Source organism: Squalius cephalus (genome assembly GCF_949319135.1).
Source record: "Squalius cephalus genome assembly, chromosome: 24".
Taxonomy (NCBI): Eukaryota; Metazoa; Chordata; class Actinopteri; order Cypriniformes; family Leuciscidae; genus Squalius; species Squalius cephalus.
In genome coordinates, this window is record NC_137145.1 from 22476786 (window position 1) to 22765143 (window position 288358).

The following is a 288358-nucleotide window of genomic DNA, read 5'->3' on the forward strand; positions in this document are numbered from 1 at the left end:
GGGACCAGCAGCCTCTTAAAGACACAACAGCCCCATTTTCTCCCCAACAGTGATCACAATCCATACACTGTTTATTCTGTTTACACACACTGCATGACGTTTGTTTTCTGGACACCTTTATGGGTGAGGAAAGCTAGTACAACGCTGTAACCAGGCACTTACGTAAAATACGTGACCGCTTGATCATTTTAAAAACAATAGGTCTAAATGTCTTAGGCTACATAAAAACGAGAAAATAATAATAGCCTAATAATAATAATATTGTTGTTGTTGTTATTATTTCTATAATACATTAGTTTGAAGACATTTTTTATTTTATTTTTTTGCAAAGAAAGAGAAAACTATGTACAGCCTATCGTAAAAAATCCATGATATTAGTAGGCCTGTTGTCAATTGTAAATTTTAATTTAGCAAAAACACGATTTTTCTTGCCACAACCAAGAATTATAAATATATCCACGTAGCTACTAAATATAAGCTATAAATAGCCTACATATATAGGCCTATAGCCAAGCTACTTGAGAGGTGAAATCACTGCATATTTTGGGTGACAAAAATTGGCATTTGGCGACCAGGGATTATTTTTTGGTTTTAATCCAAGTTTGTTTGCTTGTTGTTAAACCACCATCCACCATAAGCCTAATGGTTTTATGGTAGCCTATTTGCAACAGTCTAAATGCGTAATGATTTATCTACAGGACTAACATGTTACATAGCGGGGTTTTTTTTTACTTAGAAACCAACTCCCTAAACGTTCTCTTATGACAAGATATAACCCTATTTTAGTACACTGCTTTACCTCAGACATCGCGAGAACACTTCGCTTTTTTTACTGTTCTAGTGCTTTTTCTAGTGTGGATTTGATAAGCAGGTGTTTCTGGTGAGGTAGGCCAACCTGAAAGAGAAACATTGAAGGTTATTTACTACTTCTACCACTCAACCTACAATAATAAGCCTTCAAATGTTAGCAAAGTACTGAGTTAAAATATCCAAACCACTCTAGAGAGCGCTCAACCCGTCAGCGTGACAAGCGCGAGCTGAAGGATCCCCTCGCTGTCTTTTTCTCCTAATAAATCATGGCCTAACTCCCGCCTCCTGGGCACTGCTCCTCCCTCTTAAAGTGAAACTATTTTATCCTTTCATCTGTCTCTCTGAAGTAAGCGAGTTAACCTCCTCTTCAGTTCCGCGGGGTGTCTTGCCCGCGTGCAATCCATTGCTCATTTGGCGCTAAAAGAGTCTTTCCTGCTGCCGCCTTTTCACAGGCGCTTCACGAGCGTCAATCCTGCTGAGTGCCTATACTTGAGAGGGTTAACCGCTGTCCACAGATATAATACTCATTTAATAGAAGCATTAATGGAACCCCATTGGCATTTAGACGTAATTTATGGCTTTTGTGTAGTTTAAGTAAGATGTTTATGCTTTTGATTACATTTGAAAGAGAAAGTCGGTGCTAGCTGACGCACTTATTATTAGCTGCTTGAGCGAATGTTAGAAGAAGAAAAAAAGGTTAAATTGCGTTCTAATTAGAACTTGACTATTGACTATTATTGACTATTTTTTAAAGAACACTTTATGCGAAAAAAGTTCTATAGGCGTAGCCTATATGGAAAAATGTCTTAAATGACTGCATTTTTTTCTTGTGATAAAAAGTATGTTTACTAGCTGCTAAATCATAAAATGTAATTAAAATGAGAAATTAATGAAAACGAAATTAATTAGGCTACTTAAAACTGAATCCATAAAATCATCCCAATGGGAACCCCTAAAAGGTTCTACACTCTAAAAAAGAAACAGTTCTATTTAGATTTGTATTGTCTGAAATGGTTCTTTGTGTTTGAGTTTAGGGTTCTTTATTCCCGCCTTTTTGTTTTTCAAATTTGTAACTGTCAACTCCACCTCATTACTCATTTTCTAGTGCTCAGCCATTCAATTACATAGACTGTCAACACACTCTCTCAATGGGTAATTTATTTATTTCTTAAAATGTCTATACATTTTAACTTTACATTTATTTACTGGTTTCCTAACAATAATGTATTTTTCTCTTTTTAGTTTAACAGAACCTGTAAGTGTGAGCAGCTCTGTTCAAGGATACTAACTTTAAATTCAATTGTGTATTTCAGTTGCTATCATGTACCATAACCTCATTATCCGCAGAGAGAAACTGCCACTCACACACACATAATGATGGAAATGAAGACATCATAGTGGATTGTGAAGATATTTCACTGGAACTTGGTGTTTATCTATATCATGTTCAATGTCAACTGTTATTATTAATGTATTCAGCTAATAACTGTTGTTAGAGCACTGTCATTTTTTTCTGCAATTTGCCATGTCAATAAAAAAATAAAAGTAGCCTACCTAATTGACACAACATGCTTGTTTATATATATATATATATATATATATATATATATATATATATATATATATATATATATATATATATTATTATTATTATTATTATTATTATTATTATTATGTAAAACCCAAATAGTGGCAACAAGATATTATAAGACCAGGCAGATATAGGAGAAAAAAAAATCTTAATAAAAAATATACAAAAACAATATTAATAATATGAAGATACTAATATACTAATGAATATAAACTAGAACCTTATTAAAAGGGTTCTATTTAGCACCAAAGAGGGTTCTGCTACAAGCTTGTTAAAGCTGAAGAACCCTAATTTGGTTCTGTTTAGAACTTAAGAATGATGCACCACAGAACCCTTTAAGGTTCTATATAGAACCTTTTTTCTAGAGTTTAGGGGTTATTTTTGAAAGTCAGTTTATACAAGGCTTAACTATACAAAATAAAAGCTATTTAACATTTACAGTTACAACTTTGTGTGATGACATGAAAACAATATGCAGAAATGTAATTGATTGTAGATAACTGGATAATTGTTGTAGTTAATAAACATGCACACAAAAAAAAAAAAAAAGAATGTGAGTGTAGTTTATTTTTTTAACCCAACTGCTATGTACATAGCCTATCTATATATATTTGACATTGGAATAGAATTCACAAAAAAAGTAATGTTTTTGAAAAAAAAAAAAAAAAAGTACTGGTTTTACACCAGTAAGTTGTTGCGTTCTATTGGCTCTGTAGTAAAAAAAAACATATGGTCAATAGGTTATGACAACATGTGTTTTACATTGCTTTAACTCATCAAAATAAGTTAATATAAAGTTATACAAGATTAAACTCATTTTTTAAAAGTCAGTTTAATGTAATTTAAGTTGAAATGACTTAAACATCCAAGTTGATTGTACTTCAAAATTTAAGGCAGCGACTTTTTTTTAACAGTGAGCTTATTTGCATTGTTGTACTCTACAAATTTGAAACTCAGATGCAACAAACCTCTAGCAGGGAGAAAAGTACACAAAACTCAAGTTGCCCAGTGGGCCAGCTGGGCAGGATATTGTCAAGTCATGCACATCAGGACAGTGGGAAACATTGATTTGTTTTGGCACTGTGCTTTCCCTATTCACAGATAAATGTTTAACCCAGAAGCTGAAAGGAGCAGTGGGGGAGAGGAGTCCAGATCCACGGGATAGGCAATGAAACTACCCCTCAGAGGAAAGGAGGAGGACGGGGAACAATGGACCAGGGAGAATTCTGAAATAAGCCTGACCAGATGAAAACATCTCAAGCGCGTTATATACGCTAAGCAGGACAGGGTGGATCAATGTACACCTCCGACCATCTGTGGAAAGATGCTTCTAGAGGATTGTGAGCTACAGAAAATTTAACAGCTTTCTTTATGTATCGACTGTAAATTACCATAAAGGACCATTTGTTCGCTTTCATTCTGTTATTGACATTTTTCACTTGCGTTCATTTATTGAAGGCCTAATTCAGCCAACATATTACACAACATGCAGAAGTGGTCTAAATGAACTATAACTGTAAATCGCACCTAATGTGACTGTGTCTGATGATGAAATGCTCTGTGTTTCTCTTTTGTGCTGGGAATTATGATGATTGCTGTACATTGCAGATTTGGTATTTGTGTGTGCCAGTGTGTTTTATCTGGGTGACTGAAATTGAAGTTGTCACGTTTAAGTTATGTGTGTCTAAAAAGGCTCAATGTTGTTTCCAATAAAACAATATTCCTCACGCCGTTATTATCACAGTTTATATTTCATTGCTCGCCATTGGCTTTATTCCATCACAACTGCATTATAGATTTTCTTCACATAAGTGCAATCTATAAATAGTATAGAGTATCTGCCTGGGCTGGATATATTATAGAACAAAACGATGTGAACAACAGCCCCAAGATATCTCCTGCATTGACCATCTTTATGGCATTTATGATTTCACGAGAAACATCAGTTCCTCGATATAGATTCACCGTAGTTTTTTGTAGTGAAAAGCTTCAGATTTGAAACACTGAGTGATGTTTTCACTGTTAGATGAATAATAGTTAATTGATAATATGCTGTAATGTGCTATAATAGTCAATTAGCTAATATGCTGTTGTCACTTATGTCATTTACTTTATTAGTAGTGTTTGAAGTAGAAGTGTCCTTATTACCATTGCTCACACTTTTACTGTACAACTTGTGTTACAGATATGAAAGAAAAAGGGATGCATCACATCAAATACTTTTCAAAGTAATCAGACCTGTATTAAATCCCATAGGTTTACATTAAAACATGGACCTAATCCATATCACAGTCCCTATGTGGGATATTGAGTACATGCGTGTTAAATATTTGATGACATCATCAAAGATAATGGCATTATTAAGTGTGTGAATTAATTTCTGGCACTCCTCTGGTTTCCAGCATTCCGGACGCTTCTTGTTAACTTCCGGAACCCCATGATTACTTGGCAAACTGGGGAGGGGGGGAGTGTATACAGCCTCTTGCTCTCTCTTTCTCACTTTCTCTTGTCCCCCATACCCCCCCCCCCCCCCCCCCCCTCACTAAGAGGGAAAAAAAGCACAAATTCTTTCACTGTGGTTGGCTGGTTGCCAGGCAACACGGACAGTAAGTGAAGCAGCGGTGACTTAGGTTAAAGAGGCTACTGGGAAATTCATTCCTCGTTGTAGGTTTCATAGAGCCTCCGTGCTTAAAGTACACACATCCACTCCAACAGCACTCTCAACAAAGCCACCAACACAAAACACTACAACAACAACAGATTCTGGCTTTTCAACATGATTTCAGTTGTGCCCTAATCGGTTTGTGAGAGTTCGTAGTCATGCATTGTCCATTCACAGAAGTCAAGAAGACACAGTGCAAATAAAACTTCACAGGAGCCTTCGCGAGAGTGCTTTCATTTTGAAATGAACACCGCTGGATAGTTCGTTTAAAGGAGCTGACTGCAACTCTTGAAAAAGGACTTAATTAGGCCATAATGCCATTTGCCAGCTGTTAAATCATAGAGAAAGTAATAAAGCAATAGAGAATATGGCACTGTTTGTGTCATGAAACAGAAGGATTCACACAGGTAAAGTAATCAACAGGTTTATTTGCAGAAGTATGTGATCGCAACGATGGAAGCAGGAGAGTAACTAGTGTTCAGGATGGATATCTGGATTAATGGTCTTATCTGTTGCAGGTTCGGAAATGGAGATCGAGGCAGATGACTGAAGACAAAACGCTCTGGTAGGTATCGTGCAGGTAAGGAGTCAGGTAAGTGTTCTTCGAGGGAACGACGATACCAGACAATGGTGAACAGTGGGAAGAGTTATATAGTGCTGGGTGATGATCAGTGAAGATTGGTGATGGTGATGTTGTTGACTGTGATAGTTTGGAGTACTCAGGTGCACTTGGTCTCAACATTAGGCAAATTGCACTAGTCTGTGCATATGTTGTCCACAGAAGCCAAGAAAACCTTTCTGTAGTTACTGATAGACGTTACAGGAACAAAAGTATAATGAATCACTCACACTTATGCTGTTCAAAACCTTTCATTCTTGTGAGCAACAAAAAACAACAAAGATGTTTTGAAGGATGTTCATGCTCTGTTCCTGAAAGCAGACGACAGTGACTGTCACACTCCACAAAAATGCACCATAAAACAGAAGTTAACTCAACCATGAAAAGTATGGATTTGGAGCAATATGAATTTGACAGACTTCATCTTTGAGTGAACTATCCCTTTAAGTTGTTCTTCATTGAAGTCTCTCTGCTGTAGAACTTAAGTCGTGATGAAACGGAAGTAGTGACAGATCTTTTCTTCTTGTGACGAGGTTCAGTTTTTGGCATTTTGATTAAACATAATGAGGTCAAAACCTATTTTAAAAATGAAACACAGGTGACATGCATTTACATAATGGATTCATTTTTAATTTTAATAAAAGCCAACTTTAAAATCTCATTCACAGTTATTCAAATGTAGAACATTGTGTTACAATGTTACATTTGTTGCAATGTTACTCTGGGTTGCATAGTTTAAGGGGTTGTTTACACAACCCGTTTACACGACAACAGCGTTTTGGGTGCCTAAAAAAAACTTTTGAAAACTGGTTTCAAAGTGCAAGTTTTTGAAAACGGTCTCCATGTACACAACAAAAACCCGAATCTCTGAAGGCGACGACGTCTTGCACATGCATATTACGCGTTCAGTCTATAGTGTTTCATCGCCATCTAAAGGCCTGGCAGCAGAATACAGCGTTTTCAGTCGTTTTCGCGGATCCGTGTGAACGGGGATCGTTTTGACAATGGTGTAACAGATGATAATAGACTTTAACTAACACAAAGAGCAATTACACTACTCAAGATCCAAAAACAGAGGGAAACTGAGGGCTTAAATACACAGGGCTAAACAATGAACAAAACAGGGAACAGGTGAGGACTAATCAGAAACCATGACAACAGTGAAAAAGAACACAGGCAAAACAGTGACAAAGAGGGGCTGCCGCTTTTGCATAGTTTGTGCTTGCTGTTTAATAATCATTTGAAACTTAGCAAACTGGCAGTTCCAGTAGTAAGATGAAAATATTTATCTTGAACTCTGTATGTATAAAATTTAATTAAACAAATTAATAATCAATTAAAAAACTTATACTTGTATTATATTACACTGTAGCCACATTGGACCAGTGGTTTGGAAAACGGATGAATGGATGATTCAGCTGCGGACGCCATCTTCTGGCGAGAGGCGGGAATTCTCTCGATGGTCGACTCTCACAGTGCATTGTGGGTATTCTCTAGCTGTTGAGCGTACATTCGTCCTGTCCCAAATGGCACCCTAAACACTCACAGTCTGCACTTTCGTGACTTAACACCGCTTTGACTGTCAGGAAGAAGTCTGCTGTGGAGTTCACAGGCTCAGCGAAAGTATCATCGAGAGCGCATATCGACCGCAAAGGGGCGCTTTCGAGCACCCTTCTGAAACCTAAAATGACAAATGGGACACCCTACTGTCTCATGGACTTAACGGACATGCGCACGTGGCAACCATTGTAAGTCCACAAGACCGTAAGTGGAAGTGTACCATTTGGGACAGGGATTGTACACTCGTTATTGCAATGCATTGTGGGATTTAGTGCACTCCATAACATCCACTTGTTCGCTCAATGGCTAGAGAATGCCCACAATGCACTGTGAGAGTCGCCCGTCGAATGAATTCCTGGTTCTCGCCAGAAGATGGCGCCCTCAGCTGAATCATCCCATCCATCCATTTTCCAAACCACTGGTCCAATGTGGCTACAACGTAATATCATACAGGTATACGTTTTTATTATTGACTATTAATTTGTTTAATTAAGGTTTATACATACTAGTTTCCATGTCAGAGTTCAAGATAAATCTTTTCATCTTACTACTGGAGCTGCCAGTTTTCCGAGCGCCCCCTTTGCCTTGGCCTTTTGCCACGGCCGCACTTAAGTGAGCTCTGCAGCAGACTTCTTCCCGACAGTCAAAGCGGTATTACATCACGAAAGTGCGGACTCGTAGGAAGAGCTATTTGGGACAGGGCCACTATGGTTTCGAAAACCACTACAAATGGTTGTCCCTTCAAATTGTGCCCTATTTAAAGGTATAGGGGGCAATTTCGAACACAGCCCATGACTAGAAACTAAACAAGACACTAAAACTTAACATGACCGCGACAGTTACGAGAAGCACAAGAATTTGGTGTTAGTGGCATCAAACCCAACTTAGAATATGCGTTTGCACATTTGAACATATGCAAATGTGAGATTTGGAACAGAAGTGAATTGTGACTAATATTCCTATAATTCTCACATAAAGCTATTAGGAAGTTTTGTGTTTGTGGAATACATAAAGTCATACAACTTTGAAATGACTTGATGGTGAATAAAGGATGACAGGATATTTTTTTATTTTTAGCTATACCTTTTAAAATAAAATTTCAATAATATTACATTTTTTTTAAAAGAAAATACAATTAAAACACAAAAATATACATATATATTGGCCTTTGGCGCAGTATGGATGTTTATGTCACAATATTTGGTTAGAAGACACTTGATGACAATGACGATTGAAGGATTAGACGTCTAAGATTGACTGTGAATAATGACTTAAATTTTACTGTTTCTCATTTGTTTACATTTTACAGTACATTTCATTGTATGAAAAGAACTGTGTAAAAAAATGGCATATGGGTTTTTGAATGAGTAGGGGATGGGTAAATAATATTAGCATCTTAAAATTTTTCTTTAAAAAAATAATGACAACATAAAACAATTAAATGAAAGGGTCACTATTGGTCAAGGCCTTTTGTAAAATATCAAGCCCGGAGGCAGACCAGCGGTGTCCATCACCCAGGCCAGTACATCACCTGTAATATCAGAATATTGTTAGGTGGGTCTCTATTCAGCAAAGTTTAACACTTCAATATGAAAAAACAGTGGTTTTCAGAAGTGTGTTAAGCAATGCGTCTGCTTAAAAAGGTGTCACTGAATCCCACTCTACTGATGGAACAAAATCACTACACTGCTATAGATTTACAGAGGCAATTTCGTCTAAGTGCTTTGGTCATCTCGCAGTATTGGCCAAATGGGAACATATGAGGTACCCAATGGTCTGATTACCAGTCAATTTATCTATACTATCAACACATCCCCAGTAGCTCTCCTTCCCTTAGATTTATCTTTTTGCAGAATCAGCCACAAAGACAGAAAATAATTGAAATGCATTGTACCTTCACATTAGTGCTGGTGGTATTATTAGTCAGACTAACTTTTTTGAGCTTCAGAAAGTGGTGGGTATGTTCAAAATAGTATACTACTATTCTTCTCATATTTTTCCAGTAAAAAGCATGCACATTTTCTATAGATTACCCCTAGAATGCACTCAACTAGACTTTTAAGCTGTGTCCAAAATCACATACTCTATGAGTAGCTACTTTTTTGAGCAAGTAATTATTAATTAATTACATCGCAATTCGCAACTGCTAAAAAAAATTACATTCTATATAATAGGAAAGTGTGTCGTATGAATGTAATGCCATAATTATCATATGACTTACAGTGTTGCTTCACTGCCATTCACAAATCCTCTCCTGTGGCCTCATGGGATAGTAAAGTGTCCAATGGATGCACACTTCAGAATCTCTCTTTATGTACTTTTCACCTATAGTTTTATGACTACTGTGAATTCAGACATACTGTACTACCCTTCACATGCTGTTTTTCGCCTACTTTACAGTAAGGAAGAATGCAATTTCGGATGCAGACAAATATTTCATTGTCTGAAGATGATCTGAGCAAAACTTGGGCTGCATCCGAAATCGCATATATAGTAGGTGAAAAACAGTATGTGACCAAAAAAAAGTATGTCCGAATTCACAGTGCTGGATGTACTGTAATAACCGGATGTCCTACTTCTTCCGGAGAGATTCTGAAGTGTGGATTCGATGGACACTTTACTATCCCATGAGGCCACAGGAGAGCATTTATGAATGACAGTGAAGTGACTTAACTGACGCTGGTAGGTCACATGATAATGACAACATGGCGAATGTAGTACGTCCAGATTACATTCATACTACACACACTCATATGCCTAGAACATACTTTTTTAGCGGTTGTGAAGTAATTCATTATTCAAAATAAGTACCTACTAATGAGAGTATATGCGATTTCAGACACAGCCTTGGTGAAGATTCGATAAACGGTCTAGGAGTTTGGAAAAGTTGTTTTTTCCAAAAATTACGCTAATTTTTTCATGACGACACTGAATACACTACACGCTTAATTACCAGCAAGATTTGTGCCAACATTTTGTGCCAAACAAATTGGGAACACTGGGAAAATGTGCCAGTGGCGACATTTCTGCAAAATGATAAAACAGATGAACATGAATCTGCCAACGTTTTATGATGTACGTTTTGCAGCAGTTTGGAAATGAGATATCAGGTGAGTGACCCTAAAAACACATTTGCTGAGGCAACCATGCCGTTTTACTGCCTCTCCAAGTCTTTGAGCTCTTGTATTGTGACTCATGTTTGACGGGACTCGTACCTGAACGCTCCGCTTTGCAAGTGCACTGCAATACCAGGTGAGCTACAGAGCAAGTTTACTACATCAGAAAAACCACACACATGCAGCAGGTTATGCGATGTAAATGTCAAAATGTATTAGTTTACAAATAACGCACTTGTGTTTTGAGGTCATCACATAGTGCAAAGACTCGCAATAAACTGCAGTGAATCGTATGTTTTTGGAGTTTTGGAGCAAAAATGTAGGTAGAAGCGCGTTTTTCTGATGGCATTAAACATACTAGGCAGTGTGCCTGTAGTCCATTGAGAACACAGCCGGTCTTTCTACAAACCAAGCCTCCTAAAAAAGCTTCAAACTAATTTGGCATTCAGTGTTGGACTGTCACTTCACGACTGCTGAGTAAGTCTGTGCGATTGAGCTGAGCGTGGGACCGTGAGTGACAGTTATTGAGCTGATGAGCCGTGAGACGTCTGTATGGGAACATGTTATTGATTATCGCAACGCTGGACGAACTTTGAGGCTTTCCCATAGTGTTGCAGCTGCCCTTTTAGGGATTTCGACTGACCCAGTGAAGAAAGAGTCTGCCGAGGTGCTGGGACCAGTGGACCCCCCTTTCACTTTGTATGCCACATGGCTTCGTATATCCATAGGCTCACGGCAGACCCCCCACTAGGCATAGGATAAAGTGGCTTAATCAAAGTTGTCCAGGGGAAAATGACCCCCTCCTTCTCTGAATAAATGTTTGAGCCCGGGCTAGTTGTCTTGTGTGCCCTCGACCCCCCGCCACACCCTGCTGCCCTGCTCCTCAGACCTTTGACCCAGCAGTGAAAAGTTAGTCGGGATGTTGGTGAACTCTCTCAGGGTTGGCTGTGCTGGAGGCGCTGGGAAAGTGCCCTCCGAGGGCCAGGGGTTGGAGGGGTAGGCGTGGGTACCGTGAAACGACACTCCCTTTGACCCGAGTCTCCGGACCAAGCCCGAGCACGCCACTAATTTAATTGTTACAGGCAATGTGGCTGGCCAATGATAGAAGGGCCACTCGAAATCAGTTTGGCTGGATGTCGGCCGTAGTCCGTTTACTCTCTTCTCAGCACCTCCATCTCTTTGTTCTCTGCAGGCTGTTTTCTTTTCTGATTACACCCTCCAAGGTTCTGCTCTTCTGCGGCATCTGGTCATTGAGCTTCTCTTTCACTTGATCTCTCTGTAAGGAGCATCTCAGCATTCATAAAGACAAGGACTCAATAGTGTGGATGGCCACTGATCAATTTCGCATTCCTTTGTAGATGAACAACCAGTAAAAGATTGAATCAATATGGAGTTTTTTTAAGTGATTTGGCTAAATTAAAGTATAACATCTATCTATCTATCTATCTATCTATCTATCTATCTATCTATCTATCTGTATGTCTGTCTGTCTGTCTGTCTGTCTGTCTGTCTGTCTATCTATCTATCTATCTATAATACTGAAAAAATAGCTCTTCTAATGTCAAACCGATGGAGACACGTCATATTAAAATTCCCTTTGGTTAATTTGTGAAACAAGCTCAACACATCCCTCTTGTGGTTGTTCACTGTAGGAAAACGTTTGATGAAAGAAGCAGCTAGAACTTTGTGGTTGTTTTGTAAAATAAAACCATTTCCATCTAAGCACTTAAATAATAGTTTTTTTTGTTTGACAGTTGCTTGTTAATGTTCGAGATTCGATTTAGGTAATCAGACCTTCTTTCTTGCTTTCTGACGCCGTGGTTTTAGTTTCTGACATTTTTTAAAGACAGTTTTTTGTTTTAATCAATTTCGTCGTTTCTTTCAGTCACTAAGTGACAAAGGGAAAAAAAGTTTAAAGAATTTAGTAGTTTTGTGCTCTTGGAATTTTGACTAAACATGACAAAATATCACATTCATCTATCTCTATTAATGTCTGATTTAGTTTGATAGTAAAAAAAAAAATGGTCCAATCGCTAAATTTGCAGTGGTTAAGACTCTTTGGTAGCGAAAAAGAAAATCACTGTAAGCTCCGACAAAATCCTCAAACGTCGACATTCTACCCTAAAACCTTCAAGCTAGCGAAACAATGTAGCGAAACGTCAACTCAACATTTAACATTCTAAAATGTAACAGTTGAGGTTTAGAACATCCGTCGAACATTCCAATAGTGAATGTAAACGTTACACTGAACATATAATGTAACAATTCGGAGAGAAAAAAAATCCTCACACGGAAGTTGTAACTCAAACACAGCTAACAGAACACGTTGGCTCCTTCAGGGGGGAACGGAGAACTGAGGGGGAGTGAGAAGTTTAGGGAAGAGCCCTCTTTCCTTCAGCTGCTGACGCGGATGGGACTGTTTGTGCAACGACGCAGCGGCCCATCGAAAATCCAACAATGTTATCTGGGATTATAACTGTTTGGACTATTCTTGCGGTAGCACAATGTTACTTTTCCGAGGAAAATTATACCGACGAGTCAAAGATGCAGCCGCCCACGGTCGTTATAGTTGTAATCGCACGGAACGCCGCTCATTCTTTACCATATTACCTCGGAGCTCTCGAGAGATTAAACTACCCTAAAGAGCGCATCTCTATCTGGTAGGTGACTTCTTCCCTGCAGTTTAACATGGCTGATTATCTTTTTACTATTTGTAGATGTCAAAAGGCCAATCTTATTTGCATTTCATCTCCTCCTCCCCTTGATTTTTGCAGAGTGTCCCCCAAAAGTAGACCCCCTTCCCCCTAACTAATAACGTTCAGGATGAGTTCGTTTATTCACTTTAATACATTTATTATATTTCTAATACATAGGCCTAATATATATATTTTTTTTTTTTTGAAAATATATATACATTTACTATACTAAATATATACATTTAGTGCGATTTAACGTTCAAAATAGCTTTAAGTCGTTTATTTTGTGACTTAAATAAACAAGAATTCAGATGCTACATCACAAATAGGATAATCTGTTATTACATGTTAGCTCATAGTTAATTAGTATTACTCAGTAGTATATGGGTCAATGACAAATAAGAGTGTCCTAGATAAAGAAATGGAAAAATCTTTTTAAAATGTAGTTTAAAACACATTGGCCAGGTACATGTTGGTTTCATAGAGTTTTGAAAAACTTTTATACCATATCCAACTAAAGTTTAAATTTAATCACTCTAAAAATGTCATGTGGTGTAACTACCAAGTAAAAAGTAATACCATAATTTCCTTTAACCTTGAATACATAAATGTACACATCTTAAAGGTTAAGTTCAACCAAAAATGAAAATGGTCCAATAATTTACTCACCCTCAAGCCATTCTGGCTCTTCCAAGCTTTATAATGGGAGTGAATGGTATAAGATTTTGAAGCCTAAAAAGCGCATCCATCCATCATAAAAGTAATCTATACGGCTCCAGGGGGTTCTGAAGCGAAGCGATGCGTTTTTGTAAGAAAAATATCAATTTTTATTACTTTATAAACTATAATCAAGTCATATACACCTAGGATGGCCTGAGGGTGAGTAAATGATGGGATTATTATCATTTTTGGGTGAACTAAACCTTTAATTATTATTATTTTTTAAAGTTAAAATATAAGTTAAATATATTTTTTAAAGATAAAAACAAAAAGTATATATTAATTCATAAATATCATTACATTTTTGGAGGGAGTTGCACCACATGACATTCTACAACCTGAAGTTGAAAATTGCAAATTATCCATATATTAAGAGACTCGTTGACCTTAGCATGCAGTCATGAAGGTGATCAGGGGTCCTCGCTATGATAGGGGGGTGGTGTGGCGCAGTGGATAAGACACATGCCTTTGGTGTGAGAGACCCGGGTTCGAATCCACTGTGCGACACCAATGTGTCCCTGAGCAAGACACTTAACCCCTAGTTGCTCCAGAGGCGTGCGACCTCTGACATATATAGCAATTGTAAGTCGCTTTGGATAAAAGCGTCAGCTAAATGAATAAATGTAAATGTAAATGATATCACTTCCTGTCTTATGTTGTTTATGTTTCTGCATGTCGGATGCACCACATGAGTTTACCGGTCGTTTGACACAATTGAATGACACCAATGTCTCTATGTTTTTGTTTCCTGTAGGGCAGCAACAGACCACAACACTGACAACACAACAGCAATCCTGCGAGAATGGCTCACCGTCATGCAAACACAATATCACTATGTGGAGTGGAGACCTTTAGATAAACCCACGTGAGACGATCATCACACAACATGCACGATTGGAAGATTTGCTGTCCTGATTAAACCACAACTCTAAAATGCATTTGGATGTTTGTAAGTTTAGGCACCACCAGTGAAGTTTGATTCGACTGCTTGTTTTATCTGCACAGGTCCTATGCGGGTGAGCTGGGGCCCAAGCACTGGACTAACGGCCGCTATGAGTATGTTATGAAGCTCAAACAGGCAGCGCTGAACTTTGCCAAGAAACGCTGGGCTGACTACATTCTGGTATGACCCAGTTAAAGCATATACACCCCATCACCCAAATATCTATAATCAGAATATTTATAAAAAATTAAAATTAAAATTAAAACCAGGTCCAAATTCTCAAAGGTTCATGAGGTTCAGTTCTTATTGGGGTCACAATAGGAATTGTGCTGGAATTTACTAGAATCATTTTTGCGAATATCTTGTTTGTTTGTTTTATTTATAAAGCACTATTAAAACAACAGGAAGTTGACCGACGTGCTGTACAATCATACGTCAAATAAAATGATCAACAATAACACCATAACATGACACACACAATCAACACCAGACAGATTCAAATACATCAAATATATTTGAGCCCCTTTCTAAGTTAACCAGTCGGATCAAACGCTAATGAGAGAAGGTGTCATTTTCAAAGGACCTAATGAAGATGCTAGTCTTAGATGAAGCGCTAAGTTATTCCAACGATTTGGAGCTGGTCTTTTTTAGTCTGGTCATAGAAACTAAGTCTTCTGACTGGTTGACCTTAGCGTACTAGGTAGTTTATGCACTTGAAGAAGGTACACTAAATATGGAGGCGCCCGTTTGTGTAATGCTTTATATACAAGGGTCTATAATTTGAAATAAATTCTAAATTGGATTGGCAACCAATGTCTAGTTAGGCTAATTACATGCTGTTTTCATGAGTACCTTTCAAAAGTTTGGCACCCGCGTTTTGCACCTATTGTAGATGATAACACCCACATACAGTAAATTACAGTAATCCAGTCTTTCAGAAATAAAAGCATTTTTTTATTATTACTAGAAGACTGGAATGGTTTAACCTTTGCTATTGATCTCAAATAGAAAAAAACAAACAAAAAAAAACAGGATTTAACCACATATTTAATCTGTTTTATCAAATTTCAGAGAATTATCAAACTGTACACCAAGATTCTTTACCACCAATTTACAGAAGTGGACCAAAATGCCCAGATCGGAAAAAGTTTGGGTGTACGGAGCTCCAAACCATCCCTGATTTAATTTGATGTAAACAAATTCAATAGTGATGTAGCATATATAATGAAAACAGGAATGGGCCAAGAATAGATCATTGGGGAACCCCACTATACAATGGAAAAGATGTTGACCAAAATTATCAGAAAAAAACCTGTTAGAGAGGAAGGACTTAAACCATTCAAGTGCCTTGCCCCAAATTCCCACCATCTCTTTGAGGCAAGAAACAAGGATATCGGAATCAATGGTGTCAAACGCTGCGCTGAGGTCTAATAACACTAAAATCACAGAACTACTACTGTGATTTGCTTTAAACCCCAATTGAAAATTTTCAAATGTATCATTTTATAATATCAGGACTGATATTACTTTATAATATTAATGACATTCTTTGTGTTTATTTCCTCATCTGCAGTATTCAGACACAGACAACATCCTGACCAACCCGGACACCCTGCACCTCCTGATGGCGGAGAATAAGTCTGTTATTGCCCCCATGCTGGACTCACAGTCAGCATACTCCAACTACTGGTGTGGCATCACTCCACAGGTACAGAACCATGAGTTTCCAGCTTGGAAGTGTGTATTAGTGTGTGTACATGTGTATGTTCTTAAAACGCAATAAGGGATAGCTAACATTTCATCTTGCTATACGCCACATCAATAAAGTGGCCATATCAGCTTCCACTATTGCTGTATAATATTAAGAGCATTGGTATTTTCTAAATTTATAGATTACTTTTGATTTAAATGAGTTAAAGGGTAACTCTCGCCAAATTGCAACCTAGGCTATTTTTGTTTTCTTGTATCTGTATTTTTGTATCTACCCGAGTCAAACATTTGTGTAAAAGCATAATTAGAATGGAAACGCCACTTTTAAGATTGACCGTATTTTCGTTTTCGGTCAAAATGCCTTATCACTGTAGTGCCCCAAGCACTCCCATTCAAAAGGCATTTTGACCGTAAACAAAAATACGGTCAAACTTAAAAGTGGCGTTTCCATTCTAATTATGCTTTTACACGAATGTTTGACTCGGGTGGATTAACAAAAATAGCCTAGGTTGCAATTTGGCGCGAGTTACCCTTTAAACTACAGGCAAGCTTATACAAAGTAGCTAACTGCATTGTGTGTGTGTACCATACAAAGGATTGGGGTCACTACGAGTTTTTTCAAGAAACTGATCATTTTATTCAGTAAATATGCATTTATTTATGAAAAATGGCAGTAAAGTCATTTATAGTGTTTTAAAATATTTCTATTTCAATTAAATGCTGTTCTTATGAACTTTCTATTCATCGAATAAAGAAAGTATCATGGTTTCCACAAAAAAATATTAAGCAGCACAACTGTTTTCAATATTGATAACAATCAGTTATGTTTTTTGAGTATCAAATTAGGATATTAGAATGATTTCTGAAAGATCATGTGACACTGGACTGGAGAAATGATGCTGAAAATTCAGCTTTGATCACAGGAATAAATGACATATTAACATATATTAAAATAGAACACACTTCTTTTAAATTGTAATAATATATTTCACAATATTACTGTTTTACTGTATTTCTCTGTCAAATAAATGCAGCCTTGGTGAGCAGAAGAGACTTCTTTTAAAAACCTTTTCTTTTAAAAATCTTACCGACCCCAAACTTTTCAGCAGTATGAATATATACATTATTTAAAATATATATATATATATATATATATATATATATATATATATATATTCTTTTTGCCATCACATATTTTGCTACTAAAAGGACATAAAATGTTGCATTGGAACTTAAAAATGGGTTTATTTACATTATTTGTCCAGACAAACTCAAATGAATCAGATTTCTCAATGCTACATATAAGAGAGCAGATATTGACAGTCAAGCTGTGTGCGCAAACAATGTGACAAAACAAGTCCTCTATTCAGTTAAAGTGAGTATCTCCACACACAAAAAAACATCACTTTTGAGGGTAATTGTTCATTATGGGTCTGTTTAGATGCTGTTTGCTCAAACACTTTTCACAGTTTTCTCTCTGTTTCAGGGCTACTATCGTCGTACCGCTGAGTACTTCCCCACAAAGCAGCGTCAAAGGCTGGGCTGCTACCCTGTCCCGATGGTCCACTCCACTATCCTGCTGGACCTGCGCAAACAGGGCACCAGGGAAGTGTCCTTTCACCCCCCTCACAAAGACTACTCCTGGCCCTTCGACGACATCATCGTTTTTGCCTTCTCCTGCAGGATTTCGGGTACAGTGCCCCCTTCTGGACGACTCCAACGTATCTCACTTCCCTTATGCAATATGATGAGTTTAACATTTGGATTTAGTTTGGAGGGAATGAGGGGGAAATTCTTCTCTGTGTCCAACATTTTGTTGGATTGACAGTCAAAAAGCATTGGAAAGAGCTGACATAGTGAATTCAATTTCTGACTATATTTATTTATCTTATATAACTCACTTTTTTAACCAGAGGTTCAGATGTATCTGTGCAACAAGGTGCGTTATGGGTATCTGAACGTACCTGCGAAACCTCATCAGACGGTCGAGGATGATCGAATCAATTTTGTCCACCTTTACCTGGAATCTTTGAGTGAGTGACACTGACATTTACATTTTTTATTGAATGATATTATCAGCATATCACTTTTGCAACAACTTGTGCAATAATAAAATGCCCCCCTTTTTGCTTTAATGATAACAGCACTTAAGCTAGCATGTATTTTCCCTTGTGAAAAAGAAGTGCATGTGTATTGAATATGCACTTGTAGTGTACTTCAAACTTTACAAATATATTGTACTTGTAAACTGTACTTGCAGATAAAATATGAAATATATATATATATATATATATATATATATATATATATATATATAAGGCTGCTTAAGTGTACTTAAAGATAGCACACTTTCATGACTATGTTTCTGAACACTAAGTGCACTTTGTAATAATGTCAGATTGAAAGTTTTACTTTAAAATACATTTGAAATCATTATGTTTTAATAATATTTTGGCATGATTTAAAGAAGTACACTTATTTTGATGTGTTGGCTAACATATTAAAGCACATGTAAAGTACTTGATTATCATTTTAACTGTAGCATGTTATTCAATATTACAATATTACAAAGTTAATATATTTTAAATTGCAACCTCATAACAAATGTGTAATTAGAAATTAGTTTAAATACATAACCTTCTAAATGTCATAATCATTTGTTAACAAACAAGTATTCATTACTTCAATGAGCTACATAAATACATAACTTAGACAGTTTCCTCTGATAACAGATTACTCTAATTTGTAATGTGGACTCTCTTTTAAACAATGTGTATTGTGAAAAGCTCTATACAAATAAATGTGAATTGAATTGAGTAACATACAAGTTTGAATAGAAATGTCATTAAAGTATATTTTAGTTTACAATAAACACATTACCCATATTTCAAAGACAATAGAAGTGATTATCACACTTTAGATTAGGGTCCAATTTTCACTATTAACTAACTATTAACTATGACTTCTTTTTTATTTATGTCCTAATAAGATGGAAAATATCAATACATTCATTTCTGATTTCTCTTTATTGTCTTGCCCTTTTTAGTGTTAAAGCCCATTATGAGAACCCTTCACAAGAACCCTTTTTATTTTTTACCACGAGGTGTAAACAGGCTTTCAAAGCAATGACTTCTACAAAACTTAAATGATCATAATCATAATAAATTAAGAATGCTCTTGTGTGATTTTCAGTGTTGTCTCAGACTCTTTGGACCCCACTGTATGTGAAGATTGTACTAAGTTTGTGCTAATTAGCGATTAGCTCCTTAATCGAACAGAATCATTGTCAAGGATTTGAGTCCTAATTGAGGTCATTTCTCCCGCAGTCCACGGGCCGCCCATGTACGTCTCTCGCTATGTCCACGTTCCTCCCAAACAGTCAGATCTCATGGGTTTTGATGAGGTAAAGTGCATACTCTGTTATTTACCATTGTTGTGAGCTACAGCAATCACTACATTTGATAGAATATTTTGCATGTGTGTGTGTGTGTGTTCTCCTCAGATCTACTTGGTAAACCTGCGCAGACGTCCAGACCGCAGGGACAGGATGTTATGGTCGTTGTATGAGCTTGAGATTGATGCTAAAGTTGTGGATGCCATAGATGGAGCGTGAGTATAGATAAACACACAATAGACATCAGAGCTGCACGATTCTTATTTTTGTTTAAAATAGAGATCGCGACTCTCCCACGATTCTGAGTAGACAACTAAACAAAATAACATGCAATTTACTAGAGGTTCTGACAAAATGTTAATTTCTGCAATCTATTTAAAAATATGTAATGAATTTGAATGTTCAAATGAATGATTCAATGACTCACTCATAGACATTTCATTACTGGATGAATCAGTGTTTTAGAATACATTTTTTAATGTTGTTTTATCAACAAAGTTTGAGAGGAGCACGTTCAGATAATCTACCGAATCAATTTGAAGCTTGAAGTTTCTTTCAAAAGGTGATTTACTCTATTTTGATCACTACCGCAGACATCAGTGTATATCTGAACTATGAACTTATATTCTAGTACGTCTGTGATCATCTGAATTATTATAACATTTACTTATAAATTATTATTTTGGAATGAGATTGTGTGGATGTCTGAATCAAGTTCGCGATCTATTAACAATTAATCATGCAGCTCTAATAGACATTTACTGTTATAAGAATCTTCATGCATTCTAGTTCATATCTACAGATAATGCAATAATTGTGTTTTCAATTGTGTGTGTGCATGCAGCGCTTTGAACAGCAGCGACATTAAGATTCTAGGTGTGGATCTCTTACCCGGTTACTATGATCCTTTCTCTGGCCGCACGCTGACTAAGGGAGAGGTGGGCTGCTTCCTGAGCCACTACTACATCTGGAAAGAGGTCAGTGGCCCCTAAAACTATTGAAACAAATGCCTTTTGGTTTGGTATTTTATCTAAAGAGGTGTCATTCAGACTGAGGTGTAAAGAGTATCTGAAAACCATACTTGAGTTAAAGTACAGCGAAAATTACTCCATTACAATTTACAAGTCACCAATTCCAATACGACTTGTGTAAAAGTCTGATTTGAACAGTGCTGAAGTATTTTACTCGTACTGAATGTAGGCTGAAAGATGCACCAGTCCTCAATGCCAGTGAAAAACAAGATACAGTTGATTTGTGAGGAGAGCAATCAGATGTTTTTTTTAAATCAAAATAAATCTGAACACCTCAAAATTGCAATAAATCAAGATCAACACTCTTAAATGTCTACAAACACTCAATTCTCAGTTAAGTTCAACTGCTCAAAAAGGGCATAAGTAAACCAATATCCTTCAAAAAGGTCTCTTCAGTATAACAGATAAATAAAATAATGTTAAAGCTACACTGTGTGATTTTTACCCCCATCTAGCGGTGAAATTGTATATGACTACCCAGTGAATATTTGTTTCTGTTCCTCTCAATTCCGAGGGCGTTTTCACTCCTACGGTGGCCGTATTATTCCAAGATTAACATGGCTTCCAGTTATCACTTCGTCCATGACAATAATAAACAATACGTCTAAAATGAATAAAACTACAGGACAGATGTCAGGAGGTAAACGTCACCCTTGGAATCGGCTATCCCAGCATAATCAGATTAGGCTAACGTTACAATGTGTACAAAGTAAAAGCAATTAAAAATAACTAAAATTTACCTTGTCCTTTTTTTTATATAGCTTAAAAAATTGTGCCTTTAAAACTATTCATCACCTGTGATCCGTCGCAGCACAGATTTGTTACAAGGTAAACAATACTTTTTCACCATTGACGCGAGGATGAAGTTATACTAGAGGTCGTTCTGGCGTTATGCACAACCATGCTATGGTTAGACAAGCAACTATAAAACTTCGAATTTACACAAATGAATTACAACAGGCTGAATTACCTGTCGAGAAGAAAGCAGGCAACCTCGGCGTCCGTTTTAAAATCTTTTCTCCTCATGAGCTCTTTCCATCTGGGAAAAGTTACTCCAATATTGACTATGGTCTTGCTGATTTGTCTGTCGCGTTGACGTTTTAATTCTCTCTTTCAAGTGTGAGTACGCACGCACACACACACACACTATCTTTCAAATCTGCCGGCACTCGCGAGCTCGCGAGTAATCTCCCCCTCGCATTCGTCACGGTGTCACTGAGTGAAAAACGCAAAAGGTGAAGCTTGAATTTACAGGCATGTCCCTCTTTGGCGAATGTAGTTTCAAGATGGAGGGGCAACATGGCGACCGGCATTCGAACCCCTCACCCGTATGTACTTTCAATGGCAGATTATAAACTTAAGAGAATACTTTATTACTTGAAAGAAGTAAATATACATTAATGAGCACATATATTTTTGAAAGAACTAAGTGTTTTTTGCTAAGAATCAACTAAAAAAGTTACACAGTGTAGCTTTAAGTCAAATGAAATAGTCAAAGTCTACTTGCGCTGGTTTCGGCATGTCCTCATCTTATATTAGAAACACCTGCGATTCTGCAACTACCTGCTAATAATGCACTCGCATTAGTGTAAAGTAGCCCTGTTGACGAGTTTGGGTGAACAAGGGCAAAACCCACAAGATATAGTACCTTTAATGCACTTTTGTAGCAGAAATAAACTGCTGGAGAGAAAGATATGTGGCATGCAAAATGTAACGAGTAATTGCTTTATTTACCACAAATGTGTTGGAGTAAAGAGTACATGTACTCTTAGAGAGTAAAAGAGTAGAGAGTAAAAGTTGCTAATATATTTGATACTCTGTAAAACTACAAAGTAGCCAAAAATATAATTAAGTACAGTAATTAATTACATTTACTCAAATACTTTACACCACTGCATTCATGCATTTTCAGCATATTTTATTGTACACTGCCATTTAAAGGGTTGCAAGGATTTCGAAAGAAGTCTCCTATGCTCATCAAGGATGCATTTATTATTTGATCAAAAGATACAATAAAAACAGTAATATTGTGAAATATTATTACAATGCAAATGTATTTTAAAATGTAATTTATTCCAGTGATGTAAAGCTGAATTTTCAGCATCATTACTCTAGTGTCACATGATCCTTCAGAAATCATTCTTATGATTTGATGATCAAGAAACTTTTATTATTTATCAATGTTGAAAACAGTTTTTGCAACCAAGATAACATTTTTCAGGATTTTTTGATAAATAGAAAGTTTTAAAGGACAGAATTTATTTGAAATAATTACTTTTGATCAATTTAATGCATCTTTGGTGAATAAAATTATTAATTAAATCTTACTGACCCCAAACATTAAATTAAAATAAGCTGTTTTTAGTTTGTCAAAATTATTTGTCATCTATTGCTCACAGATGGTAGACATGCAGCTAGACAAGGCGCTGATCTTTGAGGATGACATCCGTTTCCAAGCCAACTTTAAACGGCGTCTGGTGCGGCTGATGGAGGAGGTGGAGCAGGTGGAGCTGGACTGGGACATCATGTGAGTGACACCTGTCTGTCACACGGTTGTTGTGGAGACTTGAGGAAACCAGAATCAGAATATTGCTTTTGTTGCAGTTATAAGGAAAACTTAAATTCGGCTTTGTCACTTTTTTTACGTTTTACAGATTTTTTACACACTTCTGTTTTTTAGTTTGTATAGCATACACTTGTCATATCTATGTAAACATTTTAAAAATCTTATTTAAAGTGCCCCAGTTATGCTTTTTTAGATATTAGCTTTCATGTAGTACCGGTATATGAAATAGCTGTTGTGACTGTAAAAGGTCTGCAAAGTTTCAAAGATCAAAGTGCTCGATAAATAGAGTTATTGTCTCCCAAAAGAAAGAAGTGATTCTGAGCTGCCTGAAACGAGTCGTCAGTAATTCCAGTCTCACTTCCTGCACAAACATACATAGGTTTGTAACATATTTGCATAATGCCAGCCATATATAATGCCAGCCATGTATAATGCCAGACATATTTATTGTCTGTCTGTAAACAACGTCTATTTTGACCCTCAATCGCTGTAGCTGTAGCTGAGGACTGGAAGCTACAATTTATTCATTTAGTTTCTGACACGCTCTAAACAGCAACCAATCACAACAGACTGGGTCATCTGACCAATCAGAGCAGAGTAGACCAATCACAACAGACTGGGTCATCTGACCAATCAGAGCAGAGTAGACCAATCACAACAGACCGGGCCATCTGACCAATCAGAGCAGAGTAGACCAATCACAACAGAATGGGTCATCTGACCAATCAGAGCAGAGTAGACCAATCACAACAGACTGGGTCATCTGACCAATCAGAGCAGAGTAGACCAATCACAACAGACCGGGCCATCTGACCAATCAGAGCAGAGTAGACCAATCACAACAGAATGGGTCATCTGACCAATCAGAGCAGAGTAGACCAATCACAACAGACTGGGTCATCTGACCAATCAGAGCAGAGTAGACCAATCACAACAGACCGGGCCATCTGACCAATCAGAGCAGAGTAGACCAATCACAACAGACTGGGTAATCTGACCAATCAGAGCAGAGTAGACCAATCACAACAGACTGGGTCATCTGACCAATCAGAGCAGAGTAGACCAGTGGCAACAGACTGGGTCATCTGACCAATCAGAGCAGAGTAGACCAATCACAACAGACTGGGCCATCTGACCAATAAGAGCAGAGTAGACTAATCACAACAGACTGGGCCATCTGACCAATCAGAGCAGAGTAGACCAATCACAACAGACTGGGCCATCTGACCAATCAGAGCAGAGTAGACCAATCACAACAGACTGGGCCATCTGACCAATCAGAGCAGAGTAGACCAATCACAACAGACTGGGTCATCTGACCAATCAGAGCAGAGTAGACCATTCAAAACAGACTGGGTCATCTGACCAATCAGAGCATAGTAGACCAATCACAACAGACTGGGCCATCTGACCAATCAGAGCAGAGTAGACCAATCGCAACAGACTGGGTCATCTGACCAATCAGAGCAGAGTAGACCAATCACAACAGACGGGGTCATCTGATCAATCAGAACAGAGTAGACCAATCGCAACAGACTGGGTCATCTGACCAATCAGAGCAGAGTAGACCAATCATAACAGACTGGGTCATCTGACCAATCAGAGCAGAGTAAACCAACCAATCACAACAGACTGGGTCATCTGACCAATCAGAGCAGAGTAGACCAATCACAACAGACTGGGCCATCTGACCAATCAGAGCAGAGTAGACCAATCACAGCAAACTGGGTCATCTGACCAATCAGAGCAGAGTAGACCAATCAAAACAGACTGGGCCATCTGACCAATCAGAGCAGAGTAGACCAATCACAACAGACTGGGCCATCTGACCAATCAGAGCAGAGTAGACCAATCACAGCAAACTGGGTCATCTGACCAATCAGAGCAGAGTAGACCAATCAAAACAGACTGGGCCATCTGACCAATCAGAGCAGAGTAGACCAATCACAGCAGACTGGGTCATCTGACCAATCAGAGCAGAGTAGACCAATCACAACAGACTGGGTCATCTGACCAATCAGAGCAGAATAAACCAACCAATCACAACAGACTGGGTCATCTGACCAATCAGAGCAGAGTAAACCAACCAATCACAACAGACTGGGTCATCTGACCAATCAGAGCAGAGTAAACCAACCAATCACAACAGACTGGGTCATCTGACCAATCAGAGCAGAGTAAACCAACCAATCACAACAGACTGAGTCATCTGACCAATCAGAGCAGAGTAGACCAATCACAGCAGACTGGGTCATCTGACCAATCAGAGCAGAGTAGACCAATCACAACAGACTGGGTCATCTGACCAATCAGAGCAGAGTAAACCAACCAATCACAACAGACTGGGTCATCTGACCAATCAGAGCAGAGTAAACCAACCAATCACAACAGACTGAGTCATCTGACCAATCAGAGCAGAGTAGACCAATCACAGCAGACTGGGTCATCTGACCAATCAGAGCAGAGTAGACCAATCACAACAGACTGGGTCATCTGACCAATCAGAGCAGAGTAAACCAACCAATCACAACAGACTGGGTCATCTGACCAATCAGAGCAGAGTAAACCAACCAATCACAACAGACTGGGTCATCTGACCAATCAGAGCAGAGCAGACCAATCACAACAGACCGGGCCATCTGACCAATCAGAGCAGAGTAGACCAATCACAACAGACTGGGTCATCTGACCAATCAGAGCAGAGTAGACCAATCACAACAGACTGGGCCATCTGACCAATCAGAGCAGAGTAGACCAATCACAACAGACTGGGCCATCTGACCAATCAGAGCAGAGTAGACCAATCACAGCAGACTGGGTCATCTGACCAATCAGAGCAGAGTAGACCAATCACAACAGACTGGGTCATCTGACCAATCAGAGCAGAGTAAACCAACCAATCACAACAGACTGGGTCATCTGACCAATCAGAGCAGAGTAAACCAACCAATCACAACAGACTGGGTCATCTGACCAATCAGAGCAGAGCAGACCAATCACAACAGACCGGGCCATCTGACCAATCAGAGCAGAGTAGACCAATCACAACAGACTGGGTCATCTGACCAATCAGAGCAGAGTAGACCAATCACAACAGACTGGGCCATCTGACCAATCAGAGCAGAGTAGACCAATCACAACAGACTGGGTCATCTGACCAATCAGAGCAGAGTAGACCAATCACAACAGACTGGGCCATCTGACCAATCAGAGCAGAGTAGGCTCTCGAAAATATCTCGAGTTTAGACACATTGAATCCTTGATCAAACCGTTAGACACTGTAAAAAAGAGGAGATGTTGCAATGTATATTATGAGAATATTATTTTTCGTTGGATGCATGTAAGCCTGTTGTAGGAGACCTCCAAAACAAAACTGGGAGCCTTTAAAATAGCATAATAGGGGCAATTTAAAATACGCATGGGTAACCCAGCTGTACAACTGACAGATGATAAAGCGCCCCATCAGGAGGCTTTACTGCTGTGGGATCTGTTGCAGATACCTGGGCAGGAAGAAGGTGAACCTTGAAGAGGAGGTTGCAGTGGAGAACGTGAGGAATCTGGTGTACGCCGATTACTCCTACTGGACGCTGTCTTACGCCATCTCTCTCCAGGGAGCTCAGAAGCTCCTCAACGCCGAACCCATATCCAAGATGCTTCCTGTGGATGAGTTCCTACCCATCATGTATGACAAGCACCCAAAGTGAGTATGACCCTCAAGTCTCCAGAGTCTGGGACTAAACATAGGCTACTTTAAATGTTAAAACAATTTGTGGGGTTTGTTGCAAACCCTTTATAGAAGTGATGTTTCTAATTTTAGTTGACAAAGTTAGCATTCTCACCATAAAGGCACTTGCATTTTCTCCTTGATTATATGTTAAACAAGTCTAGTTTATAATGAAATGATAGTAGTCTAGTTAAGTTACAGTCCAGAAATAAAAGAGAACATATTTCTGCAAAGCAGGACTGACTGAAATTGCTCACCACAAATGTGTGCTTTGATTTGGAGAGTTTTATTCTAAAAACTCTCTACATAGTTTCTTCACTATGTAATTGCACAAGTCATTTGAGTTTTATGGACAGAGCGTTGAGACTTAAGCAAAGAAAGAAACTTCGATCTTGAGCTGGCAATAGCTTTGATTCCTCAGCGTGACTGGTTGTTTGTGCTGTGGGTTGGCATGATGCCATCCCTTTTCCTCTGTCCGTTTCCTCTCCATCTCTGACTCTTATTCATTCTGCTCGGCACGTCCCGCCTGAAGCTCCTCATCCCCGCAGAGACAGATCAGAGCAGCGTTCTCCTCGCGTTTTTCAATCTTTCCATCGATCCACGGCTCTCCCGGTAGAGACCGGCGTGCTGCTACTGTCCCGCTGACGGCTAACCCGTTAAACACCCTGCCCTGCCCTGGCCTGGTTTCCCCGTTCCGCATTCCTGCGAAATTAGCAGCTACTTTAGCCGGCGTTTGCTTTGCTCTCCTTCCAGATCTGACAAAGCCATGGGCCGTCTGCCAGCTGGCCCAGGACATGCGAACACCCTCAGTACATGAAGTACCTCTACAGGCTTTTGCTGAAAGTAATTGATGCTTGATTCATTTATTGGGGTAAAGTCGAGCAGCACAAGCCCTAAAGTTATTCACTTTCTGATTCTGGATCCAAAGGACACATTAAATAGATAAGCGGTGACCTCTTTCCTTAGAAGGGTTGTGATGTAAGCATCACTTAACCTGGAAATCCAGAGTTCTGGCGAGAGCACAAGTTGAATTTGAAAATAAAAATTAAATTCTAACTGACCCCAAACTTTTGAAGTAGTGTTTAATGTTACAAAAGCTTTCCACTTCAGATAAATGCTGTTCTTTTGAACTTTCTATTCATCATAGCATCATGAAATAAAAATGTAAAAAACTGTTTTCAACTGATAATAATGAGAAATGTTACTTGAGCATCAAATCATCATTAGAATGATTTCTGAAGGATCATGTGACACTGAAGACTGGAGTAATGATGCTGAAAATTCAGCTTTGATCACAGGAATAAATTACACAACTAAATATTCACATAGAAAACAGCTGTTTTAAATTGTAATAATATTTCACAATATGACTGTTTTTGTTTGTATTTTTAATCAAATAAATGCAGCCTTGGTGAGCAGAAGAGACTTCTTTTAAAAACATTAAAAATCTTACCGATCTAAAAGTAGTGTATAGAAATACAAGGCAAAGCAGGTAGTAATAATAACATGAATATTTAATAATATAATATTTATACTATATAATAAATTATATATATATATATATATATATATATATATACATACACACGCATATATATATATTCCCAATTATATTATATTTATATTGCTTGTAACGTCATATTGACCTAATTTCAGCTTCTGGAAACCATTTTATTTTGCTGTTTTTCACCTCTCAATAGCGAGGACTACAAATCCCATTTTCCCAATCGGAATCTGATGGCGTACTCCACACACCCTCTTCTGGTGCAGCCCTGCCATTACGCCGGGGACCCGGAGTGGGTGAGCGACACCGAGACCTCTACGCTGTGGGACGATGACAACGTGCGCACGGACTGGAGGGGGTCCCATAAAACTCTGAAGGGTTCCCAGCCCCCGGCCGGTCTGCAGAGCGCCACCTACAAGGACGAGCTGTGAAGCACCTGCACAGTCCCAAAGCATGTTCTAAGAGTGGAGGGGCTAGAATGAGTGCGCAGCTCTTTATGAGGACAGATGTCACTCATCAGGGAGACCTCAAAACTGGACGAGACGAGCGAGACCTGGGACCGAACGTTAGGAGGACGCTTTCACTCCACAACAACAAAAAACTATTTTTAAATTAGTATTTTTATTGTTTTCCAGTATAGATGTCTAAATATCTCCAACAAGATACATTTTCTTGTTAAGTAAAAGAAAAAATATATTTAATATAGATATGTTTTCAGATGATATATCTTAAATGAAATTTATTGGCTTTTTTTTTTTTCTTATTTTAGCATAAATCTAACAAAAAGCAGTGAGGTTTATGGCAACACACAAACAAGCAAAACACAATTTCCCAATGAGAAAGATACAATTTTGAAACAGAAGAAAATAGTTTTAATGGAAAACAAGATCCTGTAAAGGCGATATGGTACAAGGACTCTTATATTTGACCTCAGTTCAAGAGGGAAAAAGTTATGTATTTTTGGAGAGGGTTTTTGTCCATTTTTTTGGTTATTATTTTCTTTCTTAACTATATATTAGCAATCAACATGGAACACCTGCAGGTGAAAGGTGTGTGGGAGAAAAGACCAAATGACCCCCCCCCCCCCCCCTCAAAAAAAAAGGAAATCCCGCACCCTATCAATACTTGCTAACGAGTATCAAAATTAAAGTAGGAACGCTTTGGACTCGTGACCTTCATTTTATATGCCTGATCAAGGTCATGAAACCGAAACGTTGCTAATAAAATTTTTGATACACATTTGCAAGTATTGATAGTGTGAGGGATTTCCTTGTTTTTTTTCTTAACTATATAAAAAGGTCATTTTTTGAAGTGGTGCATTAGAATTTTAGTACGGGATAGTATTTAAAGTTTAAACAGCTGTCGTGGGACTATCATGCTCAGACAATCGAACAAACAGAGCTTGTATATTGGAAATGATCTGTGTGGTGAACTTTTTATTTTGGTGCACTTTTGCTGTTCGTTCTGATTCTTTCTGATCCCATCATGTTCATTTGTTCTTATTTATTTCTCTTCCCTGTCTTATTCCCTTCTCTAACTCTTCAAAGTGAACAGCGGGATGAAATGACATTACATTAGTGTGCATGGCAGTTCTGTTAAACTTGTTTTTTAAATAAAAATGTTTTTGAAAAATGACCAAATTGGATGTCAGTCACATACCTTTTTTTTATTAAGAACAGTATTTGATCTTAACAGCCCTTTATATGATGGTATGTTTTTTTTTGTTTTTTTTTTGGGCCATATAAGAGAAAACTTTTTTTTTCAATCTACTTCACATAGATTAATTCAATTGATTAATAGAAATAAATAATGTGGACAAATATGGCTGTTCTTTTATCAAAGTGAAAAAAGGATATATATATATATATATATATATATATATATATATATATATATATATATATATATATATATATATATATATAAGCAGAGGCAGTAAATCGCCTAGAATAAAATATTAAGGAGTTATTTAATAAGACTAACTTACCTTTACACAATCTGGGAGGTGACTTCCATAGTATTTTTTTCCCTATATAAGTCAGTGGGGTCCATCAACTGTCTGGTGACAAACATTCTTCAAAATATCTTCTTTTGTGTTCAGCAGAAGAAAGAAACTCATACAGGTTTGGAACAACTTGATGACAGAATTTTTAATTTGTGGGCGAACTGTCCCTTTAAGGCAGGGCGACTTCTGCATGTCTATCGCCATCTTTTGGTTAGAGCACAGAAGTACAACAACCACAATTTAGTTCTGAATGGTAGTTTTGAAAGATTCAATTGTTTTCTTTTTTAAATGTAAATATATTATTATTCACAAAAAGATTTTTAGACGTATATAATAATTTAAAAAGATAATAAACAGATGTAGCTAGATGATGAGGCAGGATTACTATCGTTGACTTAAGCTGAAACATAAAAACATGTCATTAGCCTAATTGAAATATAATCAACACTAACTGAAATAGAATAAAATAAGTAAACGTAAAACGTATTTTCAGTTGTCAATTCAACATTTCTCATTTTTGTTTTATTTTAACTAAAACTAAATTTAAAAAAAGGCTTTATAGACATAAAAAAATACCACAAAAAAAAAAAAAAAAAAAAAAAAACACACGCAGGGGTTTGCACTTGACCACTTGTCTACTTAAAGGTATAGTTCACCCAAAAATGAAAATTTTGTCATAATTTTCTCACCCTCAAGTTGTTTCAAACCTGTATGAGTTTATTTCTTCTGTTGAACACAAAAGAATGTTGGAAACCAAACAGCCATTGACTTCCATAGTAGGAAATAAAAAACTATGGAAGTCAATGGCTACAGTCAACTGTTTGGTTACCAACATTTTTCAGCATATATTTTTTGTTTAACAGAAGAAAGAAACGTACAGGTTTGGAACAACTTGAGGGCGAGTAAATGATGACAGAATTTTCATTTGGGGTGAACTAACCCTTTAAATGACTTATTTCAGGAATGTGGCCAAAGTGTTCAAGTGGTGTCTTGAATCAGCTCTCAGTTCAGTAGGGCACTGATCAGGGAGTCGGCCATTTTAAGCCAGGGCTGTCTGACTCGCTAAATCCTACCAATGCACTGAAACATTTGCTCCGTAAAAAGTCCCACAATGCACTGTGAAAGGACTATATCAATGCCTTTGCGTTGCGAACGCAGTTACTCAGTGAAATGCAAAAATTTTGCGCGAAAACTCAAAATATATTTTTCCTCCCATCTCATGTTTTTTTCATCACCATATCCTTTTAGGGGCTGCGTACTAAAAAAAAAAAAAAAAAAATTATATATAATTCTCAACATTAACAAAAACTATAATACTAAAACCAATGAGGAGGGTGAATTTACAGTACATGGCTTATATGCAAAATATACAAAAGTTTGAAGCTTTCTGATATTATTCACAAGAGAAAGAATTCGCATTTTATTAAAATTAATGAGTAGGCTAAATCCAGTTCTGAGTGTTTTCAGTTCCAGATTCTTTAAACATTATGTACAAGACAGAGAACAATAAAAAATTAAAATAAATAAATAAATAAATGTTTAATTAAAAATAAAACCTGAGTCAAACATTACAGTACAACTGAATGACTCTTATGATATGATCGTTTCTCTCACATTATTTAGGTGTTGAAAGTGGAGAGGATTGATACATGATTAATATGAGCCAGCAGGGGTCATGTGACCACAGCTCAGGGGTAAGGAGGTGTGTTGGGCCATTTCTAAAACACCATCCTCAGCTGAAGGGTGAAAGCATTGCCCCCCGTGACCCCAGCGAACCCTGTTTCATAAGAACAGCAAAATGCCATCGCATCTGAGCAGTTCATTCTCAAATGACACAATCAGTGGCTGAGCTTATTGCACAGAAACAGCCGTTTGAAATGTCTCATCAGATGGTTTTGGTCCTCTGTCTGCCTCTACATGTCAAACTGTTGGCTTTTTAGCCAATGCTGTAGTGCTCTGATGACATCACAGTTGTTTGTAGACTCAGATCTGTTATGAACATTTAAAGAACACTTAATTATAATTTTACAACCATTTAAAAGTATCTGAATGAATGAATACAGCAATGTTTGTGGGTGCCACTGCTGTCTCTGATAGGGTTTTGTCATTGCTTCATCCAGTGTGTTGTCATATTTCCCTGACCGGGGGTGGGGCTCTCTAAACCTCTTCTGATTGGTTGTTTCAGATAGGGAAGGTTTTGTGAGGTCAGACTCAGTGTCCATGTGTGGCAGAAACAGAGAGTTTTCACGCTCTCAAGGATGTTTTGTGCATGTAGAAATAGGTCAGCCAATAATGGTCAAAGTTCATGGTATCTGGAAAACTTGTTATTCTGTCTGATTTGTAAGACACTAGGCTAAATATATAAAAACCTTCAAAATCCCATTGGCCCATTTCAAAAAAATAAATCACATTATGACATAAAAAGTCAAAATGATGAGATGAAAAGAATAAATGATCACATAAAAGTCCTCGTTATGAGAAGCTATGTTGAAATTCTGACTTAAAAAAGTCAGAATTATGACAAATATTATAATTATAACATAGAATATTTCAACTTTGTAATTAACTATGTCATAATTATGAGTAGTATAATATGCCACTATTATGACTGTTTATGTAACGTGGCTTCCATTTAAATGTAAAACATTCCTAAAATGTATTTTTTCATGAAATGAGAATAATCAGATGCCATATGTATGTGCTTATTTGCATGCATACTGACACTTATACAGTATATTCATATTTGTGTTGTATAATGCATGTTCAGCCTCCTGTAATACCAGAGCAGATGTCTGACATCAAGCTTTCTGCTCTAATTGTGATCTGCTCTGAGGATAAACTGACAGCTGAGTCTCAACATGCCATCGAGCACGTAACCCTATATATACTGTATATGTATAAATTAATATAAAACCATAAGGTTTGAAACCAACATTATGTGAGTTCACATTGTGCATTTAAATTCTTAAACTTTTAAATCTCCCCGTCTTTGGTTACATCTTTATAGTCTAGAAAATGCTTAAAATCAAGTACTTATGATTATATTATACACACTTACATATTAAGAAAATATATAAAATTAAATATATATATGTCCATTATATATAGCCTATAATATAATAATATTATAATACAATAGTATATGTATATATATACTGTATATATTTTTTTTTTCTATATATAAATACACACACATGCATGTATATATTTAAGAAATATTTGCATGTATATACTGTGTATATATATTTATATCATATATAATTTATATTATATATAAATATTTTATATATAAATAACACATTTTTCTTAAATATATATGCATGTGTGTGTATTTATATATAGAAAATAATTATACTCCATACACACACATATATTATGTAAACACAAACTTTTATTTTGGATGCGATTAATCGCGATTAATCGTTTGACAGCCCTAAATATATATATATATATATATATATATATATATATATATATATATATATATATATATATATATATATATATATATATATATATATATATATATATATATTATTTTATTATTTCAATATATAATAATAATTTATTATATATAAAATAATAATAAAGTTGATAAAACATTAAATTATATTTCTTTATTTCCTCAACCCAACATTCCATTGGTTCCACCGTCAGCTGCTGGTGGGTGGAGAGTTTACAATAGCATGTCTATTTGGCAGCTTGCAATGCAACCAATGGATCTGGGCTGCAGTGTGTACTAAACAGTGCACAACGTCCACACCAGCAAAAATCATTTTTTTGTGTGTGTGTTCTTTCTTTCCATAGTGGATTTATTCATCTGACAGGTGAGCAATGCATGTGTTGTTTTGGAACTGTCTGAAAAACTCTCAACTCTATCTCAAAACCTACTTTAGCTGCCTAGAGTAACTTAGGCAATATTTATTGGCATGACAGAAACCGTTCTAATGTTCTTTTGAGTATAAATTTACCGCAAACGACCACTTTTAACCAACTTTGAACGTTTCACACTTGTAACTTTGAATCCAAATTGCAGAAATCCGAAATGTAACGTTGCAGTGTAAAATCAAATAAAATGCCGGACCGCTGCGAGTTGTTTATCAACAACAGACAACCGATCATAAACCCCTCAGTATCGCATTAAATATCAATGCGTGTTTAGTAGTTTCAGCGTCTGAAGAAAAAGTTATGTTATAGAGTGGCGGCTTGTATTTTTTAAGAGGCTACATTTTGTGTGTGTGTGTGTGTGTGTGTGTGTGTGTAATATGCCCTATACCTGTTGTACCTGTTCGATTGACATTAATATGAGTGATGTCGGCCTGAGGGAACTCCTCGAAAGACCCACAGAAGTATGAAATACTCGTCAGACACGTTGCATCTTGCAGCTCTGTTTGTTTTTAGGCTCATTCAATCATATCTGCAGTTCTGAAGTTGGCCACACACAGCTGTGTTCCACATGCTCAGTCAGCAAACAGCCATATTTGAGCACCAGTTGCTCTGTTTATGAACATATCTTAACAGCAGTGTCAAGCAGCAGTTAACAGACAGAGGACTTATGCTCTTTTACTTAGTTTTATATAGGTGAGCGACACTACTGACCTATCACTTCACACGCTTCACACGTCTTGTTTGTTTTATAGACATCTTATCTAATGCATGTGCATCTGTTTTACAATGTTGTTGTTTTGCACGTTATTATTATTTAGTTTAACATAAATTTCATCGTGTTTGCATTGCACAAATGCTTCGATCAGCCTAAAGCAAGCTTTTGCATCACGTTCTGCAAAGACAAATTGGTCATTTTTGCATTATTTTCAGGCGACACCCGTTTGTTGACCAGTGAGTAGGCTTAAATAAGAAACTGAATTGTCTGTAAAACATTTCAGATGACAAAGCTTAACTAAAACTCTTATTAGTGTAGATAAGCTGACTCACATGATGCTCACAGTGAAGAATGTTAAGAAATGTACAGGGAATTATACATTTAAATTAGATATTTAAATAGATGGATAATAAAGATTAAAATTACTTAGTGCTTGGCTTGAGTTAGTTTTTTATTTTAATTGGTAACACTTTACAATAAGGTCCCATTTGTTAACTTTAGTTAATGCATTAAATAACTAAAACTGAGCAATCCATTTGTTACAGTATTTATCTCTGTTAACGTTAATTAATAAAAATACAACTGTTCATCGTTAGTTTATGTCACCTCGGGTCCATTAAATAATGTTGAATAAATAAAGATGAATAAATGTTTTAGAATGATTTTTCATTGTTAGTTAACGTCAACTTATGTAGTTAATGAATGCAACCTTATGTAAATAGTTACCATATTATTATTTTTAAAAAGCCAAAAATATATCAAAAATCCTGGTGTATTTTATTTTGAAGTAAACTTTTTTTAATGGGTAGACTATTTATCTTATGTAGAAAACTCAAAAAAGTAATTGTAACAAATAAAAGTGGGCCTAGTACTGAGCCCTGAGGGACTCCTTTTCTATCAACATTATATAATAAGAGTGCGTGTTTATGGTCTTGTGTTGTTGCAGGGGCCATGGCCTTCTTGGGAACAGTGGCGCGGAGGGTGACGGCATGCCGTCAGCACCTCTCGCCCCTCTGCCGTGCCACCACCCGCTGCTATAGCTCCCAGTCTACACACACCACAGAGAAGAGCGTCCCCTATGAGAAGACCCTCAAGCAGGAGGATGGCATCAGTGGGCCCACCAAACCACTGCCAAAGTCTGCAGATGTTGTGGTGATAGGAGGAGGAAGCCTGGGTTGCCAGACCCTCTACCACCTGTGTAAAATGGGCATGACCAATGTGGTTTTGCTGGAGAGGGACAGATTGACTGCAGGCACCACCTGGCACACGGCGGGTATTGCACTGTGTTTACTTTGTGATTAGAGACTTGGTTTCTTTTTCAGTTTTTAACTTGCATTGAACAATGTGTAAGGTAAAACTGAATCTAGGTAGCAAATCTGATTTAATATCCCACTTGTACAGTTTAGTTTAAGTGTTTAGTCCATGAATAGGCTTACATAACTGGTTGTATAATAGTTAAAGCCTACTCCATGGGCGTAGCAGTCCGTCAAATACAAATGAGCTCCAACTTGTCTTTTGAATATTGTTTCTTTGTTTGAATCAGATACTACATCTTTTTATGTTTTCACAGGTCTTTTGTGGCAGTTAAGACCAAGTGACACTGAGGTGGAACTCTTGGCTCACACTCGCAACGTGATCAGCTCAGAGCTGGAGGAGGAGACGGGACTCGAGACGGGCTGGATCCAAAATGGAGGCCTGTTCATCGCTTCCAACAAGCAGCGACTGGACGAGTACAAGCGCCTCATGTCGGTATGGCACAAATGCTAAACCACACATCTTGGCAAGATAGAAATGGAACTGCTGCACAGTCGAATTACAAAGACAAAAAAAAAATGTCCAGCCTCGCCTAGAAATTCAGCATTTGCAACAAAAAAAAATTGTATTTCTGTAAAAATTGCTCAAAGATTAATTCGTATGTAAATTGTCCACTGGAATCCAATGTGCCAATTTTTTTTTTATAATGAATGCAGTGATTGACTAATCAGAATCAAGAATTTCAAAGAGGCATGTGTTAATAATGAATGAAATGTGAAACAAAATCTAATAAGTGGATACTCACACATTTTGCTTTTCAGTTGGGTAAAGCGTACGGCATTGAGTCATACGTCCTGTCGCCAGCTGAGACTAAAGACCTGTATCCTCTGATGAATGTGAAAGATCTTTATGGCACACTCTATGTGCCTAAAGACGGCACCATGGACCCAGCTGGCACCTGCACCACCCTCTCCAGAGCAGCCACTGCACGGGGTGCCACTGTACGCCTCCTCACCCTAAACTCTCTTCAATTGATGATTGACTTCTTTAGTTACGATTGAATGCATGAACCATATTGAAACATGATTATTATTGATTTCAGGTGATCGAGAACTGTCCAGTGACAGGTGTCCAGGTTAAGGTTGATGATTTTGGCGTGAAGAGAGTGAAAGCTGTAGAAACTGCTCACGGGACCATCCGAACTCCATGTGTGGTGAATTGTGCAGGTCAGAAAGATGCAGACTTCACCAGCAGAGGGCAGTCTGTGATAGTGAAATAGCATTTAACCATGTATTGCTGTAAAAGCAAAGTTTTTGACTAATGTCACCTCACCTCTTAGTCTTTTAAATATTTAAAACACACACATACATGCATAAGACACACATATATATATACACTTATTTATTGATTATTTGACTAATTTCTATGGCCTTTTTTTAATGGATATCATAATCATATTTCATCAACTGTCTGTTTTCATGCCAATACAGCATAATCCTGTCACATAAATGTTTTTTAGGTGTCTGGGCCACTAAGCTGGGTAAAATGGCAGGCGTCAATGTTCCATTGGTAGCCATGCATCATGCTTATGTTGTCACAGAAAGAATCGAGGGAATTCAGGTAAGCTATTAATGCTGCACATTGTCCATTTCAGCATAGTATTACACATCACAAACCAACAATCATAATAAATCATGTCTTTGCTCTTAGTTGTAGCCTAAAGTATCTGTGGTGGACATAACGTGCATAAAATGCCCCTACTACCTCATTGGGGTCTTGAGTAATCACACCTTTGTCCTAGGCTATTAAACAGCAAACACTAGGATCTTTGCAGAAGATGGCGCCATGACTCCAGATGAATCAACACATTTAACCATGTGCACATGGTCCTTAACATTCCACGCACTAAAAAAACAGCAGGAAAACTCAAAATCACACCATTAAGGGGAGAGATGCACATAATACAAAAACAGTGAGGCATTTTGCATGATTTTTTCATACAGTGATGCATGCTGGGAAACAGAGTCCAACATTTTAACAGCCGGTTAATGTGCAGCAATTGCGTTGAGCCGAAGTAATTAGCATTCTTTTTAGTGCAAACATCTTGTTTTAAGGTTTTTAATCAAGTTAATCCAAATTTAGTTGTAGAAATCTTAGACAAAATGGTCTTTCTATTAAAACGGGTAAAATGGCAATTTCTATTTTAAAAAATAATAAGTGTGTTTTTTTTTTTTTTTTGCCATGAAAATAACCAAAGAAACTTGTGTGGCATTAAAAACAAAAAAACAAATTAATTAATTAAGATTATTGTTTATTGTGCCTTATTAATAAATCCTGCTATTTGCCTGCTGCAATTAATGTTCTATACCCGTGAAAAGTAGATCAGGGCTCAACAAAGAGGACTGGCTGATGACCAGTTTGACAGAGTGTCAGGCCACGTGTGCTGCATTGATACTACAATTTACATCTTGTGTATATATGTTTTTGTGCCATTACGGTGTCTATTGAACGCTGTTATTGAATTGTGCTAATTATGTTACCAAGGAAACCAATGAAATGTACAAATTTAAATGTGTTATTAAGGAATCCAAGGATAATGTGACAGCATCAGTTAGAGTGGTGTGAAAATTATAAACAGATCAGTAATGCTTCACACTAGATTACTGTTTCCCTGCAGTTTAGCTGTCACAGTTACATTTATATGTATTTCCATGTAATATTAACAAATATTATAAAAAATTATTAATAGTATTTGATATTTACATTTAATCAAAAAAAAAATTATGTAAATTAATAATATAATTAAATAACTACATAATTATGAAATGAAAGGTTCAGCCATGAAACTCTTCGTGTTCTGATTGGTTCGTTCAACGTAATGTTCTCAGCCAATCAATTTCACATACTCATTACCGTTTCCCTTTGTAACCATGGCATCCAAACAAATACACTAACTCTGCGCACCGTGTGGATTCTTATTGTACTCCTCCTCCCCAGCACCACCTGCCTAGCTCTGCTACAGGTCTCTCTCTCTCTTTCTCTCTTTCTCTCTCTCTCTCTCTCTCTCTCTCTCTCTCTCTCTCTCTCTCTCTCTCTCTAGCAGCATCAGCATGTGTCCAAAAAATGTATGTTCCGAACATAAAATTATACACTCATTTTAGGCGGTGTTTAGTCAACTAGGTGACTGCAGCGCATTGAAAATACATAACTGGAAATAAATGAGTTGTACTATTTCAAAACGGAAGTGCGTCACGGACCTCGGTGCAAGTAGTCCATTGGGGCGTCGTGCTCTCTTCTGTGGCAAATCACAACAGCAGCCATGGCATAAGCACTTAGCTCAGAGCCTTCCTCTGGATTATGCAACACTGTGTGTGTGTGTGTGTGTAGGAGAGAGAGAGCGCTTGTAGTTTGATGCATGGTTGATGACAGCTATGTTACTCCTCACAGAATGGCCAATGTGTCATCACTGAATCTCAAGTAATGAGATGTTTGTCATCCACATGATGTGATAGTGAAATTGATAGATATTTTGCTTCTGAATGCACTGTGAAACTGCAAAATAAATATTAAGCCCTCAAACCAACATTAACATACTTTGGAAGCTTGTTTCTGCCACGGAATAAAAAAAAAAGGTAATTGTGACCTTTTATCTCGCAATGCTGACTTTGTTCTCGCAATTGCGCGTTTATAACAATTTTGATTATTTTTTATTTTTTTTACAATGTTTCACGTTAACATTAAATAATGTTTTGCTACATTTGTTACAATATTTATTAATCTTTGTTAATGATAGTTAATAAAAATTAACTAATGTTAACAAATACAACTTGATTTTAATAATTAAATGTATTAGTAAATGTTGCAATTAGCATTTACTAAGGTTAATACATGCTGTAGAAGTGCAGTTCATTATTAGTTCATGTTAACTAATAAAACCTTATAGCTATGTTTCCATCCAAAGTTGCGAATATAACATAAAATTTGCACAAAATATCGCATAAAACATTTGCGAATAAAGTACCATTTCCATCCAGTGAGTCGAAGAGAACAAAATCGTCATTATACGACGCTTAATATTCCGTGTTGGAAATAAGCTTCCATAAATGACACAGGAGAGTGGAAGTATCACTGTACGCATTGATCGTATCATCATCTGATGTTGGTTATAGTTTCACCATATTTGGTCCTACAAACTGCTTTGTCATGCATGAATATAATGAGCTTTCTAATATGTCTTTTTCCACTAGAATATGCCCAACGTCAGGGACCATGATGCATCTGTCTACCTCCGTCTCCAAGGTGACGCTCTTTCTGTGGGAGGCTACGAACACAACCCCATATTCTGGGATGATGTAAGTTTCCAAAAGAGAAAAAATATTACTGAGTCTGAGAAATAAAAGGTGTTATTCTTTCCATATTTTTGCTATAGTTGTTTATGTTGTATATTTGCTGTGTTTGGTTTGAGTTCAACAATCCAGATATCAGGAAGTTCCCATTTACCATTTGATTTGCTGTGCATTCAAGTGATTTGGTACAAATCGGTGCATGAAGTGATTTCATATTTTTTCCTCTTCCCACTTTTTAGAGCTATTGTGCAAAATGAGGGGCAAAAAATGCATTAGGTTTGTAATTGATGTTTTATCAAATTATTTATCTTTCTCATCGGGGATTAACAATGTATCATATTGGTTATCGGCTGAAAATTAATGTTTTAGTTTTTTATCATTATTGGTTGATATTGTGCATGCTAATTTCTGCCTATTTTTGCATTTAGATCGACCGTTAGATGATAGAAAAGTTAGTTAATCATTAGAAACATTTTAAAAACATTTCACTGATATTTTATTATACTATTATAGCAGTTATTAATATTTTGAATTAGCTTTCATTTTTACATTTTATTTTATTTAGTTATATATTTTAGTTTGTTTTAGTTATTTTGTTTTTATATTTCTATTTAGCTTTAATTTATTTATTTCATTTTTAGTTTTAGTAATTTTATTAATTCAATTAAAACTTATTTTATTGCAGTTAGGTGCCAAAGCCACATTTCTACTTTTTGGTTAATTTTAAGTTGCAGGTAAATTTGTGTTTCAGTGAAAGATGCGCACACACACACAGTTTAGTCTTGGGCTGCACAATAGAACAACATTAAATAGAAAACGCGATATTGCTTAATGCGGTTTTTCGAATGGCAAAGGCCACGATTTAATTCTATAAATATGCGCTTTGTGTTTTGAAGTTTTAGTATATTTAATAACCCTGGTATATACTGGATAGAGATGATCTGAAAAAGTATCATTTATGCTAAGATAACCATTTCAAACAGTCGTGTCCTCATCACGCTTTCAGAAATTTGGTAAACAAAATTAAAAAAAAACTTCAATAATTATGATGGTGAGGCTGAAACTGAAAAAACACAAGTTAAGTGTCTTTACAAGCTTTTATTCTTGCCAAGAAGGTCAGTTCTGATATCAAGAGTGTTCTGCAGTAAGAGGAGACGCACAGCAAAGTTACACTCACACATTTAGGTCTCGTCCCCTTCAGTCAACGTGTGAGGGCTTCGTTTAAACAGAAAAACAACTCCTTTGTCGGTGTTATCTGCAGCAGAGACACCTTGAGTGAAAACAAAGCTGCGGCTCGACTGTTTTCAAGGCAACTTGAGCACAAACGAGGCTGCAGGTAACTGTTCAAGGCTAAGCACAAACATGTGTTCATCACAGATTAAGCTAGAGTTTCCTTCATGGAAGACAAAAATGTATTTAAATGGTTTGCTATGTCCAAAAAACATCTTATATGGTTTGATATAGTTTGCTATGGTCAAACTTTTCCATGACAGCATTTAATGCAATTTTGTGTAAAAACATTCTAACATTTTGCATTCCAGTCAAATAAGAAGTCAAAAAGAGATTTAATTTAAACTGATGAGACTAAAATGACTGTAAGAGAAATAGGTTAATTTAGCTCAAAGGAGATTATTAATTAATTTTATAGGGAATTTTGAAAAAGTCACTTATTTTACTGCCGAACAGATGAATCGTCCAGTGCTCAATTGAATGGGCCGTAACTATCAACTCTGTTGCGGATATTAATATCCAAATAGTGGAAACACTATTTATTAGTATGGTAACAAGATCAGCAGTTTCTGACATTAAATTCGTAAGCACATAACACAAGAACACTTACGAACATACAATAAATACGAACGAAACTCTATTGGTTATACAGGATATGCACTTTATAAGATATGAACGAACAATCAGTCATCAATTTAGCATTTCTTAGGCAGGGTTATTGAACTTTATATCAATGCACCAGTTCAGCTTTTGTTATTTGTGTCTTTGAATGGGGATTCTGGAAGGATCTTTGCTGAAATGGGTTTCTCAGAGAGTCTCTCTCGTGGCTTAAAGTTCCCCTCTGGTGAAAATCAAGCTTTTTTTAAAGTTGTTTATATGTCTATGTGGTGTTTTTAATATGTAATTTGCTCATGGTTTTGTCTTAAAGCATGAGTCGACACCATTGCTGAGTATTTTCTCCTTAAAACTGCAGTGAAACAAAGACAGTCTCAAAAACACAGTTTGAAATCGCTGGTGTTTCTGACGTCACAAACTACCTTGTAACCAATCAGGTCATTGTGTGAATTCTGAGCTGGTGTGAGTGAGTGGAGGCGGGGCTCATTTGCATATTCGTCGAACTGCGTATACTAAATGAGGCAAGGGTGTAGAGTTACATTCAAGCGATTTTATGTAATTTTGGTCATCAAAGGTGAGTTTTAAGGGATAAAATGATTGACTACAGGGGGACTTTAAGTTTGATGTTTGAGGTGGGCAAAGACTAGAGTCATTGACTGAAGCTTCGCGGGAAAACTTAACTTAGAAAACGAGACTCTCAACGGAAAAGAAAAGAAACCTGTCTTCTCGTCTAATGCTTTGTTCGTGTCCTCTTTGTTTGTGTTTGTCCGACCTTTCAGAGGAGTTCTGACCACATTGTCTTTAGTTCAGGTTGTAAAAGTTTCTCCTCCCCTCACATAAATTGCATGTTATCTGATTAGACACACAGTCTCTTTAACTTTCCCCCTCTAGAAGAGTACAATTTAAACATGATAACAATACATTTTACACATATTTGATTCATACAATAATTCAATAAATGATAAATCATTCACGCTGATAGGAAACAAGACACACTTCTAATCACCATTTGATAGTTATAACAATTGCATGAATTATGTGTGATCTAATAGATATCAGTCACATATAATTATGCAGTTGAACAAAGTTTGATTATAAGTCCATCTAGCATTGTTTTGGAACGATCGGATGCATTTTGATATGTAAAGGCCGTCTCTGGATTTTAGAGACGATTTTGTAGTCCTGCATTTAAGGGAAGGTCAAACAGAGGTCGTTGAGAAGGTCTGTTTTAAGTCTCTGTCTTCGGTAATCAAACAATCCTTGGCGTTAACTCCTGACTTTCCTTGTGCGGGTCAAGATGTGCCATCTCCAAACCAATCCGTCTTTTTAAAACTGCCTAACGTTGACATCTTAAGTGTTCGTTCGCTAGTTGGGTTATCTCTTACAAGCGTTCTTTGTCTTATACGTAGAAGATTTAGTTAGTTTCCAGGCTAAATGGCGTCCCAAATGACAGATCATCATTGACTTGGAATTTGTCTCTTTCATAGTTTGAAGAAGTCATTTCTATCTGATCAGTAATATCCAGTTAATTGGCCACAAAAGGAAAGTTCACATACTGTGTACAGTATACTTACCACATACTGCAGAAAGAAGTAATGCTGTATGATTCCAAACGTTGTGTGTGAGTGTGTCTGTCTGCTGATATTCCAGTGTGATGATGTCTGGAGATCGTTTTTTTTTCATACATCGCTCTGCCCTTTGACCAGATTTACACTGCGTTCCCTTTATAATCATCTCCAGCCTGCAGTATTCTGTAACAAAACTCTCTGTCACCTCACACTTTCACTACAGTCTTGCTATGAAGCAGTGGATCAATATCTTAGGGAAGTGTGAACATTTTGAGGAGTGTGTTAGTAGAAAAGGCGCTGGTCTGAAACTTTTAATGAGATGGTGTGAAGCCTGGCCTGTTCTCAGCACATGCAGCCTCTACAGTTTTTATTTTTAAACTCCAGTCTGCTCCACACCGGCCACATATTCTCTCCATTTTTTTTTGCGATCAGCATTTCATCAGCTGTCGGATTGCTCACACCGTCTGCTGCTTCTTTCCATCCCACGGTTTCGAGGTTCATTGACATTCCCCTGTGGCAGTGAGAAAAGACAGTGACAAGCAGAGAGGATTTTGCTTAAATAAAATTACAAATTGAAAAGTGTTCTTGGAAGAAGCATACTTGTTGTGAAAAGTGAAAAGTGAAGTTTGAGCCGTGCAGATGGTTGATGGGGAGATGGTGTTGCTCCTTAAAATCAACATGCAATAAAGTGCACTTTATTCGAAAATATATGTTTGTTTTCATACTGGAGTTGCTCTCGAAGTTGCTCCTGCAAAGTAGAAAATTGACTTCACTAAGCTTTACAAAGCATCCCAGAAGAATAAGTTGAAGATTTTCATAAACGGTGTGATATTTTTATTAGTAAAATAGTTTTTATTTTATTTTATTTTGAATTCTAAAATGTATTTTTATTTTGAATTATGATTATTTTAGTTATTTTAATTTATTGATGTTAATTCTGTCAATTAAAAAAATATTTGCTTCAAATATAATAATAAAAATAATATATATATTTTTAAATCCTCAGGAGACCTTGCGTCACTATTATTATAAGTGACTGTAATTTTGGATAATTTCTGCGAAATTATTTTTAAACTTTCCAACAGATCCTCCATAGACAAAAATAATGTACATCTGAGAAAAACGGACAATGGCTACAGTTGTTAAGGATTGGTCAGTGATGTTTTTAAGGCGGGGCTTAGCGAAGGGTCGATAGGACTCCAGCAGTTTAACTTGATTGGTGTTTTTACCTTAGTGACATTATCATCCAGTAAGACCTTCCTCCCGAATCATCGATGTATGATTTTTGGCAGCTGTGAGGCCACTCCATTATTCAGTATGATTATAAAATTGTGTATTTGTTCCCTGAACCTGTAGGTGTCTGATAAGTTTGCCTTCAGCTTGTTTGATCTGGACTGGGATGTCTTCATGCAACACATCGACGGAGCCGTTAATAGAGTGCCTGCTCTGGAGCAAACTGGAATCAAATCCACTGTCTGTGGTCCAGGTACATAAACACACACACACACACACACACACACACACACACACACACACACACACACACACACACACACACACACACACACACACACACACACATTCTTGTACATCTATCTTTGAGGACATTCATTGACACAATGCAATCTCTAGCCGCTTACCCTAACCTTACCCATCACAACTACTGTAAGTGCCTAACCCGAACCCTTACCTTAAACCTACTCTTAAAGGAGAACTCCGGAAGCCCACAGTAGTCGATTGTCGAGTTCACGCGCGTGATCATAGATACTAAACCTATGCGCGTGAACTCGACAATCGACTACTGTGGGCTTCGACCGAAAACAGGATGTAAATACAGGTATGTGCGCTGGCTGAAATAACATCATTTTTATTCATATCTTTCACATCTACTGCAGTCAGATTCATTTGTTCAGAAATTGAACTACATTGGTCATGTTATACAGTATGTTTTTGAGTCACTAAAAAACTTAAAAAAAAAACAGTTCATAAGAGTCATTTGTTTGGGAATCAAACTACATTTTTTTCAAGCTGTATGTTTTTGGCTCTAAAAATATCTGGCTCCATAAGAGTACATTTTTCAGGAAACTTGGGGTCACAGTTTCTGGTCTGTTTTTGACTCATGACAATTACCAGCTCATAAGAGTCATCTGTTCAGAAATCATGCTGTGTGTTTTTGAATCAAAAGAGCTGGCTCATAAGAACCATCTGTTCGGGAATGCTGTAAAGAACCAGTACATAGCAATCATTCATTGAGGAATCAAATTCACTGATCACATGCTCATGTGAGTCATTTGTTTCTGTTCACATTTTCATTGTAGTGCAAAGTTTAGGGTATTTCTATAGTCAATGCAGAACTTCTAGTATCTTCATCAACTCACTAAACAGACCTTTTGACCGAGATTCATCTCGCTGTGCTCTGCCAGTCCATATATTCAAGTGATGGGCTAACTGTCAAATGACACTGCGCTCTGATTGGCTGATCTGTCACAGCTCCAGCTTTCCCCAGAGATTCAGTCAACCTTTACTGGCTGTAATAAAGGATGACAGGTGTGAAATGCCGCCAACACACTGTAGTGACTGTTGGTCACTTGCAGACGAGTTTCGGGTCAGTGGATAAGCGCTACTTAAATAATTTCGAGAGTGCTATGAACGACTCCATTCACCCACTCATCAGCTATTAAAAACGAGATGGTGAGCATACGTGTAATTCAGGCCTGCTGTCATTGGACTTTTGTATGAATCCCATTTAACGCATGATAATTATACATTTTTGGTGTGAACTGCTCTCATTAACTGCATCCATTTTAGTCAAGAACTACACTTGAAAATCACGATTACTTGATTGAAGGGCACCTGTACGCAGTGCTATGTTCATAATGATTTCAGAATAAATAGTCCTCGTGAAGTGCTCGCATTCTTACTGCGTCGCTTTGACCTCCCGTGACGCGAGCCAGTGCGTCGTCAACACTGGGCAGAGGTCTTGATCCACTGGATATTGGAGGACTTAATTACCTTAATTATCTGGCTGCACATTAAACGAATAGTACGATTACTGATATACTTTGACATCCGGATGTGATTTAATCGTGTTTCCTAATCGCTGCAGTTTAATCGTTTTAAAATGGCTCACCAAGGCTGCATTTATTTGATCAAAATCACAGTAAAAACCGTAATATTGTGAAATATTATTAGCATTTGAAATAACTGTTTTATATGTGAATATATTTGAAAGTGTAATTTATTCCTGTGATGCAAAGCTGATTTTGTAGCATCATCACTCCAGTCTTCAGTGTCACATGATCCTTCAGAAATGGTTCTGTTGATGTTGAGGATATGTTTGAGCGTGAGTGTGATCCGCTGAGGGCAGTCAGAGCGCTTGGGTCGTTCCTCAGAGGCCATCGCTGTCTGTGTGTGGTGACGGATGAGTAAGAGGGAAGATGGATAAATAAAATATAGCTGCAACCTCACCCTTTCCTTTTGCTCTCTGTCGTTCTCACAAAGAGCAGACGATGCTCTGGAAAACACTTTCTCATGTGGAGTAATGGAAAAGGTGTGTCTCTTTTTCTTCATCTCTCTTTTTCTGTCTCACCTCTCAATCTATCTTGCTCTCCTGGCCTCTGTTTCTCTTCACACTCGGTCTCCTTTGCGTTTCTCTCTGTCTTCGATGCTTTTGAGGGTCATCCCACAATATCTTACCACTGAAAGCTTTGACCATTACGAATAGACCATTAAGTGAGCGCTCAGCAGCAATGCATTTTTAAAGAGCTTTTCAAAAAGATCTGATCTCACCCATCGGCAGAACCATGTGTCATACGTTTCCCACCTCTCCCACTTATTTCCTTACCTTTTGTACTTTATGTATTATAAACGGTCAGCAATTAATTTTTTCGTGAAGTACAGGAAACGTTATAAAAATACATTCAACTGACATTATAGGGGCTTTTACGGAGGGACCTTTGCAAATATACATATATACAGTCTTTTGCGTGCCCACAACAAACTTTTGCGTTACAATTTCCAGTTTATGTGTACTGTCTATAACCTATTTCCTTTGTATGTCATTGCCATTTTACTATATAAATTCATGTGCATCCATACTCTATAAAGATCTATTTGCTAAAAATGTGGCTTTCGTTAGGGCAGTATAACGCTAATATCACAGCCTTTAACGAATTTAACTCTGTGGCGGCCAAGAAACCGCGCCACGAAATAGATGGCTCAGTGTCCATTGTCCTATGCTAAGTTTAATGGTTCATAAAAAAACATTGGTACTGTAAAAAGTGATCAAAATTTGGATTTTGTTAGGGCAGTAAATTTTTATTGTCCCATATAAAACTTTTACGGCCAATTGGAAAATATTGGCACAGTAAAATGTACTAAATTTGTATTTCACAAGATCAAAACTCCCTTTATTAAACCACTTTGTCAGATTGAATGCATCCTTACAGGTGGCGGAGAAATGCTGAGTTTCTTTATTCAATTCTAACAGCGCTTATTGCGAGCAGAGCCATAAAGGACTTATGAAAGCATTGCGTTATATAAAAGGGAGGCTCACGCTCGTACTCTCGTTTTCTTTATAGGAAAATGGCAGTGACGCACAAAGGAAATAGGTTATAGTATACATAACGTGTGAGCACACAAAAATTTGTTTGCATGCTCATGTGTTACAATTTCCGGTATAGTTTATATATTGTTTCTAAATAGTTTCTCTTGAGCACGCAAAACGTTTCTTGTGCGCACACTAAAGTCTGTATATTCTTGATTTTTTACATTTTTGATACTAGAATATTATTTTTGTTGACAAAATACATCACATGAATGGACACCTATCACTGTAAAGCTGCTTTGAAACCATCTGTATTGTAAAAAGCGCTATATAAATAAAGGTGACTTGACTTGACTATACATGGTAAAAGAAAAATGGACTGAAATTAATTAATATAACATGAAGAAATGTTGATTCAATTAAAGGACATTTTTGTCAAAAGCAAAAAATAGATACTTGCTGTTGTACCTTTTAAGAATTTGTAAATTAATCGATTTACTGTCAGAGTAGCACACATGATGCATGTAATAAAATTAGGGCTGTCAAACGATTAATCGCGATTAATCGCATCTAAAATAAAAGTTTGTGTTTACATAATATATGTGTGTGTATGGAGTATAATTATTTTCTATATATAAATACACACACATGCATATATATTTAAGAAAAATGTGTTATTTATATATAAAATATTTATATATAATATAAATATATATATTATACACAGTATATACATGCAAATATTTCTTAAATATATACATGCATGTGTGTGTATTTATATATAGAAAATAATTATACACCGTACACACACATATTATGTAAAAACAAACTTTTATTTTGGATGCGATTAATCGTTTGACAGCCCTAAATAAAATATTCACAGATATTTGAAGGTTATGTGTATATACATTTGAGTATTGAAGTTTCATCACATGAAGTTCATCAACACAAACACACACTTCTATTCAAATGTTTGGGTCAGTAAGATAAGATTTTATGTTTTTGAAAGAAGTCTCTTATGCCCAAAGCTGCATTTAATTGTAAAGAAAAATATTAACAGAAATCAGTCTAATATGCTGATTTGATGCTCAATAAACTTTTTTTTTTTATCAATATTGAGAACAGTTGTGCTGCTTTATATTTTTTTTGAAAACCATGATACATTTTTTCTTCAGGATTCTTTGTTGAATAGAAGGTTCAAAAGAACAGCATTTATTTGAAATAGAAATGTAACATTGTAAATGTCTTTACTGACAATTTAATGGGTCCTTGCTGAATAAATTTTGAACAGTATGTTCAACAGGGCCATGTCTGCATTTGCGAACTTGCATAAAGTATGTTTCTGTCCCATTGTTAATTTGAATGGGCCACGTTTCTGTATACTTAATATACAGTGGGGAAAATAATTATTTGATCCCCTGCTGATTTTGTAAGTTTGCCCACTTAGAAAGAAATGAAGGGTCTATAATTTTTATTGCAGGTTTATTTTAATGGATAGAGACAGAATATCAACCAAAAAATCCAGAAAAAAAACACATTATATAAAGGTTATAAATTGATTTGCATTTCATTAAGTTAAATAAGTATTTGATCCTCAAGCAAAACATGCCTTAGTACTAGGTGGAGAAACTTTTGTTGGCAAGCACGGAGGTAAGACGTTTCTCATAGTTGGTCACCAGGTTTGCACACATCTCAGGAGGGATTTTGGTCCACTCCTCTTTACAGATCCTCTCAAAATCCTTAAGGTTTCTTGGCTGTTGCTTTGCAACTCAAAGTTTCAGCTCCCTCCACAGATTTTCTATAGGATTAAGATCTGGAGACTGGCTAGGCCACTCCAAGACCATAATGTGCTTCTTCTTGAGCCATCACTTTGTTGCCTTGGCGGTATGTTTTGGGTCATTGTCATGCTGGAAGACCCATCCACGACCCATCTTCAGTGTTCTGGCTGAAGGAAGGAGGTTCTCGTCCAGGATTTGACGGTACATGGCCCCGTCCATCAGTCCCTCAATGCGGTGAAGTCGTCCTGTACCCTTAGCAGAGAAACAGCCCCAGAGCATGATGTTTCCACCGCCGTGCTTGACTGTAGGGATGGTGTTCATGGGGTTATAGTCAGCATTTCTCTTCCTCCAAACACGGCGAGTTGAGCTGATGCCAAAGAGCTTGAATTTGGTCTTATCTGACCACAGCATTTTCTCTTAAGCCTTCTCTGAATCCTTAGATGTTCATTGGCAAACTTCAGACGAGCTTTTACATGTGCCTTCATGGGCAGGGGGACCTTGCGGGCGCTGCAGGATTTCAATCCACGACGTCCTTGACGTTTGACAGCTCTTTGGTATTGCTCAATCAAATACTTATTTAACTCGATCAAATGCTAATCAATTTACAACCTTTCTATAATGTGTTTTTCTGGATTTTTTGGTTGATATTCTGTCTATGTCCGTCAAAATAAACCTACCATAAAAATTATAGACTCTTCATTTCTTTGTAAGTTGGCAAACTTACAAAATCAGCAGGGGATCAAATAAATATTTCCCCCACTGTAATAAGGTGCTTGGTTTATACAGTAAATCAAGTTTCCATCAATGATCTGGATGTTAGAGTATACCAATGTACTCCATTGATCTCTTTGATTTCAAAATATTAGGTTTCTTCCTATAGTTTTACATTTTATAAAATAATACAGTCATGGGAACCAGATTAATAGTGTATTTGTACCCCCTTTACCCCTACAGAATCATTCACTGCAGACCACAAGCCTCTGATGGGTGAAGCTCCTGAAGTGAGAGGCTTTTTCCTTGGATGTGGCTTCAACAGTGCAGGTAGGTCATGGAGCACACACACACACACACCCATGCACACGCCCACGAACACACACACACGCACCTTTCTCTTCCAGAGATGACCAGTGCCAAATGAATTATTTAACCCTGAAACCCTGCAGAGATCACATGCAAAATTCAGTCTCACCCACTCTCCATGTACACGCCACCTACTCAAGATCAACACAACTTGATCTCTGACCCCTGACCCACGCGTGTCCAGAGATCCAAGTCCATTGCAGTTGTAATCCATCTCTTCCCATGCAGTGCACAGTCCTTCACTATCAGCTGTCCTGGGCTGTAAAACTGGAAAAATTGAGAATTACGATGTTTAATTCTATGTTTCTGTGTTTAAAATAGAGATCAAGATTCTCCCACGATTCTGAACAGACAACTAAACAAAATAACATGCAATTTTACTGGAGGTTCTGACAAAATTCGAATTGCTGCAGTTCAAATGAATGATTCAATGACTCACTCATACACACTTCACTTGTTTCATTACTGAATGAATCAGTGGTTTTGAATGAATCTCTTGAATGAATGATTCAATGACAGATACATTTTTTAAGTCACTTTTTGCCACCTACTGGTGCAACAATGTAATTGATACAATCTTTATTTGAAGCGTTGTTAATTTCAAAAGGAGTTTTTCTCTATTGTCACTACCATACATCAGTGTTTATATCCAAACTATAAACCTTTATCCCAGCACTTCTGTGAGCCTTTGAATTATTGTAACACAGAAATAATGAGACTGTTTGTGAAGCTGTTTCATACCTAAGCATGACAACTGCTCTCTCTGTCATCGGCGGCGCCAGAGCAGATCTGAATGTTCACGGTGATCAGCCAAATTGTTATTTAGAAATAAGATTGCGTGTGTGTGTTTTAATCGAGATCACAATCTTTTCACAATTAATCATGGAGCTTCAATAGTCTGCGATGTTGCTTACTGTGACCATTTTAACTAGATCTTATATTGTATTTTTGATCTTATTTGTACTGTAGCTATATCGCCTAGCACTAATTACATTACATTCAAGTGCAAGATTAAAAGAAGGCATTTTGCGGTGGTATTTTTGGATGCAGATGGCTCGTGGTTTTGAAGGTCAGATGAAACTCAGTCTGGCTCTGGAGTAATGCTGATTGTGCTCAGCGTGGGCCGGGTCACCTTGCAGGCCTGAGACATGCTGACGGACAACAGGCCATGATCGCGTGAACGGATCGGAATACATAGCTATAGGAATCACAGTCAGATATTAGATGCATGCTTGCTTTTTTATGACACATTGATTCCTGACCTCAGCATGCAAAACTAATTACCTGGAAAGAAAGAGTACAAGAGGATGTGATTGGTTATGTTATTCGATATACAGTACCAGTCGAAATTTGGACATTTTTACTGATACCAAACATGTGGGACTTTCTTTATTCTGTTGAACACAAAAGATGGTATTCTGAAGAATGTTTCTGCTAAATCTTCTCAAAGTCATGAAGATTTTGAATGACATCAGAGTCAATAATTTATGACACTATTAGATTTTGATTTTTAATGACGAACCATTATATTCACCATAAACCATTCCATCTTGGAAGAAGCATTGAAATCTGTGATGAATTATCCATATTTTTCTCTTGAAGAAAATCGGTACTTTCTAATGCATAACCACTTACCCTATGAATGTCAAAACTGAAATGAAAAGTGCTTAAAGTGGGTGTTAGTCTGGTACTTAAGGAATAAGATGTTGATCAGGGATTCTCCTTGAGTGTGATTGCATCAGAACTGTTGGATATTATTATTGTGCGTGTGTGTGTGTGTGTGTGCGTGCACCAGGGCATAGGATTCCATCAGTATGCATGACCACAGAGATGTCGTCCTTCTCCGCTGCTTCCACCATGTTCTTCCCGTTTGTCTTCAGTTTGGTTTTTCTCCCTTTCACTATTTCTTTACTAGAGTTTTAGGATGATTAGTTAAATGTCCGGACTGTTGATGTGTACCTGGTGTGTGTGTGTGTGTGTGTGTGTGTGTGTGTGTGTGTGTGTGTGTGTGTGTGTGTGTGTGTGTGTGTGTGTGTGTGTGTGTGGTAGGAGTAGTTGTTAATCTGAGGCAGATGGTGACCCATTGGGGATGTGATGGCTAAGAGCCGCTATCCTTCTGGAGAAAACACACTGTGGCCGACTTTGCAAACTTCCCTACTATACATTAGGCGAAAAGCAGCACATAAAATGAGTAGTGTGTCCAAATTTGTTGCATTTATTATTTATTATATTTTGCAGAAAATTACATTTTAGTTTTGTTTGACCTGTCATGAAAATATTTTTTTATTGCAGCCAGTGTTTAAATGTTTCAACAACAAATTGAAGTAGAAATATAAGTATATTCTTTAAAAAGTAAAAAAAAAAAATTAGGCCTTGTGTGAAATTTAGGTCTTTATATACAAGTATTTTGTGTGACTGTTGATTATTAAATAAAATTATTATTTGATTTATTTAAATTTTGGTTTTCAGCTAAATGAAAACTTTCATTTTGGTTTTTTGAGTTTCTGTAAAATATGTATTTTGGTGCATCAAAAATGACCCCGGTGGCCTTCTTCCGGCTTGATTCTGAAGTGCACATACAGTGGACACTTTACTATCCCATGAGGCCACAGGAGAGGAGTTGTGAATGGCGAGTTGAGTCACATGACAATGGGTGTATCTGAAATCACCCCCTGTACCCTCAATCACTGTTCCCTATAGTCATGGGCAAATGTTCTGGCAGAGACATAAATGTTGTGTTTGCTGCTTCAGTTGCGCTGTTGATTTACGTTGTTTCTTGATTATTGTGTAGGGTGATCAGAAGCATTTTAAATAATTGCAAAAATTTCAAAACTTTACTTCAAAAACCCAAATTTCACGTTTTTTTTTTTTTTTTGTCCCTGGCACAAAATTACCAGGTAACATAATTTTAAAAATGTTATCATCAGCACATGGGAAAGTGTGAATAAGTACTATTCAGGTGAAATCACTCTATCATTCTGACTGGATTATAAGAGCGGACTGATTGCTGTAAATGGAGGGAAGAAGTGTTTCCAATCATTGCGTTCTTGTGTTAGCAATGTTTACCTACCAAGAAAGACGTGCAGCCATCATGGCTTTGCATCAAAATGGCCTCACATGCAAAGAAATTGCTGCAAGGTATTGTACCTGAAAGAACTATTTACCAGATCATCAAGGACTTCAAGGAGAGAGGTTCAACTGCTTCGGGACGTCCCAGACTCTCCACCAAGTGCCAGGACATCTCCTCCTGAGGAATCCACTCTGGAATCGTGTCTCACCAGTGCAGAGCTGCTCAATATTGGTGTGTGTGATGCTTCTGGACACACAGTGAGGCCAAGACTTGGACAATGGCCCAGTGTCAAGAAGGGCAGCATAGAAGCCACTTCTCTCCAAGAAAAACATCAAGGACAGACTGAAATTCTGCAGGAAGTACAGCAGAGGACTGATGCAAAGTTATTTTCTCTGATGAAGCCCCTTCTGACTGTTTGGGACATCAGAAAAATCGATTGTCCGGAGAAGAAAAGGTGAACTCTACCATGAGTCCTGTGTCGTGCCAACAGTGAAGCATCCATGTGTGGGAGACCATCCATGTGTGGGTTTGCTTTTCATCCAAGGAAGTGGGCTCTCTCTCAATTCTGCCCAAAAACACTGCCATGAATAAAGAATGGTATCAAAACGTCCTGCAAGAGCAACTTCTCCCAACGATCCAGGAGCAATTTGGTAATGATCCGTGCATTTTACAGCATAATGGCACACCATATCATAAGGCAAAGGTGATAATGAAGTGGCCCAGAGGTTATTACATTGACATTTTGGATCCGTGGCCTGGCAACTCCCTGGGTTTTAATCCCATAGAAAACCTGTGGTCAATTCTCAAAAGGCGAGTGGACGAGCAGAAGTCCACAAACTGTGAACTCCGAGCCCTAATAATTTGAGTTTTGAATGAATGTTGTTAATAACACAACATGTTAACATCAAAGGCTTTTGGAATCAGTTGTGAGTTGAGCTTTGCTGTGGGCTTCATTTGAGTTGTTGCCTATGTAGAGCGATTCGAATCGGTTCCCTCGTGAGGTTCCACTGTTAAGACCCCAATGTACTTGATGCAAAGTTATTTTTTGCTCTTTGTTCAGGGGTAAAAAGAAGTGTGTAAATAGCTGTGCAATTTTACACTGTTAGCAAACATCCTGACGCTGCCCTTGTTGCTGAGAGCGGCGTTTAGATGAATATGTAAATATATGCTGTGCGCAACAAAAATGACAAATGACAGCAGTGGGAAAAGATTTACCCCCGTCTGATCGTCAGACTGAGTGAACAAATTAACTTGAAAAGATTTCCAGATCTAAGAAGGCGGAGCCCGAGAGCCACACCTACCTATTATATCATTGTCTACCTGTTAAATCTTCAATTTCGCTTGAAGTGTATCGGTGCCTTTAGGGTGCTGTCTTAGAAGGCAGCTGCCTATGTTGGCGGTAAACAGCAGGGCAGCTCTCTAGGTTTTGGAACAGAACCGTGTACTTTCATGCACCTACACACACATTGATGTGATCCGCGTGCCTCATATAGCACTCTGAAGTTTCCTTCTCTCTCAACCTCCTCCTCTCTTTCATTTTATTCTCCCCTGACATTTGCAGAAATACTGCTAGTGATTCGGTTAGTGCTTTGATGAAGAAAGAGAACTGTGTGTGTGTGTGTGTGTGTGTGTGTGTGTGTGTGTGTGTGTGTGTGTGTGTCCTGAGAGAAAAAGATATATGGGAAAGTCTATTCACATGGTACCACTAACTCATGCAAAGCTTAACTCTTATCCCGGCCCCAGTAGTTCAGCTGTAGCAAAACACTGACCAAAGAGTAAATGGTTGTTGAGCCTCTGCAGTCACTGGGGAAGGTCATGGTGCTGAACCAAGGACATTTGCAGGCTCAGACACACCACCTATGCACTGTTTGTTGCATATTATTCTTGTATTTTTGAGCATTTGCACTAGATTTTACACATTGCACATTTTAACACAGAAACCTGAAAGATTTGTTCGTCATGTTCTAAGCTGTCATCATATTGATCTCATGTGTGACTTGATTTTGCCCCTCATTATTTATTTTTCTTTATTATTTAAAGTAGACCTACTATGCCCCTTGTTACAGGAGGTAATATAAGTCACAGTTATCCCCAAAATACCCCACAGATTATTTATTATACCATGTTATACCATCATACCATTTTTGAGTGGAAGGAAAAACAGGCTGTTTTCGTGCATGTATCTTTAAATGCAAATGAGCTGCTGCTTCCCTGCCCAGAAGAGGGCGGAGCCTTTACAGCTCGTGCATCGGACACTCTGCCAAAAACTAAAACATCTGTTTGGTTTTGATTATCATCTCTATCACGGCCACGCTCTTCGTCATCATGGATGTTTTTTAGAGCCCGACCGATATATCGGCAGGCCGATATTATCGGCCGATATTAGGCATTTTCAAAACTATCGGTATCGGCATTTATAACGGCCGATAAATAAATATTTCAAAAATAAAATAAAAACAGACGAAACACCCTTCAACCATGTTATGAGTGTTGGCATTGTATAGTTAGTCCACCAGAGGGCACTCTACACCGTCCCTGTTGGCAACACTCGTGTATAACGGACCACACATTCTGCAACCTGCTGATCCAGCCAGAGTCGGGCAGAGAGAACCGCGAGTGAGATCATCGGTGAAGTGTGTTCATGGTGAGTTGGTAACGACTCACGAGACATACATTGCTTGAATAACAATTAAAAGAACATCCCTATCAGTTCTCTTAACTCAAATAAGGATGACAAAATTCGTGACTCATGTCCAGTTTTGCTGCGGTTAAATAAGCCGAGAGTGAAGCGGAACAACGCGACGTAGGCTATATTCACATAAAATGTTAACACTGCAGTTCACAAAAGTTCATAATGTGCATGTGCTTTAATGCTTTGTCGGTTAAACATTTAATTTTAAATGCTGATGCGCTGTTCTAACGTGTGCGTTTCTCAGCGCGTACATGTGAAGCTCACATGCACTAAAAGCCTTTCTACCAGCGCCTGGATACTGGACTAAGTTATCTTTCGAGTATTATTGTGCTAATACTGTTAAATACACACAATATTTACATAAACAAAGTCGGTTGTCTAAAGTGAAGGCAAAATTGAGAGAAAATCTGCTTGTCAAATGCGTGTACATTAGACATGTCGTGCTCAGCTCTTAAAGAGACAGTAGCAATTGTAAACACATTGCCGCTTGTCCTTAAAGGGATAGTTCACCCAATAATAAAAATGATCTCATTATTTACAGGCACTCTAATGTTGTTCCAACTGTATTAATTTCCTTCTAATATTTTTCTAATATTAATAGTTTGAAGAATGTGGGTAACCAAACAGTAGCTGGTCCACATTGACTTCCAAAGGAGAAAAATATACTATGGAAGTCACTGGGGTGCATCAACTGTTTGGTTACCCACATTCATCCAAATAACTTATTTTCAACAGAAGAAAAAAACAACTTGAGAGAGTAAATTATGACAATTTGAATTTGTTGTCAATTTTAATGTGAAATTGTTGTTTTTGTTCAAAGGACTAAACGTTTAGTCTTAAAAAAAAATCTTAAGTTTGTATTTTTATACATTTTATTTATCAGAACTTTAATATATTTTGATGTTCCTCTGTTCTGTTGTGACAATAAAAGAAACAAGTTTCTTTTTAAAATGCATTATCATATTATTTTAGTTAAAACTCATAAATAACTACAAATAACTAATGTTAGGGAAATTTGTTAATGTTTTGTTGCGCGTTTCTGAAAAAAAAATAAAAAATATCGTCCGATATATCGGAATATCGGATTTTAAAACCAACAAATATTTGTACCGGTATCGGCCTTCAAAATCCTTTATCGGTCGGGCTCTAGTACCCATCAAAAGTTTGTACACACCAATTGTAAAGTGTGTCCAAACTTACTGTACTATAATACACATAAATAATATTGCTACTGTATTATAATATACACATACATAATATCGGCCGATATATCGGTATCTGGCTTTTTTTTATCGGTATCGGCATCGGCGCCCAAAAATCCATATCGGTCGGGCTCTAATGTTTTTTATTTGCATGCATTTCAAAGCCATATCAGTCTAAAATTCTGAGATATGGTTTTCTGAAAGCATTCATCTAAACCATACGCACAGAAAGCTGGATGTCAGACGGCCTGTCCCGGGAGTGTTAAAGGGATACTCCACTTTTTTTGGAAATAGGCTCATTTTACAACTCCCCCAGAGTTAAACAGTTGAGTTTTACCGTTTTCGAATCCATTCAGCCGAGTTTCTGATATTTAGAAGAATATCAGTAACCAGACAGTTTCTGGTCTCATTGACTTCCATAGTAGGAAAAAAAATATACTATGGAAGTCAATGAGACCAGAAACTGTCTGGTTACTGATATTCTTCTAAATATCAGAAACTCGGCTGAATGGATTCGAAAACGGTAAAACTCAACTGTTTAACTCTGGGGGAGTTGTAAAATGAGCCTATTTCCAAAAAAAGTGGAGTATCCCTTTAAACTAATTTCTCTTTCACCTCTTATTGTGCATAAACTGTCAAATACACACAAGGTTAAGTCAAAAACACACAAAGTTAATGCACAAACACATTGCGCTGTAATTGCACATTATGTCTGTGAACGTAAACACCAAGTAAAGAAATCGCATGTGTTTATTAGATCTGTGTATTAAAGTGAAAGCAGCGTAATATACCGTACCTATTGCTGTATATGCTGGTAATATGAATCAATACAACAAAAGAAAAACACTCACTGCTCTTTATTGAATTAACTTTAGTAGCTTTCATAAGAATGCATTTCTTACGTGAATGCTGCTGTTAAATGCTAAACATGGCGGACTGTGTACGGCTCACTCAGGGGAGGAGCTATGCTAATAGGGCAGATTCCGTGCCAGTCGTGGGCGGAGCCTGTTCTAATGTTACGTCACATTAGATCACATTCCTGAACGACTCATTTTGAGACACTGTTTCAGATTTATGGGGAAAATAACAAACTGAACGGATGGATTTTTACCACAATAGGGTGGTTGTGTATGCAAACTGCTGACAAATAAATATATTCAAAAGCAATAAAAAGTGAAGTTTGCATGTTAGGTTCACTTTAAAGAAAACAAAAGTGTATTTTTTGTGTTGTGGATGTCCCAATTGGGAGACAGGATGCACAATATTCAGAGAAATGTTCATGTTATATATTTTGGTCGCATTTGTGAGATTAAAAATGTAACTGGTTGTGTGAAATAGGCACATAACATCGATATATATCGATTGACATAACCCTGAATCTAATAGAATCGCAGAATATTTTGAGGTATTAACAAAAATCGTAATGCTGGCTAAGAGAATCGATATCATATCGTATTGTGAGACAAGATCAGATTTACACCCCTAATAAACATCAGCAACTGCATCAAATTGCATATTTTTGCTCACTTTGGGCCTTTTCAGCCTTATGTATCAACACATATGCAAACTTTTTTTTAAAGATAAAAAAAATATAAATATATATATATATATATATATATGTCTAAAGGTTCAATAAATTGATTTTTCTGAATATTATTTTGTGGTTTAAAACACGTTTCTATACCTTGTGTTTCTTTTTATTCTTTTGCATCTCACTTTTTAAACGCAAAAGCATGTTCTGTATGATTGGCACCTAGACATCCTTTTATTAGAGCGTTCTTGGTTAGACAGCCTAGTGTCTCTCTGCTTTGTTATGAGAGCTCTAGAAATACTTCGTCCGGCGTGAGGGACACGGAGTGTGTTAGAGATAAAGCAGTGACATGGCATGGCACTCGAGGTGGCCATTACTCAGCGACTCTGTGGTTGCTGGCTAATGTTAATGAAGTCATCAGCCAGCTAATGAAGCAAAAGTCCTTTAGAGACACCACTCTCAGTACGGCTCTCACACTCCAAGATCCTTTTATGTGTCTCTCACTTCACAATGTCCTTCATTCCTCCTTGGTATTCCTCTACTTCTGTTCATTATTCTTCTCTTGTCTGCTCAGAGCTCGTGAAGATTGATTCAGTCTGACAGCACAACTCTTCCGGGTAACGTTCATGGTGAATTGATTGGCAACTCTCAGTCAGAATGTTTCTAGACAGGTACTTTGTCAAACGGTGCGGTTTGTTGCTTAGGGTCGTACACAAGTTTGACTGATTGTCTGAAGTGGGATAAAGGATGTAGCGGGATGATGATTGACATATGCTCTGTGATTTGATTGGCAGGTATGATGTTGGGGGGAGGATGCGGCAAAGAGCTGGCTCACTGGATCATTCATGGGCGTCCCGAGAAAGACATGTACGGATACGATATCAGGTAAGTTTAGTGTGAGCAAGTGCTCCTGTGTGTACTACTTTATGTACTGTGTTTGAGGTGGGGCTATGTGTTTGGCCAGCCAATGGGAGACCCATTGGGAGCTTCAACATTTTGTGTCAGACATGACATTAATTTGAACATGGAAGTAATTTACTTATGGTTCAGTGAGTCAAGAACTATTCAGAACAAGTAATTGAGCCAGTTGTTAGATGAGTCAAACCAATAACCCTAACAATCTTTTTGACTGATTTACTAAAGGTACCAGTTCACAAGAGTCATTAGTTCACAATTCAGGCTACATTTAACACATTTAAACAAATTAAAACTGAAGAAGAGGTTTGACTACGTTTCATTTACATGTGTTCATTTACATGTGAGCTGAGCTCATATGCTCTGAGTTTTGATCACTTCTAACGTGCATTTGTGAACACAATTTGCGCCAACTATCTTCCCAAACTTGTAATGAGAAGCACTTATAAACCAGCTGTTGTCAGCCATAGAGAAGCTTTAAGGGCTTCCTGCGGTTTTCTGCCAAACTAAAATCTTGATGGGTTAATGTTTGAAAATGAAGAAATTAAGAAAGCCATTAATATTAGTATTGCAATTTTTCATTTGTAATTTAAAATCATTACATATTTAAAATCATACATATCATCAATTTACACATACTGCGTTTTACTAAACTGGAAAGGGTCACAGCACTTACATATTGTTGTCGTATTGTTAGTTTAACTGCTTCTATTGCTCTCCTCATTTGTAAGTCGCTTTGGATAAAAGCGTCTGATAAATGATTAAATGTAAATGTTAAAATAAAATGTCTATTATTATAATTAATTTTTTTTTTTAATTTGACTGTAAAATGTTATTTTTATTTAGTAGTAATAATAAGAATATTGTTTTAGAGTGTACTATTATTATTTTATAGTCAAAATTGTGCAGCCCTACAAACAATCACAGCAAACCTGGAATTTTTTGTTTTTTTGCATTTTAAATTGCAATTGCAATTTTTAATAGATTAGATTTCTAAAAATTGTGCAGCTCTAAATCAGACTATATTGACACAGGAAACAGAGTGTTTTAGTGTAGTGGAAGAATTCAGACATTCAAGAAACTGTTAACCAAACTAAACATCATGAAGATCATGCTTTCTACTATATATCAAGTTCAGTCATGAAGCTCTAGAGGACTCAGGTTGATTGGTCCTTTACATGCAGTCTCCAAACAATCGCATCATTACCGCATGGCTCAAGCTGATTGGCCTCTGCTGTTCCTGCAGCCAATGAGATTGCTTGCTCAACATTTAAATAGTCTGGTTCACTGTTAGCTGTAGGCTAGTAGGTAGATTTACTGTGAAACCCTCCACCTCCCCCAGCTCCACCTGTCTAGATCTGCTACGGGATTTATCTATATCTATTCATGCAGCAGCAGCAGCACATCTTACATGCTCACAGCAGTGTGTCTGTGTATCTGTTAGCAGTAACAAGTCCATACTCGCTCTGGAGAAGCAATAATCAGCAGCAGTGTAGCAGATCTAGTCCAAATACATTAACATTGACATCGACATTTTCATTAACATAACTAAAACTATTTCGAGACTTGTCATGATTGTGAAGCATGAAGTATCAGGGTGCGTCTCAATAAGACTCTATAAGTCCTCATTGTACATTGTCACTAGTGGTATTAATGAAAAACAGCAGAACTGATATCTTTCCAAAAAAAAATTGTATGGTATTTTAAATATATATTATGATAAATACTTTGCCTGTTACATGTACGTGCAACATTTCAGCCGTAAATACATTATAAATGTTAGCTAGATCATTACCTGTCTAGCGATGTATGTGTATGCTGAAATATAATTAAATAATGGTATAATTAAATAAAAAACATCTATTACGTGTCATTGTGTATTGCGTTGGTTGATTTATGTTTCATGCTTCAGAACTTCCGTTAAGGGAACATAGTGAGCATCGATGCTCCCTGGTGTTCACAGTGCATTGTGGTACTTTTAAGGGAGCGAACTTTTATTGCACTGGCAGGATTTTGCAATTGAAACTGCCCTTAAAATGACCAAGTGTGTTACACGTGTGTGTGTGTGTGTGTGTGTGTGTGTGTGTGTGTGTGTGTGTGTGTGTGTGTGTACTGTATGTGTTTCTCCATTTCTTATTTCATCTCCCTTTGTCTGCATCTCAGGCGGTTCCACCATTCCCTGACCGGAAACAACCGCTGGATCCGAGAGCGAAGTCACGAGTCATACGCCAAAAACTATTCAGTAGTTTTTCCCTTCGATGAACCTTTGGCCAGCCGCAACATGAGGAAAGATCCCTTCCACCAGGTTCTGCCCTTCTCTTGCATCTCTTTATCCCCTTATCAACCACTGACTCAAGACGTCTTTGTTTTACTGTCCATAATAATCATATATCATTTCCTGTACATGCATGTGCATTAGACAAGTGGTTCTCATCCGTACTAATGTGAAATGAATGCTCTTTCTGTCTCAGTGTCCTGCTTTCACACCCGTCTTCCTGTCAGTTTGTAATCGCTTGTGTTGAGACAAAAGAAATTCCACAAGCCTGATCCGAGAACAAGTTGCGTTAATTACATCAAAACGTCAAATCATTATTTAACTTGAGAAATTTCACAACTTGGCAACTTAGCTTTCACTTAGCTAGCCAAAAGTGTTATGTGTGAATCTATTAGCCAGCGTTTTGCTGCCAGCATCTGTGGCGCTGCTCAAAAGACTTGTTGCTAAGCTACTGCTAAAAAGATGATGTTTAAGTGTTTCCAAAAATACCACTTTGTTCTGGCTAGGCTCCAGGCGTGAAGCCGCGCAAGAAGGCTTCATCCTAGTGAATAATAGCCTGCTGAAATATAGATAGCTAGCAATAATAACACTCTGCGTTCATTTAGACCACTGAGCCTTACTAAGATGACTATAAATTAGACATTCCTCTTGAATATTTCATCTCTTTCCGGCTTGGGAATCTTAATCCAGCTAAGTGGGATGTGATACTGATAACTTGGTTAAAAAGACACCTGCCTTTCATCTAATCTCAAAAGTTAACTTTTCAACCTTCATTTATATCAATATGTAAAAATGTTGAACATTATTTTGTGTGTCAGAGGAAATGTTCACCTGAAAATGTGAGATCTGTCATCATTTACTCACTCTCATTTTATTACAAACCTGTATGACTTGTTTTTTTTGTTTTCTGTAGAACACAAGATGCTATTTTGAAGAATGTTTAGGCTGTTCTTTTCCATATAATGTAGGTTTTTATTGGGTTTATACAATACATTGATGTATATAATCGATAATGCAGTATGGCTTAATGCAATCACTAATCGTAAAGGTTGTGATTTAATTAAGTAAATATATGCGCAGTTTTGATCATGAGCTGCGTATGTGAACACAGTGCCACACTTCACTCTGAAACTGGCAAACTGCCAAAATAAAATCTCAATGATTTATCATTTGAAAATAAAGAAATTAAGTAGTGTAATCATTTAACACTGTGCTATAAAACCACCTATTCATTCTAGAATGTTTAAGGATTGTTCACCCGAAAATGAACATTCCGTCAATAATTACTCACCCTCATGTCGTTATAAACCCATAAGACTTTCATTAATCTTCAGAACACAAATGAAGATCTTTTTAATGAATCCGAGAGCTTTCTGTCCCTCCACAGCTACGCAACTACCACATTCAAGGTCCAGAACAGCAGGAAATACATTATTAAAGTAATCCATGTGACTCCAGTGGTTTAACCTCAATTTTAGTGCTTTGTTTGCGCAATAAAAACATACAGTAGTAACGCATGTTCACACGCCTTGTGGTGCCCTCATGAACTGCATTTGAGATTCATATTTTGTAAATAAAGTGGTAAATTATGGGGTTTTTTTGCGCAAACACTCGCGTCACTTCATAAAATTGAGGTTAAATGACTGGGGTCACATGGGTTACTTTAATGTCTTTACTACTTTTCTGTCAATGGAGGGAAACGAAACCCTTACGGGTTTGGAACAACATGAGGATGAGTAGTTAATGACAGAATTTTAATTTTTGGGTGAATTAACCCTATTAGTCTTTCCAAATATAGCAATATTCTTGAGAAAATTACTTTCAATATTTTTTTTCATGTTGGAATATACATCATAGTAAATAAAAAAATAAAAAATCTATGTATATATATATATATACAGTACTGGTCAAAAGTTTGTAAATATTACTATTTTTAATGTTTTTGAAAGAAGTGCTCATCAAGCCTGCATTTATCTGAGCAAAAATATTGTGAAATATTTCAATATAAAATAATGATTTTCTATTTTAATATACTTTATAATGTAATTTATTCCTGTGATTTGACCGGTATGTCAGTCTTTCTCAATATCGTACATCCCTAGTTTTTATCCATTTGTGAAATAAAAGACTTGACATGTCTTTTTTTTTTATCTTTTAAAAACTACTTTTTATGGTGATTTGGTCATTTTTGGAGGTTGCCCGTCCTTTTGTGTTCTACCGGAGATTTTGATCAACATAAGACTGAATAAATGATGACATAATGTTCGTTTTTTGATGAACCATCCCTTAAATTCACAAGCTTTCTATCACTGACACCACATAATTGTATATCCTCAAGAAATCAATTGTGCAAACCTTGACCGCATGCAGATCCTCGTCAGGTTTGTTTTTGCCTCTAGAAACTTCTGCTTTCCATTTATTTTCAATTCGATCTATTTTACCACATACTTCTTTAAATTCCTCTGTTAAGTAACAGCATGGACAAGCATGTACACTAGTGGCTCGTTGGCAATTAATTCATGCGAACGGTATTTTTAGCCTGGGCCTGTTAAAGAACACTAGCATTATCATTATCAAAGAAAACAATAAATAATAGCGTTTCATGCTGGATAAGAACAAGCTGCTGTGCGTGACTCATGGAAAGCTCGTCAGCTCATACTTTACTCCAGGAGAAGAATGTACGGACTTCAAAAACCCTGGAGAAGGAAGGCAAATTGCCTAGCAACCAGTGTTTCTCTGGCCTGGGAGATGGAAAGCGTGAATCTGGCGCTGTGTGGGGGGCCGGGAGGAGGGTGGACCAATTCCTTCTTTTTTGTTTTCGAGCTCAAGAATAGCTGGAGAAATCGTGATGGGCTTTTTTCGAGCGCTGGAAGACAAAAGCATGAGGGAGGGATGCCACATCTGACTCTTTATTCTGCCTAAACTGACATTTCTGCTCAGAATCTGTGTTGATTAGGGGTGTTTGATGAGACACGCATTACTATTACGATTACCTACATGGTTCGGGACCCCAAACCTATGCATAACTTATCCTGCTCTGTTTGTGCTACAGATATATGAATGATACCCCAAATTGTGTGACTAGCTGAGTGGTGTTTCTAAGCAATTAAACCATTTTGACTTGGATCACTAAACAGTTACTTAATAAAGATAATAATAATGTACGTTTGCCGAAGTCGTTTTGTATTGTCACGGTGTCTATAGTATAAAATGATTTCCCTTTCTTGGTGCTAGGACAGAGAAAATCATGTTTATTTGTCATTCGTGTTTTGCTTCATCAGACTTTTGAGAGCTCCAGGGCTCCATGAGAACTGCAGATGAACCTCCCACGGAGAGTCGGATCGACAAAGGGTTATTAACAATACAGTGTTGTTAGAGTAGGGTTATCACTGAAAACTGCATCATACCTTTTCTACTTTTAAACGGCGTTGTGGTAAACAAACTATGGCTTTCTTACCTGTACACGATGGTGTTTTGCTTTAGGAAGTTGGGCAGAACTGACAGGACGACGGTTTACTCAGTGGTGTCGCCTCCTTTTGGGCCCAGACACTGTTCGTTGTCGTCCAGTTTGAAATGTTGACTATTAACACAGAGGTTTTTCAGATTTTGAAATCTCGCGGTGTTCTCTCCATATTTACGATTCTTCACTCACTGTCTTTAGCCTCTGCCTACAACATGCTGGATCCTTCACTGGAAACCGAAATATTTTATGTTTGTTGTGTTATTTAACAGGTGCTCGAGGAACAGGGCTGTGTGTTTCAGGAGAGACACGGCTGGGAGAGACCGGGATGGTTCAACCAAGATGGACCTGCTCAAGTGAGTTTTCAACGCACACACACACTCACACACATACACACACATACACACTCACACGCATGCACGCACACACACTCACTCACTCACACTCTCACACACACACATACACACACACACACACACAGACACACTCTCACACACACACTCACTCACACACATACACACTCACACACACGCATGCATGCATGCATGCACGCACTCACACACACACACACACACACACACACACACACACACACAGACACACTCTCACACACACACACTCACTCACACACATACACACTCGCACGCATGCATGCACGCACACACACTCACTCTCTCACACGCACACACTCACACACATACACACTTACACACAGAGACACACTCATAGATGCACAAACATACACACACCACAGACAGACACATGTACACAGATAGACACACACACACAGAGACACATGCACACAGATACACACACACACACACACACACACACACACACACACACACACACACACACACACACACACACACATATGCACCGTTACCTCAGTATAGGCCAGAAATCGTGACAGTGTTGGCGGTTGATTGGTTTGTCTGCTAAACGTGTGTTTGCATTGGCCTTTCCGCAGGTTCTAGATTATGATTACTACGGAGCCTACGACGTCCCCAAGAACACTGTGAACAAGTACAGCCAGATACTTGGCAAAGAGTACACTTTTGACTTCCCTCCACATCATGATGTGGTGAGAAACATCTGTAGATGTTTGTGAGAGGGCTTGTTTCCAGTTCCAGTATTTATTTAATCTTTTTTTATATTTATATATTTTACATTTTTGTATGATCCCAGATTCGGGACGAGTGTCTGACCTGTAGGAATGCTGTAGCTGTGTTTGATATGTCTTACTTTGGTAAGTTTTACTTGACTGGGCCGGATGCAAAGAAGGCTGCTGATTGGCTGTTCACAGCTGATGTCAACAAAGCTCCAGGTGAGAATCTCAGTCTCCCATCCATCCACACTGAGCGTATCTATTTTCACACTTTTTTTCTATCCTTCACATATATGATCTGTAACATATAATATAATATTCTGACCACATACTTTCAGTGGTAAACCTTTCTGAAGTGTAATTATCTTGACGGATTGTGTGTTTCAGGCTCCACAGTTTACACCTGCATGTTAAACAAGAGGGGCGGAGTTGAGTCTGACCTCACCGTCAGTCGTTTGGAGCCAAGCCCCGCCCACATCCCACTGACACCCCAATGTAACGGTAAACAACACGCATGATTCACTCTGTTCAGGGTCACAGAACTGATGTGTAAGGCATTGAAACAGGACGTTGCGAGCATCTCATCAGCATGTTAGGAGGAAGTCATGAGTTCATATTCACATCATGTGTGTGTGTGTGTGTGTGTGTGTCCTGAAGGTGATGCGTACTACCTGGCCATTGGAGGTGGTGTGGCGCAGCACAACTGGAGCCACATCCAGTCAGCGCTGCAGGACCAGGGTTTCCGCTGCACACTAATAGACCACACTGAGGACATGGGCATGATCAGCATACAGGGACCCAAGAGGTGTGCACACACACACACACACACACACACACACACACACACACACACACATAAACAGACTCTGTTCAAAATCTAGTGAGTTGTTGAAGTGAGTATACTGTATATTCCTTCTTTTGGCCAAATTCTAAAGGCCTGTTTTAAACCAAGAACAATAGCTATAACCATAACTATATTAGCATCCACACCAACACATGATAACGTTCAGTTTTTTATTAGTGCACACTGCTGTTTTGTCGTCTGCCGCTTTAAATGCTCGAGCTCTCTAAAGTCACATGGCTTTTGATTGGCTGTCTCGAATGTTTTTATCATTCATCAGCTGGAAAAAATCGTTCTAAATATGATTCCAACGTTATCGCTCCTGTCTGGCGTTATCATTATACAGTAGTTGTGTGGACTTCGCTAGTCTCGTAGAATTAAAACAGTTATTAAAACTTGATAGTTATCGTCCTCGGTGTGAATGGCCATTAAGCCAGGATCATGGAGAATGTAATCCCAGAATGCTTTGCAAGAAGTTCAGGGAGAAAATCTATCCAAGATGGTGGTCAAAGTGGGATAAATGTTGATTATAAATAATTGATCAATATTGGAAAGTACTGATTAAAAAATTAAAATAGACTGTTTTACTTTGTTTCTGTATGCTACTGTAGGGGGGGGCGATATGACCAAAATCGTATTTTACGATATGAGGGGGAAAAAATCACGATAACGATATATATATCACGATAAAGTTCGTTTTATTTTATTTTAGCTATTAAAATAAGAAAAAAAAGCAAATAATAATATGACAATACAATAGAACAAAGAAATTAAATAATCTTTCTGATATAAAGGTATATTTAACATGTAAGAAATGCTTCAGTAATTGAATAATAAAATGAGAAAACATTATAGTCTAGCTGTGTACTTTTACGTTTACCCTCTTCATTTAGTGGTCACACTTTGCTCCTTCGTGGTCAAAAGTGAACGAAGCCTTGAAATATAACTTCCCGGTAAAACCAATGTAATATATTTTTGTTCAATAATTTTTTTTGATTATTATTTTGAAGGGGATTTTAAGATACTATGCAATATTTATTAAAATATATATATATTAGCTATTATTCCCTTTTGAAAAAAAAAAGAAAAATAATCTAATATATAAAAATAAAAAAAATCAATTAAAGCAGTATTCCATTTTAAAGATTAGTGCCATCTGGTGGGAGTAAAAAAGGAAAAAACTAATGTAATGCCATGGTGTAACCACTAGATGCCTAGTTCTATATAAAGTGCCTTACAAATTCTCTAGTGGTTTTTAGACATAAATAAATACTTAGTTTTATTAAGTTGTGGATTTGGTTTTTTACTTAGACATTCTCAAAGACTACTTTTTGTCAAGGTTTAGATTTTTTGTTGTATGTTTAGATTTTTTATTTTTTTCAGATGTTGTTTTGAAGTGTCAGTTTTTGCATTAATTTTACTACAGTCAAACCTGAACACAGAGGAGGATATTTTGTTACACATAACATCAAAATTCAATAAAAAATTAACCTATGTGTGTCTGTTTTATACGTTTTATACTCTTGTGTAACCTCTTCCTTCCTGTTGCTGTTTTTTTCACTGCATTGTGGCTGAATTATTGATTTTATTTCACACATTTGCAAAAACTTGCTCTGTGTTATAGTCACGCTATTTCATATATATGTGTGGGGGAGGGAGTGGTGTGGGATAGTGTGTCTATTTTGCACTCTTGATATTTTAGTGTCTCACCCTTTAATTGCTGTGCACTTTTTTCTGCACAGTGGCTGATTTGTAGTTTGTACCACTAAAAGATTCTCTAAGTTTTCGTATTTTTTCGTATTTCCCACTCATTTCCTATCTCGGTTATTTTTAACTGCGAAGGAGCCAAGTGTGACTTTTTTTTTTTTTTTTCGAGCCTTTAACATATCCGAATCATGTCCAAATTCAAGAACTGGAAGTAAATAGAGCAGTCGTGTCAGATTCACCCTTTTCCACTCTTCTTTCTTGACGTGCTGCTGTATACAGTAATAACATCCACATGCCGTCTCTCACCTCTGCCCTGAAAACAGATGAAAAAAAGAGCCATACAACAGTCAGTCAGTCAATATAAAGTGTGTCTCAGAGGTGTAATAAGGAAAAAAAAGAGGTGTCTGCTGTCTTTTTTGAAGACAGTCCCTCAGAACAAGTGGTTTTTGCTGCTCTGTATCGTAAAGGATATTTTTTGAGCTCTGAAAGAAGTTCTGAAACGGTTCTAAAGATCAAGGGAAATGAGATGTTTCATTATGTGAGCCCTTTAAAGCTCTTCTGCTTTGCTCATCAAAAGAGTGTGCCCTTCTCCTGTGTCCTTCAGTCCTTTTCCTCGTGTCCAGATGAAAGCTAGATGAAAGAGTTAGCAGCTTTGTGAGATCTCCCTTCCTTCACTGTTGTCCTCATGGCTTAGGAGAGGGCCGTGGTTCTGTCACATCTAATGAGAACAGCAGTGTTTCTAATGAACAGGAGCTACTCTCAGTCCCATTGTGAACTCCATGGGTTCTCAGTCTGCACACTTGGTGCACCGAAATATTCGCTTTCTAGAGATTTTCACACAGGGTGCCTAAAACTGCTCACTTCGTTCACTTACTGTAAATGTCATGTCATCTTAGAGGAACATTCTGGGTTTAATGCAAGTTAAGCTCTTTGGCACCATTTGTGCCATCATAATAATCATCATTTTAAAAAAAGTAGTAGTAAAAATCAAAGTAATGGTGAGTCAATGGGGCCAATTTTTGTAGGATTTAGCGGTAGAAATTTGAAGCTTCTAATTTTATGAAATATGTTTTATTAATACAATTTAAAATAACTGTTTTCTTTTTTAATATATTTAAAATGTAATTTTATTACAGTTTAGATCAAAGCTGATTTTCAGCATCATTACTCCAGTCTTCAGAGTCACATGATCCTTCAGAAATCATTCTAATATGATGATTTGATGCTTAATTACTATAAATGATTATTGGTACTCACTTATTAATAATGATTCTTATTATTATCAGTGTTGAAAACAGTTTGTGGAAACCTTGATATATTTTGTTTGGTATAGTTTGATGAATAGAAAGTTCAAAAGAACAGTGTTTATTTGGAGTAGAAATCTTTTGAAACATTATAAATGTCTTCACTTGCTTCAACCCCCAAATTTTGAATGGTTTCCATGTTTTAACAGACATGTTGTTTAAGGTCACTTCCATTGTAAATGCCTCACTGGATCCAGATATTGTTTTATAAGAAAAGGTCAAAATTATTTTTGATATAATCAACATTATGCCACAAGTGCTGTTGATTGACTGAGTAATGATGTTCTAGAGTGATTTTGTCCTCAGGAGAGACCTTCTCAATATTTTTTGCTGGAATTATAACATTGCATTGAAAACTACCTCCCTCAAAATGTGTTTTGCCCAAGTAAGACATGTTCCAGGAACAGCAAAGGATGTTGATTCAAGAAACTTGTTAGTGTAAATCTCGTTGTTTGTGAATATCTAGACATTATTTCGGGGTGACGGTAAAGCCCGGGAAGCTCATAAGATGCAGTGTATTTGGGTAAAGATGTTCTGGGCCACGTTCTGTCTGAAAGGCTGTGTGTATATTGAAATGATCCCTGTGTCATATGCGACCCTGTCAGGACTGGAGTGAGATATATGCAGTGTTAGCAGAGCAAGCGACAGTGTGCTTACATTGAAGTGTGAATGCGTGCTTTACCACAGCTGCGTTCGCGACGCACTGAACCACTGTGAGCTTGACCGAAGGGTGATGATTTTCAATGAAGTCTGGAGATGGAATCAGCAGATGCGTGTTATAATAGGACATTTCATTAGCCAAAGCAGGCAGATTTTGTTTTTTTGTACAAAGAACATTTTAATGAACATGAATTCATGACATTTCTTCTCCCTTATGTCTGTCGGTCTGGACTGTCTTCTCTGGGACACAGATGCAGTTATTTATAGCAGAATGTCCAAGCTGTTAAACAGTGAAAGTGAATGGTGACCAAGTCAACCAAGATTTTCAAGACAACTTTAATTTTAGTCTGTTCCTCAAATAAAACTATTGTCTGTCCTCAGAAAACTTAGAATATAGTGCACATTACTTTATTTTTCTTATTTTTGGAGCTTGACAGCACTTTTATTGTATGGAAGAGAGCAGCCTGAACATTCAACAAAATTTCTCTTTTTGTTCCACAAAAGAAAGAAAGTCATATATACTGTATATATATATATTTGTTAAAAGCTGAATTTTCATCATCATTACTCCAGTCTTCAGTGTCACATGATCCTTCAGAAATCACTCTAATATGATGATTCGATGCTCAAGAAACATTTATTATTATTATCAATGCTGGAAACCGTTGTGCTGATTTTTTTTTTTTTTTTCAGGATTCTTTGAATGTAAAGTTCAAAAGAGCACCATTTATTTAAAATAGAAATACATGTTTGAATATATAATGTGTGTATACATACACACTATACTCAAGAATGTATACAAGAATATATTTAAAACTGTGATATTCTCTAGTAGTTAAATGTAAATTTCTTCATTTTAATGTAACATTTGACTCAAATATAGAGTAGTACATTTTATGCACGTCAAGATTCTTCGAGCGTTTTGGTTGAGCGCCTCGCTTCATTTCTCATCGTTTGTGCTCTGTGGTGAAAAGTGATTTCATTAAGACTATATCTGATCCTTGCTTAACTGACACTGCTAAAGGAGAGACAGAGTGCCTAATTAGATTCTCTCTCACACACACACACACACACACACACACACACACACACACACACACACACACACACTCACTGTATAATTAGAGTGGTTGTTGGCCTTTGTGCTTCAGTGAACAGAGTGATGTTTGAGTGGGTGGAGGGAAGGAGACTTAAACACACACACACACACACACACACACACACATGATGCAGTCCTTTGAATACATGGCAATCCACCTTCATCATCCTCATGCTCTCCCCTGACTCTGTTCCTCCTCCTTCACCTTTTTCAAACCTTTTTACCGGTCTTCTCTGCCCACACAGATATCGCTTTCTTCTCTTCGTCTGTTGCTGGAATAGAACTGTACTGTGAGATACATGTAGCATGAAGCCAAACACACACTCTTGCACTTGAGCAAACATCCGTCAGGCCATCCTTCTGCTTTTGTTAACACACATGCTAATGCAAAACAGGCCAAGCTGTTCCTGTCACCCCAAATGATGCAGCGAGAACAAGTCCATCGCACACACACACACACACACTCGCAGGAAAAGAGCAGGTCAGGCGAGGGCCGCGGGTTGAAAATAGAAAGGAACGCTGATGGAGAGAGTGAAAGGGAGAGAGACTGATGGCTGACCTGATGAAATGGAGACAGTATAAATGGTGACACATAGGGACATTTTCATGCACTCCATAAAGAATATAGTAAAAATAATAACCACGACTCTTATTTTTATTTGCTGCGTTTCATATACACTTTTGTATTCAACACTTTTCAACTTTTTTGTCTTTTGTGAAATGTTTTGCTTTTCTCTACAGTAAATGTCATTTGGTTTTTTATTTTTATATATATATATATATATATATATATAATGCAATGATATTTAATACATTTTAAGTCTGGCTTAAGTGCCACTGTATTTATTCTGTTTTCAATGTATTTATTTCACTAATTAAAAAAATACTTTAAAATAATATTTTATATTAAACTAACAAACCTCTTGTGAAATGTTTTGCTTAAAAAAAGTGTGCTTTTCTTTCAAGTAAATGGCCATATAATTATTATATATATATATATATATATATATATATATATATATGTATGTATGTGTGTGTGTGTGTGTGTGTGTCTGTGTGTGTGTGTATATGTATATGTATATGTATATGTATATGTATATATATATATATATATATATATATATATATATATATGGCACTGTTTATTCTACTTTCATTCATAATATTCCAAGTGTACATAATATTTAATTCATTTTAAAATTAAATAAACATTTACATTTTTTTTAAATTAAAACTATTAAATAATTATGAAAGTGAGAAAGAGTGGTAGAATACAAGTTATCACGAAAATGCCTCTCGTGACCTTTCCTCTTGTTAATTTCACTAACTTTAAAACTATAGGGGATATTTAATGTAATTAATCAATCAACAATACTATTGATCAGCATTACCAAACGTGGACGTTTTCCACTAGAAACAAACATTGTTGTATTATTTTAATTTAATACTGTGAAGCTGCTTTGATACAATCTGTATTGTGAAAAGCGCTATATAAATAAACTTGACTTGACTTGAAAACTTGATAGTGATTTCTGAAGTATTGATTTTGTTGGTATGGTTGTATGACTGTATGTGATCTGTGTGTTGACAGTCGTGAGCTTCTGCAGGAAGTGTTGGACTCCGACCTCAGTAATGATGCTTTTCCCTTCTCCACACACAAGATAGTGAACGCCGCTGGACACAAGGTAACGCTCCCTCCTTCTCCCTGTCCTCCATCGTTCTGCAGTTCCAGCTCAGTCACACACATTTGCTCATGCTCTAATTAGTGGCTCTTGCACATTCATTTAATCAATTATAATGTAAAAAGTAACGCGTTATAATGATTTAATGCATTTTCCCTACATGCCTCACCCCAGACCTACATTGGTCCTCTTATATATCACACAGCTCACTGCGTGATGTCTCTCACTCTCATGTCGTTTCAAACCTGTATGACTTCCTTTCTATTGCGGAACATAAAAGAAGACATTTCGAAGAACGTTGGTAACCACCATTGACTTTTATTGTATGAACAAAAAAAATACTGAGACATTTCTCAGATTATCTTCTTTTATGGTCCACAGAAGAAAGTAAGTCAAACATGTTTGAAACGACATGAGGGTGAGTAAATGATGACAGAATTTTCATTTTTGGGTGAACTATCCCTTTAATATCCATTTAAGACCCATTAATCTCATGGCATTATTTATGAAATTGTAATCGCAGTGTAAATCGCAGGTTTTTTTTTTCATTTAACACAATAACGACTTAAAATAATTTTTTGGGGGTAATTTCTCAGCCAAAATTGATGTGTGGTTAATTTGCAATTAATTAATCGGCACATCATGTAATTAATTAGATTAAAAACTTGAATCGCCTGACAGCCCTAAAATAAGAATGAATCTCATGGACATTTCCTGTATGCATGTGTACGTGTGTTTGTGTTTCTGCACATCAGACCGATGGTCTACTTGCGCTCTTATGATTCGAATATAGACACACAACTCTATTGGCTGATGTCATGCACTTTTATCTCTGCTCACCCAATCACACTCTTTCTCCCACTCACCTCAGAACATGGCCATGCATAACAATACAGTAGCCAAATAGTTTATACTTTATAGTTTATGTAGTTCATAGTATCAAGCACCATTACACATTTATTTATTTATGCATACATTAGACATTACATTAGATTTATTTCCTTTATAACCAAAGGCTTACAGAAGGGGCTCCGACTCAAATAACCTGGGGGCCCCTGGCCAGGTGCTGTCCTCCATCAGCGGCCCGTTGAACAGAGCAACAAATACAACCATGAGTGCAACCTAAGCAAGGAGAGGCTTCAGTGAACATAGAATCATTCGTTCATTTAAAAGATTTGTTCAAAAATACATATTTGCAAATTAATTGATTTGTTTTCTATTATCAGATTGAATCTTGAATAAATATGTTGATAAATGATTGCTTGGGTGATTAGATTTTTTAACCCGTTCAGACCTGAATTATGTTTTAGGTTTCTGAAAAATATAAAAGTACATTTTCCCAGATCATGAGGCTTCTATAAATGAGACCAAATAAAAAAATTAAAAAAAATGTTTTGCTTTAATTGTAATTTTTTTTGTCCATTTCAATGGACGTTACGTCAAAACAGGTGTACTTCACAAAAATGTACCAACATAAAATTAAATAATAAACATAAAAATTGTTAGTATATACTTAAAGCTTTTTCTCAAGGTCAAAAACCTTTCAACAGTATACCATTTCAACTTTAATTTTGAGGTTTTTGTTTTACAGATTGCACATTGTTTGTAATAAACTAAATATCTTAGAATCAATCAATATGGTCATGTTAGAGTCATTTTCTTTGCGAATCTTTCTTTTTTAGATCAAAAACTTGAACATTACAACATTTCAACTTTAATTGTAAGGTTTTTGCTTTATAGATCGCACATTTGTTTATTCATAACAAAATAAACCTAGGAATCAATCAACGAATTCACGTTAGAGTAATTTACTGTGTGCATCTTTGAAACAATTTCTCTGTTAGCGATTTTCTTGTATTTCTACAGTACATTACTGGCAGCACGGTTGCCATGCATGATGCATGTATTTTGATTTCCAGTAAATGTACTGTAATTCACTTTACAGTACACAAGATCAGTACTGTAAACTACCAAATAGTACTTTACTGTATTTGTACTGTATTTTGTAATTTGATCTGCTTTTGCTGTAATTAATTATACGGTGTTGTAATATCTATATTGAGAAATTACTGATAAATGTTATTATAATTTTCAAAATAATTACTAATAATGATAATATTATATCACAATAATATAATATGTAGTTATTAGGAAATATAGGCTATAGTAGGAAAAAATATGGAAATCAATGGCTATACTGTCAACTGTCTAGTTACCGACATTCTTCAAAATATCTTCTTTTGTGTTCAGCCGAATAAAGAAACTCATACAGATTTGGAACAACATGAGGATGAGTAAGTGACGACAAATATCATTTTTGGGTGTACTATACCCATAAAGGGATAGTTCACCCAAAAATTTAAATTGGCCCATGATTTACTCACCCTCAAGCCATCCTAGGTGTATATGACATCGTTCTTCTTTCAGACGAATACAATTGTAGTTATATTAAAAAATGTCATGGCTTCCAAGCTTTATAATGGCAGTGAATGGTTGTTTCTGTTTTGAAAGTCCATAAAAGTGCATCCATCCATGATAAAAGTGCTCCATGGCTCTTGGGGGTAAATAAAGGCCTATTGAAGCGAAGCGATGCGTTCGTGTAAGAAAAAATAATTCATTTTCAAGTTACGCTTTCGATTTATGTCAAATCCTATGTTTCGTTTGGCCGGAAGCTAGTCATTTTACTTTATAAAGTTTTAAATACGGATATTTTTCTTACATCTCCATCTTCCTCATCATCAATCCACATAAAGTCAACATCTGAGATACTTCCATCAGCTATATGTTCAAGCACTTCAAGAACTATATATTCTGCATATGAAAAAGTAAAAAAAAAATGTATCGGTACTGTGATATAGATTTTTATATAAGAAATTTCAATCAGCATTACTGGACTTCAATTACTGGAATGTGATTTCAGTAACAGGCTTTTGAACCCACTGTCCATTCTAATGGACAGACACATTTGAAAAAATCCTGATTTAAAATGTGAAATTCTACAATCGATTTTTAACTTTAATTAATAAGTTCAGTCTTTCTATTTTACATACAAACTATGAAATACTGGCAAACATATCATAAAAAAGTAAATAAAACCACAGAAAATGTTGCTTGCTTCTGTGTTTGGAGTGAAGTGCTGACATGCTTCTCTTCAAAGTAGTGTTTTTTTCTATAATTACTACATGCAAAGCTTTACTACCATTTGATTGGATGACAAGCGTCCAATCTAATGGACTGCAGGCTTTAAACTAGGTGAAATGCTCCAGAAGTAAAAAAAAGGGGGGTTGACATGTGATGTCCATTGTAATGGACGCAGGGTCTGAATGGGTTAAAAAATTCATTTAGAATTTTTTATTTCTCAATTTCTCAAAAGATATCATTAAAATGTTCAGTTGTGCTCCTGAAAATTGTTCATGATTCTTTGATGAATAGAAAGTTCAAAAGAACTAAACTCTCTCAAAGATTTGATGCCATGAACATTGCATACAGCAAATCCATTGGCTAGTTCTTCCTGGAAGGGCTGCTGGGAAAAATACCAACTGTGTTCCTGCCGAACTGATAAAAACCTGTGCAGTTTGACATAAATTGCTTAAAGCCAGCCAATCAGATTGTGACCACCAATTTCTGCCAGCTTTTGGCTGAATATGCATGAGGCGGTCCGTGAACCGTCTGCATATGGGTTATCTAAGGCTAAAACTAATGGATTGTGGGTAACAGGGTACCAATCTAACAGTGTCTTGAATTCGACTCCAGAAATGCTTCACTGCATCTCCCTCAGGTTACAGTTGTGAACGCAGTGCTTGTTTCTGGCTGATAATGGTGTCCTTCACATGATCTCAGGCCGGGCACAATGAACCGCTTCTCAAACACACTCGGCGCGTCTGTTACTGCTGCAGGTTCTGGAGAGCGGCCAGCCTATTATCTAAGTGACTGTTTAGCGCTGTTGATACTGTATCCTGATCCCTGGTTGGGTGTTAATGTGTGTTCGGTATTCATGAACAGTTGAGCTTTCTGAAGGGTGAAGTCAGTCGAGGCTCAACTCATTATCCAGGAATCTCATCTTTACGTATTATAACGTTGCATTTTTTTCATCGTGTGTGTGTGTAGGTGAGGGCCATGCGTCTGTCGTTCGTGGGTGAGATGGGCTGGGAGCTTCATATCCCGAAAGAGTCCTGTCTGCCCGTCTACCACTCCATCATGGCCGCCGGTGCCAAATACGGCATCTGTAACGCTGGATACAGGGCCATTGACTCCCTGAGCATTGAGAAAGGTATGCTTTAGTGTCATTACTAACGCTAATTGGTTTCACTATCAATATTCTTTTGACTTGGGCCAGTAAGCAAATGCCTAGCAACCATCCAAAGCACAATCACTTACATTTTCTTCTAAAAATCTAGTTCAGTGGTAAAAGATGTTTTCACAATCCCTCAGGCATTATGAGATGTGTTTCTCCAGGTGACGTTGTAAAACTTTGCTTTTAGTGTGTCAAGATTGATTTACTCTGGGATTCTGTTGATGAATATTGCTTGAGCCTCTAAGAGTTTCACTCAACAGATCTCAATTGATCGTTTAGAGTTCTGTAGATGCATTTTTGATTCACACTGCAAGCATAAAACATCATTGTATAGCTCTCCAATAGAGCCACATATATAATTCATTCTTAGTGCTGCTTTCAATACAGCTTTAAACTGAACCGCAGCAGTCTTCCTGAACCAGCGACAGTAAAAGCACAGGTCATAGTAGTTCTGTAGGTTGGTAGGTGTCCCTTATGCATTTAGCTCTACCTGGAATTAAAGGGAAAAGTAGACAGCTGGACACAATAAAAACTCATTACTGGAGCTGTACACTTCAGCACTTCCACTGCACTCTTGAGACTCAACTCAGCTTCACTGTTTGTTCACTATGTAGGTCATATCTACTAGACTGTGTATTCAGACTCTACCTGAGTTCATGACGAAGTATGTTGAAGAAATAAGTCCATCTCTGTTTATGTGAAAGCACCAGTGTGCTAGTAATAATGGATAGGGGTTTTAATGTTTTTTGAATTTAGTTCAATGACGTGATGCTCTTTAGAGCTATTAATAATTTAAAAATATCTAAAAATGCAATTCATACAGACAATGGCATGAATGCACTTTTTATGATGAACATGTTTTCTAATTCTGAATTCAAATAAATGTATATATATATATATATATATATATATATATATATATATATATATATATATATATATATATATGTATATGTGTGTGTGTGTGTGTGTGTGTGTGTGTGTGTACATACATGCATACATACATACATACATACATATATAAATCTAAATTATTATTTCATAATAAGAAAAAGATTTGTTGGAAAATATTGATATAAAAAAAATATCCAAAGAATAAGTTATTTTATAGCCTACATTATCGTTCAAAAGTTTGGGGTCGGTAAGATTTTTTAAAAATATTTAAAATAGTATTACTTTGCATTATTATTATTACAATTTAAAATAACTGTTTTCTATTGTAATATATGATAAAATGTAATTTATTCCTGTGATCAAAGCTGAATTTTCAGCATCATTACTCCAGTCTTCAGTGTCACATGATCCATCAGAAATCAGTCTAATATGATGATTTGATGCTCAAGAAACATTTATTATTATTATCAATGTTGAAAATCAAATAAATGCCATCAATGTTTTTCTTTTTTGTGTAAACTGTGATGCTTTATTGGATGCATTTATTTGAAATAGAAATCTTTTTTGTCACCTTGATCAATTTAAAGCGTCTTTGCTGAATAAAAGTATTCATTTCTTAAAAATCAGCAACAAGAAAATAGTACTGACCCCAAACTTTTGAGCGGTAGTGTACATAACTTTTAGAATTAATAAATCAAACTTTTTTGTTCATTTTTATAATATAATATGAAACCAACATGAATACAAAGATTCGATTTTCTAAGAACATAAGAATCGTTTTATTATTATTGAAATGATTTTGAATGAACTGTCTGTCTCTATCAGGTTACAGGCATTGGCATGCAGATCTGCGTCCTGATGACACTCCACTGGAGGCGGGACTTGCATTCACCTGTAAGATGAAGACCTCCATTCCCTTCCTGGGTCGGAAGGCGTTGGAGGCCCAAAAGGCTGAGGGTCTGCGCAGACGAATCGTCTGTTTCACAGTTGATGAGTGAGTGTTGAATATTAACATGGTAAATTAACAGGAGTGTAAAGGTGCAGTACGCGATTCGGAGAAATGCTGAGAAAATGGATCGGACCGACCAGCACAACACACTAGTAGCCAATCAGCACTGTGTTCACTCATGATGAGGGAGGAGGAGGAAGAGAGAGCCAATCAGCAGTAGGGGGCGTGTCCAATCATGATGAGGGAGGAGGAAGAGAGAGCCAATCAGCAGTAGGGGGCGTGTCCACTCATGATGAGGGAGGAGGAAGAGAGAGCCAATCAGCAGTAGGGTGTGTGTCCAATCATGATGAGGGAGGAGGAAGAGAGAACCAATCAACATTAGGGGGTGTGTCTACTCATGATGAGGGAGGAGGAAGAGAAAGCCAATCAGCAGAAGGGGGCATGTCCAATCATGATGGGGAGAGGGAAGAGAGAGCCAATCAGCTGTAGGGGGCGTGTCCACTCATGATGGGGGAGAAGGAAGAGAGAGCTAATCAGATGTAGGGGGCGTGCCCACTCATGATGGGGAGGAGAGAGTCAGCCAGTCAGCAGTAGGGGGCGTGTCCAATCGATGGGGAGAGGGAAGAGAGCCAATCAGCAGTAGGGGGCGTGTCCAATCATGATGGGGGAGAGGGAAGAGAGAACTAATCAGCAGTAGGGGGCATGTCCAATCATGATGGGGGAGAGAAGAGAGAGCCAATCAGCTGTAGGGGGCGTGTCCAATCATGATGGAGAGAGGGAAGAGAGAGCCAATCAAATGTAGGGGGAGTGTCCACTCATGATGGGGAGGAGAGAGTCAGCCAATCAGCAGTAGGGGGTGTGTCCACTCATGATGGGGGAGGAGAGAGAGAGCAAGAGGGAGATTTGAAGAAAGAGAAAATGGCTGAGAGAAAAGGTCAGAGGAATATCACTGGAAAAAGAAAGGTTATGATCAGGCAAGAGCTTTAGGACCCACGTTAATATTAGAAAAGCTTTCCAGCGCAGTGGAGACTGAAGGCCTGAAAACAGACGGCACGGTTGTGTTGTTTCTGCTTCATACCTGAGTAACATTGGTTTTGGCTGTGTTTCACAGAACCAAGATATGCTGTTGTTGTAATGTTAGCTATAGTAACATGAGTGTCATTGTTTGTCTGGAGCTGCTGCTGGCGATTAACAATAAACTACTTTTTTTTGTTCCTCCTTATCTTTAATTCGTCATCTTCTCTTTATTTTTCACAAAGCATTATTTTGCTTCGCTTCAGCTATCATAAAGAGACATCAACAATGTCAACAAACAGTGTTTCTCAGAAATCACTTACTGCACCTTTAATGCACCTTGACTTTGATCATTTTTGTGTTAATTGCTCTGTTTTGCTTTAAAACATCACAACAACAGCGAAGCATCGATTGAGCAGATGCAGACTCCTGAATGTGATCTTAGGGGTTCAAACTCAAAGCGCAGCAGCAGGCTATTATGTTGGCTATCAGTGTGTTCATAGCCTCGGGTATCTGGCAAGTTTTCTGACATTTATTTACAGACCGTCTGGCTTAAAAGTGAATAATTGCTGTAATGCCGAAATAATGCTATAATGTGTCACCTTACATTTGCCTGATAAGGTTTTTCAAGGAGATTTTGCCCACCACTCTTCATGATTGTCTGCTTAGAGCTTCATTCTCACCAGACATGAGCCTTAGTAAATATTTCAGCAATCTAATGTTTTACATATTGCCCAAACAACTTCATCCAACACAGTTTGAAGAAATTGAATGTAGAATTTGAAATCAATGATCATCATAAAACATTTTAGATGTTAAAATCAAACAGCCAGATCTAAATATGGCCTCTAGGATCTGGCATAAATGCCATGCAGTTTTTCATGTTATTTAGGGATCCTCATTTGATCAGCACTAATGTGTTGTTTGTTTTTCCTGCAGGAAAGTGCCAATGTTTGGTCTGGAAGCTATTTTCCGCAACGGGGTTCCTGTGGGCCACCTGCGGCGCTCCGAATTTGGGTTTGCCATTGACAAGACCATTGGCTATGGTTATATTCGCAACCCAGACGGTGGTGTGGTAAGTACTGGGCGATGGCTGTCTTTCTAAAACTAGTGAGCTGTTTTTCTATTTATCTATGTATAGGTGTTTATCTGTTTATGGCTGCATATGAACTCTTTCAAAAAGTTTCTAAAAGTTAGATGCAACATCATCTGTTGTGAAATCTGCATGTTGAAATCTTTCATCGCAAATGAAATATTTCCGCCCTCGTGAAAGTCATACGAGCATAAGTGTGTTGTGAATCACAAGTGCCGGTCCTCTGTGCTTCTCAACTGTACTCGACGTGCGAGCTTCACAACAATCCTCTCATGAACGCTCGTAGGACAGTAGACCGGAAGCGTTGCTTTGTTTTCTAAAAATCTTTATTTGTGTTTATCTGAAGAAAGTTATAAACATCAGGGATTTCTTGAGGGAGTTTGAAGGTGTTTAGCACTCGGAGCAAACCTTTCCTGAAAGTTCACTTTGGCAAGCTGTTTCGAAATGAACTCCAAAATGAAGGAAATGAACTCTGTTTTGGGCTGATTTAGTTTGAAATGACGTCACACCAGTTTGTTCTTCGATTTCGCTTGAAGTATATCAGGGCTTTAACTCCACTGAAATCAAGTGTAAGGTCTTTGCACACTGAGTCCAAAATTGTCATCCGAAATTTCCGCACGTTAAAAAATAAATACGACCTCACGTTGTCAATCACTTTTAAACACTGCCTCTGAAAATTTAGTCCGTAAAAAAAAAAAAAATCGGATCGGGTTAAATTTTCTGCATTTTCCGCATGGATGACGAATAAACATACGAATATTTCGGAGTCAGTGTGCAAGAGACTTAAGTCTTGTTTTTTGAAAAATGTATCAATTAAATGAGTTTATGCTAATGTGGTATGAAAAATCAATATAATTCAAAGGGAAAAATAGATTTTTTTATGTACCCCATTTGCAGATATTTATTTCTTGTATTAAGCAAAAATTAAATTTTAATCTGTTTTTCAGAAGACTTGACGTCTTATATAATTTTGCTTCTCAAGCAAATGTATCTTGACTGAAGAATGTTTAGATATTTGTCCTGGGAAAACAAGACAAAAATACTGAGAAAGAACATCTTTCTTTTTTGCAGCTAGTGCTACTAAATGTGGGTTTAACGACTGTTTTACTCTCTCAGTCAGATCAGACATCAAAATATGAGAGTGGGTCATTATCAACATGATATTTTAAGTATAACTGAACTTGAGCTTGGGCAAGTACTTTTAAGAGATAAGTATTAAGACACTCCGCTGATTTGGGTCTTTGACGCATACGCACTCATTTTTCCTTTTCTGCTTTTATGATTCAGGGTGAGTCATGCGAGTTGCTCCTCATATGGGTTCATTTAAAGAGCGATGATTAGATGAAGGGTTGTGTGTGTGTGTGTGTGTGTGTCTCATGCTCTCTGCTGAGCTCATACTGCCATTATTGTCAAGTGCTCATTTGCATTAATCCAGTATCAAACAATGGACCACGGTGGGTGCTATGACCTAAACCTCATCGGATGATCACTGCAAATAACACATTAGGTTTTGATGGAAATTCACTGAAAAACATTTTATTATTAAACAACCTTTAACATAAGTAACCATGAAAAGAAATAAAATAAAATGTTATATATATATATAATGTAATATTAATTTATGAAGGCAGGTTTCTTTCTTTTTTTACATTTAAACTATAAACTACAAAATTAAAAATTAAATAATATATTTATTAAACTAGAAACTCAAAAAAAGTTTGAATGAAGTCTCAAGGTTTCTCAAGCATGATTATACAACATTTTTTGTAATAAATTCTAATGAAATTAACTTATTTATTAAATATATTTAAGTGTGTGTGTGCAATTAAACATTTTAGATAGAAAATACTTTGGTTTGAGAGAGCTTGACATAAATTAGTGTGTGTGTGTTGGTTTAGTGGGAAGGGAGACCATGTGAGTGTGTGTGTTGTAATGCTTGGACACACTCTGAAGTCTGTGTACAAGTATGACATGATACAGGGGGATGTGTAGTTAATGCTAACTGACAGACAACTAGATGAGGAGGGACAGATGGGGAGGTAGAACTGAGACATCTCCATTCCACAGCGAGGAAGACGATAACAGACACATCACTGGGCATAATGTCACACAAGTATTATTCATGGAAGAGAGACCTTGAGACTTCATGCATAAGACTTTGTTGTTTCTAGATTAAAGTTTCCATGTGACTTTCTTTCTTCCGTGGAAGACAAAAAGAAGAAATTTAGAAACATCTTAAACTTTGGTTTAAACATCTTAAAATTTGTGTCACACAAAGCTATCATGACCAGGGCTTCAAACTGTGACTAAAATGGTTTCAAATGTAAAAATAAATCATTTAAAATTTACCCCTATATGCATTTTTATCAAATCTCATTTCAAGTGTGTGCCAGTGTTTCGTACACTCAACAACGAACAATGCCCTAGCCATAATGTCCAATTCAAGAACAAATTACTCGAATGAACCTGTTCTTTTTAATCAGTAAGTCTAAAAGAGTCACAAAACGGCTTCAAACTTGTTTGTGAGTTGGCGGTTTGAATCCGACTCGGTCAGTGAATCATTCAGAGTCATCTCCTACACTGAACCATCACTGCGTCCAGATACGCCTACTTCCATACTATACAGCAGTGGTTCCCAAACCTGTCCTGAAGTACCCCCAACACTGCACGTTTTCAAACACACCTGATTCAACTCATCAGCTCATTATCACATGGGTTAATGAGCTGATGAGTTGAATCATATGTGTTGGATTCGGGAGACAAAGAAAACGTGCAGTGTTGGGGGTACTCCAGGACAGGTTTGGGAACCACTGCTATACAGTATGTAATTTCGCAAAAACTCTTATATATCGCAAAAAAAAAGAGTTTTTACGCTCGCATGAGGTGATTTTTCAGGCAATTTGAAAAAGGAATATTTTGTAAAACTGCAATGTAAACAGTTTTTTCGCATTTACAGGTCACCTGGTGTACGTTAAAGTCGATCATTCTTTGAAGAAGGTGCATGTTTGGACAGAAAACAAAAAAAGTATCACGGAAATACTGGATTCTAAACAACAAAGAAATGCCACAATTTATCAAGAGCTTGAAGCAGATAGGAAGGAGAAACACCTGTGCCGCTCCTAAGTATAAGGGGCTTTATTTGCCTTTAAAGCTTGGATATCATGCCTACATCTCCTTCGGTTAAAAACAATGGCTAGTGCGGTGGCTGAGATATACGTAAACCTACAACATCCGTCGCCATGATTTTTGGAATGATTTATCGCGAGAGGAAAAAATTATGTTTTAGTCGCATAACATCGGTTTATAGAAAAGTGAAAAAATTGTGTTTTTATCGACATTTAGAAAATATCGCAGAAGTTTTGCGCAAATCTGTATTGGAAACCAGGCTAGTGAAGCGACTCAACTGATGTCGTAGGTCACGTGACAGTGACAACATGGTGGAAGTAGTGCGTCCGAATTTCATTCATTCTACTCGCATTCAATTTCATACTACATAGAACATATATTTTTTAACAGAATCATGGGTAATGTAGTTTTTCACCAATAATTCAGCTGTTAAACATGATTATTTAAAAAATAGGCCTAATTGGAAAGTAATGCAGGCTGATGGCTTTTACAAAAGCATATACCATCAATTAACAACCTTGTCGCTCACATTAGGAGTGTGTTCAACTTCACACTTGTAGCTCGGTTCGCTCGGTTCGTTTGGTTCGTTTGGTCCGGACCAAAAAACATTTAGTTCTGGGGCCGTATTCACAAAGAATTTTAAGGCTAAAAGTAGCTCCTAACTGGCGAATTTAGGAGCAACTCCTAAAAATAATGGGCGTCACTCGTAACTTTAGGACTCCTAATTTTTTTGACTAAGAGTAATTCACGAAGCATTTTAGCCCTAAAAGTAGCACCTAAGTCTGGGACAGCTTAAAAGAAGTCGAGAGGACTCCTAACTCACTAAGACCTTCACAAACCGCTTTTTGTGGCATTTCACGCTGCGATGTTTTGAAATGCGTATGTGGCGGCTACAGGAGCTTCCAATCGCGAGGGAACAATTTTGCATTGTAGGCATAACTAGGGATGCAATAACGCCACCAACAACAACCAAAACTAGGCTACTCATTGCATGTAAACTAATTGTAACGTTTCATTGTGAATCAAATTAAAATGTTCTTCTCTTTGCAAACGTAGGCAGAGGCATATAGTGACAGATTAATTCAATAATGTTGCAAAGATATTGCATCAATCCATATGTTTCATTAGGCTACTAGGCTATTTGTTTTGCCTTACTCTTTATTCATTAAGGCTATTTATTCAGTTATTCATCGTCTTCCGTCCTTCGCACTACTTGTGTAGCGCACGCATTCTCAGACCTGTCACCTGTCACTCATCATCGTAGGGGAGGTGCTTGGAATCATTCCCGCGTTACAATCATCAGCCAATCAAGGTGGTCACTTCAGTCAAGCTCGTGCATGAGTAATGACGTCATCCATAGCAACGAAGACTCACTCTTAGTTTAGGAGTTGTCATTTTTCTTTACTAAGAGTAGGTCTGAAAGGCGTTGTGAATAACTTTTAAGAGAAAACTCCTAGCTAAAATCTTTTAGTGCGATTTAGGAGTACTCCTAGTGGTAAGATAAAATGCTTTGTGAATACGGCCCCAGGTCCGCTTATCGTTCACATTGGCATTTTAACGCCAAACCAAAAGATACTGAACCTAAAGGCATAGAGATATGTTCACAACCCGATTGATCGGCTTTTATGGCATATTGTCTATTTTGAGACCGAACTTACCAAACATCAAAAACAATGCTGTGTTCTGGGATAAATGCTCTCGTTGTATGTGCGTAGCTCTTGTTTGGTGCACCAGGGTTCAGGCGGCAGCGTTCACACTTAATCAAATGAACCGCACTAACAGAGCAATCGCACCAGAGTTCGCTTTAATCCAACCAAACATGCCAAGTGTGAACCTAGGTCTTCCTCAGTTTAAACGGTTTATAAGTTCTTTAAAATCAGTTTTTCCAAGTTTTTCCTTCCAGAACCCGACTATTGCACTGTATAAATCGGTATAAACCCGTATAAAACGCCCGCTTTCATTGTATAGAAAACAGAAGCTTCAGCATTCTGTCTCTTTTTGTGATTCTCTGAAGAAACTAAATACTAAATACATATTAATATTTTGAACTACTGTACCTTTAAATACACATAGGAGTATGTGGAGCTCAAGACACTGCTCTCTGTATTAATAACATGAGCAAACAGTATGTTTCATCTGTACATAGAGCCATTGCACAATAGTTTGTGCTTTAGTTACTGTAGCCACAGCGTTCTGCGTCATTCTCAGTGCCAATCAGTGGACATCTACCAATGTGTCCATTAATGCTGCAATGTGCCCACTTAAAGAGGTCAGGCTAGTTTTCCAGCGAATGCGTCTTGATCTCGACTCCACAGGGTAATGCCTGCAGCTTCTTCAGATTTAATTAAAAAGAGATGCAACCCCTGACAGAGAGCGAGCACGAGGGGAAAGATAGAAAGAGAGGGAGGTGAGGAGAGCAGACCTCATTTGCATTGCATGGTTTGACACTGATATAAATTTTAGTTTTAATCATATTTCCATCTTAATTTCAACTCAAATGTGTCTGTGTTCGCAGGTGAGCCCTGATTTCGTCCGCAGTGGTGAATTCACGCTGGAGAGGATGGGCGTCACATACAAAGCTACAGCTCACTTGAAATCACCCTTCGACCCCGAAAACAAGCGTCTTAAGGGGATCTACGGCCCTCCACAAGTGAACGAGGCCAGAATGTAATTGATCCAGACCTTTATCCAACACATCAGCATCAGCATTCCTGGGCAAAACAAATGACTGTTTCTTCTGGATTTATATTCACTGTCTTAAAGGGATGATTCACCATAACGGATCATAGAAGAACAAAGTACTAATGTGAATTCAAAACTTTAAAAAATGGCTATTCAGTGTAATAGTGTTCAGCATCTTCCTGTGCCTTAAACTTCATCGTTTTCAGAAAGAAAACATTCAGAAAATCACATTTTAGTGAGCAATCATGAGCCTGACTCTTACTTTTCTGTGCTGGTTTGAACATTCATTGAATAGCTGTGCATCAAAGATGTTATTCAGTGGTCACATGTCAAATTTAAAAATAGGGATTAATGAATGTTTGCCAAATATGTATCTATGGAATTGAATTTGAAGGTCTGTTTTGTGTACATGTTACAAATCTTGTACGCTGTATTTTCCTGACAGAACAAGAGAAACCGAACATGATTTCAGCTTATTCCCTCAAATTAAATGACTTAAATTAATATTTTATGGTATTTTAACTTATTTTCCTCATTACTAGTAATAATTAATAATAGTAAAAACTCTTTCTAAAATCTGGCCTTGAAGCTGACTGCTGTTTAACTTTATATGTTATATAAATGGAAAGTGTAAATTTGAAAAATTTATGAAGAATAAAACCTAATCTTGTCATATTGTGAAATCTGTAACTCTTTGTATTTTTCTGTCTTGTAGGAAAACATACGCTATCGTTCAAAACTTTAGGGTCAGTAAAAAAATGTTTTTGTTGATAGAAATTAGTACTTTTATTCATCAAGGATACATTAAACTGATCAAAAGTGACTGTAAAGCCATTTATAATATTTAAAGATTTATATTTCAGAAATCTGTTGTTCTTTTGATCTTTCTAATTAGTCCAAAAAAAAAAAAGCATCTTGTTTTCCACAAAAATATGAAGCAGCACAACTGTTTTCAACATTGATAATGCTATCAAATCATCATATTTGACTGATTTGTGAAGGATCACTTGACACTGAAGACTGGAGTAATGATGCTGAAAATTCAGCTTTGATCACAGGAATAAATTAAATTTTAACATATATTAAAATACGATTATTTTAAATTGAAAAAAAAAAAAACTTTTTGAACGGCTGTGTAGATCTTCTGTACACATGGAGTTCCCGGATGCATACTACACATTTTGTCAGATGTACTAGTTCAAGTGTACAGCATAGTGCTTTGGAAAAATGTCCCACAATGCATTGGACTCAATTTTCCAGTGTAATATTTTTTATTTCTGATAAAACTGTACGCCACCCATGGAATTAAGCATGCATTATTTAACCTGCTACTATTAGAAATGTTCATCATTGCATAATGTGGACTATTATACTATCTTCTAAATAGTTGACAGGATTCAGTGTATACTTCACAATAAAGCACCTTCGTCCATATAAATGCTGTTTTTTACATACTGCACCTTCTCAAACAAATATTAATGTAAAATCTAAAATAATAGTCTACACACAAAACAGTACTTTAGTGATTGATTTAATGTGATAACTTTAAAGCACATCTCCTCCAGAGTGTCCAGGCTGCTGTGTGAATCTGTGGTTGAGCACGGAGTGGTAAAGGTTGAGCTCAGCAGGAGGCAGATGCGTGTCTGGGCATCAGACGCTGCTGTCAGACCGGACCTCTGTAGGGTTGTCACTCGCTCGAGGGTTTAATTCACACGGGTACGGGGCTCTCTGGAGCTCTGCCGTCACCACCGGGATCTCCTGTTTCTCCCATTGACCCTAAGAGAAAAGACTTGAGCGTTAATATGTAAAGATGAAGTTTCAGTTCAACCTGAGGTGGCATTTTCTCATTAGGTATGGTTACATTGACTCATTTGTGTTAATCCAAATGAATCCAATCCAATTTCAAAGTTGTTTATATGAACCCTAAACCTCTAAATCCCATTCACATATTTGTATGTGTATTCATAATGTTACCGAAGCTTTCGAGGACAGATATTGTTTGAAACCTCGTTCAAATTTATTAATTTCTTTTTTGATTTCAAGGTTTTACAGATTTAATTTAAAACTGTTGGTAAATGTTGGTAGAAATGAATACTTTAATTCAGCAAGGATGCATTCAATTGATCACACGTGACAGAAAAGACATTTATAACGTTCTTTTTATTTATTTCTATTTCAAATAAATGCTGTTCTTTTGAACTTTCTACGATTCCTTAAAAAATGTATTACTGTTTCTACAAAATTGTAAAGCAGCACAACTGCTTTTCAACTCTCGATGATGACTTGCATACAAATATGCGTATACATCATAAGTAATATGTATGTAAGCATACATGATGCACACTATGCAAGTTTTTTAATCTGTTTGAGAAAGTCAAATTCAAGGTTTTCTTTGTTGAGTTTCGATTATATATATATATATATATATATATATATATATATAATTTTCGGATCTGATTCTAATCAAATCTATGAGCGCAAGATAAGAATTTCCCAATTTTTTGTACTAAAATGTTCATTTTTAAACACCATTTCTGTAAAAACTCAAAAGCCGCCTTTCCACTGTCACCAACCGTCGCAAACGATTGTTGCATTTGGCCCCTAGTGTCCATCGTACAAGCGGCTGTTACCTTGTTACTTGTTATTAGTTACAACTAATATGCATTACTGTAAGTAATCAGATTACTTTTTGATGTACCGAATAAAGTAACACATTACTTTATAAATTTACACATTAATATTTGAGTTACTTTTTTTTTTAAAGTTATGCTTACATTTCAATTTAATTAATTAACTTTAAAAAATTTAATTAAAATTCTCTTCTCCATAACATAGTCACTTGGACATGCACACTAATGAATGTGCGGGAACAGACACAAATTACAAAAGTAACAAAACACATTACTTTCAACTTTCAATAAAAAGTAGATAATGTAACCTGTAATATCAAGATATATTTTGTATGGCATATTGTATACATTGTATGGCCAATTCTGGGGGTCAGGAAATATTCTAAGTGCTCAGAATATAATAATATTCTAAATGTGTCTTTAAAACACAATGAAGGTGCTTTAAACACTTGCAAACAAGAACTTCTCAGTAAAAAACCCTGCAAGGCCTGGAAGAGACTGAGCCTCAGGCAGGTGAGAAAAAGTAATGCAAAAGTAGTGTAACATTACTTTCCATAAAAAGTAACTAAGTAATGTAATTAGTAACTTTTTTTAAGGGAGTATCGCAATATTGTAACAATGTTGTAAAAGTTACTTTCCCCAATACTGGCCATTACCCTCCGCTTATTCACGATGGTAAAATGAAATATTAAATATTAAATTATTAAATTTTACTATAATATTAAAAATATTAGCATATTAGTGTTCTTCACTAATCTCAGTTTTGATTAGAATACACCATAAAAGTTGGGTGGTTCACATGAGGTATAGCCACAAAAGTTTAAAGATACACATCCGAATCTAAAGATTCTGCATACTCATATGGTCATAACTTCACACAGCTCCCGTATTACCCTCCATTGGAAACGAATGGCTTCCAGTTTGTCCGAGATAGTGAAATCGTGGCTTAAGTGTTGTGCTTACGGGGAAGAGCTCGGCGGTGGATTGGTTGCAGTGCATTGAGATGGGGGAAGTGATGTAGAGGGAGTTCAGCACATCCCCGCTGAAGCCGTCCCAGGTTATTGAGGAGAACTGCTCTTCCACAGTAGTCTGAGGACAACTGCAACTCTCACGTCCTTGAAACCTACACAGATGACAATACAACAAAACTTGGTAGACCTTTCCACCCCCAAAACATCTCAAGAAGTGGTAATTTGGTTGCATAGACACGAAACCACTTTCATAATTGGTCTGACCTCACAACTATGTCGTAAAATTGCTTTTTTTGAAGCTAGAAAATGCAATTTTCCTGTGCAAAATGGATGAATGCAAATGTCATAGCCTTCTCTTTGTTTATGCATTGCTGAAGAAAACTCATTTCTGTTTTTCCGTCTGAACTCGTACAGGAATTGAAAGTATTCCTCTTGTCCTCAGGCAGTTAGTCTCAAAGCAAGACATTATTTTCAGGTATGCTGTTGTTGTTGTAGCCCGACTGGGTCAGAGCGCTGTGACACATCAACAGCAGTGTTGCTGTTTTCAAGGTTTTCTTCTCATTGTGAGGTAATGACTGTCTGGGATGTGTTAAGACGTCATACAGGAAGGTCATGTTTGGTGTTTTTGAGTGGATGTTTTGTGGACTTGTGGTGTACCTGTTGATGAGACTGAAGTATTTCTGCAGGTAATCTGTGTCCACGTGGCTCTTGCACAACTCCAGCTGTGTACGGGGATAATAATGGACGTAATTGACACACATCTCATCCATGATCCCAAAACCGCCCTGCGGAAGTGAGAAAACAAAGCCACTTGATTTGAAGTGAAGTCAAATGTTTGTTTCTCTCACACAAAGCTGTTATATACAGTAGCATCAGAAGACTATGAACACAATCCTACACAATACACACAGATCCTATGGACAGTTTTTTGTCATTTCGGAGCTTGACAGGTTCAGTTTTCTTTCACTTATTCACCATTTCTCCTTTTGAAAAGGTCATTCATGTTTGGAATGACACGAGGGTGAGTAAATAATGATTCAATTTTGAGGTGAACTTCCTTTTAAAGTGCCCCTATAATGCTTTTTTTTTTTTGTCTCCTAAAAGAAAGAAGCGATTCTGAACGAAATCAGCTAGGCCACGTAAAATCACAGAGCGAGGTCAGCGCATGCTGAGGCGCACAGAAGTCAATAGCTACAGACCTCCAAACTTTGTGTGGCCTTCAGATGAGCTCAAGAACAGTGCGTAGAGAACTTCATGGAATGGGTTTCCATGGCCGAGCAGCTTCATCAAAGCCTTACATCACCAAGTGCAATGCAACGCGTCGGATGCAGTGGAGTAAAGCACGCCGCCACTGGACTCTAGAGTGGACTCTCACTGGACTCAATCCGATGGATGAGTCTGGGTTTGGCGATTGCCAGGAGAACGGTACTTGCCTGACTGCATTGTGCAAAGTGTAAAGTTTGGTGGAGGGGGGATTATGGTGTGGGCTTGGCCCCTTAGTTCCAGTGAATGGAATTCTTCAGCATACCAAGACATTTTGGACTTTGTGGGACTTTGTGGGAACAGTTTTGGGATGACCCCTTCCTGCTCTAACATGACTGCGCACCAGTGCACAAAGCAAGGTCCATAAAGGCATGGATGAGTGAGTTTGGTGTGGAGGAACTCGACTGGCCTACACAGAGTCCTGACCTCAACCCGATAGAACAGCTTTGGGATGATTTAGAGCGGAGACTGCGAGCCAGGCCTTCTCGTCCAACATCAGTGCCTGACCTCAGCTGTTTGATAACATAGTCAAGCAAAAGGCTACCTTGTGTCTGACGTTGTAAAGAGCGATATCATTGTGCAGCGTTTACCTCAGTAAGTTGGCCGAGTGAATCTGTGAGTTGGCGTGAGTGGAGGCGGGGCTAATTAGCATATTCATGGATCCACGTATATTAAATGAAGCAAGGGTGTAGAGTTACATTCAAGCTATTTTAAGGCATGGGGGGGGGAAATGTCACAGGAAAATTGGTTTTAATATGCAATTTTTGTGATCAAAAATTAGTTTTAAAGGAGAACTTGGTAACTTTTTTAACTAAATAAAACTGTCTAGAATTCATTTGGATGGTTAAACAACCTTTTCTGGTGATATTGGTGACTTTCCCCGCTCCCCCCAGCGTTCCCAGGCGGAAAACCAACCTTGCAACTTGGGGACTACCGTCCCGGCAAGATAGAAATTGGAAGTCTCGTGAGAAGCGAGAACGAGAACGAGCGCGAAACACGAATTGCTTTACGGCAATTCGACATAAACACACACGCATGTATGATGTATTACCCACCTCGGTAGACATAGCTCCACACGATACAGTTGGCTTGCTCCGATCAAAACAAACGCACATGAGCAGCGGTAGAGAGGGGGAGGAGGCCGCCGCAAGTGAGTTTTTTACGATCGTTTTGTGAAATATACGCCCCACCACAGCTGTAGGGGGAGCTTGTGGGGAAAACATGCGACAACAAAAGGAAAAATCAGCGAAGAAGTGACTAGAGTTCGCTAGAGTTGCCGAGTTCTCCTTTAAAGGATAAAATTATTGACTACAGGGGGGCTTTAATTTGAGCAGAGCAGAGTAGACCAATCACAACAGACTGGGTCATCTGACCAATCAGAGCAGAGTAGACCAATCACAACAGACTGGGTCATCTGACCAATCAGATCAGAGTAGACCAATCACAACAGACTGGGTCATCTGACCAATCAGAGCAGAGTAGACCAGTCACAACAGACTGGGCCATCTGACCAATCAGATCAGAGCAGACCAATCACAACAGACTGGGCCATCTGACCAATCAGAGCAGAGTAGACCAGTCAGTAATGCCTATTTGCATATATTAAATGTTTACCTGGATGAATGACAAATTGTATCCTATTAAACAGTAGTAGCTTAAATGTAATAGTTTATCAGTGTGGGTTTAATTTAGCTCAAGCAGCTCTTAGTTAAATTTGTATTATAAACTTGTGTTATATCTCATTCTGAGAGTTTTGAACTTGTTTGATTTCCAGCCAATCAATCTGTGGCGTCTAGATCCTCCAAATTCACATGAGAGAATGTATTTGAGTGCTCGTGTCATTTTACATGTAAGCATATGCTATTGCTCAGACTTACCACTGTAACTTTGCTCCTGTCTTCAGTGCTATACGTGCACTTTGTGACGAGAGCATCGCCCTGTGGGTTAGACAAACGCACAAAGCAGCAATCACACACGTTCAGATGGGGTTTAGCACTCCGCTATTTGTAGAGCATGTTAGAATGAATGTCTCTTGGCAGGTTAGCATTAGATTGGCAGCCTCAGCCGTGTGTGGGTGCCTGTATTGACAGTCTAAATGCAGTAGATCTGTGCTTTTGTTGGTGGCTTGCTGGCTCCAGGCGTTTCCTGTAAAGTCTGCACTGCACCGTCTCTCTTTCTCTCATCTAAATATTGCCTCAGCTTTTACATGTGTGAAGAGCAACTTACTGGCAAAACAGTCACCATCTTCTTTAAAACACGGATAATCTGCACAAAAAAGGAAAAGGTTACAAATGTTAGCATTTGATTGATTTTTCGTTTTACAATATGTATGAGAACCAAAACTGAATGCATCTGAATTTGTTAGCATAGCACCTTTCTATGGCCTATTAGAATTGTATCAACCACATAGCAGTGCCCTAAAAATATATACAATAATATGCAATAATATTATGTTACTTTTGTGATTTGAAAAGGGCAGCACAGAAATAAATCACTTGTATTTCATTTAAAGGTTTTTATTACAGGAGTATGTGAGCATGAAAGATGGCGTGGGTGTGATGGACCCGTCAGCTGTTCAGGTATACTGCAGGGAAACGTGGGTGGTTGACACGTCTCAAGCAGGGAACAGTGTGCTGCAGTCAATGTGACATGCGACACATCATCTGAAACTATTATAAACTGCATTCATGGAGCGAAATGAACATTTTTACTTTTAAAAAGTATTTAAGTCAACTGAAAAAAAACTTAAATTAAAAATAAATGGTGAACAGTTACAGCACCTTAAATATACACTTTCCCTTCCCCATGAGATTTTAAGACAATACATAAATAAGTTAAAGTGCCCCTATTATGCTATTTTAAAGGCTCCTAATTTTGTTTTGGAGGTCTCCTACAATACGTTTACATGCATCCAAGGTCAAAAAACACTTTAATGTTCTTATAATATACATTTCAGAATCTCCTCTTTTCTCACAGTGTCTGAAACCGTTCGATAAAAGATCCGGTCTCTCTAAACCCCACCTTTCTGAGAGCCCGCTCTGCTCTGATTGGTCAGACGACCCAGTCTGTTGTGATTGGTCTACTCTGCTCTGATTGGTCCGATGACTCGGTCTGTTGTGACTGGTCTACTCTGCTCTGATTGGTCCGATGACCCAGTCTGTTGTGATTGGTCTACTCTGCTCTGATTGGTCAGATGACCCAGTCTGTTGTGATTGGTCTACTCTGCTCTGATTGGTCCGATGACCCGGTCTGTTGTGATTGGTCTACTCTGCTCTGACTGGTTAGTTGGCCCAGTCTGTTGTGATTAGTCTACTCTGCTCTGATTGGTCCGATGACCCAGTCTGTTGTGATTGGTCTACTCTGCTCTGATTGGTCCGATGACCCAGTCTGTTGTGATTGGTCTACTCTGCTCTGATTGGTCAGTTGGCCCAGTCTGTTGTGATTGGTTGGTTTACTCTGCTTTGATTGGTCCGATGACCCAGTCTGTTGTGATTGGTCTACTCTGCTCTGATTGGTCAGTTGGCCCAGTCTGTTGTGATTGGTTGGTCTACTCTGCTCTGATTGGTCAGATGACCCAGTCTGTTGTGATTGGTTGGTTTACTCTGCTCTGATTGGTCAGATGACCCAGTCTGTTGTGATTGGTCTACTCTGATCTGATTGGTCAGATGACCCAGTCTGTTGTGATTGGTTGGTTTACTCTGCTCTGATTGGTCCGATGACCCGGTCTGTTGTGATTGGTCTACTCTGCTCTGATTGGTCAGATGGCCCAGTCTGTTGTGATTGGTCTACTCTGCTCTGATTGGTCAGATGGCCCAGTCTGTTGTGATTGGTTTACTCTGCTCTGATTGGTCAGATGACCCAGTCTGTTGTGATTGGTCTACTCTGATCTGATTGGTCAGTTGGCCCAGTCTGTTGTGATTGGTTTACTCTGATCTGATTGGTCAGTTGGCCCAGTCTGTTGTGATTGGTCTACTCTGCTCTGATTGGTCAGATGGCCCAGTCTGTTGTCATTGGTCTACTCTGCTCTGATTGGTCAGATGGCCCAGTCTGTTGTGATTGGTCTACTCTGCTCTGATTGGTCAGATGGCCCAGTCTGTTGTGATTGGTCTACTCTGCTCTGATTGGTCAGATGACCCAGTCTGTTGTGATTGGTCTACTCTGCTCTGATTGGTCAGATGGCCCGGTCTGTTGTGATTGGTCTACTCTGCTCTGATTGGTCAGATGGCCCGGTCTGTTGTGATTGGTCTTCTCTGCTCTGATTGGTCAGATGGCCCGGTCTGTTGTGATTGGTCTACTCTGCTCTGATTGGTCAGTTGGCCCGGTCTGTTGTGATTGGTCTACTCTGCTCTGATTGGTCAGTTGGCCCAGTCTGTTGTGATTGGTCTACTCTGCTCTGATTGGTCAAATGGCCCAGTCTGTTGTGATTGGTCTACTCTGCTCTGATTGGTCAGATGGCCCGGTCTGTTGTAATTGGTCTACTCTGGTCTGATTGGTCAAATGGCCCACTCTGTTGTGATTGGTCTACTCTGCTCTGATTGGTCAAATGGCCCACTCTGTTGTGATTGGTCTACTCTGCTCTGATTGGTCAGATGACCCAGTCTGTTGTGATTGGTCTACTCTGCTCTGATTGGTCAGATGGCCCAGTTTGTTGTGATTGGTCTACTCTGCTCTGATTGGTCAGTTGGCCCAGTCTGTTGTGATTGGTCTACTCTGCTCTGATTGGTCAGATGACCCGGTCTGTTGTAGGGGTTTCACAACTACTGATTTTTGCTAGTCGACTAGTTTTGCATAACAGTCGACGACTAGTTGTTAAATTATTTATTCATTAAATTGACGCATTAACGCATTGAGCATTGTTAAGGAAGACAGAGGAAGAAGTTCTGGTGAATCATTGGAAATGTATTTTTGAAATTCAGAAATAACATAAATAAATTCATCAGTTATTCTTTTCATCAACATGTGTTAATACAAAAACAGCAGCATTCATTTAAAACATTCTTGTAATTAAAACATTCTTGTTATGAACCGCGCCACACCACGCGCATCAGCGAACGTTGCAGATAAACATTGCCACATGGCTAGCCTCAGACAATAACATTGTCAACATCACAACTCAGTTTTGCATATAGTTTTAACTACGTTTTTTTTTCATTGCATCTTTAAGCAAGTATCATTTAAGCATGTATAGGCCAATATTTTACCTAACGTAACCTCGGTTCTCTCTAGAAGAGGCCGTGCTCGCGCCCCCGAGCTGGTCTCGCTTCAGTCAATGAAAACCAGCGTCATTGCCACGAACGGTTGCTGTTGGCAGTGGGTGTTTCATCCTAAGATGATTATTCATTACAGATGCATTGCTATTGTATTTTAGCACTGCTTTACATAACTTACAGGTAACGGTGGATGTGTCTACATTTTCTGTGAAGTATTTCCACACATAGGATGACCTTGACCGTTTTGGACGCATAGGTACCTCAACGCCTGACGCCATTTTGTTTCCGACTAGTCGATTAGGGCCGACAACGCCGACTAGTGGTTGTGACAGTCGACTAGTCAACTAGTCGACTAGTTGATGAAACCCCTAGTCTGTTGTGATTGGTCTACTCTGCTCTGATTGGTCAGATGGCCCGGGCTGTTGTGATTGGTCTACTCTGCTCTGATTGGTCAGATGGCCCGGTCTGTTGTGATTGGTCTACCACTTAAAGGTTGTGTCGGAAACCAAACAGCCATTGCCATATCTGACTTTTAGCTCCAGATTATCCTCAGCACTTGATACACAGTGATATGAACAGTAACGATGGCATCAATCCGAGTCCTCATCCTTTGTGTTTCAAAGTGGATTTGCTGTCACAGCACAGAAAACAGCATCCTCTCAACATCTCGACAACACGAACCAAACTCTTCCAGGCCTCAGGTACAACTACAGTGCCAATGAAGAACATAGGCTGGCATTATGCAAATTTGTTACAAAACTTACATAGGTTCCTGTACGATTTGAATTACTAACGACTCTTTTTCAGGCAGTTCAGAATCAATTTAATAAAATATATGTTTTATTTTGTTATTTTAAAATTATTTGTATTTTATTTTTTTTATTAAATTGATTATTAGATTTTCATCAAACCACAAACCCCCTGCAGTTTCCTCATGAACAGTTAGCTGGGTGTGGTCTCTATGTGGTTGGAGGGGATTGGTTGAAAAATAAGAGGGCTTATAAAATTATGATAAAATATTATGGAAAAACTTTTATTTTGGAATAACGTGTATCATGCACAATAAGACCAGGTAAATGTATTAAGGGTAAAAGATAAACTAATTTTCTATACTTAAACTTGGTAATACCTGGTAGTGAGTGCTGAAGTGTCTGTCCTCCTGCACCACTTCCACCTCTCTGCCTCCTCGCACCAGGACGGTTCTCACCCCGAGGCCGGCCAGATGAGTGTGTAGCTGGGATGCAAATATATGTACACCTCCTGCAGGAAGAGCCTGGAGGACAGAAAAAAATATATATTTCATCATTAATATGTCAACTATATTTGACATTTTATGAAGAAAATGTAAGTGGTTTTAATGTTTGTGCGTTGCTGGGGTGTTGCTAGGGTGTTTTGAGTGGTTGCTTTTTGCAACTTAACCTCAACAAGCCACATGATTTGAACTATCATTCATGATATAGCAGCCCAAACAGAGTTACTTGACGTTATGCTCTCTTATAAAACAATGCTTTGTTTTTCACAATTGTCCTTTTGTTGATGAGCTTTTGCCACTGTGGGCTGGTTTATTAGACTTTTATTACACCCTAAATGGGAGTGTTTTTCTTTTTTTAGTAAGTTAGTCTATTCTGATTGCATAATTTGTTGAAAAATGGCCCTAATCTATTTTCAGGAAGCCACCCAATGTGTTTTAATTGAATTCAAAGTCTGAATGCAGTTAGAACTGGATGCTCTAGATTTATCTTCAGTCGCAGCTTTGGTTGAATTTATCTTGAATTTATTCGGCTGGCTTGAGTGAAGTGCAGTATTTAGGAATGTTTGAGAGGATCCGGGACCGTCTGTGTGCACTTGTCGGTGCAGTAGCCAGTCAGCTGGAAAGAGCGCTGGCGGGGAGGAATGGCCATGACAGGAGTGTAGACTAGCCCGAGCTCCATGATGCCTGCGTCAAACCTCCTCAGAGATGGAGTGTACCATAAACGAATGCCTGAGGAGTCCCTCCGTCCTGTGACAAACACACACAGAACGAGTGATGAAGAGTTGTGCATTTAGAAATCAAAGGAAGTAGACTGGAGAAATCAGGCTGTTGAGGAGTTTAGAAGAAAGATATTAGCATACTAGCATGCTATTCTTACGCTTGCTGCAGTATGTACAGTTTGTGAGCAGTATTCAAATTGGGTATTTCTTCAACTATAGCTACAAATTATAGCTGTTCACATTGTTGTTTTAAATGTGGCCAATATCAGATTCCAGTGTGAATCCAGATTCCAGTTGCTTGTATATAGAGCTGTAATTGTAATACTTATAATCTCTGACACATCATTATGACCGCCGCTAGCGTAGCTAGCGAAAGCGGTCATATAGGGATTGTCAAAGTTTTTTTTTTTTTTTTCGTCACCTTACTGAATTTTTCGTCAATGATACCAGGGACACCGAAGCACCGGGGAACATGAAATTTGGTGGGCATGTAGCCCCACTAGACTTCTAAGGAAAAATTTCGTTTGGTCCCCGGGGGCCACTCCCCCCCCGCGCTGGGCCCCCCCAAACCCAAAAAAATGCAGTTTTTCCTAAATAACTACCTGAACCGTGGCACCGAGGATGAAGAAATTTTTATGGTATGTTGGTCTACTAGACTTTTACGGAAAAATTTCGTTTGGTCCCCGGGGGCCACTTCCCCCCCCCGCGCTGGGGCCCCCGTAAATTTTTCGTCAACGATACCAGGGACACCTAAGCACCGGGGAACATGAAATTTGGTGGGCATGTAGCCCCACTAGACTTCTAAGGAAAAATTTCGTTTGGTCCCCGGGGGCCACTCCACCCCCGCGCTGGGCCCCCCCAAACCCCAAAAAATGCAGTTTTTCCTAAATAACTACCTGAACCGTGGCACCGAGGATGAAGAAATTTTTATGGTATGTTGGTCTACTAGACTTTTACGGAAAAATTTAGTTTGGTCCCCGGGGGCCACTTCCCCCCCCGCGCTGGGGCCCCCGTAAATTTTTCGTCAACGATACCAGGGACACCGAAGCACCAGGGAACATGAAATTTGGTGGGCATGTAGCCCCACTAGACTTCTAAGGAAAAATTTAGTTTGGTCCCCGGGGGCCACTCCCCCCCCCGCGCTGGGCCCCCCCAAACCCAAAAAAATGCAGTTTTTCCTAAATAACTACCTGAACCGTGGCACCGAGGATGAAGAAATTTTTATGGTATGTTGGTCTACTAGACTTTTACAGAAAAATTTCGTTTGGTCCCCGGGGGCCACTTCCCCCCCCCCGCGCTGGGGCCCCCGTAAATTTTTCGTCAACGATACCAGGGACACCGAAGCACCGGGGAACATGAAATTTGGTAGGCATGTAGCCCCAATACACTTCTACGGAAAAATTTCGTTTGGTCCCCGGGGGCCACTCCCCCCCCGTGCTGGGCCCCCCCAAACCCAAAAAATGCAGTTTTTCCTAAATAATTACCTTAACCGTGGCACCGAGGATGAAGAAATTTTTATGGTATGTTGGTCTACTAGACTTTTACGGAAAAATTTCGTTTGGTCCCCGGGGGCCACTTCCCCCCCCTGCGCTGGGGCCCCCGTAAATTTTTCGTCAACGATACCAGGGACACCGGAACACCGGGGAACATGAAATTTGGTGGGCATGTAGCCCCACTAGACTTCTACGGAAAAATTTCGTTTGGTCCCCGGGGGCCACTCCCCCCCCCCCCGCGCTGGGCCCCCCCAAACCCAAAAAAATGCAGTTTTTCCTAAATAACTACCTGAACCGTGGCACCGAGGATGAAGAAATTTTTATGGTATGTAGGGCCCACTCTTAAGGGCCCACATCAACCTAGCCCATAATCACTCATTTGTGATTTGCGCCCCTCCCATAAAAAATGAAAATGCAATATTATTCTGCTTTAATCGCCCCTATCTTCAGTGGAGATGTTCAGAACTGCACCATATTTCATGTGTATGATTAACTTGACATCCTCTGGGGGTATCCTCTGCTAAGTTTTGTAGAATTTCATCCATGGGGGGGGTATAAAATAAATTCATTTATGTGCACATTTAGTGACTGTACACTCATCGGCCTGTAGATGGTGCTGTTGAGCGAAGGGTTGCTGGTTTAGGATGATACTGTCACACACACACATGCAGGAATACAAACAAACGCAAGCATGCACACACACTGACATCCACACGCACAGACACACACCCATACACACACATACAAATCCACATGCACAGACACACAAACACACACGCGCACACATGTACGCACACATACATACACGCACAGACACACACACACACACACAGACACACACATACACAAACACACACACACACACACACACACACACATGCACATACTATTACTTTTTTTAGGTATATATTTAGGTATATACATTTATTTTTGTGGAAAGCCAGTGCAGGCCTGAGCGGCGGTCATATTTTGTACCGCGATGCGGTACATCTAGTTGTCCTTCACTGGCTACCTTTCGCAACTGTCTTAATAACGTCGGGTATGTAACATCTTTGATCGTTGATATATACACTTTGAGATCGGTGCGGCCCAACGTTCTTCCGAGCTGATTCAGTCACTCTTAACACACCTCACACCACAGGACAATCTGATAAGATAATCTGTAGAACCATCAAGATAATCGAGACTTTGACTAGGATTATTGGAAGAGGAGAATTGGGCCCAAAACCGGCTTGATTATCTTGTAGTGTGTGGGTGCCTTGACTCCCCTAAACCTTTTTGTTTGGTTTGTTGTTGGCATAAGTGTGGTTTTAGTTGTTTTTACATTATGTAAATCTGGAATATATTTTTGAATAAAATTTACTAATGAATCATTTTGTTTTGCACAATTTCATGCTCAAATTTGTGCTAATGTTTTTAACAGTTTTGAAATAAAATGGCCTTCTGTCTTGCTAAAACTAAGGTGGAGGGGGGTGGAGGAGTATTATGGGCAAAATTAAACATGTACCAACTCATATTTGTATTATGAATTTTAATATTTTAAGATTTAAAGGCTCTGGGACAAGGGTAAATCAAAATAGTAGTAAACAAAAAAAGAAGTAAAAATAAATGATAATGAAGTTTTCTTTATGATGATCATTTTAGTGTGACCCTAAAAAAACAAAATACCAAAGTTGTAGAAATACTTACACATGGAATACTCTGATCCTATTATATTTACAGTCTCCAACAAAGCACACTGCAGAATACTGTATCCCATAATGCAAAGCACTTTTGGACTGGCAAAGATGGTTTTATAACGATACTAAAAACATGGCCTCATTATATGGTGTCTAATATCATACAAATAAAAACAATATGTAGAATACAACTGTTTGAAATTATTTCATAACGTCAACTATTTTACAGATATTTTTAATAGTAAGCATTATAAATAGTAAGTGTATATTGTGCAATATGACGCAGCATTTTCATCATCAGCAAGCAACTGGGCTTAAGTATTTCACATGGTTTGAGTGCCTGTTGCATACCTGATATAAGGAGAGGGTTGTGGTAATGAACTTCAAGACGAAGGAACCTTGAAGAACTTTCTCCTCCCAGAGGCAAACCAGCGTCGGCGGGGTAGTAGAACGGCTGTGCGTACAGACACAGAACTGTATGTGAACTTTAATAAGATTGATCGTGGTGCAGTGAAGCTTCTGATTTATGCTTTGCAGGCTATAAGATATTTGAGCCAATGCACAAGAAGCTTATGCCAACTCCGGCTCAGTCAGAGCCAGAAAAGTCCTGTAGATCCATGACAGTTCACGACCATCGTTTTAGACTTATGACGGATTGCAAAGTCGAAACCTAAACCCTTATCTGTTTTAGAACTCGTGTGCGAAGGACCGCTTTACATAACCGTCCTCCTTCCACCTCCAGTTTCTCGCCCCATTCCCGTTCCTCTATCACACTCTCCTGGCTCTCACTCACTCCCCCTCCTTCTCTCACAAGGCATTAAAACACATTTAAAAACGAAATGATGGGGGGGGGGGGCAAACTGCAATCTACTGAAGAAAAACATCTAAATTTTGCTACATAATCTCATCTCTCCAGCTTGACATTGGCAGCTAGCAGAACACATGATTTGTGTTTGTTGTACTCCCATGTAATCTCATTGCAGGCCTCTCTCTCTCTCTCTCTCCCTCTCTCTCTCTCTCTCTCTCTCTATCTCTCAAGCTCGGCATCGGTCCTTGGCTCCATAAGTGATTTATCAGGACGCCTCTGCTTTCAGATTGGCTCACAGCTCTGCTCAAAACCTTGACTGGCACCTACCTAGAGTGGGCGAATTGGCACAGAAAAAGCCCATCTGTATGTGTGCCTCCTAAAGATGCTGATAATCATATGTTCTGTTTTTAGCTCTCAAACTTAGCGCTAAACAGGGAGAAACTGATGTAGAAAGTGACCTCTATGGATATGCTTCATGATGAAAAATTGCGAAAGCATGCTGTCAAAGAGGATAACCATGAAAGTAGACATTTGTGACAAGAGATGTAGGAATATGCAGAAGTGTCAGAGCTACAGCAAAGAGGAAGACCGTAATTTCACTCTTTTCCTCATGAAAAATCACATGGCTTCAGGAGACTTGATACAATGCTAATGTGTCATTTTACTTTTATTGGAATTTCCGTTGTCTTTTTTGAGCTTGACACTCCCTAATTTATTTTTTTGTTCGGGAAAAGAGCAGGGTGAACATTCTTCAGAATATCTTTTTTTGTGTTCCACAGCACACGTACATCACGGAGACGTCTATTCGATTATGCGTGTTTACATCTGGAAGACGTATTTTTTATAATGTTTGATCATCTGCAATACGTCTATAGGACGTTTCCTGTCAGATGTCAAATAGACGTTTAGAAAATGTCTTTAAAATGTTTATGATTTAGAATGTATGTAAAACTGACGTCTATCAGATGTTAGTAAACAGCAGATGCTTTCCAGATGAAGTGATCTTTAACAGACGTCTTGTAGACGTACGTGTGCTATCTGGGAAGCAAGCCATTGAGGTTTTGAATGTCATGCTGAGTTAATGATAACAACATTTTCCTTTTTAAGAGAACTGTGGCTTTAATTATATACTATGTAAATGCCGTATGCGGTCACGTGTGTACCTCCGCTCCCATGGCCCAGGCAGCCAGAACATGTCGGCAGTAATTGAGTTTGCGGGGCTTCATCTTTGAATCGCAGGAGCCGCTGTATGAAGGTACGGTGTCCATCTGAGGGGAACATTCGAACACTTCGATGTGATGAACAATGGCCTCATTACCAGGAGTGATTACAGACTCGTACTGCAAAAAAAGATGAAGAGATATAAATTGCAGAAAAACAGGACGGGGGAAATAAGTCAGAAAACTTATTTTACTGAGTGTGCAATAAAACCAAGTTTTTCTTTTGCGTTTTTCACGTACAGACGGCAACGTTGTCGAAACAATCCCCGTTCACATGGATCTGCGAAAACGACTAAAAACGCTGTATTATTCATGCCAGGCCAGTAGATGGCGATGTCACTTTGTAAAGAAACACTATGCGCCTCTAGACTGAACACACAATACTCATGCACATGACATCACCGTTTCACAGATTCGCGTTTTTGTAGTTTACACGGAGATCATTTTCAAAAAGCTGCATTTTTAAACCCTTTTTTAAAAGTTAGCGTTTTCAGGCCCCCAAAACGCAGCTGTTGTCGTGTAAATGAACGGTCAAAACGCATACGTTTTCAGTTTTTAGCTGAAAACGGTGTCATGTAAATGCCCCCTAGTTACACCCCAGAGACGGGTTTGTTTAGGGGACCTTCATGCTTGCTTTTTTTCTAATAATCATACGTTTTGTATTATTCACACTGTACAAATTCAAACGAAATCGCCACATTGTAACATTATATTTTCCCATGGGATCAGGTCGAATAAAACAGGAGAAACTTAGTTGCTATTTAGTTGCTTGCCGAAAAAAATGAAGACTTAAATCTCCGACAGTGACGAAAATCGACGTGTTTTTTTAAGTTGAAGTTTCTGACTTAAAACAAGGTGCTCTTGTGCAATTCACTGAAAAGAGAGGGACCTACTGCAATGGTCAAAAAGTATAAATGAGTGAGTATAGTATGAATGTATGCAGTTGCCAATTATTATCAATGGAAAAATTGCAATTGCAATTGTTTCTTCTCCTAATCCGTGCTCATGTACTGTATTTTAAAATAATATATAGCCGAATGTCCAATAAAGCTGATCTCATTTACATATTTTCTGATATAGTGACTGACTACATGTTAACCAACAGCCCAAAAAGTCATCGCTAAATGCTTTTTTGGGGAGAAAAAAGTCATTAAGGCGGTCTGATAAGTCGGTAAGTTGGCAACACGAATGGAATTCGCATACACTACATTCGTAAGCACCAGTTGCGTCGCTTCACTGCTATTCACAAATCCTTTCCTGTGGCCTCATGGGATAGTAAAGTGTCCATAAAATGCACACTCCAGAATCTCAGTTTAAGTAGTAGGTCATCCACAAATTTTATGCCTACTGTTTTTCGATTGTTATGAATTTTGACATACTACTTGGAGTACTTTTTTTTGCATAAGTAGTCCTTTTCCATCTTTCAGCATTATGTCTCACATTTTTAAAAGAAATGAAAGTTCTACTTGAACAGCCACATCTGTTCAAATCTCATGATGGACAAAAACAAGGCTCTCTTTTGCAATTCACTGAAAAGAGAGGGACCGACTGCAATGCATATAAATAAGCATATAAATCAAAACTGCCTAACGTTACTGAATGAAATGTCGACCCAGGACGAGCTATTGGACTGTGAAGCATTAGGGGTGTTGATGGACTCGATCTACTCCATCTATGTTTTGATCATCTTCTGAATCCGATTCAGACATAGTCTCTGACAAAAATGTGTCAAAATATTGCTTTTTTATGAGACTTACCCATATTCAAGTGTTGATAAAAAAGGATTGCATGAAGCTAGAATAAAACGTCTTTTGTTGTTGTTGTTTAAACACAGAGGGTCAGTTCTTTCTTTTGATATGTTGCATGTTCAGATAGTCACACAACAAAATATTCTGGGGACCATGAACTTAATAATTTTTAAAAAAGTTGGCAGTGGCTAGCAACTTTTTTCAAAAACGCTGGTGGGGAAAGAGTTAATAGCAATACTGATAACTGCCTTAGCAAATTCCATAATTACATTCAGATTCAGTTTACATCACTCCAAACTTACAAAAGCGTTATAATTGGTCAAAGTGGCTCCAAGAGTTTCAAGTTACCTTGACAATGTGGTTCTTGGGCATATTAGGCGGGAGCTGATAGATGTGGCACCAGTACGTGGTCTCCTGTGTGGGGATGATGACTTCAGGGGCCAGGACCTCCAGGGTGTGCACATCTCTCGGGAGAGCGAGGGACAGAGTGTCCGAACGCAGGAGCAGAACCCGCTGGACGCCAGGCTGGAGACGGGAAATGTTGAGCTCATGCAAAGATAGGATCGGATGCTCCAGCAAGGCGTAGATTATGTGGACCGTGCCTTCCTGGAAATAAGGATTTTTTGTTATCATTTAATCACCCATATGTTTTTCCAGACCCATATGACTAAGTAACATGTTAGACGTAATGCTGACGATGATCATTCTGTGGAAAAGAGCAGCACGGACATTCTTCAAAACATCTCGGTCTGTATTTCATGGATGAATGGAAGGGTTTGGAACGACATGAAGGTGAGTAAATGAAGATAAGGTCTTTAATACATTTGACTGAAATATTTTCCCCCTAACACTTCAGAACTTTTTTTTTTAATGAAGCTAAAAAATGTGTAATTTTCTAACCTAATATATCCCTTAATCATGGTAGCGCCACATTTATTTTTTGATAGGAATAAAAATGAAGCTGTGAGAAATCGAATACAGTGCGTTCAATGGATTTTACTGTTGTTTAACATATCAATTGTTCATCTGACAAAACATCTTTCCGGGAAAAAAACAACATTTCAGTAGACAAACTCTACTAAAATTAAATGATCTGGACCTTTATATAGTGTATGCCATAGTAAAAACTAAGTCTATTTATACCTCACAGCCTTGTTTTCACCCGTGTTAAATTCAATATGGCGTCTAACATGACTAAGGACTATAGAGTGCTGGTTCTGGAAGTATTTTTCCCTTAGGGATTTTAAAAAAGTCTTCATTAAAGAGTTATAAGCCATGAACCAAGCCAATCAGCTCCGAGGTGAATCACAGCATTACAAACTTTGATTTGAAGCAAAAAAAGTTTTTTTAAATCGGCGAAATGACAAAGGTACAAGACTGTGTGCTTAACGGCTTTAGTGAGGGAAAGAATTACAATGCGAACAGCATAATCAAATTAAAAACATTTTGGATAAATCTAAAATGTAAAAATGTTGATATATATATAAAACAATATATTTTATGTTTATTGCGAAATATGCATATATATATATATATACACACACAAATATTTCAGTATTTTGAGACCTTAGAGAGATCAACTCAATTACATCATTCGCAGTGCTTCATAGGAGTGGGCGGAGCTGAAGACTTTATGTCTCACTGATTGGTGTAATTTTTTGTACAGCATCATGGGTAATGTATTCTTTCACTAGGAATTCTGCTGTTAAATACGATTATTTTAAAAAATAAGCTGAAATAATGCAGGTTGACGGCTTCAACAGAAGTAAAAACTATGGATTAACAACCTCGTTGCTCACAGTAGGTCTGTCTTTAAAGGTTTAAAAGTTATCGTTCAAAATCAGTTTCCCTGTGGAGAAAATAATGGAGTTTTCCTTCCGGAACCAGACTATTGCACTCTATTATCATGCAACTGTCTCTTTGTCCCACCTCAGCGCCCTCTATCTGCTATTCTACTTTCAGATGTTTAGTAACGTGCCTCTATGATGTAGTCGTGTGGGTCGCAGGTGCTGAATGGTCTTTTGAAGAGCAGAAAGAAGCCTTCAGAGGACTGATGAGTCTCCAGCAGCTGATAGTCCTGTTGAGTGTCCAGCATCACTCTGCCTTCATTATCACTCCATGCATCCTAAGAATATCACATTCAATCACAAAAACAAACATCAGCTTTGTTTATCTATTTGAGGTCAGTAAGTTAATGTTTCAGAAATAGCTCTCCTTATGCTCACCTAGGCTAAATTTATTTGATTTCTTTGAAATACAGTATAAACGGTAACATTGTAAAATAGTATTACAAATTAAAATAACTATTTTCTATTGTAATATATGTTCCTGTGATGGTAAATTTTCAGCATCATTTCTCCAGTCTTCAGTGTCACATGATCCTTCAGAAATCATTCTAATATGATGATTTGATGCTCAAGAAGCATTTCTGATTATCATCAATGCTTCATATTTTTGTGGAAACCGTGATCATTTATTTTCCTTAGGATTCTTTAATGAATAGAAAGTTCAAAAGAATAGTATTTATTTGAAACAGAAATCTTTTGTAACATTATAAATGTCTTTACTGTCACTTTTAATCGATTTAGTGCATCCTTGCTGAATAAACGTTTTATACATTTTGTGGGGAAAAAAATGTGTACCCCAAACTTTTGAACGGTAGGTAGTGTATATATAATTAATATATTAACTACCCAACATAATGATCTGAGAAAAACTAATTTACGAGTCATTTTAACCAATAATTCTTTCAGAATTTACCGCCAGCCTACAATGTTTTGACTTGTTGTCAGTAACTCTTCTCCTGGACATACGCTGAGGGAGGCAGGGCGAGCGGCTGGCCATACAACATTTATTCAAAACGGACAGAACAGTGCAATCCAAAGGCAAAATAATGAAATAAATCATGCATAATGAATGAAGAGGGGCCTTGACACACGCATGACCTTCCTTCAACCACTTTATTTGGGGTGCGGCGGGCAAAACCCAGATGTGAGCTGTTCAGCTCAATGTTAGAAGGATTGTTGCACTATACGGCTGAACTGGAAGTGCACGGGTGTGTGTGTGTGTGGGTGTGTGTGTGGGTGTCTGCTGTAGCCAGGCAATCATAACAAGATCTATAAAGCCAGACTCTTCAGACTCAAGAGCAACGGAGAGAGGTTGCTTTGACCGAAAGGTTAGAATTCGTCATTAGTCGTTCATTATTCAACAACAAAAAAGTCGAGTACGGTCTCTGAGTTCTGTCATTATTTATGTTGTTCCAAACCTGGATGACTTCTGTTTCTTCTGTGGAACATGAAAGATTATGTTTGGGTTTTTTTTTGTTTTTTTTTTAAATCTCTTAATATTTTTTGTCCATAAATAAAGGTTTTTGCAGCGACGCCATAGAAGAACCATTTTTGGTTTCCCAAAGAACCTTTCAGTGAACAGTTCTTAAAAGAGCTTTAAATATCTGAAGAACCTTTATCCACTATAAAGAACCTTTTGTGCAAAGCAAAGGTTCCATGGATGTTAAAGGTTCTTTATGGAACCATCGATGCCAACCTTTATTTTTCAGGGTGTATACATTGCAAGTCAATGGGGTCCAAAACAACATTGGACTCCACTGATTGTACATACAAAAGCAATTGAATCATTCATCAAAATATCTTTTTTTAATGCTCCATTGAAGGAAGAAAGTCATGCAGGTTTGGAATTACATGGTGGGGTGAGTAAAGATGACAACATTTAATTTATGGCTGAACAATCCTTTTACCAAAAAAAGAAAAACCCTCATATTGACAAGATCCTGCATAATGTTGCATCATTTTTCTGCTCATCTCAAATACGTATTTCATAAAAGCACATAATCCTACACTATCCCCAGAGCACATTTCCAACACCATAAAGAAAAAAACCATCATAAAACCAAAGCATATGGACTATTCTTACCCCAAAATAGGATTTTTGACCGTCGTCCCACAGAATGACCAAGTCGGCGTTGGTGGGCTCTCCACGATCGGACATGCCCAGTATAAGGCCGTGGTGCAGCTCTTTGACCTTCACCTCTAGATAGACCTCCTGGGTGGGATAGCTGATGTTCCAGGACAGCTCCAGCTGACCCGAGGGGTCTAAGGGGATGTGGTAGGCCAGGGGGGGTCTGGAGGGGAGCGCAGGAGCCTGGTAGGAAGCCACCAAGAGCACCACCACAGTGGCCAGAACGGTGAGGTACATGAGGGTGACGTCTTGCAACCGCAGGTCTTTGTTGAGAAGACGCATTTGAAGGCCCTTTCTGTTGGTCTTTAGTGTGATGTTTTTGGGCTGTTCTGAAGTCACAAGTCGTCAAAAATCTCCTTATGCTGTCGTCTTAAGAGAACTCCCAAATGGATTGTTCTTCTGTTGACTTCTTGATCCCGTTTCAGAAGTGTTTTTCAGCTGGTAGGTGTCCACCGGTCCTCGCCTTGGTCCACTTCTGTTGGCTGTGGACTCTCTCTGGCTTTTAAGAGCACGACCCTGTGACAGCCTCTACTTTATCCCGGCTAATTCTATTAGCTGGGTTAACGAAAATTCAATTGTTTATTTTGCCCTCTGGTCAAACTTTTTTTTTTTTCTCCAACATCTGCTTGTTGTGAGCGAGAAGGGCGGATTTCTGCAATACTGAATTTATTATGAAAAATCATTTACGTCTAAGACGGTTTGGGATGTTATAGCGCTATAGATCATACGCATGTGAAAATTACATTTGATTGGTTTACATTTGCCTGTTTTATTGGCTAAAATGTCACGCTTTCAGAGAACCCAGGGTCATTTTATTGAAGAAGAAAAAACACTTAATAAAGTATCAGGTTAATATACATGACTTTTATTAATTTGATGAAAACTGAATTTAAACAACATTTCAACTTGAAAATACACTTCAAACGTCTGTGAAAAATGGTACTGTCTGGAGTAAAAAAAAAAAAGAAGAAAAAATTATAAAGTTAATTTTCAAATGCAAAACCTTTCAAACGGATGTACCTTAGAAGTAAACATCAATTGTTTATTTTTTCAAAAGTTAGCGTTTTCAGGCCCCCAAAACACTGTTGTCATGTAAATACGGCCAAAATGCATTTAAAAAATCAGTTTTTAGTTAAAAACGGTGTCGTGTAAACGGCCTCTTAGTTATTCAGTATCCATCTGCTTAATATTACTCTGACTTCTTCATTACTCAACTGCATAACTGCTCTGCTTCTCTGTCAATAAACAGCTGTTTGGTTTATAAGTATATTGGTATAACTGTGACATTCGTTGAGCTTTATGTTTGCACAATATTTCACAGCATGTGTGACAGACATGTGTTCTGCTGTTTCCTTGGAGAAAGACTGGTTCTAATGACAGTGCTTCTGGAAGATACCACCTGTGTCTTCATCCATTCACTGGTTTTCAAGAAATTAAAAGATATTGAGATGAAACACTTGCAATGATAACCTCCTTAACGCACATGCCCCGGAGCCAGTGCGACACGCTGCAGCTGCTGCCAATTGTGTCGTCTCAATCAAGAAACATGGATACCTGCTTTGAGGAATAAAGGTTATTGAGGTCCCCGTGGCACTGGCGGGAGGCGGTGTGAACGTGGGAGGAGCGAGACAGGAACAGATGCTGGTCTGATCTGCTAATGAAATGAAGTTGCGGGGCCAGAGGGGCATTTCTGTGCCCTAGAGACATGACTGTTCCTTGAGCTGGAGCAACAGATCATCAGGCCTGTGACACCCTAAACCTGGCCTGCTCTGGACGCGTGGCTTTCTTTGCTTTTTTTGCTATTTCGAGGGTGTTATGGGTGAATTCTTGGAGTCTTACTAGGAAAGGAAAATAGAAAACAAATAGATGCTTGAAGGATTAACATTTGTGTCACTTCGCTTTGGTTTATTCTTGTCATTGTGAGCGTTTGATTCCGATTTGGCTCTTTCGTCTACGTTGTATGTGTGGAGCGTGGTGTTCAGATCCTGGCACTTCTGTCTAGTTCGGTTTCAGTTCAGTGTCTGGGTTCGGACAGTTTTGTCATGTTTTCTATGTTTTGTCTCTTGTTGTGAGCGTTCATTCACTCGCCATGCATGCGCTCTTGTCTCGTGTGTTTTTGTAGAGCGCCTGGTTTGTTTTCACTGTGTTGTCGTGTTCTGTGTAGCACGTGGCTCGCGGTGTTTATCGGCCGCATGTTTTCATGTGGTTTCAGTGAGAGCTCTCATTGGCTGCGTGTTCGTGTCGTTTTGTGTGAACAAATGGTTTTGTTTTGTTTGTTTCTACATGCCATGTGCTCCGATGTCTATTGTCTTAAAGGGATAGTTCACTTTAAAATGAAAATTCTGTCATCATTGACTCACCCCTCAAGGTGTTTCAAACCTGTATGATCTTCTTTCTTCTGTTGAACACATTCTTTTATGATGAATTAAATGAACTGTCTGGTTACTGACATTCTTCAAAATATCTTCTTTTGTGTTCATCAGAAGAAAGAAATTCATACAGCTTTGAAACAACTTGAGGGTGAGTCAATGATGACAGAATTTCCATTTTTAAGTGAACTATCCCTTTAACGTCACCTTTCTTGTTACCTGATAATTGGATTCCTCTTAATTTCCTCTCCTATTTTTTCTCCTTGTGTTCTTCTCAGTCCTGTGCCAGATTGTTCGTTTTTGATTAAATAAAAGCCCATCAACTCTGCATCATTGAGTCCTTGCATCTTCCCTTCATCCAATCCTTATAAATAAAGAGGATAAAACACCAAAATGTCCTTAATCATATAATTTATTCTCACCCGGGGAGACCAAAACAAGTTATGAATGTTATATAAAACTGAGTGAAATGTGAATTTTGGTTTCTAAACGTCTCTTGAATTTTGATGGTTTCATGCTCTCAGCACTCAATTTATTGAAAAATAAATCCCATATTTATCCACGTATCAAGTGAACCTATATGTAATGTGTCTAGGTCTTTTATTATTTTTATTATAACTTGGCCATGTTGGTTTGTGCCTAATGTGACTGGCATCTACCAAGCAACAGATGAATTCACTCCAAAATGCTACAGAGTTTGATGGCATAGCCATTGATGCCAACAATTTATGATAAGGGAAGCACATATCATGCAATGATCATATAAAGTTAGTTGCATTTTAGTATTCACATTCAGCATTGTTTTTCGATCCAGCCCCTGCAGCCCCTCAGGACAAACCTGCAGCCCATTTTTAGGTCGTGACCCATCCGTTTCAGTGTATATTTTGCACCTCACACACATGGACGAATGTATGCAGACACACCATTGAGGAGTCAGAGGGCGTAAAGCTCAAACACATTATCCAGCTCAGAACAGTCAGTCAGTCAGTATTACCTCAAACACACTAAACACACAGAAAGAGCTGTTTGCTCGTGTCTCAGGAGAGACTTATCAGACACTGGAGGGGTGAAGGAAACAGCTCTGGTCCTGTCACTTTCTTTCAGGTCATGTATAATGCACAGCTTTACACTTTAATAGAGCTTAATGCAATAAAAAAAACTTTTATTTTGTACAACTTTCTTTTCTTAGAAGAGGCGAGTAAGGACATGAAAAAAAACAATGCTTAAAATGTCTTGGTGTTCAAGGTGAAAACTGCACCACCGTTCAAAAGTTTGCAGTCAGTATGATTTTTTTATGCTTTTGAAAGTCTATTATGCTCACCAAGGCTGCATTTATTTGATCAAAAATACAGTAAAAACAGTAATATTGTGAAATAGTATTGCAATTTAAAATAACTGCTTTCTTTATGAATATATGTTAAAATGTAATTTATTCCTGTGATCAAAGCTGAATTTTCAGCATCATTACTCCAGTCTTCAGTGTCACATGATCCTTCAGAAATCATTCTAATATGCGGATTTGCTGGCCAAACAAACATTTAGGATTATTATCAATGTTGAAAACAGATGAGCTGCACATTTTTTTGTGAAAATTAGGATTTTTTTGATGAATCGAAAGTTTAAAAACAGCATTTATTTGAAATAGAAATCTTTTGTCACATTATATATATGCATTTACTGTCACGTTTGATCGATTTAATGTGTCCTTGCAGAATAAAAATGTTCATTTCTTTATAAAAACTTTTCAGCGGTACAGTGGAATTTACATTTGGCCTTGTTATTTGCTCTAGAATGCTGGACCAATCTGAAAAATACGTTTTATGCCTTGAAAAGGCATATATACTTGCATGCCTTGAAAATAGCTGTTACCAGACAGACGCATTGCACTGAAAACTTCAAATCCACCCGTTCAAAGTCTGCTTTATTGTGCAATCAATAATTGAGGTCTCACAGTTAAAACCTCACGTTTTCACAGTTAAAACCTCTCATGTTTCTCATGTTTTACAGACCACTCTTTCTCACAGTTAAAACCAACCCAATCTCATGAGAAAACGTAATTATATAAAGTGTCGATTTCGTATGAGTACGAATTAGCCACCAATTCGCCAAAACGTAAAATAGTTAAACATTTCTGTTGGTTAAACAGTAGAGCAGATCAATCCTGCTGTCCTGACAACCAAACTAAAGCTGAACCTCAAGATAATGCCAGATTCAGGCATGTTACTAGAGCCAGTTTCAGTCATTCAGAGATCTCACTGTGCAATGATTCATTTTTGGTTCGTGTTCTTCACTGTATAAACAAAACTTCATTGCCGCCATTAATCCACAGAGCCCGTTCTGTGCCTTGAGCTGGAAAGCCGGCCACATTCCGGCTGAGCCCTGGCTCTCTGTATCCTACCAGTCATTATCATGTTGGCCAGAATCAATGAGCAGGCCTTACAGATGGGCTACTGCTTATCTTGGCCTTCATCCAGATCCACTGGCCAGCTCTTTTGTTCTCCTTCAGAACAACCTCACAGCCAGATTTCAGGAAATCAGTGGCTGACATGACATGATCATCTACAGTAGATCTTATGACAGCATTTCATGTGAGAGAAAGGAAGACTGTGAGGGCGGGCGTAATTCTCAATCGCTGCAACGAAGAATTATATGCACTGTTGACTGTAAACAGCCGCTGGTTCAATCAAATTGCAAATCGGGAAACAGCAATCAATGAGAAATGGAAATATGACTTAGACATGGTTTTATCGCACTTTCCGACAGCTGTCTCGGATCTCTTTGGTGTGATCAGAATAGTGATGACCAATACAGTAAACGCTTGTAGATTCATCAAATATTAGGTTTAAAATGTTGCTTTAAAAGTAATGTTAGATTTTGACAGATGTGCAGAGACCACTACTATATGAGGTTATACTTCCGCGAAAAGTGTAACAATGTGGCCTTATCAACACGTTTCTCCGTTTGTTTGAGCATTCCGACTCAACCAATGGCGTGTGTTTGGGGGCGGAACTATCTGTTTGATCGACCAATGACAGAGGGGGTGGGGGAGTGTACATAAAATGTACATGTGTGCTGCATCCGAAATCGCATACTTCCCTACTATTTAGTAGGCGGAAAAAAGTATTTGACAAAAGATGTCCGAATTCACAGTACTCATAAAAGAGTAGGCAAAAGTACTTGTATGACATACTTATTCCAGTGTGATTCTTAAGTGATGGACACCTAACTATCCCATGAGTCCACTGGAGAACATTTATGAATGACAGTGAAGTGACGTAACTGACGCTGGTAGGTCACATGATAATGACAACATGACGAATGTAGTTCGTCCAGATTACATTCATACTACACACACTCATACTATATAACGTACCTTTTAGCGGTTGTGAAGCATTTACTTATTCAAAGCCTACCCATGAGAGTATGCGATTTCGTAGCCTACGTAGCCATCGTGAGGCTAGTGGTGCAGAAATTCACCTTTAATATTACAACATCATTTGTAATAACTTGGCCCCACTTTAAAAAAAATACTAAAAAGTGTGGAGCAAAATAAAGCAATCATCAGTCACGTGAGGCCTTGGCTTTACTGACTATTCACCACTGTATTTTATAAAATAGCAGATAAAAGTCACCAATTACTCAATTTTTAGTAGCTAAATTTAGTAATAATAATCGAAATAAACATTTCTTCCGTCAAGTTCATGATCCTAACTGTATACTGTTTAAACATCCGTTGATTAATGCTGATAAATATGTATCAACATGTCCTATCAACGGCTCACAATGCGGCTCATCCAATTAGAATTTAGAGTCGGAACTCGGAATTATTCGTTTTATAAAACATCTTATTAACATAATGTTTAATAATAATGTAGCCTACGGTAGGCTACACAATATTTTGTCTACAGGCAAAAAAAATCTTGTGTTGATTAAATAAACTACAGCATTACTTAGTGTGGCCCCAGAAAGTTTAGCATACATTTTTACGACTTATTAATCAGTAAGGTGTTATATGAACGCCTTCCATGGGCTCTGATGAATTTATGACGCTTCTCTGGATTCGTTGAATTCACATCTCAGTTCCTGATAGCCGCATATCGTCAGTCAGTGTCCGGAACTGTAAAACCGTCTCAGCCCACTCCGCGCGCGGGCAGATTTACAGTGCACTTCAGCAGCACGAGACAAACAGCAGCAATTATCTCGCGCGACACCAAACATATACGGCACATCAGCGTCGCGAGCTCAGCTCTGAGGAGAACAAACCAGCTGAGATTTCACAGTCCGTAGTAATTTGTCGCACAAAGAGAAGGAGGAATAGAGAAGACACTAACACATGGAGCTTGAGTGCATTGTGATATAGAGCTGCGAAGGTTTTCATTGAGGACGTTTTAAAGGAACAGCGTTTTGTACGGCACTTCATTTTACGGACCACTCTTCGATGCAGAACTAGTTAATTTGAAAACGGATTTGAAGGCGGATTTGAAAACTATTGAAAGGGACTTTTGGTCACCTCAACAAGTTTTTCTGTTCTAAATTACTATACTGTGCTCTCGGGGCTTCTACCTTTCCTTACATTCAAGGAACTGTCTATGAAAAGTCTCTCAGGATGTTGACAACTCCACCATAACGGATATGAAATAAGGAACTCTTTGGTTTTGCAACGAAATCGCGTGAGATTGTTAATACGCCACATTTATTGTTTTATTCACCCCATTCGCTTCATGTTTTAAGCCGTTTTAGGACCCCAAAAGTCGAGGGGGGGAAACGACGAAAGTCACTTACGCGGATCCCGTAACAGTTCAGTTAAAACTCGTTCATGAAGCTCGTGCCCGTCTCGTTGGAGCATCGTCACTTCTGCAGATGTGCTCTGGTTCAATTCTAACCATCGTGTAGGTAAGATTTCCACATTATGGGCTTTACAACACTAGTGATTTAGTTTGGCTTATTTGTCCACAATCTTGCTTTTGTTGTGAAGAAATGTAATGTGTGAACGGTAATTGTTCCTAATTCGCGTTTCATGTCAATAATGCTCGAAGGCACATTCTCCAGTTGACATTTTCATTATTGGCACTTTTAATTAAATTGCTGTTTTTCTTGATGTAGCTGCAAATGCCATTGTAGGAAGTTGTTCTCTGTCCATGGTGCTGAAGTTATGGAAAGTTGACCTGCTGAACTCTATTTAGTTCAAATCTATTTATGTTACATACACTGAGAATATCTTACGCAACGAAAACATTACTTCTATACAATTAAAGACCTACAAAACTCTGAGGAGAGGTTCAATTCCAGGTAAAATCAATTTTTAAACCACATTTTTCTACTGTTGCATCCAAAGAGACAGCCCTTGTTCAATCTACAATGCACTGTTTTGATCACGTGACCAGTAAGCCTGTCTTCTTTACACATCTTATGTCACTTGCAGTCGAGCAGATATGGCAATGTACACTCTTTCTGATTGGTAGATTTGATTTCCTTTGACCCTTTTGAAAGGTGCAAGGAGATTTTTCCCTTATGTCAGTTGCGAGATGGGACAGGGGGATGGGCATTTCCTGCATAATAATGTTAAATAGTTTTTTCCACCCCCAGCCATGACCGTTCCTCCATCCTTTACCCTCCCCCGTCACATCTCCGCCTCTCTGTATTAATTGCAATGGCATATCTATTCCAAAGTGTCGTCTTCAAAGGAGGGTAAAAACAAGGAACAAGCCAATGTCACATATGCAGACTTTATTTTAAATGCAGCCACCACTTCTTTAAAATTATCTTAAAAACAGCTTGTCTGTGCTGTAACAGTTATGTCAACCTGATCTGACCTGTAAACATACCTTTCAGTGGTGTTACCAAATGTAGTCAAGTTAATTAAGTCATATTTTTGACTGTCAAAGGAATATTGTTCTCATGTTGTTCTAAACCTGTGTGGTTTTCTTTCTTCTGAAGAACACAAAAGAAAATATTTTGAAAAATGTTTTTGGACCCCATTGACTTTCATTGAATGGACAAAAAAAAAACAGTTCAAACATTCCTCAACATATCTTCATGCTCGACAGAAGAAAGTAAGTCATAGGGATGGCATGAGCTTATGTAAATGATGACAACATTTTTATTTTGGGGTGAAATATCCCTTTTAGATGTTAACACATAAAGCTGAAAAAAAAGATTTTTTTGACAATAAAAAAAAAAAAAAAAAAAAGATGATAATGTGCTTCTCAGGGACTAAAATGATTTGTATTCCGCATGCAGCAAGGATTGGGAGGGACGGAGTGAGCATGTGACATATGAGTCCATGTTTTTTTTGTAGCTGCTATGTACACAACCTCCAGCCTTCTTCCATCACCACGAAGAGGATAAAAGTGTTTACAGGTGTTACATAAAAACACTCTTTAGTGAGATAACACAGCGTGTGTGTTTGGTGTTATTCCTGTACGGTGGCTGAGTACAGCTACGGCCTCTTTTCCACTTTTCTTCCTGTCCTAATCTTTTTATATCTCTGCCTGTCTGCTTGGCAAGCGGCCACTCCGTATCCAGATTCATTCCACCATTGTGTGGTTTGAAAGTTGCAGTTTCACATTGAACACCCCTAGATGTGCACGGTCCCTCTATGGAGAAGATGAGTTTCCAGCTGAGAAACCTCTTCCAAACCAAAAGCTGTGAGAAATAATCCATTTTGGTATTGCTTTTGGACCTTCATTGCTTCCCAATTCAGCTTGGGGGATGTGACAGCATCAGCTTCCATCTTCTGGTAAAAACAGTCTTTGTAACGTCTAACATGTTTATATTCTGCAAGGCATCGGATGGCATGTTTTCCCTTGGGGTGGCAGGAGCGTTGTAAGCCCATGCTGGTGTCTGCGGTCGCAGGAAGTGACATGGCCTTGTGGCTGGAGACATAGCAACGTGTGGGGGTGCGTGGGGGAGGGGATGGAGGAGGAGAGCAGGACGGGTGGACAGTAAAGGGCAGAAATGAAAGAGAAGCGAGGAGATGTGGCGTGTAAGGCAGCCTGCAGGATCTGGCAGAAAATCTCCAAATATCCAATCATTAAACGTCTCTCCATATAAACCATATGGTCCGTATTAAAACTGTGTGCTACAAAATTTTTAATATAATTCTATCTGAGGTGATGCAATAAAAAGTGGTTGTTACACTATGTAATTATAATGCACACACAGTCAGTTACCCCTCAGGTCGGAAACGCCTGTTGTTCCAGTTAAAAAGTCCTTTAGAAATACATAGTGCTGCGAATTTGATTGAAGTGAATTTAATTATACAAAATAAGAGGGATATTTCATAAATTTGGATTCATGTAATGTCACTGATGTACCTTATATGATAATCTTTTATAGTCAAACATCTGGACTATCACGTAATATAGTCATAAATTGAGATTTCGATGAGAATATAGGAAGTGCTTCTATGTTGAGAAGAAGACTCACTCAGGAACCCTGATGATTGGATGTGTCGGTCAGTGTATTGTCCGTTCCACATTTAGCTCTTACAAAATAGAATTTGATGGTTCAAAATGAACTGGATATTGACATTTTCTTCAGGGAGTGCTGCTTACCCATGAAAAAACCTGCCGGAAGTGTGCTAAAGTGCTCTGGGTGGTTGCCAGGCTGTTGCTACATGGTTGCTAATGTGTTTAGGGCTGCGTTTCTCAAAAGCAAAGCAAGAACCACCAATGTTCGCTATACGATCAACTTAGCTCATGATGCTTTTGAGAAACGCAGCCCGGGATGGTTATTCTTCTAAGTAGTTGAAATGTGATTGCTTATTGGCACTTAGCAAGCACAGCTCTATGTCTAAAATAACATTGTGGTTATGGTTTATGGTTCCTGCTTCAGTTAAAAAGTAACAGCAAAACTTCAACTTTAATTTGTTTGTCATTGAGTGTTTTTTTGTTTTGTTTTTTGACAAAATGGTGGCTTAAAAGTATAGTTCACCCAAAAATGAAAATTCTGTCATCATTTGTTCCAAACCTGTATGAATTTCCTTCTTCTGCTGAACACAAAAGAAGATATTTTGAAGAATGTTGGTAATCAGACAGTTGATGGACCCCATTGACTTCCATAGTATGGGCGAAAAATAGTATGGATGTCAATGGGGTCCAGAAACTGTCTGGTTACCAACATTCTTCAAAATACCTTCTTTTGTGTTCAGCAGAAGAAAGAAATTCATGTTAAAATGGCTTGGCAATTATCTTCGTAAACATTTGATAATGTCTTTAGTGAACTTAAAACAGTTGAGAAAGAAAACGCACATGTATCAGTATATTGGACCTGTGCATTAGCTCTTAAAGTGACAGCAGCCTAATATTCCTGATGCTTTCTGTGTTTTTAATGTTAATCAAACATAAAAGACAAAGAGAAAATCACTCACTACTCTAGACTGAATAACTTTTGTAACTTCAATAAAGGATTAATCTGTTTTGTGGCTGGTAAATTTTCTTAAGTCACCGGCCATTGGCAGATTTGGTAAAAAGTTAATTTTAGGCCCTGATTGCATTACATTGGCTTATTCTGGCCAATAACTGTCCACTTAAAAAGGATGATGCTGCACACTTATAAAGCAACCAACAACAATTCATTTTGTTGTTAGGCACCATTTACTGTAGGGGCAGTTTTTTCTGAAATAGTTGAACACTAAAGAAATTAGCTTAAAATATTTGAATATGTAGAAAATTATTTGAGTGACCTGACCTGACTTTGAAATTTGAAAATGAGACTATAGTTTATTCCTTTTAACATCCTTTTAAGTCTTGTCATTTTGAAAGACAAATGACATGTTAATTTAGGGAAAGAGTACATGAAAAAGGTACATGTAACTCTAACCTACATGATAGACGTGACATTCTGACATTCATTGTTCCATGAGTAGATCTAATGCAAACCTTTATTTTTATGCCATTTAGGAAATTTATACTTTTCAGCATCTAAATAATTTAACTTCAAGCTTGATTTGATGAAATCGACAGTAATTATGCCTGAATACCACAGGTTACAAATGGATAACCCCAATGCAGAACACCTGCAATTTACAGCAGAAGCCATTTTAACTATTAATTTGTATGAGCTTAAATCACTGTATTGTGTGGGTGAGACTTACTCAAGCGGCATACCTGTTTGACATTTCCATGGTGACAAGATGACACTTTGAGTGCCCTTGAAGGATTTCATCTCTTTAGCTGGTATAGGGCATAATGACCTGGGCGGACTGTCTAGTGGACCTATTATTTGCGGCAAAGTGTTGCTATATACAATGAATTAGAGCTGCACTATTATAAATCATGAAAATCATCAAAAATCATGTTTTTCAATTATTTTCCTGGTATTTTAATTGCAATTATTAATGCTGATTAAAATAATTTAAATGAAAATTCTGCATGTAATATCCAGTCCATAGAGGGTGCTGTTTAAAATTTATGTACTAATATAATTTTGCTTAAAGTCCGCGTGAACCGGAAGTTGCAAACGACTTTTCTCCAGTGTTGTGACGTATTTCCCATTGAAAAGGAATATTGAACAGAGGGCAGGGTTTTACTCTAGCGCTCCTCCTCTCCATCTCTGCTCATAACAGACTAACGGTTTGAGGGGAGTGGTTAAGCGTTTCCCAACCCAAGCCGTCAAACCTACATCATCAGCCATTCCAGACCGGAAGTAACTTTTCAGACTTTGATTAAAGATTACGACGGCAAACAGTTTTTTCTGTGTATTAACTTGCACGGATAAATTTTTCACCACAAGACTAGTAATATGTGCTAACAAAGTAAATAGGGTCAATTTTGATTTCAGTTGGACTTTAAAGAATAACCACCAAACGGGATAAACTGTTCCATCCTTGTTTTCTGTTCACAGTCATGAGATGCCAAAATGTAGATATGGTTATCACAATGTCAGCCATCGCAATTTCATCAGTGACTCTCGCAGAACTATAATTTAGCAGATTCACTCCCGCATTTAAATACCAGTTCTGTCATGAAACTCTAGATGGCGCAGGCTAACTCAATCTGCTTGCAATCACATCATTCTCTATAGGGCACAGCTGATTGGTTCCTGCTGTATCAGTAGCCAATGAGCTGCTTAACCTTCAAATACTTGTTCAGTATTTGCTGTAGCAGTTGCAGTGTGCTTTCAGAAACCCTCCACCTTCCCCAGCTCCACCTGTATAGATCTGCCACTGGTAATTCATGTACGCTGTTGTACAGCAACAGCAGATCTATTCCGCCAAGCTCACTGAGTTCTGCACTCTCACGAAAACTCCCATTGTAATCAATGAAGCTGACTATTGCATAATAAATGTCTTATTTACATTGTGCAAACACTTGGTTAAAATGAGACGACTCCTGAACTACTTCCGACCTCAGTGAGTTCCAGTCAATCATGCGTCATGTTCACATATTGAAAGCATTTCGTGTTTTTGTGTTAATTATGGCAAAAAACGAAAGAAAAAAAAAAAACAGCTTTGCTTTGAAAACAGCTGACCGAAATCAAAAATTAAGGTTTCATTATACAGTATAAACCTAATGTCTAATGTTAAAGTTTGTTTTTTTCTCTATGCTGTGCTCGTTGGAAGCAGGACTTGCCGCCATCTTGGAAGTGACGTCAAATGACGCATCTCGCTGAGGGTGGGGGTTGATCGATTCGCCCCGAGTTCACAAGTCGGATGGCCCACTTCAACAGCGTTCCAGACATTATTTCCAAGTAGGAGGTGGGAAAAATCCTAATTCCGAGTCGTCCAGAAAGGAGCATCAGTCATTGAGATCAAGATGAACAAGATTAGCTTTGAGACTTATTTAAACTCCTTGGATTGGCCATAGCAATGTTATGCGCTCAACGCTACAAAACACAGTAGTAGCCTATGATACAATGGGAGTAAACATAAATAAAATGCTGTTGTCAACACTTTCCACAAATTGCTTCAACCTACCCTATCATGATTATAGATAAGCAAATACATTTTAGTTGCATATGTACTATTCTGAAAATTTTGCAGACTTTGCATCATGAAAGATTACCCTAATATATCAGACTGTTTGAACTAACCAATAGGTCTACATGAAACATTAAATAAGTACACCCTGGCATTTGAGCGTGCCCGCTTCGGCTTGTTTATCTGCGGTATGCATTTCTGCATATTCTATGCAATTCAAATCCAAGCTGTCCGCAGCAATCAGTTTACTTCCTGTATGCAAGTGTTTGTGATATCAGAGATATTCTGCACATTAGGAAAAAGCTGTGTTTGTGTACTTTGGTAAGGGAATACATCTCGCTGCTGTCATATATTTGGATCAGTGAGGGTTTAACATCAGTCCTTTATAGATGGAAGTACACATGTGTTCATAGGCCCTTCATTAGTGTGGGAATGAATTATTTAATGGCATACCTGCACGCTCTATCCCTCAACACACATGGATCACTCAAATAGGCCTGTGCAGTAGCCGTGGGGTTGCCAAGGGTAACGCTTTATTTGTCACGAACCACAAATAGAAAGATTATGCAGGGTGCATATGGCACTGTTTCATATTATTCATCTTGAAGTGCTTTTACTGAGTTTGATGTGTGACTTAGAAATGAGAATAGGCTTTTTAATCTTTATAGTCAGCGTGTGAAGAAATAGTAATGGAGTTATTTTTGAATTAATGTGGTATGAACAAATGATCTGCCACATTTATTCCTAAACCAAAAGAAGTGGTATTGATATGCCTGGTAACCTTTATAGTGTGTTTGTTTACTGTCAGCATTCTGCTTTTTTTGCTTGTTTGTTAATATGAATTGTTGATGTATGATGGTTTCAAGACTCGCGGCTTTATTCGCGCCATAACAAAGGACATGATATATTACTAAGTCATTATAGGCTATTTAATTCTTTTGGCCCATATAGAATTGTCCTTCGGGCTCTGTATATTTTTTAACTTTTCAGGACAAGTGTGTTGAGCTTGTCTGAACATGATTTAATCATATATAAGGTTTCTTCTTCCTTTAATCTCTTTGAAATTAAAGAAATGTAGTTTTGACTGCAGGGTGTGCGAAACTTTCGCTAGGTTACACTATACTCTTACTTTTAGAGAGTTTTATTGCACTTATGGCACACTTTTAAAGCAGCTTTTGCCTTCTAGTTATTTACACAGACTTGGTCAAGCCTGACATGACCTATAAAAAATGTAATTAATCTTTCAATTTAGTCCGTTAGCAAACCCTTTGTTTGTGTTGTTGAGGTTTTCTTTTGTATGCAGTTCAATGAACATTTTAGTTAAGGTTTCATACAGTTTAATGAATCATTCAATTCCTGCATTGCGAAAATTATGAAACACACTCTCTATGGTTGTCTTTCCATGCAAAATGTCTCTCTTTGGTATGTTTAAACCATGAAGGATATTAAGGGGTGTGGCGTACTGTATGAATTACGTAAGGTTCTTAAATGGTGTACTTGACATTCTCGCTATTATACATATTGCTAACATATAAAATGCTAAACATACACATACTATAATGCTAACATACTCATAATATAACATGCTAACATACATTATATTAATATAAACATATTAAATGACAACATCCACACTGCTAACATATACATACTATAACAACATGCTAACATACATACTGTTAACATACACACATTGTAACATTAATGTTAACAAACACATACTGTAACAAAATGCTAACATACATATTGTTAACATACACATATTGTAACATGCTAACATGTATCCTGATAACACACATACTGTAACATGTTAACATACACATTCTGTAACAAGCTAAAATCCATACTACTAACATACACATACTGTAACAACATGCTAACATGCATCCCTCTAACATACACATACTGTAACAAAAAGCTAACATGTATTCTGCTAACAAACACATACTGTAACATGTTAACACACATTCCGTAACATGCTAATATCCATACTGCTAACATACACATACTGTGTAACAACATGCTAACATGCATCCTGCTATCATACACATACTTTCACAATATGATAACATGCATCCTGCTAACATAGACATGCTGTAACATGTTAACATCCATACTACTTAACATACACACTGTAACAACATGCTAACATGCTAACATGGACCATACTATAACAACATGCTAACATGCATCCTGATAACATAAACATTACTGTAACAATATGAAACATTTATCCTGCTGACATAGACATGCTGCAACATGTTAACATCCATACTACTTAACATACACACTGTAACAACATGCGCTAACATGCATCCTGCTAACATACACATACTATAACATCATGTTAACATGCATCCTGATATCATTAGGCTAACACACACATTCCATAACATGCTAACATCTATACTACTAAAATACACATACTATAACAACATGCTAACATGCATAATACTAACATACACATACTGTAACATGCTAACATGAGCCGTGTTAACATAGACATACTGTGTAATGCTAACATGCATACTGCTAACATACAGTAACATGCTAACATACACATACTGTAACAACATGCATTAACATGCATAATGCAACACACAGGTTAACATTTAGCCAGCTTGCATACATGATGCAACACAAAAAAAGTATATTGTAACAGACAGTTAATGGTTGTAACGTACAACTAAATCATATAAAAGTAACAAACAACTGCCAATCATCTCAAGATAAGTTTTTTTAGGAATCCTCTGAAAGAATGTTAAAATAGCTATTGAGTGAAGTTGTGGTGGTACACAGATAAACAGCAGTTTCTTACTTTTACTAAATTTATACACATCTGAAGCAGAATCATGCAAGCATCTGCCTGTACTCAGTTTTGTGGTTGCATTAATAATGTGGCCAAAAGAATACTTTATTTTGGATGCTGGTGTCCACATCAGACCTCTAAACTAGCCTAACCAGCATGACTACCTTGGTCAACCAGCTTCATCAGGCTGGAGTTTGTTGACTAACTTCACCAACTACGTTTTCACTGTCTCCCAGCATGACCAAGCAAGATCAGCACCAAACAGGCACTGACTAGCATAAACCAGCCTGAGCCAGAATGAAAATGTATGCAGGTGGTCTTGTCAGCAGTGTGGCACATCCATATTCAAGCCTCTTTGTGCATGCAGTCCAGATGTATTGTTCTGGAAGTGTACTTGATGCCACGTCAAGTCAAAATGGATCGGGTCACAATCTTATCACATGTGCAGAAATGAACGACCTTTGTTGCAGGTTTATGTTTCCACATTCATGTCCCCTGTCAGATTGTGTTATCATGCTGTCACATGAGTGGACTTGCCTGTGTGCCCTGTCATGCGTCAGTGGAAAATGCCTTCTCATTATTCCCCATGGCACATCACAGAGAAATGTGCAAACTTCTGTGTCAAGATCTGTTAAGTCACTTTCACATGATTCACACACCAGGGCTTCAATGCACCTTTGACCTCCGCTTGAAAAGTATTGCAGATAGTGTCGCAGTAAAGGGATTTTATGAAGTTGCTAGCAAGAAAGTATGATTGTATAAAAGGAAAATAGTGTCCCTGTCCCAAATGGCACACTTCATGTACACTTGAGGTCTTGTTGACTTACAATGGGCGCCATGTGCGCATGTCCGTCAAGTCCACGAGGGCCGTAGGGTGTAGCTGCTACCAGTTGTCACGTTCGGTTTCAGAAGGGTGCTTGCGAGTGCCCCCTTCTTCCCGACAGTCGAAGCGCCAATACTTCACGAAAGTGTGAACTCGGAGGAAGATCGCGAGGGCTTAGGGAGATATTTGGGACAGGGCCAGTGAAAGCATATTTGTTTCTGTTTTGGGTCTGTTTGACACGTGTTTTAGTTCAGTTTCCTGTGTTTCAGTTCATTTCTATGGTTTCTCGTTGATTTGATTATCATGTGCACCTGTTATTCATTTCGTTGTTTGGTTTGTGTGTGTTTAAGCCCTGTGTTTCTTTCAGTTCTTTGTCCGTTCAGTTACCGGTTATTCTGTTCACGTTTTGTTTGTTAGTGCTCAAGTTTAATAAATCTATATATAATATAATTATTTTGCCTGTAAATTCTACCCTTAAAATGTGTTATGTAAAACATAATCATGTCTATTTTTAATGTCCATTTTTCAATAATCTAGTGACTTGAAAAATGACTTCATTTTATTGGATATGATTTTTTTTGGGGGGGATCTTGATGCTTTGAACGCACACCAAAAGACATGATTATTCATATCAAGGGAATGATAAGTCTGGCGTCAGTACAAAACCAACTTCATGTTATGTAACACTAGAGTTAAAATGAAAGACTATAATACAAGAAAGATTGATACATTATAAATATGACTGGATCTGTTTAAAGCCTTTGTAAAAATGTCAGATATATTCACGTTTGCACACCTGTGACAATGTGCACATCATTTGCATTCAATATTAACTACCTATAGATACACTGTGCTAACAGCAGACACTCGTGGCATGGTGCCAAAACTAGTCAGTAATGCATGAAAATGAAAATTATTGGCAGAAACCAAATGTTTTACCCCCAGTGGGCTGAAACCCAAAAGTGCTTCAAATGTCTGTTTGCTTTTGTGTGGAATAACTATCTGTGGAAGCCTGTTTTCACCTCCCAAGTAATGCAAAATAAAATAGGTAATTGTGAAAAAATAAATAAGAAGGATCGCTTGTGCAAAAGAAGTACTGTCATGTTTTCAGTTTGTGTTTTGATCTGTTTTTCTGTCCGGTTCATGTTTGAGTTTGGTTGTTCATCCTCTTGTCTGTTAATTAGGTCAGTTCTCTGTTATCTCTCTGTTTGTCACTATGGTTACTAATTGATTTGAGTATTCTGTTCAGGTGTGTCTTGTCTATTATCTCGTTTGCCCATGCATTTAAGCCCTCTGTTTCAGTCAGTCCCTTGTCTAACATTATTACAGTTCTTTGTGATAGGTGGTTGTATGTTTTTTTTTTGTTTATGTATTGAATTAAAGTCTCCTATATCTCCTTCGTCATGCGCTTGGTTATTTTTAAAAGCATACATATTATGGAATATACTTACGTGCAAATTGAATATAATGTTTTCAGACACTTAACTGAATGTTATTTGCAATTAAATGAAAATGTATAATAGTTGCAATTAGTTGAGCTTTTCAACCCACTTAAGTACATCTTTATATGTAATTTCAAAAATATTTTTATTGTCTTTGAAATTTACTGCTGAATGCACTGAAATTTACAGTCGATTGCACTTACAAGCATTAATGGTAAACAAATGCATTTAAATATAATTAAGTACATTTGTAATTGAACATTTGTAACTTTAGTTAAAGCACACCTTTTTTTCTTTTCTTTTTCAGACTTCCATAATCAATTCTTGTAATGTCTTATATGATGTATAAATATATTTTTCACATGAAAATCCTTCAATTGGTGTGACTTTTCAACAACATATACTGGGGATGCTAACGATTAATGATAATAGTTTCGATAAAACTTATGGATGGTCAGTTAAGCAAGGTCATCATTAGAAGACGTAGTTTTGAGGCGGGAAAACAAATCCAGCAGACACACAAGAAAAAAAGAAGCGAGAGCACCATGGTTACATATTCTAAGTGTATTAATGTCTTCAAGCCATGCAATGTAATAGGTATAGGCTAGCCGTTTATTTCGAAGCATAATTAACCAAGGGTCCAACAAAAAAAACACTCCAGACATGTAATTTTACTGAACATAAGAACTTATTGTGTAAACTCCACAATAAAAGTACATAGAATAAAGAACAAGTAATAAGATCCTGGTGGATGAGTGATGATCTTCCAGAGCTGTTTCAGCTTTAGATCCTATTCTGTGGCCCACAGTAAATCAAGACCTGTCAATCTGAGCGATCGATCCAATCCAAGCACGCTCCAGCTGTAAAACTGTGTCCAATTGGCCTCTACACAAATCGTCCCCACTATACCCACTATTCCCACTCACCACACCCGAGATCAGGTTTCCATTGGATGAACTTTCAAATGACGTTGGCAAACACTGCGTCATGATTGCGACACGATTGGATCCTGGAAGTCCTATAGCTTTAGCCAAGCAGCATGTCACACTGTGATCTACGTATTATCTTATGTTGTGTTTGGGCTCGTTCAAGACCACCTGCATTAAATAAAGATATGGGATCTACTATGGTTTACTAATGTTTCACGACATCACAAACAAAAACATGGTGCAAAAGCAATTAGCAATTACCATGTGTATACTGTTTACATGTGTGTCTCCGCTGCTTTTTCATGCAAAAACTTTGTATAGTGTGGTGTCTAACTGAAAGAAATATGCTTGCTGTTTTCTGCTAGTTGAGACCTTTTCAACGATATATGATACAGGTTTATCTACTATGATTTTATAATAAAGGCACTTATATTATGTCAGCGCACTTAAGTGATGGTCATATTCACTATATTCACTATAAAGCCAAGCTTCTAAACTTTAAAACGACACCTATTTTGTGTTGGTTAAACAAGTGGTTGTTAAATATTGTGATAACTTAGACCGCATTTACACTGCAGGTCCGATTTGTTGACTATATCCAATGTTTTTGACAACCAGCTTACATCTTCTTTTAAAATTGATCCATATTCAATATCTGCATTTACTCTGTACTCTTGGTGAAACAACCAAAGGTAGACGTACTGACACTAAAAAGCTTAGGCCGAAAGGGAAGTAAAAATGACATGATTTGCAATGGATTTAAAAGAAATGTTGATCTCTCTGCACCATCTTTAAAGGTCAGCAAACCATTGGTCTCTTAACACAAAGAAAAAAGAGGAGAGTTGTACACTTTTTCAATGCCGTATGACTCGCATTGACGGGGATATCCAGTCGGTCCACTTACATGGCAGACGCAAATGTACATATCAGATTCATATCAGATTTATTTCCACATATGAATGAGGCCTTAAATCGATCTAAAAATATCGGAATCCATGTGTTTTTTCCTGCTAACACGTTTGGGGCTCACATCCGATCTGTGCCACATGGGAGGAAAAAATTGGAATTGGGTCACTTGAACATGTAATGCAAATGCTGCCTTTATAACTCCCCCGCTTTGGATCTTAGATGTTAAGGTTAACAATGAATAGATTAATTGATGGTTGATTGGATCGATTATGGGAATTTATGTAAATTTACATTCCTACCATACCATATAACTGTTTTTAATCAATTTTTTTAAAAACGTGTAGTTATGCATGTTGTTGATTAATGTCATTCTGGCTTTAAACAAACTATTTCAAACGTAGATCTTGCTTTTTTGACACTATTATGCTGTGCAGAAAACAGAACACAGTCACCTCAAAATACTTTTAAAATAGTTTTTTTGGATGATATAAAAGTACACGCATGCCTTATACATGGGACAGACTGGTGTATGTGTGTATGTTCTTTAAAGGTGCAGTAAGCGATTTCGGAGAAATGCTGTAGAAAGTGGATCGGATTGAGCAGCACAACACACTTATAGCCAATCAGCAGTAGGGGGCGTGTCCACTCATGATGGGGGAGGAGAGAGAGCCAATCAGAAGTAGAGGGTGTGTCCACTCATGATGGCCTCCCATGCTGGAAATCATTGTCTAGTCTCATGTATACTTCATTTAGCCAAGGCTGCAAAGCCGATTCCGTGTTAAAAATATGTTAGACCTATCACTTCTGCTACTAAAGATTACTTTATTCATAATATCCCTGATCAGTTTCATCTCCTCAGCATCCCAGATAGCTTAGAAGAACTCGATATTGCGACAGAAACTTTTGACTCTCTTTTCCAGCACTTTAGACACAGTTGCTCCTTTGCGCTTAAAGAAGATTAAAGGAAATAGTCCAACGCCGTGGTACAACGAGCACACTCGGGCCCTTAAGAGAGCAGCCAGAAAAATGGAGCGAACTGGAAGAAAACAAAACTAGAGGTTTATCGCATTTCATGGAAGGAGAGCTCGATTGCTTACAGAGAGGCCTTAAAAGCTGCTAGATCTGCTTATTTTTCCACCCTATTAGAAGAAAATAAACAAAACCCCACTTGAAACAGTGGCTAAATTAACCAAAAATAAAGCTTCAACCCCAGACGTTTCCAAGCAGCACAGCAGTAATGACTTTATGAACTCCTTTACTTACAAGATTGATAATATCAGGGAGAAAATTATAACTATGCAACCGTCTACTACAGTATCGCATCAGGCAGTGCATTGTAGTCTCCCAGAGGAAAAATTGTATTAATTCATTGCTATAGGAGAGGAAGAATTTACTAAACTCGTTAAATCATCTAAACCGACAACATGTATGTTAGACCCTATACCAACTAAGCTACTGAAAGAGATGCTTCCAGAGATCATAGATCCTCTTCTTAATATCATTAATTCATCTTTGTCATTAGGATACGTACCAAAAACTTTTAAGCTGGCTATGATTAAACTTGATCCTACAGAATTAGTCAATTACAGGCCGATCTCGAATCTACCTTTTCTGTCAAAGATACTAGAAAAGGCAGTATCCTCACAACTGTGTTCCTTTTTAGAAAGAAATGATATCTGCAAGGATTTCCAGTCAGGATTTAGACCGTACCATAGTATCGAGACTGCTCTCATTAGAGTCACAAATGATTTGCTCTTATCATCCGATCGTGGTTGTATCTCGCTATTAGTGTTACTCGATCTTAGTGCTGCATTTGATACTATCGACCACAACATTCTTTTAAATAGACTCGAAAATTATGTTGGCATTAGTGGAATTGCATTAGCATGGTTTAAATCATATTTATCTGACCGTTATCAGTTTGTAGCAGTAAATGAAGAGATGTCTTATCGATCACAAGTTCAGTATGGTGTACCACAAGGCTCAGTACTAGGACCGTTGCTTTTCACTCTGTACATGCTACCCTTGGGAGATATCATTAGGAAGCATGGCATTAGCTTTCACTGTTATGCCGATGATACTCAGCTCTATATTTCTTCACTCCCTGACGAAACTTACCAATTCACAAAATTAACAGAATGCATAGCTGATATGAAAAAAAATGGATGACTAGTAATTTCCTACTACTAAATTCTGAAAAAACAGAGATTCTAATTATTGGACAAAAACTTCCTCACGTAATAATCTAGAATACTGTCTAACACTTGATGGCTGCTCTGTCAAACCTTTGTCGTCGGTTAGGAACCTGGGTGTGCTCTTTGATACCAATCTTTCATTAGAAATTCACGTTTCTAGCATCTGTAAAACCGCATTCTTCCATCTTATAAATATATCTAAATTACGCCATATGCTCTCAATGACAAATGCGGAACAATTAGTTCATGCGTTCATGACCTCAAGGCTAGATTATTGTAATGCCCTACTGGGTGGTTGCCCTGCACGCTTAATAAACAAACTACAGCTGGTCCAAAACGCAGCAGCTCGAGTTCTTACCAGAACCAGGAAGTATGTGACCATATTAGCCCGGTTCTGTCAACACTGCATTGGCTCCTTATTAAACATTGTATAAATTGTAAAATATTGCTGATTACTTACAAAGCACTAAATGGTTTAGCCCCGCAGTACTCGAGCGAGCTCTTAACGCATTATAGTCCTTCACGTCTATTGCGATATCATAATTCCGGCCAGTTGATAATACCTAGAATATCAAAATCGACTGCTGGCAAGAGATCCTTTTCCTATTTAGCACCAAAACTTTGGAACAGTCTTCCTACCATTGTCCGGGAAGCAGACACACTCTGTCAGTTTAAATCTAGACTAAAAACACATCTCTTTGGCCTAGTATACACATAACACATTATAGACTTCTATAATTCAATGTTAGGCTGCATAGTTTAGGTCAGCTGGAACCGGGAACACTTCCCATTAATCCTGATGTACTTGTTACATCATAAGAAGAACGGCGTCTACACTAATATTAGTCTCTCTGTTTATCCCGAGGTTTACCGCAGTCCGCCGGATCCAGGCCGTATCCAGATCTGATGAAGGACCTGCGCCTGGACACAACGACAACGCAGTCCTGAAGTGTCAATTTGTAAAGAAAGACTACACACCTGCGAACATATATATTCAAACGCGCATACCTATAGACTAAACACGTAATACACATGTTGTGCATGCTGTCAGTATTTTCACAGGTTTGTGTTTTTAGAGCTTGCGCAGAGATTTAAAAAAAAAAAGTTAAATAACTAATGATCTTTGCAACGGAAGTAAATCAATCAAAACTAGCTTTAGCTGGACAATAACTTTATTCTAGAACTGCTGTAAAGCCAAAACAATCTCTGTTACTTTAATTTCCTATTATAACTGTAAAGCTGCTTTGAAACAGTCCATATTGTTCAAAGCGCTATATAAATGAAGGTGACTTGACTTGACTTGGAAATGTTCGAATCCCGCTCGGAGCACTACGAGTAGAATCGGAGGGGTTATACATACGTGAGTAACATTGGTTTTGCTATGTTTCACAGAACCAAGATATGCTGATGTTGTAATGTTAGCTATAGTAACAGGACAGTTTTGAGTGTCATTGTTTGTCTGGAGCTGCTGGCGACTAACAACCAACTCTTGCTTAGATATACTCTTGTGAACTGTATGTTCATTTTTTTATTCTTCCTTGTTGTTTGTTCGTCATCTTGGCTTTATTTTTCACAAAGCATTATTTTGCTTCGCTTCTGCTGTGATAAAGAAGCATCCACTCTTGCAAATGCATTGCATTTTTGGGGGCGGAGTAATGAAGGGAGGGGTGTTTTTGTTTGGATTGATTTCAAATACCAACAGTGTTTCTCAGAAATCACTTACTGCACCTTTAATTATCAGCCAAAATATATTTAAAACTGCATGCAAATATGCAATACATTTTAAAGCAGATATTTTGTTACACACTGAATTATGTCATAGATTTTGCAATCATGTTTAAGTTTTTGACTGTGGACAGTCTTCAGTGAGATTGATGTGGTTGTGTTTAATCAGAGTGTCTGATATGTTAAAGTTGCGGATTCTTAAAGGGTAACTCTCGCCAAAATTGAACCTAGGGTCTTTTTGTTAATCTACCCGAGTCAAACTTTCGTGTAAAGGCATAAATGCTGGCGGCCGGGAAGAACAACAGCTACAGTGAGTTGTTCAAAACCTTTCTTTTTAGTAAACTTTGTGTTCACAAGCAATGTTGTCAATGCTCGAGTTCATGTGTAGAGCCCCTGGTGATACTTCAAGCACAGTTTCATGTTGTGTCGAGCCTTCTTAGTGTTTTAAAAATAGCGATTTTGATGCTATCATAGTCGTGCCCCTAGCACTCCCATTCAAAAGGCATTTTGACCGAAAACGAAAATACGGTCAATCTTAAAAGTGGCGTTTCCATTCCAATTATGCTTTTACATGAAAGTTTGACTCGGGCAGATTAACAAAAAATAGCCTAGGTTCAATTTTGGCGAGAATTACCCTTTAATTTTGGCCCCTTTCTCTTTCTTCTAATAAAATGGTGTTCTAAATTCAAATTGCTTGAACTTTGACTAGTACGTTGCATGGATGATTTCTGTGTGGTCGGCTGTGTATATTAGTGTTCTTCTGGGTGTGTGTTTGCACACATGCTGTAATTAAAGCTACATGTGATGAATGTGTTGTGATGTGGCAACATATTCTTCATACCGTGATCTAATTTAGCTGTCCCCATGGGAGGTTTGTGAGGCAGACTGCACCACACTAATGGATGTTTGCCTTCATTGAATTACAGTGACGTGTGCACATGAACAATGTGCGTAAATGCTGTGTTTTATATAGGCTACCTGCTTGACATTTCTTTTCAATTGACCCTTTTTAATCACTGAGTCCCAGTAGTACTGATCTTTATTGGTCAAAGGCCATAAACAAGTCACTCAATAGGGGGTCAATGACAAATAAAAGTGTCTACAAAAAAAATCAAAAATCTTTTAGACATCTAGTTGATTTAAAAAAAAAAAAAAAAGATTAACACAACAAGTTTCGACACAAGTGTACACATCTTAATCATTATTTTCCAAAAAGTTATATATTTATAGTTATATTTATGTATAAATTATTTATAGATACACTACAGTTCAGATGTTTGGGGTTTCATGATCGCCAAGGCTGCATTTATTTGATAAACGGTGAGCTGTTGATTTTATTTTGGAAGAAGTGCAAGAATGACTGGCAGAGGTCTACTGAGTTATGTCAGGTGCAGGAGGGTTGGTAAGTTTATTGACTACAGAAAACAGTGTTTTAGGTTGAGAGGATGCATTACTAATAAGAGTATAGTAACTAGAGCGTGCAGTATTTAAAGCAAATTTGTATGCAAATTTATGGTCCTTGTAAGCAGTAAGATGCACAGTCAAACCGGTTTTCCTGGAAAGGCGTTCAAGGTGATGACCAGCAGTTTTCAGATTGCTGGGGTAAACCAGGGAGAAGTGTGTGTGTAGAAGGCACAAATCTACTTTTAAGAGGGGCGTGTAAATCAAGAGCTGTGGATATAGAGGTATTGTATTTGACAAGGATCTAGTGTGTTCAGTGATATCAGAGAGATGTGTGTGTACAGATTCAGAAAACAGTAATGGATTAACAGAATTGAGGTTACGGTAGGCTACGGTGGATTTCACCCTAAGGCGGGGAAGAGGCATTTCACAGTTCGATGAAGAGGTGATCAGACAGTCCAATCTGAGAACCAAGCATGGAAATATTACAATATTACTTGCAAATCAAGTCATGAGAGTCCATGGTCCTCTTTATGACATCATTTTCTGTTTTATGTTTTTTCTGCATGTTTCTGCACAAGCTTGTTACATAATAATATTAAGCAATTGAGCAAATAATAATGAAAATGTATGCCAAACTACTTAAAATGATTTCCTTTTAAAGATTTCTTTTTCTAATGAGGATTTTTTTTTCTTCATTATGTTATCATTTGTATCACCCTCGCCAACCCCCCAAAAAACTAAATTAATTTTAATTCAGAAATTAAGAACGTCATAGAAAAGGTATATTCAAATCATTGTTCAGTATGTATGAATTGCATTGTTAATTAATTTATTTTTGAATCAGGACACAAAATAGAAGAGCGTCCTGTCTTTGACCCCGGGGTTGACTACAGGGGTTGTCAGACTGATTTCTAGCTTCTCCTGAAGCCTAAAATAAAAAAAATCTGCTCTGACGCATTATTGATGTTCTCTTCTAGCTGCCTTTTTCACAATCAAATGAAAACCAACAGTCCTGTTTCATTTCCAACCCAGATCGATTGATTGCATTCAGCCACTAGACGAATCAGATTAGAAAGGTCTAATTTGATTTTTGTGAGCAGGTACGAACTACTCGAGGACAGCTCAGCTGATTGGTCAGGACAGATGCCTCTCAAAATTAAAACGCAAAAAGCCTAGAAGCCGAAAGAAAGTCAAATTTTCTTAATCAAGCCAGGCGAAAAGGAGACCTCTGTGTGTCTTCTCATCCCATCAGGACACTATCATTAGAGAAGAGTACATAACTCCCCTCAGTATTCAGGACATAATGTTTCCGTTCTGTTCTTTTCTTAATAGTCTTGGAGCTAAATTCAACTAGGAGTTTGATGGAGGTCCATGTCAGTGCCCAGTGGAGGGAAGATAGATGAAGCTCATTACAGTTGCCAATTGCCATTACACAAGATTACTTTGCTTTTGTCACTTCACACCTGAATTACACACTTTTACAGCTAGTCTTATGTAAACGTAACAAACGTTAGAGTTATCTTATACAGCATTTTTACTTTTAGTTTTATTTTTTCAAGTACATTTCACGCATGACATTAAGTAAAGTTTACTGAAGTAAATAGGTACATAAAAACTTCAACAACAGAAATTCTTTTAAATTTCCAATATAACTAAACATTACAGAGACCATATAATGATATTTTAAAAGTGCTTATTATGTTTATTGGGTGTAATAGGATTGTATTGGGAAAATTTTAATTTGTCATAATTTACTCAGACTCATGTCGTTCCAAACCCATAAGACTTTCGTTCATCTTTGAATAACAAATGAAGATATTTTGAATGAAATCCATTGGACAGTCCAAACAACTACCACTTTAATACATCAAAAAGTTCATAAAGAGATCGGAAAACTAATCCATATGAATTGAGCAGTTTAGTCCAAATTTTCTGAAAAAACATGATCACTTTATGTGATGAACAGATTGAACTTTTATTCACATATAAACATTGATCTGCAAACATAAACAGAAGCTCAACCGTACTTGCTCCTCATTGGTTCTTGCTGAAGCTCAAATGTGCTGCGTAACACGAGAATGAACCTCATTGGTTCTTGCAAGTCAAGCAAGATTGAGCTTGTTTACCACAACTGACGTTGTGCGTTGATGAATGTTTATATGTGAATAAAAGCCTAAATTCAATATTTTCATCATATAAAGTGATTGTGTATCTTCATTCTTCAGAAACTTTGGACTAAACCGCTCAATTCATATGGATTAATTTTATGATTTCTATAAACTTTTTGAAGCGTCAGAGTGGTAGTTGCGTAGGTTGTCAATGGAGGGACAGAAACCTCTTAGATTTGACTTAAAATATCTTTGTGTTTCGACATTAGGGGTGAGTGATGACATTTTTTTTAATTTTTGGATGAACTAATCCTTTAACATGCTTTAATGTTCTAAAAACACATGTAAAGTGTTTTTCACATATACTGTACATTATTGCAACACTTCTATTCCCAGACTGTCTGAAACGCGCTGATTGTCTGAACGCGCTGTCTGAAACGGCCTGGCCTTTCATTATAGTCAGTAAGCCAATCCTTTCAACCCATTTCCACCCATTTTATCTTAACATGTGAAGGCATACATGTTATTTCGCATGCTTCAGGGAGACAAACTGTTCAATTCTCAAAGGACAGTGACATTTGACCAAGGCTTTTGGGGTCAGTTGACCTTGTCCATTGAGCAGTCCATCTCCTCCAGCTGCTGTTCCTTCTCTTTCATGTCTAGAGGAGTGTTGGCTTGACCTGGGGTCCAGTCAAAGCTAATTTCACACAAGGACTGGCCAACATTGATGCTTATTATTCTGGCACCCGAAAAAAACTACACTTAGAAAGGGTCCATCCAGACTGACATGGGAAATTTTTATGTGATTTTTAGGGGCTGATCTGAAATGAATATCATAACAATGGACCTTTATACAACATAGTGTAACCAAATATAAATGTTTAAAAACCCATTTATACTGTGTGAAAGAAAGAAAAAATGAAATAGTTTCTGAAATTTATTTAAAATGTATTTTATAATTGCCTTTTAACTGTGGAAATGCATCATCAAGGTCTGTGAAAAGGGTCCATGGGAAGGTGTCGATAACAGGCTAGTGAAAGTAGTTCTGCAGCTCACCGGGGCCCCCTGCTGGTGTGGGTGTACTGTCTAGTGTACGGTTCATGTGAACGCCTGTACAATCTGCAGTGGTTTTGAAAGCAATCCAGACTAACTTGCAGAAGTGAACCGCTATTAAATACATAATTTGCTTATTAAAGTATAGTGATGGGTGTTTTAAAAGGAATTGTAATTTCAATTCCAAATGGTGTGTGAGGGCATCAGCGTCTTCGTGCTATGATCAGCCCCTTCTGCTTGGTGGTAGTGTAATATTTAGGGATCTAGGCTGCTAAAACAGACATTACAGATTTTGCTCCTGCATCTTGTTCTATTCCTTTGAACAATATATTTAACCTGAAGTTCTACTGAATGTGCAAAATGATGGCTTTAAGATCACTTTAAAATACCATGACTTTATCTTTGTTTATTGACATTCTATATTGACTGTTGTCCTTTTTATCAGTCTTCTTGGTCCAAGGGTATCTCTCCATCATTTCCTGTTCTTTTGACCTTCATTATCGCTCCTAGGGTGACTGTGGTCTCTCTTTTCCTCCCATTTGTTCTGCCCATTCACATTCATCCCTGTGCGGTGATGATTCTGGCATTCAAAACATTGGTGCAGGGAAACATTTCTCACGCTGAAATGTCCATAAAATTCACCCGACACATTTGATTGAAGCTGATGGAGTTCAGTCGCACACACAGTGGCCGTATGGAGGGTTACCGTTGATCGTAGGCAAGTTTTGTACAGGCATTTGTCGGTAACCTAATTCTGATTACCTTTCTCTCTTTCTTTTTGTGTTTTTAGGGTGTTGATGGAGAGCCTTTCGAATGACAGCCGGGACAGTGGTAATCACAGGTGGAATTCTAGCTACAGTAATCTTACTGTGCATTATCGCTGTACTGTGTTACTGTAGGCTGCAGGTGAGACTCTCTCTTGCTGCCATTTTGCTTCTGTGCCTGTTTTTCTCAGTCTGTGTTGTAGGTATAATGCTGTGTTTTAGTACCTTCTCTTCCTTTAGGAAGTAGTGACATGGTCTTCTTTTTCTATAGTTCTTGTTTGATCTCATCCTGTTTTCAGTAAAGAATGTGTCTGCTTGTCACAAACACTAACGTCACATCAGAATTGAAAAGTCAGGGAGCATTATGTTTTTCAGATATATTGTTTTTGTCATTTGAATTGACACTGAAACAGTTTGCAGTAAAATTGACCAAGTTATATATTCAGAAATAATCTCATAGTGGGAAACAGTGACCAATTTATGTATAAATGAAATTCAGATGGATCTTTGTGCAAGTTTTTTTCACTCTTTGTAATGCAATTCAGTTGCAAGAAGTAACTACCGTTTAAAAGTTTGGTGTCACTAAGATTTTTTTTTAAATAAACCTAAACTTTTTTTCAGCAAGGACACATTAAGGTGATCAAAAGTGACAGTAAATATATTTCTAATGTTACAAAAGATTTCTATATTTAAAAAAATGGGTAACACTTTATTTTACGGTGCCCTTGATATAGAGTAATTACTTAATTAGGTACTTAGTAATAGACGTTGTAATAACATGTAACAAAATGTACTTAACATGTAACTAAGTTATGGAACAGCCTGTACTTACAGATTGTAATTACACACATGTAATAGGCAGCTACTGTTACACATGTGTAACAAGCCGAGTTGGATAAGGTTTATAGATACACATGAAGTACACTTAAGTACATTCTTGATACACTTTATTTTACGTAGCTTATACCTGTGTAATATTATGTAATTACAATGTAATTAAAAAGCTACTGCATGCATTTAAGCTGTGAACTAGTAAGTTTAATCAAACTAAGGCAGAGATGGATAAGGTATGTATACACAAAGTACACTTAAGTACATTCTTGATACACTTTATTTTACGTAGCTTATACCTGTGTAATATTATGTAATTAGGAAACTACTGCATGCATTTAAGCTGTGAACTAGTAAGTTTAATCAAACTACTGTAAGGCAGAGATGGATAAGGTATGTATACACAAAGTACACTTAAGTACATTCTTGATACACTTTATTTTACGTAGCTCATCCCTGTGTAATATTATGTAATTAGGAAACTACTGCATGCATTTAAGCTGTGAACTAGTGAGTTTAATCAAACTAAGGCAGAGATGGATAAGGTATGTATACAGAAAGTACACTTAAGTACATTCTTGATGCACTTTATTTTACGTAGCTTATACCTGTGTAATTGCAATGTAATTGCAATGTAATTAAGAAGCAACTGCATGCATTTAAGCTGTGAACTAGTGAGTTAAATCAAAGTAAGGCAGAGATGGATAAGGTATGTATACACAAAGTACACTTAAGTACATTCTTGATACACTTTATTTTACGTAGCTTATAGCTGTGTAATATTTTGTAATTGCAATGTAATTAGGAAGCTAATGCATGTATTTAAGCTGTGAACTAGTGGGTTAATTCAGATGGATAACATATGTAGATACACAGGAAGTGCACTTAAGTACAATCTTGATACACTTTATTTTACGTAGCTTATACCTGTGTAATATTTTGTAATTGCAATGTAATTAGGAAGCTAATGCATGTATTTAAGCTGTGAACTAGTGGGTTAATTCAGATGGATAACATATGTAGATACACAGGAAGTGCACTTAAGTACAATCTTGATACACTTTATTTTATGTTACATACAAGTAATGCTACAGAACATACACATTTACCATGTGTAACTGCAGACCTTAGTAGCCTAACATATTTAAGTACTTGTTGTTACATTGTGTTATACTACGTACTTTCTTACATAATTACAGTGTACCAAGTCCGTAACACATATGTAACAGACTCGGCTTGTTACACATGTGTAACAGTAGCTGCCTATTACATGTGTGTAATTACAATCTGTAAGTATAGGCTGTTCCATAACTTAGTTACATGTTAAGTACATTTTGTTACATGTTATTACAACGTCTATTACTAAGTACCTAATTAAGTAATTACTCTGTATCAAGGGCACCGTAAAATAAAGTGTTACCAAAAAGGGCTGTTATTTTGAACTTTCTATTGCAAAATGGTTTACAGTTTACACAAACATATTGAGCAGCACAACAGATTTCAACATTTATAATAATAATAAATGTTTGTTGAGCAGAAAATCATCATATTAGAATGATTTCTGAAGGATCATGTGATTGAAGACTTTCCAAAACTTGAGAAGTACTACATTTCCAAAAGGACAGAAAACAATTGCATTTTTGACCCACTTAAATAGGACTTAAACTAATTAAAGTAATTTTATAATTCTGTTGTTTTTGGTTAAAGTCTACTGCTGAATGACATATGACAAGCATTTATGGTAAACTAAAATATACTTTTTACTCTTTCCCATAAAATGAAAGTCAATTGGGTCAATTTAAATTGGATTTTTGGGTGAACTTTGCCTTTAATTCTTTTAAATTTTACATATATACTGTTAAATGTTACTGTTATAGGTTATTTTGTAGAATTAACCCTTAAACGCATACCTCGGGTCATTATCGACCTGGGGTGTCATTCACTCATTGATTTTTTGAAAATAGACATCAACCTTAGCATTCCTCAATCTATTCATGACAAACAAAAAGAAAACTGTTTTCTTATTAATTTTTGTAAAAATTGTATAGGGTCACACTAGTTTCCTGAGGTATGTAATAGTGTAAGTATATTTTTTTCTGCACAACAATAATTGAATCTTTGATGACTGAATAAGTGCAGTTCACCTTTATTCCACAAGGCAATTTCTAATACACAACGATGAAGTGATGTTTCACTCATATTTACTGCAGGCATAAAACAAAAGAATAGGAAGTATCATCAGCGAAACTTGAAATGGCTCAGCGATTTACTGCAGAGCAAGTACTGGTACAATCAAATATTAGTATCACTGTCACTTGATGGTGCATCTAGTGAAGAAGCTGTCAGCGATCAAAATATTGATTTTGAAAATGTTGAAAATTATAGTTTTGATAATATGTTTGAGATCGTGAATATGAGTCAGATGCTGAATGTACTGGGAAATGAGCTCTGGTAAGGACAGCGATGATGGTATAAAACTTCTCAAATTGAACCCTTCTAATCTCAAAAGGTAACAAATTCTGCTTTATTTTATTCTTTTGTCATTGTTATTTAGATATCAATGGGGTTTAATCTATTTTTAATCAGTTAGAGATCCATCCATGTTAGATATAGATCCGGGTTGCTAAAGACCCAAAGATGTAATAATGATTAGTGAAATATTCATGCATTAAAGGGTGAAAATGCGAAGCTGACTCTCTCTTTCCTTGCACCCCTCTAGTACTATTGCTGTAAGAAGGAAGAGTCGGAGTCAGAGGAGGAGGAGCCTGACTTCGCCGTCACGTCTCGTCTGCCGCCGGTGCATTCAAATCACAACATCCTGGCGGCCACTGTCCCCACGGCAACCACCCCCAATGGGCCCGCCCTCTTCACGCCCCCGCCGGCACGAAAACTGACACGCTCGCAGACGTACTGTCCGTCCTGTACGCATTACGACCTGCCATTTTACCTGCAGCAGCCAGACGGCCTGCGAAATGGTGGCGAACGCATTAGCTACCGCAGCGTGCTTCAGCAGGATTTGGGGATGCCCGCCCCGCTGCCCACTTCTCTGCCCGCCCCGCTGCCCACCCAGCTGCCGATGCCGCTACCCAACTACCACAAACTAAACCTCAGCCGCTCGGTCACCATGAGGGAGATGTTCACGCGAAGCTGCAGCATTAGCACCGACGTGTAGCCAGCCATCCGAACGGTTTATGCTAGATGCTAACGGCTAACTGCGTCAACACAGGCAACAGACTCAATTCTCATTGAAAAACATAATTCAGCATTCAAGCTCTTGCACTTGCCTGCATAAAAACAATGTCCTCTGGAAAACTCCCAGAGTGCCGAGCTTTCAGGAAGACAGCCCAGTGTGTTTGTGCGTAACTGGGAACTATAAAGGCAGAAATGGGGTGAGAGCAGAGATTCGGAGCCCCTCTCCCTCCTTCCCTCTGCTTCACTCCTGAATCCCTTTTTTTCTGTTTTCAGTAATTGAAAAGAAGATTCAGAAAATAAAGACACAATGGGACACTTTTCAATATACAGTCTGAATTGAAACTTTTGTATTGTTCATTCATGTAGCTCGAGACGTTTTAGCTGGATATTCACTGATATAGCCGCGGACTTTGTTTTAACAAACCAACACATACAGGACAACTTACAAAAAGCCCTAAGCGGCTGCAATAACACTGCTAGATCAAAATGTGACATCGGCAAACAACTTGATGTAGGCGTTTGATTTTGAGGTAACGTATGGGATGAGAGGCATTATTTTTTACTGACAAAAGTTACTGAGTTACCGTGCGTGATTCTAGGTATTAATAGATGTTTTCACGATTACAAACTTTCTTCTGTTTTGGATGTTTAAATTATTTGTTCTTCTTTATTCACATTTCTCCTATCTGAAAAGGTTCAGATTTTTGTTTTACCTGCATTGACATGTTATGATTTCCACTGAATTTGTTTTTGTTTTTTTTACAAATCTGGATGTGAGACGGATACAAAGGCTGATTTGATTTCATGGGCTACAATTGCTCTTTCTAAACGCTGCTTGTTGGACTATGAAGAGAACATCTTCAGCCAGAAGGGTTTTCTCTCCCTCTCTCTCTCTCTCTCTCTCTCTACTGTTCATGCTTACAGAGGCGTCAATTAGCCTATTTCCTGCGTAGTTGATGTGAAAACAAGTGGGGCGTTGCACCGACTTTCTTTTTTTTTAATAATGACGGTGATTATCAAGAATATTTGTTCTGTTTCTAGTTTTGAAAGTGATCTTCTTCTCTCTCTGGGTGTGTAGCCGCACACTACAGCCCTGCAGGTGACATTGACTTTTGTGATGATCACCATGTGCTTGTGTTGTGATTTCAATTCTCTCTCCTAGCTCTTCTTTCACTCATTGGGTCCCTTTTCAGTCTCTCTCTCATACGCGCACACATACACGTTTCAGTGCCTGTTAATACCAACTGTATTATTATTATTATCATTATTTCTGAATTGTTTTTGCATCACTACTTTATCAAAGTATTTTTGTTTCAGAAATAGGTCAATAATATTGTTTCTTGTTCTAAAGTGATGCCGAAATGTTCCTGTAATTGATAATACAATTAAGAATACTGTGGACAATAAATTGGTTGAAAACTTTTTGGCATGTTTTAAAGTTGAATATGAAGTGAAATTCATAGTTCATTTATAACCTACATTATATGGTATTTCCTAGACAACCTGTTGGATCATTTTGTGATTCCAGTTGGAATATGTCTCTACCTGTAATACTCTCAACTTGGTTGCAGCGGTATACGAAAATGGTTTCGACACAAAATCGCCATGGTATATAGATGATAAGATTTGATTTTGGTGAAAATCAGACAAATGGTCTAAGAGAAGTTTGAAAAAGTAGTTTTTTAAAGAAAAACAAAATGGCGGACAGGAAGTTCAGTCGACTATGACAAAATTGGTATCTATGTTCTCGGCATGACCCAACTACTAAGACCAGATTCATTACAATAGTATAATTAAATAAAAAGTTATTAGAATTTTTGGAAATTTCATTATAACTTTTGACCACAAAGTGGCACTGACACTTTTTAAGTGCTTTCAAGGCATGGTCACGATGACACCTGCCAAGTTTCACATCGATACTCCAATGCGCTAATCCGCAAAATTAAAAAGGCCCAAAATGGCTGATGTGGGGAAATTGGGTATCGACTCGGCATGCTGCACTGAATCTAAAATGATTTTAAAAATAAATTAACCAGTTTACAATTAAAAACAGTCAACTGCCCCTGTTTCAGAAACTTAATGAGGCTGTTAGCTGTTTGTTAGCACGTCATATGGACAAAACAAACTATATAAACATTAATTTCTTATCGATTTTATCTTCTCTTTATTTTATTACATAGCCTAATATCTATGCAATATTTCAGTGATGTATGTTTGCTTTCATTTTGTTGCACAGCAGTCCAGTCGTTCTGTAAGCTTTGTTTTGGATGTGCTCTCTGTCAGATTGGATTGGGAGAATCTGATAACATCAATCCACGGTCTTCTGGGTTCACTGTGCTTCAGAGTTGGCTGGAGCTCTCAAAGACTTTTCAGTGCCAAAGTCACTGCAGCTTTATCTGTCTTGTAGGACGTAGTTTAGACAGATGTGAGCATTTCTAAATCATGACTAATCAAGTAAATTTGGCACTCCAATCACGTTCACAATTCAATGATAATGGAGAGGCATGGAGGATATGAACTTTGCTGTGTCACAGTGAAGAGTTTGAGTACTAACACTAAAATGAATAATATATCTAATTATATTATATCATATTATATATTAATAAGCACAACATTTTGGGGAAAATTATGCTTCATAAAGACACTGTGTTATAATTAAAAACATATAGGTGACATATTATGACAGTATGTATGTGTGTAGTCAGATGTAAATGTTTTAGTAAAATGAAGGATTTTCATCCTATGCTGAATTATTTAAGACTGTAATGTTTCCCAGCATGCAGCTGTGCTGGCCAGACCCCTGGAGCAGTATTGATGTTTTATGACATGCCTTGAATTATCCCTCACTGGGATGAACCTCATTCTCTCTGTCAATGATCTCTTGGCCTCTCTCCATTCCCTCTGCCTCCGTAAAGAGTGTGTGTCGGGTCCTTGACAGTGACACGGGGGAAGAGCTGTGGATGCTTCTCTGAGGTGGGAGGCTATATGCATTACAAACATGATGAAATGCAAATAAGCTGCAGTCTTTGGAGCAAGTGTTCACATCTATATAATTTCAGTGATTCAGTGTGTTAAATTTAATCTGTACATTTAAATTCTCTGATTCAACTACCCTTATGAAAATAACCATGGTTTTGCTGGTAAAACTGCGGTTATACAAATGGTAATCAAACAAAAAACATGGTTACTACACTTTTACTATAATAAAACCATGGTTCATTTTCGTAAGGGTATTCTTTGTGTCATCACTCAAAAATGTTTGTGTGGCGAATTATTTTTTAAAGCAAGCATAAGTGTACAGTGTTTTATGCTTAATTGATGCATATAAATGAAAATGATTAGTTCTTCATTATTTAGTTGAAAAAAATTATTCTGTCATAATTTAGGCTACTCACCCTCATGTCGTTCCAAACCCGTTCATCTTGGAAACACAAATGAAGATCTTTAATGAAATCTGAGAGATTTCTGTCCCTTCATTGACAGTCCACGCAACTACCACTTTCTATCCCCAGAAAGGTAAAGACATCTTTAAAGATATCCATGTGACCCCAGTGGATTTATGAAGCAACGCGAGTGCTTTGTTTGGGGACAGTGATGGAAATGAGACAAAACTATGCTGATAGATGGACTTTCGATTCATTTTAAAGACTTATTTAAAAATAAAAAATAAAAATAAAAAAACTGAAAATTCTGTCATCATTTACTTTACTTAAAAACACAAGGGTGATAAATGATAACAGAATTTTAACCAGCCAGTCTTCCTTTGTTAACCATGACTGGCCCGTTCACACCAATGACGATAATAACTATAACGATAAAGATATAGTTCTAAAAATCGTTCTCAATATTAAGCAATAGCAGTGTTCACACCACAGCCATAACGATAAGGGCACAGAGAAACGATATCGTTGGAATCACTTTCAGAACGATTTTATCCAGCTGATGAACGATAAAAACATAGACAGCCAATCAGAATGCATCCTGCTATCACAAGCCCGAGCATTTAAAGTGACAGACAAGCACGTGCCTAGAATAAACATCTTTATAGTTTTCGTTATAGTTATTGTTCTTGATGTGAAGTTGAAACCAGCAAACACATTTAAACTACTAAAGCACGCTGTCTACGTGCTCGCAACATTGTAACAACGTAGAATTGTAAGACGCCACAGGGATGTAGTTGTTGCGCAACATTCAGCAACTGAGAAATAACGTTCTTCTCTATTTAGCATGTTATGTTTTGAGGTTAATTTTTAATTAGTCAGATGCTAGATAATTATATACTTTTTAAATATTGTTTATCCTTATTATTATTTAATGGGCCCAACAGTAAATTAATTATAATCAACACCTGCAAGTGTATACTTTGAAGAGTAAAAATTATAGGTTATACATTAAAGGATTGTCGAGTTCACGCGCATTGGTTTAGTACGTACGATCATGCGCGTGAACTCGACAATCGACTACTGTGGACTTTGACCGAAAACAGGAAGTAAATACAGGTATGAGTGCTGGCTTAAATAACATCATTTTTATTCATATCTTTCACATCTACTGCAGTCAGATTGACCCGCGTTCACTCCGAAGGAATCACTCACATTGGCTGTGCACTTGTAATGACACATAAAGGATGTTAAGAGGCTAAAAGCAGGTTTAAAACTTGCCCCATTGAAGTCAACAGGGTGCAAATTTTAAAAAGAGGATAACACGGTGTAGGCAACACCGATTTTTGACGTTGTTCTCTGTATTGACAGCACTCCAAAAGTACAAAAAAATGAGCTCAATGTTAAAATTGACCGGAGTTCTCCTTTAATAAGACAGGGGAGCGTAGTCGAAAGCCTGGCGATAAAGGTCGGTAACAGTAGCCTCCCCTCCTCCTCCTCCTCCTCCTCTTCTGTGCGTTACCAACAAAAGGAAGAAAAAAAAACATTACCGTGCAACAAGTTCATAATTAAAGTCATTTTGGCTTCATTATGGCCTATAACTTTTGGCATAAAGTTAAAATATTTGTCATACCTGACCAGAAGATATTCAACACTTTTCCTAACTGTAAGGATTAAAGGATATCTGAATACTTAAAGAAATATAGATAACGTTAGCATAGGCTACTGTAATTTATACAAGACTGCAAACTGCATGAATTATCAGCTAACGTTATTCTGTCCCTTCAGTTAGACTGAACAAATACATGTCACGTTAGACAAGAAAGTTGTAGGTTGTGTTTGAATAATTATGTATCTTATTTAGCTGAGGTAAATTAAACGTAATTCTCTCGTATCCTTGCTCGATGAAGAATGAGACGACACTTGAGCCCAACGATCGGTTGAAATTTAAAAGGCTGATTTTCCCGCTTCAGGGCAGTGACGACGAGTACATATGTCGTCCAGAGGTTGTCCAGTCACCCTAGGCACAACCTTAAGCAATGGCCCTGAACGGTGGTTTAATGTCAACATTGTGACAACGCTGTAACAACCTTCACCACACAACGCAGTTATAGAAACCTTTTGGCCATGTTGTTTAAACGTTGTTAGAAGGTTGGGTACGTTGTGCCAGCGTTCTGTGTTTGCTGGGAACAGGCCTTTAGACAAGCAACAAACCAACAGTAATAAACCGCCTTTCCTGCTGGTCTTATCAGCAGATTTTTACAATTCTGCAGACATAAACATGACACAATCATGCAAATAAGATTTGTTTGGTGTGAGATCTAAAGAGCCCATGCACCGCAGGCTTGTTAGTTTAAATCTGGAGGAATAGAGGAGGATTCTTCCTCCTATCCACTCACATCCTCCAGCTCTTTGTATGGAGAGACTGGGAATAAATAATCATGGCTCAAGACGAGTGCTGTCCAAATGGATTAATTATTAGTCATTTTCCTTTCATTCATTTATTTAAACCCTTCTTCCTTTGACACTGCCCATTCAACCACAGGCAGACGGCTTTTGAAATGGCCACAAGATATTCAGCGTCAGATGGCAGATTTTGAGCAGATATTATGTGTCCAGTGAACGCTGACTCTGTTGGTCTCAAACAGCCCTGAGCAAGATAAATCTGCAGCACATATATGAAAGGTAAGCTCTTTGCTTAGTTATGATTACATCAGAAACCATACATCATACACGTTACATCATAACCCAGTGCAGAGTTGGGAATTCATTTTTAAAACACTCCATATTGTTTAGTTGTTTTCCAGTAATGTTTAAAGGAGAACTCCGGTCAATTTTAACATTGAGCTCATTTTTTTGTACATTTGGAGTGCTGTCAATACAGAGAACAACGACAAAAATCGGTGTTGCCTACACCGTGTTATCCTCTTTTTAAAATTTGCACCCTGTTGACTTCAATGGGGCAAGTTTTAAACCTGCTTTTAGCCTCTTAACATCCTTGATGTGTCATTACAAGCACAGGTCATGTGAGTGATTCCTTCAGAGTGAACACGGTGAATCTGACTGCAGTAGATGTGAAAGATATGAATAAAAATGAAGTTAATTCGGCCAGCGCACATACCTGTATTTACATCCTGTTTTCGGTCGAAGTCCATAGTAGTCGATTGTCGAGTTCTCCACTGTTGCTTAGCTACCTATGATCACGTGCGTGAACTCACAATCGACTACTGTCAGAGAATGTCTAATAGGAAGAGAATTGGCACTCTCTGCTTACTTCCGGTTTCTGGACTGGCTGCAGTAACACGTCTCTGTCCATGCGGGGGCGCTCGCAGGCGAGTGCAGAATGAATGGAGGTCTATGGCGAAAAACCCTCAAAATCCACTTTTCTCAGGATATAATTTTGTGTCTAGTAATTTGAATGTTGTATTTGAAAGGAGATGCAAAGAAATTACACATTGCACAATTATTTTTATTCATATCTTTCACATCTACTGCAGTCAGATTCACCGCGTTCACTCCGAAGGAATCACTCACATGGCTGGGCACTTGTAATGACACATCAAGGATGTTAAGAGGCTAAAAGCAGGTTTAAAACTTGCCCCATTGAAGTCAACAGGGTGCAAATTTTAAAAAGAGGATAACACGGTGTAGGCAACACCGATTTTTGTCGTTGTTCTCTGTATTGACAGCACTCCAAATGTACAAAAAAATGAGCTCAATGTTAAAATTGACCGGAGTTCTCCTTTAATGAATTCATAAAAACACTTCACTAATGCAGCTCAATGAATCAAAAATAAGTCAATTTGTATATGTATGTGTTTCTATATAAATTATCTATACTGTCAGATGGGTCTCCATACCATCTTGTTGAACAAAGACTTAAATAATTTCTTCTCCAAGTATGTCGTGAATGATAACTGTAAATCTTACAGGCCCTCTAGACGTCGCAACGCATCGCTGCAGACAAGCACAAGTGACAGATCAGGTGTTTGATGTGCTACTGTCTTTCACACAGTTCTCTCCTGCTGTTTGTCCCTGTGCAGCAGAGACTCTGAAACACTGGTGATAAAGTTTAACAGCTTCCCCGATAACTACATCTAAATGTCAGGGGAAATCTGGAGCACAAAGTAAATTTCCACCTCCTGGTTCTTTCCTCTGAAACTGAAGTCTTCTCAAAGAACCGTGTAATAACTCATATCACTTGTGTATTGCAGCAGTCTATCGGGTAACACTAAAAACACTCAGAACACCTTAGCAACCACATAGCAACACCTTACATAGTATCTGTGTGATTTTATCCATTATAGTTATTTGTGTAAAGCTCCTGTATTCCCTGCAGCTGTACTAAGATACTATCCTTCCACATTATACAGTTTGTTAATCAAATTAAAGGACACTTTAATTGTGTGCAGTGATTCAGAAAAGAGTCATTGGTGTCAGTCTCATGAGGGCCGTGGAGGTCGTGTCCTCGTCAGTATCCAAACACTGTTCAATGGACCCCACTTTTACTTCTGCATACTGAAATATTTCTTACAAGACAGTCTTCAGTTTGTGTTTTCATTCTTTAACATGGATTGAGATTTAGCTATTCTATAAATTACTGATATTACTGATACTAATACACATTTCATTATCCATTGTCATTGGATGAAATTCAGGTTATGAGTGTAAATGTAAGTGAAGCATTTTTAAATAAATGTTTGGTGCACAATGAGAAAATTTTCAACAATTTAAGGTGACTGTCACTCACTTTATATCCCACTATCAATTGCCATTACTTTACTCACTAGTGAGACTACAATACAACACATTTTTGTCTCTTGTAAGCAGTGTTTTACTAGACCTGGGTTCTTTTTTAAACACTGTTTTGTGCTTTAATTTATAAAACGTTGATAAACGAATAATTTCTTTCCAAATTAGATATTTTAAATACTAATCATGACCTAATGTTCCATCGTCAATCGTTAAACCATAAATTGTGAAATGCCGCCATCTACCGACAAAATACGGAGCTGCTTTATGTATCCTACTCATGTATCCTGTCTGTAATGTTTTATTGATTTGCAACATAAAACCCATATAGTTATTTTCCAAACTTCTAACATTCCCAGTGAAATGATATATAAAATTCATACTTTAAAAATTCATATAGTTACAAAACATAACAATCTAATAGATATGCCTTTTTTACATCTTACAAAAAAAATCCCCAGTCATATCGCAATAACAAAGATGCTGTTGATCTTTATATAAGTACATTTATATCTTTATATAAGTTAGTGGAAAACAATATAGTACAATTGACATATATTTTACTGTATGTATGTGATTTGCCAAAACAGTCAGAATTTTGAATCGTGATAGACCGCTATCACAATCCCTAAACAAGACCATTGTATCAGTTTTTTAATAATTTTGTGAAAACCAAATTTCAATTAATGAAAAAGGTGAAGACTAAAATGATTTAGCATAAAATACAATAAAAAATAATTGTACAAATTTTCCGACATCTGTTTACAGAAACAACATCTGTCAGCAAAGTTGTGCACGGTTGTGCACCGGAAGTGCATCAATGGACCAATCCAAACGCTCATACCAGAGCGGACCAATCAGAGCGATTGCTTGTGGTGACGCTACAAGGCGCGAATGAATTCAACAGAAACAGCACGCGACTGTTTACAGCTGAATAGCGTCTCATTATTAAATGCTCAGAACTCGCATAAATCAGCTGTTCGCGTATTAAAATATTATAATCCACCCGTTAGAACACTTAACGTGGATTTTAAAGAAATGAATGCGACCGCGGAACTAGAAATGAAAACCAAATCCATTGTAGATGATGCGCACGACACAGTCACTCCAAGACAAGGGGGCGTGTCTGTGAGAAGAAGGTAAACAAATATATCGACTCTGTGAAGATTTAAGAATTAAAATCTTAAGAAAGTCTGTTTTATCATGATTAGCAACGTTTGTCTATTCCATGCAGACCTGCAGATTCCAGATGTAACGTTAGGGGCGTCAATTCAGGTTTTAAATCTCCTGTACGTAAAGTCTATTATTGAATCAAATGTATTCAGAGGACTATTGTATATACTTTGTGATTTTAGCAGATTAGTAGTCTGTGATATGATGCCTAGAGGTAGAAAGCAATATTCATGTGAGTTTGATAACTGATAATAACAGATGAATTAAGGTTTATATGGTGGTGAGTTGTCTTTGGTCTGTCATAGGTCCAGAAGCCTAGTATGGTGAAATCTCCCTTGTGCCCTGAGGAAGAAGTCAATGAGCTCAAGAAAACACTTGATCGGCTGGATTCAGAGATCGCCTTGTTGGAAAAAGAGTAGGTAGTGAATGTGGGAAAGAGAGATACAAGAGATGCTGTTGTTTGTTCATACTGAAGATACTATAGAAATTCTTTTTTCAATTTAAGGGGGTTGCGAGGTCACAAAAACACTACGTGAGGCCTATTAATTGGCTTCCATTAAAGTGCATATTTTTAAAAAGGAATAATTCACCCAAAATGTTGCCATTATTTATTCATCCTCATGTTTCTTTTTTTTCTGTTGAACACAAAATATGTTTTGAAGAATATCCTGGTGACTCGTTTCCATATAATGAAAATGAACTCCAAAAGCTCCAAAATAAAATAATGAAAGCAGCATCATTAACACTATAACGCCTACTGTATCATATTTTATACACAAATGTATAAGGCCTTTAATCTATCAACATGATCAAAACTGTTCCATTTCAAAAATGTAGATTTCTGACTTTTATTTCATAGGCCAGGCTTTACAGGATTAAAATAACTTAAAGGAAAGTTCACTCAAAAATTTGTTCCAAACCCGTTAGACTTTCGTTTATCTTCAGAACACAAATGAAGATATTTTAAAGAGATTTCTGTCCCTCCATTGACAGTCTACCCTACCAGTAAGTTCATGAAGAGATCATAAAATCATATGATCATATGAATTGAGAGGTTTGGTAAAAAATTTCTGAAGAGATTCGATCGCTTTAAACGAGGAACAGATTGAATTTAGGCTTTTATTCACATATAAACATTGATCAGCGCACACATCAGTAATGTTAAATGGAAGAGATCGAGAACCAATGAGGTTCATTCTCGTATTACGCAGCACGTTTGAGCTTCTGCAAGAACCAATGAGGTTCATTCTCGTATTACACAGCACGTTTGAGCTTCAGCAAGAACCAATGAGGTTCATTCTCGTGTTACGCAGCACGTTTGAGCTTCAGCAAGAACCAATGAGGTTCATTCTCGTGTTACGCAGCACGTTTGAGCTTCAGCAAGAACCAATGAGGTTCATTATGGTGTTACACAGCACGTTTGAGCTTCTGCAAGAACCAATGAGGTTCATTCTCGTGTTACGCAGCACGTTTGAGCTTCAGCAAGAGCCAATGAGGTTCGTTCTCGTGTTACGCAGCACGTTTGAGCTTCAGCAAGAACCAATGAGGTTCATTCTGGTGTTACGCATCACGTTTGAGCTTCCTCAAGAACCAATGAGGTTCATTCTGGTGTTACGCATCACGTTTGAGCTTCAGCGAGAACCAATGAGGTTCATTCTCGTATTACGCAGCACGTTTGAGCTTCCTCAAGAACCAATGAGGTTCATTCTCGTGTTACGCATCACGTTTGAGCTTCTGCAAGAACCAATGAGGTTCATTCTCGTGTTACGCAGCACGTTTGAGCTTCAGCAAGAACCAATGAGGTTCATTCTCGTGTTACGCAGCACGTTTGAGCTTCAGCGAGAACCAATGAGGTTCATTCTCGTATTACGCAGCACGTTTGAGCTTCCTCAAGAACCAATGAGGTTCATTCTCGTGTTACGCATCACGTTTGAGCTTCAGCGAGAACCAATGAGGTTCATTCTCGTGTTACGCAGCACGTTTGAGCTTCTGCAAGAACCAATGAGGTTCATTCTCGTGTTACACAGCACGTTTGAGCTTCAGCAAGAACCAATGAGGTTCATTCTCGTGTTACGCAGCACGTTTGAGCTTCAGCGAGAACCAATGAGGTTCATTCTCGTGTTACGCAGCACGTTTGAGCTTCAGCAAGAACCAATGAGGTTCATTCTCGTATTACGCAGCACGTTTGAGCTTCCTCAAGAACCAATGAGGTTCATTCTCGTGTTACGCAGCACGTTTGAGCTTCAGCGAGAACCAATGAGGTTCATTCTCGTGTTACGCATCACGTTTGAGCTTCAGCAAGAACCAATGAGGTTCTTTCTCGTGTTACGTAGCACGTTTGAGCTTCAGCAAGAACCAATGAGGTTCTTTCTCGTGTTACGCAGCACGTTTGAGCTTCAGCAAGAACCAATGAGGTTCATTCTCGTGTTACGCATCACGTTTGAGCTTCAGCAAGAACCAATGAGGTTCATTCTCGTGTTACGCATCACGTTTGAGCTTCAGCAAGAACCAATGAGGTTCTTTCTCGTGTTACGCAGCACGTTTGAGCTTCAGCAAGAACCAATGAGGTTCATTCTCGTGTTACGCAGCACGTTTGAGCTTCCTCAAGAACCAATGAGGTTCATTCACGTGTTACGCATCACGTTTGAGCTTCAGCAAGAACCAATGAGGTTCATTCTCGTGTTACGCATCACGTTTGAGCTTCTGCAAGAACCAATGAGGTTCATTCTCGTGTTACGCATCACGTTTGAGCTTCAGCAAGAACCAATGAGGTTCATTCTCGTGTTACGCATCATGTTTGAGCTTCAGCAAGAACCAATGAGGTTCATTCTCGTGTTACACAGCACGTTTGAGCTTCTGCGAGAACCAATGAGGTTCATTCTCGTGTTACGCAGCACGTTTGAGCTTCTGCAAGAACCAATGAGGTTCATTCTCGTATTACACAGCACGTTTGAGCTTCAGCAAGAACCAATGAGGTTCATTCTCGTGTTACGCAGCACGTTTGAGCTTCAGCAAGAACCAATGAGGTTCATTCTCGTATTACGCAGCACGTTTGAGCTTCCGCAAGAACCAATGAGGTTCATTCTCGTGTTACGCAGCACGTTTGAGCTTCTGCAAGAACCAATGAGGTTCTTTCTCGTGTTACGCATCATGTTTGAGCTTCAGCAAGAACCAATGAGGTTCATTCTCGTATTACACAGCACGTTTGAGCTTCAGCAAGAACCAATGAGGTTCATTCTCGTGTTACGCAGCACGTTTGAGCTTCAGCAAGAACCAATGAGGTTCATTCTCGTATTACGCAGCACGTTTGAGCTTCCTCAAGAACCAATGAGGTTCATTCTCGTATTACGCAGCACGTTTGAGCTTCCTCAAGAACCAGTGAGGTTCATTCTCGTGTTACGCAGCACGTTTGAGCTTCAGCAAGAACCAATGAGGTTCATTCTCGTATTACGCAGCACGTTTGAGCTTCCTCAAGAACCAATGAGGTTAATTCTCGTGTTACGCATCACGTTTGAGCTTCAGCGAGAACCAATGAGGTTCATTCTCGTGTTACGCAGCACGTTTGAGCTTCAGCAAGAACCAATGAGGTTCATTCTCGTGTTACGCATCACGTTTGAGCTTCTGCAAGAACCAATGAGGTTCATTCTCGTGTTACGCAGCACGTTTGAGCTTCTGCAAGAACCAATGAGGTTCATTCTCGTGTTACGCAGCACGTTTGAGCTTCAGCGAGAACCAATGAGGTTAATTCTCGTGTTACGCATCATGTTTGAGCTTCTGCAAGAACCAATGAGGTTCATTCTCGTATTACACAGCACGTTTGAGCTTCAGCAAGAACCAATGAGGTTCATTCTCGTGTTACGCAGCACGTTTGAGCTTCTGCAAGAACCAATGAGGTTCATTCTCGTATTACACAGCACGTTTGAGCTTCAGCAAGAACCAATGAGGTTCATTCTCGTGTTACGCAGCACGTTTGAGCTTCAGCAAGAACCAATGAGGTTCATTCTCGTATTACACAGCACGTTTGAGCTTCTGCAAGAACCAATGAGGTTCATTCTCGTGTTACGCATCATGTTTGAGCTTCTGCAAGAACCAATGAGGTTCATTCTCGTATTACACAGCACGTTTGAGCTTCTGCAAGAACCAATGAGGTTCATTCTCGTGTTACGCAGCACGTTTGAGCTTCAGCGAGAACCAATGAGGTTAATTCTCGTGTTACGCATCATGTTTGAGCTTCTGCAAGAACCAATGAGGTTCATTCTCGTATTACACAGCACGTTTGAGCTTCTGCAAGAACCAATGAGGTTCATTCTCGTGTTACGCAGCACGTTTGAGCTTCTGCAAGAACCAATGAGGTTCATTCTCGTGTTACGCAGCACGTTTGAGCTTCAGCGAGAACCAGTGAGGTTAATTCTCGTGTTACGCAGCACGTTTGAGCTTCAGCAAGAACCAATGAGGTTCATTCTCGTATTACACAGCACGTTTGAGCTTCAGCAAGAACCAATGAGGTTCATTCTCGTATTACACAGCACGTTTGAGCTTCTGCAAGAACCAGTGAGGTTCATTATCGTGTTACGCAGCACGTTTGAGCTTCTGCAAGAACCAGTGAGGTTCATTATCGTGTTACGCAGCACGTTTGAGCTTCTGCAAGAACCAGTGAGGTTCATTCTCGTGTTACGCAGCACGTTTGAGCTTCTGCAAGAACCAATGAGGTTCATTCTCGTGTTACGCAGCACGTTTGAGCTTCTGCAAGAACCAATGAGGTTCATTCTCGTGTTACGCATCACGTTTTTGAGCTTCAGCAAGAACCAGTGAGGTTCATTATCGTGTTACGCAGCACGTTTGAGCTTCTGCAAGAACCAGTGAGGTTCATTCTCGTGTTACGCAGCACGTTTGAGCTTCTGCAAGAGCCAATGAGGTTCATTATCGTGTTACGCAGCACGTTTGAGCTTCTGCAAGAACCAGTGAGGTTCATTCTCGTGTTACGCAGCACGTTTGAGCTTCTGCAAGAACCAATGAGGTTCATTCTCGTGTTACGCAGCTCGTTTGAGCTTCAGCAAGAACCAATGAGGTTCATTCTCGTGTTACACAGCACGTTTGAGCTTCAGCGAGAACCAATGAGGTTAATTCTCGTGTTACGCATCATGTTTGAGCTTCAGCAAGAACCAATGAGGTTCATTCTCGTGTTACACAGCACGTTTGAGCTTCTGCGAGAACCAATGAGGTTCATTCTCGTGTTACGCAGCACGTTTGAGCTTCTGCAAGAACCAATGAGGTTCATTCTCGTATTACACAGCACGTTTGAGCTTCAGCAAGAACCAATGAGGTTCATTCTCGTGTTACGCAGCACGTTTGAGCTTCAGCAAGAACCAATGAGGTTCATTCTCGTATTACACAGCACGTTTGAGCTTCTGCAAGAACCAATGAGGTTCATTCTCATGTTACACAGCACGTTTGAGCTTCAGCAAGAACTAATGAGGTTCATTCTCGTGTTACGCAGCACGTTTGAGCTTCAGCAAGAACCAGTGAGGTTCATTATCGTGTTACGCAGCACGTTTGAGCTTCTGCAAGAACCAGTGAGGTTCATTCTCGTGTTACGCAGCACGTTTGAGCTTCTGCGAGAACCAATGAGGTTCATTCTCGTGTTACGCAGCACGTTTGAGCTTCAGCGAGAACCAATGAGGTTCATTCTCGTGTTACACAGCACGTTTGAGCTTCTGCGAGAACCAATGAGGTTCATTCTCGTATTACACAGCACGATTGAGCTTCTGCAAGAACCAATGAGGTTCATTCTCGTATTACACAGCACGTTTGAGCTTCAGCAAGAACCAATGAGGTTCATTCTCGTATTACACAGCACGTTTGAGCTTCAGCAAGAACCAATGAGGTTCATTCTCGTATTACACAGCACGTTTGAGCTTCTGCAAGAACCAATGAGGTTCATTCTCGTATTACACAGCACGTTTGAGCTTCAGCAAGAACCAATGAGGTTCATTCTCGTATTACGCATCACGTTTGAGCTTCTGCGAGAACCAATGAGGTTCATTCTCGTGTTACTCAGCACGTTTGAGCTTCTGCGAGAACCAATGAGGTTCATTCTCGTGTTACGCATCACGTTTGAGCTTCTGCAAGAACCAATGAGGTTCATTCTCGTATTACACAGCACGTTTGAGCTTCAGCAAGAACCAATGAGGTTCATTCTCGTGTTACACAGCACGTTTGAGCTTCTGCGAGAACCAATGAGGTTCATTCTCGTGTTACGCAGCACGTTTGAGCTTCTGCAAGAACCAATGAGGTTCATTCTCGTATTACACAGCACGTTTTTGAGCTTCAGCAAGAACCAATGAGGTTCATTCTCGTATTACACAGCACGTTTGAGCTTCAGCAAGAACCAATGAGGTTCATTCTCGTATTACACAGCACGTTTGAGCTTCAGCAAGAGCCAATGAGGTTCATTCTCGTATTACACAGCACGTTTGAGCTTCAGCAAGAACCAATGAGGTTCATTCTCGTGTTACGCAGCACGTTTGAGCTTCTGCAAGAACCAATGAGGTTCATTCTCGTGTTACGCATCACGTTTTTGAGCTTCAGCAAGAACCAGTGAGGTTCATTCTCGTGTTACGCATCACGTTTTTGAGCTTCAGCAAGAACCAGTGAGGTTCATTCTCGTGTTACGCATCACGTTTTTGAGCTTCAGCAAGAACTAATGAGGTTCATTCTCGTGTTACGCAGCACGTTTGAGCTTCTGCGAGAACCAATGAGGTTCATTCTCGTGTTACACAGCACGTTTGAGCTTCAGCAAGAACCAATGAGGTTCATTCTCGTATTACGCAGCACGTTTGAGCTTCTGCAAGAACCAATGAGGTTCATTCTCGTGTTACACAGCACGTTTGAGCTTCAGCAAGAACCAATGAGGTTCATTCTCGTGTTACACAGCACGTTTGAGCTTCAGCAAGAACCAATGAGGTTCATTCTCGTGTTACACAGCACGTTTGAGCTTCAGCAAGAACCAATGAGGTTCATTCTCCTGTTACGCAGCACGTTTGAGCTTCAGCAAGAACCAATGAGGTTCATTCTCGTGTTACACAGCACGTTTGAGCTTCTGCGAGAACCAATGAGGTTCATTCTCGTGTTACGCAGCACGTTTGAGCTTCAGCAAGAACCAATGAGGTTCATTCTCGTATTACACAGCACGTTTGAGCTTCTGCACGAACCAATGAGGTTCATTCTCGTATTACACAGCACGTTTGAGCTTCAGCAAGAACCAATGAGGTTCATTCTCGTATTACGCATCACGTTTGAGCTTCTGCGAGAACCAATGAGGTTCATTCTCGTGTTACACAGCACGTTTGAGCTTCTGCGAGAACCAATGAGGTTCATTCTCGTGTTACGCATCACGTTTGAGCTTCTGCAAGAACCAATGAGGTTCATTCTCGTATTACACAGCACGTTTGAGCTTCAGCAAGAACCAATGAGGTTCATTCTCGTGTTACACAGCACGTTTGAGCTTCTGCGAGAACCAATGAGGTTCATTCTCGTGTTACGCAGCACGTTTGAGCTTCCTCAAGAACCAATGAGGTTCATTCTCGTATTACGCATCACGTTTGAGCTTCTGCAAGAACCAATGAGGTTCATTCTCGTATTACACAGCACGTTTGAGCTTCAGCAAGAACCAATGAGGTTCATTCTCCTGTTACGCAGCACGTTTGAGCTTCCTCAAGAACCAATGAGGTTCATTCTCGTATTACGCATCACGTTTGAGCTTCTGCAAGAACCAATGAGGTTCATTCTCGTGTTACACAGCACGTTTGAGCTTCAGCAAGAACCAATGAGGTTCATTCTCCTGTTACGCAGCACGTTTGAGCTTCAGCAAGAACCAATGAGGTTCATTCTCGTGTTACACAGCACGTTTGAGCTTCTGCGAGAACCAATGAGGTTCATTCTCGTGTTACGCAGCACGTTTGAGCTTCAGCAAGAACCAATGAGGTTCATTCTCGTATTACACAGCACGTTTGAGCTTCTGCACGAACCAATGAGGTTCATTCTCGTATTACACAGCACGTTTGAGCTTCAGCAAGAACCAATGAGGTTCATTCTCGTATTACGCATCACGTTTGAGCTTCTGCGAGAACCAATGAGGTTCATTCTCGTGTTACACAGCACGTTTGAGCTTCTGCGAGAACCAATGAGGTTCATTCTCGTGTTACGCATCACGTTTGAGCTTCTGCAAGAACCAATGAGGTTCATTCTCGTATTACACAGCACGTTTGAGCTTCAGCAAGAACCAATGAGGTTCATTCTCGTGTTACACAGCACGTTTGAGCTTCTGCGAGAACCAATGAGGTTCATTCTCGTGTTACGCAGCACGTTTGAGCTTCCTCAAGAACCAATGAGGTTCATTCTCGTGTTACGCATCACGTTTGAGCTTCTGCAAGAACCAATGAGGTTCATTCTCGTATTACACAGCACGTTTGAGCTTCAGCAAGAACCAATGAGGTTCATTCTCGTGTTACACAGCACGTTTGAGCTTTTGCAAGAACCAATGAGGTTCATTCTCGTGTTACGCAGCACGTTTGAGCTTCTGCAAGAACCAATGAGGTTCATTCTCGTGTTACGCAGCACGTTTGAGCTTCTGCGAGAACCAATGAGGTTCATTCTCGTGTTACGCAGCACGTTTGAGCTTCTGCGAGAACCAATGAGGTTCATTCTCGTATTACACAGCACGTTTGAGCTTCAGCAAGAACCAATGAGGTTCATTCTCGTGTTACACAGCACGTTTGAGCTTCTGCGAGAACCAATGAGGTTCATTCTCGTGTTACGCAGCACGTTTGAGCTTCTGCAAGAACCAATGAGGTTCATTCTCGTGTTACGCATCACGTTTTTGAGCTTCAGCAAGAACTAATGAGGTTCATTCTCGTGTTACACAGCACGTTTGAGCTTCTGCGAGAACCAATGAGGTTCATTCTCGTGTTACGCAGCACGTTTGAGCTTCTGCAAGAACCAGTGAGGTTCATTCTCGTGTTACGCAGCACGTTTGAGCTTCTGCAAGAACCAATGAGGTTCATTCTCGTGTTACGCAGCACGTTTGAGCTTCAGCGAGAACCAATGAGGTTCATTCTCGTGTTACACAGCACGTTTGAGCTTCTGCGAGAACCAATGAGGTTCATTCTCGTGTTACGCATCACGTTTTTGAGCTTCAGCAAGAACTAATGAGGTTCATTCTCGTGTTACGCAGCACGTTTGAGCTTCTGCAAGAACCAGTGAGGTTCATTCTCGTGTTACGCAGCACGTTTGAGCTTCTGCAAGAACCAATGAGGTTCATTCTCGTGTTACGCAGCACGTTTGAGCTTCTGCAAGAACCAGTGAGGTTCATTCTCGTGTTACGCAGCACGTTTGAGCTTCTGCAAGAACCAATGAGGTTCATTCTCGTATTACACAGCACGTTTGAGCTTCAGCAAGAACCAGTGAGGTTCATTCTCGTGTTACGCATCACGTTTTTGAGCTTCAGCAAGAACCAATGAGGTTCATTCTCGTGTTACGCAGCACGTTTGAGCTTCTGCAAGAACCAATGAGGTTCATTCTCGTGTTACGCAGCACGTTTGAGCTTCTGCAAGAACCAGTGAGGTTCATTCTCGTGTTACGCAGCAAGTTTTTGAGCTTCAGCAAGAACCAATGAGGTTCTTTATCGTGTTACGCATCACGTTTGAGCTTCTGTTTATATAGGCTGATAAATGTTTATATTTTAATAAAAGCCTAAATTCAATCTGTTCATCATATAAAGCGGTTGTCTCTTCAAAAAAAATTGTGACTAAACCGTTTAATTCTAATGGATTTTTTTACGATCTCTTTATGAACTTTTTGAAGCGTCAAAGTAGTAGTTGCGTGGACTATCAATGAAGGGACAGAAATCTCTCAGATTTCTTTCAGAATATCTTCATTTGTGATTTGAAGATGAACAAAGTCTTATGGGTTTGGAACGACATTAGTGTGAGTACTAAGTTCTGTCATGAAACTCTAGATGGCTGATTGGTCCTTAACTCAATCTTCTTGCAATCACATCAGTCTCTATAGGGCACAGCTGACTGGTTCCCGCTGTATCAGTAGCCAATGAGCTGCTCAACCTTTAAATACTTGTTCAGCATTTGCTGTAGCAGTTTGCACAACTATGACAAGTAAACTAACTCTTTAAAATGTGACTTGTGCTAAGTAATACAGTAACTGTGTAACAATTTCTTTTAAATCAAATTATTATTTTTTTTAAATCTAAAGTGCATAATATGGTCCATTTAGATCGTTTGCTGATAACTACATTTTTCATTAAAGTGTTTCATTGTTATTTACTGTCAGATTAAATTGAGCTTGTGTTACTCTGTTCTTGTATTTACAGAGGATTTGTTGTACAGGAGCTGGATCAGCACATAGACCTGCTGCACGAATACAATGACATCAAAGACATCGGACAAACCTTACTGGGCACACTAGGTAAGACTTGATGGATCAATCGTCTGTTTAATAGTAAATGCAACGGTGTCTGATACCAACATAAAAACATTTCATACCATGATAATCGTTCATCTCCTGTTCATAAACACTTGTGGCCTACACACTTCTCCCATCCCACTCATATAAGTAGGTTACAGCCTCCATACGCTTTTCTCTCTAGTGCCAAGATTATGATAATGACATCCTCCAGTATTACCACTGTATTCTGTAATATAATGGACCCTTTCAGACTCCCAGCAAGATGAGTTTCTTGCCTGCTCTGGCCTCTCTGTGACTTCAGATGGTCTGAGGGCCAGAGGGGGTCTGTGCCACATCATTCTCCCCCATGTGACCTGACAAAGACAACTGTCTCTCTGTGTCTCTCAGCTGGCCTGCGTGGAGTGACCACACGAGACTTATACAGTCACTTTGGCCTTGAGTTGGAAGACTGACTGAGCTTCATGAGAGGAGATGGAATACTGTACGGCTTCATAATACTGTTCGTGTTTTATCTTTTTATTTATAGCAAATACACCCGTTAGTATTGTTTTCTTCATGCTCTTGTGCTGAATGAGTAAAATTAAGAAGTTTCAGTGAAATGAACATGCTTAACTCTGGCAAACTAATTCCATGATACATATAAAGCTTCAAAGAAATGGAAAGGTTTCTGTCAATATTGTGAGAAGAATTCCCTCAATGTTTATCTCTGCACACGGTTTTCCTCACATTGTGTTTGCACCAAATGGGAGGTGTTATTGTGCATGAGAGAGATTGTCATCTAATTCTGGTGAATTAAAGGACTAGTTCAACCAAAATTTACATTTGTCATCATTTACACAGTTTCAAACCTGTATGACTTTCTTTCTCAGTGCAACCAAAAATGAGATGAGATGAAACTTTGTGAATGTTCAGTGTTCACACAACTCATATTTGCGCTTTTGCAAATGTAAATGTTCGTTTATGGGTTAACGATTCCTTTAAACAAGTGATATGGCAAATTGATTGACCTATGTATTGCTGTTGGGTCCAATTTTGCTTTATTATTCATTGTTTATGCCACAACAATTATTCATTTTTTATGCCACATTTGTGTGGTTGCTCAAAGGTTTTATCTTACAAGAACTAATCCAACTGTGTGAAAGTTGAACTAAATACACTTTATGGAAGTTATGATAGAGGTTTATGGACTGTCAATATTTTGGATAACAATAGATAAAGCCATCTGCTACACTGATAGCAGATTGCCTCACTTTGCTGACAGTTGTAAAATGCTTTTTGCTATCTAACATGATATCCACGGTGAATTGGATATACCGAATGAAATTGAATCAAGAAATGTCTGTTTGCTTCTATTACCACTTGTGATTTCCACTGACCAGTCTTGGACATGATAGAACATAATGTATAAAACAGCAAATAGTGTGATCAGTTTAAATAAAGCATAAATTGTTGAGTTGAAAATGTATTTGTTAGGCAAAGCATGTCAACATAAAATGGTACCCACAACCATTTTAGTTGAATTGAAAAATAAGAGGGATTTGTGACGGCAGCCAAACAGGTAAATTGCTTTAGTCGCAGGGCTGGTATTTAAATTTGTTTGAAAGAGTATGAGGACAGAGTTTTTCTGTGAAGTAATATGCACTAGTTGTGCACAATAAAACCAGGAAAACACATTAAGAAAGAATATAGACTGTTTCCAAAGTTAAAATAGCAGTGTTTCATGCATTTTGATTAATAAAAAAAAACATCCTCGTCTCCACAGTAATTTCCAATGCACAAGTAAAAAGCATGTCTCATTCAAAATACCATATGCATTACATCATTTTAATTTCTGCCATCACAATGACCAGCAGACGGACAGATATCTGACAAAAGCCCTCCTCCTCCTCCACCATCATGCCTCATGGACCTGCAGAGCTGCTTTGCAGCAACTACCGGGCGGAAACTGTCGTGATGATTCGTTGGCTGAGCCACATTTCCCTGACAGGACTTTAAGTCCCGCCTTTACTGAGGCAAACGCAGCGCTCCGAGAACGCCATTGGTTCAAAGAGCTGTCAATCAATGTATACGCAACTGCACCGGCGAATAGAGAGAAGGCGGGCTCAAGTAAGAAAATTATAAGGTCATTGGAATTATCAGCGCTACAAGCCATCGTTACAATGAAGCGATAACAGATAATAATGAAAAATGAAATAAACGGGGGCAAAGTCTACCAAAGAAGCTGCGGTAGGTAAAAGGCAGGCGTGCGGCCGTTACACACCGGCGCGTGCGTCTCAGCGCAGGTAAACGCGGTGGAGGTTTCGCTTAAGCCGATCAAGGTGGGATCGTACGGAACAGCTTCCCCTTCTGCCATTATACACACGTTATTGTGACCACGGAGACCAATATTAAGGTATTTCCTGGACCACAGACACCTACATGCCAAATATTTTAACCATTGTCCATTTCCGGCATCTCCTGTATCATTAATCGTCATGATCGCAGATGTCAACTGCCAGTTAAAGATGCATTTTCAGCGTACATTGTGTCCTGTTCACGTTTGCTGATGGATGCTGTGTCATATGTAACAGTTTATTGCTGATAATCCAGATAAAGGGATATAGGATGCCAGATATCCGCACTGGGCTTTTTTTTTTTTTTAAATATATAAAACACGCACATCAAATAACGCAGCATAATAACCGTTACTGATATAGGCCTAACTTACTACTGTGTAAGCCTGGTCGTATAGACACATGCTATAAATGTATAGTCTGACTGTGAAATCCTCATAATGTATCTTGTGATTGTAACAGTATCAGTAGAGTGAAGCTCAGTGTAACGTTACTGCAGTGCTGTAGTGATGTTCGATTCTCCAACGACTCGTTCGTTTCAACCGAATCACTAAAACGGACTGAGTTGTTCGTTCACGGTTCTGGAATCAACAACTCACAGACTCACTCTTTTGTCCGATTCAGAATGAGCCTAAAATACCAGAAATACCACAGAAACGTATTTGAATTGTTTGCATGACAGTTTTATCAACACACATTTGAAAGTTGTTTATAATAAACGGAATGAAGAAGCTAAAACATTACTGAGAGATGCAAATTAAATGTAAGTATTGTTTATTATAAATAAATGCAAGTTATATTTGTGTTCTAAACAGCAATAGGATGTAATACCGCCAACGTGTGATGTGTTCATGGCGTAAGAGAATCGCTGAATCTCTGAAATGAACTGTTCGAAAGAGCCGAATCGCGGAAATGAGTCGTCTTTAGTGCTGTACAATCCAATGTGCTCGCTCAGGTTTCCGGGTGGAGCAACGAATTAGGGCTCTGCGGTAATGATTGTGATGATGGCTCTTCTGCATTGCTTAAATAGCCATCCGCACCCACAGCACGTCTATCATTTTTGTCTTGCTACAACACCACGCGGTCACAGGACCGAACAGACGTTACCATGCGGGGCGGGCGGATTCTCCCCAGCATCCTTCACGATAGACAGCCGCGCATTGATGGGTTTCCCTTCTGTATCGAAAACGTATGATGATGATGATGATGGTTGTGGTGATATGACGATGTGTTAACATCGCTTCTGTCCGTCATTAGAATGAGAATGAGTGAATGAAATGGCGTATTATCTATAGGTGAATCACACCGGGGCTAGTTGTCACACTTTTACTCCAGTGAACATTTCCCTGAGTAGGTTTTGATTCCGAATTCTTGAATGCAAAGTATTTTACATTTTGTTTATTTCCACTGTTATACAGTTCATTTAACACGTGTTTACCTATAACGTGGCTTGTTACACTATATGGGGTAAGTTCGTTGTCACAATGGAAACTCTATTTAATGTCTTTTCCTGCAAATTTGAACAGTAAAACCTACATGAAACACACACAAAAAATCATGAAGCTGTAACAATGGACAAGATTACAAGCTTTTGTTCAACAGAAATTGATAAATTAATAAATTGTATAATTATTAAGCTGCCTGCATAATTCTAAGTAAATAAATAATTCATAAAAAATAAAATCAAAATTAATTATATAGTTTAGATATCCACCTGAGAGGGGTTGTATTGTGCATTACCAAAATAATATGGTCATTTTGTCCATCTATGTGTTTGCAAAGACTACGCCGTGAGTTTTTAAGTTAAAATTTATTTTAGGCTGTCAGTAGATTAAAATAGTAGATAAAAACAACTCTTATTTATCTCCTGTTTTGAACTAGAGGTTTGAAAGCAAGGAACAAAACCACTGCTAAAAAAAACATACATTTGTGGGCTCAAAACCTTACAGATAGTGCAAGAATGCCCTTGTGGCAGCTTTCCTATGTGACAACTAGCCCCGGTGTCCCCTATATAGCTGGCCTTAGAGTGATGTGATGTGAGGTCAAGCTTCTGCTGCATTCAGATGAGCTGTAGGAAAGGATCGTACAGATCAAATAGCTCTGTTGCCTGACATTCAATCCACCCTAGTTACTTTACAGGTGTTTTAGTGGACAAGAAGGCCTTGAAACACGTCAACACACTTTAATGTAAAGGAGCATTTTAATGAATTACCTTTTTTTATATAAATATATATATATATATATATATATATATATATATATATCACATTTGTTTGTATCCATCTTCATTGTTCATCAGAAATATGAAAACATAAAAACTGGTTATCCTCCATCATTATGTGTAATAATATCCTTATATGCATAATATATTAAATGTGTGATGTACAGCAGGATTTAAATAAATATTTCAATACAAATGTTTGATTTACTGTCCAAACACATCTGGAAACCTAAGTCACTGACTTTTCTCGAGTAAGATAATACGAGTACTCTGGACTGGTATACCTTTAACATACATTTACAAGGTCAAAGATCTGTTTTCTATCTTGTCTTGATATGATTAAGTATCTTGTTAATCTCAGAATCTGTCGATTTAAGGCAAGAGTTCTGCATATCAACCATTGTAATTATCAGGTTTATAATGATTGTTATAACTTTTATCAAGGTCTTTTTTTTTTAAAGGCCCAATAAAATGTTAATGCAATAATGAAATGTTGAAATTGCTGTCTGAATGACTGTGCTTTGTGTGTTGTCAGGATGTTGCGGTTGGCGTGCTCCACGGCTCTTCTCTTCGTTCTCAGGCTGTTCGCCGGCCTGTCCTGGTTCCAGGTCCTACCATCCATTCTCATTTTCTACCTGGGTTCTGGAGGATGGAAGTCCATCCATGTGTTTTCAAAGACCATATATCGCGATTTGCAGTAAGTTTATATGTTATAATATCCATTTTAACTTGCTTTTTTATATACTATAATATGAATATACTTTTCCACTTTTTCAGTGAAAACTCTGAAATGCACACAAGTGAAAGTATGGAAATTCTGTAGTGACAAAAAAAGTCAAATAAATCAAAACTATCTTGTTTTAGCTTTCCACACTTCATCTAGATTCCAGCTCTGCACTTTCTGGACATTTCCTCAACCATTTATTTGGATGTTTTTAAACCGTATTGAGTTTCAAACCCTCGAAGTATGTCAGAGCTCATTGTCTGTCAAACGTAATGTAACTAATTGTAATATTTTTTTTACTCTGAGAATTATTATTTTTTTTAATCAAGTTAAAAATTAACGTTAAAAAAGTAAAAACGTGTTAAAAGTAATTTTTTTAAAAAATTTCGTTCATTAATGTTGACAGTCTTAACAGACCTTTGTAAAAGAAATCTGATTGGTGGTTTTAAGATCACATAATACATTCTTCTGGACCCATTACATTAAGGGTGTGTTCACACTTGGCATGTTTGGTTGGATTAAAGCGAACTCTGGTGCGATTGCTCTGTTAGTGCGGTTCATTTGAATAAGTGTGAACGCTGCCGTCTGAACCCTGGTGAACACCAAACAAGTGGACTGAAACCGATGAAAAGACGAATGCTCAAGCACACCTGTTTTGTCTCGTCATAGTCGTGATGTTGCCCATCTCAGTTCAGTTCAGGCGTCAGAACCGCGTCTCCTCACGGCAGATCTTCATGTGTGTGACGGAGGGATTCCTGACGCTGTTTTGACTCCTTTACACATTTTATAAGCTCTTCTCGAGTTCTCCGCTGCTCAGAATACCATCATATGTAGCTACGCACACACAGCGAGCACATTTTGCATTTAGGTTCGGTGTTAAAATGTGAACACATTTTTTTTGGAGGGGGGGCTGGAGAAAACGAGCAAACCTAAAAAAAAAAAAAAAAGTGGGAACCTTTAACCACCCTTAAAGAAGTTCCTCAACAAATATAACCGCACATTCCTGTATTACGAGCTATGAGTTTGTTAAGAGGAACAAGTGGTTGAAGTGGGTTTCTGGGTTATTCCTGTCAGGTTCACCCTGTTTTTCCTGATTTTGCTTTTCAAGTTTTTCAATCTTGAACTTGAACTTCCCCCTGAACTTCTATGTTTGATTAGCAAACAAGGCAAAACCTCTGCTAACAATCACAGTTTTGCCGCTTGTTGTAGCAAGTGCTGGGGCTTATGGAGTTCAGTTCCACTTCAGGTCCTGGAGGTGTGGGTTTATCTTTTCATACAGCACAGATTACTCTTTAAGTGCCTGGATTGGAGGATGGAGGCTTTTAGGATAGCTGTTAATGGATGTAAGAACTCTTATGGAACAGGGATCACTGCTTTTAGCAATGTGACAGTGTTTGTGTACTCTCTCACACACACACACAAACTACTTCCTGCCACTTACAGATTTCTTATTTGTCACTTAAGCAAGAAGTTGATGAGATCAGTATCTGATCTGAACTATCATTATCATTATCATTAAACAGATGATTATATGCATTAAACCCACACACTAAATGTACAAAATGGTGTAAAGTACTGGTCAAAAGTTTGGAATAATTATAAGCTGTTTTCTATGTGAATATATGCCAGCAGCCATATCACCCTGTAGCCCAAGAAGCTAAGCAGGGCTGAGCCTGGTCAGTACCTGGATGGGAGACCTCCTGAGAAAAACTAGGTTGCTGCTGGAAGAGGTGTTAGTGAGGCCAGCAGGGGGTGCTCACCCTGTGGTCTGTGTGGGTCCTAATGCCCCAGTGTAGTGACGGGGACACTATACTGCCAAAAGAGCACCGTCCTTCAGATGAGACGTTAAACAAAGGTTCTGACTCTCTGTGGTCATTAAAAATCCCAGTATGTCCTTCGAATAAGAGTAGGGGTGTAACCCCGGCATCCTGGCCCCTGGCCCCTGTCCATCATGGCCTCCTAATCATCCCCATATACTGATTGGCTTCATCCCTGTCTCCTCTCCACCAGTAAGCTGGTGTGTGGTGGGCGTTCTGGCGCAATATGGCTGCCGTCGCATCATCCAAGTGGATGCTGCACATTGGTGGTGGTTGAGGAGATTCCCCCATCTATGTAAAGTGCTTTGAGGTCTCAGAAAAAGCGCTATATAAATGTAACAAATTATTATTATTATAATTATTATATATCTTCAGTGTCACATAATCCTTCAGAAATGATTCTAATATGATGATTTGATGCTCAAGAAACGTTTCTGATTATTATCAATGTTTAAAACCCTTGTGCTGATTCAATACCATTCAAATGTTTTGGGTAAGTAAAATATACATATATATTTTAAATTAATACTTTTTATTCAGCAAAGATGCATTAAATTGATCAAAAGTGACAGTAAAGACATTTTTAAAGTTACAAAAGATTTCTATTTCAAATAAATGCTGTTATTTTGATCTTTCTATTAATCAAAGAATCCTGAAAAAATATGTATCAGAGTTTCCACATAAATATGAAGCAGCACAACTGTTTTCAACATTGATAATAATCAGAAATCATCATATTAGAATGATTTCTGAAGGATCATGTGACACTGAAGACTGGAGAAATGATGCTGAAAATTCAGCTTTGTTCACAGGAATAAATGACATTTTACAATATATTTAAATAGAAAACAGTTATTTTAAATAGTAATAATATTTCACAATATTACTGTTTTACTGTTTGTTTGTTTTTCTTTTAATTAAAATAAATGCAGCCTTGGTGACCAGAAGAGACTTCTTTCAAAAACATAAAAATATCCGAATCATTCCGAACTTTTAAAGTAGTGTATCTATTTTAAAAGAAGAGTTCACCCAAAACTCAAAGTAGATGTTTTAAAAAATGTCCAGAATAATACCATCAATTGTTTTGTGTTCTTTTACAGTGCAGCCAGTGTGTTGCTGAGGGTAAAGCTGAATGTCAAAAAGCACCTACGTGAGCGCAACACCATCCCCAAACTTTTTGCCAAGTCCCTCAAGAAATACGGTGACAAGACGGCTCTGATTTTCGAAGGAACGGGCGAGAAATGGAGCTTCAAGGAGCTTGACGATTACTCCAACCGCGTGGCTAACCTTCTTCTCCAGAGGGGCTTCAAGGAAGGCGATGTGGTGGCTCTGTTCATGGAGAACCGCTCTCAGTACGTGGGGCTCTGGCTGGGCATGGCGAAGATCGGAGTGGAGGCAGCGCTCATCAACTTCAACCTGAGACTGGAGGCCCTGGTTCACTGTGTCAACATCTCCAGCGCCAAAGCGGTGGTGTTCGGCAGTGAGCTAACAGATGGTGAGAAATGATCCGATCGTTATCAGAGATGAGGAAACTACTCCTAATTTATAGCAGTTAAACCACAGTCAAGCTACGCTTTTGATAAAGTAGCCATGCTGCTACTAACAAATGTAGCTAACTGCATTTGGCTGTGACGGAGGCAGTTTCTTTTTACATTTGAAATAATTAATTCACTTTGTGAAGCGCGTATTAAACTCCCAAAGTCCACCAGCGCTTCGAAACAGTGAATCAATTGAACCACAAATTCAGCCTACAAATACTCACAACGCAACCCAATACAGAAACAAGCTGCAAATACTCACAGTGCAACCAAATATATAGAAACAAGATACAAATACTCTCAGTGCAACCAAATATATAGAAAAAAGATACAAATACTCACAGTGCAACCAATTGTTGTTGTTTTGGTGTGTTTTTTTTTGTTTGTTTTTTACTGGCATGTGTTTCCTTCAGTTGCAGCGCGTTAAGCTCTCTCGGCCACCGTAAGATATTCATTTTATCCATCTGGAATTAATTGGACTGTGTTCATTACATACCAAAAATGGAGTCAGGTACTTTAGAACAAAATTGGATTGGTGACATCAATCGAATAGACATTTTGGAGGTGGACAAATTTAATACATTTTGTCTAAATAAAAAACAATTGTTGTATTTTTTTTTAATGAGATGCACTGGTGCATCTTGCACAATAATATACCAAGAATGTGTAGTTTAATGTCAATAGTGTCAGTCGATTTCATATTGACTTTAAGCACAAGGCTTGCATTTTATGAATATGATTTGCCTCAATATACTATCGGTTGAGGCAGTGGTTCAGAAGTGTTGCAAGCAAAAGTGACACACCACAAGAAGAAAATAAGGAAGTGGCACTTGGACAAAGATTAGTGTGTGAACTCCAGAGAAACAATGAATGAGTAGCATAGAGTAAATATTTATCTTGGGCAGAGGTCACTGCGTGTAACTCATAGTGAAAGAATGTCATTGCACCAAAGAGTATTCGTTCCTGAGGTCACGAAAGGCAGCAAAATCCTAATGAAATTGAGTTTCCTAGTTGTCTCTTAAGTAATTGGATACTGACTCATAAAGCATGCCATGTTGAGTCAGCTTCGTTTCTTATCGATTTCACATTGTCGGGCGTTTGCTTGTCCTGTGCTTTCGCTGAAGGATTTTCTAGGCTCATTTTGTTCCATTATTTGTGTCTGTGATTTATTCACGTATTTCTCTCGCTCTTTAAATGTCTCAGCGCTGTGTGAGGTGCACAGCTCCATGGGAAAGACTGTTAAGCTGTTCTGCTCTGGAGAATGGGACCCTAAGCGTGTTCCTGAAGGGACGGAGCATCTAGAGCCGCTGCTGGAGGAGACGCCTACAAACCAGCCCAGACAACCAGATCGCAGCTTCACAGGCAAGATAATCGAAACATAGACTTGCCACCATTTAAAGCCTATGAGCTCCTGTCCACACACACATATATATATATATATATATATATATATATATATATATATATATATATACATACAGTCAAACCAAAAATTATTCAGACACCAGATATAATTTTTTATATATTTTTTTACTAGTGGGTGTAGGACACTATATATATACATTTAACGATGTCTTACATTTATGTAAGTGAGGATAGCAAAATAAAGTCAACTGTGACATATTATAGCCAAAAATTCTTCATACAGTGACTACCTGTAAAATGTCTTAAAATACGCGACCAAATATTCAGACACTTTGACCTGACCATGTTTTGCTTAAAGGAGAACTCTGGTCACTTTTAACATTGAGCTAATTTTTTTGTACATTTGGAGTGCTGTCAGTACAGAGAACAACGACAAAAATCGGTGTCCAAAGTAGTCGATTGCCGAGTTCACGCGCGTGATCATAGGTACTAAACCTATGCGTGTGAACTCGGCAATCGACTACTTTGGACTTCAACCGAAAAACAGGATGTAAACACAGGTATTTGCGCTGGCTGAAATAACATCATTTTTATACATATCTTTCACATCTACTGCAGTCAGACTCACTCGTGTTTACTCTGAAGGAATCACTCACATTTTCTGTGCACTTGTAATGACACATCAAGGATGTTAAGAGGCTAAAAGCAGGTTTAAAACTTGCCCCATTGAAGTCAACAGGGTGCAAATTTTAAAAATAGAATAACTCTGTGTAGGCAACACCGATTTTTGTCGTTGTTCTCTGTATTGACAGCACTCCAAATGTACAAAAAAATGAGCTCAATGTTAAAATTGACCGGAGTTCTCCTTTAAGTGTTTTTTCTTTAATTGCTAATGCGACCTTTTTACACCACAGACTGAACAAAATTAAGCATTGCTTGGAAGTTGCAAATTTGCAATTTAGCGTGAGACCGCAATCCCATAAAGTGCCGGTGGGAGTGGAAAGTTCTGAGCCTGATCAACTGACAATACACAAATGAAATAACACCGAATGCGTCATGTCAAGTGCAAAATAGGTTAAGGCATGCTTTTTTGGGGTGGTAAAAAATGGTGCAAATACCAGTAAATTGACTAGTGCATTAGTCAATTTGACTAGTATTTCATAGTAATTGACTAGTGACTGGCACAAGCTCTTAGTAAATCTGGCCCATAAATCACATAACCATAGTTGTTTCTTCTTCTTTGCTTCTAGATCGCCTTTTTTACATTTACACGTCGGGAACCACTGGGATGCCAAAAGCTGCTATCGTTGTACATAGCCGGTAAGTGTATGACAGTGTTAATTTTCTCAATTTCTCATTCTCTCGTTCCTTCTTTCTCTTTTTTCTCTCTCAATGAATCAAACTCCCTGTTTTTCACCCCGTCTTTCCTGCGTTCTTTCCTCAGGTATTACCGCATGGCTGCCTTGGTGTACTATGGTTTCAGAATGAAGTCTGAGGATGTGCTTTATGACTGCTTACCACTTTACCACTCAGCAGGTACATCACTGAACACAGGCTGCTCTACACCTTCATGATATGTGCACTTCCTGTCACAGTCTGGTTCAGGCTACTTCCTGTGCGAGTTTTGTGGCTTGTTTTGATGGATGTCTACAGAAGATCCTTGAGTCCAATGCTGTATTGAGAAAAATAACTTAGTTTGTTTATTTTATTGGTTTAACCAACTATTTGTGAGTCTTTAATCTGGAAGAAATCAATAGGTTTGTTCTGAGGTCAGAGTTGTTCTCTGTGGCAGGAAACATAGTGGGAGTTGGCCAGTGCCTGATCCATGGAATGACTGTGGTGATCAGGAAGAAGTTCAGTGCATCAAAGTTCTGGGATGACTGTATCAAATACAACTGCACGGTGAGTAATGGAATATATGGATTATTATGGAATATACAATAAATTAATTTGCCTATAGTTTTTACAGCAAATTACAGCAAAGATGTATTAAATTGATCAAAAGTGACAGTAAATATATTTATGCTGCAATAGTGCTCGAATAAATGCTGTTTATGAATATTCTATTTATCAAAGAATCCTGAGAAAAATTATCACAGTTTCCACAAAAATATGAAGCACCAGAACTCTTTTAAACATTGATAATAATCAGAACTGTTACTTGAGCATCAAATCATCATTAGAATGATTTCTGAAGGATTATGTGACACTGAAGCCTGGAGTAATAATACTGAAAATTCAGCTTTGATCACAGGAATAAATGACATTTTATTACAATAGAAAACAGCTATTTTAAAATTGTAATATTTTTTCACAATATTAATAAAACTGTTTTTTTTTTAATCAAATGGACAAATGGATATCCTAGATGAGCAGAAGAGACTTCTTTAAACATTAAAAATCATATCGACCCCAAATGATAGTGTATAAAAAATGTGATATCTGTGAATTTTTCATTTACTCATATTCTTTTTGTATAGACTTATTTTTTAAGATGAAGACTCAGAATATTTTATGAAAAAAATTGTTTATATATTTACATGCATTTACATGTTGATTATATAGCAATATGTAATAATAAGCAGCAGTATTCTATTAATGTACAGTTGTCCTAAGACATGAACAGGTATTGTTCAAAATTCATGAATAACTTTGATGAAAGGTTTTGATCCACTTCTGTTTAAAAGAACTGATTCACAGAAATGAATGGAAGTCATCTATTGATTCTGGATAAAATGAGAAAAAATAATAGATATCACGATTCTAAACAAAATAACATGTAATTTACTACTTACTTAAAAAGACTTCATTGTTTAATTACTGTATGAATCAGAGTTTTTGAAACATGAATGAATGATTAAATGATAAATATTTAACAGTCACTTGTCGCCACCTACTGGTGTAATTGATACCACCTTTATTTGAAGCGTCAAGTTACTTTCAAAGATGATTTCCTCTATTTTGATCGCTACCGTAGACATCAATGTTTATATCCGAACTCATCCCATTACTTCTGTGATAATCTGGGAAAACAGAAAAAATTATACTGTGTGGTTGAAGAGACTGTTTGTGAATCTGTTTCCTATACCTATACATGACAACTGCTCTCTCTTGATCAGCGGCAGCGCCAACGCAGATCTGAATGTTCGCTGTGATCACAGCCTAGGCTACTTGTCAAAGGTTTAATAGACAAAGTCAAACAAAATCAAATTCAATATATTTTACATTCAGTAAATTTACCGAGGGCTTCCAGACCTCAGCTTTAATGTTGTAGCTGTGGGATTGCAAATTGTAGTTGTGTTGCATGGAAATGTAGCTTGATGGAGTTTTAAAATCTCATTTTTGGTCTCAGATCGTGCAGTACATTGGCGAGATCTGCCGCTATTTGCTGAACCAGCCAAAGAAGGACATGGAGCACCAACACATGGTCCGCATGGCCCTCGGAAACGGCCTTCGCCGGTCCATCTGGGAGGAGTTCACCAACCGCTTCAACATACCACAGATCGCAGAGTTCTACGGCGCCACCGAGTGCAACTGTAGCCTGGGCAACTTCGACAACCAGGTCTGTCCTAACAAAAGCACACCTTAGACTAAGTGTCTGTAAACAGCCTTTTTGAGTAGCACACACTTGCAAACCCACACAATAGTGGATAATGCATGCGGAAAAGGATATATAGGGTTTTAAGGGTTGCAGCAATTAGTGTTGTGTATTACCATACCATTACCATTTTATAAGGCCATCTACAATATGTTCAGTAATCAAGCACAGGTGGTTATGGGCCATTTACGTTGCTGATTGAAAATGCACCTAGCTGTTTATTTTGCTCGACACAGTATTTAGTTTTGAAGAGTGTGAGGTGATTGTAACAAACATATGATGTTTTGACTGCAGACGGGGGCCTGTGGATTCAATAGCCGGATCCTTCCCTACATCTACCCCATCCGCTTAGTCAAAGTGGACGAGGAGACCATGGAGCTTATCAGAGGACCCGATGGAGTCTGTATCCCATGTGGTCCAGGTACAGTACTTGCTCACATTCGTGTTTAGTACACAGGGGAGCAGACAGAAAGTTGGCGGTTGATGATATGGATTTTTTTGATGGCCAATTCTGATATTTACAACTTGCTAGTGCCGGGTTGGATCCCTTTTTGCCTTCAGAACTGCCTTAATTCTTCATGGATTAGATTCAACATGGTGCTGGAAACATTCCTCAGAGATTTTGTTCCATATTGACATGATAGCATCACGCAGTTGCTGCAGATTTGTCGGCTGCACATCCATGATGCGAATCTCCAGTTCCAGCACATCCCAAAGCTTCTCTATTGGATTGAGGTCTGGTGACTGTGGAGGTCATTGGAGTTCAGTGAACTCATCATCATGTTCAGGAAAACAGTTTGAGATGATTTGAACTTTGTGACATGGCGTGTTATCCTGCTGGAAGTAGCCATCAGAAGATGATACACTGTGGTCATAAAAGTATGGACATGGTCAGCAACAATACACAAGTAGGCTGTGGCGTTTAAATGATGCTCAATTGGTACTAAAGGGCCCAAAGTGTGTGAAGAAAATATCCTCCACACCATTACACCACCAGCAGCCTGAACCGCTGATACAAGGCAGGATGGATCCATGCTTTCATCCATGTTGTTTACACCCAATTTCTGAGCCGGCCATCGAAATGTTGTAGCAGAAATCGAGAATCATCAGACCAGACAATGTTTTTCCAATCTTCTATTGTCCAATTTTGGTGAGCCCGTGTGAATTGTAGCCTCAGTTTGCTGTTCTCAGCTGACAGGAGTGTCACTGGTGTGTCTTCTGCTTCTGTAGCTCATCTGCTTCAAGGTTTGATGTGATGTGCGTTCAGAGATGCTCTTCTGCAGACCTCAGTTGAAATGAGTTGGTTAGTTGAGTTACTCTTGCCTTTCTATCAGCTCGAACCAGTCTGGCCATTCTCCTCTGAACTCTTGCATCAACAAGGCACAGAACTGCCGCTCACTGTACATTTTCTCTTTTTCGGACCATTATCCGTAAATCCTAGAGATGGTTGTGTGTGAAAATCCCAGCAGATCAGCAGTTTTCTGAAATACTCAGATCAGCCCGTCTGGCACCAACAATCATGCCACATTCAAAGTCACTTATATCCCCTTTTCTTCCCCATTCTGATGCTCAGTTTAAACTTCAGCAGATCGTCTTGATCATGTCTACAATGCTTAAATGCATTGAGTTGCTGCCATGTGATTGGCTGATTAGATATTTGCATAAACGAGCAGTTGAACAGGTGTGCACACACACATATTGCACTATTCAATTTAAAGATAGTAAATAACATGCTGCAATGAAATTAATTAATTTGACTTAATATTTACAAAATCAGAAAAAAATGAAAATAACTTGATATGGATATTTATATTTATATGAAAAAATTATTTAACCTTAAAAAAATAAACCTGTAAAATACACAGATTTATATTTATTGATATTTAGACAACACAGTCAGCATTCGTCGACGCTAGTTCTTTGACGTCAGCTTGGTATGTCCCGGCCTTTAGACCATAGACTGTAAAAAATATGGACAAAGCGCTTAATGCTGGGTACACACCAAAAGATTTTTTACATCTTATAAGATTTTCAAAATGTGATAGACCACAAACATGAGGACAAGTAATCCTAGATTTAAGCATTTTGCTCCTATAGTGTGTGGTGTGCCATGATGTGACAAAGACAGCACACCACACACAAACAGATTTTCAACCAGATTCTCGACTGTGAACACAGGAAATCTCGCAAAATCTCGCAAGACTTCAGAATAAGCATGTCGGATGATATGCAGGAAGAAATTATGATGATAGTGTTTGGAATGATTTTCACAGAAAATTCACATAAAAAAAAAAAAAAAACATTGTACCCACCATTATATATAACCTTTTATACAGAAATATATTCATTCTTTATTGTCTTTATTTATTCTTTATTGTATTTATTGTCTCTTTATAAAAAGTTAGCCTATTTAATCCCTCACTGAACCCTTATAACACTCAGCTTCCTGCATGTGTGCGTGTGCGTGTGTGAATGACCGTCTTCCATCATCTCACTTTCTGATTGGATATTGTTTTGTTTCACGTGATAATCTCCAGGGCCCGGTTTTTCAAAAGGTTTAATCCGGATAAAATTGATCCGGATTTAGTAATCCTTTTTTTTGCGATCCGTGATCACGTAATCCAACTTACTTTTGAGCCAGTTTTTCAAAGCAACATCGGATTGGATCAATCTGATCCGGATAGGAACTTTTCAGGATCACCAAATCCTGTTTACTAGAGCCTTTAATGGAACCAACAGTGTAGCCTACTGGCTTACCAAAGAACAACAGTTGGCAAAATACCGGTGGCCACAAATAACCATTGTTTATTTTAATTTTAAGAAACAGAAACACTGTAATAAACAGAAACATTTTACTTTCCTTATTTTGTTATAATGTTAAATTGTAGATTTTGTTGTTTTACCATATCTCATTAGATGTGACATGCTTCATATATGCTTCAAATATGAAGAAATGTATATATCATCAGTAAACATTGATTTTGTGATCATTCACTTAAAAAAAAAACCTCTCTGGTTTTATTTGGTTCGAAAAATCACAACTGAATCCACCCTTCTGATGGGATCAGGATAATCCTGTTTTTTTGGATCAAATAGATCCCAAACCGAGTTCAAAGTTCTGAAAAACCCAAAGGGCAGGTTTGATCCAGATCAAATTTAAGATCGGATTACATGATCTGATCTTAGTTCAGAATCCCTCTTTTGCTTTTGAAAAACCCATTTCCAAGATTTGATCCAATCCGTGATCCGAAATCCCACTGGATTACTTTTGAAAAACTGGGCCCAGAGCGTGTGTGCGTTTGTCCTCGGGGTTCCCCCCACACATCAGGATTTCTGATCGTAAATATTAAACATGTTGAATATTTACGATTCGCGATCGGGGCGGCTCCGACGTTCTTCCGAGCAGGTTCGGACACTCTTAACACACCTCACACCAAGGGAAAATCTGATAAGATAATCTGTTGAACCATCAAGATAATCGGGACACAGCTAGGATTGTCGGAAGGGGGGAAATCGGCCCAAAATCAGCATTAGACATTCAGGCACTGACCTTCTTAGCACTGTCAAAATAAAAGTCCCACTTCTTACAGTTATCAGCCAAACACAAAAACGCCGTGATTGTGAATGCCAAATATTGACTGATATGCAGCTCTTAATATGTTATTTCATTTAAGGATTTATTTAGTAAGATTATGCCTGATAAGGTTTTGGATTTTTTATCATATGTTAATATGAATAAATTTATAATATGACTGATAACTGAATTTTTGCCATGAAAATAGCCTTAGATGCTGACATGGCATTAAATAAAACAATCTTATCTATCTATATCAGTCGACCACTACAGAAAATGCAAAAATATAATTTAACGTCCATTTCCTTACTGTGTTTCTCAGGAGAACCTGGTCAGTTGGTTGGCCGAATCATTCAGAACGACCCCCTCAGACGATTCGACGGCTACGTCAATCAGTCAGCCACTAATAAGAAGGTTGCCCACGATGTCTTCAAAAAGGGAGACAGTGCATATCTGTCAGGTATTGTATTTTGAAACACTTTACACAACCGCACTCTTGCTTGCATACACTCAGCTAGATAGTAGAAGTTGTTTGCTTCTCCTCTCTCAGGGGACGTGCTGGAGATGGACGACTATGGCTACATGTATTTCAAAGACCGCACAGGAGACACGTACCGCTGGAAAGGAGAGAACGTGTCCACCACCGAGGTGGAGGGAACTCTGAGCCGTCTGCTGGACATGAAAGATGTGGTGGTGTATGGAGTCGAGGTGCCAGGTAACGGCACATTTCTCCACCTTTTCTGTTTGGTTTTATCCTGTCTTTCTCTCTCGTTGTCTTTCCACAAATGACATTTCATCCTGTTTAAGAAAATCTTGGCTAAAATAGGCAAATCAATCTGCAGCACGCATAGTTTACTCATCAGGGACTATATCTTCAAGTGGAAGGATAAAAATAATAATCGGCAGGAGTTTCGTGCTGAAGAGGTTTATTTATTTATTTATTTTTAAAAAAAAATATATTTATAAAGCGCCTGAACAATTTTTAAACTAAGCGGTACATTGAAAAGAAAAAACAAAATTGCACAGAATCCCTACGGGTTTTTAAAAAGTCTTAAATTATTTTATTATTTTTAAATCTTTAATATTATAATATTATTTTTAGGTTTGACTCATCCCTTTTCTTAAAAAAATGGTTTAAATTCTGAAATCATTTATCATTATATAATCTTAACGTTAAGTTTCAATCGTGGTCATTTTCCAGTTTTGATTGTTACCCATAGACTACCCCACCCCACTCATATGGTTTTAATTGTATTATTATTTTTAGTTTATATATTGTTATTAGTTTTAAGAACCCTGCAGATACCCTGATTGCACGACTAATTGCACATAAATGTAAATTGTAAAATTGTAATTGTAATTAATTGTAATTGTAAAACTAATTGTAAATAAATGCACATGATACGATTTAAGATTCAAGTTAAAATGATCTTGTAACAATAAAGAGAGCATCTCTAAAGACTGTGTTTTGCGGTGAACTGTTCCTTTTAAGTGTTTTGAAGTAACATGAATCACCGGGTGCCAAGCCAGTCTGTGGAGAGGAGAATAATTAATTTGAACAAAGCTGACTACAGCAGCTCCTGAAGGATTCTGGGAATACACAGCCAAACAAAGTCTTCTCTTGGCCTGGCTCTGGTTTTGCTTACACTAGATCTATAAAGATATGGCGGCAGAGTGCTGAATAATAGCTCACATCATTTGAGACTGCCAGCTGAAAAATACACTCACCTTCAAAACAAAGGCATCAGCAGATCTGGAATTGTGGGTCTACAACATGTAGGTGTACGTGTACATCATACGCTGATAATAACCATCAAAATGTTTCAAGAGTCTAAATGCAAATCAGTAAACCAATGACTCAAGAAAAACTTTTATGTGAGATTTTGAAATCATAAGGGTTTTCTTTAGCCTTGACTTTAGCAAGAACAGACACACCCAAGACTGCAAATGTCGAAAAAGCAGAACAACAATTAAAGTGTTCACATACCAAACCGAATCAGGAAAATGGGCAAAAACCTTGCTGTGTTAATCTGGTTTTACTTAAACTGTGTTTTTATCTGGGAAATGTCATTTTTAAGAAATTTGGCTAATGTGATCCCACCTTTGTTTTCAGACATCTGTGCTTCCATTAAGCCTGATGTTATCATTCAGATAGTTTTTTAACTTTTACCAACTTGCTAAATTACTGCAATTGACCTCAAAGAGAAAACTAACTGCAGAAGAGAAAAAGAGCAGTTTTTACAAATGGATGGTATAGCGCCTCTTGTGGCAGTGCTGAGAATGCATCGCATGAGGTTGCCTTTGTGTGATTCATATGGATGTTTTTTTTCCCCCTCAGGAGCTGAAGGCAAGGCAGGGATGGCGGCCATAGCAGACCCGGACCACAGCTCAGACCTGGCGAAGTTTAGCAGGGACCTGGAGAAAGCCCTGCCGCCCTATGCCCGGCCCGTGTTTCTGCGCTTCCTGCCAGAAGTGAACAAAACAGGTGAGATATGGCACGTCTAACCCACAGTCTGCCAACTGACCCCTGTCTGATGAATATTGTTGATATCACAGAAACAATCCTGTCCTATTTTAGAACGGAACCCAAAATGTAAATATTCCATGTGCCAAGTTTTTATTCACCAGTAACTTATTGGTGCTTTCCATTTAACCTTAAATTATGCATTTTAGCCCTCACACATTATTGTGTCCATATCTAAAGCATTTTTTCCCATAAATGGATTTAAAGTGCTGATTTTCCTTTAAATATAACTAGGATTCCTATGGGTCCTTAAAATGTCTCAAATTCAATTTGATCAAAGGTAATGTCATAAAAAGTCTTAAATAACTTAAATAGCATATACGGAAGCCCTGAACCGCAACGTAAAAAAAAAAAAAAAAATCCGTAAAAAAAAAAAAATTACGTAAAAAAAAAAAAAAAAAAATGTAAAAAAAAAATGCTATCATTTCGAGATTAAAGTCGAAATGTTTCGAGATTAAAGTCAAAATGTTTCGAGATTAAAGTCTTCCGTAGAAGTTGCGTGTGTGCTTGCCATTATTTCACATTGCCGCACAGGCATTCATGCGTGTGCGTGTGTCTGTGTGTGTGTAAAGAAATGCGCTTGTGAAGTCGAACTGCCGTCTATAATAGGCACCGTACGTTCTGGATAAATTTTAAGTGCATCATTCTGTATCCAATCATTTGGCCGATCTCGTGATTTCCTCAAATATAATAACCACTGGTGGTTGAGGAAAGATTCCCTGAAATGATTGTAAAGCGCTTTTAAAGGGGTGATGAACTGAGAAATCAAAGTTTCCTTGAGCTTTTGACATATAAGAGATCATCATACTATAATAATATCCTGTAAGTTTCAGAACTGAAAACTACCTTGTTAGTCCAATAAAAGCTTTTATAGACACCAGGCTCAGCAAACGACTCGTTTTTCAAAGTGGGGAACTATGACGTCAAAGAGGATAAAACACCGCCTCCACAAAAGAAGATCAACGCCTACTTCAACACGGCCTCTTTAGCCCCGCCCACCGATTCGCCCAAACATGCTAAATAACATAGGACGACATGATAATTGCTAAACCGGATCGAGCTACTTACAAGCAATAAACATGCTGTTGACTAAATATTGTGCAGCGCCTGTTTGTGGAAGAAGACAGTCTGCATAAGCTTCCTTCGGATTCCAGCATGGTTAAACTTTATTAAATCAGTCAATCACAATTTCCCGACACGGATCTGCCAGCAACATGTAAGTAACCATGTGTATTCTAATGCCTGATCTGCGATCAGTGATTTCGGTGTAATTATTCAAGTTCAGATATTTCTCTTAAAATCGTTCAATACTGTTTATGCATCAGCGACTAAACGATCAACTTCACATAATTTCTCGTAGTATTATGAAAATAATCTTTTTTTAAACTGTTATTAAATTATATAGCCTACAGAAAGCGATCAAAGAACGATCCCTTTCGCCCAAGCTGTCAATCAAACAGCACAGCGCGAGCCGCGAGAGCTTTTCTGGACACTTACCAAACTCGTGATGAAATAATGACACTGTTACACTACACAACGAAGCTCTTACTGTGTACTCACATCGTGTTTGCTTTGTGATTTGGTGTAAGCATTTGTGAGAGTGCAAAAATTGCGTTGCAATGATAAGATCTTTATTCACGCGATCAACAGACTGTCTGTCATCTGCTCAGTCAAGCTCATCATGCTGCAACCTTTCATGTGATGGAATAGATTTAAATATAATGCTTTAAACGATACTTTTCACGATGTGTTAATCTCGATAGCTGTATTAGTAAAAACGTAGTACAAGTTTTCGAGAGAGTTCCTGTAATACTAGCTATTTCATTGCAAGCATGTCAGCCAATCACAGCAGTGGGCGTTTACACTGCAGTCTCACAGCAGACACACCCCTTAAAACGGAGTGTTCAAATCTGAGGCAGAAATCAGGCTTGGAAAAATGGCTTTTATTTATAAATTATGACAATTTTTTATGTAAAAATCATACTAACATTATAAGGGCACCCCAGGCAACATTATAAAATAATAAAACAATCCAGTTCATGACCCCTTTAAGTGTAGGCCTACAGTAGACATATGAAAGCGCTATATAAATGCCTCATTCATGCATTCATTCATAAAGCTGGATATCTTGATCCAGTCTGCCAGTATATTTTATAACGTCCTATAGCCTAATGCCATGTTGGTAGACCTGTAGAATATCCCTTTGTTGAAAGCCCAGATAAAAGTAAACAGCTATTATTTTGTGTAGATCCAGTTTACAGACACACACACACACGCACGCACACGCATGGTGTAGATCCAGTTTACAGACACACACACACACGCACGCACACGCATGAATGCCTGTGCGGCAATGTGAAATAACGGCAAGCACACACACAACTTCTACGGAAGACTTTATTCTCGAAATATTTTGACTTTAATCTCGAAACATTTCGACTTTAATCTCGAAACATTTCGACTTTATTCTCGAAACATTTCGACTTTAATCTCGAAACATTTCGACTTTAATCTCAATGATAGCATTTTTTTTTTTTACATAATTTTTTTTTTTTTTTACGTTTTTTTTTTTTACGTTTTTTTTTGTTGCGGTTCAGGGCTTCCGTAAGTATAGCATAAGTCTTAAATATTATTTTAGGATATCTTAAATTTGTGGACAGAAAAAAAAGGGTATTGCGATATTATCTAATGTAATCATTAAACTTCAAAAGGCTGTGATTTAAAGTCCCCCTGTGGTGAAAATTATGTCTTAACACCATTGCTGAGTATTTTCTCCTTAAAACTGCAGTGAACCAAAAAATGCGGTTGTTTCTGATCACAGATTACCCACCTTATAAGTTGTTGTAAGTGGATTTCTGAGCTGATGTGAGTGAGTGGAGGCGGGGCTAATTTGCTTATTTATAGAGCCGTGTATACTAAATGAAGAAAGGGTGTAGAGTTACATTCAAGCTATTTTAAGCTACTTATTTAAAAAAAAATTCAAGGAAAAACGTTTAAATGTGTAATTTTGGTGATCAAAGGTGAGTTTTCAGGGATAAAATTGACTACAGGGGGACTTTAATGAAATAAATGTGAGCACTGCACGTTCAAAGTTAAATCGCAGCAGTGTTGCTTTGCACGTTCTACAGGCTCACGGTTTCAGGTCAGTTCGCCATCAATGAATACTGCATATTTATGTTAAGCAATTGCTTATGATCTACTACTGATGAATTCTGACACTTTATGTTGTGGTGTTTATATTGTAATATGTTGTAGATGGTTATAAGAGTGCATATTAGTAGGAAAGCATAGAGTTCTGGTGTATTTTAGGCTTATTTAAAATGAAAAGAACTGCTTTTTCATTTTTTCTGGATATTATTGGTATTTTAGTCACAAAACAAACTGTATCTGGCGTTTAATTACACCATGTCACAGGAAGGAAAGATTAATAACATTATTCTGTATATAGATTATTATTATTTTTCTCAATGCTGGTTTTTTTTTAGATTTTGTGAACACTCACAATTAACAATGTACATTAATTAAAAAAACACAACACAAGGGACTACACAGCCTAAATCATAACAACAAACCAGCAAAGGGTTACTACGATATGTACTTTGGTAGTGCAAGTTAACAAAAAAGCAGTTTGATCCTCCTCTGTTATATTTTTAATATCACCATGTTGAATAAATATTAAAAAGGGGCTCCAGACTCTTTTAAATTTGGCTTCTTTACCCTTAAGAATATGCAATTCAGTATATAGATTTTACTAGTATTAGCATGTGTTTTGTAAATGTTTTTTTTTTTTTTTTTTTTCTGACGTTAAATTTATTGTTATTATTATATCAGAAAAATCCATTATCTATCAACATCTAATTCGTATGTATTGATATACTGATTGATATATTATTGATATATCCTGTTTATATATCATATTTATATATCATATACATCCTGTTTAATTAAGTAAAAGAATCTGAGATGCATTATTTATTTTGAGATTGTATTTGTATTGGTTTGTTCTGCCTGGACATGCAGTATTCATTTTATTTGTGCAGGTTTTAAAGTTTCATTTTAAAAACTCTGCAGATACTCTGTAAAACACTGGGCCTTCATACAGTCTAATCTTCTATCAAAACCCAAAGGTTGAATGTTTTGTACTGTACTGTATTTTTTTTTTAATGATAGACCCTTGAACTTGACATGTTGGACAGTGCAGATGATTGAGGCCAGTTATATTACACCTTCTGCCCATTTCGGTGCAGCCTTACTCTGACATGTTCAGGGTTACATTAAATATGACAATTGGGGGACATATACAGTCTAAGGTTCTAACAACATCTAAAGTTTGAACATTTTTTGCTGTACAAAAAATGACTTATGGACCCTTGAACTTGATATATGGGGCAATACAGATAATTGAGCCAAAAGATGTGCAGTGTGCCAATGCATAGTATAAAATGCTAAGCATGTGGTTTTCTTTCAGGGACTTTCAAATTCCAGAAGACAGACATGCGACGGGAGGGATTTGACCCCAGTGTCGTCTCTGACAAACTCTACTTCCTGGACTGCACTAAGGGACAATACGTGGAGCTGAACGTAGAGCTCCATCGCAGCATCGTCTCAGGAAAGCAGAAATTATGAGACTACTGCCAACCTCCACGCATTCCCTCACCACCCCGCCTTCAACAGCCCTCAAACCCCACCCCCCTCATCACCCCGCCCCTCGTTACCTCAACAAACACAGTGAGGGGCCGCAGGAACGCATTCTGGACACTTATTCAAGCCCCATATTCATTCTCATAGCCCACCTCTCTAACAAATGAGATGGGACTGAGGTGGTGTTCAGCCATCTTGAAAACAAAACAACAAATTAAGCAATTTAGCAAACAAGAATACAAAAAACCAACAGCAAGGAAAGGCACAAGGACCAACTACACGTCTGTCAAATGGTAAAGCTTTCCCTTTGCCTCAGCTGCACAATGCTCGCCTGGCTACAGGATTCGGGACTGACACGCGTTCATTTTGACGGATCTGCCATCGTAAATGCGCCACCAAACCATGCGGACCGACGTGCAATACAAACCCAGCACTGGCTGCGCACTTGTCAGCTGCCATGACTTGATCAATGCTGTTTATTTAAATGTGCACCAAATATATTTAAGTTGTAGAATAGCTCATCATCTATTTTCAAGTTCTGAATCTATATGCTGCATTGAAGACATCCATGATCGCACTGCTACTGTGTCTATTTTACCTCTCCGGACGTTAATGTGCAGCGTCAATCATGAAAGCTGATTTTTGGCTAATGTCTGTAGACCGAACAGCCCGGTGCGACATTGTGCAGAGTGGGCTTCATGGGTTCGCTTCGATTTGCTAGACATGAAGACCGTTCAGATCCGGGCGAGGACCTCCTGGACTCTACAGGACACTATAGTGGACTTTGCATAGAGGTGAATGAAAGTAGTAAACTACTCTGGTGCTAAAGAGTGAACATCCTCCCCATCTGCAAAGTGGCGCCAGACCTAAAAAAACGTCTTTGCTTCTTGACGTGAAGAGAACGGAAGCAGAGTAGAATGAAGGGAAAGTGATGTAGGCTATCTGTCACCTGGGTTTTAGTTTTTCTTTCAGCAGCATGAATGATTGATGCAAACAGAGCACTGTGCCTTACTGTCAGGTCACCACGTACGTAGTGTTATCGCTCTTGCCCTGTATCATTACTCTAACTGACCCTGGACGTCTCTTAAACAGCTAGTTTATTTTCTAGACCTAGCTTGTACTCCCCTCCCATTAAAAATTCCCATCATGCAAAGTGTCCGGCACTACATCTATGGGCATCCTTTCCCTTCCATGTGTATTTTGCACCATCTTCTCTTGCAAACTTTCCTGTTCTCCTTCGCCCACTGACAGCGGATTATTTATTTATATCGTAGCAAGTATTTAAGTGTGTGTGCACGTGTGATGAGATGATTTTGTGTGACAGCACTTGATTTTCTCCAGTCACTTTTTTTGGCCACTATAAATTAATGTACGGCACATATGTGGGAAAACATAGAACTTTGTTGACATTAATATGGGTGAGTATCATGAGGAACATACTTTACCAAAAAATAAATGTAAAAAAAGATTATTCTTTGCATAAAAATAATGAAGCCTATTTTGCAATGTTTTTCCATTATTTTCTTTAAAAATAAGGATTTGTCATTACTGTAATGCAAAAAATCTCATTCTCATTACCATAATGCCAAAAAAATGTATTCACATTAAAAATGTCATTCTCATTACGTTACAAAAAATGTTAGTTCATTACCATAATGACAAAAAAATCTCATTCTCATTACCATAACAAAACAATTAATGATCATTACCATAATGAAAATAAAAATCTCATTACCGTGACAAAAATCTAATTAACATTACCATAATGACAATAAAAAAATCATTCTCATTACCGTAACAACAAAAAATCATTCTCATTACCGTAACAACAAAAATTCATTCTCATTACCATAATGACACTAAAATGCTAATTTCCATTACTATAATGACAATAACATCTCATTCTGATTACCCTAATGGCAATAATCAAATTCTTATTATTGTAATGACAATAAAGTCTCATTCTTATTACTATTAATGACCAAAAAAAAAAACATGACAGTAAGATCTCATTCTAATTACCGTAATGACAAAAAATCGAATTTACTTAAAGAAATATGCTTGTGTATGTAATGACAAGAAATATTGTTCTTGTCAGGACATTTTTTTTCATTAGAATTAGCATAAATGAAATTCAGTACAACAATGTAAATAGGACTTCATTTTTTTTATTCATTCAAAATATATTTTTCTTTTGGAAAGAAGTGTCTGCCACACAGCTGTTCACGTCATTCTTTCTTCAAGTGATACTTCTAGCCAAGGGTGCAGCGGTGATGTCATTGGTTAGTCAGCCAATCAGATGCAGTTGTCTCCATCAATATTCTTCTCCTGTTTTTATTCTGTTGTTCGTCCTTTCCTTGGATTTTTTTTAAATGATTTTGTAAAAGAATGGTGTAATGATTTGTTATGGGTTGAGCTTTATTTCTCTGTTAAGCTTGTTTTCTTTTGGTGTGTGTGTGTGTGTGTGTGTGTGTGTGTGTGTGTGTGTGTGTGTGTGTGTGTGTGTGTGTGTGTGTGTGTGTGTGTGTGTGTGTGTGTGTGTGTGTGTGTGTGTGTGTGTGTGTGTGTGTGTGTGTGTGTGTGTGTGTGTGTGTGTGTGTGTGTGTGTGTGTGTGTGTGTGTGTGTGTGTGTGTGTGTGTGTGTGTGTGTGTGTGTGTAAGAGAGGGAAAGCGTATCTTATGCACTGAGTTATATTTTAGACACACTATGATGTCAAATCTTCTCTACAAACATTTCTTTCTCTCATGATATACTATGTGTTAGTGTTTGTGTCCTATGACCGCAAGAATCCTCACCAGGAATCTTTTGCCGAGGCCTCTCTTTATTATTTCTGTTAGATAAAGGAACCGTTCACCCCAAAAATGGAAATTCTGTGAGCATTTACTCACTCTCATGTCGTTCCAAACCTCCAAAAAGGACAAAAATGACTTATTCCAAGTCTTCTGAAGCCATATGATACTTTTATGTGAGAAAACTGATAATCTACCTCCACTTCAGCTTTCAAATGTCCTTTCCATTTTGCATATTAAAAATGCAAATCACCTTGACATCATCCTGATGCATTAACATGCCATTTTTTGAGTTCCAACAGAGCAGATTATCAGTAAATTACAACTACTTCTATCGTGCTTTGTCTTTTTTAGAATGTGAATGAAGATTATTTGATGTGTTCCAGAAAAGAAATAAAGTCACATGTTTGGAACAACATAAAAAGGAGTGAATGATGACGGAATTGAAATTTTTCGATGGTACCGTCCCTTTAAAGTGTCATACAAAGACACGCAATTGCAGACACACACAGACAACCTTCACTTTCAGTCATTTCCACGTTAATGATGTCGGTTATGTTTTAATGACTCATATATTGTAAAGGCATTAGCAATGTGAAATGCAAAAGCCAGTGCTGTGAATAATTTTGTATTTATTTATTTTTTTAAATACATGTTTTTTCCCCCCACTGCACCATATAAAAACAGTCAGTCTGTTTTCACTCCGAACATGTTTTAAAGGATCTGTTTGTGTGTCGCTTTATTTTCCAGATGTTGTGCATGAAATGCGATGTTGTTCTCATGTCTGTCCACTAGGTTGTGGTGCTCGTTCACTTTCCTTCCATTTGCCATCCAAAATCTTGTTAATGCACCAGTATGTTTTCATTGATAATAAGGGATATCTAATGTTTAATGGTTTAACCTAATTATGTGGATTTTGTTATGTCAATGGCTTTAAAGCTACAAAGGACCATTAAGCATCATAAGTTATATTGTTTTTATCTTGTTTTATTGAGCACCAAAGCCAATGAAGATCTTGCATTTTGTTAGTTAGGGATTTCCCTAAAACAGTTTTGTCTATAAACTGTACAGAATTGTCACCCTTCTCAAAAGACTGATCATAAATGCACTTTTGTTTTGTCTATTTCTGTTCAGTACTCAGGAACAACATGCAGAGGTGGGAACTATGAGTGAGCTGGTGGCGTGTGTGTGTGTGTGTGTGTTTATGTAGAGGAGGTGTGTGAGGTGTGCCGCGTCACACTAAAGTCCTCTTGTCTTAAAGACTAGCTGTAAATCATGCTCTTTCAAAACAATGGCATCCAAGAATCCATATTAATAAAAAATATATTAATTCTCTGCAGTTGCTCCTGTTTGTTTACTTTGTATATGAAGCCGTGTTATTTTGAGGTGGTTGTTTTTTTAGTCATTTTAAGTGAGATTCATAAAGGGACATTTATTTGACTTTGTGGGCTGGAAATCTTAATATTTTTAAGTTTCAAGCATGGCCTTCAATGAATGGTCCTTCTGTTAGGTGTGTGTTCTTGCGTGCGATTGGCTGGATTGTTGAGGGGGCGGAGCTAATGTGGTTGGCACACTGAATAGTCCACAATCTCTGGCTGTGTTCCTCTCTACAACGTAACCATGAAGATCGCCTTGGTGACCATTTCTTTGCTGATGCTCCTGACAGGCATCAACGCCGGAGTCCAGCCGCAGAAGAACTTTGACCTTCAGAGGGTGAGAACTTTAGCCTTACGTTTTTGGAGATGTGCCTTTATCTGTAGGACAGTTTCTGGACTAGTATCAAAACTTGAAATGTGAGAACAGGCTGGTGTTTCTTGGAGTTGAACAGCTGGATATATGAGGTTTGTTTGAGTTGTTGTTTTAAAGGCTGAAACACTGACATGGACAAGCTGTGGATGAGTTGAGGAGGGTAACGCTCTACAGGGCCAGCGATTGCATTAACAGCAGAGACAGTGCAGACAAACAGTCCTCAGGGCAAAGGTCACTCGCTCAGTGTTGCAACCAGAAACATCTGACTTCTGCCAAGTTCTTCAGGCATCTTCATGGGACTTTATGAAGAAGAGTGTTGGTTCTTGAGACACTGAGGCAAATGTTTTGGCAGTTAATGAACAGACAGACTCCACACGGTTCAGCTGTCCGATACCGATTGGACATTAGTAATCAGGGTTAATATTTCTGCTCTTTTCCAGCACATCCTTGTGAAATGATACGTATTCTCTTGTGTTTGCTCAGTTTGCAGGGAAGTGGTATCGGGTGGGTCTGGCCTATGACTCTCCAGGCTTTGTGCCGTACAGGAACAGACTCACTGTCTCTATGGGCGTAGTGGAGCCAAAGGAGAATGGGGACGTCAACATGACCATGTGGAGTCTGAAGTGAGGGACACTCGTGTTCACCTATGACTGTGTTCAGACAATAATATAATAGCATTCATTCATTCTTTATTTTACCAGGTTAAAAGAATATGTATTTTACATTCACCCAATTAAGAATTGAATATATACAGAACAACAGCACTCTTTTAGACTGTGATATTGCTTTTATACATAATTATTACAAGTTCATATTGAGAAACTGACATTTCAGACACAACGTGGCCTTTAATTTTGTTTTAGTTTTGATACACAATGAAGTTATAATAGTTCTTACACAGCACACACTGTGATGATTCGTCTCATATTTCATAGTTAGAAGAGTTCCTAATAATTTATTTTGTTTTATTCTTTTATTTTATTATTCACACACTGTGCAATAATTCTTGTCTCATATCTCATAGTTAGTTCCAAATATTTATTCACACTGTGATCATTTCTGTTTCATAACTCATAGTTAGAATAATTCCTAATATTTTATGTTTATTTATTTTATTTTATTCACACACTGTGATCATTTCGGTCTCATATCTCATAGTAAGAATAGTTCCTAATATTTAATTTTTTGTTTTATTTTATTCACACACTGTTTGATTATTCTTGTCTCATATATCATAGTTAGAATAGTTCCTAATATTTATTTTATTTTTTATTTCTTTATTTTCATTTATTCACACACTGTTATAATTCTTGTCTCAGATCTCATAGTTAGAATAGTTCCAAATTTTAAATTTTATTTTTTGTTTTAAACTATTTTATTTTATTATTTTGATTATTCTTATCTCATATATCATAGTTAGTTCCTAATTTTTTATTTTATTCACACACTGTGTGATGATTCTTGTCTCATATCTCAAAGTTGTTAATAATGGTTTCTAAAATTATACTATATTAAAATATATTATATTAATTATATTATATTTATTATATTATTATACTCAGACGTTGTGTGATGATTGCATGTGATTATATGCAGGTCTTCTGGTTGTCAGCGTAAGGTCTACGTGTACGAGAAGACGTCTGTGCCCGGCGTATTCAACTACTACAGCACTCGTGAGTCAGCAGTAGACATGAGACATTAGCAGAATCAGATCAGACACAGAGACAATGATACTCCAGTTCAGATTTGTACTGTCATCTGCAGGTCATAGAAGGGTGAAGGATGTTACTGTGGTGGAGACGAACTATACTGAATATGCGCTGGTCCTCAAACACAAGAAGATCAACAAGGAGTTCACACAAGTGTCTCTTTACGGTGAGCCTGAGATTAACAACAGCATGAACTTCTCACTTAAAGCATCTTGGGAGGGTGTTTGTGTTCTTCTGATTTGTTCTCACGGCCTGTAATTTGGCTGTAGGTCGTACTAAGAGGTTGAGGGCGGATGTGCTGGAGAAGTTCAGAGCATACGCCACAGCTCGAGGATTCTCCAAAGAGTCCATCCTGACTCCACCAGCCGCTGGTAAAACAGGTAAATCACTCACACCTGCAAGCTTTACTTTATCTGGACACGTAAGCCATGCTTAAAACTGTCTGAATGCATCAAAACAACACAAAATCAAACCATTTATTTTAAAGAAAGACAGCATACGAACACTTTTCTAACAGAACATTTCAAAAAGAGGCTCTTTAAGGTTAAAGAATAAAATAATACTGTTCAAACTGACGACAAAAGGTATTTGGAAATTTGTAGTTGTCAAATGGTGGCTCATGTTCACTAATAGGACACTTGGTTTGACAGTTTGATATTTGATCTAATGCCCGGTACACATTGTATGACGGTACAAAAAAGGTGTATTGATCAACATGGCACTAAAACTACTCACCTCAAGGTCCATTTGCAAGATTGGCATGCCAAGTTGGCCTCTTTCCCAATCCATGACTGCGTCCATATCTCCTCTTTCGTTCCTTCTCTTTTTTCACCGCACATTAAAAACACAATTGTCAAATTGAAAAAACTCAATGTCGTGATTGGAATTAATGATATTAGATCACTAATGACTTGGTGAGACATACTGAGACAAGTGTGGCCGAAGTCTCCAAATACTTTTTCTTTCAAGACTATACATGTATGACAGTGACACACAAATATCTGCTTAACAACAAGCGATCATTGATGTGTGACTGAACTTTTCTTCACAAACCAAAGTCTAAAATAGTAGTATTTTCAGCAAAATTTCTCATTTTTGTTTCTTTTCATTTTAGAAGACTGTCCATATGGAAATTAGGTAAGCGAGAGCTTTGAATCTAGTTCATCAAACCCCATTTTCTCATCAGTAACAACCTGACTAGTATTCATTCAGTTTGGAAATGTTTCTCATCACACTTGATGTGTCTCTCTTTCAGTTCCTAATCCCATTTAGAGCTGGACTGGAGGCCACAGGACACACATCCTTACCTTAATGTGCCAACATGATGTCCGTTTGTGACAGTTTGTAAAACTGTAACTGAAGTCATTTGTTTGCTGTGCTATAAAGCTGACAAAACATTCGACCTAGACAGAAGAGTGGAAATACAGAAATAGGTCAAAAAATAAAACACTCTTGTTTTTGTTCACGTTGTGTTATTCCCATCTGCCATTATAGTTTAGCATAAGAAATGAAAGTTAATGTGTAAATATGTGGGAATGTTAATGTGTGTAGTGTACAGCTACAGTAGCCTACATCTCTTGTGCTAAGGATTGTCTCAATATACCGTGTCTACTCCAGACGCGAGCGGAGCGACGCGAAAAAAGCAAACAGAACCCATTAGTGACGCCGTTATATTTCCGACGTACTTCAAATGCTCGCGCTACTTCTGAGACGAAGAACATGTGCGGTCCAGTGTACACCACCATAGATACACATAAATTCCTCATTAGCGGCTGTTTCTATGGGCCGCTATACATAAGCCGTCCGCCATATTGGAACGGTCCGTTTACCATAGTTAATGTGCGTTTACCACAGATTAAGATCAATATACATCTATTTTAATGAACGTTCTCCAAGCAAGCAGACAGGATAAATAACCATATTTAAATAACCATATTTAACCATAAATAACCATATTTATATCTGCAATAGACTTCAGCAGATGATTTTGTTAAACTAACACAATACAGCAAGTCGAAGGCGTCAGCTGACATGGCATTAAAAAGTTACTCAGTAACAAATATAACTTAGGAGTAAAACCATTAAAAAGTTACCATAGTATAAAAACTGTAATTTTGAGTAAATACAGATATAAACACAAAGCAACACATTCTCACCTGTGAAAGGTTATCCTTTCTTCAGGAATTTAAATCTTGGCGGTTTCCCAATCAGGAGCTGTGATGTTGTGGCATCATTGATTCTTCTCACTGTGAGTGACGACATGCTGACCATTCCAAGATGGCGGGAGCGCCGACGTGTCTGGAGCCATCGAAAGTGGATTTATAACCTATTTATATGGTGTATATCAACGGCCTTAGGCTGTCAAACATGCCATTTTTGGTCAGATGTTTGGTAATAGTAAATAAAAATCTAATTCTGTGAGGGCATGTTATTTGTTGCAGAGCAGACAATATATTTATTTCATTCTACTAAGTCACTCAACAAAAAAACTGAAGATTAAATCTTTTTGAGTCTTACATAGGCTACTGAATTGTAGGAATAATCTATTATTCAATTATTTAACAGAATCATGTGATTTGTCAGAGTTTCAGCCAAAACAAAAAGGCACAGGTTGGAGTCAATAGACCGATAAGAAGAACTTTGTTCTATTTGTTTTGTTGGACTGGTTTTGGGGGTCGTGTTGCACACATGTCCTGCAGGTCGATGTCCTGTGGATGGAGAGGTAGTGGTTCTCATTTGGCTTTGGGATCAGAACTTCATTCGGATCACAGACAGACAGAATGATGCGCGTTGTTCTGGTGTTCCTGCTGCCCCTCCTGGGACTGTTGCATGCTGGGCCTCTGCCCGATGAGCCCGTCCTCGAGACCCAGGAGAACTTTGATGTAAAACGGGTAAGTGTTTCCTTTTGGAAGTTTAAGAGACTGTTTATGCATAGGAGACCAGGACAAGTTTTCATATTTACAGTTTCAATACAGTTGATTTCTATACAGACACAAAAACTCAAATTCATTGATTACATATATATTATGTATTGAACACTTCAACCATTATTGGTGGGGAAAAAGGACTTTTGACCTTTTGTGACAACATGCCCCAATGATCACACTGTATGTCACAATGGGAACTTATTGTTTACTGACACTAATTTTAGAACACCACTTTTCAAAAAAAAAAAAAAAAAAAGTATTTAAAAGGTTTCGTTGCACTTTACTGAGAAAAATGGATATAAAACAAAAAAGTACATACAACCTTTTAAACATGAAACAAATATGAAACAAAAAAATATCAGTTTAAAATTAGGCTTGTTATTCACATTTTAGCAATCTTTCATTTTGTAATAATTAAAATACAATATTTTGAGAAAAAATATTATAACATGAAACAAGCAGAAGCTAAGCAAATCATGAAATAGCCAAAATAATAAATCATTTTAGTAATATAATTATTGTATACAATATTTACATGTAAAACATTTGTGTTGCCGACTAACCTAACATTATGCAAAATGTTCAGTTAAAATCTATTGCTAACAAAACAAAGAAAAAATATTATATTGTAATATTACTTTATAGGTCTTAGTTAACTTGGTTGCTTTATTCACATTTCAATAACCTTTTTTTTCTTCTTCCATATACCACCAGTGTTAAGGTGAAATCTGCATTAAATGACTTTCTGGCTATTGCACAACATGTAAATAACTATGCAATATTTTGCCCTGTTGCACCACCAACCAGGGAGACAGACTAGTGGCGGGAAACTGAACAAAGGAACATGTGACAAATGACAGCTAACTGAAAAGTCCATGAACACAGTGGTGACAACCACGTTTTGTTGCCATTACACTTGGCTGACACTTTTCTTTTCATTCCTGTTATGAATATGCAGATCATTTTATTATTATTTCTCAACTAAAATCCATATGACAAAACAAGCATGAAAATTGTTAAAGGAGAACTCCGGTCAATTTTAACATTGAGCTCATTTTTTTGTACATTTGGAGTGCTGTCAATACAGAGAACAACGACAAAAATCGGTGTTGCCTACACCGTGTTATCCTCTTTTTAAAATTTGCACCCTGTTGACTTCAATAGGGCAAGTTTTAAACCTGCTTTTAGCCTCTTAACATCCTTGATGTGTCATTACAAGTGCACAGCCATGTGAGTGATTCCTTCAGCGTGAACACGGGTGAATCTGACTGCAGTAGATGTGAAAGATATTAATAAAAATGATGTTATTTAAGCCAGCGCTCATACCTGTATTTACATCCTGTTTTTCGGTCGAAGGCCATAGTAATCGATTGTCGAGTTCACGCGCATAGGTTTAGTACCTATGATCACGCGCGTGAACTCGACAATCGATTACTTTGGACTTCAACCGAAAAACAGGATGTAAATACAGGTATGAGCGCTGGCTTAAATAACATCATTTTTATTAATATCTTTCACATCTACTGCAGTCAGATTCACCCGTGTTCACGCTGAAGGAATCACTCACATGGCTGTGCACTTGTAATGACACATCAAGGATGTTAAGAGGCTAAAAGCAGGTTTAAAACTTGCCCTATTGAAGTCAACAGGGTGCAAATTTTAAAAATAGAATAACTCGGTGTAGGCAACACCGATTTTTGTCGTTGTTCTCTGTATTGACAGCACTCCAAATGTACAAAAAAATTAGCTCAATGTTAAAATTGACCGGAGTTCTCCTTTAAGGTTACACTTTATTTTACGGTACTTGTACTTACAGTGTAGTTAGGCCTACTCAAGAAAGTAGGTAACCTGAAGTCAAAAGGTTTGAGATCCACTGATCTAACTGACCTCTAATTGACCTCCTCCGAATCTGACACCTCCGATCCACCTCTGGAAGTTCATGGGAAAATGGTATGGGATTGCGATAGCGTCCACATGCCCTTGGATCAAGCGCCATAAGGGAGATGCATCCATCAGCTCGATGGAGCTCCAGCAGTCCAGTGTCTCGACTCAGACCATCAGCATGACCCGCATCGGCCTCAGGTAACACACACTCATGCAATTAACAATAGAATAATATTACACCAAGGGAACAATGCAGTCAGTGTGTGAAACTCTTTCTTTTATTTCATACCCTCAAAAGCAGTTTGTGTGTCTTGAGACCCATATGACGGTATTATTCGTTTATTTTGCAGACATGGCACCTGTAAGTCCATCAGTGGAGACTATCAGCTGACCAAAACACCTGGAAGATTTCACTACCACAGTGCCAGTGGGTACAACACCACAGCTGTCAATCACTCGGTTCATGTCACTGTTATCTGACTGGTTTGGGTGTCTTTCGGCCTGTAGAGTGGAACTCCGATGTGGACACGTATGTGGTTGACACGAACTACGATGAGTATGCGCTGGTGGTGATGTATAAACAAAAAACGGGCGGGGAAAAATCCACAGCTGTGAAACTCTACGGTAAAACAACCCTTTTCTTCTTGGGAAACATTTCAACTTTTTTTCACAATTTCCATAATTTCTTGATGAGCTTTGACCTCAAATCAAGTACTTTAAAAAATAACATGCCAAAGGACATGCATTATAGATTATTTCTGGGGATTTTACTTCCGCTAATATTACCCACACCGGATGTCGGATGATAAGGAGTTTGTGATGGTTTGATGACTCACCTTTCAGTTGAAGAAAATAGCGAGGAATGTGAGGCAAAGTTGCCACCACAAGTTTTAAATGTATGGAAACAAACAATTAATTTAGCTAAATGCTAATGCTAACATGCAAATGAAAACAGTATGAGACAAAAAAAGTGTGTGGTATCCGTTCTATGATTTTCATCTTTTGTTTCTACTCAAACTCTCTCTTAATGACTTTAGTTCAATGACTATGTTCAAAATAGAATGGACTACTACATAGTCATTATATGTGTGTGTGTTTAGTCTATGTTCAGAGCTTATATGAGCCTACTGTATGTTTAAATTACATCACATTGAACTAAATGCTGTTTAATTTAAAAAAACTTTAGTATTTTTAAATAAATGAATGCCATTCACATGCATTGTGTGGTCATGTGACTACAACATGGGGTAGGCTACTGCTGTTTTAATGGGCTGCACCCGAAATTGTATATTTCCGTACTATATAGTAGCCCAGACAGCAAAATAGGGCTGACAATATGTTGCTGTCTGGGAGGCGAAAAGCAGTATAAGAAAAGAGTAGTGTCCGAATTCACAGTGTCCCATGAGGCCATGAGAGAGGATTTGTGAAGTGACGCAACTGACGCTGGTAAGGTCACATGACAATGACGGATGTTGTACATGGGGATTACATTCATACTATATATAGAACTTTTTAATATTCAATATCAGTATTCAGTAAGTAATCAGAATTCAGTTCTGAATATAGACAGCGTGAACACATGTTTGTGCTTGTGAACTATAATGATCTAGTTATACTCCCCCTGTAGGACGTAGCATGCAACTGCGGGCCAGTCTCATCGAAGACTTCAAGAGTCTGGTGGCTAAACAGGGAATGAGTGACGACGATGTAATTATCAAAAAGAACAAAGGTATCATCATGACACGGACCAGTGCCAAACTCTCCTTTTATTCCGACCATATGTCATTATTTTTGCCTTTCTGTCCTTCTCTGTGTCATCAGGGGAGTGTGTTCCAGGCGAGCCGGTCACACCAGAGCCACAGATCCAGGTGAAGAGCTCGCCATCATCACAAGACATCTAAACAATACTTACAGCATAAGCAATCAATATTGTTTATTTCATTTTCAAGTAGTAGTTACTCTTAATTTTAAAATCCTGATAACATTTGATCAATTTACTGGTCGCTATAAAAGTGCTTATGTGAACTCTACTGAAGCCATTCATTAACTAACAAACAAGCAAACCATGAGGGTGAGTAAATGACAGAAATGTAGTTTCGATTGAATTATTTGTTTAACTCGTAGAAGCTTCATTAATAATCCGGTAGAATTTTATTTTACAGTTCTGTTCCGCATGTAAATAGTATGTACTTCCCAGACAGCAACATAGTGTCGCCCAGATCCGGCCCACATCTGGGACGCGCGGAATCCACATGTACCAGATGTGGCCCGGATCTGGGCCGACACTATATGCACTAACCCTAGATCTAACCTCAACCCATGTGGTTACCTTATATTACCACTACTTTCTTGGGTAACTACACTGCAAGTACACGTACTGTAAAATAAAGTGTAACCAGTGATGCTGTTATCTGATTGGCTCATAACAGAGGGCGAGGAGAAATGTGGTTGTGGCGCCCCCTGAGGAGGGATCGGGCGACGACACGCCCATGTTCAGAGGGCCTGGTGAGTAACACTGCCACTAATGGGCCTCCTTCATATTTAGAAGGAAACAATCAGGATTCATACATGGGTAGGTCTCAAATAACTTTTATACATTGCTAAAAAAAAAAAAAAAAAAAAAAAAAACGTATGACAATTTATTTTTTTAGCAATGTATAAGAGAAAGTTGATATATTTTGGGGTATATTTGTTGGTTTTGTGACTGGATGGTAACCATTTTATTTAATATGTAAGTAGTAAATATGTCAGTAGTAATCACAAAATTATTGAGGCCATAAAAAGATATGTTAAATAATTAATAATTAAACAAAAACATTTTTAAATTACAGTTTAAAATATTTTTTTGTAATATATTTCCTGATTGGATGATTATTGAGGAAATGTGTCTTGCTTATTTGGGCAGGCTTCAAAAAATATATATAAAACTATGAAAAATAAAAAGATTCCCTTTCTATGTGCATTATTTATTTATTTGTTTTTCACAATTATTTTTTAAAGGCTGCATTTATTTGATCAAAAATACAGTAAAAAACTGTAATATTGTGAAATATCATTACAATTTAAAATAGATGTTTTCTATTGTAATATAAATATAATTTATTCCGGTGATCAAAGCTGAATTTTCAGCATCATTACTCCAGTCTTCAGTGTCACTTGATCCTCCAGAAATCATTCTAATATGATGATTTGATGCTCAAGAAACATTTATTATTATTATCAATGTTAAAAAGAGTTTTGCTGAAATATATTGCTGATTTTTGTGGAAACTGTGATGCATTTCTTTCAAGATTGATGAATAGAACATTCAAAAGAACAGCTTTTATTTGAAATATCTACTTTATAAATGTCTTTACTGTCATTTTTGAGCTATTTAATGCTTCCTTGCTGAATAAAAGTATTCATTTCTTTCAAACCAAAAATCTTACTGACTCCAAACTTTTGAACAGTAGTGTATCTTACATTGTTTTTACATTATTTTATTACACGAGAAAGAGAACACAGAGTGAGGAATGATGAAATTCAATGATCATTGCTTTGATATAGAAAAATATAGTTTCTTGTATAATTACATTATGATTAAAGACTAGAGTTTGATATTGCTTTGATTACAGTACAGTGACCTGTGTGTGTGTGTGTGTGTGTGTGTGTGTCTGTCTGTAGAAGCATGTAAGTCCGAGCCAGATTCCGGTCCGTGCTTCGGGATGATACAGCGCTTCCATTACAACTCGTCCATCATGACCTGTCAGATGTTCACCTATGGAGGCTGTATGGGGAACCAGAACAACTTTGTGACAGAAAAGGAGTGTCTGCAGAGCTGTCGCACTGAGGGTGTGTGTGTGTGCTTTATATGATTGATGAGGACACAAATTTGCATAATGACATGGGTATTATTACACTGGTATTACAGCGGTGTGGTCCTAATATACAGTGTATTTTGTCCATCTAGCTGCCTGTAGACTGCCTATGGACGCTGGTCCTTGTAAATTATCCATAGCCCTGTGGGCCTTCGATTCTTCTGCGGGAAAGTGTGTGTCCTTCACATATGGAGGCTGCAAGGGCAATGGCAACAAGTTCTACAGCCAGAAGGAGTGTGAGGAGTATTGCGGAGTCATGATGAGAAGCGGTAGGACACACACATTACACTGGGGGAAAACAACAACACATTTCTTTGTTGTGTAATTTTTTGTTTTTGGATTTGCAGGAGATGAAGAGTTTCTCACGGTGAACTGAGAATGGTGTGAATAAGAAAGGAGCATTACTTCGTTTTTAAAACAGAAAAGTGCAACATGGATCTGTTTCCAAAAGGCATTTACTTCAACATTAAAACAATAAATAGAAACCTGTTAAATTGTCTGGTTGTGCAGTTTATTTTTATGCATTTTAAGATGCTGTGGTTGTGGTTTATTAATCTGCTGGAGCCAAGTGAGCCCATACTGACTGCCACTGGTTCTGAACAGTACACAAGTCCATGACCTTTTAATGATTATGCAGAGCATCAAGATGATAAGTTTTAAACATAAAGCAAATGTAATAAAGTAGGCCTGTATTTTTAATTGTAGGCTAATTTTAAACTGTGTTATATAATAGCTGTTTTAACTTATAAAATAAGTTTGAAGTTTCAATTTAGAGTTAAAATAAATACATATGTACAAATCTTTTTAGCAAAAGCAATTTTTAAAAGCAATGTAGACGAAAACTTTCAACGTTTATTTAAAATGATATGGGGTAGGCTACTTTTACTTTGCCTCAAAGTTCAAGTACACGCATTTGACCAGCCAATGGGATTGTAGCCCGCGCAGTGAGTGCACTTTATGCGCGAGAAGAAGTGAGATGGTGCTCGATGCAGAGCCAAATGGGAGGAGCTAGAGCTCCAGCTCCTCCCCTCGCTGGAGCTCCAGCTCCACCTTGCTAAATTTAGTGAGCGGGGATTCGCTGCAGCGTCAAATGGGAGGAGCTAGAGCTCTAGCTCACTGTTGCTGGATCTAGTGCGAGTTCAACACAAGTGTGTGTGTGTGTGTGTGTGTGTGTGTGTGTGTGTGTGTGTGTGTGTTTGTGTTTCTAAAAACGGTTGAAACTTTTTATCTATGTATTATTTTATCTTTATAACGGTTTCGTTGTTTTCCTCACTTTTAAAGCTGCTTTGGACAAAAGCGTCTGCTATTATTATGTAAATTACTAGACTTAAAAGGCAATGTGAAAGCTTAGATAGTGCACCCCTATTTATTTTTTGTCCACCGCATTTACGTGTGTGTTATTTGTGAATTAATCTAAATCATCTGATTTCTGTTGAGTTGTTCAATGTTATGATACTGTACACAGCCTATTAATACATAATGAAAATGCTTTATTTTTTTAGACACATTTATTATCATTAGCCTACTTTTGCCGGTGCTTGATGCTTGAACTGCACCCAGGATTGATTAACGTGCGATATTAGTCATTGCTTAAATGAATGACTAACGTTAAAAATATTTAGTCTATCGTAGATGGCCTACATTTAATGACATAAGGCCTATTTAAGCCTTATCCAGCTCTTTACATTAGATAGACGAGTTAGCATTTTAATAACCTAATACCAAAATAAAGTTTAAATTAAGATGCTATAACCATAGGCTATGCTATTTCTATAGCCTTATTCCACAAAGGACTGTTTATAAGGTGATAATCCGTTATACATGTAATAGGCTGAAGATTTTTGTATCTTCTGTTATAAAGACGAAGATTGACATTTCGTTAATGAAAAAAAATAAAATAAAAAATAAATAAGAACATATTGTAAAAAATGAACAACTCAGGTTATGTTCTGTTAGATGTGTTTTTGTTTAATTATATCTAGGCAATGAAGATAGCCTATTAACAAATATACATTTTAATATATTATATAAAATGGGGGTATTCCAACCCAAATTTTTTTGGGGTATTTTTATTTAAAGGAATTAATTATAAAAGCGATTTAAGGGAATAAAGAAAAAAAAAAGCTTATTGTATTAGTGAAATATTGCAAATAATATTTTATTTTTAATTATGCATGCATTCTCTCTAAATTAATCAAAGAAATTATAGCATATTTTCAATTCAAAAAGGCTAAATTTAGTAAATAAATAAAAAAAGTTGAGTAATTCGCGTCACCGAATACTGTCGGTAGTTGAACATTTCTATTGTAAAACAGTCAAATATTAAATGTTTTCCACTTACATTTTGCCAGGCATTCGTTCACTTCTTTAATCATTCTGACATTGAAGAGCTAGACCGCTGAACTTTTAGTCATCCTAACACCAAACAGAGCGGTGCATAATGGAGCGCATCAGAACAGCATCAAGAATATCAAATACATTGCAGTGAATCTTTTATTTGCATCTTAAGTTTATAGGCAATAATAATGACAGGTTTGCGAAAGTGTAGAACTCGGTGAGCTCGCGCAAAACACATCTTCAGGACAGCGACTCATTTAAACGCCTCTGATTGGCCAATGCGTTCAACAGACATGTCAGTGATTGGCTACAATGCTCAACGCTGCCGTACGCCGTGCGTGCGCTACGGTTTAGTCTCTGTCTCGCATGCGTGCTCGCTCTAGATTCCGGGAGATTTTAACTAATTTGCGCCATAAATAGTGGTCCATCCAGTAGTTAAGAGCCTGAATTGTTTATAGTAATTCTGAAATTTAGTGCACACGAGTGAAAAAAAAAATACAGCACAGAAGAATGTCTAATTTAGCGTGAGATTTCTTTGTTAAGCGTGAGAGCGTGAGATTGAGGCTGAATGCGTGACTGTCACGCCAGATGCGTGAGAGTTGGCAACCCTGTATTGGATGTGCATTTTGGACCTGCTGTGTGCGGACAGATCGTACATTCTGGCAATGTCGTAGGGTACGTCATTAACGTGATAGGCCGTTTCTTTAAGCTTTTTCCTTCTCCATATCTTCCCAAGAAACTGTGGCATATCGCTAAAATGCAAACGCATATCAAGCTGATCTTTTCTCTCTCTTTTGCTATTTATCTTGGCCTCACTGTAGAAGTAACCATGGCAACTGATAGAGTTACCACCTAAAATGGCGGCACCTTCCCGGAATGCAACGCTGCGGGAAAAGATCGTGACGTAACTCTTTGATAGCGAGAAAGTTAACCTGCGCATGCGCGGCCCCTCCCACTAAATCCAGCGAGGGGAGGAGCTGGAGCTCCAGCGAGGGGAGGAGCTGGAGCTCTAGCTCCTCCCATTTGGCTCTGCATCGAGTACCACTTGGAAGAAGTTGGGACTTTTTTACAGTCTATGGTTGGGACGGACTGTGCACAAAAAACGACGGTTACTCCATGATGGCTGTCTCACTCCTGACGCTGTCGACGGAGGATCTTCTTCAGAAATGGAAAGAAGCCGGAATAAATATCACCGAAGACGAAGCACAGAAATTCAGAGGTATGTTTAGTTTTAAGTATTGTGAAAATCCGTTGGTTCCCTTTCGAGTTATGTGCACTTGACATAGTGTCTGTAACGTTAACGTTAGGCCTACAGACGCGTGAGGGAAAACCTTTCTTCGAAAATACTGACCTGACAAAACCAACGTAGGCCTACTGTTATTACGTTTTAAACTTATTGTTATTACAATTATTTGTATTTTTAGCCATATATCTTTTAGCATAACTTGTAAGGTTAACTGCGAGACCGCGGACATAGAAACAGTTCAAACCCATCGCGTTCTGTGTAAAAAAAAAAAAAAAAGAAGTCAATAAGCCAACAGATTTATAAATTCAGTTTCCCAGAATTTTCTTACAACTCTTACTTAACGTTAACTTACCCGTGTTCATCCCGGAGGCGAGCGAACGCTTGGCCCGTTTCTATTTTAACGCATCTAGTCAGTCTGGAATTAAATAATTTACGAATATCATGATCCATGTGAGTTGATTTTATATCAGTTTTATTTGGTAACGTTAAATATTTAAATAACGTTCTAAACGTTAGTCCATGAGAGTAATAATTTAGTCCTGTCAGTCATCACGAGCGAACTATGTGAGCAGCAGCCAACTGAGGCGAGGGCTGGGAGATCGAGGCGTCCGTCAGCAGCGAGCCCCTCCTAAAAAAAGAAAGTGAAGTTTGTTCACCATTTATCAAAACTGGTAAGTTCATGAAATAAGTGTATAATCTTTGAGCTGCTAATTTAAATAAGTTTGCTTCTAATCATACATTCAGAAAAAAGGTAACGTTAACCGTTACTCTCTTAGGCCTATTACTTAAAGTGTACATTGGTACCTTTTAGCTTTGTACCTTTTTTCTGAGAGTGTATATGTACAGTTATTATAGTGTATTTTTCTAAATTAAAGTAATATTTTATACTGATGAATTTCCATTGAAAGTTTAAAAAATATTTTATAAAAGACATTGATTTTATTGTTGTTAACCTCAAGCTCACATTGATCATACTTTTTCTTCTTTTTTTCAGAAAATTAGGGGGAGGGGAAACAATAGATTGTGGCCTCACAGAGAACATTATCTCATATTTATTTCAAGGCTCCTTTAAAAAACAGGAGATGAAGGCCACCTTCATCACACAACTGAAAATAGAAAGAGAAAGTTAATTATTCACATGAACTAATTTTTTTATATATATATTTTAATATTCTATGTTGCCTCTTTCATTGCAATTTCCCTTTAGTAATATCATTGTACAAATATTTCTAAGCTTGAATGGACATATATTTGTTCACTTGAGGGTTTAGAAAATGAAATGTTTTTACAAAAGAGTTATAACTGTAAATGATCAGTTTAGTATACTTTTATCTTACATCAACATTCAACATTTATTTTAAGCTGAGAACTGATATAAAATCGCTGATATCACTGACCCCTGAGGGTGTTTTTAAGAAAGGATATTTCTTAAGTATATCCTCCACAGTCATCCCATCTCTTATCTCGTTTCTTCGCCATGCAAAAGTTCGCTGCATTCGTATTCAAGTTACTTGATATTGATGTACCATATAAATATAAAAATATATGTACAATAAAACAATCAAAATGTATCATAGCATCTCTTACATATGATGCAAAAATCTAATTTGATAACTGTGTTTTTATGTAAAAGTGAACTGTAATAAAAAATTAAATAAGTTATTCTAATTCCTATTTTCTTGTATACACAAATTTAGCATCCAGTTCTTTTCATAACAGGCAGTGAGCAAAAAAGTGGTGTTTGTGGTGTGCAAAAAAAGTTTCTGGTGAACAGGAAATAGAAACGTCAACCCACAAAGAGCAGATACATTTAGGGCAGAACAGGGAAGACTGAAACAGACACAAAACAAGTGAGTTATGTAAACATGTCCAAGATGATATTAATATTAGTCAGTCTTTTCCTTGGGAATAGTCCTTCATTTGTATTTTCAGAATCATCTGAACCGAGTGAGTATGGTATAACTGCTATTTTTAAAATATAATGTTGTTTTTCTTTATTGATTAGATATGACATTATGTTGCCTTTACAAAACATATGACAAAAATTATTTAAAAAAAACACATGGTTTACCAAAGTAATTTCTTAACAACTTAAATCAGGGTAGGGTACGTCATCTTTTTATTAATTTCCTCCCCATTTTGTGGTTTTATATACAAAATTTAAAACTACGGAAGTAATGTGGTTGTACAACTTTTAAGATGTTAAAATATAATATGTTAACATATACAGGGCCTAAAAAGTCTGGCCACAGAGTTTATTTCATCAGAAGAGGTGACCATTCAGTACTACTCTGGAAATTGTGAAGTTCTTAAGCAACCTGTCGCTGAGAAGTTGACAAAATGTTCAGACGATTGTTTTCCAAAATGTCTGATCTGCCAAGATGTGTACACGAAACATGAGCTTAGGCTACACCCTTTTCTGTTTAATTTTTTATACAAATTACTGAATTAAAATAGTCTAAGAGTTCTTATGCAAGACATATGAGTTTACTTTAATTTTAATCAGTAAGATTGAATAAAATAGTGTTTCTGACAAAAAAAAAAAACATTTCCTGTTTGTATACGTGTCTGTCTGGTCCTCTGGGGCCTCATTTATAACTGTTGTGTATGCACAAAACAGGCCCTAAAAGAGGCGTACGCCACTCCCGACACATAAATTCTGATTTATAAAAACACACTTGACGGGAAAATTTGCGCACCTGCACGCAAACTCTGACCCATGCTTATGAACGTTTAGCAGACGGAGCAGTCCAGCAAACAGAACGTTGGCACAATAACGTACCCAACCTTCTAACTACGTTTTAACAATAGGGTTGGGTATCGATTCAGATGTTACAATTCGATTTCAATTCGCAAGCTCTCAATTCGATTCGATTTGGATTCTCGATTAAATTTTAGATTTCAATTCTAAATTAGATTTCAATTCGACTCAATGAATATATATTTAATACAAATCCTATATTTATAAAAAAAGAAAAAGAAAAGTGAACATAAGTTTACAAGTGGTTAATTAATAAAAATAACTTAAGAGCTACAAACTTGTATATTAAACTCTCTTTATTTTAGGTACACTTGGGTACATTAAAACAGAGCCCAAGTCTATATTTCAAATGCATAGACAGGATTTTGATACAAGATGAAAAATGTATGCTGAAAATTGGACAAGTCAGAACAGTCGCATGCCTTGATCAAACAGGTTAACAATCATCACATAAACCCATAAAAAAAAAAAAACTCGCATATCATATTTACCTGTGCCCTTCCTGTCTAACAGGTAGGACATATACAGAAATTGAATAAAGTTATCAAACAGTCTGCGCTGCATTAATTATAAATTATATATAGACTAATCCTTATTAAAGTTACAAAAGTTCTTTAGTAAAGAGCAGTGAGTGTTTTTCTCTTTTCCCTTTGTTCTTTGATTAACTTAAAAGACAGTGCACTCAAAAAAGTGCTCATGGGCATTCATTGGATGAACATAAATCACTCATTTTAGATCAATTCAAATATTATACATTTATAAGGAGATGTATTTTTGTTTTTTTGAAGAAATGTAAATTACCTAGGTTGTACATGTAATGAGAGTGAATTTACTTGGATCAATGACTGAAATTTACGTTTGCGGCCTGACCCCGCCTACTGCGCGTGTCACTGAGAGCTGTGGACTGTGTTCGAGAAACTTTTTTTGCCGCCATTGATTGGAGTCGAGAACTTTCGACGGATCCTGCTAAAGTTGGGTGAGTAACGTTATTCAAGACATTTCTAACAATAACAATGCAATTTCATACCCAGTTACAGTTAAAAAAGTGTTTTACCCCCTATGTACACTTTGTTAGGCGAAGCTGTATTCCATGGTGAAAAAAAAAACGTTTCCGTTGACATTGAAATCAGTAGTTTTACCATTAGCTTTAAGTCTGTGAGATGTTACATTTGTCTGTATTCTGAGGTGTTTTGTGTATTGTTTAAACTATAATAATCTAATTTTCTGGCGATACAGTAAGGAAGCGATCGCATTACTGACAGTTCTCCGCACTTTGCAACGGTCGTGATATGACGTCACATTCTGCGGCATCTTTTTTAAAAGCATAAATTCAGTAATAGATAACAAATAATGATATATCTAAATGTAAAAATATACAATCTACTTCAGTGATGGGTCGTTCATTTTGAACGAATCTTTTACTCAGTAATGAGTCGCCAGAGTGATTCGAAGTGCGTTCCAATCGACCGTAGTGGATGTAACAGAGAGCATTCCGCCATCTGAGTGAGATTCGAATCCAAAGGGAGCGAACATGTTTAGTTCGAAGGGCACTGCGAGCCATGCTGCGGACGGCATAGGGAATAATGGAACATCCATCGAGAGGTAAATGCGCACCGTGTCACCATCAGTCAGCACTTACGATGGTCGACTGGTGGACCTCTTTCATATGATTATGAATGGGTATAACAAAGTAAAAGTGTCGAGAAGCAGCTGAGACTGTCATTTTTTGTTTTTCTTTCTTTACCTCAGGAATGTATTATGAGGCAGCTAGAATGCAATTATTATGACCATGGATTAAGAACACATTCACATGATTAACTAAATCAACATTCATTTTCATATTGCTTGCAGGCTCAAAGTATTCTGCAGTGCCCAAGGAGTTGTTCAAATAAAGATACACAACATTTTGGCTGTGTTGGATGAGGTATGTTATATTTAAGCTATGCTTAAACACATGTAAATATGTATATTCAATTTCTACACATGAACAGCTATTTCAATCTTAACTTTTGTGTATTTTCTTCTAATATTAAAGTGTTAGTTCACCCAAAAATGAAAATTCTGTCAGTAATTACTCTCCCTCATGTTGTTCCAGCCCTCGTAAGACTTTTGTTCATCTTCGGAACACAAATAAGATATTTTTGAGGAAATCTGAGAGGTGGCTCACTCCTTCATAAACTTCTGTTAAGACAATGTTTTAAATAGTCCAAGTGATTACAGTGGCTCAACTTTAAGTTTATCAAGCGACTCAAATTTTTAGCATCTTTTAGTGCGCAAAAAACAAACAATATACGACTTCAGTCATTACTCCAAAATAACGACTTTATTCAACTAAATTTTCTTTTATGTGTGCCTCTGAGTGAGTTCACATAGTGCAACAACGCAGCGCTTATGTGTTGTATGTCACATGCATCACACACTTGACCAGCGTCAGCCAATAGTGAGCCTAAGTTCTGACGTACAACCCAGAAGCGCTGCGCTGTTACACTACGTGAACTCACTCAGATGCCCACATAGAAGAAAATGAATAGTTGAATAAAGTCGTTACTTTTGTTTGTTTTTTTGCGCACTAAAAGTATTTGTGTCGCTTGATAAACTTAAAGTTGAGCCACTGCAGTCACTTGGACTATTTTAAACATTGTTTTTACTAACTTTCTGGGTCGGCAAGTTTCAATTACAAAGAAGCCTATGAAGGAGTGAGACAGCCCTCAGATTTCAGCAAAAATATCTTAATTTGTGTTCCGAAGATGAACGAAAGTCTTACGGGGTTGGAACAACCTGAGGGTGAGTTACTGTACGTTCACATCGCCGCCACCGAGAGCGGCAAAATTCGCTGAAAATGAATGACTTCGGGCCACTTTGACGCTCTCGCCATTCCAACCCCGTAAGACTTTCGTTCATTTAACAGTAACTACTGAGGGAATTTTCCTTTTTGGGTGAACTAACCCTTCATTAGATTTAACTGTATCATACTTTTCATACCTTTCAAACTCCTTGCATTCCTAAATTCCGTTTTTATACCTGGATTCCACAATTCCGTCCACATTTTCCACATCATGGAAATCAGTAGGGCCCTACATCTTCTGGTCTTGTCCCTTTCCCCCCTCTTTTCATCCCTGAATTACTTTTTTCATTATCTGCTCTCCTCCCTTTCCTTCTGTCAGTGATTTTCTTTCCAAGTATCTACTCAAGAGCAGAAAGCAAAATGTTTTTTCTTTTTTAGTGCAACAGCATTGACTTGAAGAGAGAAGTGGTGATTAAAGGCCTGTGTGAATACCTCAAGGAGGACTGTAGGGCCTTTATCAAGGAGTGCTTGGTAAGATATGTGAATTTTTTTTTTTTTTTTTTTTTGGACAGTGGTAGGATGTACATCAGTGGTTTTAAAAAAAAAACTCTTTTTTTCTCTTTTCTCTTTTTTATTGACGTGACCCATATACACAACCACTAATTAAGATTTTATATATATATATATATATATATATATATATATATACACACAGTGGTGGCCAAAATTATGAGATTGGTAAGATTTTTTAAAGTTTTAAAAGAAGTCTCTTCTGCTCACCAAGGCTATCTTTTGATCCAAAATACCACAAAAACAGCAATCCACATATCCAGGATCCACATACTTTAAGTTACTTTAAGTAATTTATTCCTGTGTTCAAAGCTGAATTTTCAGCATCATTACTCCAGTCTTCAGTGTCACATGATCCTTCAGAAATCATTCTAATATGATGATTTGATGCTCAATAAATATTTATTATTTTTTATATAATGTTGAAAGCAGTTGTGTACAATTTCTTTTCACGATTCTTTGATGAATAGAAAGTTCAAAAGAATAGCATTTATCTGAAATAGAATAAACATAATATTAATAACATAACATAATAAATAGGGATGAGCGAGTACAGCATTATCTGTATCTGTATCTGTTAACCATATGAATTATCTGTATCTGTATCTGTACTCGGACTGGGCGGGGCCTAACCCGGAAGTGGGCGGGATTTAACCCGGAAGTGGGTCGGGTTGACTTGAAATGGGTGGGGCTTTAACCGGTATGTTATTTTAAGCATGCAATTGATATGGGTTGATCAGAAATTGTTATATTTATTGCTGATTAGAAAACTATTTACATGACAGCATCAGCATTGAGCTTCAGATCAATGGTTTTGATCACGATAACAAACGAACTACAGAGCAAGTTTTGCAACAATGAATACAACACATGCGGTTGCAATTATGAAGTAAAATGTAATGAACAAGAGTTTTCATCTCAACTAGGGCTGGGTGATATGGACCAAAAGTCATATCCCGATATATTTAGGCTGAATTTCGATATACGATATATATATCCCGATATTTTAATTTTTTTTCAAAATTTGTTAACACACACACAATTACTGTCCCCCTTTACTTAACATAAATTGTAAGAATATGATTAATAGTAAAGACTAGTACTGATAAACATTAGGCCTGTGCTAGAGGTATTAAATAGCAGTCCCAAACTAGTTTTTGTTAATACAATGTTGGTATGAGCCACCACAGTCATTTAAAAATATACAAAAATTACACAAAGAAAAATAGTGGCATTTTGGGGTTAATATAGAAACGACAGTTACAATGGTGAATACACAATACTAACAAGGACTGTTAATGAAACATGAAAACTGCTCCTGGTGAATAGAATGAAAATCATACCTGCATTACTTTTATTTCGTGTAATTTACAACGTAACGGCGTTGCATGCTCGTTTCTTTTGCACTTTATTACAGCGCGCGCCGCCGCATTTGCGCGTGCAAATGAGTGTGCGCTACGACTACAGTATAACGGCTGACAGGACAAGAAAGTCCGTTTTTCTGAGGTGAAAGACTTTATTTCATGATATAACATAACATGCTCTAAACACGCACGCAAAGTGGAAAAGGAGGGGCGGGGGCGCGGGGAGCAGTGCAGACAGAGAGCTCCGGGTCAGCTGGCTTGGATCACAGCGCAAATTTGTACTATATCGATGCGATATGGTCTAATTCCATATTGCATTTAAAAAATATATATCTTATATATATATATATATATATATATATATATATATATATATATATATATATATATTTCTTTATATCGATATATTGCCCAGCCCTAATCTCAACATAACTTTCTTTTCTTTTTTTAAATCCGAGCACAGATATTGACTCGTATTACTCGTATAATACTCGTACTCGACAAAAGTGCTTTATCCGTACCGGATACTCGTTTCAGCCGAGTATCCGGCTCAACTCTAATAATAAATGTCTATACTGTCACTTTTGATCAATTTAATGCATCCTTTCGGAATAAAATTATTAATGTCTTTCCAAACAGTAGAAGATAATGTGATAAAAGCTTGTATGTGACACTGAAGACAGCAGTAATGAATGATGCTGAAAATTCAGCTTTACCAACACAGAAATAAATTGCATTTTAAAATATATTCAAAAAGATAAGTTATTTTAAATTATATATATATATATAATATACATATTTCTGTTTGTAATGCAAGTTTAGTGGGATGTTTTGTTGTTTTGACCATTACACACACACTGTCTGTGTTTCTTGTGTTCTCCAATTTCAAGGATTGTGAGAAGGCTGAGAAAGCAAGCTGAGATGGTCCTAGGGATCTGTGTGGTCCATGCAGAGGGTGCACAACAACCACCAAAAGAAGTGTCAATTGTAATTCAGGGAGTAGAGGTACTCGAGGAAATTCAGACTGTGCTGTGTGCCATCACTTTGCTTATGGACATAATTTATTCTCTGGATCTGAGGTACCCATCCAACCTGCAGCATACTTTCGACGTCTTTCAAAAACTGAATCTGGATGGACAAAGGCTATAGCTGAAGTTGTTTGAGTAGATCAGTTTTCAGTTTGTTTTTTTTACATGATGTTTTGTCTGCATTTCTGTTACAACTGTTTATAGCATTATGAAATGAATAAACTGTTTGACTTGCTATTTGATTTGTTTGCTTTTTTGGTGTGCATACTGTAATGGCATATTTTTAATGTATGCAACAATGTGAAAGACATGCATGGAAGCAATTCTATGATCAGCACAATATAGTCAATTTTGTATATTTTCCATTCTGTTAGACCTATAGAAAAACACATTGGTCAGTGTAATACATAAGTTATATTTTACTTTGGAAAAATTACATTAGTTCAATGTAATACAGTAAGTTTGACTTTAAAGGAAAATTAGATTAGGTCAATGTAATAAAGTTAAGTTTAATTTAAAAAAATTACATTAGGTCAATGTAATACAGTAAGTTTGACTTTAAGGGAAAATTACATTAGGTCAATGTAATAAAGTTAAGTTTAATTAAAAAAAATTACATTAGGTCAATGTAATACAGTTAAGTTTGATTTTGAGGAAAATTACATTAGGTCAATGTAATTGTGATAATTCAGATAGAAATAGTTTGATTACATCCGACAGACATGATTACAAACAGTTTTATTAATGTAGTAATTTTATGTGGAAATTTGCCACATGATTAATATACATTCAACTGATGAGGTATTTTTTTGAGTGTGGCTACTGTGTACTGTCCCTTTAAGACCAGCCACTGCTGACAGAGAAGCGGATCTCACACGCGCCTCATTCTCTCACGAGTCACAACTCTTCACGTTCATCATAAGACTGCTCTTATGTTATGAAGATACTTGACAAAAATACATTTTGGCATAATTTTGTGTGTTATTGTTCGTTCAAGCGCGAAAGAGAACTATTCTGGGCTGTCTTGTGCACACGCACAATATTAGCACGAGTTTCTGTGCGTCTGCTCAGGACATTCACAGGCAGCGAGCTCTTTTTTGTCTTATCGCGCATGAATGGTTTAAAAACATTAGCATGAATAAGAGCGGGATCATGTAACACTAGCCAAAGGATGACAAAAATTAACAGATGCTGCGTTAATTGCGTTAACAGCCCAAATTTGTTTATTTCATATAAAATCGCAGCATTTTGCGTCATATAATTGTGTAGGCTTGACATCGCGATTGCGATATGATTAATCGTGCAGCACTAGTTGAGGTTATTTTTTGATTAAGATAAAACAAACATAAAATCTCACAGCATTAGCTATAAAATGGAGTTTGCAAGCCTATGAACAGTGGATGAAAACGATTAATCGAAAAATAAAATTTTTTGCCCAGCCCTATTTAACATCATGGCCAAAAGGTTGCTATAACTACGTTGTGTGGTGAAGGTTGTTACAGCGTTGTCACAGTGTTGACATTGAACCACCATTCAGGGCTATTGTACCTATCAAGCAAGGTTACGTAAGAATTGCGTCTAATTTACCTCAGCTAAATACCCAGCAAACACAGAACGTTGGCACAATGTACCCAACCTTTTAACAACGTTTTTAACATCATGGCCAAAAGGTTGCTATAACTACGTTGTGTGATGAAGGTTGTTACAGCGTTGTCACAATGTTGACATTAAACCACTGTTCAAGGCCATTGCTTAAGGTTGTGACATGTTTTAAAATTCAACCACCCGTTTATCGAAAGCCAAATGGTTCAGAATTCGCGTGCTTTTGACCGCCATATCAATATTAAAACGCCGTCTTAATAACGCCGTAAGGTGTCAAATAAGCACCGTCAGGCGATAAGTTAACGTCACACGCTGCCACGCGTTAAAATAACGCCACTCGCCGATAGATGTTAAATTGACGCCACACGCCACTCAAAATGCAGATTTATGAGCTCATCTACATGGCCCCATTACATGAAGTGTAAATGTAAATGAATTTTGTTAAAGAAAAAATTAAAATAAATAAATAAAATAAAAAGGTCTAGCTTAAGATCCGGCGCGATGTAGTCTGGCTCGCCCCTCCCGTTATCAGAGACCAGAAAAATGTCTGTAGAGTCAAATAATTTCAGATGTCTAATGGGTGATTAGGGATCGCATAAATGCCCAGCTCATTTGCGCATAAATATCCCTTAATTTCCCTTTATGCGATCCCTTAAATTGATTCATTAAATTATATTTAAATTATATATGCACGTTCAGATAATCAACCAAATCAGCACGGGATGAGTTAATCAACTCATTGAGTGACATAGGATTGAGTTAGCCATTTGGCTTAGAACTAGGCTAGTAATGTCGCTGTCTTCACAAAGTGAAGTGTTAATGTTTCATCATGACATGGCCTGTCAGGAAAAGAAGACCCAAAAGCTGTGAATTTGTAGCAAATCAAACTTTTTTTTTTATGGGGTGGCCTGTCTAATGCCGGCCTAATGGTGTCTCTGACCGGCATTAGCCTAAATAATTCGTAACATTAAGCATTTAAGTTAACTGAAATAAAGCTGAAATTAGGCTAAATAAAATGGGCCTATAATATTCGTTGAAATTTTTTTACGAGAATTTGAAATATTGCCTTGCAATAGACTGAGATAAGTTTAAGTTGAAGCTCTAAAATTATGAACTGGAAAGAAATAAAAACGTAAACTAAACTTAAATAGCCTATAGCTAATGTAACCCTGAATATGTCAGAGTAAGGCTGCACCGACTGTATATTTCCCCCAATATACATATTTAATGTAACCCTGATGTTCAGATGTTCACCTATGGAGGCTATATTGGGAACCAGAACAACTTTGTGACAGAAAAGGAGTGTCTGCAGAGCTGTCGCACTGAGGGTGTGTGTGTGTGCTTTATATGATTGATGAGGACACAAATTTGCATAATGACATGGGTATTACACTGGTATAACAGCATAAACATGGTTAAAGAAGACATTTCCTGAGTCCTTATAATTAAAATGGCTTAAAAAACATACTAAACAATGTTTTATCAAAAATGTAAAAATGCAGAAAGTTTTCTGAGATGGGTAGGGTGAGGTTTAGGGGAGATAATATACAGTTAATACAGTATAAAAACCATTACGCCTATGGAAAGTCCTCATAATGATAGGTGCCAACATATGTGTGTGTGTGTTTATGAGACCGTTGTTTTTGTGTGTGTGATTCAAAGATGGATTACAGCCCAGCTGAGTGGCCCATAGTGACCCAGCACACACTTCATCTTGGTGTGGTCCTAATATATAGTGTATTTTGTCCATCTAGCTGCCTGTAGACTGCCTATGTACACTGGTCCTTGTAAAGCAGCCATACCCATGTGGGCCTTCAAATATTCTGCGGGAAAGTGTGTGCCCTTCATATATGGAGGGTGCAAGGGCAATGACAACAAGTTCGACAGCCAGAAGGAGTGTGAGGAGTATTGCAGAGTCATGATGAGAAGAGGTAGGACACACACATTACACTGGGGGAAAACAACAACACATTTTTTTCATTAATATCATGTATCTTATTATCAAAACTGTAAAGAGAAGCTCATATTGTGATACTTGTGTAATTTTTTGTTTTTGGATTTGCAGGAGTTTCTCACGGTGAACTGAGAATGGTGTGAATAAGAAAGGAGCATTACTTCGTTTTTGAAACAGAAAAGTGCAACATGGATCTGTTTCCAAAAGGCATTTACTTCAACATTAACACAATAAATAGAAAACTGTTAAATTGTCTGGTTGTGCAGTTTATTTTTATACATTTTAAGATACTGTGCTTCTGTTGTTGTTTGTTTAATAAATAAAATTAAATAAAATGTATCTAATTTAATTTAAATTTAATTTAAATTAAATTAAACAATTTTATTTAAATTAAATAAAAAATTTAGTTTAAAATTTATTTTAATTTTAGGGATGTGCTCTATTTTCCTCTCACTGAATATTTTCCCTGGATTCCCCAGCTGACAGTGTCCAGGAGAGGTCAGTGTTGTCTACTGAAGGTGATCTTCTGAACAGCTCTAGTCTTTGCAGTTGTGTGAAACCGCCTGCTGTTCTGATTTCACTGCTGATCTGTGACCAGTTTTATGGTTCTTGTAACAATACTGAAGCATTACATTCAGGCTTATAAAGCTGATCCTGCATATGGGCAGTTTGGTAGTTTGGTACTTAATGTTAGTTTGAGCAAAGTCCCCAGCAGGCCTGCCAGGCTTCCTGCCCGCTGTTTCTCAGAATTCACGGCTGGTGATGTTGCTGTGAGAATGCTGGGAATATCCGGAGAGGAAAAAGGAACTGACGGCTTTCAGTGACCTTCCGGCCAGGGCCACATCACCTGCTCACACACACCCTCACACAGAAACAAATACGCTGAAGCCATAGACAAGCATGTACAGTGGCTCCAAAAACTATTTGGACACTGAATACATGCCTAAAATGTCTGGATTTCATTGCATTAGTTTAAAAATATCAAACCAAGTTTGCACTCAAATGTTGCTGGAGCTTTTCTCAGAACTAACTTCATGATTTTAGTGGCTGTATGAAGTCAGTTCATGTCCTAGCATCGTTTGACAACAAAAGTGTCCACAGTATTAAAGTGGTATAATGCCCTTTTCACAAGATGTTAAAAATGTATTTGATGTCCCCAGAGTGTGTATGTGAAGTTTTAGCTCAAAATACCCCACAGATATTTTTATATAAAGCATGTTAAAGTTGTCACTTTTTGAGGGTGAGCAAAAACGCACCGTTTTTGTATGTCCCTTTAAATGCAAATGAGCTGCTGCTCCCGGTACAGAGGGCGGAGCTTCAACAGCTTGTGTCCTTTTACCTCACACAGACATGCACTGAATATTTCAAAAACCTTTAGCCTTTTATGTTCAAACTGAAGTCAGAAAGATGGAGAGACTCAAGAAGAAGTGACAACATTTCTGAATTGTTAATAAATTTATGTAGCTTATGTATAGTTATCTTCTAGTCATTGATTAGCATATTCTGTCTTGATAATCTATAAATCACGTTCCCCGGGGGCGGGGTTTATGTAAATTTTAGGGTTAGTGATGTCACTAACCCGGAGTAATGTCGTGTTCATTCTAACAGTTGTTTGTTGTAGTCCTTAAAAAGCAATTTCTTTAAAAGATAATGTCTCCCTTTGCTTTGAACTTTGAGCATTGTAACTTTGCAGATGTTGTTTATGCTCAAACAGCAACATTACACACTAAATAAAGTTAGAAAAGTGAAATCATATTCAACCACCCCTTTAATACAATAAAACTGCACAAGACGTGTAGTGTGTACATATATAAACACACAAAAATCCGCACTTACCAACACATGCTGATGCAGCAAACACAAACCCACAAAGCACACTCATTTTCACATAACACATTTTCAGTTTTACTCAACAGCACATACATTGCAAAATCTGAACTTCTTTAGAAATCACACACTTGTGTGTCATGCTACAGGTGTTTGCACAAAAACCACTGTGTGAAAATGCAAAAACAAATGTGAGCGACCGCCCCTGCCTTCACTACCAGTTCAACCAGAAAGACTCGGGAGGCAAAATAATGTAACAAGCATACATTTATTAACAGCCCAGCAAGCAAGTATCGTGATATAAAGTTCTTTGGCGTAAGCCCCATCCGTAGCTCGCAATCCAAGGGTAAGGAATACGCATTTCTTGCCTGAAGACGAAGGCAGGGGCACAGCCGACCCCCGGGAGGTATGGGAAGGGACCATCCTGGTGGTGGTGGGGAGGATGGAGGGCAATGAAAGCGCCAGCATCTGCGAACTCAGACATGTAAGAACTGATCTTTTATACTACAAGTATTAGAACACTATTGGATAGATGAGAAGGTAATAAGTGATGTAACAATTGAGTCTTCCCGGCAGAACTTACGCTAAAGCTTTCATTTGATTTCAAACCCGCATCCACCTACTGTGTATAAATGTTTATTAGTGATTTACTTTAAGATATGCTATTAGCGATCATACTCGCTGGGGATGGAGATTTAAAAAAATAATGTGTATCTCATCCTGCACTTTTTGTACAGTGGACATGAATGACACCTCAAATCGTGCAGCTTGTTGTGAAGAGATGTACTATTACTTTTACCACCCTGAACACAACTGCATAGCAACACCCTGGAAACCACCTAGAACACACTAGAGCAACTTAACAGCATTATTACAATCAAACTGCACAAGATGTGAATAGTAACACCCTGGAAACCATTCAGAAAACATTAGCAACTGCATAGCAACACCCTGGAAACCACCCAGAACACACTAGAGCAACTCCACAGCATTAATACAATCAAACTGCACAAGATGTGTATAGTAACACCCTGGAAACCATTCAGAACACATTAGCAACTGCATAGCAACACCCTGGAAACCACCCAGAACACATAACTGCATAGCAACACCCTGAAAACCATACAGAACACATTAGCAACTGCATAGCAACACCCTGGAAACCACCCACAACACATAACTGCATAGCAACACCCTGGAAACCATCCAGAACACATTATCAACTGCATAGCAAAACCTTGGAAACCACCCAGAACACATTAGCAACTGCATAGCAACACCCTGGAAACCAACCACAACACATAACTGCATAGAAACACCCTGGAAACCATCCAGAACACATTATCAACTGCATAGCAAAACCTTGGAAACCACCCAGAACACATTAGCAACTGCATAGCAACACCCTGGAAACCACCTAGAACACTTTAGCAACTACACAGCATTAATACAATTAAACTGCACAAGATGTGTATAGTAACACCCTGGAAACCATCCAGAACATCTTAGCAACTGCATAGCAACACCCTGGAAATCATCCAGAACACATTAGCAACTCTACTGCATTAATACAATAAAACTACACAAGATGTGTATAGTAAGACCCTGGAAATCATCCAGAACACATTAGCATCATGGGTGGAGAGTTTTATAAAGGTAAGCACCAATCACATTTTCCTCAGAAAACGTATAAATGTTCTTTATATTGTATGTCTCATTGGTGAAACACTCTGGCACAGCTGAAAGGTGTTACACATAATTGAGCCTTCTTACTATATACATGTTGAGTCATGAAGTCAGATGAGTCTACCAGCTGTAGAGTTCCTGCAAACCTTTGATGTGCATGTTTCCCACAGGGTTGCAGTGGTCTGGGTAAATGAAGGATACATAAGGCATCTTGTGTGCGTCTATGTGTGTGTGTGTGTGTGTGTGTGTATGCGTGAGACTGGGACCAGTTTGTGGTGCTTCTTTACTGTGGGAAGACTGCTGATGTGTAAATATGAAAAGAGTGTGTGAGCGTCTGCATGTGTACATGTGTCATGTCTGTTGGCAACTCAGGAAAAACGGTTTCAGACCGCTGAACAGGATCAAAGCCAGTCAGCTTAGACAGAAGGGTTCACTTCTCCTTCGAGATACACACATGGTCACACACATATACATTTTCACACACATATTCAATCACACCCAGACTTTCCCACAGAGGGCCACTTTGAGTGAGCAGCTATGCAGAATTGCATAGCACACACACACACCCTTGAAGGTATGGTTCACAGAAAAATGTAAAATTCTCTCATCATATATCAACCTCAAGTCATTCCAAACCTGTGTGACTCTTTTTTTCTGAGAATATTTTTTTTAAAGAATGTCTCTTTTTTTCCATACAATGAAAGTTAATGAAGTCCAGTGTTATTTTGGACACCATTGACTTTAATTGTATGGACAAAAAACAATAAAGATGATTCAAAATATCTTCTTTTTTGTTCGACAGAAGAAACAAAGTCATGGAGGGTTGTAATGACACAAGGTTGAGTAAATGTTTTGGGTGAACTATCCCTTTGTCCCCCTTTCCAGTTCCCATCCATTGAAACAGAATGGAAAAAGTCTTTGGAATTTCTTGTTTTTCACAGAAGAAAGAAAGTCATGCGGGTTTGGAACAACATAAGGGTGATTAAATGATGAAAGAATTTCATATTGGTTTGAACTAATTATTTAAACCAGTTTCACTATGTCAATACATGCATCACCACAAGCATTCATTGCAGAAAAACATAAACCACACAGAACATGATTGACCAGAGATGAATTGCACCTCTCTTTTCCATAGCAATTAAACACGAGTTCAAGCAAAAACACGAGTGGGGAAAAAAAAGGGTGCTTGGATTCCTTTCTCTGTCTCCTTACAGGCTCCGAGCTCGACCGTGACCACAGGAAGAGCGAAGCCACTGATTGGTCATTGAGTCTCCACTCAAGCACATTTGTCAGCTTGGTTGTGTACATAATAAAGCCCTCAGCAGGTTAGAATTAACTTTGTCAAACACTTCCCTTGCATATGATCAAAGCTATGCCCTCTTCCTGTGAAGATTTGACCTTCCTTTCATGTCTGACTGCTTCTTTTATTAAACAATAACTTAGCAATGTATTGACAATATTAGAGGTGTTCATGCCATTTTCTTTCTTTTTTATTATTATTATAGCTTGTTGAGACAAAGAAACTGCTTCTGTACAGTAGAAAATAAAGCTAATGAAATTGAGGCTGTCACTCTGTAGAATAGAAAAAAAAATCTTAAAAAAGGTCCAAGGACATATACTTGGGGTATACCTTTCACCATCCATTAATAATACATACGTTTATTATGAAAGACAACCAAAAGTGAAAGAGGGACCCTTAATAAGTAAGAAAGCCTAGTAGGGGTTTCTACAGTTTTTACCCCTCTCTGTCCCCATTCGGTCTTCCCTCGTTGATCCCAACCCCCACTCCTCTCTCCCACCCAGACATCTCTCTCTCTCTCTGTCTTGGGCTGTATGGGGCAGCAGAGAGAAGGGGAGATGACAATGGAGAGAAAAGAGGGTTGCAGTTTGGGGGTCTACTGAATAGTCCCATTCAGCCTGCCCAGTCAAACAGAAACGCATCTCCCCACTCACTTACAACCCATAGTTTCACTGCAAACAACCAGGGCTTTATTCCCCACAATCACTTGCCAGCGCACACACTCACACTTGTGTAGCCCAAAAGGAGTGACGGCATGGCCAGACATACGTACGTACACGCACTCACCCGCAATCAATAGGAGGAGCACTGGGGTGACACACATAGCATATACTCAGCTTCAATGTGGAGCAGAAGTGGAACTGGTGAGCGAGATCTAAAGTGCTCTCTAGTGCTGTGTCGACATGTACATGGTCACATGGAATGATCACAGAATCAATGGAGGACATGAGAGTGTTGACGTGGTGGTCAAGAGGTTTGTTGCAAGCAGTTGTTTTCAAATGCGAAGGACACTCTCAAACCTGAAGAACTCGCACAGTCAGCAACAAAAGATGATTTTAAAGCAGGAAAAAATGTTGCTGATGGAATCACACTGTTGGTCGCAAGTTAAGCTGGTGTGAAATGGAAACTTTTCTAAATGAATGTTATTGATCTTACTGCAAACGGTTCATCCACCGTGTCTGTTTTCTTTTTCTTGACCTTGTACATTTTAATTAAAATGTCAACTTGATCTTCCAGTGAAATGACAGTCTTCTCTTTAGTGATATAGCCTATGTCAGACTTCTCCAATCATTTAGTCTGCTTAAACCCCGCCCCTTTCGTATAATTAAATGCAAGCTAGGGTTCAGATCTGCCTTCATCCAATCAACAGCCGATGGACAGAACCAAGTCCAGCCCTTTTTGTTTTGTTTACGATAATCCATTTCACTTGTACATACTTAACAATACGGAAGAAAATATCAGTCGCTACTCTAATCTCGACTTTAAGGATACATTTTGGGATGTTTTATGAAATCCAGAAGATTATATAGTGTGTATTTTTGCACTTCAGTTCATTCATAGTTTGTGCATTTTTAGAATCTAGATTTTTCCTCGTTTTATCATTTGTCAGGTGAAAATTGTAATTTGTATTGCTTAGAAAAGTAAAAGCACTGCTCTCTTTAACAAGCTGCACAATTTGAGGTATCATTCATGTTATAGCTTGTCAAGAAAATAAAGCTATTGAAATTGAGGCTGTCACTCTGACTGTAGAATAAAAAACTTTTGTTTCTGATGAGCTAAAGGTACAACAAAATAAGGTCCTAGGACATATACTTGGGGTATACCGATCACCATCCATTAATAATACACATTATGGGTGGTGGGATTTTCCTAATTTTATCCGTGTGAAAACTGTAATTCGGAATGCCTAGAAAAGTAAAAGCACAGCTCTCCTGAACACGCCTGACAATTTGAGGAATCATTCATGTCTGTGTGAAAAGAACAGTGTGGTTATTGCACCAATTTTAGTTCATCCGTACTTTTCACGTGACAGATAAGTTCACTTTTAGTGAAATTTGACTTTCTGAAATCTGATGTTTCCCTCACATAGATGAACTCAGACATGGACGATAGTCACATCAGAGCGTCCAGCTGGGTGAGGTCAGTGACCTCTGGTTACAGAGACCTGAACATGTGTAGAGAGGAGAAAGTCTGACCCCAGTGCTCGCACCCTACTCCTTAACCTCAGCTCTGTGTGTGTGTGCGCGCAGGGGAGCGCCCTGCCCTTGAAGCCTGTTGCACGAATGCGTCGCTGACCAGACATGCCCTCCTAAACACACACTCACACACCCACACCCTCCCTCTTTATGGTCTGTTCAGGAATGAGGCAAACAGCAGTGAATGAGACGCACAATAGCAGAACAAAAGGTGCAGGCAGCAGGAGGGTACAGCGATGTGACAGGGCGAGGGCTGTGTGTACGTATGCATGTGTGCGTGAGTGTTAATGCGCGTATGCTCCATATGGGCGCTCCCTCGCGCAGAAAGGCAGATGTCACATGAGTGGCCCCGCCCCGCAGGCCATTGGGTCACGCCGCTCGGGGACACGTCTAAATAGCTGAGCAGGAGTGAGGATGGGGCCTCTCCCCAGCTGCCTGCTCCATAAACACATAACCATATTCATGCACTGAAGCGCCCGGGTTCCCCTCCTGCTTTGTTAGTGCTTTTTTTTAAATGTTTGTTTACTTCTCCATGCTGATTTCTGCTCGATTGTCCTCTGTCTATCATGCTTACCGTGCACACACTTCTCTCTCTCTCTCTCTCTCGTGGTAAATATCACACTACATGTTTGTGCATAAAATAGTTTATTGTCTTTCCAATGGTATAAAAGTACATTAAAAGCAAGATACATTTATATATCTGTAGTAGAAAAGCAAAATGTTGTTTGACCAGAGTAGTCTTGCATATTATACAGACACGACAAAGAAATGACTGTAAACAATACAAGCACTAAATGCTGACACACTGTAAACAATAAATGAATGTAAAATATCAATAATGTACATGCAATATTTTTATATATATATGTAGCTTTAAGGGTGTTGTTACATATATACACTTTAAGTGCCATATTGATTTTATTAACGGTTTTTACATGCATAATTATGTATAATGGTACAAGTACAATGCAAAAGTATGTATAGTAGTACAATAGTTTGATGTGTTAAATGAGACGACAGGAGAAGTCATTCAAGAATTCACCCACACAAGTTTTCATTTTGCCATAATTGGCATTGTGTGTTTGCACACACTCTGTATTTTACATCTGAAAGCATTAATATTAAGGTTTAAAACCAAGATCAGTGTTCATGTCACCTATTATAAGCAGCTTGGGGCTTGTTGTTTTCTGGTTGTTTTTGGAATTATAAATGAATACAGTCACATATTTGGGCTTGTTAGTGCTTGACCATATCACGTTACATTTTGGCTGCTTCATTGTTATTAGGCGAGATGATGTTTCTCACTGTTGCAAGTCACTTATTTTAGGCTTGTTTTGTCAGACTTCTTTTTATAGGAAGTATCACTTGCATCTAACCTCATAATCACAGATTTCAGTCTGTCAGCAACATTCAGAAATGTTTTGATGAATGATAAATGGATATTTGAATAGATGAAAGTGACTTTAATTAGGCATACACTCATTTTTAATGCACTTCAAAGCCATGTGCATAGTTATAGTTAAGGAACAGTAGTGGATATTTAACTGCAGATTCTAGCCAGAATCAATATGTGTCTTGGATGATATTCAGCCCTTGGATTGGGAAATCCTGTTTTAGCAATTATAGGAGAGATGGTAAAGGTGTGGGCCGCCATGTAAAAACTGAAGGCCAACACACACACCGTGTTAAGTAAATCTCTGCTTGAAAGTAGGGCAGGATTATTGTTACTCTTCTCACATGCCTTTATCTTTATTTTGATATTTCTCAGCTCTACCAAACCTCAGTTTATTATGATGATACAGAGTCGTGTCTATGATTCCCTGTCATTTCCCCATCTCTCTATTCCTGAGGTTCATTAGCATAGCAGCTGCTGAGTGCAGGGTGTGTGAGGTGGAGACGGCTGGTGTGTGCGTGTGTGTGTGTGTGTGTGTGTGTGTGTGTGTGTGTGTGAGTATGTTTTGGAGGGGGTTAATGTAGGGGGGATCTAATCAATGGTGGTCCGTCTGGGAGCTGAATAGCGATGAAGCAGAATCCAGCAGGCTGGACAAAAAAAAAGAGGAGAGCATAGAATAGAACGAGAGAATGAATGTGCTTGTCACTGTGTGCTTGAAAAAGCACAGAGCGGAGCGAAAGAATGAAAGAGAGTTCAAACAGGAGAGGAGGGTAAGGAAGGACAGGCCTTGCCACCTGTCTCATTCTCTCTATATTTTTCCTCTCAGTTTTCAATACGAGAGAACTTTGTTTTACATATTTAACAGCATGCATTAGTGGGGTTTCTCATATTAAACTAAAGTAAGCAGTTTTCTTTGCTTTGACAGTGTTCAAGAGCACCGATTTTTTAAATCTAGATTTCCGCCTATATCACCTGTTAGTCAGCCCTACATCTTCTTTTTCTTTTCTTTTTTTAATGACAAAAGCAACAATATAGGACAAGGACATTGTAAGTTGAGCAACTACATTTCATTGCAAGTTTAATGAACCGAAAGAGAGAAATGGGTCTGCACAATTAATAACATATTAATAACTATATATAATATTTGTTTATATAAATGTATGTTTATAATATGTAAAACTAATATATTAAATGTAATATATTATAATTGATATAATATTGATTTTAATTAAAATGATTCATCTAGAGCTAATTATTTTAAATAAGTAAATTTGATGCTCCAAAACTAAATACAATGTTGGTCTGATTATAACATGTTACAATGTTTGTCTGAGTACCAAAAACGAACAATAAAACCATTGCATCTTTAACACTATAACTCATTCCCACCAGCAGAAGAGTGCATTTATTCGATTATACTGTGTTTGAAATAGTTGTGGTCATGACTAAGCCATTGCAATAATCATTCATCTTCATTCCCTTCTGGCTATAATGTTCCCTGCCTTCTGAGAATTCGCAACAATTTTTGCGGCCACAAACATGTTTTTCTCTGCATGTGTGTACTTGCACCAGGGCAAGCAATGTTGTGGGGCCTTTGTGGAATCACACAGGAAAGTATGTGAAACTACTGATGTGAATCTGTCCGTGCAGAGAGGTGGTTTTGATCTCTGAAGCACTTGCGATGGATTTCCACAACTCTGAAGGTACGGGAAAACAAAACATTCCTGCGCACCTAATTACAAACAAAAAAAGAAAAACCTCCAACTCAAAGCCTCCACTTCACATTCTCCGCTCTAGAAGAGGAGCATGTTTCCTTCTCGCTCTCAAGTACATTCACAAAATTCTTTTTCACATTGTTGGGTTTACACATCCCTCCCTCTCTAGCTAGCGGTGGGGGAAGGCTAGCGCGCAGAGCGACGGGACTCTGTTAAAATCATTTCCAAATTCCTGCGATGATGTGTGTCGGGACTGAGGCACATGAAGAATCTATTAGGGGGCCTCTCTATTGCACTCCGGGAAGGTGGCCAACTCAGCCGCCGGACAATGGAAATCCAGCTCAACAATAACATCCTGCCCGGGGAATGGAGGGGGGGTGGAAACAGAGAAGGATGCCATTGAGGTCACAGTCTTCTAGTGAGGGTTGTCTTCAAAAGCATGCAGTAAACTAGGTTTACCTGCAGAAAACACCAGGCACTCAGAGCGGTTTGCTTGTGTTCTGCTGCAGTTCGGATTACCGTTGCAATAAAGCAAGCTCTGGGCGATGTCAGATAAAGTTTTGGGCTAATTTGTGAATTGCAGAAATGCACGAGCTGGACATTCCACACTTTGCACTAATACATCAGAACAGCAACAGAAATCAGTACACCAACTCTCTCGTTTCATGAATGCATGAAATGCAGAATACATTACTTCATTTCTAATGCTGTTAAGTGTTTCCAAGTTTACTTTCACTGTAAGAAGTGATTAGTTGACTTAACTTACAAAAAGTGAGGAAACCTGTTGCCTTAAAATTAAGAAATAAACTTCATGCGAAATCAAAAAAAATTAAGTTGTGTGAACTTGACAATTCCAGATGACTTAATTGTTTCAATTACACATGGTTTATTTACTCAATTTTAAGGCAATGGGTTTCCTCACTTTTTTAAGTTAAGTAAATGAACCTCATGTGCAATTAAAAAAAAAAAAATGTTATGTGGGATTGTCAAGTTCACATAACTTAATTTTTTAAGTTAAGTCAACTGATCACTTTTTACAGTGTTGGAAGTCCAAAAGAAACTGAGGCAGAACTGCATGAAAATGAACAATTAAAAGTGCTTGATATGTGTTTTCTTAAGTTTGTAAAAGTATGAAGAAATGCTACGAGACTCCCAAAGAACAGAAGGGCAGAGAGCTGCTCCATGCACAGAGTAACATAAAACCCACGCAAACACACGGGGAGGGGATCTGTCTTTAAAACAAAATTACCCACAACCCCCTGCACTCTTTTATCCAGCATATGAAAGGACTAGGCCAAATGAATGACAAAAAGGAGAGAATGGAAACTGGGGTCAGGTTGGCCCAGAGAGGAGGCCCAAACCAGCCCAATTCTTCCTTAAAGATAGAAAGAAACTCTCACAGCCACACATTGAGGAAGGTTTAATTATTTCTTTACTGGCTTGAACACACACACACAAACACACACACATACATACAAAAAAAATATACAGCACTCATATTCTCACCACACATGAATCACAGTGTTACAAATGTTCAAAAAAAAAAAAAAAAACTTACAAACAAAACAAACACACACAAAAAAGGAAAAGATAAAGTCAACACAGAAGAACATTCGCATCACTCATAAAACTTTTGCTCGCTGGAGACACAAGATGAAAAATAACTTGGTCCAGATAAAAGAAAAGAAAAAATACAACAGCACTTTTACTCATTCATATACACCTATCCAGTCATTTAACCCCCATGCCATAAATGTTATGACAAATAGTGGGATAAAATAACTATACATCGTGCAATTTATTTTTGTTACAATGATCTTACCATCACAAGTATTATTCCCCTTTATTAACATCAGGAGGAGAGCACTTCAAATAAGAAAGTGCTCTGAGATATCAGCGTCAATATATCCATATATACCATATATGTATACACATACACCCGGTCACAGAGATACAAACATCTTTGCAAACGTAATGTTATACGATGTAACACACAAAAAGAGACAATATAACCTGGAGCTTTTTTTTTTTATACAATAGTATTTTGTTGTGTTCCTTTTTTCTATTTAGAAAAAATAAAATGTTGACCTGAAGTCAACGAATTAACAACAGTCATCATCAGTGCAATATTTTCAACAAGAGTAAAAATATCAAGTTTAAGACAAGCGATGCATATTTGTTCTGCCTATACCAATCGAATAGATGATCATGAGAATCACATCTGTTGTGTCTCCAGGTGTACGAGGAGCTCCTGGTGTGGTTCACCAGGTTGAGCGACAGGGGCTGGAAACATAAGCAACACCACTGAACTGTGGCATGAGTACAATTCACACATGCTCACACAACTGCATGGGGCTTCTCGCAAAAACAAAGACAAAAAAACTGAATCTAACTGATATTTTTCCTCATTCACTCACCGTTGGCCATTGTATCAAGAAAAAAAAAAACTTACATAAAAGCAGCATTGAAACAAACATCAGGTGCCATGAGTCTTAAAGGCGGCAGGCAGTCTTTTTGAATGAATCTGTCAATGTTTCCTGCAACAGAAGTCATAGTCTTCTCAATGTTCATATAGTCCTGCTCAGTAGTAACTATTGGGTAAGCCTCAGCTCCTGCAGTTACCCGACCAGGCACTAGGGGGCGTAAAAGGCTCCACATATATGTGCAACAAAACTCCCTGCATTTAATAGTCATGCAACGCATTTCACTTTTTGCAACTGAAATGGAAACAAAAAATGGCAATGCAAAATTAAGCACTTGGCTGAAATAAAACCTACAATGCCTCAACCATGCTTGACGAAAGGAAAAAAATGTTTCGAATAACCAATGGATCTTAATTTTGGTTCACGGAGATAAATTGTCCCGAGTGAAGATTATAAAAAAAATTGGCAATAAGAAAATATCAAGTACAATTACCCAAACAGGGCATACTGATTCTGTTGAGCACTAGTGGGTAACTGAGAAGGGTTAAGGAGAAGGCTTGAGAAAGAGAGCATATGATATTGTCGAATACTTTCAAGTCGAGGTAGCTGATGCAGAGAACCAGAATAAAAGTAGAAGGGGACGCATTTCCCGGGAGAAAAAAAAGAAAAAAAGTTGTACACGTAGGGGGGCCGTGGAGCAGAATCTCCACACGGGACAGTTTAGCCTGTAACGAGTCCGAAGCAGCTTTAGGTCACCCTACATACTTTTACACTTAGGCTATAGTCTTAAAAATAACCACAACATAATTTAAATGCATCATCTCAATGTACCTTCATAAATAAAAAGACAAACCCAGCCTGTATTCACAGTGATGACCAGGGTGTTAATTCAAAAATACTGAAAAGAAGATTATAAAGTGTGTCCCAAAGGCGACTTTCCTGACGTTTTGATACAAAAAAAAAAAAAAAAAAAAAAAATAGAAAAAAAAAAAGGAGCGAAAGCAGCGGTTTTTAGTAACACGTTAACCATAGACGTGGGTCGCACTGGCCTGAAAGCTGTGTGGAAGCCGTCTGCTAGGTGAAGGCAGAGCACAATACACTACTTGTACAGAGAAACACAGTAAAGCTATGTGTACAGTACAGTCAATTGTTATTTCCGAGGACATATTTCAGCACTGGTCACCAATGCCACACGATCTGATTGATGAAACGACTTACGGTTTGTATTAAAGACAGTGTTTAGCCAAAACAGAGGATCATGGCCTTCATTCTGGAGTTCAACTATTCCAGCATTCAGCCACAGCATCAAGTGCCATCTCGATTTCTCCAGGTGGACAGGTCAAGAGGTCAAGCCCTGGGTAAAGCCACACAGTCCAGATCTGATGACTTACACATTCAATAAAAAGCTATAGTACCAACGCACATCCCCAAACAGTTTCTCGTCGCCAGATCTGACCATATACGTTACTCACGGGAAAGAAAAAGGCTACAGCCCTCATTTTGGTTTAAGGTACAAGGGAACTTCGCCGCCGTCTGTCGTGTCAAAGCTTGGCAGATCAATGCTAGTTTCAAACGAGCCCGGTCTTTCCGCGTGTTTCTACCGGATCACCGCGCGCCGGAGGAGTACTTGGCCTTGGTGATGAGGTATAACACGATGTCTTGGTGTCCTCCAAACGCGGCGATGTGCAACGCGCTCCATCCCTCTCGGTTCGCCAGCCGAATATCGGCACCGAATTTCACCAGAAGTTTCACGAGCTCCAAATTCCCGTCGATGACCGACTGATGCAGAGCCGTCTGTCCCTCGGGGCCGAAGGAGTTGACGTTAAACTCGCAGTTGGTCATGTTCTGCAGAAGCGAGTGGAGCTCCTTCGTGTTGCCTTTCTTCACCGCCTCCTGGAAGACTCTCTGCGGCGCCGAGCACGTCGATATCTCCGCCTGGCTCATGATGCTTTAACCGCCTCTTTTCGCCGTTACCGTCTCGTGTACTTGGATATAGTCGCGGCTTTACTGGACTAAAACCAGTTTAGGCGCGTGAGACTAGCGTATATCCCAAAAAAAAGGACAAGTAAACGACACACTTGGTGTGTAAAATGCAGTCACTGACTATGGTGTATATATCCAAAGACCTAGCGAGAAAGTTCAATGATCCACAAGGTGCAAGTCTCCGTGTGTGTGTATGTGTGTGTGTCTCTCAGTAGCAGCACCAGGTTATGGCAGAATATGGAGTTATTTAGTGTGAGAAAGGAGGCGTGTGAACGGCGGTGTCTCCGGTTAAGCGCATCGAGGGGCCGTTAGGTTTAAAGACGTCTGAGGTAAATTTACCTCAAGAAATGCGTCTCTCGCGTCCCGCTGTGGTTTATTTGGCAAGGGTGACTGAAATAAACACAGAAACTGTTAAAGGACTATCCCACGTTACATCTAAAACTGAACAAGTAAAGATGTACTTGCCTATTTACGTGTGGACGGGTAGAAGTGACTCAAATAACTGCCCGCTTGCCCGCTTCTGTTTGTCCGTCGCGCGGTCCCGGTAATTCTCTGCCCAGAGCTGCGTTGCCAGGGGGATATTTTAGACGAACTACTTTGCATAACAATACGTCTCTATTGAATCAAGCATTGTGGAATGGGAGGGGTTATGCGATGCTGATTGGCTGAGGGGTTGGCTTGGGGGAGTGGCCACACGTTGAAACTGAGAAATGGGCGTGTCTCGTTGCCCAAACATCCCACCGTAATAAAACGACTGCGTTATTAGGTTATTATGTGTCAATATGCACACATTCGAGAGAGGAAAAATCTTTAAACAGATATAAACAAGCACTTGAAAGATGGATATAACTAGAAAAGCAAGGCTTGGGTTGGGCTTTTATTCAGAATCTTGCCAAAAGCAATCCGTACGGATCATATCTCGAAGGAAAATATTCACCTGCTATTACGGTGTAAAACATAAAGAGACACCCACAGACATTTTTTCTCTGAACCTTAAAATACCCTGGCTTCAAAAAGTATCTGGATCCTTCTTTTTTAACTGCCATTCAGATAAAATCAGATTTTTCCAATTATTGTTATCTCACTTTCCTACCTGTCTACACCAAATGGCAATAACCGCTTCTTTATTGGGGTTGCTAAAAAGTAACACGAAACACCTTTCTCTGAACCATTAGACTTGTGAAGCAGCAATTCCAGCTGTTTAAAGTCAATAACAGTCTGCGACTTCCTGTGCGCGTCCACAGAGGTGCGCGTCGCGCGCGGTGTACAAAATTCCCGGTGTCACGCATGCGCCCTAAAGTCAAACTTGAAGATCCAGCCCACTCTGCGCATGCGCGGGGCAGGAACTTGAGTGACACCCATAGCAGCTGTACCGTGGGAACCGGACGACTGCAATTTCTGCGCAGCGCACTCGCCTTTCCTCACACGCCGCAGTTTGGCGTGTAAAGCCACACACACACACACACACACACACGCAGTATAGTGTGCAGCCGTTTGCTCCATTTTACAGAAGCTTCAAACATTTGATCTGCCAAACTGTTCTGTTTCACTTATAACCGCTCGTGCGTGCGTTATAACCTGCACGTAGGCTGTTGGTGACGAGTTTAAAATGGCTTAAACGTAAATTGACATCGGGGTGAAATCAGGTTGAATTGGACACTTTTCCCCAGTCATCTCAATGGCAAAAACTGTGCCAATCAACCTGAATTCACCTATAAATTGACAAAGATCCGCAAATATTCAACAACAACAAACAATTTTTCGTTTGTTATATTATTGTCATCATTTTATTTTCACAGTTCCTTATTACTGTAGTTTCTGAGGTTTCTGAGTGAAATAGTAACTACCTGTAATAGGCTACTGTATTCTTACAATTTGCATATGCAACTTGTAGCCTATGTGTCCTTATAGAAGAATACAGTAATACAGCCGACAATAAAACACATCTCTGCCTGACTAGTTTACTACACCTCTGTCAAAGAAGTGCTCAGAATTACTTCAGATGATCACTGGCTGTCAAATGAAGACAATATGTTGCCTAAGGGTCTGCAACCAATGTAAAAATGTGTTTTACAAAAATACAATATTAAATTAACTTCGACCAAAGCTAAATTTAAAAAGCCGAAGTTCAGACTAAATGTTTGATTTCCCCACAATATAATATGTGTAAAATTAAGAAAGTAAAATTCAAATGTGATGTACAGGTATATGACCAGTAGCACCCTTTGCTATGTTTCATCCAATTCACTTGAAACAGGCTTAACATAAGGGGCCTTTGCTTGCTCTCGGAAAAAGTCTCGTTGAAAAATTAAAAAAATTCTCGTTAAAGGAGTAGAACGCGTTTATAATTAGACTATTAAAAGCTAAAGTTAAAGATTAGATAAAGTAATTGCAGTCGCATTGCAATGGTTTTGTCTGTCTTTTCTTCCTTTTCTTTGAAACTGGCCTCCGAATTGCAAAGGTATTTGTATTTGACACTATACATTGTTTATTATTTAATGGCTTTGCAATGTGTGCCTCATAAAGTAGGTAGTTTGGAATATGCATGTTCAATGCAACACTCAGTTTTATACAATTTGATTTATGCTTGTATTTAAGTCTTTTTCACGCCAACTCCCAGCTGTCCAAAAACTAAAAACTATGAGTAAAAGTTCACTAATCATTGGTTATGAGTCGGATATAGAGTTCATGTTAACATTCTTTTTTTACATGAAACTCAAAACTCAAAAATAAACTGTGTGAAACCAGACACATACACAGACTCACTGGTTCAACATGTGGAAGTAATAACATGTCCACATTATTAATTATTTGTAGTATCTTAACGTCTTTTCCCCTCCATCATATATCCTTTAATCTATCATGTGTAAATACTGAATTTCAGGCATTCTGTTCTGAGATATATACCAGATTTCAGTACGCTCACAAATTATATTTCAACTGGCTAAAGCATAAAGCTTTGGGAAGTTTTCTTTCCCAAGCAAAACTTTCCCGAGATTTAAAGAATGAAGCGATGTGCACTTGTGAGGTATTTGACCATGTGTGAAACAGAAGTGTTCTTTAAGACCTGCCAGGGTAGGGCTAAAATATCCCAGCACATCTGTTGGCTAATCAGAAAGATGTGTCCGTGCGCTGGCCTTTTGGAAAATATTTGCTGAGAAAACGGAGGGCCTCTCCCAGTGCCCGGTTATCTCTGGACTCCGGGAATTTGCACACTTTCTGCTACTTGTAGTTAGATTTTCCTACAGTGGCCCCCAAAAAGCTTTGACGCTTGAGGCATGCTAAAAATGTACGAACGTCACAGCGATTAATAAAAACATCAAAACTAAAGTGGAATTTAGGAAAAGCCAATTTTGGGACTATAACATTTACACAAACATTCAGATTTACAAATGGACAAAATGCTTGTGCACCTTCTCAAGCTAAAAATGCTTATTTTTCCATTGTATTTAATCCTTTTTTCTTCATTTTTAGATGATAATAAGTAGATACTGTTGAAAATGAAGACAAAAAGTGTTGTGCTAGTGTTGTGGTTGTCAAACATTAGTGGATCATGTGATGAACTACACCTACTCTGAATGACGCCTATGTGAACTTGGGAAGAAACTGACTTCACATCTACTAAAAATAACCAGTTCATTAAATATCTATGCAAAACTGTTTTAGAAAAGTTAAATCATTTGAGAGAAAAACGTTAGATTTATTTGAAAAAAATAATTTTCGCTCAGAAATTGCTAGTAAATTTCACAAATTATTACAAACGGCAAGTTAAATTAAACATGAAATTTTGATGTAGAACGACTAAAATATGAATCTCGAATAGGCCCATCTTTGAAAATTTACAGTGAAAATACAGTAAAATTTGAGACTTTAACTGACTGAATACTTTTTAGTGTCACTGTATACTTCAGAGGGTCACTTTAAAAAAAAAAAAGTTGTATTCCTAACCACATAAATCAAACCTGAATGGGATTTTTAAGTAGTTGAAGTCAACATCAAAGCAACAGGCTCTAATGAGGCGCTAATGGAGCCGCCGCTGAGAATATCCTGCGAGCCATTTGCTCAATGTCAGACGTACAGTACTTAACAGGAAGTGTGTCATTCCACCTGGGCCTGTGCCACCGGGTCACATTTATCAGACATATAACCCAGTGAGAGCCAGCTAAAAACTCCTCCCAGTGTCAACGGGTGCAAAGATGCCTTATTAAAGATTAATACGCGTCGTAAAAGCTGGAAAGTCGATCTCTGTGGCATTTAAATCTCTGAATGCCTTTCAGATTAACCCTGTTTTATTCAAATCTCAAAACACTAAGTTCAGATTCACATTCAGTTCCTCGCAGGATGAAGTGAAAATATTTGGTGTTTCTTTATGTTAGAAGAACACTCATATGGCTGTTTGTAAAGATGTATGTATGAATGTTTGTGCGCAAATAAATGTTATAATCACAAAAAATTAATCTAATTTGCAGCTGGAGCCAGTTTTCAGTATATGATTCATTGGCCTTTTCCCTTCCTTTTAATCAAGATACGAGCTCTTCGTTCCAGTTTTTTACATTTAAACATACTGAGACTGTACTTTTTAATTGACTTGAACACATGCAGTTTTGTAGTAAAACCATAGTACCTACAAAATGAACCATGGCTTTACTACAGTAGCATGGTTTAACTGTGATGTAATAGCTATACACTTTGTTGCAAAACCATAGTAACTACAAGACAAATCCTGATTTAACTACAGAATTTGCAATAAAATCATTGTAATTAAAAGATTTGTAATGATTTTACAATAATAACCATGGTTTATCCATGAATTTTGTAGTTAAACCAAAATAACTAAAAACTAATCTGGTTTTACTACAGAATTTCCCGTAAAACCATTTATTGTAACTAAAAGATTAACCATGATTTCACAACAATAACCATGGTTTAACCATGAATTTTGTAGTAAAACCATAGTAACAACAAAAATAACCTGATTTTGCAACACAATTTCCAGTAAAACCAATGTAACTAAAAAAAATACAGTGATTTTACTACAATAACTGAATATTGTAGTTAAATAGTAACTGCAAAAACAATCTAGTTTTACAACAGAAATTTGCAGTAAAACCAGAAATACAGCACCTACAGCTTAACTATGGTTTTGTGGTAAAATCATAATAAACACAAACCTAAATTTGGTTTTACTGTCGTATGTGTACCGACTCGTTTATCCTGTGGGAGAAATAATGAAGCATGATATTATAAAGAAGTCATTTTGCTTTGCATTTTACTCCTCAGCAACTACCATCCGAGTCAGTCCAGTCCAGCACACTGAATGGAGGCGCGCAGGGGGAGCATTCAGGGATCCGCCAGCCGGCCCCTGCGCGAGGTTTCTGGCGCCGGAGCCAGACAGCAGAGAGGAGAGGAGAGGAGAGGAGAGGAGGGGGAAGAGCGCAGGCAGAGGCCCCTGAGTCACCGGCCCGGGGAACCTGTGGGGTTAGCGTGACGTCTCAATAGAGGGAGGGCCTTCAGAGTCCAATTCAGCCCCAGTACCACGTGCTCAAGGAGCGTGGGAAAGAGGCGAGCTTTTCTTCCCAGCAAAGAAAGGGCCAGTATCGAATAACAGAAGTGCAGGAGAGCCGGGGCGTCCTGAACAGGGCTAGGTAGAGCTAGAGCTCCTACTGCAAGCAGACAAGATTATCTCCAGCTAATGCAAACACGCAGAGCTACGGTTACAGTCAACACTTTGATGCTTATATTCAGGGAGCGCACATTTAAAAGAGGACACAGATATAGGCAGCTCTGTTTGAGTGCGACTTTATTGAACTCGAACTGAAGGACTGACTGTATGCAGCCCATCCTGTTATGAACTCGCAAAACTTGGAAGGAAAACAGCGTCTGGCACGATTTCAGCAGAGCTGTCTTTGGGGAACCCAGGCATATTATTCTGTAGTTTTGACAGATTTACAAATGGAGATATGAGTTAAAGACTAAACAATAAACAACGTCTGATCTGAAAAAAAAAAAAAAAAAAAAAGAAGAAAAAAAAGCAAAACAAACTTTTGGGGGGGGTTCAGAGATAACTGCAAGAGAGATAACATATTTACAATGATAACATTTTGAATGGGTTAATTCAATGTAAATCCTGTTTGTATTCACAAGTTGTGATGAATCTTTTCATAAAGTATTATTAAAAACCTTTAACACATTTTATGAACAACTTAGGTTTGTAAACAATTTATGGCATTAAGTGTATTGTTGTGTAAATCAAATTTACATCTAAAAAAAGTTCCTTTTTAAAAAATAGAGAAAAACAAGATTTTGTGCAACAAAAAAAAATTTAAATTTGTAATTTTGAGTGAATTCAACGAAAATCCTGAAAATCCTATTATTAAAAACCCTTAACACTTGTATTTTATGAACGACTTAGGAGGTTTGTAAACATTTATGGCAATACGTGTATTATTTTGTGCAAAACTAATTGATGCTTTCGCACATTTATCATGACACAGTGTAGCAAATAAAAAATACCTCCGTAAAAAGAATTTTTAAAAATCTGGAAAAAAAAAAACAACCTGCAAAGCAACAGCGAGAGTTCATCACACCTGGAGGCTTTCGCTGACGTGCAGGACCTTCTGAAACTGGGACAGCACCCGGTCGTAGTGCGTCCCCTCCCAGAACACCTTCCCGCAGCCGGTGCAGATGAAGTACACGGGGATCCGGGGAAGGAGGCCTGGGGGAACCGTCTCCAGCTGAACTTCGGCCCCGCTGGGGAATCTGAAGGTCTGGGGGTCCAGGGCCGTGCGTGGGGCCCAGCGGCAGTGAGGGGTGAACTCGGGGCCCTCTGGGGGCCTCCAGCTATTGTAATCTTCTTGTGTTTCATCCTGTGGTTCGCAGTCATCCCGCTTAGATACGATGTCCTGAAGAAGACCTTTGAAGAGAAAGAAAAAAGCAACAGAGCTCAATGCGTGCTATCCTCTGATACTGACAAAAACTGGGGGGAATCAAATGCTAATTCACTGGAAATTAAATAATGGTGGAAAAGAGTCTGGATTAAATCTGTAAATACATTTTAAGATGTACATTCAAATATATATGTGGGCAACAAATGGAAAGCAAGCGCCGACCTCTCTCTTTCATCATGCGGGTCATATCCTCTCTGGACAGCTTGAAGTACTCGTTACAGTTGCAAGCCTTGAAACGGGAGACAAAAAACACATCAATATGTAATAAAACATTATAAAATAATACATAAATAAAATGTTAAATTTGTAAAGTAATGTATATGTATATACATTCTACAAAAATAAATGTATATATTTACATATACCATACACACTACCGTTCAATAAGTCGGGGTCAGTAATATTGTTTTAATGTTTTTGAAAGAAGTCTCTTCTGCTCAACAAGACTGCATTTATTTGATCAAAAATACAGTAAAAACTGTAATAATGAGAAATAATTTTACAATTTTAAATTACAGTTGAACATATATTACAACAGAAAACTGTTATTAATTAAAGCTGCATTTTCAGCATCATTACTCCAGTCTTCAGTGTCACATGATCCTTCAGAAATCAGTCTAATATGATGATGATCAAGAAACAGTTGTTATTATCAATGTTGTGCTGATTCATATTTTTGTAAAAACAGTTATACATTTTTAAAGGATTCTTTGATGAATAGAAACTTCAAAAGAACCACATTTACTTGAAAAATAATTACTTTACTGTCACTTTTGATCAATTTAATGCTTCCTTTATTCTTCAAAAAAATTTGTTTTTCTAAAAATCCTACTTGACCCCAAACTTTTTAACGATGTATATATATATACACATTGGTAAATAGCAGATTGTGAACTCGGATATATTTTAAACAGTCTGGTAAGTCCCATACCAAACTCTCTCACGCACACACACACACACACTCATCTCCAGTGACGCAGGCTAGGTGTGAGGTTAAAAGTTTGCGTCGCCTCTCTTGATTTCACACTTCAGTGTGGCCTCTGTCTCATCCTCGGCGAGGAACCGATTCCCACCCTTTCAAACAACACATGGGCGCTAAAAGCCTCGTCACTAAACGCCATCTCCACCTCTGCAACACCGGCCAGACTGAGACATGCTAAATGGGACACCTTAACAGGACAGTGACAATTCAGTCCGCGAACACATGGGACTCAGAACTGAAACTGAAATTGAAAGACTTCTCAGGAATTAAAGGAATTAAAGGAACAGTGAAAAGTTTGAACAGTTTCTCACACTCATGTGGTTTCAAATCCACTGCGGTTATTATTTCTGTGTCACACAAAAGGAGAAATATTTTTCTTTTATACAGTATCAGTTCATAGTATATGGCAGTCAAGTTACAACAAGGCCCGAAAAACCCCCATCAAAAATTCAAGTTTACAACTTCCATTATGACTTAAGACGACTTGAAATATAGAGAAGTGAATATTTCTTATCACGAACACTAAATTTCTCTTTCTGGGGTTTTAAACAACATGAGGCTAAAAAAGGTTAATTATGTAAATGTACACTAGCAGCCAAAAGTTTGGAATAATTGTTTTTGAAAGAAGTCTCTTAAGCATGCATTTATTTGATCAAAAATACAGTAAAAACATTAATACTGTGAAATATTATTACAATTTTAAATAACGGTTTTCTATGGTAATATATGTTAAAATGTAATTTATTCCTGTGATCAAAGCTGTATTTTCAGCATCATTACTCCAGTCTTCAGTGTCACATGATCCTTCAGAAATCACTCTAATATGATGATTTGATGCTCAAGAAACATTTACTATTAATAAATATCAAAACAGTCGTGATACACTATCATTCAAAAGATTTCGATAATTAAGATTTTAAAAAAGAGAGGGCGTATTAAATTGATAAAAAGCAAAAATAAAGGTATTTATAAAAGATTTCTATTTTGTATAAATGCTGTTCTTTTGAATTTTCTATTCAAAGACTCCTGAAAAAATGTATCATGGTTTCCACAAAAATATTACAAAATTAAAACTGCTTTCAACATTGATAATAATAAGAACCATTATTAACAATTTAGCACTAAAATATAATTCAAATCATCATATTTGAATGATTTCTGAAGGATCATGTGACTCTGAAGACTGGAGTAATGATGCTGAAAATTCAGCTTTGATCACAGGAATAAATTACATTTTAACATATATTACAATAGAAAACAGTTCTTTTAATTGTAATAATATTTCACAATATTACAGTTTTTACTGTAATCAAATAAATCAAATAAATTCAGCCTTGGTGAGCAGAATAGACTTATTTCGAAAACATTAAAAAAATCTTAATTATCCCAAACGTTTTACCAGTAGAGTAAATTATATCAGTTCATAAAGTCTGTCTGAAAACATTCAGTTTGCAGATTTCAGTTTAAGTACTGGATCCATTCAGAATTCAGTTTGAAGTATATATGTTTTCACGCACGCACACATACACACAAGGTGCTGTGAAAAAGCAAGGTGTGTGTGTGACCTGCACAGGTGCCCTTTGCAACCCCTGGCTGCTCACTCTCACGCTCTCTCCTTTCCACCTTGAGTGATCTCTTCCCACACACCGCAGAGGCTGAGTGGCCAAAAACATACCGCCAACTATTTACCCAGCTCCTGAGTTTCCCATGCAAAAGCAAGTCAAAACCTGCTCCGCCAACTCTTCATACTCATGCCTGCACCGTCGCGCTCTTTCTCCATCTGTGTTTGCCTCCAAAACCACATGCGCAAGTTTTGCCTCATACATAAACAAGCGAGGAGGAGAAAGCGAGGCGTGACTAGACCAAACCCTATGGCAAATACGTCAACGCCATATGTGTAGGAGCCAGGGCTATAGTTGCTGTTGCGGGTCAAGCTATTATTGTATTCGTGATTGTCAGTCACTTGTGCATTTCAATTCCAACATTGAGTCTCATGTGAGTTCACACTTATAGTTCGTTTAATTTGATCTGGACCAAATAAATAAATAAATAAATAAATAAATGTAGTCCCAGTCCACTTAGTGTTCACATCGGCATTTTAACACTGAAGTAAAGATACTGAACATAAAGGCATAGAGATATGTTCACAACCTGACTGGTCGTCTTTTATGACTTTTTTTGAGACCGAACTTACCGAACACCCAAAACAATGCTGTGTTCTGGGCTAAATGCTCTCGCTGTGTGTGCGTAGCTACATATGATGGTATTTTGAGCAGCTGAGAACTCGAGAAGAGCTTATAAATGTGTAAAGGAGTCAAAACAGCGTCAGGAATCCCTCCGTCACACACATGAAGATCTGCTGTGAGGAGACGCGGTTCTGACGCCTGAACTGAGATGGGCAACATCACGACTACAAGAGTAAAAAACAGGTATTCTTGAGCTTTCTGTCCTTTTTAGGGTGTCATCTTGTGACATCATGTCCTGTTTTTGGTTAGTTTACATGTCTTTGGTCCGTGATGCGTTCATATTTCATTCGAACCGTACCAGAGTTTGCTTGGAAGTGGAGCGAGATCTTTTCAGTCTTGTTTGTTTGGTGCACCAGGGATCAGATGATAGCGTTCACACTTATTCAAATGAAGCGCACTAACAGACCAATCGCACCAAACATGCTAAGTGTGCACACACCCTAAATCATCACACTTCAGGTTGGACATTTCTGAAGAATTCCTCTGAAGATTTGTATGCTTTGCCATATTATACAGAAGTGGAGTGGGATTTTTAACCAGTGAGATGTCAGTCAGGGCAACAGTGGGACTCTTCATTTGTCTCCGATTAGGACAAAAACTCAGATAAAGAGATAGAATCTATCACACCTAGTCAGGACACGCTTTGGAAACTCTGGGGTATTTAACGGGCAAACTCGTCCCGCACCGTTTGTGGTATGGAAATGAATGATGTGACTTTGACGTTGAGAAGAGATTAAAGCTGCGTTCACACCACCAGAGACTTTGTCGCTGCATGTCGCCAATGGCTGGTGGTGAGATCACTAGCGGGCGTTCCCACTACTGTTGTCTAGTAATGTTTGTGTATGACATTCATGGATGTTATCCCATGTTGTAGACAACGAATCAGTTGTTGCAAAATTGTGCAAATATATATATATATATATATATATATATTTTTTTTTTTTTTTAAATCTTAAATTCCCGCAAAAGCAACTCTAGAAGAGAAGAGACATTATTTTATAAAGCATTCAAGCTTGGATTTTGTCTGGTCAACAATTAAACGGGCAAAAAAAACATAAAACGTCATTTTAGCAGGGACAACATCAGCCATATTTAGGGACCAAAACATTAAACACTTGCAAATGGGCCCTTTTGACTTGGACCAGTAAGCAAACACCTTAAACCCCCTAAAAACCCCAGAACACAAACCAGTTAGCAATGTGCTAAAAAAGAGCTAAAAACCACTCAAAACAGCACAAGTCCTGGCAACCACATACAACATGCGAGCATATGACAGCGAGTGTTGGTATTTGCCTTCATAGTTTCTTGAGAAAATGTAGTTAGTAGTAAGGTTAGTCACCTTGTGTTGTTGTACCAAAGGTAAAGACTGCACAAGATTTGACAGGTTACTGTTTGTACAGCACAAAAGCAGTGTTGAGTATGTGTTTCAAACGTCACCTCTATATGAGGCCAGCATGAGCCTCCGACGAGCTAAAAACCTTTCCAATTAGTGAGACGTGCTCGAGAAAAGCCAGAGACGAGAGATAGAGAGCTCCCATAGACGAGAGGTGGGGGAGGGGGAGTGGAGGGAAAATACTCATTTCGACTCCGTTCCCCCCCCCTCTCTCTCTCTCTCTCTCTCACTGCCGCTCCCATGGGAAAATCCTGGACTGCATACAGGCGGCGGGTTTGTGCTGAGGCTGGGTCACATGACCGAGTGTCTGACCAATGAGAGGAGGCTGCTATGATTCAAACTGAAGCAGAGGCAGGTAAGCGTGGGAACAGGAGTGCGGTTCAGATTCCTGCCCTGTCGGCACGGCAAACCTCAGCGTTTGACACATGTGTTGCAAGCTTGGGCGGCAAATAACAAGATCACTACCGTCTTGAGAAATGTAGATATAATTTTGTGGGAAAATAAATTGGGGTTGGCATTAGGCAAATTTTTTTTTTAACAGAGAATGCATATATAAATACATAAAATACCAATGTAAAACAAAAATAAAATAATGATAATATAGGACAGAGAGGAACATTATAATATAATATAATATAATATAATATAATATAATATAATATAATATAATATAATATAATATAATATAATATAATATAATACTTCAAATCAAATTTTGTATACATAATTACTGCAAAAACAAGTATTTACAAATTAATATAAAAGGAACTGAATGTTAGATCCAAAGTTACTATGTGATGCCTTCACTCAATACCTAGTCACTTTGGATCTAATTTTCTTAGGAAGGAAAACTATATTAAAGTTGGTAACAAAAAACAAAAAAACTAAATTAAAGCTATTTATGACTATATATTTTGTTTGACGGTATGAAGGTCCAAATTGCAGTTTCAATGCAGCTTCAAAGGCTTCAGTTTTATTTATTTTTTTAATAACCGATCGTTCGCTAGATAAGACCCTTCTTCCTCGGCTGGGATCGTGTAGAGCCTTTGAAGCTGTATTGAAACTGCAATTTGGACCTTCAACCTGTTGGACCCCATTGAAGTCACTATATGGAGAAAAATCCTGGAATGTTTTCCTCAAAAACCTTCATTTCTTTTCGACTGAAGACAGACAGACATTAACATACTGGATGACGTGGGAGGGGGGAAATTATCAGGAAATTTGAATTCTGGAGTGAACTAATCCTTTAAGTTTAACAACTTTAAATTATAAATGAAATTATGAGCAGCTTGTTGCTTGGGAAGCAGCTTCCTCAATACTGGAGGAAAGTCTCTTGGATGTAATAAGACACGAGACTGCTCGTTTACTTGAGGCATTAGTAGAAAGCTCATCAGGGCTGACCTCTCTTTCTCCCGTGACCCTGCCTGGAGGTGTTTTAGATTAGTGCTGTTGTCAGTGCTAATGGTCCGTTCATTGCCCAGAGAGCTGAACCTGGCCAGACAGTTGGACAGGATGCAGTCGACAAGCAAACTGTTCTGACACTTTTCTCTTTTTCTAATAACATACATGTGTTCAGAAAACTCTCCCCTGTTGGTCTTGGAACAGCTCATACCCAGAGAAGTTTCTTGGCAGCTCTGGACGAGGGGGGTTGGTTTGGGACTGGAGCTCTGCAGAGAACCACGGGAGTCGGGGAATAATGGCCAGTGAGGAGACTCTTTGTGTGGGCTTTAGCTGCAGGGCTCAGGGGGGCACTGGGGGTTTTGTGTGGTAGCTTGGCCTCTGTGAAGCTAGCCTTTCCACCCACCCTATTGATACTTGCCCCTCTCTCAGAGCTGAGCTCTTTAGCACTGCCCAAATAGGGGGATAATAGCCCCACTACGAGCCCTGAAACCAAGAATGGCTCACAGCTCTTTCTTTTTCTCTCTTCTCATTCTTTCGTCTCAGGCGGTCAGATCAATGACTCTTACATACTTCCAGCAGTAAATACCCTTGAGGATGTCGCTGGGGAGTTTTTTTTTTTTTTTTGTCCTCAACTAGATGTAAATAAATGATAGTTAGGGCTGGGTGGAATATATTTTGCTAGTGATTATTGGAGTGATTTTGATTTGGCCATTAGGTTTCATAAAGTGCCAGTTAGAAATCAGTTCTTTTGAACAATCAATTTCAGTAAATTGGTTTAAATCCAGATTAAATAGTAAAAAAAATAAAAGATTTGAAACTGTTCATGAAACACCTTGCATTGCATCTTCCATGCTTCGCTATTAGGGATACACCGATATTAAAATTCTGGTCAACTGAGATAATCCAATTATTATTTATCCTTTTTTGCGAAAATAAATGAAAATGGATGGCAGCAAAGTTGGATGGCAGCAAAGGTACTCTAAATATAAATATGAATAATGGCACTTTTAAGAGTTTAGTAAAAGCAAGAATAAGACATGAGTTTTTGTTTGACAAGTTAATGAAGAACATTGAGGGTTTTAAAGACGTTTTTCATTTAAGGGTTTTCATACATATACATATATACATATACATACATACATACATACATATACATACATATACACACACACACACACACACAAAATACAGGGAAAGAGAAAGCAAGAAGGGAGAGAGAAACTGAGGCCAAGGTAGTCGTGTCGCAAAATCTTCCCACCACACCCACAGTAACTCGCTGCGGTATTTGTCCCGTCCTGTCTCCCGGTGTCTTGTCATGGGAGCTTTCTGTTGCGCAAGCCTCGTGCTGCGTTTCATACCTCTCTTTCTTCCCTTGCTTGCTCTCTTTAACCAACACACTTAAGCATGTTCGGAATGCTATTGTGAAGTCTTCATGATTCATCCCCAACTGTAAATATTGACTATGGCAGCCCTTAAGGGGGGGACGAGCCTGAGAAAGTTGTGGGATGACTGGTGCCTGGCCCACTCCACTGGGCACCACAGCTTTCAGACCCAGCAGGCTGACAAAAAACAGTTTCCAGACCACAGGGTGGGTCAAAACCCAATATTGAAAACCATCCGTGCAAGTAAGCATCTTTCCCATTGCCCCTTGGCACTTATGACACATACTTCTCAAAAATCTCTACCTATACTTTTGTTGACCACGCATATATTTACCTACTGTCGGCCATGTGCAAAAAAGGTCTACATTGATCCCAATGACAACACTTATACCAGGTAGCTGTCTCACAAAGGTGCCGACAGTATCAAACTCTGGAAAACAGTTTAGCAAACCTGAAAGGCTCATTGTGCCGTGAAATAAGAGTGCAAATGAGGACCAATGAGCTTGATTTTCTGACTAAGATAATCGTGCACGCACACACACAGCATGGGGGAGATAAAGTGAAATGAAAGGGCGTGAGGGGAGAGAGGTCAAGTGCTAATGATGCTGGATAAGACTTGAGAGCCTGAGAGGAGAAAGGCAACTTCAAAGCACCCCTTCTCCAAGGAAAGGACAAAAACGAAAGGCTTTGAGATGGCAGCAGGGGTGGACAAAAAGAAGTGTGAGAGAGAAACAAGAACAAGGGTGTAGACAGGAAACGGGACAACATGGTGAACAAAAGCCTGGGGGGAAAGACACCGAGGGGAGGGGGAGATGAAGTGGAAACGCTGAGGTAGAGGAGGGCTTGAGGTTGGGTTTGGGGTTCATCTCGGGTGTGAAAGCGATGAGGTGAAGCCTAAAAAGGCTTGAGAGAGTTCCTGTGTCACAGACCCCATCGGCAGCCCTCGCCACCCCTCCTTCCCTCGCGTTCTGGTCGGTCCTGCTAAATTCCCCAGGGCCAGAGGCTGTCCCTTTTCAGTCTCCTGCGACACAGTCATTATGAGTGTGGGAACTGAATCTGTCCCTCTCACAGTGCCCCTGCAAGCCTGTTGCTCCGCCCCACCTCAGTCCACCATCACCCCCACCGGCTCCAGCTCCGTTTGCCCCCCCCCCCCCCCGATATCTCTGAGAGCCGGACCCCCGTAACCCCACTAGCTTCCCCGGCCCCCCTCCATGTAACAAAGCTGCTATCTCTCAGTGCAGAGCTGTCTTTCCCGGTCTCTGTCAAACACCCCACCCCCTATCCCAATCATCCTCCATCCTTGACGCTATCTCCTCGCCGATAACCATGGGAACCACTCTGTGGGAACCGGCTGGACCGGCCTGGCTCACCAAAATAGACAGCAAAGAAAAGACTGAGGGAAAAAAAAAAAACGGTGAGAAAGAAAATGAGAAATACCTCCCAGAGGGAGGGTTTAAACAGGCGGACAGAGACAGGTACGCAACCTGACCAATCAGTATCTGGCAGGGGAAGGTAAGGGGGGAGCGGGAAAGTTTTCCTTCAGCGGCTGAGTTTGTCTCTTTGATTTCAGGCTCTTTGGGCCACTGCTTTTGCACTGTGGCTTTGGGGCCATCGGTGTCCCCTCTCTTTGTAATGGAGATCTTCAAAGTTACTCAAAAGAGAGCAGAAATCTAGAGATCAAACGCGGCAGGCTATTGAGAAGAAAGTCCTATAAGAGCCCGGGCAGGTAATGAACTTATCCCAGCATGCTTTGGCTTGCCAACAAACCGGCTAATATTGCAAGTTCAGATGATATCACTGGGGAATCCCTTTTATCCATTAAAAGGTGAAGCGGATGAGGTTAACCTTGGCACCTCCTCCTCTTCCTCATGCGCAAGCATCACGGATGCACTAGCGTAGTTCCTGTGAGAAAACCGAAGACGGAGGGAAAGAGAAAAGGGGCGAGTGTGCATCTTTTCTTGTCTGAATTTGGCTATTTTTCCATTCCAATTTGATTTGACGTCGTTCAGTGGTCTAGGCTCTCCCAGCCCTTTCCCAAGCCAGAGAGGCTGACCCCCATGTCCGTATACCTCGCATGTCCCACGGGGGGCTGCTCTTCGACCCTTCCCACCCCTAACTGCCCAGTAGTCCCAAAGCAAACAGACTTCCAACCCTCGATAACATCAGCCGGATCAGACACAGAGGAAGCACTGCCAGCCTCTGTTGACCCCCATTCCCAAGCCCGACTCGGGGCGGGGTGCAAGCAACGAGCGCAGTAAAGTAAAAAACTGATTAAATGTCTTATGTTTAGCACTTTCACTCACTAACCACACTACGGGTTGCCAGTCCATCCCTCATTAACACACACAGAAACAAATACTCATTAACAGTGGGGTTCCTGAGCTGTGATAGCTCACACGCTGAAGTGACAGGCTTCACTGGGGGGCCCATTTCAGAGAGGCATCTACACTGTGCAAAGTGCAAAGACCAGCCATGCAAAAATAATCCATCAAGTCCAACAACATGTCCATTGACACTAGGCAAACCACTATTAGCTACAACAGATAGAACAACCCTATTAACCTTAGAAACTGCTCTTCAGTCCATCAGCAGCACTAGTTAGAAGCACATCCATCAAATTCTTGTTTCAAACATAGTGCATGTATGATTTAATGTGGGAGGCATAACAAAAGGCCCATTTTGAGTAAACTATTGTTCCTAAGACAAATGACAAATGTATTGGGGAAAGTGAACTGCTAATAAGGTGATTTTTAGTAATCTTATTAGATTTTTTCTCACCAAGTTCACACAGGTGTCCCAAGAAGGGTAACCACAAATGTTTAACAACTAATAAAATGTTAATTGAGGTTTTGCTTGAAAATGTATCTTTTTCTTCAGAATAAATGGCAATTACCATAAAGTAAATGTTTTCAGTGAAAAATTATGTTGTTCAAGCTGCTCTATTGCATAAAATATGGACCAGGGCTATTTTTGCTTTAAAAGTGCGCTTTGTGCTGTCTTTGTTTAAAATAAATGTCTTTTGGTTTTATATTTTGCCATCTAATTCAATGCCAATCAAACATTCAGTGACATTCAACATTAAGCGTGACATACTTTTTAGGCCACTTTGAGGCTGTGCTTTACAAATTACTTTGAACAAGTAGCCTTTTCTGTAATTTTACCTTAGTAACAAAGTAAGTGAACCGGGGAGATAAACACGGCATAATTTAGATGACCAACTAAGTCCCATTTAGCTGCTCAGCCAAAGCAAAGTAAGTTAGCATTTACATTGGCAACGGCAGGCCATTCTGCAGAGCTACAGGGAACCCTGCACGTAGCCCTGCACTTTAGAGGCATGCCGTGTGGGTTCATGAAAGACGAATGCAGATAAAAATGGACTTGAATGATAGATTAACTAAAACAGTCGGTGAAAACATGGAAATTTGTAGATAAATTCTGGGGATGGAAAAGCTGGCAGATATACACACATGGTGACACAGTCGGTCTCCCTTTCACAGTAAATCATGGACACACACATGATGCCTTCCTCCTACACGCACACACTCCATTCATAAGAAAGACCGCATTGAGCAACCCTCCTTGAGTACAGCTCATAAAAATGCCCATCAAAGCACACTTTCACACATCCGACTATTAGGGGGTCGCAAGAGACAGGAAGAAAAGAGTGGAGAAGGAAAGAGTGACAAAGACAATCAAAACTTTTTTGTAATCCTATGGTATTCTTTAAAATCCTTTAGAGTACCTTTTACATGAATGCGGTAATCAAGCAATACTAAAATCCTATAGTATTACCATCTGATAGCATAATTGTACCTAATACCTGAAAAGCAGCTGGATCTAATGCCAGCACACTAACTGTCCTGTATCCTCATATGTGATTGATGTGGAACACTCTACTATCACCACAACTATCAAGTAAGGGTACTGTTGGCAGTGGAAACGCTAGCCGATTAATGGTTTACCGAGCCGAACCGTACCGTACCGTACCGTACAGTGAAAACGAGCCATTAGGGAGCTACTACAAAAAAAGTGCTAAAAAAAACTCAATCCGCAATTGAAATAAAGAGTCTGATATTAGCATGGTATTGCTAAGGTAACAGTGTGGTGCTCTAGAGCCCAAAATAAACTTTGGTGTTTGCGCATATGCTAGGGTACGTATACAGCAACCAGGGCTGGGTCTCGATTCAGATGTCCTGATTTGATTCGATTCGATTCTGATTCACAAGATCTCAATTCGATTCGATGAATTAAATTTTCACTGGCCCCACCACAAAAAAAAACAGTAATAAATGAATAGAACAGTTATTGTTTTTGTTGTTTTTGAGACATGTATCCTTGTATTGTAATAAATCAAGTTATGACACCCAAAATTTTAGATACCAGTGAAAATTAACAACTCTCGACTCCAATTTTGATACCATAGCTAAAACTACCAATATAAATTTCAAAGGTTATTAAAAACAACTAAACAGTCATTAATAAAGAAGAACAAATAATGAAACTACAAGCAATAACACAAATAAATAAATTAGGGCTGTGAAAAGATTAATCGTGATTAATCGCATCCAAAATAAAAGTTTGTGTTTACATAATATATGTGTGTGTTTGTGTAAAATTATTTTGTATATATAAATACATACACATGCATGTATATATTTAAGAAAAATGTGTTATTTATATATAAAATATTTACATTTATAATATATAATATAAATTATATATAAATATATACAGTATATAGATGCAAATATTTCTTAAATATATACATGCATGTGTATGTATTTATATATACAAAATAATTTTACACAAACACACACATATATTATGTAAACACAAACTTTTATTTTGGATGCGATTAATCACGATTAATCTTTTCACAGCCCTAAAATAAATACAACAGAACAAAGATACAAATGAAATAATCAGTGCTTTTAAGGTTTTTCAGGTAGATCTAACAGTTCTCAGGTACAGAAAGTTATCAAATGTAAAATAACTGCATACAAATTAAATAAAGATTAATCAGCTTTAAGACGAATGCACAGATCCACTGATACACATGCGTTCTTTCTCAACTGCTTAAGGCATAACCGACTACGTTTACTTGGATACTCGCAAAGGCAGGCATTTTGAGATAAATTTGTGTGAATTTGTCCGTTTAAGCTCAGGGAGACGTGAAAGAGAATTCATTTTATTATATGCATGCTGTCTGAGTACCATCTGTAACATCACGCGAGTTCTCTTGCGCTTGAATGCTTATATTGGCAAGGCTTGAAAACACACACAAATTATTAACTTTCGTGACCATGTAGAACTGGCCCAACTGGGACACTGACAGTTCCTTCAACTGTGTGGAACGTCTTTCACGCAGAAAGGCGAACTTGCATCCGCCATGTTCAGCTCTAAAGGAATGACAGGCTCATAAGTTTAAGATAAATTAGAAGATGAAATCTTGTAGTCTAGTAATAAGATTAACGACCATCAGATATTGTTTTCAAAGTCTGCGGAAATAAATACGGAAAAAACGATTGATTCGTGGCTTTTGAGAATCGATCATGAATCGACCACATTTAAAAAAACGATTAATTAAAAAAATCTTGATTTGAACAGCGACCATGAAATAAATCATTAGCATAGTACATGAATACTGTACGCATACTTCCAGATATGCAACAAACTACTGGAGATGCAACAACAATAGACGGCCATGTTGACGAGCACTTGTGTGAAGGGGTTAAAGGAGAACTCCGGTCAATTTTAACATTGAGCTCATTTTTTTACATCCTGTTTTCGGTCGAAGTCCAGAGTAATCAATTGTCGAGTTCACGCGCATTGGTTTAGTACCTATGATCACGCGCGTGAACTCGACAATTGATTACTCTGGACTTCGACCGAAAACAGGATGTAAATACAGGTATGTGCGCTGGCTGAATAAACATAAACATTACACTTGTAATGACACATCAAGGATGTTAAAGGAGAACTCCGGTCAATTTTAACATTGAGCTCATTTTTTTGTACATTTGGAGTGCTGTCAATACAGAGAACAACGACAAAAATCGGTGTTGCCTACACCGAGTTATTCTATTTTTAAAATTTGCACCCTGTTGACTTCAATAGGGCAAGTAGTAAGCCTGCTTTTTAGCCTCTTAACATCCTTTAAGTGTCATTACAAGTGCACAGAAAATGTGAGTGATTCCTTCCGAGTGAACACGGGTGGATCTGACTGCAGTAGATGTTAGAGATATTAATAAAAATGAAGTTAATTCAGCCAGCGCTCATACCTTTGTTTACATCCTGTTTTCGGTGGAACGCCATAGTAATCGATTGTCGAGTTCACGCGCGTGATCATTGGTAACTAAACCTATGCGCGTGAACTCGACAATCGATTACTATGGCGTTCCACCGAAAACAGGATGTAAACAAAGGTATGAGCGCTGGCTGAATTAACTTCATTTTTATTAATATCTCTAACATCTACTGCAGTCAGATTCACCGTGTTCACTCGGAAGGAATCACTCACATTTTCTGTGCACTTGTAATGACACTTAAAGGATGTTAAGAGGCTAAAAGCAGGTTTAAAACTTGCCCTATTGAAGTCAACAGGGTGCAAATTTTAAAAATAGAATAACTCGGTGTAGGCAACACCGATTTTTGTCGTTGTTCTCTGTATTGACAGCACTCCAAATGTACAAAAAAATGAGCTCAATGTTAAAATTGACCGGAGTTCTCCTTTAAGAGGCTAAAAGCAGGTTTAAAACTGGCCCCATTGAAGTCAACAGGGTGCAAATTTTAAAAAGAGGATAACAAGGTGTAGGCAACACCGATTTTTGTCGTTGTTCTCTGTACTGACAGCACTCCAAATTTACAAAAAAATGAGCTCAATGTTAAAATTGACCGGAGTTCTCCTTAAAGCAAAACACGCAACTATAGTTTAAGACATTTTTATAGTCATAAACAATATCTACCATTTCAGTCTAATGCCACAAAAAAAATATATTGTGTAACTTCAGAAGACGGAATATCGCACACAAGTTGTGTGGACTACTTTTATTTGCTTCCTGTTGTATGGAAACGAGTTTCCTCAAAACACTTCAAAATGTATCCAATTGCATTCCAGGGAAACAGCATACAGGTTTGAAAGTAAATATTGATTATTTCGATTTGAGGCTAAATAACACAACTGCTTTAGGGACAGTAAATTACAGGAGGAAGGTAAAGTGTGGTCTCACTTTAATCTCCCAGTCTGTATCCATTATTACACAGCACTGTTTTATACTGCTACTGACTGAGCTGATGTGACCTATATTTTAAATGACGTTTCTTGCTTAAAGAATGTCAAACTTCAGGAAAACAGTGTCGGATATTTAGAGCATCAAATAACCATAACAGAAGCCTAAAACATGACAAGAAGGCACCACGAATTTCAGAAAATGTGGAGAATTCCTGATTACACAAAAGCGCGCACACACACACTGACTGTGTTTGTGTCTGAGCTTCTCTTCCGACACACATATTTGCGTGCTGTATGGAAGTGATATATGGTTCTGTCTCTCGGTGAGGTGAAAGAGTGCGGCCCCTCCTCTCCGAACAACATTAGCAGGCCTGTCTGCCCCGGGCCAGTTCTCATGACATCATCGCTGCACAGGAATGCTCTCAAGCAGAAAGCAGCGAGAGGAAGAGCTCATTTCATCTCTCGCTCGCTCTTTCCCTCTCTCATTCCATTCCTATCTCTTTCTGAAAAGATCCGTCAATCATTTACCCTCCCTTTCCCTTACTTGGAAAGAATTCTCCCTCTTCTTATGTTCACTGTATCTTTCTCCTTTGTGTTTTTTTCTCACAGACATTCATCAGCTCTATTTTGCTTAAGCAAGCATCGCTTTTATTATAGTTCATACTTGCAGAGTTATGCATAACTCGTCCCATGGCATTCGCAGGCACGAATGATACCTCAAGTCATGTAGCTTGTTGGGGAGAGGTATGCTATTACTTTTCTAATCGATCAGACTTAAGATTTTTCGCATGGCGGATGATAAAAACGGGCTTTCTGGTTGTGGAGGGAACATTTGGCGTGACTGAACACACACTCACACGGCCACCGAATGCAGAGTTCATTTACTGGGAAGCTATGAGTTTTTGTGGTTTTACTGGTGTGTTAAAATGAACTTCTGGGTTATTTTCAATATAAGTCTACGAACAGGGTGTATGGCCAATCAGAGGCTTAAAAAGCTCATACGTTAAAGGGATAGTTCACACAAAAATGAAAATCACCATAATCACCATGAGAAAATCTCACGATAAAACTGGGAGTTGTGAAAAATATGATACACCGGTGTTTTTCCAGATGAGAAGTTTATCTATGCATCATCTTTTAACTCTTCTAATTCATTTTATAACTGTATCTTACAGTTTTAATTTTCCTTGCTTTTATTTTGTGATTATTTTAATTATTTGAACTGCCATAGTGTATGAAATGTGCTATATAAATAAACTTGCCTTGCCTAATTTTATGCGGATTGCCCACGTTTATCAGATGTGTTCTTGTATTCAAACAGCTAAAACGAGCCGCAACAAAATGACACAACTTGTATGGATCTCAAGATGCGTTTTAAACATTTTTAAAACTTGACATGCTGCCTTAAAGTCACGATGTAAAGGAAATGGCGCCAGATCACTTCTTACATATTGTGACGTGAAACAGATTATCATAAAACTTGGTTCATCCATCGGTTGGTGATTGGATGAAGGCAGATCTGAATGTGAGCCCGCAGTTATTCTATGAAAGGGACGGGTTTATGGGGACTAAGGGTGTTTCACCCTTGTAGTTCGGTTCGCTTGGTCCAGACCAAAAAAAAAACATTTAGTTCTGGTCCGCTTAGTGTTCGCATTGCCATTTTAACACCGAACACCGAAGATACTGAACCTAAAGGCATAGAGATATGTTCACAACCCGATTGGTCGTCTTTTATTAGGTATATTTTGTGTCAGAACTTACCGAACACCCAAACCAATGCTGTGTTCTGGGCTAAATGCTCTCGCTGTGTGTGCGTAGCTACATATGATGGTATTCTGAGCAGCGGAGAACTCGTGAAGAGCTTATAAATGTGTAAAGGAGTCAAAACAGCATCAGTAATCCCTCCGTCACACACATGAAGATCTGCCGTGAGGAGACGCGGTTCTGATGCCTGAACTGAGATGGGCAATATCACGACTACAAGAGTAAAAAACAGGTATTCTTGAGCTTTCTGTCCTTTTTAGGGTCTCATCTTGTGACATCATGTCCTGTTTTTGGTTAGTTTACATGTCTTTGGTCCGTGATGCGTTCATATTTCATTCTAATTGTACCAGAGTTTGTTTGGAAGTGGAGCGAGATCTTTTCAGTGTCTTGGTCCTCTTGTTTGGTGCACCAGGGTTCACACTTACTCAAATGAACCGCACTAACAGAGCAATCGCACCAAACATGCCAAGTGTGCACACACCCTAAATGATTGGAGAAGTCTTAAGAATGCCATAAATTTAACTTGCATGGAGAAACCGTTCACAACAAGATCAATTACGTGCATGTCGATTTAAAGAACACAATGCTAACTGTCTAAATGCGTACGGCTCTAGTGGTCGTAATTCATACACATTAGGAACGGAGTCAAAATTATCATCTGTGCTAACAGACAACATACTACAGATGTTGTCCATAAACATTAAGTTGAAAATAACACAGATTATTTCTTTAATACCCTGCAACATGGACAGAGGCAGCTGTGTGTGTGCTCGCAGCGCGAGATCCGTGGAAAATACGGAAATTACGCACTATTTAAAGGTATATTTAGGAAAAGTCCAAGTAAGGGTCCCTCACTGTCTTTCTCTCTGCAGTAGCAGGAAGCAGCTTGGCTCTGACACAATGGCTCACATCAAACAGCAAGGATCCGCATTGCGTTACCGACACACACATACACACCAATGCCAGTCGGGCCAATCAAAACACAGCGTGCAGAAAGCACAAACAGATCTAGGCAAACAGGACATTCCAGCTGCCGGGTGCTACAGATTCCTCACCGCAGCGAATCGCAGACCCAGAGAGTGAGAGCCACCGGGGGTGCCAACAGGAAATACGCTCCTATTATACATCTCGCATACAAGCACGCACACACATATTCAGGACTCTTGCATACCCTGACCCTGTCCACACAGATCGACCCCTTGCACCGGACACACAGACAGAAGTGCAAGTTTGCAACTCTTTCCGGCAAAATGACACATCAGGGGTGTGAAAGTGGGAAGAGGTTAGCCAAACCACAATGTTCTGCAACTGTTTACTGGTGGGAAAAGGTGTTAGATAATCTTGACAAGCATCATTGAGCTCATTTCCACTGACTAACAAAAAACATCACACGCACCTCTCCTAGACTCAACATCAGACTGAACGCCCACAGTGAGTTTAATGATGGTAAATGAACAAAACTGGTAAGAGTTTGCTGAAATAGCCAGATCCAATCATACTGGATGGCTTTACGCAACTTCCAGAAGTAACACTACATGGGTCGGGTATAGGTTGCACTTTAGAGAAAGAACTAGTTATTACTTTTTACCTTTTTGATCATGATTTTAATCATTTTATGTATAAAAGATCCATTTATTTTGTTTGAGAAAATAAGTGTGATATTGTAAAGAGAACATGAGGTAAACTAATATTAAAAGTAATTCATATTAAATTAATTTTTAATAATAATAAAATAATGTAATGAATAATAATTAATATTAAAAATATAATAATAATAAATTCAATAAATTATGTTTTATATGATCACTGTACACAAAAAAAGAAGAAGTGAATAATTGTAAAATTCCCTGGAAAACATTTACTTTATAATTTACATTACTTTTCTACCAACAAGCAGGTCATGATTTCCAACCAGGCTTTCGAAAGCAGAATGAAAAATTAAGTACTAATCATATATTGGTAAATGTATTAAGAATTGCTGCATTAAACACATTTAATTAATATTTTAGTAAACGCATTCATCTTGACAAAACTAAAAGTCCTACAGTTTGTTTTTTTTCTCTGAAATGTTGCGGCCCTGGCTTTTTGGGTCCCCTGAAATAGTAATCCATGAGCAGAATTGAGATTTTCATGCCATTACTTGATTTTTTTTTTTTTTGACAACAGATTATTGTGGTATAATCGATTTCAGATAAACCCTCCCTTTAAACTGCATGTAAAACAAAACAAATTGTACAGCTTATTACGTCCAAGATCCCCCACTTGAACAGACCCTTATGCCAATAGTCAAAAATATATCTACATGAGTAGCCAGGATCTTACTCTTTATGAGGGAAGTTGAAGAAAAAGAAAGAAAATCGAACAAGACTCCTGCGCCTTTCAAAAGATGTGCTTTATGTGACCTTTTGACCCTTCCTCGTCTTTCAGTCTCACCGACAAGCACAGATTAAATTATTGTCACATTGACTTTCTCACTCACACTTTCCCACACACACACACACCCTGTGGTCCGTACTCTGCTCCGGTGTAGACAGCTTGTCAGTCAGTGTGTCAGATTGGCCCCAGAAACAGGAGTCATTCGCTCAAACACACACACACAGTGTGGATCGCAGTGGGAAATATTTGGGATGGTTTCCCTCGGAATGTCTTGGCATGTTTGAGGAATGTCTCCCTGCTCTCGTCTCCTCTCTCTTCCTCCTTTTCCCTTTCCTTCTTGCCCTACAGGGTTGGGGTAGAGCGGGAAGACAACAGCGAGACAACATGCCTGTTTTTGAACTCGCTGACCTAGATTGGGTTTTTCCTTCCATTAAGATGAAAATTAAACAATACTTGCAACTTATTTTACTTCTGTAATGTTCCATATTTCTGAGTAAAGATTTTCAGCAAAAAAGCAGGGTTAAACTTACTGGATGGTGAAAACAAAGTGTCTCTATATGATAGTCAGTTGGAGGGGAGTCATTTCTCAGAGGTGGGGAAAGTTTTTATGATTTTAAATTACAAAGACAAACTTTCTTTACAAATCTTTTTCCCCCTTTAGAATAATGTGCGCTCAAGATCCAAAAACACTCATTGGTGCCAAAAATTAGTAAATGGCTTTGGGAAAGTAAAGTATGGTTTTAGTTTTATTTGACGATAATAACCCTGCTTCAATGTCACGTGATCCTTCATAAATCATTCGAATATGCTGATTTGGTGCTCAAGAAACTTTTGTAATCATATTTAAGTGTCTTAGGAGTCCAAATACGTTTTGAGGCCACAGTACATGTCTATGACATCAGAGATCCAGCTTGCACTCCCAACCAATGCCAATATTCCTAAATTAAAATATCTGCCTGACACATATTTGAATATATATAGGTTTTGACTTGTGCTGTCTTCATGCCCACCAGTGAAACTGATGCTTTTTCCATACAGTGAAAGTGGATGGGAACCAGGTCAAGCTCTAAAAAGGACAAAAATGTGCAAACTAAAAGCATTATAAACTTGTCTATTTGACCCTGCGCTAAATTTAAGTCTTCATGGCTGTATTTTCATCAATTTGTTCAATCTTTTTTCTTTTTTCATAATCATAAAAATTCATTATTAACTCAAAATCTTGCACCACAGCCACATTCCTATTCACTTTCATTATGAAAAAGAGCAGCTTTGAAAAACATTTGTGATCCCCGTTTCCCCCAAAAGAAGTGCTGCTTATGGTTTAGACCGCAAATAACAATGGTATGAAATGTGCCAAGAGAAAAGAGGAACTGAAATAGGATCAATCAGCCAAGAGTGTTTTGCACACTTGCTCTGCTGCAGTAGAACCTCAAAGTTGTCCTGTCTTTTCACATTCTTCCCTTTTTCTCAGCCTTCGTTAGATCAAAGAGGCAGAAATCCTTCTTTCAAACACCCTCTCACTCTTTCTCTTCCTCTCTCTCGTTCTATCTTCTCACGTCGTTTCGGTTCCTGTTCACACCCCACAGCCGGGGCCCCCCAAACGGCACCGTGGGAACTCCTGTGTGAATGCCATGGCAGCGTCTGCGATACGAAGAACCTGTTAGTCTCACATCTAAAAAAAGGGTCGGGAGTCATCTGATGCTGCTGTAACGAAGATCAACGAGTAAACGCAGAAAGATCGACTCCGTGGTTTGGATGCCACATCTGCGGAGAGTTCCCCACAGAAATAGCAGAGATCAAGTATTGGCCCTGCCAGTCTAAATCAATGTGATGGAATGGTATGAGAGGGAATGATACGAGTAACATGGTAATGTGTGAGGAATTGTACTGTATTACTAGATACCAGACAGAGGAGTGTTGCGGGATATGAAGAATATGGTGTTGGTTTCACGGAATCATATCCATGTGACCAAAATAAGTGGTTCTTGCTGAAGCAAGCATCACTGTTACTGTTGTCAGATCCTTAACCCTGAGTCGAGTAGACATGCTTTTACTTTGGATTTTTTCCTGGCAGATGATGGAAATGGGAGAGAAAAAAAACAACAACAGATTTATAATAAAAGGAGGGACTCAGACCACATTGAGGGACCAGAATATCATCAAGACTTGGGGGTGGGCTCTATTGACTATTGCCAGTGAGAAACTACCCATAATACCATGACATTAGGGGCCTCTGGGCCTTTTCATAGTTCCTAGAACTAATGGCGGAAGTACCCACTTTTTGGCATCTTTGCACCACAGGGACTGGGAATGATTTTAGTTCTAGGAACGCCTTTTGGGGAACTAAATTAGCTCCTACTTCAGAGAAGGCTTAGACCAGAACTGTAGGAACTACCAGTGACGCAAGTGTACGCTGATTGGCCGAATGCATGCTAAACATGAGCACCCGCCATTTAAAAAAAAAAAAGTGTTCACTCCACAAACCAACGATGGATGGATGGATGGATGGATGGATGGATGGATGGATGGATGGATGGATGGATGGATGGATGGATGGATGGATGGATGGATGGATGGATGGATGGATGGATGGATGGATGGATGGATGGATGGATGGATGGATGGATGGATGGATGGATGGATGGATGGATGGATGGATGGATGGATGGATGGATGGATGGATGGATGGATGGATGGATGGATGGATGGATGGGAGTTTTCAGCATCATTACTCCAGTCTTCAGTGTCACATGATCCTTATTCTACAATGATGATTTGATGCTCAAGAAATATTTCTTATTATTGATGAATTCTTTAATGAATAGAAAGTTCAAAAGAACAGCATTTATTTCAAATCTAAATCTTTTGTAACATCGCAAATGTATTTACTGTCACTTTTGATCAATTCAATAGATGTCAAATAAAATTGACATCTAAAAAATTGACATCATACTTACATTTCACAAAGAATTCTTAGGTGTATCCAAACTTTTGACTGGTACTATTAGTCTGCTTTAAAAGTGTTTACAGTAATTTTGGTGAATATGCTACTGAAAAAAAAAAAAACAACAACAACAACAACAAAAAAAACATCTAGTCAGATCTCTAATCCATTTAGTGTGGTGACACACTTTTGAACTCAGCTTAGCCCTGATCCTAACTTAAACCTGATGTGGACAGAGAGGAATTCACAGGAAGAGGCTGATAAACTGATAAAGCAGTGAGAGAGAAAACAGAGAGAGAGAGAGATTGAGAGAGAGAGAGAAAGGATTATGGCAGGGTAGAGGTTAATGATTGGCAATGAGTATCAATGGGCCACACAGGGGGCTTTAGGAATGTCTCTCAGAGCCGGGGGCAAGTCACCCAGCCACTGTTAATCAAAGGACTTTACCATCAGATAACAAAAGGGTTAACTTAGCATGGGTGGGCTTCCACATACCAGCCCTGGGGTGCAACTCCAAAACTGCATTCTTTATCCCCCCCACCACAATCATACAGTGTTTATTTCAATCTTGCCATCACATTCCAATGTTTCCATCTCATTCAGAACTTAAAAATGCCACAGTTTGATTTTCTAGCACAATTTGTTGGTACAATTTGTTCAGCAAACATGCAGAGGTGGATGAAATCTCGGGCAACAAATGGTGGAATGCGACTGTTCCGGATGGGAGCCGGCGGCCACCCGATCAGGGAAGGTTGGTGGCCACAAAATTGACACATTTGGGGAAACCACCACCCACGTGGAGCTCAGACGACCCACGTCTGGAATTCAACCGCGTTCTCCTGTCCTCACTGGCTATAGGTGTGAACTTGGTGTGGTAGAAACTCTTTTGACTGTTATAAGGTGTGTGGCAAATGATACATGCAGAATTGCGCAGTCACTGAGTTTTTAGTATGTCGCGTCAACAGCTTAATGGCTATGACATAAACAATAATAGGCTGTACTAAGTATTATTAAAAGAATAGTTCACTGAGAATTAAAATTCTGTCATCATTTATTCATCCTCATGTTTTTCCAAACCCATGTGTGACTATTTCTTCATGCTGCTCTTTTCTTTACACTAAAAGTGCACGGGGACAAACAACGTCAAGCTCAAACAATGAATAAATGGCAGATAAAAGTGTCATAAAATGAGTTAATTGGTCATAAAATAAGTCCATAATTGTTTAAGTCTTTTAAAACAATATGATGGCTTTACGTGAGGATCAGATCAAAATCCAAGTAGCTATTTATTGAAATAAGCATTCAATTCTCATTCACACTTTTGCATATTTAAAACTTGTTGCATCACATTTATGCCACTGATGTCAAACAGTTCAATGAGTTTTGATGCTCCAAGTTTGTTCTCTTCACAGGAATCACAGGAAATAAACAACTGTCGACCTGTGGTGGAGCCGGAGGTGCAGCTCTAATGGAGATCAGGTATTACAGGAGGCATGAGTCAGGCACATATCTGCCTCCATCTCTCCATTTGTCTCACACCCTAGTCTGTCTCTCCCTTTGTTTTTCTCTGTTATCTCTCACTACATCTTTCTGCCTGTCCTCTCTTGCAGTGTTCTCACTCTATTCTCATCATCTCCCAGTTTCCATTTATTCATCCCTTGATCAACTTATCAGTATTAGCCAATATTATGTTTTGATAGTATGAATGAATCACTTTTTACTACTGCTCATATTTCTATTAAACCTCAAACCACAATTATTAAATTTAGACACATAACCAGTCCTGTTTGGCTATGGGCATGATCTAGACCTTGAATAATGTGAGTTTTTTTATAAGGGGAGTTGTATTGTGATGTTTCTAAGCAATCTCACTTATAATTTAGGCCAGTCACAGAAACTGACTTGAACAAGTAAGCAATTAGCAGGAACCATCAAGAACACCCTAGCAACAATAGCACTAGGTAGATCTGGCTGCCTACCTATGGTACACTCTTCTGTAATTTTGCATTATTTGACCTTGTTTGGGCATATAGTGGTTAAACAGCAAAGGTCCAATGATCGAGCCTTGAGGGACACCACATGCCACACACAAGTGATCTCACTTATGAATTTAGTCCATCATAGAAACTCTTTTGAGTTGAACTAGTAAGCAATTAGCCAGCAACCACCAAGAATACTTTAGCAACCAACTAATGACCAAGCAACCATATTAGTGCATCTCTAATGATAACTTTGTACCTTTTTTGTCTTAACTCTTTCCTTCAGTTTGTCCTCTGTATCCCTCCGGTAATTGCTTATTTCCTTATCCATTCCCATTGTCTGAATTCCGATCATCACTTATGTGAGAGGAAATGCCTGAAGAAAGTTCCTTCTGCACTTATTCTACTGAAAAACACAGTGACATCTCAAGGCAATGATTAACAGGAGATGTGTCACCAGAGAAGCCCTCTATCTCTTTAGCTTCCTTCTGGTCTCACAACTCTTGTGTCTGCAGATAAGACAAACATTTCTCAAGACAGGGAGCAATTTCATTGAGAATGTTTAGGTATCTCAACCTTAAGATTGAAAGAAATTACAAAATGACTGATATAGTCAAATAGAATTCATAACGCAAAATGCTAGTTGGTTACTTCCTCTAAGATCTTTAAAAACAAACCTTGTTCCTCCATTTTGTCAACTTTTCTAAAGGCTCCTAGTGTTTGTTTGCACTGTCAGCGCACTTCTTTGTGGTAAATGCCACAATCAAGAGATTGATAAAGAATGATTGCGATGCATCAGTGAATCTCCTTTTATCTTCCCTTTTAATAGTTGATAAATGTTGATAAAAAATGCAAGCGTTCCTTTTAAAGAGGAAGAGGTTTCTTGTCCTAGTGATAACAAATGTAAGAGACACACGCATACAAGCTTGTTTATAGGCATGCACAACTGACCTGGCACCGACTGAAGATGTCTGCAGGGGTTAGGCGGACGTGGAAATGTCTGAGAACGTGCACGGCCTGGTCACGTGCCTTTTCTGAGCAGTCCAAAATCAGGCAGCGGCCCTCTCCGACCTGTGACCGTAGCTATTCACACAGATACACACATTCACACACAAATTAAATTCAAGTGAACTGGAGTTTTGTTAAGCAGAGTGGGGCTTTGTACTAAAACCTAGCGAGCTTCCTATGTAGGCAGTATTTTAAGGCATCATAGGCACACTACCTATGTAGGCAGTAGGACGCAAGAAAGCCCACAGAGCTTGCATGTTTCTCAATACCTCAAACACACACTTACTGTTTGGTAGGGCTGACCTGCAGTGAGGATGACACGACCTTCAGCGCGGGCCAGCTGGAGGAGAGAATATAGCATAACATGACAGAAAATTACTTTAAAAATATATTTTAACAAATACATTATTACTTTTTTCGAGATAATAGTAGGGTGATTTAGTTATGCTTTGACATGACTACTAAAACTGAGATGAATATAATAGAGGACACTAAGTCTTTAAACTTCAGGAGGAATTTGCCTTAACATGTTCTTTATGGCCAAATACATCAACCTCTGTTTTGTCTATTTAATTGTAGCAGAATCTATGAGGCTGTAGTAAACTGATGATAACTGTAGATAAATCTGGGTGCTTAACTTTGGTAGACATTTCTGTTACTTTACATTATTCGGCCTTCTGTGTGCATATATATGTTAAACAGCAAAGGTCCGAGGATCGAGCCCTGAGGGACGCCACATGCCATGGAGGTCCATTCAGATTTTTTGTCACTTGTTCTTTATAAATATGACCTGAAACAGCTGAGGACCATTATATGATGTACTACCAGTTTAAAAATTAAATGTAAATCAACAAAAGGTGACTAATTGTTTCACCTCCGCTGCTACTTTATGGTCATCTGTGTTTTCCAGCATCTTGACGTCCACCCCCAGACATCGCAAAAAACGTCCCAGACCCTGCAGCATGTTATCACAGACCACTCGTAGCTCTGGCGGCGTGATGGTGGGCCCTTGGTACTCCGAATCCTTAAAACAGTCCTTCTCCACAGACTGAGGCTCGTTCGCCTTTTGCCGAGCCTAAAGATTGGAACACACTCCAACATCATTGGTGAAAATGACATTATTTGACATTTCTCTATTCTAAAGTGTTCTATTCTAAAGATAGTGATCCACTATATTGCATCAAAAGATTGGAGAAAAGGGTGGGCAAGACATATTAGATGGCTTGTCACTTTTTTGGGTCTTGAAAGAAAATGGTAAATTATACATCAAATATGCAGTGGCTTAAAATGACAGATATTTTAATAATTCACAATGTGACTAATTGTAGACAACCCCACCCCAAAAAATTACTATTGTTTGCCACAATTTTACTTGTTCTCCTTAATTTCTGCATCATAAAAACCCCACGCTTCAGCTATTTATATATTGAATTTTATGACCATAACTATGACAACAGAGTAATTTTCTGTACTACAGGCTCATGAAAATTGCAGCCAGAGACTGGCAGACCAGTGAACTGACCTCTCTTCTTTTAGACTGCTTGTTCTTCTCTTTGGTTTTCTTCTCCTCACGGCTCTTGGTCAGTTGGGCTGAGGGAATGGAGCAGAGGTCCTCTGGCAAACCATATGCCTTCGGGTCCCGGGAGAGGACAAGGTAGACGTTCAGCAGGCAGTACGCATCAGCGGCTGAAAATAGACACAGAAAGAGAATGGGAGAAGGTTCAAAAACGTTATGCTATCACATGAATTTTGTGTTACCAGCATAGCGGAGTTGGCTGGTCCGAAGTGGCCGGCGTTCCCAGTTTGAGAGTTGCTCGGTTTTGTTCAGTGGTTTTCCCAACACCTGCTGTACTAGCAGACTCAGGCCCTTCTCTGCCGGTCCCTCGCAAACTTCCACTGACCGACACCTTTTGTTCCCTAACCAGCACCGCTGAAGCTGTGGGGACAGGGGTCATTTGCAAAAAGAATAAAATAGCAACATGTGAACTTGAATATGATGCATTTGTTAAATTTTTCAGCTAATTAATCCAATCAGAAATAGTTAAGCTGCGGGTCGTTTTTAGCAGTACCTCCTGATGGACGTGGAGCAGGTCCAGAACTCCTTCCATTTTCATTGGCTCTTCCCTGAGTTCAGGCCACGTGCTGACCAGACTCCGCAAGTCTCCAGACATCCCATAACCTAGTAAACACATACACAAGCTAGAAATGCTTTTCAAAGCTCAAGGCAGAATTTCCCTATCTTTCCTGATAGGCCACCCACAGTTTACCAACACCGGCAATATGAAGAATTTCAAAAAGTCTGTGACTTAATTTGTCTCGAGGTCTCCTACCTAGTTTGATGATGCTCTTGTCTGACAGCAGAGCCCTGATGAAGTCCACTGTGATGCTGTGGTGGCTAATGGCATGAGCACACAGGTCCAGCAGAAACACCTGTTCCTGTAGGGCCAGCTGGATCAGAGCCACGCGCTGAGGCAACACCGTGCCAAAGCCAGCTCTCCACTCCATGTCAATTCCCACCACACAGCCAGGCTGAAGAAGAGCAAGGAGACATATAATGGAAAACAGAATCTACCTTGTTCTTTAGAAATAATTAAAGTTGATGTTACAATATGAACCACACCAGTGCGCATAGGTTAGCCAAATCATAATCGTAATTTACATAAAAGTACAGTAGCAAAGTGTTACCTTTAAAACAGCTTCTCTGCACTGCTCAACTTTATCTAATGTCTCTACAAAGTGGACGTTTTCTCTGGCTAGAGGAATCTGGTAGTATTTTTTCTGATCAGACTGAAGTGGTGTCCAGGACTCCGGTGGGCCGCTTACAGCACACATCTCTCTGTGACAGGAATATACTTGTGAGGGTGATGGTTGTGTGTGTGTGTAGAAGCCAAAGTATCTTCACAAATAGTGGAACACAGTTTGTGTCAACGAAAATCATTTAGGGAGGTCATCAAGAGTCTGTGTGTGTGTGTGCGTGCGTGCGTGCATTTTATTTAATACTTACAGCTCCTTGGGGGAAAGGCTCTGAATTTTGTCCCAGACTCCTATTGGAAGCCTGTTTCTGGGTATGCTGTAATGTGCAGCCCACTGGGCAGCAGTCTGGAGGCTACAGTGTTTAACCAACAGCTGCACCAACTGAACCTGGAGCTCTAGATTACCTTCAATCATGGCCTGAGATCACACACACACACACTCGTTTAAAGCTCAGTTAAAATGTTGAAGTTCTGAATCAAACCAGAATAAGTATTACCTGAACATGGTCTCTCCAGTTCTCTTCAGACATACCTTTCTGTCAAATACAATGAAGCAGACACATCACTGCAATACATCACATACAGCATTTGCAAAACAACATACAGTATTCACATTTAGCCTCTGTCATGTGATGGATTTCTGAGTGCACAAAATATTCAGCAGTAAATGAAGAGCGAGACTTCATCTTATTAATCGGGATTTGATTGGTTAGAAAACATTACATTTGATTACGTGACTAATACTAATTTAATGACAAATACATTTTAAAAATGCAACTCATTACACATAAAATTATACCTCTTTTAAGATGAGAATAGTTTAAATTTCTGTATTAAAATGTATTTTATCAGGAGATTACAACTGTCATGTCATAATGAAGAAAAATGCCTGGTAAAAATTAAAATTCACAAAAAGAAAACCGTGTAATAATGTTTGCCATTTTCTTTTATTATTATTTCTTAGAAAAAAAGGAATTTATATTTTAACAAAACTGCTTTACTAATTATTAATAAATTCATGTAAAATTATTTTTACTTTAATAAATGTTTTAATATTAAATATTAATAAGTAAAATATTTATTAAATATGAATAAACTTTACATTTTATATATATATAAACTTTAAATTTTATACACACACACACACACACATACATATATATATATATATATATATATATATATATATATATATATATATATATATATATATATATATAATTTAAAGTATATAATAAATTATATAAAATATTTATAATAAATATTTTACTTAAATTAATATTAAAATATTATATTGATATTATAATAATATTTTTAAATATTTAACATTAATTTAGGCATTGTAATTAAAGTATATAATTTAATAATATTATTTTTAATATGAAAAACCTAATAAATATCATAGTCAGGTCCTCTATAGACCCTCTTGATTGAGTGTCTAAATCAGCAAGCCTCTTAAAAGATAATTTGATTTAAGACCAGGCAAGGTTAGTTCAGGTTGTCATGCTGTGCGACTCAATAAATATCAACAAAAACACAATGATATTTATAAATTAATAATTCCTTACACTTGTAATAACAAATACTGCTTGCCTTAAAATTTATATTAAAAAACACTGATGAAAATAATGATAAAGATGTGTACTTTTATTCAATGTGTTCATTTATCAAAAGTGTAAAAGAAATATTTTCTTACTTGATGGTTACACCAGATGACATATTTAGAGTCAATGAACAGAAACATTTCTTGGAAACGTTTTTTAAAAGCATATGAAACCACCGTAAATACAAAAAGTAGATTTCTAGGAACTTGACACTTCACACCCTTATATGTTTTTGACCAATGTTATGCAAAAAATGGCTATGAAAATGGGGAACTTTCTCACCTCGCCAAAGGTTTTGTACATGAGAAACCTCAGTGAATCCAACTTCCTCTTGTAGACAGAATTAGAGCACAGACCTGTAGAAACCAAACCCAACAGCATGAGTGTAAACATCAAATACACACGCATTCACAGAGATGATGAGAGTGTCAAACAGGCTCACACACCTGGGTCAATGCAGAACTTCTCCATGAGTCTGAAGACATGTTTACTGAGCAGCTTGGGCTGAATCTGGTCCGTCTGATGTTTGGAGAGAACCAGGTGTGGGTACTGACTGAAACCACACAACACCTCACAATCACTCAGAAAACTCTGCATTAGAGCTAGATATACTTTATCATCAGCGCCATTATTATTGCATCGCCATTAAAATGTACAGTACGAAAAAAAAAGGATAAATGATAAATGATAGATTAGACTAATAATAAATAGACTAATAAATAATATAAACTAATAATAATAATAATAATGATTATTATTATTATTATTATAAGCACTTAAATATTTATGATTTTACAATTTTTCACAAGTAAAACCGGATGTAATGTAAAAAAAGATGGATACATTTATTGAATATTATTAAATGAGATAATAGACTAGATCAGATTAATAATAATACTGATAATAATAAAACGTCATAAATATTATTATTATAAATGTTTCAATGTTGATATTTCAGGTGAATGTCATGAAGAAATGTCCAGGTTATATATGGCCCCAAAATATTTTTTTGCATAAAGCCTAATTAAGGACTTTTATTTTGTTTTGTGACATTTATTTACATGGCAATTAAGCACATTTTCCTCATACATTCCTAATTCTGTATTGAGACATAATGCACAATAGGGCAGGGACATTTTCCACCCTTTCACTAATGTTCAGTATGCCGACCCCTGTGCCGAGAGCTCACCTGAGCAGATCCTGGATGCTGAAGCAGGGGTCACACCAGGAGTCCAGCAGTGCGAGCAGCCGCCGCTGCAGCTCTGGATGATCCCGCACGTACAGCTCCGCCAGAGACAGCTTGTCCAGGAGAATGACCGGCACACACATCTGCCGGCACACACAGCAACAGTGCACATCAGATAGAGGAAACATACAGCTATATTCATCAATGTGATTGAACTGACCTTCTCCATGTCCAGATCTTCCTGGAGCTCCACTTTAACACTGAACACCAACGCCTGTTAGAAAATACAAGATTACTGTCATTACAGCAGCTTATAATGCACAGCATACTGATCATTATACTGGTATTGTCAAATAAAAAACATCTTAGATGATTAGTAATCAAATAAATAACATTTATAGTGCTTGTATCAAATATATATACATTTTTAAAAGTATTAAAGTTTTCTATTGACATTATCTTTTGGTGCCTAATATTTCTTGAGTAAGATCAAGTCAAAATTGTAGACTTTCTTAAATATTTTTTTATTGTGTATTTAATTGACACAAAATAAAATGAATATTAAATGACTGTTAAAAAAACGATATTAACTAAATATAATTTCCTTTTTTTTGATCCTCCCATTTAATGATAGCAAATGAGATAACTTTTAGTTTACACAATTTAAAATTCACACGAAAGTATGAAATATAAATATGAATGTGACCTCAGAAGCTCAGATTCTGATCATACAATGGTGAACACTTCAAAATGTCACAATTTTGTCCAAAAAAATAAATAAAAATTCATAAACCATGACATTTTTAAATCATCCAGGCCACATTGCACTCTCAAAATCATAATTATATTTTTATAATATTTTATATTTTGCCCATAATTAAATACACCACAAATCTATTTTTCCCATAACTGGCCTGGGCCGTGTACGTTTCTACCTCTAGCAACCCTTTTCTGGTATGCTGATGTTGTGAAAGAGCCCCCTCACACCTCTTTGAAGCAGCGGAGGTCCTGCAGGAAGAACACATGAGCCAGCAGCAGTGGTTTGCTCAGCGAGCTCAGCTGATACACCTCCAGCAGGGGGTCCATGAACCCGGGGTGCGAGTCTGTGAGGAGACCCAGCGCTCGCTGCTGGAGACGCAGTCTCTCTTCTTCCCTCAGGACATTCAGACTGGCCTGGGGATTACTGGTCCTCCAGCGCATAAACTCTGAGAGAATGAACTGGCTCGGACTGGTGGTCTTGCCCTTTTGGACGGTAGCGCAGCCCTCCAGGAGGTCCAGCAGGCCAGACGAGGGCTCCTGCATCTGCGAGAAACTGCCCGCCAAAAACTGCCGCAGCTGAGGGAGGAACAGGGGAGCTTTTCAGACAGTTTGGACAAATGGGACGAGATGGAAAAGGAAATAATAATAAAAAAAAATGGGGGAAAAAAAATCTAATCAAATATTAAAATCAAACCAAAATAAAATAAAATAAAATAAAATGAAAAAAAAAAAAAAAAAAATCAACAAAAACAAAGATATGGATTAAGTAAATTAATAAGCAATTGTCAAATTAATGTAAAAAAATCAAATCAAATATCAAAATACAAAAATAAAATAAAATGAAAATAGGGATTATGTATATTAATAATCAATTGCAATTACTTTAATAATATGCATTACTTAATATTGTGTATTCTGCATTTGTTTCTTAACAAAAATCCAAATCTAAACCTGGTCAGTGTTGCACAATGATTTGATTTGTTCTTCGAGTTACAATTGTGTTGTTATTATTATAATATAAAAATATTTAACAGGGAGCCCAAACTAATTGAATTCTGAACCAAATGATATACAGCATTGAGTAAAGCACTGGAAATGCATTACAGTTTCTTATACAAAAAGGGGGAAAGGATGTAAACAGAATGAATGTGATTATCATGAATTTTGGTGATAAAAATGCGATGATATAGTTTTGGTGATAATCTGAATACTACACAAGAAAATGTTCGATACAAGGTAAACACTATCAAAAGCATTTGTGATAGAATGTGGATTACCACAGAAAGTTACAACTCTCTCTCTCTCTCTCTGTCTCTCTCTCTCTGTCTCTCTGTCTCTCTCTCTCTGTCTCTCTCTCTCAAAAAAAAATGCTATAAACTGCGGGACGAGTTGAAAGAATTTTCTTTTGTAATAGTTATCATACCATAAATGCAAATTAGTTAACAACTTGTACAACCCAAATCCTTCTTTTAATTCACTGCGGATACAACTCATAAGCTCATAAGGCAATATCTGTATCACATACTATAGTTATTTTGAAAAGTAATGGAGTATCTCCTAAATACAGTGGGGAGAAATGGAGGAATTTTGCTAGTGGTTCCCTAGGCCCCTCATGCACATGCACTTCAAGTGCTCTTATCGGCAGCATCTCGCCTCGAGTGTAATTACATCTGTGCCTTACCTCCTCCTGCTCTTTCCTGTTCCACAGGCCCCAGAGGTGCTCCTGCAGGGCCGCCGGGTCAACACCTGGGCACAAACACAGCACAGCCGGGTCACACTCATACGCTCTCCACTGCACGCCTGCTTTCACTCCACCTCACAAGCTCTCACGCAATTGCATTGCACTTTGCCACTTTTTATTAAACCGTTAAATCAGAGAGTGACAGGAAATGTTGCAGGCTGGACTCGAACATGTTTTTCCCATATTGGCACCACAGCGCCAACGGCCATTGCTCTGATGATTTTACTAAAGTGTTGTCATTCCTTTTCCAACATAGACTGATTTCATTATTCTAAATCTTTCATCAAAACATATTTTAATTTATAAATACTAACACTTTGTGAACCAATGGTGTGAGTCGGTCAAACAGGCGGGAAAACCTGTTTGACCGACTAATGGCAATGTTTGAAAACAGACATTATTTCTGCAAATCTGTTTGTCAAATTAAATGCTCCACTTTAGTTTAAATTCCAAATGATCTGCTTTCATAATTGCAAAATGTGTTTCTGCAAAGTTAATTTCTAAACATTCAAAAAGTAAGACCTGATTGGATCATAAAAAGTGGATCAAAGTAATTTGAGGGGAGAGTTAAAAAAAAAATCTGCCATAAAAGAAAGTCATTAGGGCTTGACGCTTACTTTTCCCCCAAAACATTTAGGAGCGCATAAAGATCTTTACGGGGGCAATACAAATTGCATAAAATAATTTGCTTTTCTTAATTAAGGAATACAAGCAGATTTTTAATACAAAAAAAAAAAAGGACTTTGTTTAATATTTCGACTTAAAACTATTTTTTTAATAATTATGGAATGAAATAATATGGAATAATCGTGTATATTCTAAACATTGATTAAAATCCCAGATACAGTTTATTTTTTAACCTAAATACAATTAAAAAGCAGAATAAAATTCTACAAAATGCTGGACTTTTGATTATAAATAAACCAGGGCTCTTATTTTGGAAACTCTTATTTTGAAATGCAAATGCTAGTGAAATCCTCGCAACTGTGGAGCCCCGATGTCGAGCAAACAAGGTTGTAACAGGTAATGTAGCAGGCCGGACTCGAACTTGTTTTTCCCATATGTGCTTACACCAGTGTTGGGTAAGTTACTCTAAAAAAGTAATTAAATACAAGCTACTAATTACTCTAATCTTCAACAGAGTAATTAGATTACTGTACTAATTATTCTCTTTAAGAAGTATTACATTACTTATTACTTTATAAATCCCGTATCAACCTCGACCAGTTGAACAACACAAGGATAAACATGAAACTACTCTTAAGAGTAATCTTTCAAATAAATTATATAAAATTGCATTAATTATTCTTAAACTGACCAACGTATTTAAAAGGAGAAGTTTACATTGAAACCATTTTATCGTTAGACATTACATTTTGATGTAAATATAGCCTATAAAGTATTTAATGCAATCACGTCAGAAGTAACAAATTAAATTTCAGGAAAATTAATAGGAATCCCTTTCTTTACTTTTTCAAGGGAAAGTAATTAAATTACAGTTATTAAGTACTTAGTAATGCATTAAACCCAGCACTGAGAGCATGTGCACTGCCGTTGGTCGGATGATTTTACAGAAGTGTTGCCATTCTTTAAATCAAAATAACACTGGCTAAACCAATGGCGTGAGATTGGGGCGGGAATACCTGTTTGACCGACTAAAGGCAGACGAGGCAATGTTTGAAAACAGACATTTCAGCAAATTTGTTTAGTGCTACAAGCGGCGCAAAATTTGCACACTTCACTTGAGCTGCACGAGTCCAAATAAAACCGCATTCATAATCGCAACCCACTTCATTTCTGCATCGTGACAGATTTCAGAATATTCGACAAGTAAAGCCTGACTGGATCCTGAAAGTGGTGTCTATATGACAGGTGGTTTGAAGGGAGAGTTCGGAAAAGTCCGCTGAAAACGAAAGAAGAAAAAATGCGAATTTGAATTTTCTTCAAAAAATTATTTGCAGCAATGAATCATTCATAACAAGACCAGGTACGCTTATTAAAGAAAGTAAATAAAGTCACTTTTCCCACCACCCTAAGACTTTCCTAACTTTTCCCCTTAAATCCAGGATACAGGCTTAACTATTTTACTTCCTTTGTAATGCACTCCTTGACTCCTTTTTCCCAGTCGGCTATTGTTACATGTGGACACTTCACACCGCATTTGAATTGAGCAAAAAAGGGTCAGAAAATTAACATTTAATACGCGTAACAGGGAGAGAAAGGAGGAGTCTATTGTTGTGTGAGAGGTGTTGGGGCTTTGTATTTTGGGGCAGTGATTCCAGGCCACAAAACTGTGAGAAGATGAGCCAGTTTTGAGGAGGAAGGGGGAGCGGGACAGGAGCGGCCGGTGACAATGGGGTAACGGAGGGGAGGTATATGGTCCTTTGAGAAGCCCTGAAAGCAACTGCCTCTCTCATGCTGTGTGGCCAACACCTTTCTTCTCCTCGCCTCTCCTTCTTCCCAGGGCCGGTTTTCCTGTCCCCCCCCCCGACCGGCCCCCCTTCTGCGTGTTTGTCTCGGATTTCCCCCGGAAAGGGCAACACGGTGGTCACGGTGTAAAAAACCCAACCTTCCTGACCGACAGCCTGGGAAAGTGGTGCAAAGGGCTTTTCTCCGTCCACTCTTAGCACCACTACACACACACACACACACACACACACACACAACAGTCCTGCACGGAGATCATCCTATTTGCCCGCAATACTTCATGGGTTGTCTTAAACATTACTAAGGATAGTCTTTTCCCATAAGTTAAGCTTCCGTGATTGGTGTGACGCACGCACGATGACACAAAAACACATGATATCCTCTGGTGTTTGTCTCAACTCCACCCTAACCTCATTCTTTTACAGGCATTAACATACACACACACACACACACACGCATGGGAGGAAAGTGGGCCGGAAGGACATTAAGGAATGTAGACTATGCAGCTAGTCAATGGGAAGTTTGAAAAGTGAGAATGTTATTGAAGGAGACAGGTATTTACTTACAGAAGTCAATATCATCTCTGACTTCCACTTGTGGAGTGAACTACACCGCAACTCTTTATCGATTACATTATCACTTTTTTTGGATGTGCAAAACTCGCCGGCACGATGTTGACGTTGACCTGACTTTCCCAGTAAAGGCCGGAACACACCAAGCCGACGGTCGGCTGTCGGGATGTTTTTGAGCGTCGGTGGGCTTAGCTTTTTTCGGTGTGTCCCGCCGAATCAGCGTGTTGAATCTGCGTTGGGCCGTCGGTGAGAGAGAGAACTCTGATTGGCTGTTCAGTTTAGCAAAGGAGTCAGTGCACGAGAGAAGTCAAGACAGAAGGCTTTTCTATCTTAGCATTCGATTACACAAATATTTTCATAATAACATGAGCCGACTGGAATGAAGAAAGTGATCAGCTTGATTAATATTGAAAATGGTAAGCAAGCGCTGCTTTATTTACGGTTCGTATATCTCGAGTCCTAGTTTAGGTTTCTCTTTCTGAATGACAAACATAAACTACTGATACCTGCTGATACAGACAGATATTAACTTACACTACGGCACAGAACACACAAGCTAGATGACAGTCGCCTTTAGTCTATTTGGTGTTCAAGCACAGCTTTTTGGCCGAGACGCAGCCGACGAGAGGCGACACAGTCAGCATTCGACGCCGCTAGTTCTTTGACGTCGGCTTGGCGTGTCACAGGCTCAGGGCCGGAGTGGGGCCACTTTTCAGCCCGGGAGTTTCAGGCCCAAGACCGGCCCACTTTTTCCAAATTGGATAAATGAAGCAACAGTTCAGCTCTTACTATTGTGTAGTTTGTATTAATACCATGGTTCAACAAATAATGTAAAGGTTAAATAATAATTCACTTAGACTTTATAAGAAGCAATTGCGACTTTATTTCACGCAATTGCGACTTTATTTCACGCAATTCTGACTTTATATCTCGCAATTCTGACTTTATATCTCGCAATTCTGACTTTATATCTCGCAATTCTGACTTTATTTCTCAGAATTGCGAGATATAAAGTCAGAATTGCGTGTAAACTCGCAATTGTGAGATAAAAAGTTGCAATTATCTTTTAAAATGTTTTATTCTGTGGCGGAAACAAGCTTCCATACCATGGCCCCTTCCTCCCATCCATCCTCCCTGACACGTAACATAACTGTAGGGCCGGCCCAGCTATCGGTAGGCGGTGCCGCGGTCGCCTACCTGAGAAAACGTTTTGGAAAAGACGGGCTATGGACCAACCAACTCTATGGGAGGGGAGGGGAGAACTCCCTCACATGGTACAACCCATTCAGAGGCTGCGCGCTGCGGCTGCGGTGTCAGAATGCGGAACGTGTGTAGCCTAATGTAACTAATGTGACAAATGTGAAAAAAGAAAAAAGAAAAAAAAATTCCTCGACCGGCCCAAAGGTGAAGCGGCCCACCGGGAATTCTCCCGATTCCCCCGATTCCCCACCCCGGGCCTGCACAGGCTTAAGCCTTTCCTAAGGTCGTTGCTAGGGTATTCAGCATGGTTGCTAGGCAGTTGGTAATTGATCGGACTGGATTCGATGAGTGGATGAAAAATATGACGGTTTGATGTCAGGCGAAGAGGAAAGTTGTTTCAGAGATGGAACAAATTATTACATTTGAATTAAAAAAAATTATCATTTGAACTGACAGGCACCAAAGAATTGTTCGTATTAGATAAAGGAACATATATTAAGAAAAGCAAAAAGGGCCCATTTTAATTTGGAGGATGCACAGAAAATATATTATATAATACTTATATTACCTATATACTTATATAATCGATAATTATTTTCATGTTATGGCCAATATTAAAATTCTATACTATTTTGTCTAAATAAAAAATAAAAAACACCTAAAAACTAAAATGAATTGTTTTACATACACAAGTGAGCTTAAGCATCACAACATTATAATGTACAGTATAATTTCACTATGGTTTAAAAAAGATTTGTTTTTGTTTTTGAAAGAAGTCTCTCTCAAGGCTACACATTTATTTAAATGCAGTAAAAACAGTGATATTGTGAAATATCATTACAATTTAAAATAACTTTTCTATTTTCATACATGAATTTATTACTCAGATCAAAGCAGTATTTTCAGCATCATTACTCCAGTCTTCAGTGTCACATGATCATTCAGAAATCATTATAATATGATGAAGAAACATTTATTATTATCAATGTTGAAAACAGTTGTGTTGCTTCTCATGATTCTTTGATGAATAAAAAGTAAAAAATATAATTATTTAACATTAGAAATCTCTCCACTTTTGATCAATTTATTACATCTTTGCTGAATTGCAAGATTACTATCAAAACAAACAGAATCTTACAGACCCCGAACTTTTGAACGGTAGTGTAAAAAACTCAAGTAAGCGGCCTCTAAACCAATATACGGTACAGATTTATTTTATATGCCTATTTGTTTTCATATTGACTTAACTACATACAGTGAGAAGTTTGTTCTTATAATTATCCCTAGGAATGATCAGTAATATTCATGCAAGCTTTAGCACACAATGCTAATTAAAAGAGTCCAAGATGCTCACCTCTTGATTGTCCTCCCAGGCTCATTCTCGTACACCAGGTGGCGCTGTCTGAACTCAGCGCTTCCACACCCTGTGAGAAAGAAAAGAGTGGTTGTTATGACTGTAAAGTGCATAGAAAAACTGATTCCCAACACAGATCTGGTTAGCAGGCTTGAACGTGCTTCGGAGACTCTGACATGTCTAACATTGCATAATTCTTCTGCCTGGTGGACTTCATTAACATCCATCACCGGTTTATAACTGAAAAACAAAAACATGACTTCAGAGTGCCTAGTTTTGTCTCTCAGTTCTTGCAGGATTTGCTAGATGACCTCAAACAAATGATGTGGCAGTCCCTAAAAATGTGCAGTTTGGCAGCTGGTCTTAATATTGTTCTCACACATTCTCATGCAGTTTCTCTCAAGTCAACAACACACACAAAAATGTGTTATATATCACTCCCTCCCTATTGTATTTGCAATGCTTCAGGGGTGAGATTTACCTTCAGATAACAAGGGGAAACGTGCAACAGGGTTTTTTTCCCCCTAGTTTGTTAACATAACAGTTATTGACTCGTGTTGAGCAACACGTGAACAAGTGCCTCAGGTGTCAGTACCCACATGTACACATACGAGAGTCTCGCACACACACGATTGCTCTCCCTCCCTGTGGGAACAGCAGCCCTGGAGAAGGCAGTCTGCCAGCTGGCCAGGCGACGTGCTTTACAGGCTGAGGATGTTTGGGTTTTTTGGTCTGGAGTCTGGACTGTTTCTCTCAGCAGTCTCAGGGGAAGCTCCTGGCACTGAACTCCAAGCCTCACGCTCCCGACGCCAACACACACCTCCTCTGGTCTTCACTGACATCTAGTGGACACACGTGCCTCACGCCATATCAAATCCTCCTCCGCATTAGCCTGGTTGTTTGACTGTTGCAGCAGGGGTTGCTTATATTCTTTGACTAAAGCAGATTTACGAATACTATGGAGGCCACCTATAGATGTAATATGAAGATGTCACTAGAAAGTCACTTTTTCCTCAAGTCTATGTAATTTGGATGGTTAAGAACCTTAATTTATCTTTAAAAAGTCATGTAAAATGCCAGGTCATGTTTGTAAATGAGAAGTGGTTCTCAAACAGTTTACCTGGATAAATAAAGGTTAAATAAAAAAAAATAAAAAAAATACATTCTGTCTGGTTTTACATGCGTCTGAATCCAGTGCTGAGTGACTTATTACATGTAATATGGATTACGTAATCAGACTCTAAAAATTAAGTACTTGTAAAAGATTTTACCTTTTAAAATACTCGTATTCAGGCTACAGTTACTTTCCTATTGATTACATGTTATTCTTAAAGTGGCCGTAAATTATTCATAATTCATTGATTCTCCCTGTCTAATACCTTTTTCCTTTCTATAAAAGTCTTCTGCTTATATACGTTCAGAAGCTCTTTAGATGCAATGCAGAGATTCCCCAACTTTTTTTTGTCAGCTGAACCTCTTTGTCCTAATATATTTACTTGAAATCCCCTGAGAATTCAAGTTAATAAGTCAATAATAATAATAAATAAAGTTAATTCACGGTTCTCTGATGTAGTTTAATGGTCACATGACATGCAGGTAAACAAATGAAAAAAAAAAAAATATATATATATATTTTTTTTTTTTTTTTTCTTTTTTTTTTTCATTTGTTTACCTGCATGTCATGTATATATATATATATATTAGTAAGCATTTTATTTTGATTGGTTTTTATTTTAAAACTATTTATTTTAATTTTACATTTTTATGATTTAATTACTTAATAGCTTTTCATTAATCTCACGAACCCCAGTCTGGGAAACCCTGACGCAATGTGATATTTAAAGGGGTGGTTGAATATGATTTCACTTTTCTAACTTTAGTTAGTGTGTAATGTTGCTGTTTGAGCATAAACAACATCTGCAAAGTTACAACGCTCAAAGTTCAAAGCAAAGGGAGATATTTGCTTTTAAAGAAATTGCTTTTTAAGGACTACAACAAACGGCTGGTAGAGACTACACAAGCTTCCTCCCGGGTTAGTGACATCACTAACCCTAAAATTTACATAAACCCAGCCCCCTGAACACGATTTATAGATTATTTTATATAAATTTATAAATTATCATGATATAATATGCTTGACTAGAAGATAACTACATATAAGCTACATAAATTCATCAACTAACCATTCAGAAATGTCCTGTTGCTTTTTACATGTTGTCACTTCTTCCTGAGTCTCTCCATCATTGTCTGAGTCTGGTTTGAACATTAAAGGCTAAACGTTTTTGAAATATTCAGTGCATGTCTGTGTGAGGTAAAAGTACACGAGCTGTTGAAGCTTCGCCCTCTGTGCCGGGAGCAGCAGCTCATTTGCATTTAAAGGAACAGACACAAAAACGGTGTTTTTGCTCATCTTTAAAAGTGACAACTTTAACATGCTTTATATAAAAATATCTGTCGGGTATTTTGAGCTAAAACTTCACACACACACTCTGGGGACATCAGAGACATATTTCACATCTTGTGAAAAGGGCATTATACCACCCCTTTAATGCACCTAATGTTGTTGGTAAAGAATGGAATATATATTTTCTTTCTCTTTGTATTTTTATATGAATATGGTACAATATTATTAGTTAGGTCAAAAGTAATCTAAAAGTAATTGAAAAAAAATTTGTCTGATTATATTACCTTAAATTTATAATGTAATTAATTATTTTACGAACTAAAATTTTGGCATGTAATTTGAACTCAGTAACCGATTACAATTTGTAAGTAATCGACCCAGCACAGTCTGATGAATATCATAATGTCCAGTTCACATTTAACACTAAAAACAAGAACCGCAGTAGAAAAATGGACCCTATTTATTATTTAACTGTCACATTATTTTCATGACAATGAATCATATTTATGTTTTAAAATAATCATTTTAAATGCAAGTAAAGTAAACGGTATGTACATTTAAATGGTATGCATAAATGTAAATGTAGATATAGATAACATTATATATACCTAGCCTATATAATGTGTGTTTGTGTGTCACTTACAGTAATAAACAATTGTGAAGAATGTGCTTATTTGTAATGAAAATGTCATACATGCCAACAGTATAACAAATTATATTTTCAAATATAATTAAATAAGTATAAATATATTTTATTAATTTAGTTAATATAATATAAATGCCTGTTTATTCCTTTAAAGATACGTTTACTACTATCATTCACATGCTAGCAGTTCTTCAGTTTTTCACGCGACACAGTGACAGAGCGCGTGCCGTGTGGAAGCATGAATCTGTATAATAGATCAGTGGCGTATATGAAGCATAGACACATATGTCTGTGGTGTGAAGTCTCTATATTGGCGTTATGGGAGTTTGCTGTTATTGTTCAAATAGACGCGTGAGTGACGCGAACAATAGAGGCACGCGACCGGCCGCATCAGGACGCGCTCAACCACATGATCAAACCGCCGTGATTTCACGCGCCACAGCGCGGGCGTTATTGCTCATTCTCTCATAATGACTTCTCTTTACATAAAGATGCTTTTTTAACCGGATGTGTTGTAGTTTTTACAACTTGCATGGCATTATTGTGCCATATTGCGATGTGTTTGATTCTTTAAATCAACTGAATTGAGTAGAATTATTACAAACGCCTTCATCAATATCACTTCCATTAAACAGGATAGCGTCAGCACACATTTTCGATACGAAATACAAGTGTTGTATGTTGTTTTACGCCTGATATATATCTAAAATATATAGGACAAAGACCAGCAAGTGAAGAGTATTTTTTTTTAAACTAGAAAAGAATTGAATCTGAAGCCTCTTTCCCATAAACTTTAAAAAAGTGTCGCAACACGTCTTTAAAAACACATATTAATCTATATATTTTGAAACGAGAACAGTCAGTAGACTCAAAAAGACATTTGTTGACGTTGTAACTCGGCAGCATCACAAAATATGAATTTCAGAACTGAAGTGGCTAATGTCAACGTGCTAGCATGAAAACATCAGTGTAACTTACTTTTCCACGAGGCATAAACAACTTGACAACTGCGGGCGTTAAAAACGAGAAGAATATATCTACGTGTTTTGACTGAGTCAGTGTTAATTGTGAATATTCAACTTACTTAAATAATATTGATGTCACCCACAGAGGAAACTGTATGTTGGATCAATCTCTCCACATATCCGTGCGGAACCATTAAATGCGGGGAAGGTTTATTATCGACATTTGATGATGTGACACGTGAACAGTCTCGCGAGTTTGATGGAAATACTTGGTGCAAAACAAGTGTCAGAGTGCCAGAATTATGCGACCTAAGATAATATCTGCGACAGTAATAGTTGTTTTGAAGGACAAATAAAGGCTGCGTTTCACTCCAAAATCTGTGTGCCCTTCAAACCTCCCTCCGTTTCGTGCTCGTGCACGCGGATGTGCGCCATTGCCCGCGCTGCACGAGTGCCCGCTACTGGCGGAAAGGGAACGCACTAGCCCTTGATCACCATGGAGATGATTTATTATTTAATAATTAATTACTTATTACCCTTTTTTTACTTATGAATTTGTTTCTATACGCATATAAGTTGTTGGAGAAAATATATAAAATCCTATAAGTAGACAAATAAAATTACACAAACGGAAAAAAAAATATATATAAATAGTATAAACGTTGACTAGCTAGTATTATGCAATTAAATCTCAACATAATTAATATATTATACATTATTATGCGATTCATTCTCAAAATAATACAGTTGAGCGCGATCTGCTGTGACGTCACAATCTAGTTGAGTTGTGGGATATATAGCTGCTTGAATTTAATAAATGGCCATGTGCATTAAACAACTGACTTACAAGCAAAATATCAGCCTCAACCCAGCGCTGGAAGAAAAGAGATTTGTTTTTATATAGAATATCACGGTTATTCCATATAAAATATTTATGAGGAGAAAAGTTGTGCTTGTATATCAGAGACCAGGCAAGAAGGATCTGCTTATGAAATTTAGATAATTTAGCTGGTATTTTTTCAACATTATAATTACAAAGCAATAAAAAATTAAAACCACCAAATTTGGAGAAAATATAATGAGGGATGAAGTTCCAAACAGAGGTTCAAACAGATTAAATAGGTAGGATTTTTGAGAAAATTTTTGGCCCAATTAATTTTAAGGGTATTATTGAATGTACAAAAGTCTAACATATTGAGGCCACCATCTAAATAAGAATTTAAAACAACAGATTTCTTTATATAATGTATGCCATTTTTCCATATGAATTTAAATAACATTTTGTCAATACTTTTGATAGTGTTGTTATCCACATGGAGCGACTGAGCAGCATATGAAAGTCTGGAGATACCTTCCGCTTTAGCAAGTAAAATTCTTCCCCTCAGAGTTAAGTCTCTCTGTAGCCATAAATTAAATTTTCTTTGAGTTTTCTCCATAATAGGGGAAAAATTACAAGTACATTTATTAAATTATGAAGAATTTCTTAATCGTTTTAACATTCCAATTACCCCTAAAGAATTTGCTATTGTTTTTGATGCCATACCATCTGGAGTTATTAGACTGTTTCAACATATCCCCTACCCCTCTTCTTTACCTCCTTTAGATCCTAAAGTTACAGTGGTGGGGAAATATTGCTTTTCATCCTCTTCTTCTAACAGATCAATACGTCAATTATTTCTTAATGAATATGTTTCTATTCCAAATGTCACAGTTTATTGGAATGCTTTTCTTCCCAATATTGTCTGGAAAAAAGTCTGGCTAACTCCAAATAGATACTTAATTACTAATAAGATAAGAGAAGTTTCCTTTCGAATTATCCACCGTGTATATCCCGTTAATACTTTCTTAAAGAAATTCAAGGTAGATGTTAATACAAACTGTTCTTTTTGTGGACAGCAGCCAGAGACTATAGTGCATATGTTTTGGCTTTGCCATTATTCTAAATTGTTATGGAAAGACTTTTCCCGTTTTGTTATTGAAAACATTGATAAGGATTTCTCTCTACTTTGGGAAAATGTTTTGTTTGGAATTGTTAATTGGAAAAATGAGCAATTACACAAAAACAAAATATTCTTAATTAATCTTCTTTTTTTGTTAACAAAATTTTATATACATAAATGTAAATTTTCAGGTCAGAAACCACTTTTCTATGTTTTGATTACTGAAGTGCAACATTACTTTGGGACAATCTCTGACTCATGTAACAAGAAGGCTTTAAAAACAATTGAAATATGTAAATCTTTTAATCTTTTCCTTTAATATGTAATTTTTTTTTTCTGATTAATTATACCCCTGTCTCTTTTTTTTTGTTTTGTTTTGTTTATTCGTTTTATATTGTGACTGTTTTATATAATGTTTTCAATAAAAAAAAAAAATAATAAAAAAAATATATATATAGCTGCTTGAATAGATGGATTAAGCATTTCTTTCAATACAAAAATAAAATTTGGTATTTAATTCCTAATCTAATTTTTGAGATGGGTCTAAGATGGGTGGGGTTGCTTTTCTGTTGCAATGCAACTTTGAAATCAGTAAGATTCCAGTTAGATTAAGTCATTTTCAGGTGCTACTCTGGATGCTTATCAACATCATTTTTCTCCAAACAAATGTATCATTTGGAATAACAGGTATACAACGTTTAAACATAAAACTTTGTTGTTGTTTTCAAAAATGAGTTGGAAAATGGCATTATATTTGTTAAACAGTTATTTAATAAAAACAGGGCCCTGTATACCTAGAATTTCTTCAAACGTATTTTTCAATAATCTCTAAAGAATATATAGCCTAGTGGTATACCATCCGGTTTAAAATGTCTGTTTAAAGGAAATGTGAATAAGGAGACTGAGTTGCACAGATGTTGCAATTAAAGGAGTTTCTATTACTGATAGAAGATGGACAAAGTTACATATAGAAGTTACAAAGTTAGAAGAATTACAAAGTTACTAAGAGAATATAGCCCAATATCATTCTACACTTGAGTGCATTGAGTGGAAATATGCATGGCTGCTGCCTAAAATATTGCATAACAAATAAGGGGAGAGAAGTGTACATTTAAAACAAGTAATAAAAACTCAGTGAGTGTTTTAGCGCAATTTTCTCACCTCATGGGATCACAACACTAAGAGATAGTAAATCTTTTCCTGGATTTTTTTTGTGCGTTCCCGAGATTAGACCTTCCTTAACATAATGCCGAAAACCCGAAGTCTCTAGGTGGTCTGGTTGAGGAGTAGATAGAAGTGCAAGATTGGTGCGCACAGACGCACAGAACAGAAATCATGAGTTAACAATCGCAATTTGTCCGGTGGAAAATTGCGCTAAAAAGTTCTTCATGTGGTGTACCCTGTTAAATGTTATGGTGATGCGGAGATGAACCCAATCGCAGACAGTAAATACTTCACACAAGGTTTATTAATGACAAAAACAGAAAACAAAACCCACGAGGGGGCAAAACAAGACAGAATAGACTATTTTAGACTGACAAGACTAGACTAAGACTCAGACAAAAAAAAAAACTATACAATAAACTAACAGCTAAGACAGGATCAAACTCTTCTTTCTAGACAAGACTTTCAACAGGTTACTCACAGATTGTTTCACACAATGAATGACAATGAACCGGCACAGGACAGCAAACACAAGGGGATTAAATAGGGAGAAACTAATGAGGGAAACAGGTGACAAGGGCAAAGCAATGATGACTAAACGAGGGGCGAGGAACGAGACAACACAAGCACATGGCCCAGCAAAAGGCCATGTGTGTGAACATAAAACATGGGTCTGTCATGATCCTGCCTCAAGACCAGGGAAAATCAAAGACTAGAAGGCAGAATCATGACATTAAAACTCTTTTTCTAAGGTTTCGTACTGATGTAGATGTTGTGATTTCTGTGGGACTGAGAAAGAAAATGTTGTCCACTTATTTTTTTAATTGCATTTATAGCTAAATGTTATTTGTAATGTTTTCTTTGTAAATGCTTAGGGGTGAAAGTTTACATTTCTGAAAAATATGTATTTTGTTATTTTAATAGACAAAGATTACCACCAAATGTGGCCTTTATTGTTAATCCTTTTTTTTTTTTTTTTTTTTTTTGATTATGGGGAAATACCTTATACATAAACACAAATGGGCTAAAGGAAAACCCAAGTTTTTGTTATTTCAGATAGATATGAACAATT

At 38.0% G+C, this 288358-nt stretch overlaps 11 protein-coding genes and 1 long non-coding RNA gene across 17 annotated transcripts; 9 read left to right on the forward strand and 3 right to left on the reverse strand.

Moving 5' to 3' along the window:
* Positions 1–12705: 12705 nt before the first annotated feature.
* cercam (cerebral endothelial cell adhesion molecule) lies at positions 12706–30283 on the forward strand. Its single transcript, XM_079861437.1, has 12 exons — positions 12706–13018; positions 14529–14639; positions 14780–14897; positions 16291–16425; positions 17914–18118; positions 18341–18460; positions 19754–19830; positions 19930–20036; positions 20666–20798; positions 23252–23379; positions 26915–27118; positions 28843–30283. The coding sequence occupies exons 1-12, from the start codon at positions 12816–12818 to the stop codon at positions 29075–29077; spliced, it is 1776 nt and encodes a 591-aa protein (XP_079717563.1). The 5' UTR covers positions 12706–12815; the 3' UTR covers positions 29078–30283.
* A 4069-nt stretch (positions 30284–34352) lies between these two features.
* On the forward strand, positions 34353–89908 carry sardh (sarcosine dehydrogenase). The gene is made up of 21 exons (XM_079861436.1): positions 34353–34478; positions 36201–36527; positions 36825–37003; positions 37330–37509; positions 37611–37734; positions 38028–38128; positions 40756–40860; positions 45624–45753; positions 51546–51632; positions 60961–61051; positions 63245–63386; positions 67089–67172; positions 67787–67900; positions 68005–68143; positions 68312–68425; positions 68582–68729; positions 75127–75220; positions 79325–79487; positions 81231–81399; positions 83308–83443; positions 89103–89908. Exons 2-21 carry the CDS (start codon positions 36206–36208, stop codon positions 89256–89258), a joined length of 2778 nt encoding a protein of 925 aa, XP_079717562.1. The 5' UTR covers positions 34353–34478; positions 36201–36205; the 3' UTR covers positions 89259–89908.
* Positions 89909–90786: 878 nt separating this feature from the next.
* dbh (dopamine beta-hydroxylase (dopamine beta-monooxygenase)) lies at positions 90787–112519 on the reverse strand (the record flags this gene model as incomplete). The annotated part of the gene is made up of 12 exons (XM_079861455.1): positions 90787–91045; positions 92863–93022; positions 93528–93655; positions 96011–96070; positions 96360–96398; positions 100473–100616; positions 101176–101342; positions 104838–104940; positions 106458–106634; positions 108611–108864; positions 110237–110387; positions 112193–112519. 12 exons carry the CDS (start codon positions 112517–112519, stop codon positions 90920–90922), a joined length of 1836 nt encoding a protein of 611 aa, XP_079717581.1. The 3' UTR covers positions 90787–90919.
* A 6146-nt stretch (positions 112520–118665) lies between these two features.
* Positions 118666–147152, forward strand: LOC307152641 (protein FAM163B-like). Of its 2 annotated transcripts, none has more exons than XM_079861456.1 (3): positions 118666–119498; positions 141715–141830; positions 145239–147152. In XM_079861456.1, exons 2-3 carry the CDS (start codon positions 141738–141740, stop codon positions 145689–145691), a joined length of 546 nt encoding a protein of 181 aa, XP_079717582.1. In that variant the 5' UTR covers positions 118666–119498; positions 141715–141737; the 3' UTR covers positions 145692–147152. The 2 variants fall into 2 exon arrangements, with proteins under 2 accessions (XP_079717582.1, XP_079717583.1); XM_079861457.1 differs by having other exon boundaries at positions 118666–119495.
* Positions 147153–154707: 7555 nt separating this feature from the next.
* Positions 154708–166028, forward strand: swi5 (SWI5 homologous recombination repair protein). Its single transcript, XM_079861139.1, has 5 exons — positions 154708–154982; positions 155078–155132; positions 155322–155431; positions 165401–165495; positions 165883–166028. The coding sequence occupies exons 1-5, from the start codon at positions 154738–154740 to the stop codon at positions 165945–165947; spliced, it is 570 nt and encodes a 189-aa protein (XP_079717265.1). The 5' UTR covers positions 154708–154737; the 3' UTR covers positions 165948–166028.
* Positions 166029–167570: 1542 nt separating this feature from the next.
* Positions 167571–191813, forward strand: slc27a4 (solute carrier family 27 member 4). 3 transcript variants are annotated; one of them, XM_079861120.1, is made up of 13 exons: positions 167571–167887; positions 170585–170746; positions 173691–174085; positions 175332–175490; positions 176744–176813; positions 176938–177029; positions 177286–177395; positions 178846–179055; positions 179386–179512; positions 182988–183125; positions 183216–183380; positions 185004–185150; positions 189658–191813. In XM_079861120.1, exons 2-13 carry the CDS (start codon positions 170586–170588, stop codon positions 189813–189815), a joined length of 1932 nt encoding a protein of 643 aa, XP_079717246.1. In that variant the 5' UTR covers positions 167571–167887; position 170585; the 3' UTR covers positions 189816–191813. The 3 variants fall into 3 exon arrangements, with proteins under 3 accessions (XP_079717246.1, XP_079717247.1, XP_079717245.1); XM_079861121.1 differs by lacking the exon at positions 167571–167887 and adding an exon at positions 168797–168817; XM_079861119.1 differs by lacking the exon at positions 167571–167887 and adding an exon at positions 168863–169017.
* A 2364-nt stretch (positions 191814–194177) lies between these two features.
* ptgdsa (prostaglandin D2 synthase a) lies at positions 194178–198973 on the forward strand. Of its 2 annotated transcripts, none has more exons than XM_079861127.1 (7): positions 194178–194333; positions 194853–194992; positions 195966–196042; positions 196134–196244; positions 196348–196458; positions 197193–197215; positions 197334–198973. In XM_079861127.1, exons 1-6 carry the CDS (start codon positions 194241–194243, stop codon positions 197213–197215), a joined length of 555 nt encoding a protein of 184 aa, XP_079717253.1. In that variant the 5' UTR covers positions 194178–194240; the 3' UTR covers positions 197334–198973. The 2 variants fall into 2 exon arrangements, with proteins under 2 accessions (XP_079717253.1, XP_079717254.1); XM_079861128.1 differs by having other exon boundaries at positions 197196–197215; positions 197334–197542.
* ambp (alpha-1-microglobulin/bikunin precursor) lies at positions 198290–205240 on the forward strand. The gene is made up of 10 exons (XM_079861122.1): positions 198290–198969; positions 200942–201087; positions 201240–201316; positions 201397–201513; positions 202517–202618; positions 202711–202757; positions 203319–203394; positions 204553–204720; positions 204839–205015; positions 205094–205240. Exons 1-10 carry the CDS (start codon positions 198859–198861, stop codon positions 205120–205122), a joined length of 1050 nt encoding a protein of 349 aa, XP_079717248.1. The 5' UTR covers positions 198290–198858; the 3' UTR covers positions 205123–205240.
* A 2945-nt stretch (positions 205241–208185) lies between these two features.
* Positions 208186–220646, forward strand: LOC307152452 (PI-actitoxin-Afv2b-like). 2 transcript variants are annotated; one of them, XM_079861129.1, is made up of 3 exons: positions 208186–208302; positions 220194–220370; positions 220505–220640. In XM_079861129.1, the coding sequence occupies exons 1-3, from the start codon at positions 208200–208202 to the stop codon at positions 220534–220536; spliced, it is 312 nt and encodes a 103-aa protein (XP_079717255.1). In that variant the 5' UTR covers positions 208186–208199; the 3' UTR covers positions 220537–220640. The 2 variants fall into 2 exon arrangements, 1 of the variants encoding a protein (XP_079717255.1); XR_013820003.1 differs by lacking the exon at positions 208186–208302 and adding an exon at positions 210152–210276 and having other exon boundaries at positions 220505–220646.
* Positions 220647–232285: 11639 nt separating this feature from the next.
* nrarpa (NOTCH regulated ankyrin repeat protein a) lies at positions 232286–235276 on the reverse strand. The gene has a single exon (XM_079860891.1). It carries the CDS (start codon positions 234877–234879, stop codon positions 234541–234543), a length of 339 nt encoding a protein of 112 aa, XP_079717017.1. The 5' UTR covers positions 234880–235276; the 3' UTR covers positions 232286–234540.
* LOC307152345 lies at positions 234230–240360 on the forward strand. The gene is made up of 3 exons (XR_013819995.1): positions 234230–234293; positions 240199–240241; positions 240290–240360. It is a non-coding gene; the product is annotated as an uncharacterized lncRNA (long non-coding RNA).
* Positions 240361–240695: 335 nt separating this feature from the next.
* Positions 240696–284383, reverse strand: exd3 (exonuclease 3'-5' domain containing 3). The gene is made up of 20 exons (XM_079860890.1): positions 284302–284383; positions 280168–280237; positions 274555–274619; positions 273102–273449; positions 272335–272388; positions 272118–272257; positions 271375–271481; positions 271211–271284; positions 269822–269860; positions 269576–269742; positions 269257–269407; positions 268902–269100; positions 268641–268750; positions 268330–268507; positions 268094–268257; positions 267446–267646; positions 266858–266911; positions 266515–266646; positions 242028–242094; positions 240696–241831 (listed from the first exon to the last, which is right to left on the reverse strand). Exons 2-20 carry the CDS (start codon positions 280190–280192, stop codon positions 241500–241502), a joined length of 2607 nt encoding a protein of 868 aa, XP_079717016.1. The 5' UTR covers positions 280193–280237; positions 284302–284383; the 3' UTR covers positions 240696–241499.
* Positions 284384–288358: the final 3975 nt, after the last annotated feature.

Excerpts from the sequence above, each read along its gene's own strand:
- cercam (XM_079861437.1), top strand. The coding sequence starts at position 12,816 with ATGTTATCTGGGATTATAACTGTTTGGACTATTCTTGCGGTAGCACAA. Across the intron at positions 20,037-20,665 it reads GTGGATGCCATAGATGGAGC|CGCTTTGAACAGCAGCGACA; the intron begins GTGAGTATAGAT and ends GTGTGCATGCAG. Across the intron at positions 23,380-26,914 it reads GAGCTGGACTGGGACATCAT|ATACCTGGGCAGGAAGAAGG; the intron begins GTGAGTGACACC and ends GATCTGTTGCAG.
- sardh (XM_079861436.1), top strand. The coding sequence starts at position 36,206 with ATGGCCTTCTTGGGAACAGTGGCGCGGAGGGTGACGGCATGCCGTCAG. Across the intron at positions 51,633-60,960 it reads ATGTGGCTTCAACAGTGCAG|GTATGATGTTGGGGGGAGGA; the intron begins GTAGGTCATGGA and ends TTTGATTGGCAG. Across the intron at positions 79,488-81,230 it reads CTCCCTGAGCATTGAGAAAG|GTTACAGGCATTGGCATGCA; the intron begins GTATGCTTTAGT and ends TGTCTCTATCAG.
- LOC307152641 (XM_079861456.1), top strand. The coding sequence starts at position 141,738 with ATGACAGCCGGGACAGTGGTAATCACAGGTGGAATTCTAGCTACAGTA. Across the intron at positions 141,831-145,238 it reads TGTGTTACTGTAGGCTGCAG|TACTATTGCTGTAAGAAGGA; the intron begins GTGAGACTCTCT and ends GCACCCCTCTAG.
- swi5 (XM_079861139.1), top strand. The coding sequence starts at position 154,738 with ATGAATTCAACAGAAACAGCACGCGACTGTTTACAGCTGAATAGCGTC. Across the intron at positions 154,983-155,077 it reads GGCGTGTCTGTGAGAAGAAG|ACCTGCAGATTCCAGATGTA; the intron begins GTAAACAAATAT and ends TATTCCATGCAG. Across the intron at positions 155,432-165,400 it reads ATCGCCTTGTTGGAAAAAGA|AGGATTTGTTGTACAGGAGC; the intron begins GTAGGTAGTGAA and ends TTGTATTTACAG.
- slc27a4 (XM_079861119.1), top strand. The coding sequence starts at position 168,992 with ATGGGTTTCCCTTCTGTATCGAAAAC. Across the intron at positions 179,513-182,987 it reads CTGTATCCCATGTGGTCCAG|GAGAACCTGGTCAGTTGGTT; the intron begins GTACAGTACTTG and ends TGTGTTTCTCAG. Across the intron at positions 183,381-185,003 it reads GTATGGAGTCGAGGTGCCAG|GAGCTGAAGGCAAGGCAGGG; the intron begins GTAACGGCACAT and ends TTTCCCCCTCAG.
- ptgdsa (XM_079861127.1), top strand. The coding sequence starts at position 194,241 with ATGAAGATCGCCTTGGTGACCATTTCTTTGCTGATGCTCCTGACAGGC. Across the intron at positions 194,993-195,965 it reads ATGACCATGTGGAGTCTGAA|GTCTTCTGGTTGTCAGCGTA; the intron begins GTGAGGGACACT and ends GATTATATGCAG. Across the intron at positions 196,043-196,133 it reads ATTCAACTACTACAGCACTC|GTCATAGAAGGGTGAAGGAT; the intron begins GTGAGTCAGCAG and ends TGTCATCTGCAG.
- ambp (XM_079861122.1), top strand. The coding sequence starts at position 198,859 with ATGATGCGCGTTGTTCTGGTGTTCCTGCTGCCCCTCCTGGGACTGTTG. Across the intron at positions 202,619-202,710 it reads AATTATCAAAAAGAACAAAG|GGGAGTGTGTTCCAGGCGAG; the intron begins GTATCATCATGA and ends CTGTGTCATCAG. Across the intron at positions 202,758-203,318 it reads CACCAGAGCCACAGATCCAG|AGGGCGAGGAGAAATGTGGT; the intron begins GTGAAGAGCTCG and ends GGCTCATAACAG.
- LOC307152452 (XM_079861129.1), top strand. The coding sequence starts at position 208,200 with ATGATGGCTGTCTCACTCCTGACGCTGTCGACGGAGGATCTTCTTCAG. Across the intron at positions 208,303-220,193 it reads CGAAGCACAGAAATTCAGAG|CTGCCTGTAGACTGCCTATG; the intron begins GTATGTTTAGTT and ends TTGTCCATCTAG. Across the intron at positions 220,371-220,504 it reads CAGAGTCATGATGAGAAGAG|GAGTTTCTCACGGTGAACTG; the intron begins GTAGGACACACA and ends TTGGATTTGCAG.
- nrarpa (XM_079860891.1), bottom strand. The coding sequence starts at position 234,879 with ATGAGCCAGGCGGAGATATCGACGTGCTCGGCGCCGCAGAGAGTCTTC.
- exd3 (XM_079860890.1), bottom strand. The coding sequence starts at position 280,192 with ATGAGCCTGGGAGGACAATCAAGAG. Across the intron at positions 273,450-274,554 it reads ACAGGAAAGAGCAGGAGGAG|CTGCGGCAGTTTTTGGCGGG; the intron begins GTAAGGCACAGA and ends TTCCTCCCTCAG. Across the intron at positions 268,258-268,329 it reads CAGCCAACTCCGCTATGCTG|CCGCTGATGCGTACTGCCTG; the intron begins GTAACACAAAAT and ends GTCTATTTTCAG.